The sequence below is a fragment of the Adiantum capillus-veneris genome, chromosome 24, assembly GCF_014529385.1.
Source record: "Adiantum capillus-veneris isolate H3 chromosome 24, ASM1452938v2, whole genome shotgun sequence".
NCBI classification, from domain to species: Eukaryota; Viridiplantae; Streptophyta; class Polypodiopsida; order Polypodiales; family Pteridaceae; genus Adiantum; species Adiantum capillus-veneris.
In genome coordinates, this window is record NC_140954.1 from 8,498,356 (window position 1) to 8,753,328 (window position 254,973).

The window sequence follows — 254,973 nt, forward strand, 5'->3', positions numbered from 1 at the left end:
TCTCGCCATAAAAGTTTGAAGTGTTATGCCATTTTGTACAGTGGTCGATATATTCCCACTTTGACAATGATCGAGTGTTTACTCTCACTTTGACAAGTTTTATCAGCTTGGACACAATTTGGTGTTCTTGTACCCACTCTTGCAGGAGTGCGGATTAGCGTATGCTTGTGTGGCTATAGATAGACATTCACACGTTTCACAAGTTTTTGCAAATTTCTGCAGGCAGTTTGTAACATTTAATGGCCTGGTAACTTGTGTGTAGCGGAAAATTGCATGAACATAGTGAGCATTTCATTAGAATAGATTCCTAATGAGCATAACAAGAGTGCTTGGGTGGAGAGAGCAACAAAAAGCATAACACCTAGTTGGATAGCATGAACAATACTTCAAAAGAGAGAGAAATCAAGCTATTGACAACAGTTGAGGACCGGATTTACATGGATCCGGTCCCCCCTCCAAAAGGCTTTGTCTTATAGGTTTCTCCCATCAAGATAAACATTTTACAATACAATTCTTTGTGCTCCTTCAATACTAGCTAGTGCAATGAAGATGGAACCTTCAAGCACTAAGCAAAACACTTATAAAACACAACAATTCCCTCACGGTCTCAGACCCAAGACCTCACACACCTTCGAAGATGGTGAGAGCTAGCGGGGTATGAGAGTAGGTTGAGAGGAAGAAGGAGTAGTCTTACAAGAAAGATGTACATCTCCTCACATAATCACTCATGTTAGCATACCATAGCTTAGTAATTAGCATGGTAGAGGAGATGAGCATGCATTAAAGCTTGGCTCTTGGTTGGATTTGCATCACAAAGCCAAGAGTTGTTGGTGTAGGCCTCCCTTCTCACAAGCTTGGAGTAGGTGACAAGCTTTCCATTAAAGCTTGAGAAGGAGAGAGAGAGTCTTCTTGCTCCACATATGAGATTGTGTGAGTGTGTGTGTGTGTGTGATAATGACTTGACAAATTCAGCCCCTTCTCTCTTTTGGTCGACCCCTGTTGACCCCCTTTTGCATTTTACTCATGATGATACCCCATTGGACCTCTCCCAGCTTGGCCAATGAAAATTAAGCAGCATAAGTGATAGCCTTCTGACATGTGTCCCCCTTTACCCTTTTGTGAGAGCTTAGGTAATCAATTAATACAACTAAACTCTCATTGGACTCCTTTGTCTCTTGGCCAATAGGAATCATGCAAGCCATTGGCTGCTCAATGCTCATTGGACCCCTTGGGAGACTGTCCAATAGTCTCCTAGAGAGATTTAATTCTTATTGGGTCTTTTATCAAGTGTTTTAAAATTAATTAAACTAGATTTACTCTATCCTAATTCTCATTGGTCTACCTCCACGGCCATCTAATAGGATTTGAGTGTACCTTGTGGGCACTTGGCCTCGGGAGCTGACATGTGTCCCTCTTTCCCTTTGTGTAAAGGAAGATTGTGAGTGTGTGTGTGTGTGTGTGTGTGTGTGTTTCTCTCTCATCCCCTACTTCTAGGGTTCGCCCCCTCCTATGTAGGAACCTTTGAAGACTTTTTGTACACACACAAAGCATCCAATTTAACTAAGCTTTGACCATTGGACACAACCTTTGAATTTTATAACCTTAGCATTTTGGAAGTCTTAATGGGCTAAACCTTAGGGTCTTTAAAACCCATTGTTGCACATTGCTCTTTTGCAGATGGCCACCCCTTTGGATCCCTATTTTCCCTCCTTTGGATCCCTATTGTGGCAGGTGTGCTTGCTTAACCAATATTCTAGCTTTTTCTCCCTTGGCACTTCCCCATATTAAATGATCGGCTTAACATGAGAAAGTCATTTAGGAGAATTAGATATTAGTTATTATGACATGGTTTCTCTTGTGGGATGTGTTTTGAGCTAGTTTGCTCTCTACTTGCGTATATGGTTATGCACTTTACGCTCGATTGAGCAGTTTTTCCCAGTTTATGCTTGTAGATAGCAAATTGTGGAGTTGTTTTGTGCATATGCAAGCATCAGTTTTGATGCGATTGATCATGTTTTTCATGATTTTGTAGTGGTCGAGTGATCTCCCACTCTTGTTGCCATTTTGGCATTCACCTATGGCAGCAAATATGTGTGACTGTGAGAGATGGCGGTCTCGTTCTTGCCGATACGTACGATGTTGGCAATGTGGTCACACAGGGCACATTAGGCGTCGTTGTTTTAGGTGTATGAGACAACAGTGGAGATCTATGCATGGTGCACATGAGGTTTTGACACATGGTAGAGCAGTGGCTTCATATGCCAGTGGTGGTGATGTCACATTTGCCTTTAGCGTTCCTCCTAATTACATGTCTTTGAGCAGTGACACTTCTCCACGTTGGTTGCTAGATGAGGATGCAATTTTCCATGTCACACCACATCGTGACTGGTTTAACACCTTCTCTAGTGGGAGTTTTGGTTGTCTACACTTGGCCAATGGTTCGGCATTTGACATAGAGGGTGCAGGAGACGTTTGTTTGTCTTTGCCTAGTGGTGCATCATACACACTACAACATGTGCGCTATGTTCCTCAGCTGAGAAAGAGCTTGATTTTAGTGAGATAGTTAGCAGACTTTGGTTGTCAAATACTGCTTAGAGAGCAGTCTTTCCAGATGCATTGCGGTTCACTAGTGATTGCCAGAGGAGCCCGCATCGGCTTGGTATATCATATGCATGTGTCTGAGGTTCGAGACGACATAGTCGTGGTTTTGTTGTTGGCATGCTTTGGACAAGAGATGACACGTGTCTCCTTTGTAGGTGATCTCCACCATGCTCACAAGATAGAGCTTTCAGCTTGCAAGATGTGCCAGTATCTCTGCCACTAGACAGAGATAGAGCGGCAGTGCTCTAGTGAGATACAACAGGGGTTGTCAGAGTTTGTGCAAGTAGAGGTAGAGTAGGTCTGCTCCCTAGAGAAATAGATAGAGATGATAGATATGGAGACCTTTGATATGCTCATGTTAGAGGCTGATGAGCTGGTGCAAGGATGCATAATTTTGACTATGGGTGACAGGGACATAGGTTTCCCAGTGTTCGGTGTTGACACATCCATACGTGATGGGTAGTCTTGATGATGCAATGATTGCAGATAGCACAGGGAGGCAACTATAGCCAAGTTTGCATAGATTTTGTTAGAATTCGGGCGTCTCATGTTTGACTTACTAGTATCGAGGCCCGATCTAGCAGCTGCAGTGTGAGCATTTGCAGCAGTTGTCAGTCGTTTGATGGCTAACACTAGCATGATGTATAGTGGAGTTTTGCAAACCATATAGAGTAGTCTGCGGGATTCACATGCAAGCTCTAGCGTGGGTACGCACGCTTGTCTACCACCAGAGTCGATACGACTATGTGTAGATCCACAGAGTGGTCCAATGGGTATAGGTTGAGAGAGTCGCTCAACCTATACCCATTTCTTGTACATACTAGTAGTTTAGCTAGTAGGTCTCACTTATCGGCACATCGCCTTTAAGTGAGAGTTTGTTGGGGTGAAGGCGTTGCACCTTTGCCCGGGGCCGGATGTCCAGTGTTCGATGGCCCGCCCACATGTGTACTTGACCTTATTCATTATACATATATGGATAAGGAGCACCTCACTCATTAGTCATAATAGGTTGCTCCACCCACACCGTATTGTGCTTCTCCCCTTCCCTGCATGCACCACACTGTGCACATACGCACGTATCCACACACACGGGCACTCGCAAGTTGACATGTGTGATAATTCAGAGACAAGTCGTGACAGACGAAGGTCTTGTTCTTGCCGATACTTATGTTGTTGGAATTGTGGTCACACAAGGCACATTAGGCACAATTGTTTCAAACGTATGAGGCGGCAACAAAGATCTATGTGTGATGCATATGAGGTTTTGATACATGCTAGAGCAGTGGCTTTATATGATAGTGATGGTGATGTCACATTTACCTTTAGCGTTCCTCCTGCTTACATGTCTTCTAGGGGTGACACTTCTCCCCATTGGTTGCTAGATGAGGATGTTGTTTTCCACGTCACACCACATCATGAGTGGTCCAACATATTCTCTAGTGGAGAGATTTGGTTGTGTACACTTGGCCAATGGTTCGTTGTTGGACATTGCAGGTGCAGGAGATGTTTGCTTGTCATTGCCCAATGGTGCATTCTATACGTTATGACATGTGCGCTATGTTCCTCAGCTGAGATAGAGCTTGATCTCAATGAGACAATTAGCTGACGGTGGGTGTCAGACATTGCTTAGAGATTAGTCTTGCTAGATGCATTATCGATCACTAGTGATTGTGAGAGGAGCCCGTAGTGGTTGGTATATCCTATGCATGTATTTGACATATGAGATGGCATAGTCTTGGTTTTGTTGCTGACATGCATTGAGCAAGAGAGGGCATTTGTTGATGAGTGCACAACGTGGAAGGGATGCAAGGACTGAGAGATTAGGGGAGAGAGAGAGAGAGAGAGAGAGAGAGAGAGAGAGAGAGAGAGAGAGAGAGAGAGAGAGAGAGAGAGAGAGTTTTGGTGGAGCTTCTTCTCACAATATGTGTGAGATCTTTATTGTTCTATATTATCAATAAGAAAGAATGAGATTAGGGTTAGCAGGATTTTCATGTGTGTGTACCTTGACAAGCTCGATGCACTTGTCCTCAATCGAATGAAATGATACTTGATCTCAATGTGCTTTTTCTTTGCATGAAACACAAGATTTTGTGCTAGTTGAATAGCACTTTGACTCTCACAATCCAACATCGGAATCTCATCATTAACACCCAAATCTTCGACTAGATGAGCAAGCCAAATAGCTTCTTTGCAAGCTTCAAAGGTGGCCACATATTCTAACCTCAGTGGTTGATTGAGAAATGCAATCTTGAAAACAAGATATCCATGATATTGCACCCCCAAAAAATGTGAAAACATAGCCACTTGTGGACCTTCTATTGTCCACATTCCCTACATAATCAGCATCCATGTATCCTTTTACACATGCCTCCTTGCTCCCAAAAGCATAAGAATTTGTCCTTTGTACCGCTCAAATATCTCATCACTCCTTTCACTGCCTCCCAATGCTTCTTACCAAGATTAGACATGTGTTTGCTAACTACCCCACTACGAATGCAATATCTGGACGTGTACCAATCATGGCGTACATCAAGCTACCAACATTAGATGCATAAGAAACTTTGGCCATTTAAACCTTTTCTTCCTTTGATTTAGGACAATCAATTTGAATAAGTTTTACATATGGAGGTAATGGGCTATTGGATACCTTGCCCCTTTCCATATTAAAACATTGAAGTACCTTGGAAATGTACTCAGTCTGAGATAAGTAAAGGACTTTCTTGCTCCTATCTCTGACAATCCGCATACCAAGAAAGTGAATGGCTTCTCCTAAATCCATCATATCAAAGTTCTTACACAACTTTGATTTCAATTCATCTATCTCACTGGTATTTTTCTCGGCAATAAGCATGTCATCTACATACAAGATCACTATCAAAAGACTACCATCAATAGCCTTTTTTGTGTAGAGGCAATGATCTTTGTCACTCCTTCTGAAACCTTGAGACCGCTTAGAAACATCAAACTTATTGTACCATTGATGGGATCCTTGTTTTGTCCCATAGAGAGCCTTTTTAGGTTTGCAAACCATCTTTTCCTTGCCTTCAATAACAAACCCTTGTGGTTGTTGCATATAAACGTCTTCATGAAGATCCCCATGTAAGAATGCCGTTTTGACATCCATTTGAACAAGTTCCATATCCTCAATGGCTACCAATGCAAGCACTAAGCGAAGAGTAGTCATCTTCACGATTGGTGAAAAGATTACATCAAAATCAACACCCTTTTGTTGCTTAAAACCCTTGGCAACTAGTCTAGCCTTGTACTTTGGCTGATCATCAATGGAAGCAATCTTCATTTTCTAGACCCATTTGCAAGGAAAAACGTTCATGTGCTCTTTCAACAGTACCAAGTCCCAAGTGTCATTCTTCTTCAAAGAATTCATCTCATATTGCATAGCCAATTGCCACTTAAGCTTATCATTAGCATACATAGCCAAGAGATGGAAAAAAACATTCAGGAGGATGAGAAACCCGAGTAGATCTCCTTAACACAGGCATATTAGGTTGTTCCACTCTTTCTTCTAGCACGGGAGGGTTTTCCACTTGTGGTGATTGTTATGCATGTACATTACATACTCTGTTATGCACTATCCCATCCTCTTGAATCACCACACATCAAACTTCAACAATAGGTATAGGTTTCTTCTGCATCTTCTACTCATTGAAGTACGCATCATTACTTTGTACAATCTTTTTGGATTTGGGATCCCAAAGACGATATACCATTTCACCAGACTCACCATAACCTAAGAATATACATTTCCTTGACTTAGGGTCAAGCTTGCTATGCATATGCTTAGGAACATGGCAAAATGCTTCACAGCCAAAACTCAAAGATGTTCATAAGAATCAACCTTCTTAGACCAAAGCATCTCTAGAACTTGCTCATTTAGCACATGATTAGGTGACCTATCGATGAGATGAACTACAATAGCAACTGCTTTTGCCCAGAATGCTTCGGGTAGATTGGCATTAGACAACCTAGATGTGACTTTCTCTAGTATTGTTCTATTCATCCTCTCTACAACACCATTTTGTGGAGGATTGGGAAGGAGAAATCAACTCACGTTTGATTCCTTTTGAATCACAAAATTCTTGAAAAGACTATGAAACATACTCCCCACCATTGTCAGTGCGTAAGCACTTGACCTTCTTTCCACTCTGGTTCTCAACAAATGAGACAAACTTTTTGAATGCATCAAGCACTTGATCCTTGTACTTAAGAGGATAAACCCAAACTTTGCGAGAATAGTCATTGATGAATGTGGAAAAATGAGAAACACCCCCTAATGAGACACTAGGCATAGGACCACAAATGTCACTATGTATCAACTCTAAGCGCTCACTTCTTCTATAGCCACTTGCTTTGTGAGGACTTTGTGTTTGCTTACCATACAAACAATGCTCACACACCTTAAAAATAGAATACTCAAGACTCGGTAAATAACCCAAACAAGACAATGCTCTCATTTCCTTTTCATTCATATGACCTAGCCAGCAATGCCACAAAGAGGTATTTGGCTGCTTGGCTACACATTTAACATTATTCTTAACACTAGCAACATGTAGAGTGTAAAGAGTTCCATGTTTGAAACCCTTTGCCACAATCAAAGAACCCTTTGACAACTTCCAAGAAGCATCACCAAAAGAGGTATGATAATCCTCATCATCAAGTTGCCCAATTCTAATCAAACTTTTCTCCAACTTTGGAACATGTCTCACATTCTTCAAAGTGAAGTACAACCATTAGCAAACCGCAATTTCTCATTACCAGTGCCGACTATATCACCCGCATAATTGTTTCCAAGATGGACTACACCTTTCCTTGAAGCATCATACGTAGAAAACCATTCTCTACAAGAGTAACATGAAATGATGCACTAGAATCAATGATCCAATTTTGAAAGGTAGTAGTGGAACTTGCAACTAGAACATCATAGTCAAGAGATGATAAGAACAACACATCTCCATGTGATTCCATTGCATGTGCTTCTTGAATCTTTACAGACAAATCTTTCTGTTCACCTTTGTCTTGAACTTGCTTACCTTTAGCTTTTCTTTGCTCTTTCTTCTATCTAAAACAACCTTTTGTATATGACATATCTTATTGCAATGGTAACACTTTATGTCACAAGAACGAGATTTGCTTCTTGATTTTCCTCTATCTATAGATTCCTTTCTTGATTGCGATCTACCACGAACATTAAGAGCAGTAGAACCTTTCCCACTGTCATTATTCTTCCTGTTCATCTCTTCAATCAACAAAGAACTAGCAACCTTCTCCATGGTTAGTTCATTCACTGTAAGACTATTACTAACTGCCGTACGAAAAGTATCCCAACTTTCTAGCAAAGTGGTCAACAAAAACAAAGCTTTTAGGCTATCATTAAGAGGAACCTTTTGTGCAATCAATTGGCTAAAAATCACATTGGACTCATTCGAGTGATCTGACACTTAACTCCCTTCTTTCATACAACAATCAATAAGTTTCTTTAGCCAATAGACTTGTGATGCAACACTATTCTGATCATAAAGATTGCACAAACACTGCCATAACGCATAAGCACCTCCTTCAAAATCTTCCACATTACATGTAGTACATAGCCTTAGACAATGATAACTGAATGGTAGACTTAGCTAGCTCATCTAGCTCTTCCCATTCTTCTGCATCCATGTTCTCGGGTTTGACACCTTGAAACTTTATGGGTTTAACCTACTTCTTTTGAACCAAGACATTCATGATTTTCTTCTTCCAATAAGAAAAATTGCTTCCATCAAACTTTTCAATGTTAAGCAGTGCTATCCGAAGAAGAAGACGCCATCCACTAAATGGGAAGAATAATCTTGATAAAATTTCAGTAGACTTTCAACTGTAAATTGAGTAAAATCAACCAGCAGACCCAATAGAATCCCAAGAGGATGAACGGCAAGATAGAGAGATGTTCAAGAAATCACAGCCATGAAATTCATGGGAAAATTTTGGCCCCTTGTAAGAGGAACAAAATCTCAAATCTCAAATGTCATAAATCACCAGAATAAGTAATATCTGCTAGTATCTCAACAAGAAGAGTGAAGAATCATCTCATCTTTCAATGCATACATATCATGAACACATATGTTGAGCACCTATGTCCACTATCATACATGTCCTATAGTGAGGCCACAATAAGGGGGAGGTCCAGCAACCTAGTCCACCTTGCACTGGGTAACCCGGCCCCCAATGTTCGGCTTTGAAAAACCTCACAGACGATCCTCACAAAAGGCTAAGCAATGACATGACTATAGTCAAGTCTCAGAAATGACTATCTTTTGAACCAAGTCTTAGAAATGGCCAGGATTGCCATATTAGCCAAGATGGCTCTACAAATGCGTGCGTAGGTAGTATCTACAAGACCATGCATCAAAGTAATAAAAAATGTGCATAAACAAGCGCAAAACCCCAAGATGCACTATCAACCACAGATAAGCTCAATAAGCATCATCCGAACGCATTTGTTTCCTTCAAAAGCCACGCATAAACTTCTGCTATGTATGTTGAAAATACCCGAGCAAATCAGCCACGCATTGCATAAACGAAGTATGCAATACGCATCCCACTTCCAACAACTCTTCACAAAAAAAGCATCCTCAACTTCCCAAACTCCCTACAACCAGTCAGCCAATATCTCCCAAACCGTTCAGAATTTGCAGAAACTTCCTTCTGCAAATTGTAGATCTCAAAAAAAACAGTCCGATCTAGCAGGAATGGACTTGAAATGGGCTGCTTTTACAGGTCAAAAGACATTTGTAAAAATTTGATGTTGTCTATCTTGAACCTCCATGCAGTTTTCCAAAACGTGTAGCAAAATCGGTGCAGAATTTGCCAAACTTTCAACTAGAAAGTTGTAGACCACAGCGTTTACAATTGTAGGAATTAAGCTGACAATCGACCTTTTCCTCAGTGAAATTTTTGCTGCAAAATAGTGTTGAAGATTTCGAAGCTTCACCACAATCTCCGTCGCAACGGTGCAATAATGCAAGGCCTTCTCTCCGGCTTTGATATCAATTGTTGATGAGTGCGCAACGTGGAAGGAATGCAAGGGCTGAGAGATTAGGGGGGAGAGAGAGAGAGAGAGAGAGAGAGAGAGAGAGAGAGAGAGAGAGAGAGAGAGAGAGAGAGACTTTTGGTGGAGCTTCTTCTCACACTATGTGTCAGCTCCTTATTGTTTTATATTATCAATAAGAAAGAATGAGATTAGGATTAATGGAGCGGTTAGCATGTGATGGTATTGGCCTAATCGCCTTTATCCCCAACAACATTCACAATAGGGATTGTCACTCATATGGCGGCTAACACTGGCATGATGTATTGTGGAGATATGTAGACCATATGGAGTTGTCTATAGAATTTACTTGTGGACTCTAACGTGGATACACACGCTCACCTATCACTAGAGCCGATACGACTACATGTAAATTGATTGAGCGAGCTGGTGGGCATAGATTGAGAGATTCTCTCACTAGTTTCTTTGAACATACTAATATTTTAGCTAGTAGCACTTACTTATCGGTGCATCGCCTTTAAGTGGGAGGTTTTTGGGATAAGGCCGCTACGCCTTTGCTCGAGGCTAGATGTCTGGTGTTCGATCGCCCACGGTGTGTACATACACTTACCTTATTCTTCATAAAGAATAAGGGGCTCCTCATCCTTAAGGTCTGCTCCACCCACACAACATACTTTCTTCTCCTCTTTCCTCTCTTGCACCGCACCGTGCACACACGCATCCGCACCACGCGCAATTTTGGTTATAGAAGTCACTTTCTATCAACAATTCTACCTATCAGCAATTCTACCATATATCCAAAGGCAACTTGTTGCTTGCTAGTGCTTTTAAAGTTGGCTCTTTGTATCCTCTTTATGTGTCCAACAAAAATAGCATTCTTTTGGTAACCAAGCTGCCAAATGTCGCTTTGTGGCATTTCCAATTGGGACATATGGCCAAGAGAGGAATGGAAACTCTTTCTTGTTTGGGCTACTTGCCAGCTTTATCTGTTTCTAAATTTCCTTTCCGTGAGCTGTCAGTATGGAAAGTAAACACGTGCTTTCATAATGTTTTGTTTGAGAGAGAGAGGCGCCCTTAGAGCTTGTACATAGTGATGTATGTGGCCCCATGCTGACTCAATCTCTTGGTGACACATCTTATTTTTTTATGTTCATAGATGATGTAACATGCAAAGTTTGGGCTTATGCCTTAAAGTTGAAGGATGAGGCCTTCTCTTCCTTTTAGAGATTCTTGTGAAGTGTTGAAACTCAATTTGGTAAGAAGCTCAAGTCTTTTTGTTCAAACAATGGTGGACTTCACTACACTGCACTATCTCTTAGTAGAATGCTTAAAATAATATTTTACCACATATGACCACAATACGCATACATACACATATTCTATAGTACTAAACAATGTGAACATGTAGCCAAAATAGAGCTTTCTATACCACCAATATGTAGATCTGTCGAAATTCAAACCTTGGTGTTCCTGCATGAAAACACACTCTAACTCCAAAATAGGGGGCAAAATCCACCCGGATAAAAAATTTAGATGCATATGCTAATACGATGGACTATACACCGAGATGCACAATCTCCAAAAAAAATCACCTCAATCGGAGGTTGTTTGGCTATGGCTTTTGGGAATCTCCAACAATTAGGGAGGAGAATGGGGAGATCCTTACCCCTGAACCGCTTCTCTTGCCACTCCAATTTCCTTCTCAAAGCTCCTCAGACATAACCATGCTCTGATACCATACTAAGAGATAGAGAAGGAGAGATCTTGAGCTCTTGCAAGAGCGCGTGCACACACATACACACGCACACATTGTTAATGCTCCAAGCTCCTTAGACACAACCAGGCTATGATACCATACTAAGAGACATAGAAGGAGAGAGCTTGAGCTCTTGCAAGCGCACGGGCGCACACACATAGGAAAGCACACATAGAGATGGAGATCAAACCTTCTTCTTCTTCTTCACCACTAATACATGATATGAATTCTACAATGCATAAAAGAGATAATACAACATAAGGAACAACGTTTTAGCATGAGTTGATAGTAATTTAGCTAATTGAATAAGTGTGCCATTACTCCGGTATGTAGACCAAGTTGATGTAGTCAGTTTTCATATCATTGGCAAAGATATGGATATCCACCAAGGTGCACCAATGATGATGAGTGTTAGTCATAGTAGTTTAGGAGTAGCACATATTGAGCTTGATATACTATAACACATTAGTGACAAGTAAGCTTTCCCCCAACACCATCACACAACTCGGCCATAGGTGGCAATCTAAGCTAGCTACCATTGAAGTGTGTGGTGTTTGGGCAAACAAAATTAACTAACTTAGAACAAAACTCATCGAGACATTTAAGGCCACCTATGCATTGGATTTTGCAACACACTCTCGGAGATGAAATCTTTGAAGTTTATGGTTTGGTTCAGCATCATGGGTTGTACTTGTGTTCCATAGCATCCATTGGATGAGCATTCCCTAGAGTCTGCGGAAACTTAAACACCATGTTACCATCATACTTTTTTGTGATTTCTTGGACTTGATTGATCTCCACTATTTTAGAGAGTTTGTTAAGGTGTTTTGCTTAGTTATTGTGCTAAAAAAAATACAAAATACTATTTCTTCCCCTTACCTCAACGGAGTTCTCCAATGCTTGGCCCCTATAAGGTTGTTCCTTCATTAGGCTAGTAAGGTCTATGTAAGGAGCATCCAATGGAGGAGAAGTCATCCCATTGAAACTTGAACCTACGTCATCTTTGACCACCATCACAAACTTTGTAGAGAGTTAGGCCATTTGAGCCAAAATGAAGGAAACCTCCATCTTGTTTTGGTTACTTGTCACTTTTCAAATTTTCAACACTTTGAACCATGTGAGCATTGTATACATGGAAAGCATGCTAGATCAGCCCCTTCATGTCTAGAATAAGAAGAAGCTTGAAAAATCGAGTACATTCACGTATGTGTGGGCCTACGCCTACCACGTCACCACGTGGTGCTGCATACTTGATCACTTTTATAGATGATGCAACTCGCAAGGTTCGGGCATATTCATTAAAGCATAAAGATGATTCCTTTTGTATCACAAAGATATGACTTCATTTTTTCAAAATCAGTCAGACATGAAGCTTAAGTGCTTAAGGATTGATAACGTGGAGAGTAAGTCTCTTATAACTTCTAGAGTTTCATTGATACACACAACATTTTGAGAGAGGTTACTGCTCCTCATACACTAGTGCAAAATGGAGGTGGGAGAGAATGAATCACACAGTTTAAGAGTAAACTTGTAGCATGTTGCTCGTGCTAAGTTTTCAAATGGTTTTTTGGTTGAAGAAAAATGGACTACGGAATAGTCAGAAGTTGGAACATTAGAGCCAACATGAAAGAAATAGAAAACACGCTAAATCTTTGAGAATAGCTCAAGGCCAAGAGGAAGACTATACCAGCAGTCGCCACTCAGAGGTTTCACAACTAGATGTTGACATATGTAGGGGACATCGACAGACAAGGCCATTGGACTACCAGGTTCACCCTCAAAAACCAAGAAAAGAACGAACAAATAATGTAGACACAACAAAAGAATCTTGAAAGACTAAAGAGACATAACTCAACCTTGGAGGAAGAAACAGCCTAGTTCACAAGGGCTAATAATACTCAAAGGTTTTTGATCAATTAGAAAACAACAATGTTGAGCAGTCTAAAGGCAGTGCACAAAACAACACTTTAAAGCAATCTGTATTAGATAAATATATTTATTAGTCTTTGGTGAACATATCAGGTCAAGATGAAAATCTGACAGTGAGCATTGAAGACTTTGAGAGTCTGGTAGGCTCTATCAAGTTCAATTTAGAAAATAAAATAGAGGAGTTTACAGCTGCTCTAGAAAATCGGGCACCTCACGCACAAAGAGGATGACAAGGACGAGGAATCAGATTAGGACAAAGAGGATGGAGATGGAACAACTAATCAAAGGGATGATGATGATGAGGATAACCAACCTCCTCCAATAGTGTGGACAACACTCAGACAATACACAAAGGGTGGGTTAAGGGAATAAGTAGCCAATCTACAAACCATACCTAGTAAGAGACATACCAAACCCAATCTAGTCAGACTTAGCAACAAATGCAGCAAGGGGCAAATGGGCAACAACAGTCTCACGTTGTTGATAGGCTATACAAGGGCAAGGCAATGCTGGTGAATTTAGATTTAGACACAAATCTTGATTACTCTATTGAACGCTTTAATCTAGATAAGAGATTACAAAAGGAGAAGGCACTCCATATTTAGGAGTATTTGCATGATGATGATGCATGCTTAGATCTAGAAAGATTCTAGATGTTGTATGTGGGGGTAAGACGAATGATTGATCAATGGAAGATGGTCAACTATCATGAGCAGGCCACTTGCAAGCTTCTTGCTCATCCCAACACAATTCAATTGTTAGAACGAGTGTCTGAGTACGTACTCACTTTTGATGATGTGCTAGTTAACCCTCAAGCGCAACAACTATCTACTATGAATGCTCAAAGCTTAGGGCTACAGTTGGAGATGCTTTTGGGCATCGACCGCCATTTTCTTTTGAGGTGGCAATATGTTTTCCTTCTCAACGTTTTTGGCAGCTTCGTGAGCTTGAGCTCGAGTCATCACCTTTATACAAATTGTGGGTTCTATCTTGGACCCACTTGAAGATGGAATCACTCCTACAACGTTTATTGTTGCTTTCCCCTTGTTGTTTGGGTGTTTTGGACAGTCATGAACCAATTGTGAAACAACACATTCTAGACAATATTAAAATATCTCCACATTCTTTAGCCGACGAGGACAATCTATTGGCCAATGATTACCTCCACACTTGTAGCATGGTCCTACTTGTTGCGTAGTTGGTGGCATGGCCAATGGTTGTTCTTGCCTAACAATATTCCAGAAGTAGTAGCTTGTACTAAAACAACCAAGATCAATCATGTAGCACAGGGATCCACCCAACGACAAGCATTCAATGCAACAACCAAACGGCAACAAAAGCCAATCAAAATTGCAAATCCTGCAACCTACAGATGGATACCTTGTCTTCAACTACAAAAGAAAGGCTTCTATGACAGAAATACCCAGGTATGGATACCGAAGCCTAGTGTCCATCAAGTCATCAAGAAAAAGGAGCAAATGCAAAAGAAGGTCACACATGGACCAAAGACAAGGTGGGTTCCAAAGTCGCTAGTGGAAACTCAATCACAGAGGACCCACACATGTCAACAACCGCTTCTCATGGGAGATAAATCATAGGCTCCATTAGTCAGTACAACAGTTGAAGAACTTGTTTCACAAATCACAGTCAACAAACAACAAACAAGTCAAGAGGAGCCGAAGTATGCCAACCTATTGAACAAAATGGTGGCATCCATAGACCAACACAATGGAAGATGCCTAATTTCCAAGAACTTATGGAATTTGGCTTTTGGCCTTGAACATGTATGTTCAAGTTGCCATTAAAAATACATGGCATAAAAGTCAGAGTCGGGCAGCTAATCCACTAAATGAGCGAGGCGTTAGTCCCAAAGCTTCAAGTAATATTCTATGTGGTCTAAGCGTCTTACCTATTCTAGGTACTACTCAAGCTGAAAGAATTGAGCATATTTATGTTGTGTCGTTCATGCTGATTTAGATGAGCATAAGAGTCAAAGTCTATGTATTTTAAGCCTGGGAAGTCAAGGAGGAAGCCAAAAGACACACACACACTAAGCATAGTGATGAATGAGTGGAAAAACTTCTACATCGCAAACCCTTCTTGGAAACGTGGAAGCTATTGCGGCATCCTTTTATGTCCCATATACTACACTCATTCCTTGAAGCACCCATCAACTCCATCTTTCACAATGTATGCTTTTGTTTGACAAGTTTCTCATATGCATATAGAGTGTCCCATAATTGGCACTTTCATTAGGCACTCTTCCTTTGTTTCTCTCGAGCACTCACCTTGCATGACATGTACTTCAAGTGGAATTTCTCAACTCCAATACGAGCGTATACCAAAGGCGCTTTTTTCCCTTTGTTCATCCAGGTTTTAAGACCCTAATCTAGAGACACCCATCACCGTCCTCTTGTATATACTCCTTCCACATCAATAAAAAGGAAAAGGCTACCCAAATCAATTGACAACATACTTATCAAGAGCAAATCTTACATTCAAGGACAGCAACCACGATTCATCAAACACGGGCAAAATGGATAATGGCATACAAAGACTACGACAAGCAATGACAAATTCAACAAGAGCGCCATTAACAACAAACATAAAAAGCTCTCATAGTGATTCCTCTTATCGTGCCCACATCATGCAAAAAGGAACATGACCACCACCCTATTGTAACCATTCATCCTCAATTCATCCCATTTAGGCGTTCAAAGGTAGTCAAATGGTTATGCAAAGATTTGCTTGCAGATTTTTAAAACTATTTCAAGCTTTTGCAGCTTTAATTACTTGGTGAGCCAAAGGTTCTTTTTGGACTCTTTGAGTCCATAAGTGACCACGTGGCTCATCTATAGTATGTCCAAAACAAAGCATGTTATCGAAATGGCGTATCTATAACATGTCCAAAATAAACCATGTTATCAAAATCAGTTCAAAATAAGAAGGAATTGACTCCAACACAGCCACGGGTGAGTGGACCCGAGGAAAAGCTTGTAAGTGGAAAGTTGTGTTACACATTATTAGCAGAAAGGGGAGACATCACTAAGGCCTCACTCCTTTGGGACAGGCCAAAAAATAACCGAGGACATAATCGCTCGGGTGGAGGTAGGACCCTTGCCACTCATCAACAATTTTGTCATTTGCTGCCAAATGTCGCCAATGTAAAAGAGACCATTCTTCAACATGCGAGGGTAGAGAAGTGACTGTGCCAGAGTTGAGAATAGTGAGCAGCGTAGGCAAATTGGGTTAGAACTCTACCGTGCGCGGGGATGCGCCTTGAAGACGTTATTCTGTCAAAACATAGTGGGCAACGGAGGCAAAAGGGGGTAGAATGCTACTGTGTGATGCTATATAGGCTAGATGTAAGGGCGGATCCACACGGGAGAGGGCGGATTCACACGGGAGGGGGTGGAACCCGAGCCAACTATCGTCAGCAAACAAGGATCAAAAGGCTCAACTCTGCCGAAATCGGCAAAGCTAGAAAAAAAATTGGCTACCCCTGCCTCGTCTCGTTAAAGGTCTCCTTTGCATTGGCAGGAGTTGGCGTACCGACAAAACTGATGACGACTGGCAGGGGTTCTACCCCGCCGTGGGGACGCGCCCTAATTCATCCACCTAACCAAAGGCGTAAAACTTTGGAAGTTAGATGGAATATATAACGCCACTCGGGTTTCCAAAACAGGTTCATAAGTCCAGAAATTAGAGTACAAAAAGAAGACAGTTCTCCTGCACTGGCGCACTCACGACATCAGGCCTCACAGGCTCACTCAGCAACATGGAGGATGCCTACGCTCGATCCGTGCAAGAGGTTTGTCTATTGCTTAGCCTGCTATTGGGCAATTTTTCTTTTCCTTGTGGCGCTGCAGCGTATATCAAAAAGAGAGAGAGAGAGAGAGAGAGAGAGAGAGAGAGAGAGAGAGAGAGAGAGAGAGAGAGAGAGAGAGTGTGCTGAGAACTCTTCCACTGCAATTTGCAGCTTAGAAAATGCCAGCTATTTTTCTCCTTGTGTAATTTTGCTGTCCCGACTGAGCAATGTTGAGTCCTGTTTTGGAGTAGAATATGAATACAAGGGAAGATTGCGGATGGTAAAAGTAGAAAATGCTTAAAACAAATTGCCAATACCATGATTCCTGCTTCTCAATTTCTTAATCCCTGATTCTTTCCTAGTTAATGCTACAAAAGGATGCTCTAATATAAAGGGATAGACATCATAAGTCAGCAGAAATTGTGACATTGAACATGATGATTGAAGCATTCTCTATCTTCTCCTTGGAAGGCTCTCTCTTTGCCAGAGAGACTTGAATGAGAGGGGATGTCAGGTGCAGCGGAAGGGTTTAAGAATTTTAGCCCGGATTGAGTATTTCGTGTAGACACAAGGTTACTTTACTTCAATTGAGAGAACTGAACACAATAAAGAGAGAGGCAAAGAGAGATGAAGCCGTATGTCCGGTCCCAGCCACCCTCAAGGGCCCCCTTGCTTGCCAGAGTGTTGAACGCTGATGTACTGCAAAACGCTAGGGCTGAATGATGATGTAAAAACAATGGAATTGATTTTTTGTAAAAACGCTAGGCTGAATCTGATGCAAAAATGCTGGGTTGAACTGATGCAATCTGCAATCGGGAGGGTGTTGAGGTACTGTGTGCGTTTGATGTCCCTGTGGGCATTGGGTTCTGAAGATCCAAGTGGTGACCCTGGGAGTCACCTTTATACTGCAAAAAACCTTTATACTGCAAAAAGCTTGGGTCGGGCAATATGCCAGAAACCCCACGACTTACGATGTCACGTGCACATCTAACCCTATGTGCATGTGGACAAGCTATCTTAGGTCTAGAGTTCAGGTCAGCCTAGGAAATGTTCTGGCACCTTAGTGAGCGTGTGCGCAGGCTGTGCATGTCCCGGCACTTAGAGTAGTTGCTTATCCTCTGATTGCACACCCAGTACTACCCAACATATGCAAATTGTCCAAGTAGAAGGTTCAATTTTTGGCCAGTTTTTGTGACAGAGCATTTTACAGGCAATTTGGCATTTTTATTAATTTAAATTGCCAATTTCCAAGGTCGTGGGCTGTTGGGAAGACTGTCCGACCCAGCTTGCTGCAGCTATATAAGCAGACAGGGGGCGCCCATTTCTAGCAGAAGAGATAGAAGAAGTTTCGGCAACTTTTAGTGTTCTCTCCTCAGCAAGACCGGCAGAAGACACTCTAGTGTTTTTGGCCATCAGCAGTAGCCAACGTTTTGGAGCCCAGTTTCACTAGCGTTTTCTGCAACATATTCCCTAGCGTTTTCTCCACAGCAGATCAGCCCGGCATTTCCAGTTTCCAGGTCAAGCCTAGCTTTTTGTAGTTTCTGGCGCCAGATCAGCCAAGACCATTAGCGTTTTCAGATTTCAGCACTTAGAATTTGCAGATCTAGCCCCTAGCCTTGCAGATCTCACCTACTCGTAGCAGATCCTCGCCGTACCGTCGAGTAAACCATCATTTACAGTTTCGGCTCGCTGTTTTCAGATTTCAGCATTTGCGTTTTCAGCGCAGCGTTGTCGAGTCATCTTCATCACCATCCTTAGTTTTCAACCGTCCTCGTCGTCGTCATCATTGTCGTCGATATCGTTGGCAAGTCCATTGTACCAGATTTGTGCAATCTATAGCATAGACCTCTCTCGCCATAGAGAGAGGGGGGGTTCCTTGGAGGAGGGTTTGAGAACCGTCTGGTGTCGTATTCTTCTCTCTCTCTCTTTCTCTTAGTCTCAACACCTTCATTCACAGTAGCATTCACTTTGTTTGTGATAATTGCATTCTCTCTCTAAAGGAACAAAAGGCTCTCCCTTCCATAAGTAAAAGGAACCCTTGAGCACAGTTTGGAGCACTCATCTTGATCAATATGAACATTCACTTCTGTTGCACCTTACATTGGTATCAGAGCTTTGACAGTGTTTTGTATCACCCAAGGAAAGAACCACAAGAAATTTTTTGCTTGTTGTAGTCGCACGTAACCCAAGTCCACCTGGGCATGTCGATTCCTAATCGTGTTTTTGAAGAGTGACAGGTAACCCAAGAAAGAAGGGCTTGTCCAGCCTCCCCTTGTTCCTCTTTTCACTCATTGAGACCGGATCGTGCACTTAGCGGCTGGCCAATCAACGTGATGGGAAAAAGCAACTTTGGTGTGAGCGCAAGGTTGCCAAGGGGTGCGTCGACTGGGAAGAGTTGAGCTCGGGTAAGAGAAAAGCTTTCTCAAACACCGATTGCAAGCTCAAGAACCCAAGAACCTCATGAACCTCCGGAACTCAAGAACCTCAAGAACTCAAGAATGTCAAGAACCCAAGAACCTCAAGACCCCAAGTTCCTTGAGAACTTAAGTACCCAAGATCTCAGTGTATGGTCATTACCTGAAGCGAAATGGATACTTTGCGTGAAGGTGATGAGAGTGGAGTTGTGGACGAAGAAGTTTCCTCACCAAGAGGTTTTGTTTCCGATCCTCCCCCATCCCCATCTACGACACGGGTTTCACCAAATCCTATGGCGGCTTTGATCAAGTCGATGATGGGGACATGATGCTACAACAAGAGGCGCAACGCGCCTCCTTGGATTGCGACCATGATTTAAGAAAGGCAGCCTTGGAGCGTGAGCGTGAGCAAGCGCGCTTGGCGGCCGAAGAAAGAAAGGTGGCTATGGAGCTTGAACGTGAGCAAGCACGCGAAGCCCAACGCATAGCGGCTGAAGAAAGGCAAGCGGCCTTGGAATTAGAGCGTGAGGCGCAGAGAGACCAACGCATGCAAGAGTTGGTCCTACAGATACTCACCTCGAAATCCGAGCCGGTCAAAGATGTGGGCAGTTCCTCAGGTAGCACAAGCAGAGATGCGGACTCCAACAATTCAATCACCGAAAAGTTGACGTTCAGTAAGTGTCACAAACTGTTGACGTGTCAAAGCCTAAAGAATGGAGCCAACTGACACATGTAGGCCGAGGGGCCTAAACCCTAAGAAGAACAAGTAACAGAAGAAGAAGTCCTACCAACTTATGGGGACCCCGTTCGATGGGGCCCCAAGTGACATAAAGATTAAAATAAAGCAGGACCCGTAGCTGATGATGTGGCAGTTTTCGAAAATTGCACTGACATGATGACGTGGCAAGCTGTACGGATTTTCGCATTTTGCGTTGACTCTTGTACGGAATTTTGTGATTTACGCTGATAGCTTTTTGGCATTGCTTTTGGACTAGAAGCTTTTGAGTTTGAAGGCTTTTCATGTAAAACTGCTTTTGGGGCCCATGGCCTTTGATTATGAGGTTAGGGCTTATTCTCTGGCATGCTTCCTGGTGAAGGTGCAGAGTCTGGAGTACCGGCTTGTACCGAGTTGATGCAATATAAAGAAATACCGAAAGGGGCGCCAAGGTTTGGGGCCAATACTCTCTGGGGTGGAATTCCGCCACTCCGTGCCACGTGTCGTCTCTCTCTCTCTCTCAGTTCAATTGTTAATGAAGTGCTAAAAGTCTGTTCAGTCTGTTCTTTTCTATTGGCACGTGGTGCCCGTCTTGTGACAGTGGTATCAGAGCATGAGGCGTGTGCTTTTCTGAAAGCGTACCGGTCCCACAAAAGAGCAGATAGAGCAAACCAAAGACTTTTGGAATTTATTTGAGGTATCCTCGGTCTCCGACCCCGGACTTAGCCGTCTTCACCGCTCATGTCTTGCACCGCTCATGTCTTCACCGCTCATGTCTTGCAGGGCATAAGCCATAAAGATCACTGATAAGAGAAGGATCCAAGATTTGTTTCGAGCTGCTGTTTTTCTCAGAGGCAGTGCCATGCAGATGTTGATAGCTACCACGCAGCATACTCCAAGTACTTGGCAAGCTTTCAAGAAAATTTTGCCCGAAGTTATATGGTTTCTGACATCTTCCTTCGGAGTGCAACTTCTGATAGAGTGGAGTATTCTGAAATGCTTGCCATGGAAACCCTAGCAGATCATAACTTGAAATTTTTGTACATCTCTCAGCAGGTGCCTCTTGTTGATAACCTTGGAGGTTTAGTGCGATTGCTATCTTGGGACTACCATCGCCGCCAAAGAAACACTTTTTGTCCAAGAGCGGATGGACTATGCTGTGCTCAGCTACGACCTTATAGAATGAACCTAACCCTAATTTTTGGTGCAGGTTTCAGGATGGAAAGTCAGTTGATTTTTTGAGCTCGGCTGATGTCGAGATTGTTTTTAAGGTTTGAAATCTGTTTGAGAACTTGTTTGGTGATCCTGTGTGGAATTTGTTTGAAATGGATAGTATTTGTTTTGAACGTGTCTTGGTGCCGATTTGAAATGTTTGACTCTGGTTTTAATACTGGTTTCAATGATTGGTGATTTTACTCCCCGGTGGAGTAGTGAGAAATGTTGTTTTGCTATTGTTTGAACCTCCGAACGACGCATGCGGGATGTCTGGGGAGTGTTTGGTTGTATGCTTGTAAAATAATTGTTGTTGTGACTCCCGGCCCGGACCTGGATGGTTATGCGGGAGGAGTATTAATAAGTCTGAGCAGTGGTTACTCTCAACACCTCCAAACGACGCAGGCTACGGTCTGGGGGGTGTTTGGTTGTCAAAGGCCTCTATATTTCTCGGCCCGGACCTTTTTAGGTTATGCGGGAGGAGTGATGAAGGAGTCGTTGAATATCTCCCGGCCCGGACCTTGTTAGGTTATGTGGGAGGAGTGTTCATCAACGGCTTTATGTTTCTATGTCTTGTAACATGCATATGTGAGCATTTGTGTTGCATTGTGATGTGCCAACCATTGAATATTCCTAATTGGATGAGATTGCTTGGGTATGTAATTTTAGTGCATCAAGACACCCGTGGAAGATCAATACGGTCTGGGTGTGATGGCTAATTTTACTACGCCGGAATATCAAGACTTCCGATCTGGACAAAAGGAGAAGCTAACCCCTTGATCAAAAGAGCCAAAAGGAGAAGCTAACTCCTTAACAAAAAGAGCAAACTGAACGTCCCTCGGAAATTTTTAAGCTAACTTGAGTTGTTTTGCAGATATGCTGTAATCACAAACGATTACTCTCTTTCAAGAAGGGGAGATGTCACAATCTGTTGATGTGTCAAACCTTAAAGAATGGAGCCAACTGACACATGCCGGCCGAGGGGCCTAAACCCTAAGAAAAACAAGTACCAGAAGAAGAAGAAGTCCTACCAACTTATGGGGACCCTGTCCGATGGGGCCCCAAGTGACATAAAGATTAAAATAAAGCAGGACATGCAGCTGATGAAGTGGTAGTTTCGGAAAATTGCACTGACATGATGACGTGGCAAGCTATACGGATTTCCGCGTTTTGCGCTTACTCCTGTACGGAATTCCGTGATTTGCGTTGGCAGCTTTTTGGCATTGCTTTTGGACCCGAAGCTTTTGAGTTTGAAGGCTTTTCATGTAAAACTGCTTTTGGGACTCAAGGCCTTTAAATATGAGGTTAGGGCTCATTCTCTGGTATGCTTCCTGGCGAAGGTGCACAGTCTGGAGTATCGGCTTGTACTGAGTTGATGCAATATAAAGAAATACCGAAAGATGCGCCAAGGTTTGGGGCCAATACTCTCTGGGATGGAATTCCGCCACTCCGTGTCATGTGTCGTCTCTCTCTCTCTCTCAGTTTAATTGTCAATGAAGTGCTAAAAGTCTGTTCAGTCTGTTCTTTTCTATTGGCACGTGGTGTCCGTCTTGTGACAGTAAGTATGACGGTAAGATGAATGCTAATGTTATTCATTCTTGGTTGCATCAATTTAATGCTTACTTTGCGACAACTAAGAAAAGAGGAAATAGCAAAGTTTTGACGGCAGCTATGTATCTTGCCAGTGATGCCATTTATTGGTATCACGCATGGCAAGAGGCACAGTTTGCCGCGCACCTAGAGGAAGCCGAAGAAGGCGTGTTCCTTTCTTTCAATTGGGCAGACTTCCAAGACAAGCTCATGGCGCGGTTGATGCCACCTCAATACTTAGCGCGGTTGAAAGAAGATTGGCGCAATCTCAAGCAAAATGGTATGCCTGTCATGTCTTTCTCTAACCGTGTTTTGCAGCTCGGCACCCAATTACACAAATCGGATGATGAGCGCAAAGAGGCATTCCTTTTTGGGTTTGACGAGTATATCAAGTTTGATGTCGAAGTACTTGACCCTGTGGATCTCAACAAGGCGGTAGCGATTGCTCTCGCACAGGAGATGAAGCACAACAAAGGAAAGCCTAAAGAGAACAAGTCTTCCCACAGTACCTCTAAGACTCCTCAGAACCCACAGAACGGTAAGAATGGTAACTCTTACTAGCCCATCTTTCTCTAATCCTTCGGAAAAGAACTCTCAAAATGACTCTTAAAGGTAAAGCGAAAACACGTGCGAAACCTAAGCTAACCCCATATAAAAAAGCTGCAGAAGGAATTTTAGGAGGATATATAATGCGAGAAGAACAAGTTATATATGCTAAGGAAGGTCGATGTTATCAATGTCACGTCAAGAGTCACATAAAGATAGCTTGTCCTAAGACAGTACCACCTAAAGAACCCAAAGCATCGACAACTACCACAAGTACTTTAGTGAACCAATCTGATTCTCTATATTTTTGTGACACAACACATTGATGAGTCTCTCTTTAAATGTTATGGTCATGTGAAGGGTCAGCGTTTTGTCATATTGTTTGATTCAGGCAGTATGCATGATGTGATTGGTAACTCTCTTGTAGAGAGAGTCCGCCTGGAAGTGAGTCAGACAACTCTCGAGGTGTCGGGTTTCGCTCCCGGTATGGACACTCTCATTACGCAAGAGTGCCTTGATGTGTTATTCACTGTTCAACAAGCTTCCTTGCATAGAAAATTTGTCGTGTCTCCTCTCTCAGGATGTGATATGATTTTGGGCATTCGATGGTTTCGTGGACATAACTCTCTCATTGATTGGATAGACTATACGCTCACTCTAATTGCCAAAAGTGACTCTCCCATGATCAGTCGTGGTGAGGAGGGTCTGCATTCTTTACCTCTCATTTCTCATGTGCAGGCGAAGCGTGAATTATGAAGAGGAGCACAAGCGGCATTCATCTATGCCTCTCCAGCTACCCAAAGCATTAAGGCTCTAGACAGGTATTCAACCTTGTTTACCAAGTATGAGCACTCCTTTTTGCAGGATGATCTTCCACCCCGTCTCCGTCTCGAGCGGCCGGAGGACCATCGCAGCGAACTCACGGAGGGGGCACAGCTAGTGAGTAAGGCTCCCTACCGTTTGAACAACACTCAAGAAGAAGAATTAGAGCCGCAACTCACGGAGTTGGCCTCAGTCTGCAAATTTTTTATCTCAGCAATCCATCACTGAAGTGCACACTTAGTGGTGGCAGAAAGCCACCGAACCACCATCAAACCGGCAATCAAGAAACCTCCTCCTCCGAGGATGTTTACAGAACAAGAACCGCAAGAGGTGGTTCAGACCCAAATCAGTCAGCTTTTGGACGCGAACAATCAATCCAAAAAGCAAGTGAATAAGCGCAAGAAGGGGATCGACTACCCTGGTTATTTGGGCGGTCAATCTTCTTTTGCATCCGGAAGAAAGCAGAAGAAGCGTGTACGCTTTGAAGGACTACCCAGTTCTTCTTTTTCCTCTTCTTTTGACAGTTCTTCTAGCTAGCTCTTCAGGCTCGACTGAGGAGGACAAAAAGGGCAAAAAGCGAAGCAAAAAGCAAAGCTTTGGAAAGAGCAAAGAAACACAGATTCCGCCCAATTTCTGATAGCTCTACAAAGGAGTCATCCTTTGACAGTTCGGACTCCGATGACCATATGTTTTATGCAAAGACCTAATCTTGGAGAGCTCTGAGTAGTGCCCTCCAGAGAAGGCTATGTCAAACTGCTAGTGGATGAAGGCCAAAGCTCTCGGAGCATCTTGGAACCCAGAAAAGGATTCAAATTTTATCGAATGTACGCCTTCTTTGAATTGTTTTCCTTTCTTGCTTTTGTCTTCGAGGGCTGCATCTTTCCTCAAAGGAAATGCTCGAACATGGTGGTCCACTCTTCTTCTGAGGAAAGAAGCTACAGTCAAGTGGGCTAACTATATCGGAGAGGGGAAGTGTTTTGGCTGCGGGGAACAAGGACACATCTCCGCAAAGTGCCCCAAAAAGGCACATCAAGAACAGACTGAAGGCAAGCCAGAGAGTTCTAGAGCAGCAGAGGAACGTGGTAGAAAAGGAAAGATGAAAGCAAGACTGATACCAGATTGCATAGGTACTGACCTAAGCATGATTGATGAAAGTACAGAACTTTGCCGAGCTTGGGGCAAAGTGAAAGATCAAGAAGCCCTGATTTTCTTTGATGGAGGAGCCAAGGCCAACTTCATTTCATTTGAATTGTCGGCGCGGCTCGAGATTACACCCAATAGGATGGGACCACCAGCAGAGGCATTTCTAGTGGCACCCGGACGGGACATAGTCATTACACCTGTCATTGGCAAACTTCGGTTGCATTGTCAGGGGTATTTAGGGCACGAGGACTTCTACATCATGCCTTTGGAAGGTTGTGACGTCCTCCTAGGAATCCCTTGGTACCATAAGAACAACGCCGTGGTCGATTATCGGGCAAATAAAGCAACCTTGACAAATGAAAAGGGCCGAAAAATTGTACTTGATGTAAAACTGAAGGGCGAGTCCGTCCCTATTGTATTGGCTTCGGTCATTTCCAAATTAATGAAATCCAGTCGATCTACTTGAAAGAGTTAAATGATGAACAGAGAACGAACATGTCTAACCTTGACAAAGAACGCCAAGATTTTCTCCACACATGCTGATTGTTTCTCTGAGGGCCTGCCAAGCGAGTTGCCCCCATCTCGTCCCGAGGATTACACCATTGATCTGATTCCTGGAAGCACACCACTGAACCGGCCACCTTACCGTGTTAGCCGACCCTAGAATGAAGAGATCATGAACCAAGTGAAAGACCTCTTGGCAAAGGGTCTTATCCAGCCGAGTACTTCACCCTACTGCTCTCTGGTGTTGTTGGTATTAAAGAAAGACGGAACTTGGCGAATGTGCATTGATTATAGAGCTCTCAATAAGATCACTATCAAGAACAAATCTCCAATTCCAAGGATCGATGATATTCTTGACAGACTTTAGGGATCCTCTTGTTTCAGCAGGATTGATTTGAAAAGCGGATATCATCAGATCAGATTCGCTCCGGGAGATGTCTACAAGAGAGCCTTTCGAACAAACTTCGGTTTATATGAATTTTTGGTGATGCCTTTTGGCCTTACCAATGCTCTAGCGACTTTCAACCGAATGATGGATAGGATTTTCCAAGAGTATAGATCATTTGTCGGCACTTTCTCTGATGACATTATCGTCTTCTCCAAGGATGAAGCAGAACATAGACACCATCTGCTACTGGTCTTTCAGGCATTGCGGGATCACAAGTTAGTTATCAATGCCAAAAAGAGTAAATTTTTCTTGCCAGAGAAACTTTTTGGAACACATCGTCTCAGCAGCAAGACAGATGGACTCAACCAAGATTGACACTATGCGTGATTGGCCAGATTTGAAAAATGTTCATGAAGTTAGAAGCTTCTTGGGTTTGTGTTCTTACTACCGATGGTTTATTCGAAAGTTTGCAGAGGTAGCTTCCCCTTTGCACATTCTGACACAGAAAGAAGTCCCTTTCTCGTGGGGACCCACACAGGTGACTGCCTTTCAGACACTGAAAGAGAAATTGACTACTGGACAAGTATTGACTTTGCCGGACATACAAAAGTCATTTGAAGTATATTGTAATGCTTGTGGTCGTAGTTTGGGAGCGGTCTTAATGCAAGAAGGCCATGTGATTGCCTATGAAAGCCGATTGTTTTCAAGGCCAAAATTGACAGCACAGATTTATGAGAGAGCTTTTGGCAGTGATCCATGCTCTTACTTAGTGGCGACATCACCTACTTGGAGCCGACTTCACGGTCTTCATTGATCATCAGAGTTTACGCTACTTCTTGTCATAGAAGCAGCTTTCGGAAAAGCAGATGCGGTGGGCTAACATCTTGTCGCAGTTTCACTTCCAAATCGTCCACGTTCAGGGACATAAAAACTTGGTGGCAGATGCTTTGTCTCGGAAGCCGTTAGTCTTGGCTATTTCCGCGATTCATCATATAAGCTTTGAGGACATGGTTGATCAGTACGCCACAAATCCGGATTTTTCCGATGTATTCACTCGAATACAGAATGGGGAGGTAGTAGCGGGATATTCCATTGGAGTGGCTACTTGATGACGAAAGTGATGTTGTGCATCACACTGTCGTTTAGGGAAGATTATGATTGAGTGCCATTCTCCACCTTTTACGGGTCACCGCGGCATCGACACCACCTTGAGAGGTGTGGAGCGTTACTTCTTTTGGCCGAGACTCAAGAAAGATGTGGACGACTTTGTACGTAGTTGTTTAGTATGCCGGAAGGTGTCACAAGACGGGCACCACGTGCCAATAGAAAAGAACAAACTGAAAAGACTTTTAGCACTTCAATAACAACTGAACTGAGAGAGAGACGACACGCGACACGAAGTGGCGGAATTCTATCCCAGAGAGTATTGGCCCCAAACCTTCGCGCCCCTTTCGGTATTTCTTTATATTGCATCAACAACTTAGTACAAGCCGGTATTCCAGACTCTGCACCTTCTCCGGGAAGCATGCGAGAGAATGAGCCCATGGCCTCATATTTAAAGGCCCTAGGCCCCAAAAGCAGTTTACAATGAAAAGCCTTCAAACTCAAACGCATCTGGTCCAAAAGCAATGCCCAAAAACTGCCTGCGTAAATCAAGGAAATCCGTACAGCTGCCACGTCAGCAGTCAGCGCAAAACGCGGAAATCCGTACAGCCTGCCACGTCAACACTGTCAGTGCGATTTCCGGAAATTGCACGTACGGCTGCCATGTCATCAGTTTTTGTGTCACAAGACGGGCATCACATGCCAATAGAAAAGAACAGACTGAACAAACTTTTAGCACTGCTATTACAACTGAATTGAAAGAGAGAGATGACACGCAACACGAAGTGGCGGAATTCCACCCCAGAGAGATTGGCCCCAAACCTCGGCGCCCCTTTCGGTATTTCTTTATATTGCATCAACACAGTACAAGCCGGTACTCCAGACCATGCACCTTCTCTAGGAAGCATGCCAGAGAATGAGCCCTAACGTCATATTTAAAGGCCCTTGGCCTGAAAAGCAGTTACAGTGAAAAGCCTTCAAAACTCAAAAGCTTCTGGTCCAAAAAGCAAAGCCAAAAGCTGCCAACGTAAATCATGGAAATCTGTACACCCTGCCATGTCATCAGCCAGCGCAAAACGCGGAAATCGATATAGCCTACCACGTCATCATGTCAGTGCAATTTTTGAAAATCTGCCACGTCATCAGTTTGTGTGTGTGTGTGCAGGTCCTGCTTTATTTTAATCCTTATCACTTGGGGCCCCATCGGACGGGGCCCCCATAAGTTGGGAGGACTTCTTCTGTTACTTGTTCTTCTTAGGGTTTAGGCCCCTCGGCCAGCATTTGGAAGTTGGCTGCATTCTTTAGGCTTTGACACGTCAAAAGTTTGTTACATTTTGGCGCAAGTCTTTCTTTGTGTGTGTGTGGGCCCTGTTTTACTTTAATCCTTTATGTCACCTGGGGCCCCATCGGACGGGGTCCCCATAAGTTGGTAGGACTTCTTCTATTACTTGTTCTTCCTAGGGTTTAGGCCCCTCGGCCGGCATTTGTAAGTTGGCTCCATTCTTCAGCGCTTTGACACGTCAACAATTTGTGACAGAAGGTCAAGTTTGACAGGCATAAGGTACAGGGATTGTTACAGCCTTTACCCATGCCTACCCGTCCCTTGGAAAGTATTGCAATGGATTTCATTTTTGATCTCCCGAAGACATAGAGTGGGCATGATGGCATTTGGACCGTCATGGACAGATTTAGCAAGCAAGCTCACTTCATTCCAGTTAAGAAAATAGTCAAGCCGGATCATTTAGCGAGTCTACTCATTGCACAGATTTTCAGATTACATGGCATGCCTGTGACAATAGTCTCCGATGGAGATCCCCGATTCACGAGTTTGTTCTGGAGGGCTATTTGGGAGAACATTGGCACACGGTTGCAGTTCTCATCATCATTCCACCCGCAGACAGATGGGCAATCTGAGATTGCAAATTTAATCGTTCTGGATTTATTGAAGTCTTACATTTCTGATCAGAAGACTCAATGGGAATTGTTTTTGCCCTTGTTGGAATTTGCCTACAATAACACGATTCATTCTTCGACGAGGAAGGCACCATTTGAGATCATTGAAGGTGCTTCGAAGGTTCCACCCTTTCTAAGCACTAAAGATAAGATTTTGAAGCCGACCAATACACGAGGGACTTGGACACTACATTTGCCAATGTCCAAGAGGCTTTAGCGAACTCTCAGGAACGACACAAGAAGGCAGTAGATTGACATCGGCGAGATTTGAAATTAAAGGAAGACGATTCGGTGCTCTTTACGTTTTGAGAAGGCACGCCTAAGAAAGAAAAAGGGAAAGGAGTGGCTTTTTCCAAAGCTTAGCATGAGGTATTATGGCCCTTTCCAGATAAAAGAAAATGATGTCTACTTTAGACTCAAGCTGCCCGATACTTGGAAGATTCACAATGCATTTCATGTGAGTCTATTGAAGCCTTTTAAAGGTGATGTGCCCGATGACGAGGAGCGTGATGAGCAACCCGAAGTGGAGGAAAGCGAGGAGATACTCGTTCTAGAACAGATTTTGGCACACAAGGACAGAAAGATAAAAGGTAAAGCGATTAGGCAGTTCTTGGTTAAATTCAAGAACTATCCTGCATTGGATGCGAAGTGGATGGAGGAGGAGGACCTAGCAGATACTCCTCAGATTTTGGAACTTTACCTTGAAGCATTCGGTTTAGCATAGTCTACTCCGATAGAACCCCGACTTCAGCGAGGGTGAATCTAGTGCAGCGGGTTTGCACAAGAGGGGAGTCACTCCGCTCCTTTGTCAATGGATTACCCCAATTTTTGAATAAGTCTCATTGATGTCCCCTTTGGGTCTCATAAATCTCTATACAGACATGATTGCAATAAGAATTAGTTAATCGGGCATCTGTAAGGTCCTGAATGGATTTAGATGCGATTACAAAATACGTTGCCGATGGTCATGGTCTGAGATTTGGAATGAATTTGTATGTGATGTCCTGTGATGTCAAGTGATTTCCTGTGATGTCCTTTGATGTGACTGTCGCTTCTACAAGTGCTAGATGTGTCGTGTCTAGTGCGTCAGTACTAATAGTCAGTGTCTAACTAAGACAGTTTATGGCCTCTATCTGTTTTGCAGGCGTAATCGAGGACGATTACAATTCTTTCAAGAGGGGGGTATGTCACAAACTGGTGACGTGGCAGGCCCCCGGACACACACATTCCGAGATATGCGTCGACAGGTTGACATGGCAGGTGTACGGAATCCAGTGAAATCGCTGACTGCTGACGTCAATGGATTCGCAAAACGCTTGATATGTTGACGTGGCTACAGCGTACGGAATTTCGCGATTTCTGTTGACAACTCAATAAAAACCTATAATCTGAGAACCATGCTTTCACAATCACAACCCAAGCGTCTCTGGATGTAGTCTCATGCATAAATGCAATGCTAAACTGTGCACAAGAGATGAGACAAGCACTCAAATGAAGATGGGTTCTAAGTAAGTTTTGAGGAAATGCTGTTGCTTTCTGAAAAAGGGAGTTGCTTTTCGGGAAAGTAGATGCTTTTAGTAAAGGAGTCCATGTCTATCTTTGTTCGAAATACCTCTTTGTCAAAGGTGGCAGCGGAAGATGCAATGAAGACAAGAATTGGCTCGTGATCCGGTGGACACCTCGACTCGGATCTAGAACACCTACAAACACAAACACATGAAGAAGGCACCTTTGGAGAAGAGAGATCACTGAGGTAGAAAGAGACGGGACATCTAAGAATGAGAGAAAGAGAAAGATATGGGAAAGGCTCTCCATGCTGATAACAAGATGCTCATACAAGTGACCAAAGGTGGTCCGGCATAGAACTGACATGCCAACTGGATAGTCTACTCACATCTGCGACTGCTAGTGACATTGCCAACTGCTTGTGCACAAGAGACCACTGACATGGTCTCCACGTGGGCTGAAAAACCCAACACAGATTCACCTCTTGGCACCAACCCAGATCTGGAGAGAGGACCCGCAACCCTCAAGGCTGGCCATTGCACGGCTGCTGTCTAGATGGCTGACTATCTCTGCTCTCCTAGGCCTGCATCTCGTAGAGAAGCTGCCCTCTGTATGGGCCAGAAAACGCCAGGGCTGCCAACCAAAACGCTGGCTGCCGGCTGCCCAGAAAAAACGCTGAGGAGAGGCCTGGCCAAAACGCTGGGCTGCCCCACTCTTGTCCTCTGGCAATGGGCAAAGGGGCTGTCCCCTAGGGCCCCTAACGGAGGGTGCCCCCTGACTGGGGCTGATCTGTACTGCCTAAGAAGGTGACCCCCTCCCATGCCTATATAGGCTAGAAGGCTGGTTACTCGACCCACATACTCAGCCCCACAAACCTACAATAAATCTTATAAATAGGGAAAATAGAGGGCTCTGGGAGGGCACTGGAATCCAAGGGTGGGAAGAACCCCATGGAAAAAGGAGCCTATATGGCTATGGAACTGAGCCAAAACCCTGAGCTAAACATGGCTAAGCCCAACCCGACATGAGATACCTACCTCACATTGGCCGTTCACAGCCACAAAACAGTCCTCACTCCCTAGCACCTGTCACAAACTGATGATGTGGCATCACCCGGCGGACAATCCCTGCTGACGTGGACAGAACTGTACGGACAGGTTGTACAGATTACTGACGTGGCACATGTACGTACAGGCTGACATGGCTCTGTATGGACACCCACTTTTTGCGTTGGCTTGGTGACGTGGCAACTGTACGGAAATTCCGCAAATTGCGCTGTAGCTTTTTGTTGGCAGATTTTGAGTCAAAAGCTTTTGTGGGACTCTATTACTTTTGAGTTCAACGCTTTTGGGGCTCTGCTTTTAGCACCCCTTGTAATGTTTATAGGTGACCCAAAGGGGCTCACTTCTTATAGCATTTGGATGTAGAGTCTGAGAGCGAGCACCCGCGGGAAGTTGTACTTTGCTCAAAGATTAATATAAAAGAAATACCAAAAGGGGCGCCAGTCTTTGGGGCCGCTCTCTCTTGGCATGGAACTACATCGGGCTGTGTCGACTCTTGAAATTGTGGAGTGTTTTGAAGTGAATCTCTGTTGTGTCACGACAAAATCTAGACTTGGGGGTGTCCAAGTTTGTTACTGTGGTATCGAAGCACGACCGATTTAACCTGAAATCCAATCCCTTTTCTCGCGACACCTATGGATTCCGAAAAGAATGAATCGACCTCTTCTGCAACCGTTGAGGCGGGAGGAGGCAATACGACGGATTCAAGCGATTTAGCAGAAGATGAGTATGGGCCACCTCGGCCTACACAGTATGAACTTTTGGAGATGCAACGTCGACAGCAGGTTGACGAGTGCACAAAGCAGATGCTTCAGTTCACTAAAGATTAATTTGCAAATTTTTTGACCCAGCAGTCGATGGCTGAAGTGCATACTTAGTGGCTGAAAGCCACCGAACCACCAATCAAACCGGCAATCAAGAAACCTCCTACTCGGAGGATGTTTACTGAAGGAGAACTTCAAGAGGTGGCCCAAACCCAGATCAATCAGCTTTTGGACACGAAGAAGCCATCGAAGAAGCAATTGTCGAGGCGCAAGAAGGGGACTGACTACCCCGGTTACCTAGGCCGTCAATCTTCTTTTGCATCTGCAAGAAAGCAGAAGAAGCTTGTGCATTTTGAAGGACTACCCAGGTCTTATTCTGATAGTTCTTCTAGCGCTGTCTCTTCCGACTCGAGTGAGGAGGATAGAAAGGGCAAGAGGCGAAGCAAAAAGCAAAGCTTTGGAAAGAACAAGAAAAAGGCAAAGACGATTAGATTCCGACCATTTTCTGATAGTTTTACGGAGGAGTCATGCTCTGACAGTTTGGACTTCGACAATCCCATGTTTTATGCGAAGAAGAAACACTTTTACAGAGCCAACTAGTATGATTTCCTCGAAGATAAGAGCAAGAAGACAAAGGAATTTAAAGAGGGTGGGCAGTCAATAAAATTTGAATCCTTTTCTGGATTTCGGGATGCTTCAAGGGCTTTGGCCTTCATTCAGCAGTTTGACATAGCCTTCTCTGGAGGGCATTACTCAGAGCACTCCAAGATCAGGAGGGCTGCATTGTTTTTAAAGGGAAATGCTCGAACATGGTGGTCCACTCTTCTTCTGAGGAAAGAAACCCCGATCAAGTGGTCGAAGTTCAAACGGCTCTTTATTTCTTCTTGGTTGACTCAGGAGTACGAATGAGATGACCAAGGGTGATTCTTTGGACGCATATTGCGAGAGGTTTTGGGATTCTTTTCTACCGACCTCTTCGTTTAAGAAAAGACCTTTATAGAACAGATTGAGCGGTTTTGCTACGGACTCCCTACAGAGATTCGAGATTACTGCCTTGAACAAAAGTCTGAGTCTATACAACAACTAATGGGACATGCGAAACGGGGATTCTTGATACATTCAGGGAATTTGACCTACCCACTGATGAAATTTTGACTCAAAGGACGAGACAGACCTTGACCAATGAAAATAGAAAGAAAAAGAATCCCCAAGAAAAGAAAGATACACGACCACGATTGACTTTTAGAGAGAGAAAGAACTATCTCAAAGAGAGGAAGTGTTTCGGCTGCGGGGAACAAGGGCACATCTCCACGAAGTGCCCCAAAAAGGCACAACGAGGACAAACTGAAGACATGTCAGAGAGTTCCAGAGTAGCGGAGGAACGTGGCAGAAAAGGCACGATGAAAGCAGGACTCGTACCGGATTGCATGGGACCGACCCAAGCCAGATGGATGAAAGTACAAAACTTTGCCGCGCATGGGGCAAAGTGAAAGATCAGGAAGCCCTTATTTTTTTTGATGGAGGAGCCAAGGCCAACTTCATTTCACCTGAATTGGCGGCGCGGCTCGAGATTACGCCCGATAGGATGGGGCCACCGGCGAAGGCAGTTCTAGCGACACCCGGACGGGATGTAGCCATTACGCCTAGGAATCCCTTGGTACCATAAGAACAACCCCGTTATCGACTATTGGGCCAAGAGAGTGACTTTGACAAATGAGAAGGGCAGAAAAATTGTACTAGATGTAAAATTGAAGGGCAAGTCCGTCCCTATTGTATCGGCTTCGGCCATTTCAAAATTAATGAAATCCAGTCCTTTTGTTTACTCGTTCTATCGAAAGAATTGAATGATGAACAATGAGCGAACATGTCTGAACTAAACAAAGAAAGACAAGAATTTTTGCACACACATGCTGATTGTTTCTCAGAAGGCGAGCTACCCCCATCTCGTCCTGAGGACCATACTATTGATTCGATTCTTGGAACCACACCACCGAACCGGCCACCTTACCGTGTTAGTCGAGCCCAAAATTAAGAAATCATGAACCAAGTGAAAGACCTTCTTGAAAAGGGTCTCATCCATCCGGGTACTTCACCCTACTGTTCTTCGGTTTTACTGGTACTAAAGAAAGACGGATTTGGGAGGATGTGCATTGTCTATAGAGCTCTCAATAAGATCACCATCAAGAGCATATTTCCGATTCCAAGGATCGATGATATTCTTGACACACTTCAGGGATCTTTTTGTCTCAGCAGGATTGATTTGAAAAGCGGATATCATCAGATCAGAATCGCTTCGAGAGATATCTACAAGACAATATACAAATTTTTGGTGATGCCTTTTGGACTTACCAATGCTCCAACGACTTTCAACCGAATGATGGATAGGATTTTTCGAGGGCATCGATCTTTTGTGGGCACTTTCTTTGATGATATTATAGTTTTCTCCAGTGATGAAGTAGAGCATCGACACCATCTGCTACAGGTCTTTCAAGCATTACGTGATCACAGATTGGTTATCAATGCCAAAAAGAGCGAGTTTTTCTTGCCGAAGATACCCTTCTTGGGACACATCATCTCAGCAACAGGAGTACAGATGGACCCGGCCAAAATTGAGACTATTCGTGGTTGGCGAGACTTGAAGAATGTTCATGAAGCTAGAAGCGTTTTGGGCTTGTGTTCTTACTATTGGCGGTTCATTCGGAAGTTTGCAGAGGTAGCTTCCCCTTTGCACTTATTGACTCAGAAAGGAGTCCCTTTCTCGTAGGGATTGACAGAGGTGATTGCCTTTCAGACACTTAAGGAAAAACTGACTACTGGACAGTGTTGGCTTTGTCAGACTTTCAAAAGCATTCGAAGTTTATTGTGATGCTTGTGGTCGTAGTCTGGGAGCGATCTTGATGCAAGAAGGCCATGTGATTGCTTATGAAAGCAGAACGTTTTCAAGGCCAGAATTGGTAGCACAGATTTATGAGAAAGAGCTATTGGCACTTGTCACAGTTTCACTTCCAGATTGTCCATGTTCAGGGACATAAAAACTTAGTGGCAGATGCATTGTCTCGGAAGCCCCTTGTCTTGGCTATTTCCGTGATCGATCATAGAAGCTTCGAGGATATGGTTGATCAGTACGCCACCGATCCGGATTTTTCCGATGTGTTTACTCGGATACAAAATGGGGAGATAGTGCCAGGGTATTCCCTACAAGATGGCTACATTGATGAAGAAAACAATGTTGTGTGTTACATAGCCGTTGTGTTACAATGTTGTTACATAGCCGTTGCGGGAAAAGGTTTTGACTGAGTGCCATTGTCCACCTTTTACGGGTCACCGCGGCATTGATACCACCCCTTGAAAGGTGTGGAGCGTTATTTCTTTTGGCCGAGACTCAAGAAGGATGTGGACGACTTTGTTTGCAGTTGTTTAGTATGCCAGAAGGTCAAGTTTGACATGCATAAGACACAAGGATTACGCAGCCTTTACCATCCCCACCCGCCCTTGGGAAAGTATTGCAATGGATTTTATCTTTGATCTCCCGAAGGCATAGAGTGGGCACGATGGCATTTGGACTGTCATTGACAGATTTAGCAAGCAAGCTCACTTCATTCCAGTGAAGAAAACAGTCAAGCTGGACCATTTAGAGAGACTGTTCATTGCATAGATATTTCGACTACATGGCATGCCTGAGACAATAGTTTCCGACAGAGATCCTTGATTCACGAGTTTGTTTTGGAGGGCTATTTGGGAGAACATTGGCATGCGGTTGCAGTTCTCGCCATCATTCCACCCGCAGACAGATGGGCAATCTGAGATTGCAAATTTAGTTGTTTTGGATTTATTGAAGTCTTACATCTCTGATCTCATTGCAACAAGAAGGGACATGCACCCAACTGATGTTTCTTCAAAGATAATGCAAAGAATCCAAAGAATCCTAGAGATTCCAAAGGCAAAGCACTTGTCATGGAAGAAGAAGAAGAAGAAGAAGAAGAAGGGGATGTCAATACTGTTTACTACGAGGGTATATTGTCACAAGACGAGCACCACGTGCCAATAGAAAAGAACAGATTGAACAGACTTTTAGCACTTCAATAACAACTGAACTAAGGGAGAGAGAGACGACACGCGACACGGAGTGGCGGAATTCCACCCCAGAGAGCATTGGCCCCAAACCTTGGCGCCCCTTTCGGTATTTCTTTATATTTGCATCAACTCAGTACAAGCCGGTACTCCAGACTCAGCACCTTCTCTAGGAAGCATGCCAGAGAATGAGCCCTTAGCACATATTTAAAGGCCCTTGGCCTATGAAAAGCAGTTTACATGAAAAGCCTTCAAACTCAAAAGCTTCTGGTTCCAATAGCAATGCCAAAAAGCTGTCAGCGTAAATAACGGAATTCCGTACAACTGCCACTTCAGCAGTCAACGCAAAACGCGGAAATCCATACAGCGTGCCACGTCAGCACTGTTTGTGTAATTTTCGGAAATCTGCCACGTCATCAGTTCCACGTGTGTGTGTGTGTGCGGGTCCAACTTTATTCTAATCCTTTATGTCACTTGGGGCCCCATCGGACGGGGTCCCCATAAGTTGGTAGGACTTCTTCTTCTGTTACTTGTTCTTCTTAGGGTTTAGGCCCCTCGGCCGACATCTGCAAGTTGGCTTCGTTCTTCAGGGCTTTGACACGTCAGCAGTTTGTGACATCTCCCCTTCTTGAAAGAGAGTAATCGTCCGCGATTACAACATATTTGCAAAACAACTCAAGTTAGCTTAAAAATTTCCGAGGGTCATTCCGAGGGACAATCAATTTGCTCTTTTTGTTAAGGAGTTAGCTTCTCCTTTCGGCTCTTTTGATCAAGGAGTTGGCTTCTCCTTTCATCCAGATCGGAACTCTTGATATTCCGGCGTAGTAAAATTAGCCATCACACCCAGACCGTACTGATCTTCCACGGGTGTCTTGATGCACTAAAATTACATACCCGGGCTATCTCATCCAATTAGGAATATTCAGTGGTTGCCACATCACAAAGCAACACAAATGCTCACGTATGCATGTTACAAGACTTTGAAACATAAAGTCGCCGATGAATACTCCTCCCGCATAACCTAACAAGGTCAAGGCCGGGAGATATTCAACAACTCCCTCATCACTCCTCCCGCATAACCTAAAAAGGTCCTGGCCGGGAGATATAGAGGCCTTTTACAACCAAACGCCCCCAGATCGCAGCCTGCGTCGTTTGGAGGTGCTGAGAGTAACCATTGCTCAGACTTCTTAATACTCCTCCCGCATAACCATCCTGGTTCGGGCCGGGAGTCACAACAACAATTATTTTACAAGCATACAACCAAACGCTCCCCAGGCATCGGCCTGCGTCGTTCGGAGGTTTTCTAGCATACAACGGAACGCTCCCCAGACATCGGCCTGCGTCGTCCTGAGGTTCAAACAATACCAAAACAGTATTTCTCACTTCTCCACCCGGAAGTAAAGCCAGTATTAAAAACATTTCAAATCGGCACCAAAACAGGTTCAAAACAAATACCATCCATTTCAAACAAATTCCAACAGGATCACCAAATAAGTTCTCAAACAGATTTCAAACTTAAAAAGAAATCTCGACATCAGTCGAGCTCGAAAAGTCGACCGACTTTCCATCCTGAAACCTGCATCAAAAATTAGGGTTAGGTTCATTCCATAAGGTCGTAGCCGAGCACAGCATGGTCCATCAGCTCTTGGATAGATAGTGTTTTCTTTGGCGGCGATGGTAGTCCCAAGTTAGCAATCGCACTGGACCTCCAAGGTCACCTGCTCGTGAAGAGACATCTACTGAGAGATGTCGAGAAATCTCAAGTTATAATCTGCTAAGGTTTCCATGGCAAGCATTTCAGGATACCCCACTCTGCCAGAAGTTGCACTTCGAAGGAAGATGTCAGAAACCATACAACTTTGGGCAAATTTTTTCTTGAAAGCTTGCCAAGTCCTTGGAAGTGTGCGGCTTGGTAGCTATAGACATCAACATCTGCATGGCACTGCTTTCGAGAAAAACAGTGACTTGAAACAAATCTTGGATCCTTCTCTTGCAAGTGATCTTTTTGGCTTATGCCCTGTAAGACATGAGCGGTGAAGACGGGAGCGCGCCCGATGCGCGATGTATGAAGGGTGGGAGTGGCTAACAAGTCCGGACTCAAGCCTCGAAGATACTTCAAATAAAATTCGAGTAGCTCTGTCTGCTCTTTGGTGGGACCGGTATGCTTTTAGAAAAGCACATGTTTGATGTGGACGATTTTGTACGTAGTTGTTTAGTATGCCGGAAGGTGTCACAAAACGGGCACCCCATGCCAATAGAAAAGAACAGACTGAACAGACTTTTAGCACTTCAATAACAACTGAACTGAGAGAGAGAGACGACACGCAACACGGAGTGGCGCAATTCCACCCGAGAGAGCATTGGCCCCAAACCTTGACGACCCTTTTTGTATTTCTTTATATTGCATCAACTCAGTACAAGCCGGTACTCTAGACTCTGCACCTTCTCCAGGAAGCATGCCAGAGAATGAGCCCTTAGCACATATTTAAAGGCCCTTGGCCTATGAAAAGGAATTTACATGAAAAGCCTTCATACTCAAAAGCTTGTGGTCCAAACGCAATGCCAAAAAGCTGCCAGTGTAAATCACGGAATTCCGTACAACCGCCACATCAACAGCCAACGCAAAACGCGGAAATCTGTACAACCTGCCACGTCAGCCTGTCAGCGTAATTTCCGGAAATCTGCCATGTCATCAGTTCCACGCTGTGTGTGTGCGGATCCAGCTTTGTTCTAATCCTTTATGTCACTTGGGGCTCCATCGGACATGTCCTCCATAAGCTGGTAGGACTTCTTCTTCTATTACTTGTTCTTCTTAGGGTTTAGGCCCCTCGGCCGGCATTTGCAAGTTGGCTCCATTCTTCATGGCTTTGACACGTCAGCTTTCTGTGACATGTATTGTAATGGGTTTAGACACTGCTCCAAACCTAAAGTTTGGAGGTAAGATCTACCCTCTTGCATTAAATTCATCTTATGAGCCATATGCAGTTACCCTAAGCAACCCATATAAGACTCCTTGATAAGAATCCATGCATTTCGTGTAAGCTTCAGCTTTTCGGGGGTGTTTGTTGGGGTAAGCCTTTTAGCTCACACTCAATGCATAAACAACCCCTAAAGCCAGGCATACTTGCATGCACCCCTATGTGCATGGATACAACCTCCTACTTAGAAATCCCTAACACATGCTTCTCATTCCATGCCCACATGCTACTTCCCCTTCATCTTTGTGGTGCATATCCCTCTTGCCTTAACTTCCACTTTCCACCAATGAGCCTATATAAGGCCACTGTGCTCACTCTATAATCTCTCTCCAATTGTGATCAATCAAGCAAGCTATTTTCATTCTATCTTGTGCTCACTCTCTAATCTACTCCTAATTACCTATTGGCTATGGTGCAACCATGAATGCCTCTGGTTTATTCACCATAAGCTTTACAATAAGGCATATGATCGAGTGGGATTGGCTTTCTAGAGGGCACTATGCAGAGGATGGATTTTCCTTTGCAGCAGTGCTGTGATGATAAGAGGTCACATTGGACGGAGGGGTTATCTTTCTGGTTCTGTTTGGCAGGGATTTCCTTTGGCTCCGTGCCTGTTTCTGTTTTTTCGCTTAGGTCATGTCGCTTTCCTTGTGAGGCAGGACTCCACAACAGCTTGGTCTTGCTATGCCTTTGGATGGCTCACAAGATTTGTTGGACCAGGAGTATGCAGATGACACTTTCCTTTTTATGCAGTATGATGCACACATTCTGGATAGTTTACAGGTCTTACTACCTTTTTCTTGGCTAATGGTGCTGTTATCACTGGCACAACTCTTTTGGTTTCTTGATAGGAGTTGATGGGTCCTGTCAGCGGGGTGTACATGACAATTTCACTTCGCCAGCCACAGGACAGACTTGCAGGTATTTGGGCTTCATGTTGGCATCGATGTGTCTTACGAGCAGCAATGTGAGCCAGTTCTACAGTCTATCGGGAGGAAGCTTTGCCATCGGTCCACCTTGCATCTTCTTTGGCATGCAGAGCTCTCATTGTAAAGCAGGTTCTTCTTGCGACAGCTTGGTTTACTAAGTCCTGCATGACTCTTCACCCTAGAGTTATGTCATTGCACTCAGGGGCCTACATTTCTTATGTTCTTTTGTATTTTGAATGTTTTTGTCGTGCAATACAAAACCACTTCAACAATATTGTGAGAGCTTTTTACACGATTCACCTGAACTTGTTTTATTACTGGCTATAGCACTCCAAAGTGTTTATGTAAGCTTATCGAGATCACAAAAAAAGTAGCACAGGTGGTTAATGGGAATTGAAATTGTGTGATTAATGGATTCTTTTGTATTTTGAATGTTTTTGTCGTGCAATACAAAACCCATTCAACAATATTGTGAGAGCTTTTTACACGATTCACCTGAACTTGTTTTATTACTAGCTATAGCACTCCAAAGTGTTTACGTAAGCTTATCGAGATCACAAAAAAAGTAGCACAGGTGCCTAATGGGAATTGAAATTGTGTGATTAATGGATTCTTGAATCATGTTAAGGCTTTGAATTTAAATTGAGAGTCTTTATTCTATATGGTTGCTTGAGTGATGTAGATTCTTCTTTCTAATGAACTCGTGATTTTACTTATATCTGTGCATTAAGTAAGAACCTTGAGGTCTTATTTACTGGTTAACCGTGTTCCAGGTTCTTACATTTTTTCATGTCAACAAAGACAGAGGGCTCACTGATTTGCAGGTAACTTTTATTTCTTTATGCCTCTATTTAAACTTACCAGAGCTGGAGGGTAAAATGTGTAAATTCAAATTTGTGTTGTTTGTGAGGTGGTTCACCACCAGTGATGCAAGAAAATATAATGTTGGTAAAGTCAACAGGAGACATGTCCCCTGCTCACACTGATTCAGTTTTTTCAAGTTAAAAAACAGGGATGTGTAATCTTTTGTATCATGACGTTTCTTCACTCAGATGTTTTTCGGGGATGCCCTAGTTTTACACAACTTTTTGTTTTTCTTGAAAGAAGTTGAACTACAATGTGGAAAGCCCATTACTTTGGATTTGAAGCTGATAGGGGACTGATCATTTTTCTTTCGAATACATGCTTGAACCTTTTGGATACATGCTTGACCCTTTTGGATAATTGAGGAGCAGAATCGAACTTTCAGAGTTTAATTCTTTGTTCTTTAGAATGGTTGTAATTTTCAGGGGAAGACTGAATGTACCTCTTAACTGACAGAAAGTAGATTGGACTGATGTGTATCAGTAGTGATTGCGTATTGTCATTAGTAACGGTGCAATAGGAGTATATGTGATGGATATACTATGGGGCCTTGTATGGCTGACACAAACCAGATTTAATTGATGTGTCAATAGTAACAATGTATAGGCATGCTTCAACAGGGCAGTGTGCTGGGCATATGATGGGACCATGTCTGACTGGCGAAAACCAACACTAGATTGATGTGTCAAATACGTACTGCACATGTATGGTTGAGCAAGGTATGTGGCCTCAACATACCACGAACCATGTAAATGTAGGCACCACCAACACTAGATTGGTTTGTCAGCTCAACTCTTACTTGGCACAAACCAGCAATGGAACAAATAATCACTGGATTGATGTGTCGAATGGATAGATGACTCTGGCACAATTATTAGTTGACCGATGTATCAAAAACCAAGTTGACTTTGCAAGCCCATCATGGTGTTTGAAGAGCTCTTTCATGCACATGACCACACAACACAGGAGTGTATGTGAGCATGCTGAATTGCATGACTGCTTGTGAGCATAGTGTCAAAATGTTTATGTGTGTGTGTAAATTTTTTGATTACTCTTTTCTCTTTGGTTTGTACTTGCAATCAAGAATGATTGCTTGATTTCTAAGATATGTCACTGGTTTTCGGTTTAGGCTTTTCGCATCGTGGTCAAAGACGCAATTGGCCATTGTATCTGTTTGGCACTCACTAATACTCTTATTGCTAGAAAGGTGGTCCATGTCATAGCAATAATCCTTCTAGCTATGGACTAACTCTCTCTCTAGATTCTCTTCTTTCTAGAGAGTGCTGATTTCTCTGTAAGCGTGATGTCTCTCTGAAATGGTTCTCCTGGCAGAATTTTTGCAAGATCGAGTTAGCAGATTACTTTTCAATTCTTGATGAAGAAGGCCTGCACATATTCTTGGAAGTCCTTCCCAAGAAGAAGACATCCATGTACCATAGGCTTCATTATACATGTCGATCTCCTTCAAAACAAACAAGAGAAATTTCCACTCTGGCATGGTTATGCATAAGAGGCATAGATACATTTTTCCATTCAATAGTAAAATGATGATAACTGTAAACATTTGAAATATTATGCTACAAACAGTGCCAGTACATGATAGTCTATGTAGCATAGTGTTCTGTACTGAGATGGCTATATGGTGAGTGCAGTCATAACATTCACATATTTGTGTTACCTTTCAGGTTGCTGCAAATAGATCTGTTCATGGTCGAAATGGTAAATTTTCTCTGCATGTTCCAGCGTTTAAGAGAACTTCTACTTGTACACATTCGCTTGTGCATGAATGCGCACATGCAGGCATAAACTATCGGGCACAATTTTCACAGTAGATAGATCTGCAAATACAAGCATGCACTATATACAGGTATTCATATATTCTTGGCTGCATGTGTACTCTATGATTACATGCATGCATTGCTCATAAATATACTCACTGCACTATATGTGCTTGGTGCTTCTCTTGTAAACAGGTTGTTTTTTCCAGGCCCCTTAGATCTAACCTCTTTCTGTGTTTCTGTGCTTATTTCAATGGCATGTCTTGTCGGTATTGGACTGTCGTTTCCCTCTATAGAGCTTCCTCCTGAGCAAAGTAAGTCGAGTGAAAAGTTCGGTTTTGCAATGTAACTTCTTTCCTTGTAAGATAATTCATTAGAATCTTGCTTGAGAGCTTTGTTGGTGTTGTTTAGAAATCTGAGCGAGGGCTATGTGAATTATTTGGGTTTTACAAGCAGGCTTTTCTGAGCATCAGTACTTACGTGATCTTGTAGATCTGGGATCAGTCAACATTTCAAATTTTGAATACTTCTGAAGTCTTATCATGTTTGAAGGGTATCAGTAGGTGTAGATGTATGTTTGAAGAGGGAATTTGCTCTTTTATGCTTTATCAAACCTACGCTAACATAAAAAAATCACTTGTAATGTGACTAATTATTTGCTGATGGTGGCTGAGAGGGCCAGGAAAAGAGAAGCAAAGAAGAGGAGGAGAAGGCAGCAGAGGCTGACAGAGGTGCCTCTAGTCAGATAGGTTTACAGACGCATGGATCCACCACAAGATCCACTTCTACAGGCTTCATCTTCTTTGGCAAAGATACCATCGGCATCTCTGGAACCATTAGGGTTCCTTGGGATTCTACTGTGCCATCTTCTTCATCAGAGATACACCTGCATTTTTGGACCCGTTGGGGTACCTAGGGATTCTAGTGTGCCTTTATGCAATTTTGATAGTGATGATGTTCCGCTCGCTGTGTGTATGGCACAGTTTGAGGAGAATTTTCTCCCTCTTGGATCTCAGAAGAATAGATATGTTAGGCGATCTGCTGAGAGAATTCTTTGAAAACGAAGAAATAGTCTTGGTCATTCATTGTATATGTATGGACATTTTTGTTAGGGTGATCGCCTCGTGTACATTCTATCTGGAGGTTGTGCCCTCGGGATGTTTATTTTAATAGAAGATTCTCTCTCTCTCTCTCTCTCTCTCTCTCTCTCTCTCTCTCTCTCTCGTACTCTGACTTTGTATCAGATCCACCACCTTGTAACTTTCTGGTCTCATAGGTCATTATGGCCTTTTGAAGACGTTAATATAACATTTCATTTCATTTCATTTCTCTGTCTCTCTGCTGGATCTTTTGTGATCTGTGATCTAGCTATCGCACCTAGCTGGATCTTTTGTGATCTATGGTTTAGCTATCCCACCTATCTGCTTAGATCACACCTAGCTGTTTCAGATTCCATAGCATTTTATTCCGTCATTTTATTTTGTCATTGTCATTTTTGTTACTCTGACTTTGTATCAGATCCACCACATTGTAACTTTCTGGTCTCTGAGGTCATTCTGGCCTTCTGAAGACGTTAATATAACATTTCATTTCTCTCTCTCTCTCTCTCTCTCTCTCTCTCTCTCTCTCTCTCTCTCTCTCTCTCTCTCTTTCAGAGACGGATCACAGACTTCTTTAGAGCAGACACTGGACACCCGGAGGAGCTACTACCACAGGAGAGCTCGTCGCCTCACACCAGAGGCACACTGATCAACCGAGTGACCGAGTTGGGGAGATCCAGACGCCCACGACTGCGGAGGACTACACAACATCGACGGAGGCTGCATCAGAGGATTCGGATCACTTTGGCCCGACATGCACGCTCTTAGAGTTTTCCTTGCTTCAAAAGATTTACCAAAAAAATTCCTTTTTTGTCCTTATCCTCGCCTAGAAGAAGGTTTAGATTGCTTTTTGGACGTGTCAGTTTCATCAGTGGAGGGTTTCTTTGTGGGAGGCACAAAAGGCTTTGCTGCAACATTGCCCTTGGCTGAGAACTATTTGCCCTAGGACCCTCTCTTGTTGCTATTAAATCCATTGGAATCTCCCTTTGATAGATTGCTTGCCACTCTCGCATTCTCAATCAACTGCGCCATATTTATGACAGTAGTCTTTGTGCAATAGTCCCTGATTATCTTGGGCAATCTGCAACAGTACTTCTCAATCTGTTTTGACAATGGCACAAACCTATAGAAGGTAACTGGCAACAGTGCGACCCAAAACTATTTATTGTACTCTTCAAAATTTGCACACTAGTTAGCATTCAACTTGTGCCATTCTGTCATCACATCCACTTCAAACGTGTTTGTAAGCCATGCAGGTGCAAAAAGGTGTTTGAATTGGACCCACGTTGTAAGGGCTTGACCTTGATTCAACAATGCGGTCCACCATTGAAGCGTATTCCCTTTCAAGAAAGTGGCAGCTTTGCGTAACTTTGAAGACTCTGTGAAGTTTCCTCCGGCATAAGCTGCATCAAACTGCTGTATGAAGGTCAAAGCCTTCAATTGATCCTCAGTTCCCTTGAAAGTTTCAAACTTCACTCCCTGCCCAGCTTCCTTGTAATCCTTAGGTTGACTCAAAGGAGTCACATCGTCATAAACAGGTGGACGTAAAAGTGGTGCTCCAGAATTGACCATTTGAGCACTCATATCACCTATTTTACCTGTCATATTTGCATTTTGGGCATATGGCTGCGAAAAACCAGCCATACCCAATTGTGTTCAAGGCTTTCGAAATTGATCGTAGGTACCCTGGAAACCTAGTTGGACACCCATGTTCTCATGAATAGGGTTAACCATGCCTGTTTGCAGCGCGAGAGCAAAGCATCGCGCTACATGAGACAAAGGAGAAGGCAAGCTTTCTATTAAAGCTGTGAACCTGCACCCACTACTCACACACTCTGTAATTTCACACACTGAGTAAATTTCAGACTCCCCTCTCATTTTTGGGCGCCATCTCTTGGGATGAGAGTTTGGAGTGTGTGTTGACTTGCAGGTTGCTCTCCTACTGCCATGTGTCTAGTTTGCTCCTTTTGGTTTAATTCCTAGTACACCAACTTACAAAGTTGTAAGTGACTTGCCGAGTGGCCCAAATTTCCATCTGGCGCACACAGGCTTCCATACTCATCAGAATTCAGTGCTAACTGGCCCGACTAGTCCCTGACCGACCGACTTAGATGCCCGATGTGAGAAACTTGTTCGGTCGGAGCTGTTTCACACTGGCCATGCAATGTCCACTTGTACCTTTTCAAGGGTTTCAAGGAAAACAAGTAAAAGTAAAATAAATAAAAATATGTAGTACATATTTAAAGAAGGCAACAGGAAAAATACACCTCCTTGGGGTAGTACATCAAGAAATGTTATAGTGGATGCAAATGAGTTTGGAGGCACAACTTAGAGGTGGCTTTTGTGAGCTGCTAGAGAGGTTTTTACAGCATGCGTTATATCATTCATATACATAGCACTAAACATTGTGGTTTTTGGAGTTTTGCTACATCGCTTGAGGTGGAAAGAGCTTTGGGCAGATTTGTGTAGGTTTATCACAAGCGAGATAGCTATATTTCACCTCCTGATTAGAGTATCTTTATCCCTAGATGTATCCTGTGGTTTCTTTTGGGATTTTTTCCAATGATCTCATTGTATATCTTGTAGCGGTTCCCATATTTCTTGTGTATGGACCCATCGTCGATTTTATGTAATGCAAAGGGTTAAAAACCCCTACTTAGAGAGAGAGAGAGAGAGAGAGAGAGAGAGAGAGAGAGAGAGAGAGAGAGAGAGAGAGAGAATGAAGTGTTATATTAACGTCTTCAAAAGGCCAAAATGACCTATGAGACGAAAAAGTTACAATGTGGGGAATCTGACTCAATGTTTGAGTACTAAAAATAAAAAGGTACTGAAAAAGGGGTACTATAGAATCCTAAATTGTTAGATGTGAACTAAGAAACTAGCTGGAATTGTGTAGGATATAAGTAGGGGGGTGAAAGTAATGACTGAGGGCTAATACAACACAATGTGGATGTGTGTGTGGGGATATTATGGGTAAGAGCTGATACAAAGGCTGATACGAAGGCTGGTACAAGATGAGCAGGGTATACCATCCTCAAAAGAGCTAAATCACAGGAGATTTATCAGCCGTCGCTGGCGGATCTCATCAATCTCCGTCATGGTCAGTAGTCTGACCGGGCGTCGTGCATGACGGGCCAAAGTGATCGGAATCCTTTGATACAGCCTCCATTGATGCTGTGTAGTCCTTCGCAGTGATATAGTGATACTCTTTATGGGGAGAACTTGTGTCAATCCTTTGATACAGCCTCCATTGATGCTGTGTAGTCCTTCGCAGTGATATAGTGATACTCTTTATGGGGAGAACTTGTGTCAATTATACATGACATTTCTCTGTGAGTAAGTTGCTAGCAAGCCATGGACTATCTGAGGCAAGTTGTGGCCACCATGTGAGAAGAATTGGTAAAACCTTGCTTCAATTTAGAAGAAAAATAAAAATTAGAAAAGCTCTAAACTGAGAAGCTTTGCATGCAAGGCTAACAATAGCCTACGAGGGTACAGTCCAGAGTTACCAGGCCTGTTTGGGGGACGAGGAACGTTGGAACGGGGTTCCGGGCATGCAGCAACCTTTGGATCATCTCGGAACGGCCAGCCACTCCGGACAAGCAGTTGCTACAAGAACGACAGGCCCGGAACAGCTCGGAACGGTTTGGAACAGCCTGGAACGGCCAGATTTCAGATTTTAGTGTTCCTATCTTGTGAGCCTCCCCCTTATAAAATGCCCCTATCCCCACCCCTTACCGTCACAATACACACAAGCTTTCAATTTCAAGGGCCAAGGCTCAATCTCGACTCTCAAGCTCTAGCCTCTTTCAAGCTCTCAAGCCTACAAGGCTACATAGTACAAGGCTCAAGCTCTCTCCCTCTCTCCCTCTCTCTCTCTCTCTCTCAACTTTCAAGCTCTCTCCCTCTCCCCCTCCATCTCTCTCTCTCTCTCTCTCTCTCTGTAAGGTGCAGCGGAATGAATGTTGTATTTTCTCAAGATTAGTGATCTTTAGTGCTCAAGGTTCTTTTTAGTTCTTTAGGGAAAGAGAGAGTTTTCCGTCTTATGGAGAGTGCTATGATCACGAACAAAGAGAGTGGATATTGTGCGTGCAAGTGAATGAGACTGAGAGAAGGAGAGAGAAGAGATACGACACCCGAGAGGTTGTAAAACCCTCCTCCGAAGGCCCCACTCTCGTCGGCGAGAGTGGTCTACTTTGATTGCACAAAGGTGTACAATGCGAATGCAATGGACTGATGCAACTTGGACTATGCCGATGACGACGATGGTGGTGACGACGACGACTCGATGGCTGAAATTTGTAGTCTTCTATCTGCTGTTTTTCGGAACTGTTTCGGTGGCTGAAAATGACTGTTTTGGCTACGTTTTGATGGCTGAAAATGGGGGAGCATCTGCAACCAACTTGGGATGAATCTGCTACTGTATCCTAGGGCTGGAAACGCTGTAGATCTGATGCAGTTTGGCTGAAAATGCACTAACGCTGGCTGATGCAGTCTCTTGCCAAAAACGCTGGCTGTGGGAGGTAAAAAACGCCAATAGGCTGCTGTAGAAAAACACCAGCAAATGGGGACTTCTGGCGATGCTGGGGATCTGCTATGGCTGGGATGCTGAGGTGATGGCGATGGCCAGCAGTGGAAGGAAAACGCCAAGGATGGGTGAAGATGCAAAAACGCCACGGATGGTCTGAGGGGGTACTGCTGAGAAGTTGCCTGTTGAGCGGGAAGCTCCTGCTGCCTCTTCTGCCAGAAAGTGCTAACTTGGGTTTGCTTATATATTAACTTAGCAAAATTGCCCTACCTACTTTTGTTGGAAAGTCACTTAAAAATAATAAGTGAAAATACCAATAAATAGGAAAATAGGCTAAATGCATTGAAAAATTCCCCTAACTGATGCTATTGGATTCTGATGGGAATTCCAATGATCATGCTGTGTGCAACCGGAGGATATGCATCTATGCTAAGTGATTGGGCATGCACGGTCTACGAATAGACTCACAAAAGTGCCAGATCACTGCTAATCTAGACTTGACTGACGGGAACCCTGCTATGGTGTAGCTTGTCCACGGACACATAGGGTTGGGATGTGTCACGTGACATCCCCTCCTTTTCAAAGTGAGGTACTGGTACCGAATTGTATGGCGTCGAGGGAGAATGCCAACAGTATCCGGAATCCTGGAAGGGACTCTTCGCCGGTCCACTCTGTTGTGTGGATCGAGCGGTACTTGAACTTCATAAAGGTTTGCAACGCTTACTTCTTTGGGCCGCGCAGAAAGCGACACAAAGTCTTCAGAATCTCCTTTCTTGCTTCAACTTTGTCTAGAGTCTTGCTTCTTTCGTCTTCAAGAATCTCCATGGCTGAAAATTCCTGAAACCATCTCCAACAAAAAACCATGAACATACCCATTCCATGTAAAGTGAAGGAAAAAAATATTGTCTTCTCTAAAGACTATGCATGCAATGTAGATGAACAATTAGACGAAGTGACAACCCGTTCATCAAACACATGCAAACAATGAGATCCAATCTTTTCTGTTTGATCGAAATCAATCAACTGTGGCAAATCACAATGGAAATGCCCATGTTTGGTGCTCATACTATCATGTGCTCTTACGGAAGAGACATGGAATGTGACTTCCTGACATACAAACTTTTCAACTTTTCATGAACAATCCGCATACATTCGTGCTCATCCATGAGAGAAACGTGCTCAACATGCAATATGTCATGCCTAGGAAAAGGGATGACATAATGATGCTGACTAAAATACAGGAAACCTTCACGAATGAAACACTCGAACAATGCGTGCGTATCAATCATCCGAACACATAATACTTCCTGTGATGGTTCTTTGGACCAAGGCTCGAGAGCCAAGATCGGTTCGTCCTGAATGATCGAATTGTCCTATGGGGGTTCTTTGGACCTCGACTCGAAAGCCAAGATCGGATCTTCGTGATTGATCGAATCTACAACGAGGTTAGCTTCGCTAGAAAAAGCATCAACTAACACATCATCCTTGTGAACAATCACATCTTCTTGATGCAACTCATCATGCTTGTGAGAAATCACATCTTGATCATGCAAATCATCATGTATGTCATTGTCATCCAATCATCATCATGCTTCACACAATCATGCAAATCCTGTGTATCATGCTTTGGAGAAGAAGAGACTGAGAAAGTCTCCTTTTCCTGATCCTGTTGAATCTGTGACTGCATTCGAGAAAAGAGTCGCAACATCTCTTGCCTTATTGCTTTGTTCTCACGATCAAACTTGGCTTGCATTTCTTTGTTCTCTCGATCAAATTCTGCTTCCCTTGCTTTGACTTCCAACAAGCATAAACTATACATGGAAAGTATTAAGAGTTACTCCTCTCTGAATGATCAGTGGATGACTGAGATAGAGTTAGCAGCTTATCTAGATATTATGAATAGACGCACTATAGTAGAGGACACACACACACACACACACACACACACACACACACACACACACACACACACACACACACACACACACACACACACACACACACACACACACACACACACACACACACACACACACACACACACACACACACACACACACACACGAACACTCTGAGCTAGAAGGCAGGCTTGTGTTGTTGCTTCGAGAGTAAACTGGAGGATTATTGAGCAGAGAGCTTCGTCTCTTGAGTTCTCGAATGGAAGGAAAGTACCATTGAGTGGGAGATATACAACGGAGGGGTTTTCCCGGTTCTTGTGTTGGTAAAAGGTTCTCGCTGATAATAAAGATTCTTTATAGAGGGGGTGGGGGTGGGGGGGTGGGGTAGGACTTGGCCCATCTTTTGGTCCCCTATAGAGTGTCAATCTTCTCCCTTTTCTCTCTATTCGATTCTATTTATCTAAGTCTATTAATGGTTGTGACGGTGGTATCAGAGCAAGGTTGCCTCTCTCTGTTCAAAGGGAGGATGATTCTGAGGAGATATAGGAAGAGCCATGATGAGTCAAGGGAAAACCGTTGAAGAAGAGCTTCGACAAGTACGAACTCAACTTGGAGAGTTACTCCTTACTCTGCCAGATGTCAAAAGGTTTAGGACAGTCTCAAGAAGCCCCAAGAGAAGGACATTGATGGGCATCAGGAAAACACTATCAGAGGTGACAACCAACAAGAGGAAAATGAGGAACGAGGTGCCAAAGTGCACAAGGGATCTTCGGATTGGAACAACCATGTTGCCAAGAACAAAGGCCAATAAAAAGAACAAGCCTTCTCTTCCGAATGACGATAAATATATCTATCTCTTCTCCATCATATTCTCTTGACTATACCACTTCTTCTTCTGACACAATATCTAAACTCTCTTCTAAGAGGAAAGTACCTACTACTTCTTTACGTAACCCTAAAGAGAAACCCAAGTTCAAGAACGCCAGCCACAAGTATCACCGCAAGATGCGAGTTTTCAAATCTGGTGATAAGGATGTCAAGTTTGACTATTACATTGGACAGAGGGGTGTCTCCAAGGTTCTCTCTCTATCAATAGACAATTCCCAATTGCTTTCACCAATGGCAATTTCACCAAAAAATCCAAGTTCCATCATGTTGGGATGTATCTCAAGGAGACAACAAGCAACTAGTGGTTAGCAAAGATTCTAGAAGGTACACAAACCAAAACTTGAACTCAATTCAAAGCTAAATTTGATGAACAATTTCTTCTTCCCTACTTGAAGAAGGACATCTGGAAGGAATGGGAGTGGCTAGAAGTAACATGAGAAAGTCACCAATTATGTTGACAAGTTTTGGTTGGTTCTCTTAAAGGTTACACCCTTTATGAAGATCTTTAACGAGGAAATGGTGAGAGAGTTTGAAGCAACCCTTTAACTGCAACTTCGACAGAGCATGAGGTGTATCTATTCTCATGATACCCTTCAGAGGATGATGGAGTCAGCAATCATTGTTGAGGACCTACATTCTATTGGGACTCCCAAGAAGATGGAGTAGAGCACTTACCACGCGAGGCAATGAGTAGTATATGAAGAGACTGGAAACCAAAACAGAAAGCACCTCTTTGGGAACTCTGATCAGTCTAAGAGCCAAAGGGCACCAGCAAGAAAATTAAATATCTCTCACCCACACAAGTTTAGACCTTCCAAGAGGAAGGATGATGTTTCTAATGTGGAGTGAAAAGGACATATGAAGCCCGATTATCCTATTCGGCAACATGGGCAAGAGCAAGCATCTTCAAGGAAGGACTAATTGAAGAAGGAACCCGCTCCACCAAGCTCTAATTCTATTCCTTATGTTCAAGGGAATACGGAAACAGAGCAAGGGAAGCGATAGGTTCTCAAGGACTGGGGATCTTTGTACAACCAACGCATATTGATCCTCTATGATCCCGGATCTACAGATAACTTTATCTATCTTGATAGTGTAGAGCGCCTGTGCCTTACAATTGATCAATTGGGCACTCTGATTACTTCAGGATCTGTGTTTGAGGGGCTGACTACCAATGCAATTTTTGTGCAAGGATAGCTCAATCTTCGAATTGGCCAGTACAAAGATTGAGAATCATTTTTGATGGCACCCATAGAAGGATGGGACATTATCCTGGGTAGGCATTTTCGGATCTACCGGATCCCTTATTATGTCGAGAAGTCCCTCACTTCAGACATTGAGGGAAGAAGATCAAAATTTTTGCTCATGCTGAGGATTGGCTATTCCCTATTGTAAGCCACATTTCAAATGAAGAAGTGTGTTTTTGCATATTTAATTTTCGTATGAGAGAGGGTTGTCGAGTCTTCATAAAAGTCATTGTCAATTTATTGAAAAGTACAAGGATTGTTTTATTGAGTCACTTCCAGATAAGCTACCTCCGGAACGCGTGGAAGATACATCGTATTGATCTCATACCGGGTAGCTCTCTTTCTAACCAACCCGCATACAGGGTGAGTCTTGCTTAGCAAGAGGAAATTCTGAAGTCAATGAGCTTCTAGAGAAAGGTCTGATATTGAGTACTTCTCCTTACTCCTCTCTAGTTCTGTTGGTGCAAAAGAATGATGGCATGTTTCGTATCTGCATAGACTACCAAGAACTAAAATCACTTCCTTATATGTATCCAAAAGACCTTGACGACTCCTCTATTTGGAGAAAGCTATAGAACCGTGAGAATGAGTATCCCTATTCTATTCTGGACGGTTACCTATACCACTACCAAGCAATTTGTGGCAACACCAATGAGAAAGAAGATTATAGATGAAGCACTTTGTCTAACCGGGATATTCTACCTACGACCTCAGCATTGAAATTGTCATTAGGAGGTGTATTTTTCATGTTGCCTTCTTTTAATATGTACTATAAATTTTGATTTATTTTATTTTTGCTTGTTTTTCTCGGAACCTTGAAAAGGTGCAAGTGGACATTGCATGGCCGATGTGAAATGGTTGCAACCGGTTTCAATCAAACGGGTTTCTCACATTGGGAATCTAGGTCAGTTAGTCGGGGATTGGTCAGGCAAGTTACCACTGAATTCTGATGAGTATGGAAGCTTGTTTGCGCCAAAATGGAATTTGGGCCACTTGACAAGTCATTGACAACTTTATAACTTGGGAGGGGTTAGTGTAAGGATTCTAGTTACTAATCCTTACTTAAGTACTTAAACTCAAGATTAAGACTTAAGAAACTTGAACTTGACTCAGAAGACTCGTTGTTTGATTGATTGAATTGAATGAAATGTGTAACAAGGGTGTTCTTATATAGAAACTGAAGAGACACGATGAAGAGACATGACCATAGGTCAAAAGACATGATTCTAGGCCAATAGTCGTGTCCCTCTGCTGTAGAGTCATGACCCTTCTGCGTAAAGGTGCAGCCATTCATTGACGAGGTATAGCTATTCGCCGAACAGGTGCGACTCTTGGGCGAAGAGACGCATCCTTTGGAGAATCGGGGTCTTGGATCTCGTGCGTCTACGTATATGCAAAAGAATTAAGCAAGAAGGTAATACCAAGACGAAGAATACATCAAGACGAAGAATACATCACAATCGGGACATTCCCTCCCATTTAAAATAAAACCTAGGGTAGTTATAGAAATTCCGAGAGAGGGAAAGGTATTGTTGTAGCGCTTCTGCATCCAAAGCTCTTTCTGTTAAGTCCCATGTTATGGCATTGTTATTGACCATAACAATTTTGTTAAACTAAAAACTAATCATATCTGCAACTTGATTAGTGCCTTTGTCAAAGTCATTTGTAACTTCGAGCTTTGTCCAAGAAAAGATTGAATCTTTATCTGCTTCGAGTGAAACTATTGGTAAACTGATTTGAGTTTTCTGTTGAGTGATGACCATTGGTTGGAAATCTACAAGGTATTCCATTGGTTTATCTAGAACATAAAATCCTCCCGAAGGGATGTTGTAGACTGAAACAAAGTAGTGTTTGGAGGTATATCCATGTACTAAAGGTTCACTTGTGGAACAAGTGTCCAAAGATTCAATTGCAGCGACTAAAGTCGTGCTGCAAGAGTCTGTATCTGTTTTATCCTTTGAAGGATTGGTATCCTCAACTTTAAAGAATTATCATTCACCATTGCATTTGGTATTTGTTCAAAAACAAAGACTTTATTCGGCAAGGGTGGTGATGAGGAGACTTTTTCTGCCTGGATCACCGCCATAAAAGAGGTTATGTGCTTGTCAGTTGTCACACAAGAACCATAATCTTTTGAATCTACAGCTGTTTCAGTGTGTATTAAGGCTTCCAATTGAGAAGGGGGAGGTTGAGGGAGTTGTCGTCTCTTAAACTTTTGAAGAATCCTCTTGCATAAGGAAAGGATCAATAAATCTTCAACTGTACCACCATTAGACAAGAAAGACTTAAATGTAGTACATGGCTCGCGAGGGGGAACTTATCCAGCATCGCAGCGTTCATGATCGAGTACTCGACTAGGGTCGGATATATGTGTCACTAAGTAAGTCCATCTTGATATCGCTGATGATCCTTTGGAGGCTTCTTATTGCTGCTTCTGTTGGGCGATTCCAATAAGAAGCTGGTTGCTTAGAACTATATAGCATTTTTAAGAATATTCATGCTGAGACTTTTGTTGATCGCAGGAAGGTACTTTGTGTCTAGTTGTCTCTGAGAAACCCTGCTTTTGGTGAGAAAATTTGAGTTCCGAAGGCTTTTGTTTGAGTTGTTCTTCCTGGTCGACCACTAAAGCTTCAAAAGAACATGGTAGAGGAGTAGCGTGTATAGTTCGAGAAGCAGTTGGGTGACTCTGAGAAGAGGTTTTCATCTGCATCTGATCCAAGCAAGTGTGAATGGATGCGAGGCTTGTTGAAATTGCTGCCATTTGTTTTTTGAGAACTGCTATCGGGTTCTCGGGTAAAATATTGTCGTCGCCATCTTATGATCCAGTCATGCTAACTCCTTATAGAAAGTAATTGATAACTTGGAATAAGCTCACGTCGAGGCTCGAGAACTGGAACCTGTGTGGGAGTAGGTGTTGCTGCAGGGACAGGTTTCGGAACGAGTATTCCGGGAACAAGGCCGGTATCTGGAACGGGTTCCGGCTCCAGGATATCGGGAATGATAATGACTTCGGGTGCCGAGACAACGTACGCCGGCAATTTTGTGTCGGGAACCTCGTCTATGTCCGAGACGTAGGGGAAAGTTGCCCATCGGTTAATGTCAGCCATGACAGCGTAATGTCCCGTGCGTGCAAAGTGCACACAAGGCCAGCGCGGAAGAGTGGGAGAGAGAGTGGGGCTGATTGTAAATGAAGGCTGGAATTCATTTTGAGCTAGTGGGTGTTTTGTTTTGTTTTAAATAGTACACATTGGTTAAAAAACATTGGGGTAGGTCAGTCACTTTGAGGCTTAATAAATTTGGGGGTTGTTTTATAACTTTTGCGCTGCTGGTTGTTTACGTAACAAAAAAGAGACCAACGATAGCATTTTCAGCGGGAATGTCAACGCCAGGGTTTTGTGGGGGTGGGCACATCTTTGTGCCACTCTGGAAGAGGAGGGGTGGGATCATTGGGAGTAGTACTCAGTAGCACAAGGGACAATCACCGCAAGTGAAGGGGTACATTGCCTGGGGAAAACGTGCGAGCAGGGTAGAGTTGTTGCCCTTTCACATGAATAGGTGCGGGCGCAATCACGAAGGGACACCACCCGATGAAGAGGCACACGAAGGGTCACCAATAGAGGATTTCCAGAATTCAGCCCAGCAATTTCAAAATTCAGTCCATCTCTTGTGAAAGGGTGCAATCCTCTGGGAAGGGGTGCGAACACAGAGAACAAGGGGCATGCTGCATGTTGGTTCAATACCTTGTTACGCGAAGGGCACCAACGAAGGGGTACATCCCAATGAAAGGTCACGCTAAGGGGCACCAGCACAATGATCCAAAAACTCATCGGGTACGCCACACACAGCGCCATATTACTGTCTTTTATTTATACAATTCGAGCATAATAAATGTAAGTTACCTCATGCTCGTTTGGGTATGTGTATCACCTTTCTTTTGTTTCCATGCAACTCCGGGAGAGGGTTAGCGCGTAGCAGCAAGGGTGAGAGGCTCACAACCTTCAGGTCCCGGGAAAATAATTTGCTCTAATACCATTGTAAGGATTCTAGTTACTAATCCTTAATTAAGTACTTAAACTCATGATTAAGACTTAAGAAACTTGAACTTGACTTACAGACAAGACTGAGAAGACTCTGTGTTTGATTGATTGAATTGAATGAAATGTGTTACAAGGGCGTTCTTATATAGAAACTGAAGAGACACGATGAAGAGACATGACCATAGGTCAAAAGACATGACTCTAGGCCAATAGTCGTGTCCCTCTGCTGTAGAGTCGTGACCCTTCGATGTAAAGGTGTAGCCATTCGCTGAAGAGGCATGGCTATTCACCGAACAGGTGCGACTCTTGGGCGAAGAGACGCATCCTTTGGAGAATCAGGGTTCTCGGATCTCGTGCCTCTTCGTATCTGCAAAAAATCAAGCAAGAAGGTAATGCCAAGACGAAGAATACGTCACAATCGTGACAGTTAGGAAAATGAACCATAAGGGGCAAATTGGACAAATGGTTGAAGGAGAGCCACTTGCTGGTCAACACACTCCAGAAGTCTCTTCCCAGCTAGGGGCCCCCAATATGAGAGTGGAGGCTGTATTTTTCAGCCCTATGAGTAGATTTTTAGGTTTGAAGCTTTAATGGAAAGCTTGCCTTCTTCCCTTGTCTCATGTAGCATGATGATTTGCTCTCGTGCATCTCTCTCTCCCCTTTGCACATATGGTAATACCCCACTAGTTGGGCTTCTCAGATGACCATGCACAGTTTTGTGGATTTTATGCACGTTTGCCAAGGCAAGAGCCTTCTGAACAGGAATAGGATTAGCTACTTTCTAATCCCCCATAGGTACGCACAATTCCATCGCGGAAAATTGCGAGAACAGAGTTTTCTTGCGTGAAAACTCGTCCAAACCAAAGGGGAAGTGTCCATTGCGTGCAAGAGCTCCCGAGACACAAATACACGTGTTTTCTCCGCTCAAAACAATCCAAAACAGAGCATTACAGCCTGCTGTGTTTATTTGCAGGTTTAGGGTTTCACACCTAAACTACAAGATAACACCAAGGAAGCCTCGGGGGAGCCTTGGGGTGGTTATATAGGGGTTTGGGCACCTGATAGTGAAGGTAATCTGTCCTAGGTGTGTACTTTTGACCCACAAGGGTTTTGGCGCCGTTATGTTGCTGAAATTGGGTCAAAAAGCTGCAATATCAGCCCTTGACAGGTTTGAACAGCTTGGTAAGAGTTTGATGTAAGTGTTCGGGTTGTTTGTTTGCAATTGAATAAAGAAGTACCGAACCCCAGTCTTGGGGCCTATAGGGTGTCGGTCTTCATGTGCGCAGTGACATCGCTGGACGCATTTGTGTTCTGTTTTCTTCTGAGTGCTCTGTGTAAAGTTAACGGGTAAAATTAGTAGCGCCCTCTACTGTGTACTGGTTGGTTATAGAAATGGTATTTCTTTTGGCCAAACCTAATAATAGACATCAATGAGTATGTCAAGGAATGCTCAGTTTGCCAAAAAGTGAAGTGCGATTGGCACAAGACACCTAGGTTACTCCAACCTTTATCCGTGCCTGATAAACCTTGGGACAATATTGTCGTGGATTTTATTATGGACATCCCTAAGACTGTGACTGGGAATGATGCAATTTGGGCCATTGTGGACTTATTTTGCAAGCAAGAGATCCTCGCATGACTGGAAATTTTTGGTGTGCTTTGTTTGAGAACCTTGGTACAAAGTCCTGCATATAATCCTCAAACGGATGGGCAGAGTGAGCTTGCCAACTCTACAATGTTGGATATGTTGAAATCTTATGTGTCGGATAGACAATCATAAGTGGGAAAAGTATTTGCCTCTTGTGAAGTACGCGTATGCCTTATAAGAATACTGCATTCTTGTACAACAATAAACGCTCCTTCTGAGAATCTTTATGGTAAGCCTTTGCTTCCACCGATCCTTCTAAGCATAAGATATATGTAGCAGCTGCGTTCGTCTTAGATTTGGACATTACCTATGGGCAAGTTAAGAGAGCAATTCTTCGTTCTCAAGAAAAACAAAAGAAAGCTACGGACAAGCACATAAGAAATTTTAACTTGACAGTCGGTCAATTGATCTTACTCAAGTTTGAGAAGGCGAGATTGAAGAAACAAGCAACTCATAAGGGGAAGGTGGTTTCCAACCGTTACTATGGGCCGTTTAAGATAATTGAGTAAGTGAATGATGTCACATTCCGGTAAGAGCTACCTCCTATTGGAGGATCCATAATGCTTTTCATGTTAGTTTACTCCGACCATATGTGGGACCACCTCTGAGTCGGCCTATTGCTGAAGAACCATCAGGAGCGGCTCAAGTCCGCAAAGGTTACATGGAAATATTTAGTAAAGTTCAAGAATTTCTCCACTTTGGATGCTCAATGGATGACCGAGCAGGAGTTAGTACCTTATCTAGAGATTTTGGATGATTATGTATAAGCACTAATTGAGGACAAGTGTTTAGGTAGGTTTCGCGCGGAGGCCTTGGCGAAGTTTTACTGACCTCGCATAACTGTGTTTGTATACGAGAAACGCTGCCCAGTGAACCCAACTTTGCCATTTTTGGGAGAGTTGGCTAGAACGTGGCAAAGTTTCCCACAAAACGACACAGTCAAACTGCTAAAAGCTGCACGCTGTGCACCTTCATCATGGCTTCATGACGTGAGAAATAACCCTGCCTTACTTGCGTGCGAAAGTGCTCTTAGAAGCCAGAGGGATGTTGCTAAATTGGCTATTTTCATATTTCTGAACAATTTCAATTTAATAAAATTAGGACTGTTTACCTTTGTGCACAATAGAACTGTTAAGTTAGGAATTGCAGATCTTCAAGATTGAGAAAGCTATCAGGAACTGATATCTCTGATGCGTTCTATGATGGCTCAGAAGTTGGTCCGTAAGCTCGGAGGATGAGCGACTTTAGTAGTGAATATTGTTGATGGGTCACAGGATTGGTGACGGGAGCATCAATTTATTCAAGTTTGTTAGCTATTTGTGTGCACTCCCATTTGTGACAAGTAGCAGTGTCGAGGGACTCAATACAAGTTCCAATGGGATATCCAAACCAGGGTATCATGTCACAAGACGGGCACCACGTGCCAATAGAAAAGAACAGACTGAACAAACTTTTAGCACTTCAATAACAACTGAACTGAAAGAGAGAGAGAGACGACACTCGACACGGAGTGGCGGAATTCCACCCCAGAGAGTATTGGCCCCAAACCTTGGCGCCCCTTTCGGTATTTCTTTATGTTGCATCAAGACTCTGCACCTTCTCCAGGAAGCATGCCAGAGACTGAGCTTTAACCTCATATTCAAAGGCTCTTGGCCTAAAAAGCAATTACAGTGAAAAGCCTTCAAACTTAAAAGCATCTGGTCCAAAAGCAAAGCCAAAAAGCTGTCAGGGTAAATCACGGAAATCCGTACAGCCTGCCACGTCATCAACCAGCGCAATTTTCGGAAATCTTCCTGCTGCCCTTAGGGTTAGGGTTAAGGTTTCTGCAGTTTTAGGGTTAGGGTTTCCAGAATTAGGGTTTGCAGGTTTTAGGGTTATGGTTTCCAGAATGAGGGTTTGCAGGTTTTAGGGTTAGGATTTCCAGAATTAGGGTTTCAGCAGTTAGGGTTTCTGGCAGAAATTAGGGTTAGGGTTTCTGCTCTCGGGCAACCATGTCATCACTTTGTGACACTTCTTCTGTTCCTTGTTCTTCTTAGGGTTTAGGCCCCTTGGCCGGTAGCTCCGCTCTTCAGTAGGTCGACACGTCAGCAATTTGTTACATATCAAGTGTACGTACTCCCAAGGTATGCCATGGAAACAAATGGCCGTCCGGACCACTGAAGTAGCAGCCTTGGGGGACTCAATAGAGGTTCTAGTGAGATCTCAAAGTAGGGTATTGGATGTAAGTACTCCAGACATGTGCCAGGGAAACAAACGGAGATTGAGAAGTCTGCCGTCTTGGCAGTCACATCAATGAGATGATCAAAACCAAAATGTGCCTGTGGGGTGCCCAAAGCCATGGGGCTTATTTGTAACACGTCGGTCATCTTGTTTGGACTCCCGAACTCAAGCTGGTAGTACCTTTTTGAGGATGCAAGCCTGCATCAAGGGTGGAACCTCCCCTTTGTTGCATGCCAACAATTGGCTGAGGTCTCTGGGAGGCAGTCGACCTCTGTTTGTAAGCCTGCTTTCTCGTCCACAGAAAGAGAAAGTTGAATGGTGGACTCAGAGGGTTGGTTGGGGAGAGGGTTGGTTGAGGGGACTATATCAGAATCTCTCTGTGAAGGCATGGCCATCGGTGTCTATTGGCTGCAGGTTCAAAGAGCTAGGGCAAAAAGAGAGTGACAACAAGTGCAAGAGAAGGGGAGGGAGGGACAAATGTGTGCCTGTGAGCATGCAGAAGAGAGAGCGTGGGATCAAGCAATGGGGTGAGTGAGTATGTGAGCTCTGAGAAGAGGGAGCATACAAGAGCATGCAGACGAGAAGGTTTTTTTTTTTTTGGGGGGGCGGGGGCGAGACTGGCTGCGGGTGAGCAGCAAGCGGGCAGGGGGCTGGAGCGTGCGGGGAGCAGGCGAGAGCAGGTAACAAAAGGGGGGGGGCTGGTGATGGCAATAACCAGCAGCAAGCAAGCAATCAGCTACATATTAATGTAGGTAAGGTACTAATCTTATGATACTGTTGTGAAGAAGCTATCAGTCTTTATGTGCTTCATTCTTCTCTGTAAATGATGTTTGTACTCTCTTAATTTGTAGAACGGGTATCACCTCACAGCTACACCCTTTTCAAATAACTTCTTTAATCACCTCATACTTCTGTATGCTAAAAAAGCTGTGAAGACTAGTTTTTGCCTGATAAGATTTGTGGATGTTGGACATGTCAAATTACGCATACTGGTATGCTAACAATTCATGATTTGGTTCATAGGCACACCATTCTGGAGACTAGTCATCAAGCAGTTTGATGATTTTTTAGTGAAGATTTTAATTGCTGCAGCAGCCGTATCGTTTCTTTTGGCACTTATCAATGGTGAAACTGGTCTAAATGCTTTTTTAGAGCCAGCTGTAAGTGTTTTTCTTTTTCTTTTCGGGAGGATTTTTTTTTTGGATTTACGGCAGAGTACATCCTCTGAGAATATTGATATGGCATTTCAATTTTAATGTAAATCTGATGAAAAATTGTTTTTTGTTAGGTCATTCTAATGATTTTGGCAGCCAATGCAGCCGTTGGGGTAATAACAGAAACAAATGCAGAAAAGGCTCTTCATGTACGTGCAACCAACAACACCACACGCCCCCCCCCCCCCCCCCCCCCCTTTCTCCTCCCGGCCACCAACTAATATCTTTTATTTTCAATTCAGTTTGTTGTTTTCTGCTCAGTTGTGGTGTTTTTACATTATTTTACCATGCTGTCAGGTGACTGTGCGGATTCACTTTGTATTGCAACACATTGTCCCTTGATGTTTAGCAATGGCATTATAAAGAGCATTCTTAGGAATTTCTTGGTGCACTGAATTTTGTAGATCGCAGTTGAATAGTAGATTACACTCCATGGTTCATTGACATTTTTCAAACCAATAGCATTTATGATCACATTTTTTCCATTTATTTACAGTCTAGTTCAGACATCACTCTGGTAATGGAATTATGTTCATGACCATTGTACAGCAAGTGCTTGCACACACGAGGTGGCAGGCGGTGTTCTTGAACCACCATTTGTTGTGCTTGTACATAAGTACAAATTAAATAGCAGCTGTTTGATAGAGGGGAAAATTCCTACTAGAATGTCTCTTTGCATGGACATGCTCAAATGCGGGGCGTGTTTAGTGAAGGTTATCATATACCTAGGTCACTATTTAGAGGATGTAGGCTATTACAGTCATAGAGGATGGACCCATTCTGGGCTAAAGAAACATTTGAGGTGGTAGCTTCTTCCTGTCCTCTCCGCAATCCTATCTTACTATAGAGTTTTAGTGAAAAGCGATTCTGGGCTGGTCTTTGCTCCCTTTTTCATTCCATATATGAAGTTATAATGAAAAGGAACAGGTATGTATGAAGTATGAAACAAGCTTTGAAAACTTTCACTTGAAAAGCCCGGCAAGCTGACTAAAACTTTGGGCAACGAAAGGAATGGACATGCGAAAGGGTAGAGGAAGTCTTTGTGCCGAGTGCCACAGATATGCACTAAATGGCCAAGGCAGCCAGCCAATGTTGATCACAACTGACCTCTTTGTTTTTTAATAGAAAAAATTGTGTCAATTATCTGTTTGTATCATTTAAGCAATGGCAGAAACTGGCTGTGCTATTAGTTTGGAAATCGTGTATGGGTTTTTTTCCGGTCTGGTAGGGAAGAGGGTTCTCTGCCAACATAATTGCAAAGAAAAGTTGTAATTTTTGCTAGAACGTAGTGAGTGTATACGTCCGCTGAGGATAGAGTTAAAAACCTTCTGCAACTCAAAGTGAAGAGTATTGTTTGAATGCCTCACAAGATCTTCACGACCACCTTATACGGAATTGCTGCAAAAATGATGACAAATTAGAAAATAATTTTCTGAATTAACAGCACTTACTGAATCCTTATCTTGCTTATGCTCAATTTTCGACAGCAATTTTCAATAGTCTTCCTAATTTTGTTGAATCCTCCGAGCCTAAGGGCGGAAATGCTTCGGACTGATGGGACTAACTCCTGTCAAACGCTTTGGCCACTAAAGACTTTAAGATGGGTGCACTTCGGTGAAGACAAGAACTAAGGTGATGCTGTGAATGTTGCAGGCACCACAAACCAGAAAAGGATTGCTTTGTTGGTCTGTAGAGAGCCCAAATGAGTGCATGCATGAACGAAAAACGTTCCTCGATGTGAAAGGACTAGCTTGGTCGTCAACTTTGCATGAGAAAAGTGGCAACAACAGAGTTAGGAGTCTGTGCTTCAACACAGAATGGTTCACTTAGAGAATATGAGTCTCTGCATTTTTGAGGTTAAATTAACAACTGGGAATGGATTTAAAAAGCAGTTTCTATGATTAATTTGGCCTCTGGAGCCTGGTCACCGTAAGGTTTTGAGCTTATTATGAAGCCTGGTTCTGTTGGGTATATGGGTGTTAAATGCTGCTGGTTTTAATACAAAAAGCAGTTTCTAAGATTAATTTGGCCTGTGGAACCTGGCCACTTTTTTTTTTTCCTGAGAAAAAGATTCTTCCGTTAGTTAATAAAACTGCCCATAGGGCTACAACCACCTTTGCTAGAGAGGGGTACATCAACAAGAAGGGGAGATTCTCCCAGTGAAAAAACAGAATATGTACAATGGGCTAAATCAAGAGATGGGAGGAGGAAAAAACCACACAGGTGGACGGTAGTGCCATCTGGGTGCCCCCTGGACCATGGTGAAAAAAGGCCCTGGGCGCCAGAGTCGCAGGAAAGCCTCTCTGCGCTCCCGCGTGCGGTTGGAGCTGCCCTGGAGTCTCTCAAACTGGCCCCTGAGAGTGTGAATCAGCTCCGGCGAATAATCATGAACAGTCTCTGCCGGAGGGATAGGGCGTCGGGCGAGCCTCGAAGATGCGAAAGCAGCGGGCCTGCCAAATGAACCAGAGTGTTAGGCAGCAGATGAGCTCCCAACACACTTCTCTCTCACTGCACCACTCCTGGGGGGTAAGCTCTGTGGCTAGCTGAAGTGTAGGTTGACCCCCCTGGATCACTATCATCCTGCTGGTGGAAGCCAACTCAAATTGGAGCGCAAGGCCCGTATGTGTGGACCAAGTTGCAGCACCCCCAAGTGTACTAAATGAACCAGAGTGTTAGGCAGCAGATGAGCTCCCAACACACTTCTCTCTCACTGCACCACTCCTGGGGGGTAAGCTCTGTGGCTAGCTGAAGTGTAGGTCGACCCCCCTGGATCACTATCATCCTGCTGGTGGAAGCCAACTCAAACTGGAGCACAAGGCCCGTATGTGTGGACCAAGTTGCAGCACCCCCAAGTGTACTGCCGAGTTGTGGAAAGAGCCGGCATCAGCCAAAGAACCCGAAGCCAAACCTATTGTGCCATGGGGCAGTCCCATAGACAGTGTCATTGACTCTCCAAAGGGTGACTACAAGCTGCACAGGTTGCTGAAAAGCCACTGTGCACTAGCCAACTTCCAACTTTTGTAGCTCTATGTGCAACAAGCCATTGGAACAAAGTGACTCTCTCGGCTGTCTGGAGTCCCACAGCTGCTCCCAGAAGCCTGACAAATGACAAGAACTCAGGTGTGAGACCCTCCTCCTCCAATTAAGTGCTGCAGCAGGGTGAGCCTCTCTCAGTGTTGGCAGTATGTGGCGCCCTAGTCGCACTGTGTACTAAAATAGGGATCCGAGGGTATCGGCTGCAGAGAAGGGGTCCCTGTAGAACCACTCTCCATGGTCCCACTGCACTCGAACCAGAGGGCAGCTCTCCCAAGCCCAAAGACGCTAGTGGCTTGTCTCAAGATCTGCAGGGTCAGGTTGTATGACACAGGTCTTCCCATTGATGCCCAAGACTCAAATCCTCTAAAAGCAACACTCTGCAACCTGATTGAGACTCTCTGAAGGCGACCCTTTCCTTGGATCTCAAAGAACATGTGAGGTACGGACTTTGAGCAAGCCGGAACTGCAATGAGGACCTCCGGTCGGGTGAAGGCCCCCATCCATCGGTGAAGGCCCCCATCCATCTGGGAGTTTCTCTCTCTAGAGGGGTGAGCCACTCAGCTGGTAAGGCCTCTGTAATGTCCTGGCACATGCTCTGTACACCTCTCATGCCCCGTAGTTGGATGCTCTGAGCCTCCTCTGACAAACCTGAAAACTATATCCAGTCACCAAGATTGCGGGCCGGACCCTCTGCCATGGGACCCCAAGAAACATGAGGCCTACTACCAACCAGGTGGCCTCTCTGAGTGCTGACCAAGGGGTTCCAAACCAAGGGCTATCTCAAGCGCACCTCTGTACTGGAAGGCTGATGCTGCTCTAGGCCACTCCTCAAAGCTCCCAGGATCGAAGCAAACTGGCAGCAAAACAGTCCTCCCAGGCCAACTCTACGCATCTCTGTAAAGATCCACCTAATGGAGGGGCTCCAAGGGCCTCCTGCATGAGGCAGTTGAGAACAAAGTCTGTGAAGCAACAACTCCCTCCAAGGCTCCTCCCCTGGAAGCAGTTCTCTGACCACAAACTTCCCAAGAAGGGCTCTACTTTGCTTTGCTAGGTCGATGACTCTCAGCCCTTCCTGAGAACATGGTAAGGTGATGACTAGCCAGGCAACTTTGGCCCGAGCGAGCTGAATGTCGCTCCTTGACCAAAGAAAGTTCGTGATAAGCCTCTCAAGCTGGTTGATGCAAGAGCTCGAGAAGATCCAGCAAGACGTGATGTACCACATAGTAGCCAACAACACTTGATTGGCCACTACAACTCTGCCTGCCAAAGAGAGCCGTGCCGAGCTGCAATGTAGCAACTTCCTCCGAATGGATAGGAGGAGGGGAGCAGTATGTTGTTTAGGGGACAAGTCGGGGCTTGAATTGCAGTCCCTGGGGGGATCCACCTAAAACCCTCACCTGGTGACCAATCAGGCGTGGGAGCACTACCAACCAAGAAAGCCACTGTCTTCCTCTAGTTGATCAGTGCGCCTGATGCACAACAAAAAACCTCAAGAGCCTGCTCACACCTGTGTAGATTGGCCTCCTGGTCCTCCAAGTACAGGGCTGAGTCGTTGGCAAACTCAGTGTCTAGAAGCTCATCTGCCCTAATAGGGAGCTCAAGACCACGCAAGCCAACCTGTTGAGAAGTCAAAAATCAGCTCATCGCCTTAGCATAGAATAGAAAGAGGAAGGAGGCAAGAGGGCCCTGCGTGATCGAACGTGTGAGCAAGAAACGCTCCCCTCTTCCCCCTGCCAAAATCACCTGATTGTCCACACGCCTGTAGAGAGCTGACACACCTTTGATCCAAGCATCTGTGAAGCCCATCCTTCGCAGAGTGCCCTCCAAGAAGTCCTAGTCAACTCTGTTGTAGGCCTTCTCAAAATCGAGGAGGAGTATCACCAAGTCCTCTCCGCGGTGACGTGCGAGGGTAGACGCCTCCCAGAAAGTGAAGAAGTTGTCAAGGATACTACGCTCCTTGACAAAGCCTGTCTGGGTCCCATGGATAATGCTCTCTAGTAGTGGTTGGATTGTCAAGCTTAGAGCCTTTGCTAGAATTTTGTCGGATGAGTTGAGGATGGTAATGGGTCGGTACTGTCGAATCTCATCCAAGGAGCCATCCTCCCTTGGAAAGCTACCTCGGGGGAGTGCTCTGAGGGCCTCAAGGAGCTCCTCTAGTTGGAGGGGAAGCTCAAGTCTGTCTCATCTCCTCAATAACAAGGCAAGGCATCTGTGCCCAAACTTGCTCTTTGCATGCATCCTAACGCTCTGACTGAGGCTCAGCTGACAACAAATCGCAGTAGAAGTCAGTAGCAAGTGCACGCATATTCTCAGGCTCTGAAGCAATCGATCCGTCAGGTCTCCTCAAGTGATTAACACGGGTGTGCCCATGGCGTGGCCCCACTGTCGCAAAAAACTCCTTAGTGACTGTCCCCAACGTTGGTCCACTAAGATGCCTCTCTATGGAAGGCAAACTCATGACGTCGCTCCTCAATGCTTGCCAACTCCTGCCTAGCTTGTTGCAACTGCTCTTCCAACCAAGGACTGTTTGGATGTTGCTCGTGCATCCTCTGTAAGGAAACAATGCCCCCTCGAAGACGCTTCTCCTCCTCCCTGGCTGCAGCCAAACAAGCTGTAGACTCCTGAAGGAGGAGGCGACTAAGCTCTGCTAGTCCAGAGGCCGCTCTACTAGCAGGGGTGTCCTGCGTGTCCAGACTCTCTGTCCAAAGCGCCTTCACTCGCTTGCCAAGCTCTTGATCCAGCAAGATCCTTTCGGGGATGCGTAGCATCGCATCCCCCCTCCTCTGCCTGTCAGTCACAGTGAGAATCACTAGCGCGTGGTCGGAAAAAGTAGTCCCTACCAGGATGCAAACAGACCCCCCCATGTCACAAATGTGGTCACTGGCGTAGAAGCAATCTATTCGCGATAGATTCACTCTTTCTACCCTGCGGTCAGAGCGAGAGAAAGACAGGCTGTCTGGGGGTCTCACGAAACCTGAGTGTTGCCAAACATCAGAAACCCTCATAGTTATACATAGCCGCTCCCAAGCTGCCAACTCAGCCCGTAGCATGGCCACCTCCAATCCTGTCAGAGGGGTCCTCCAACACGTTGAAATCCCCCCCAACACACCACTGCTCTGCATGCGGTAGAGACTCAACAACATGAGACCAAAACTCTGCTCGTGCACTTGCTACATTGGGCGCATATATGTTTAGAAATCCCATGAGGCAACCCTGAAATTGCATAGTAATCCACTGTGCTTTGCTTGGCACAATAACACCTCTGCCCACAATGGCTTGCTGCCATGAGTCCGCAATAGTCATACACACCCCGCCATGGATGCCTCCAGGTCCAAATGCAGCTGACCAAAATGTCTCATAGCGACCATGCAAAATCTGACCACATCGTCTAATGTGGCTCTCACAAAGATGATGCTCCTGTAGCATAAGAAGATTGATCTCACCACCCACAAGGCATCGCTGAAGCTCCTGACGTAACCGACCCCTCTGACATTGAAATTGGGGCCCTCCTAATCCTTGCACATTCCATGAGATAATCCTCATGGAGTCAGTGAGAGAGAAGAGATGTTGCAGCAGCAACCAACCTCGCTATCTTAGAGGCTGGCTTGGATGGGGAGTAATCCGCATCCGAACGACCTCTAGATAGGTGCGACTGAAGTGACTGTCCCACCTAGGCCCCGAGCGTGCAGTTTGTAAGGCCACCTCCTCTGTCCAAGAATCCTCGTGTATGAATACATAGCAAGGGGGGGTCTGAGTGTCTGCAACTAAGTGTACCACAATGTCCCTACAACCAGCTGCATCCGGCGATGTCACGCTAAACTTGGCTAGAGGCCAAAGTGTTTGTAACAAGTCTGTCACCCCCAGGTCCCTTGTGTGGTGCGAGAACTCAGTGGCCTGGACCTGGAGCCAGTCAAGAACTGTGTGCAAGGTCCACCTCGTATGGTCCCTGTCACACAGCGGGAATGAGAAACCCACTGCTGTGTCCAGAGCCTCAAAGCCTCGGGCTACTAAAAAGAGGACGCGAACTTAAAAACAAGCCTCCTCCAGGTCGGATGATGGGTCACCAAGGAAGCGTATGAAACTGTAGTTGAAGAAGTCCCATCGTCTGCGAATGTCGAAGCTGGTCAAACCACGAGGAACTGCTGCAAAAGGAGAGGTCTGGACCACAAGAGGCGTCCTCAGGTAGGGCTGTCCCTCTCAAGCCATGCGACTCGTAGCAAAAGCACTACCCAGAGTCCATCTTGCTGCGGATGAGTGTCCAGTGTCCTGCGTCTAAGGAGGAGTGTGAGATGGGTCGGGAGATGAGGCTGCAGGCCCCGCCGTGGAGAGAGGAGTAGCTGGAGGAGAAGGTGGAGGGGGAGAGGGAGGGCGGAGCGGAGGAGTCTGAAGGCGGGGGGGGGGGGGGGGGCGGTGGAGGTGGAGGAGCTGCAATAGAGGGAGCCTCCTCAGAGGACTCTTGCTGCAGGTGGTCAAAACGGTTTCTTGTCGGAACCCACTACTGCTGAAGTGCCGGAGGATGGCCACCAGGGGTGGCAGTGTGGCGAGCCCGTCCCTGTTGATGGCGGCAGGGCGCCTGCTGCCAGCCATCAGCTGGCTGATCGCTGGCCTCTATCGAGGTACTAGCTTGAGTTTCATGGGTATTTGTCTGCTGGGCCTGCTCAGCCTTGGGAGGCTGTGTAGGCGCTGTGGGTCGAGATCTCCTCCAAGGACATGCCCTCGCTAAGTGGCCCATCTGTCTGCAAATGAAGCACTAGTTCGAGAGACCTGAATACTCCACACTCTGTCTGATCCAACCGCCTCTCACCCGAGGCAGCAGTATAACCTTCGGGAGGGAGTTGTGTCTCGAACAAGAACCCGCACAGTAGGCAAACCTGCTTCCTTGGCCACAACTGAAGCTGCAGTGAGTGGTGCCTCGAGAACCGTCCCGATCATGGAACCAATCGTGGGAATTAAAGGGAGGTACTCCCTCCTCAGGCCTTGGAAGCAAACCGAAATAGGCATGTTGGCCGCCTCCTCAAGCACATCTATAGTCGGGTCGAAACCATGATGCCATCGTCTGAAGTAAGCTCGAGCTGCTCGGAGGTTGAGTGGGCTCATCGAAATCAGCTTGGCCGTTATCTCTGGAGACTCAAACTTTATCTGGTAATATCCTCTCTCGAGAATCTGAACATCGGTGATCTTGCCCACATCGGAAAGGAGTTGGGCCTGAATCAAATCTCGAACCTCGCCACGGCTGCGTCGAGTACCAATGATCTTGCAGATAACCGAGGTGGCTTGCAAGCGTTCCACCTCGGCCATCAAGCTCGCTTGCTCTTCTGGCGAAAGAGCAATCGAACGGTCGGCTCCGCGGTGTCGGGCGAGGGGGCTTCTGTAGAGTCCCTCTAAGGTGGAGCATGGGCCACCATTCTGTGTCTGCTGCTGAGAAAGAAGAGGGCGAAGGTGGAAGGCAGAGGTGCTGGCGCGAATGTTGGAGTGCTGAGAACAGCTCACAAGCAAAAAAAAGGGAAACGGGGGGGGGGGATAAGGGACAGCGCACAAGCGGACAGGCGCGCAGCTGGGGCTGGTGCGAGGGAGGAGGGGGGAAGGAGAGGGCGATGGCGGGGGGGGGGGGGGGGGGGCAGGTGCAGCAGCGAGCTCAGGATCGTGGAATCTGGCCACTTTCAGGTTATGAACTTGTTAACTTCTGTTGCTTTAGGTGGGGCCTGGTCTCTGTTGGGTATGTGGTTGTTAAATGCTGCTGGTTTAAGTCTGAATTGATTATTTTCATGGTGCCTAAAATTTCACATTCAACAGGAACTGAAAGCTTATCAGGCGGAAGTGGCAACAGTTTTAAGGAATGGTTTGTGCATATTTACTTTTTGAGAAGATCAAATACTCTTTTGTATTTGTTACTGCATACAAGCATGCTAAGCCATTTTACTTAACTTTATCTCAAGGAGCACCAGTTATATCATTTTGCATCTATTGGTGCTGATTCTCCTCTGTAAATTTCTGCATCCTGATTATGGAGTACAAATATGATGCATTGCTTTCTGCATACATCACAGATGCTGCAATGAAGAACTCATTAATTAGTTCCTGGTTATACAGGGCTCCTGTCAATAGTGCCAGCTTCGAATCTCGTCCCTGGTGATATTGTTGAGGTCACAGGTGTTATGATAGACTCTCCTTTTTTATTTTAGCGAATAAAACACATTTGGTTGATTGTCAATAAACAGCAATATACATTTATCTTGTAGTTGGCTGCCAAGTTCCGGCTGATATGAGAGTGATTGAGCTTTTGAGCAATCAGCTAAGAGTAGATCAAGCAGTTTTAACAGGTAACAAACTTATTCAGGACCTGGGAATTCAGCTTTCTTATTGTGTTTCTACTCTTGAAACAAACAATATTGTTTGCTTGAACTGCAGCATCACACGCCTCTTAATTCAAGAGCCGTTTGCATTTACAGTTTCATCACAATCTAACAGCAAGTGGCCTTGGCTGAGAGCAAGAGAGGAGTGTGTACTGTTATTTCCATGATAATTCTCCAGAAAAGAACAATTAGGATGATACTGCCCTGGATTTGCTGTGTTCCATTATAATTCTCCAGAAAAGAACAATTAGGATGATACTGCCCTGGATTTCCTTGTATTTCACGTTCCAGTCTGAATGTTACTTTGGGAAGTAGGGAAGAAGAGGATGGGCGACCTGCCATTTTGGACCAAGTTAAGTGAGCAAGTTGAAGTCTTGGGCATGATTTTTAAAGTACTTAGATGCAATGGTAAATTGATGAAAGTAGTGTACTGCAGCAATAGAGGAGGTTGGAGTCGGTAAGGATGACTCAAGTAACACAAGTAGATAATGCTTGTTGTTCTTTTAGGGTCTGACCCTGGATAATTGGCTAGTTCTAGGGTGTTTCAACTTTTCTTGTGTGCCCTACTCTTGAGGTTGCTTATCTGCATCGAAGCTGTTTCGAAAGTATTGTAGCCTGATTTAGAGTTGCTTGACCTAATAGTAGGCCAACTACGAGTTGAGTCAAGGGTAGTTTGACGCCTTAGAAAATCTGCGTCGGTTATAACACGCAAGGATATTGTTTTCACTTTTGGATTTGTATGATCGATGGTGGTCCTCTACAAGTTTTACATCTGTTTTATGAGATAGATTCATGGCGAAGTGATCAGAGCCTTGATATAGGTGAAGTCGATGTGGCAGGGTGTGGCTGTGGAGGCTCTCGTATTGGTAGCTGTCCAGGTGCATGGTAGAGTCCCTCTGCATAGTCTTGCAATCCCTGTGGGTCCTCAATGGTGGGTTGGATGATTGAGTCTCTGTTCATCATGGAATGTCTGGTTTGTGTTGGAATTATGTGATTTGATTTGAGAGACTCATCTTTGAGAGAGAGAGAGAGAGAGAGAGAGAGAGAGAGAGAGAGAGAGAGAGAGAGAGAGAGAGAGAGAGAGAGAGAGAGAGAGAGAGAGAGAGAGAGAGAGAGAGAGAGAGAGAGAGAGATGAAATGTTATATTAACGTCTTCAAAAGGCCATAGTGACCTATGAGACCAGAAAGTTACAAGGTGGTGGATCTGATACAAAGTCAGAGTAACAAAATAACCTAATCAACTATACAAAACAAAGATATATATTATGGGATTCTAGATTGGTCGATGTGAGCTAAGCCAAAAACTAAGCAAAAATGGGCGGCTGGTTGGGATAGTTGAATCACAAAAGATCTAGCATTGGTCATTGGCGAATCTCATCAATTTCCTCCATGGTTAGTAGTCTGACCGGGCGTCGTGCATGCCTGCCCAGCGTGCTATGAATCTTTTGACGTAGCCTCCGTCGATGCTGTGTAGTCCTGCGCAGTCGTGGGCGCCTCGATTTCCCCAGTTCAGTCGCTCGGTCAATCAATGTGCCTCTCGTGTGAGATGGGGGGGAGCTCTGCTGTGGGAGTGGCTCTTGCGGTTGTCCCGTGTCTGCTCTGAAGAAGTCTGTAATCTGTCTTTTAGACTGGTTAGCCTCGCCATTTATCAGGCTCTCTTTGTGTCTGCGCAGCTCGAGCAAGAACAAACCCAGGCATCTTTGATCTTCGTATCCCATTACTCTTGAGAGAGAGAGAGAGAGAGAGAGAGAGAGAGAGAGAGAGAGAGAGAGAGAGAGAGAGAGAGAGAGAGAGAGAGAGAGAGAGAAATGAAATGAAATGTTATATTAACGTCTTCAAAAGGCCAAAGTGACCTATGAGACCAGAAAGTTACAATGCAGTGTATCTGATACAAAGTCAGATTAACAAAATAAATTAATCTAGGATAACAAAATATAAATACTGCAGAAACCTAAACTAAGCTGACAAGTGTGAAAGGTGAAAGGCGTGAAATGTGTGAACTAAGCAGTACAATGTGTATACAATATGGGAGGGAAGTGGAGATCCATCTTCATAGAGATCCATCTTCATCTGCACTCTAGATGACGAAAAAGTATGGCTCGAATCCTTTGCTGAAGCCTCCTTCGGAACTGTATAGCTCCTCTTCTCCATCGGGGTCGTCTAGATCTTCCTAGTTCCAATGCTCGGTCTATGAGAATGCCAGTAGTGCGGGTAGACCTCTCCACTGTTGGCTGCTCCTCTGTCTGTTCTTCTGGGTGTACAATATCTAGTGTAAAGAAATCTGTGATCTGTCTCTGGGGTGGTCTCTCTTTAGCTCTCCTCAGTAAAGTTTCTCTATGCCTGTGTAACTCAAGTAGATATAGCCCAAGACATCTCTCGTCCTCATAACTCATGACCCTAGATAGAGGCCCAAAACCTTCTCTGAATAGACAATGAAAACGGCCCCGTATCTCATAGTACACTGTGCAATGACATATGTAATGTACCTCTGTCTCTGGCTCTAGATGGCATAAGCGGCATATCCTGCTATCTGTTGGTGTCCCTCTGAATCTGCCAGTCTGAATCTCAAGCTGATGTGAGGACGTGCGTATCTGGGCAATGGCACAACGCAAACCATGAGAAAGATGCGTGTCCATATAGCTAGGTCGAATCACAAACCCATCCCCCGTGAGAGAGAGAGAGAGAGAGAGAGAGAGAGAGAGAGAGAGAGAGAGAGAGAGAGAGAGAGAGAGAGAGAGAGAGAGATGTTATATTAACGTCTTCAAAAGGCCAAAGTGACCTATGAGACCAGAAAGTTACAATGCGGTGGATCTGATACAAGGTCAGAGTAACAAAAATGACAAAATAAAATACTATGGAATCCTAAACTGCTAGGTGTGAGCTAAGCAGCTAGGTGGGATAGCTAAATCACAAAAGATCTCGCATCGGTCACTGGCGGATCTCATCAATCTCCTCCATGGTCAAAAGCTTGATTGGGCGTCGTGCATGTCGGGCAAAAGTGATCCGAATCCTCTGATGCAGCCTCCATCGATGCTGTGTAGTCCTCCGCAGTCGTGGGCGTCTGGATCTCCCTAGCTCAGTCGCTCGGTCGATCAGTGTGCCTTTGGTGTGAGGCGACGAGCTCTCCTGTGGTAGTAGCTCCTCCAGGTGTCCAGTGTCTGCTCTAAAAAAGTCTGTGATCCGTCTTTGAGACTGGCTAGCCTCTCCCCTCATCAGGCTCTCTCTGTGTCTGCGCAGCTCGAGCAAAAACAGACCCAAGCATCTCTGATCCTCAATCAATGTGCCTCTGGTGTGAGGCGACGAGCTCTCCTATGGTAGTAGCTCCTCCGGGTGTCCAGTGTCTGCTCTAAAGAAGTCTGTGATCCGTCTGTGAGACTGGTGAGTTTCTCCCCTCATCAGGCTCTCTCTGTGTTTGCACAGCTCAAGCAAAAACAGACCCAAGCATCTCTGATCCTCGTATTGCATGACTTTGGAGAGTGGTCCGAAGCCCTCTCTGAACAAGCAGTAGGAGTGGCCACGTATCTCATAGTAGAAGGGGCAGTGGCAAGTGTAGTGCAACTCTGTCTCAGGCTCTATGTCACACAGGAGGCATGTCCTGGCCTCTGCTGGTACTCCACTGTATCTCCCAGTCTCGGTCCGCAGCTGGTGTGAAGATGTGCGTATCTGGCCAATAGCACATTGTATCCCATGAGACAAGTGGGTGTCCATGTATCTGGGCCTCATCACAAAACCGTCCTCCGTAAGCTAGAGAAGATGCTCTGTGTAGAAAGCCATCTTTGTGCCCAACTCCTGTGCTGGCTGTACCCATGTCCTCCTGGTGTCTAGCTGAGTCAGGTCTTCGCGGATGAACTTGGCGATCTCGGACTGTGTAAGAGTCAGAGAGGGTGCATCGACTGAGGCAATCTGTCTTTGCTGAACCCATGCGCCTGAAACCATCATGTCATCTCCCCATACCAGCATGTTGTATCTCCTTGCATGGCTAACTGTCGAGAGGACTCAAGTCCAAGGCGGGCATATCTGTCTCTGGGAAGTTCCCACATGCGGTGTATGAAGGAGACAGATCTAGTGAGCGCCTCCACCACTAGTGGGGGGCAGCTAGCTCTGCCTGGATAATGGCACGTGGTACTGAAGCCTTGGCTCTAATGAGCTGCGAGATCATAGAGACTAGTGGCTTTTGCATGCCCCCCCATCCATCAGTGCAACCTGTCCTCCTGTGATGGTCCAATGAAGGTCCCCAAATCTCAGCTCCATAGAGCAATGCAGAAGCCACCAAAGTGTCAAAGAGCCAGAGCTCCGAGGCTCCTGAAACTGAACATGTGAACACATCCTCTCCAATCTACCCAATACTGCGTGGGCTCTGGTCAGTCTAGTCTCTGCTGCTCTCCTCAATAAAAATGCTGGTCCACTGAAAACCACTCCAAGGTAAGTGTAAGCATCTGTATACTCCACCGTCTCCTGGCCGTATGTGAATGCGGGTGCTGACCTCTTGATCCACTGTGGGGTGGTATTAAATACCATGACCTTGGTTTTACCAAGGTTGACAGACAAACCACTTTCATGGGCGAACCTATGCAAATCATCCAAGTGACGTTGCATCCCCTCCGGAGAGTCGGAGATCAACGCAATATCATCAGCATATAACAATAGTGAAATCCATGTCCATGCCATCTGTACACCTCTATCACCATCTCTCTCAATGTAGTCAGAAACCTCATCCACATACATACCAAATAAAGTAGGAGAGAGTGGGCAACCTTGCTTTACTCCAATAGTGGAGTGAACCACTGTAGAGGCCCTCTGAGGTGCGTACATGCCCCACTACTGACCTGTATAATGACATGACCCCCCAAATAAGCTCTATGGGTACTCCTAGCTCGTGTAATCTGCACATCAATCTAGCTCTGGGTACTGTGTCAAATGCTTTATGGAAGTCCACAAAGCTACAATAGATCCGTCTCCCATGTGATTTGCTCTCCTCAATGATGGCTCTGAGTGTCAAGATACGGTCAAGAGTAGAAAAACCTCTCTTGAACCCTGCCTGCTCGGCTGCTCGTATCCTCTCTCTCTCTCTCTCTCTCTCTCTCTCTCTCTCTCTCTCTCTCTCTCTCTCTCTCTCTCTCTCTCTGCCCATCTGCTCAGCTGCTGCTCAAGAATGGATGCGTACAACCGTGCCAATGTGTGTCCGATCATGATAGTGCGATAATTCCCAGGCTCCATAGGGTCTCCTGACTTGAAGATAGGTACAATAATAGATAAGCTCCAAGTATCAGGCAAGCCCTCACACGTGGCACGGTTAAACATAACTGCTGGAAGCTCTGTTAGTAGATCTCTAGCATGCATGAAGTGCTTAGCCACTAAGCCATCATGATCATATGCTCTCCCAGTCTTCATCTTGTCGATGGCCTTCCTCACCATCTCAGCGGTGAAAAAAGCACATGTGTGGGGGCATGGATCGGGGGGGTCGGGAAGGGGCGGCTGTCCAGGAACTGTGTACAGAGATGACACGTACTCGTCCCAGGCCTCTATAGAGGTAATGGCAGGGGGGCGAGAGTACTCATGAAAGAGCCGCCATGCCTCATGTGAGTCCTGACTCAAGAATAGCTAGTATAGGTCCTGCTCTAGGCGAGCCAAAAATGCCCTCTTCTTCCACCGCACTAGGCGTCGGAAGTCAATCTGTGACTGTCTGTGAGTGATGTCCCCCAAAAGCACCTCCCTCTGAAGTCTAGCTCTAGTCTCGCGGTATTCCTCATCATACCAGCTGTTCTGGGGCATGCTCCCAGAACGGCATCTCTGCTCAGGCTGGGTGTGTGGGTATGTCTCTACTGCTGCATCATGTAATGTCTGTGTCAGTATAGTAGTAAGCTCCTCCAGAGGTCGCCCTGGCTCTTCTATACACAGGCGGCTATAGATCCCATCTATGTATACACAGTCCGTCTCCCGTGTGAAGGTGTAGCGAGTAGGGGCTGCTGTCTGTGGCCTGTGTGCTACACTAAACTGGAAAGAGATGGTCAGCGACACAAGAGCATGACCCACTGCCACTATAGGTCTCCCATCGTCATGTGGAGCGTGGCTCCACCACTCTTCCATCTTGGTAAAAAGCAATCTTACCTTTTTCCCTTGCTGCTCTAATCTCTGGCATTACCTTGTGCATATGAGCGATCTGTGAGAGGGTAAGATCATCCTTGAGAAAGATGCCCGTTTTCTTAAGAGTTGGTCTCTTCTTCAAAAAGTCCTTCGCTTCCATGGAGGAAAAACGAAGGATGAGTGCCCTTTCTTTCGAGGCTTCCCCCTTGCTCCCATTTTTCTTGTTGCCCACTCTCCAAGCTCTTGAGTGCATCGGCTCATGAATCCCCATCAAAGCCATGAGTTCTTTTATCTCTTCGTCCACATATTCTTTGTCTTTAAGGCCGCAAATTCTCACATGTAGAGAGCGCCCACGCCTTCTTGGCTCCTCTTCTAGTGTCAGGTTAATTATGGTGGGTGTGGACGTTGTTTCCTTTTCCCTTTCTTGGCAACCTCAATCCATTTCTCTGCCTCATCTGCCTTCTGTTGAGTCTTTGTAATAACGTCCACTCACGAGGTCGTCATTTCTTTGTGCTGCTCTTCCCCCTCTTTGATGGCTCGCACTTGTTCTTTGATCGTGTGAAGCTCTTCTATTATTGAAGGTTGCAATTCTCCTTCTTCAAGTGTGTTTCGTGATCGTGCCTCAGCTAGCTCCCTCTTGAGTGACGCAATCTCTTCGTCTTGGGCCGTCACACGATCTCCTAGTGTAGTTATCTTGCTTTCTTGGGCCAACACGCGGTCGTCGAGCATTTTTATTGTACCCAGTAAGTTGCGGTTGATTTTGTTGATGGTTTTGGTCATTTCTTCTTTGCACTTTTGAACTGCATCCTCTAAAGGGTCGGGCTTATCATTTTGTTTCCTCATTCTGCTGTGGGTCGCGCATAAAACTGCCTGCGATGGGGCAGGGGCAGCGTGAGCAGGGACAATGGGGCAGTGCAGCTCCGGCAGGTGACTCAGGTGAGGCAGCGCGCGCAGCTTACTCAGGTGAGAGCGCAGGCAGTGCAATTCGTGTAGATGGCTGAGAGAGAGAGAGAGAGAGAGAGAGAGAGAGAGAGAGAGAGAGAGAGAGAGAGAGAGAGAGAGAGATGATGAAATGAAATGTTATATTAACGTCTTCAAAAGGCCAAAGTGACCTATGAGACCTGGAAGTTACAATGCGGTGTATCTGATACAAAGTCAGATTAACAAAATAAATTAAACTAGGATAACAAGATATAAATACTGCGGAATCCTAAACTAAGCTGATAGGTGTGAAAGGTGAAAGGTGTGAAATGTGTGAACTAAGCTATACAATGTGTAGACAATATGGGAGGGAAGTAGAGATCCATCTTCATAGAGATCCATCTTCATCTGCACTCTGGACGACGAAAAAGTATGGCTCGAATCCTTTGCTGTAGCCTCCTTTGAAACTGTGTAGCTCCTCTTCTCCATCGGGGTCGTCTAGATCTCCCTAGCTCCAATGCTCGGTCTATGAGAATGCCAGTAGTGCGGGTAGACCTCTCCACTGTTGGCTGCTCCTCTGTCTGTTCTTCTGGGTGTACAATATCTAGTGTAAAGAAATCTGTGATTTGTCTCTAGGGTTGTCTCTCTTCAGCTCTCCTCAGTAAAGTTTCTCTATGCCTGTGTAGCTCAAGTAGATATAGCCCAAGACATCTCTGATCCTCATAACTCATGACCCTAGATAGAGGCCCAAAACCTTCTCTGAATAGACAATGAAAACGGCCTCGTATCTCATTGTACATTGTGCAATGACATATGTAATGTACCTCTGTCTCTGACTCTAGATGGCATAAGTGGCATATCCTGCTATCTGCTGGTGTCCCTCTGAATCTGCCAGTCTCAATCTCGAGCTAATGTGAGGACGTGCGTATCTATCCAATGGCACACCGCAAACCATGAGAAAGATGCGTGTCCATATAGCTAGGTCGAATCACAAACCCATCCCCCGTGAGGTGGAGAAAATGCTCTCTATAGAAAGCCATCTTTGTGCCCAACTCATGTATCGGCTCTATCCATGTCCTCCTCGTGTCCAGCTGGATCAGATGCTAACGAATGAGTCTATTAATCTCTACCCGCGTCAAAGACCTCAAGGGTGCTTGTAGAGAGTATTGAAAAGGAGGCAACCTGTGCATGGTGAAACCATGATGCCATTTGTGCACACCAGCATGATGTATCCCCATTAAGAGCTAATTGTCTGGAGGACTCTAGAGCCACCCTGCCATATCTGTCTCTGGTAGTATCCCACAGACTGTGTACAAAGGAGACTGACCTAGTAAGCGCCTCAATCTCCATAGGGGAGGCAGCTAATTCCGCTCGAATGATATCATGCGGTACGGAAGCCTTGGCTCTAACCAGCCGAGAGATCATAGATACTAGGGGCTTCTCCATACGCCTCCCAACCATCCTGGCCTACAGAAGGTCCCCAAACCTGCACCCCATATAACATAGTAGAGGCAACCAAAGTATCAAAGAGCCATAACTTTGTCCTAGGTTCCTGGAACTGAACCTGCGAACACATCCTCTCCATTCCTCCCAGAGCCGCACCAGCTCTAGTTAGTCTAGTCTCTGTTGCTCTTCTCAAGGAAAATCTCGGCCCAGTAAAGACTACCCCCAGGTAAGTGTATGCATCTGTATACTCCACAATCTCTTGACCATATTTGAAAGTAGGTACTGATCTCCTGACCCATTGCAGTGTGGTGTTAAACACCATAACCTTGGTTTTACCTAGGTTTACACACAATCCACTATCCTCTGCAAAACTGCGTAGTGCATCCAACTGTCGTTGCATACCTTCTGGTGAGTCAGATATCAGCACAATATCATCAGTATATAGCAACAATGGGATCCACGTCCCTGCCAGCTGTGCACCTCTGTCACCCTCTCTATCGATGTAATCAGACACCTCATCAACATACATACCAAATAGAGTAGGAGACAATGGGCAGCCCTGTTTCACTCCAATAGTAGAGTGAACTAAATCAGATACCCCTTCCGGAGTGCGTACATGTCCCATCCCTGATCTGTACAAAGCCATAATCCCCCAAATCACCTCTATGGGCACCCCCATCTCCTGTAGTCTGCGCATCAATCGAGCTGTTGGTACCATGTCAAATGCTTTGCGAAAATGCACAAAGCTACAGTAGATCCGTCTCCCATGTGCTCTGCCCTCCTCAATGATGGCCCTGACTGTCAGAATATGATCAAGAGTGGAGAAACCCCTTCTGAAGCCGGGCTGACCCTTTGCTCGTACACCCTCGCCCTCTGCCCAATTACTCAAGTGTTGCTCCAGGATAGATGCATATAACTGTGCCAATGTGTGTCCAACCATAATAGTGTGGTAGTTCCCAGGCTCTGTAGGGTCACCGGCTTTGAAGATGGGCACATTATTAGACAACCTCCAAGTCTCAGGTAATCCCTCACACATGGCACGATTGAACAACATTGCGAGAACCTCCATCAGCATATCCCTGACATGTATAAAGTGCTTCGCTACTAGACCGTCATGATCATATGCCTTCCCGGTCTTCATCCTGTAGATGGCCCTTTGTACCATCTCAGGTGTAAAGAAAGTGCTTGTAGATGGGCAAGGCTTGGTAGGGTCTGGAAGGGGTTCCTGTCCAGGAACCGTATATAATGATGTCGCATATTGGCCCCACACATCAGGTGAAGTAATCACTGGGGGAGGGGAGTGCTCATGGAAGAGTCGCCATGCCTCTCCTGAGTCCCTACTCAAGAACATCTGATACAAGTCTCGCTCCATCTGAGCTAGGTAAGCTCGCTTCTTCCGTCGCACAAGGCGTCGGAAAGCAATCCGAGACTGTCTGTAAGTGATGACTCCAAAAAGAAGATCCCTTTGAAGCTGGGCTCTCATCTCTCTGCACTCCTCATCATACCAACTATTGTGGGGCATGCTCCCAAAATGTCGTCTCTTGCCCGGCTGAGTGTGTGGGTATGCCACTGATGCAGCCCCATGCAGTGTCTCAGTCAGTAGAGTGGTGCACTCCTCCACTGAGAGGCGTGTACCATTTGTGCCAGCTGTGCCTTCCAATAGACAATCCCAGATCTCCTCTGAATAAACGAAATCAGTCTTTGGTGTAAATGTATAACGGGTGTGTGACCTGCCTCTTGATGTCTGGGTTGTACTATACTGAAATTTAACGGATAGTGTCAAGAGAGCATGATCTACTGTTGCCCACTGGCCTGGTTCCCACTGTGAAATCCTGAATGCAGGGGACAAAGCTCGGTTGTGTCATAACATAATCCACTGTACTGGCCCCATGTCTATGTGGAAAACATGTGAAACCGGCTGCTCTAGGAAATCGCTGTAAGCCATTAAGTATGGCTAATCCATGTGTAGTCGTCATTTCCATGAGGTATCTCCCATACTCTGTCTGCTCTCTGTCATCTGAGCAGTTGTCAAGTCCCAACTCACCCACATCCAGCTCTCTAAGCATCTCATCTGAAGTGTCGTAGAAGACTGTCTTCGAGTTGCCCGTTCGGGCATTGAAGCCCCCTAGGAGAATGATATCACTATCCCTAGAAAACTCCCAAATGTCATCATCTAGGATAGAGAAAGGCGACTGCCATCTTGATGCGGCATACATTGATTTACTGGGAGGAAAGTAACATATGGCAATATATAGGAATCGACCTGTGTCAGCTCTCAGTCTAACCCACATATATGTAGCATGATCATCTCTTCGTACAATATGCTGTAATGGTTGTAGTTCCTCTCTGAATAGCACTGCTACTCCTCTTGAACCTCTACTCCCATGCTCAGATCTCGCATTTGTCCTGTGAGCTGTTTCCCATCTGTATCCCACCACATGTGGCATTACCTGTCCAGGGGCCTGATGAGTCTCTGAGAAGAATACAATATCCTTGTCTTTGAAACTGTCCTCAAATGCACCCACGTCCAACCTCATAGACCCATTACAATTCCAGGTAGCCATCTTCGGTGTGGTCCCATAGGTCTCGCACCGTCATGCAGTACGCAGCTCTCAAATCACCACCCGTCCATCTCTGTAGAAGGCTATCTTTCCCTTCTCCCTTGCCGCTGTAATCTCTGGCATTACCTCTCTCATATGTGCGAGCTGTGAGAGAGTCAGGTCATCACCGAGGAAAATACCTGTCTTTTTGAGAGTAGGCCTCTTCCTCAAGAATTCCTTCTTCTCTTCCAACGAGGGGAAGCGAAGTATCAGAGCTCTCCCCTTTGAAGACTCTCCCGTGCCATCACTTTTCTTACCTACCCTCCATGCCTTTGTGTGCAAAGGCTTCTCCATCCCCATCATGGATGTAAGGCTTGTGACCTTTTCTCCACATTGTTTATGTCCTTGAGACCGGTCACTCACATGCAATGCTCGCATCCGCCTTCTTTGTTCCTCTTCGAGAGTCATGTTGATAAGCGTCGGTGTACAAGGAGTTTCTTGACCTTTCCCTTTCTTGGCGACCTCAATCCATTTTTCGGCCTCGTCCGCCTTTTTTTGTGTCCTTGTTATCATCTCCGCCCATGAAGATGTCTTTGCCACACTCAATTTCTCTTCCTCTGTGATCATCCTTACCTGTTCCTTAATTTCCTTGATTTCGTCTATTACCGAGGGTTGAAATTCGCCTTCCTCTAGTCCATTGCTTACTCTATCAGCAATCTCTTGTTTAAGGGCTGAGACTTCTTTTTTAAGTGCCCGTATCTCGGCGTTTGGGTTCTCCTATTTGAGGGCTGAGACTTCTTCTTTGAGTGTCTGTATTTCTGCGTTAAGGCTCTCTTTCTCCTTCTTCCACTGTGCGCCTTCATTGAAGACCATCTGAAGGAGGTTGGCCTTCTCCTTCCACCATCCTTCCATCTCTGTTTTCCACTCCTTCATTTCCCTCTCCATCTGCGCCATCCGCTTATTCGTGAGCATGAAGGTTGCCTTTGCTCGCGGCTTGCAAACAGGTGAGACATTGACGGCTTCCGTGTCTTGTGCAGGGTCATCTTCAAGTGTGACAGTTTGTGCAACACCCATCAAGCATTCATGGCCTTGACGTTGATCCATTACGGTGTGGCCCAAAGAATCATTTTCCATTATAAAATTCAAGCTGTCTACTGAAGCAACACTGTCCGCCATGGCTGCAAGATGTTCCCTATCCTTGAGTTGTGCTGTCATATACCTTGTCAGTTCACCCTTTGTGACACCAAACTCTTTCAGGCACCAAACCTCCTGCACTGCCACATTGATTGCTCCTCACCAGTCCTTGGGATTTGCAAAGATAGCTCAGGTGCTTACAGAACAGCCATCCCTTCCCGAGTCACCGTGGTCAAGCTCGATTCCAATGAATGGCGGATCTGCTTTCTGGAAATCTGTGCTGGATTGAAGACCTCACGAGCTGTATAGAGATTGTGCAAAGCACTGACTGTCGAGGGAAGTCCTGAACACACAATTTGCGCAAAAAAGGGGGGAGCCAAGGACGTTGAGGACAGTCCAGCGAAGGTGCAGAGTTGCATGCAGCCGGTGGCGCAGAGCAGAGCAGAGGCCACGCGCAAAACAACATAGGCAGCACAGCGCTACAGAGGACGTGCAGGGTTGCAGGGAACCCTTAGGAGGGAATGCGCAGGGCTGCTGTGTGTGTGTGTGAGAGAGAGAGAGAGAGAGAGAGAGAGAGAGAGAGAGAGAGAGAGAGAGAGAGAGAGAGAGAGAGAGAGAGAGAGAGAGAGAGAGTAATGTAATATTAATGTCTTCAAAAGGCCAAAATGACCTATGAGACCAAAAGGTTACATGTGGTGAATCTAATACCAGGTCTGGGTATAAAAAGCACAAAGAACTGAAGAGAAAATAGTGGGTAGGGGTGGGGTGAAAGCTGATACAAAGGGAATACAAAGGGTAAGCTGATACAAAGGGAATACAAAGGGTGAGCTGATACAATGGAGCTCTCTGACAGTCGAGGCATCATATACATATACATTAGTATCCAAAAGGCTATAGAGATTCAATGTCCTCCAAGGTAGGCACTCTGTCGGGACGGCTCCTATGTCGCGGCAGTATGGTATGCGGCAGTATGGTATGGATCCTCTGTCGCAATCTGCGTCGATGTCGAGAGGACCCCCTCATCTGTGGGCGACGGGACCGCCCCAACTCTATCGCCCTATCAAGCAGTATGCCTCTAGTGCCTCTGGTGTTGTTATGCTGTGGGGGCTGCTCGAACTCCTCTGTTTGTGACTGAAAGAAATCTGTAATCTTCTGTTGTCGCTGGATCTCTCTCATCGTGCCCCCCTTCAAGAGGTCCTCTCTGTGTTTGCGAATCTTCAGTAAGTATAATCCGAGGCATCTCTGATCCTAGTATCTCATGACTCTAGAAAGTGGCCCAAAACCCTCTCTGAATAGACAGTGAAAGCAGCCTTGTATCTCATAGTATGCTGGGCAGTGACATATGTAATGTAGCTCTGTCTCTGGCTCTATCTGGCACACCTGACAAATCCTGGACTCAACTGATACTCCTCTAAATTTGCCTGTCTCGATCTCTAGCTGATGTGAGGATGTGCGTATTTGACCAATAGCACATCGTATCCCGTGGGATAGGTGAATTTCCATGTATCCTAGTCTGATCACAAAACCATCCTCCGTGAGTTGGAGAAGATGCTCTCTAGAAAAGTCATCTTCGTACCTAGCTCATGCGTAGGTTGTATTCATGTCCTCTTCGTATCCAACTGAATCAAGTCCTGTCTGATGAGCTTGGTAGTGAGGGAGATGGAGGGTGCATCCAGAGAGTACTGAAATGGGGGTAGCCGATCCATACTAAAGCCATGTAACTGAAACCAAGATGCCATCTTTGCATACCAACATGATCTATCTCCCTGCAATGCCAGCTGTCGCGAAGACTCTAGTGCTAATCGAGCATATCTGTCTCTAGGGAGAGCCCAAGTCGTATGCATAAATGAATCTGATCAAGTGAGTGCCTCCACTACCAATGGAGGAGCAGCGAGCTCCGTCCTAACAATGTCATGTGGAACTGAGGCCTTGGCCCTAATCATCCGAGAAATCATAGACACCAAGGGCTTCTCCATACAACTCCATCCATCAGTATTGCCAGCTCTGTTATGATGATCAAATGAGGTGCCCCATATCTCCACTCCGTACAGTATGGCCGAAGTAACCAAAGTGTCAAAGAGCCAAATCTTTGTCCGAGGTTCTTAGAATTGAACCTGCGAACATATCCTCTCAAGTCTCCCCAATGCTGCATAGGCTCTGGTCAATCGCGTATCTGCTGCACGCCTCAGGGAAAATACTGGACCACTGAAAACCGCCCCAAGATAAGTATATGTATCTGCATACTCAACAGTCTCTTGACCATATGTAAAAGTGGGGACGGACCTCCTTTCCCACTGCGCTACCTTGGTGTTACCAAGGTTCACAGACAATCCACTGCCCCGTGCAAATACATGCAATGCATCCAAATGACGCTGCATCCCCTCTGGAGAATTTGAGATCAGCACAATATCATCAGCATATAATAGCAATGGAATCCATGTCCCTGCAAGCTGAGCACCTCTATCACCCTCTGTGTATACATAATCTGAAAACCCATCTACATATATCCCAAAGAGAGCCGGAGATAGGGGACAAGCCTGCTTCACCCCAATGGTGAAGTGAACCATGTCGGACATGCCCCGAGTAGTGCATACCTGTCCTACCCTTGTGCTGTATAAAGCTAAGATCCCCTAGATCAGCTCTGTGGGCACCCCCATGTCTTGCAATCTACGTATGAGTCTAGCTCGTGGCACTATATCAAACGCTTTGCGGAAATCCACAAAGCTACAATATATCCTCCTGCCATGGTGTCTACCCTCCTCAATAATGGCTTTGAGTGTCAAGATCAGGTCAAGAGTGGAGAAACCTCTCCCGGACCCTGGCTGTCCTGCTGCCCGTATGCCCTCTCTCTCTGCCCATCCACTCAACTCATGCTCAAGAATTGATGCATATAGCCTAGCCAAAGTGTGACCAACCATGATGGTTCGGTAATTCCCGGGAAGCATAGGATCTCCCGACTTGAAGATAGGCACAATAGTGGACATACTCCAAGTCTCAGGGAAACCCTCATACATGGCTCTATTAGAATCATAGCAAGAGGCTCTGCAAGCATATCTCTGGCATGGATAAAGTGCTCTGCTACTAGACCATCATGATCCCGTGCTCTGCAAGCATATCTCTGGCATGGATAAAGAGCTCTGCTACTAGACCATCATGATTCTGTGCTCTTCCTGTCTTCATCTTGTCAATGGCTTTCCTTACCCTCTCAGTAGTAAAGAAAGTACATGTTTCCGGGCATGCCTCTGGAGGGTCAGGCAAAGGTGGTTGCCCTGATGCTGTATAGAGAAATGTAGCATATTCCCTCCATGTCTCTGTGGAAGTGATGGCTGGCGGTGGCGAGTGCTCATTGAAAAGCCTCCATGCCTCACTAGAGTCTTGACTCATAAACAGTTGATACAGATCACGCTCTAATTGAGATAGGTAAGCCCTCTTCTTTCGTCGCACTAGGCGGGGAAAGATAATCCACGACTGTCTATATGTAGTAGTACCATGAGCACCTCTCTCTGTAATCTGATCCTCGTCTCTCTACACTCCTCATCATACCAACTGTTCTGAGGCATGCTCCCAAATCGTCTGCATGTAGGCTGGTTGTGGGGATAATAGATATGCCTCTGATGCTGCATCATGGAACGTCTCTGTCAGAATCTGGGTGAGCTCATCTAGTGGTGGTCCTGGCTCCTGAGTGCATAACTGCCTGTATATCTCATTAGTATACACGGGATCCGTCTCCCTCGTGAAGGTATACCGAGTATGTGTGGAGGCCTCTCTCAATGCAGCTGTGTTGAACTGGAACGCTACAGTGAAAGACAAGATAGCATGATCGACTGCTACCCCAACCGGCCTAGTTCCCACCATGAAATCCTGAAAGGAAGGAATGAGTCCTGGCGGAGCCATAACATAATCCATTGTACTAGCGCCATGCCGATGTGGAAAGCATGTAAAACCGAATCTCTGTAGGCCATTCAAAGTGGCAAATCCATGTGCAGTCCCCATATCAATCAATCATCTGCCATACTCGGTATGCTCCTCATCCTGTGATAATCTAGACAGGCCCATTTCTGTAATATCAAGCTCCCGCATCAACTCCTCTGAGGTATCATAGAATACTGTCTGGTGATGGGCAGTCCTAGCATTGAAATCCCCCAAGATAATAATTTCTTCATATTGGAAAACTCCCATATATCATCATCCAAAATAAAGCAGGGGGATTGTCCTCTAGGTGATGCATATATTGACGTACTAGGAGGAAAATAGTAAATAGCGATGTAGCCTGTCTCTGCCTTCAGTCTCACCCACATGTACCCCGAGAGAGAGAGAGAGAGAGAGAGAGAGAGAGAGAGAGAGAGAGAGAGAGAGAGAGAGAGAGAGAGAGAGAGAGAGAGAGAGAGAGAGAGAGAGAGAGAGAGAGAGAGAGAGAGAGAGAGAGAGAGAGAGAGAGAGAGAGAGAGAGAGAGAGAGAGAGAGAGAGAGAGAGAGAGAGAGAGTGTTAGTTAGTTAGTTATATTAACGTCTTCAAAAGGCCAAAGTGACCTATGAGACCAGAAGTTACAATGTGGTGGATCTGGTACAAAGTCTTGAGTAACAAAATAAAAATACTACAGAATCCTAAGCTGCTAGATGTGAGCTAAGTAGCTAACTGGGCTTGTGTAGGATATGGGTAGAGGGTGAACTGAGTGGGGGGCTAAGACAACACATTGTGAGTGTATCCTCAGAAAGAGCTAAATCACAGGAGATCCAACATCGGTTGCTGGCGGATCTCATCAATCTCCTCTATGGTGAGTAGTCTGACTCGGCGTCTGCATGTTGGGCCAAAGTGATCCGAATCCTTTGATGTAGCCTCCGTCAATGCTGTGTAGTCCTCCTCAGTTGTGGGCGTCTGGATCTCCCTAGCTCGGTCGCTTGGTCGATCAGCGTGTCTGTAGTGTGAGGAGAATGTGGGCTCTGCTATGGTAATAGCTCCTTTGGGTGTCCAATGTGTGCGCTAAAATAGTCTGTGATCTGTGTCTGAGACTGGCTAGCCTCTCCCCTCATCAGGCTCTCTGTGTGTCTGCAGGCATCTCTGGTCCTTGTACCCCATGGCTCTAGAGAGTGGTCCAAAGCCCTCTCTGAACAAGTAGTGGAAGCGGCCTCATATTTCATAGTAGATGGGGTAGTGGCATGTGTAGTGCAACTCCGTCTCAGGCTCCATGTGACACAGGGGGCATGTCCTGGCCTTTGCTGGCACTCCGTTGTATCTCCCAGTCTCGACCCGAAGTTGGTGTGAAGGTGTGTGTATCTGGCCAATAGCACTTCGTATCCCATGAGACAAGTGGGTGTCCATGTATTTGGGTCTTGTCACAAAGCCGTCCTCTGTAAGCTGGAGAAGATGCTCTCTATAGAAATCCATCTTCGTGCCCAGCTCCTGTGGCGGCTGTATCCATGTCCTCCTGGTGTCTAGTTGAGTCAAGTCTTGGCGGATGAGCCCGGTGATCTCGGATTGTGTAATAGTCAGAGAGGGTGCATCCAATGAGTACTCGAAGGGGGCAATCTTTCCATGCTGAACCCATGATTTCATCTCCCCATACCATCATGTTGTATCTCCCTACATGGCTAACTGTCGGGAGGACTCAAGTGCTAGGCGAGCATATCTGTCTCTGGGAAGGCCTCACATGCGCTGTATAAAGGAGATTGATTTGGTGAGTGCCTCAACCACTAGTGGGGGGGCAGCTAGCTCTGCTCGGATAATGTCACGTGGTACTGAAGCCTTGGCTCTAATAAGCCGCAAGATCATAGAGACCTGAGGCTTCTCCATGTCCCCCCATCGTCCGAGGCTCCTCAAACTGAACTTGGGAGCACATCCTTTCCAATCTACCCTATGCTGCATAGGCTCTGATCAGTCTAGTCGCAGCTGCTCTCAATGAAAATGCTGGTCCACTAAAGACCACCCCAAGGTAAGTGTAAGCATCTCTGTATACTCCACTGTCTCCTGGCCGTCTGTGAATGCGGGTGCTTAGCTCCCGATCCACTGTGGGGTGGTATTAATCACCATAACCTTGGTTTTACCAAGGTTTACAAACAAACCACGTTCATGGGCAAACCTATGCAAAGCATCCAAATGATGTTCCATCCCCTCCGGAGAGTCGGAGATCAACACAATATCATCAGCATATAACAATAGTGGAATCTATGTCCTTGCCATCTGTGCACCTCTATCACCATTTCTCTCAATATAGTCAGAAACCTCATCCACATATATACCAAATAGAGTAGGAGAGAGCAGGAAGCCCTGCTTCACTCTGATAGTGGAGTGAACTAATGTAGATAGCCCCTCTAAAGTGCGTACATGCCCCACTACTGACCTGTATAATGCCATGATCCCCCAGATCAGTTCTGTGGGTACTCCCATCTCTTGTAGTCTGCGCATCAATCTAGCTGTATGTGAATGTGGGTGCTTACCTCCTGATCCGCTGTGGGGTAGTATTAAACACCATAACCTTGGTTTTACCAAGGTTGACAGACAAACCACTTTCATGGGCAAACCTATGCAAAGCATCCAAATGACGCTCCATCCCCTTCAGAGAGTTGGAGATTAACACAATATCATCAGCATATAACAATAGCGGAATCCATGTCCTTGCCAGTTGTGCACCTCTATCACCATCTCTCTCAATATAGTCAGAAACCTCATCCACATACATACCAAATAGAGTAGAAGAGAGCAGGCAGCCCTGCTTCACTCCGATAGTGGAGTGAACTAATAGACCCTTTGAAGTGCGTATATGCCCCACTACTGACCTGTATAATGCCATGATCCCCGAGATCAGTTCTGTGGGTACTCCTATCTCCTGTAGTCTGCACATCAATCTAGCTTTGGGTACTGTGTCAAATGCTTTGCGGAAGTCCACAAAGCTACAATAGATCCGTCTCCCATGTGATCTACCCTCCTCAATAATGGCTCTGAGTGTCAGGATGTGATCAAGAGTAGACAAACCTCTCTTGAACCCTGCTCGCCCGGCTGTGCATATACCCTCCCTCTTTGCCCATCTACTCAGCTGATGCTCAAGAATGTGTCACAAACGGGAACGCATAGCAATATAACATACATTCGGATAAATAGGATTTATCACTTATTACTCAAGCCAGAGGATATAGAGAGAAATAGCTAGAGAGAGAGAGATAGAGAGTGAGAAGATCGACACAGTACTGGGGACCAGAAGATGGGCTGGTCCCCCCCCCCGTAATAGTATCTTTATTACCGAGGAGAAGTCTATACAAGCACTTGAACCGAACGCATTACCACGTTCGTTCCAGAATAAGACTTGATGGTTCCTGGAAGCCTCAGCTTCCGATTCCTAGGGCAAAACCCTATTCCAAGTAACTTTCATTCCTTATTCCAAATCCTTGAGAACCAAGGTTCTCGCCTGTGCATCTCACCTTCCAGACTCAGGGCATGGCATCCCTGCAACTCATTTCCGACTCTGTTTCCAGAGTCCTCTTCTCGTAGAACAACTCTGCTTTCCCGGACGCGAAGTCCTTACTTGGGAATCTCAACTTCCGGATCACAACTCGAGAGACTACCTCTCTCCGATCCTTGGATCCACTTCCCAAACTTGGGTGTGAAACCCTTGGGTTGATCTGGCTCTATTTCCTCAGAGCGCTTTCTCTGCTCCTACTCTTTCACTAAGAGGAAGTACACCTTCAAACAAATACTTAGAGATCATAACATAAAAATCGTTACCTTTAAAGTTTCAACGCTCGAAACGCAGCTCGGTTCTCGAAAAGCAATTGCCGGAGAGATTTCTTCATGGAAAATCCTCTCTTCCAATCCTACACACAAAAGAGGTGTGTTCTCGGGTTCCTTCTCGTAAATCAGCCCCATCTACGACGTTTATGGGCTGGAAACAGAGAAAAACAGTAGCTTGTCGCAATGGAAACACGCTCCATAGGCACTTCTTCGCGAGGAAACTCGCGCACTGGGTCCTAGCGACATCTGGTACACTTGGGGCAGCCATGGGCATCACCGGCAACGTCTCCTTTGCGGATGAAATCTGCAGCAACATCTTCTTTTTGCAAAAAAAACTGATCTTCCCTGTGGGAGAGGGGGTGTGATGCTTTTATAGCTCCTTGGCCACGGCAAAGATAGCAGAGCATTGGCAGAGATCGCGGCTGTTTTTTCGTTTTTTTTTGTTGGGTTTTTTGCGCTGTTCTGCTAGAAAAAGAGAGAAAAATCGCTGGCTGGTTTATACTGCTTTATCTAATCATAGGCTGCACACTATTAAGTGGGCGGCCAATCACCTTTAAAAATAGTCTGAATCTGTCCAAAAACTCAATAAAACTTTATAAGTTAAAAACAATGCTTTCACAGCACTTCCCAGACGTCCCTGGATGCAATCACATGCAGAGTTGCAATGCAGACATAGACTTCCTCCCGAAAAGCAATTCCGCTTCCTTAGAAAGCATCTGTTTTTCCTCAAAGTTTCCTCTGAACCCATCTTCATTCAAGTGCTTGCTTTTCCTTGTGCACTATTCTAACACAGTTCGGAATTTTCTCCTGACTATGGATATCCCCTTTCCGATGCACCCGTCACCCACCTTGTGACTCATCAGGAATACCCATCACCTAGTCCTTTCCTACCGAAGTTACGGTACAATCTCCTTCGCGATGCTCTATGTCACCCATCCTATGACGCATCAGAGATGTCCGTTCTTGGATGGTCGAATACTTCTTCTCGATGCTCCCTGTCACCCATCCAATGTGACGCATCAGAAGTACCTGTTCTTGGTGGTCTTACAGATATTCCCGTTCACAGTGCTCCCGTTATTACTTTGAATGACGCACTAGGAATACTCTGTACTTGGATGTCTCCAGTGAGAAAAACCCTCTCACTTAAAATTCCAATAATTCATTTAGAATTATTTTTCTTGGTGTTCCAAGCGAGAAAACCCTCTCACTTATAAATCCAATGATTCATTTAGAATTATTTTCCTAACAGATAAAGCCAATTTAGCAACAGAATGGATGCGTAAAACTGTGCCAATGTGTGTCCAATCATGATAATGTGATAATTCTCCATAGCATCTCTTGACTTGAAGATAGGTACAATAGTAGATAAGCTCCAAGTATCAGGCAAGCCCTCACACATGGCATGGTTGAACATAACTGCTAGAAGCTCTGCGAGTGACTCCTGGCATGTATAAAATGCTCAACCACTAAGCCATCATGATCATATGCTCTCCCAGTCCTCATCCTATCAATGGCCTTCTTCACCATCTCAACAATGAAAAAAGCACATGTGTGTGGGCGTGGATCGGGGGGGTCGGGAAGGGGCGGCTGTCCAGGAACTGTGTACAAAGATGATGCGTATTGGCCCAGGCCTCTGTAGAGATAATGGCAGGGGATGGGGAGTGCTCATGAAAGAGTCGCCATGCCTCACGTGAGGCCCGACTCTAGTCGAGCCAAAAAAGCCCTCTTCTTCCACCGCACTAGGCATCTAAAGTCAATCCGTGACTGTCTGTGAGTGATGTCCCCCAAAAGCACCTCCCTCTGAAGTGTGGCTCTTGTCTCGCGACATTCCTCATCATACCAGCTGTGTTGGGGATGTTCCCAGAACGACGTCTCTGCTCACGCTGGGTGTGTGGGTATACCTTTGCTGCTGCATCATGCAATGTGTGTGCGAGTATAGTTAGAGGTCGCCCTGGCTCCTCAGTGCACAGGTGTCTGTAGAATCTAGATCCCATCTATGTATACAGAGTCTGTCTCCTATGTGAAGGTGTATCGAGTAGGGGCTGTTGTCCGTGGCGTGTGTGCTACATTTAACTTGAAAGAGCTGGTCATTGACACAAGTGCATGATCTACTGCCACACCAACAAGTCTGGGTCCAACCGTGAGATCTTGGATAGTAGAAATGAAGCTTGGCTGTGCCATGACATAATCCACTGTGCTAGCTCCGTGTCTGTGTGGAAAGCATGTAAGACCTTCAACAGGAGATCTTTATAGGCCATTCAAGATGGCGAGCCCATGTGCAATTCCCATGTCTATCAAGCGTCGTCCATACTCAGTATGCTCCACATCTTGTGATAGTCTAGACAGGCCCGTCTCTACAACATCTAGCTCCCTCAACATCTCCCCTGAAGTATCATAAAAAACTGTATGGTGGTGAGCAGTCCTAGCATTCAAGTCCCCTAGGATGATAATCAGAGTTACCGGGGAACGCCCCCTAGCCTCTGTTCCGGCGTTCCGGGTGGCAGTTTCGTTTCGGGTGGCCAATGCAAACCGGAACGGCCGTTCCGGAACGTTCCGGAATGCCCCTGGAACGGCCAACGGCTACAAACAAATCTGGCAAAAATTGAAAAAATTGAAGTAAATGTTTGGGCTTCTGTTTGAAATGTGCAAGGCCTCAAGGACTCATAAAATGCACCCCCCTCCCCCTTTCTCTCCACAAGCTAATCCTCAAGGCTCAAGCTCTCTCCCTCTCACACTCTCAAGATCTCTCTCTCTCAAGACTCACTCTCTCAAGGCTCAAGGCTTCAAGCCTTCAAGCTCTCTTCCTCTCCCTCCCACTCTCTCAAATCGCTCCCTCTCCCTCTCACTCTCTCGAGTCTCTCCCTCTTCACTCTCTCTCTCTCTCTCTCTCTCTCTCTCTCTCTCTCTCTCTCTCTCTCTCTCTCTCTCTCTCTCTCATCATCTAGTCATAGCAAGGTTGAATGGTCTTCAAAACGAGTTTTTTGTGAGTATTAGAGTCAAAGCCCTCTAATACTCCTTGTATTTAAACACAAGGAGCTAAAAAATGCACTATTTGGGTGTTTTTTATACCTCCCGTTCCGGACCCCTAGCCGTTCCCCCGTTCCGCGGGGTTCCCGTCGCCGTTCCCGTTCCGCGTTCCGGGTAACTATGATGATAATATCACCATCTCTAGAGAACTCCCATATGTCATCATCCAAAATAGAAAAGGGGGACTGCCCTTTGGGTGGTGCATATACTGACGTACTTGGGGGAAAGTAGCGAATAGCAATGTAGAGATATTTGCATATCTCTGCTCTCAATCTCACCCACATGTACCTAGCTTGCTCATTCGGGCTATATGTATCAATGGCTGCAACTCCTCCCTGAATCACTTTGCCACTCCCCCTGAGCCCCTCCCTCTATGCTCTGATCGTGTCTCCTGCCTACAGGTTGTCTCCCATCTATATCCATTGATGTGAGGCATAGACTGCCTAGGGGCCTGATGTGTCTCAGAGTAGAAAATGATCTCTCTCCCAGTAAAACTATCCTCAAGAGCACCCACATCAAGGCGCAAAGATCCATTACAATTTCAGGTAGCAACTTTGAGTGCGGTCCCATAGGTCTCGCACTGTCGTGTACATCACCACCCTTCTATCTCAGTAAAAGACAACTTTTCCCTTGCCAGTGTAATATCCGGCATTACCTCCTGTATATGAGCGATCTGCGAGAGGGTAAGGTCATCCCTGAGAAAGATGCTCGTCTTCTTAAGAGTTGGTCTATTCTTGAGAAAGTACTTCTTCGCTTCCATGGAGGAAAAACGAAGGATGAGTGCCCTTTCTTTCGAGGTTTTCCCATTGCTTCCATTTTTCTTATTGCCCACTCTCCAAGCTCTTGTGTGCATCGGCTCATTAACCCCCATCATAGTCATGGGTTCTTTTACCTCTTCGTCCAGATTATCTTTGTTTTTAAGGTCATAAATTCCCACATGTAAAGGGCGCACACGTCTTCGTTGCTCCTCTTATAGTGTCAGGTTAATAATGGCGGGTGTGGACGTTGTTTTCTTACCTTTCCCTTTCTTTGCAGCCTCGATCCATTTCTCGGCCTCATCCGCTTTGTGTTGAGTCTTTGTAATGACATTCACCCAAGAAGTCATCATTTTTTGTGCTGCTCTTTCCCTTCTTTGATGGCCCGTGCTTGCTCTTTAATCGTGTTGAGTTCTTCTACTATTGAGGGTTGCAATTCTCCCTCTTCAAGTGTGTTTCGGGATCGCACCTCAGCAAGCTCCTTCTTGAATTGCACAATCTCCTCATCTTGGGCCGTCACAGGATCTTTCAGTGTGGTTATCTTTCCTTCTTGGACCAGCATGCATTCTTTGAGCATCTTGATTTTTCCCAAGAGGTTGCGGTTGATCTTGTTAATGGTCTCGTCCATTTTTTCTTTGCACTTTTGAATGGCATCCTCTAAAGGGTCAGCTTTGTCATTCTGCTTCTTCATGCTTGATAGCTGCCAAAAGCGAGAGGGAGGGAGGGATTCTTGCGGTCAGGAGAGAACCACACTAAGCCCACATTATGCATATATATATTCCCCACATCATGCATACGTATATATGTATTCTCTAGATCAAACCTCGTCCTCTGTGTTGTGATCGAGTCTCCTGTCTCCAAGTTGTCTCCCATCTGTATCCGCTCACATGTAGCATGGACAGCCCCGGGGCTTGATGTGTCTCAGAGTAGAAGATGACGTCTCTCCCTGTGAAACTATCCTCAAAGGCCCCTACATCAAGGCGCAAAGGTCCATTACAATTCCATGTAGCTACTCTGAGTGTGGTCCCACGGTTCTCCCATCTGTATTCCCTCACATGTGGCATGGACTGCCCCGGGGCTTGATGCGTCTCAGAGTAGAAAATGATGTCTCTCCTTGTGAAACTATCCTCAAAGGCCTCTACATGAAGGGGCAAAGGTCCATTACAATTCCATGTAGCCACTTTGAGTGTGGTCCCACAGTTCTCACGCCGTCATGCGCGGCGCCTCTCCAGAATAACCACTCTCTATGTGGCATGTGGACATCCATGTATCTCGGTCTCTGGATGAAACCATCTGCTAGGATGGTCAGGAAGTGGTCTCTGTAGTATTGCCTCTTCGTAGGAAGAGGCTCTCTGGGTGTGATCCATGTCTCTCGGGTGTATAGCTGCCAGAGATCCTATCCGAGAACTCGATTCCTCTCATGGTGTGAGAGGCATATGTATGGGGAGTCGAGATCATACTGAAAAGGGGGCAAGTCTGTGATGTCCAAGCCATGGGATGTGAACCACTCTGTGACTTGTGAGTATCATGCTATGGTGTCCCCCTCCTGATGTAGCTGTATCGATGCCTCGAAGCTCTATGTGTGAGTCTGTCTGGTGGAAGCTCTCGCATACGCTGGATGAAGCAAACTGTCTGGAAGAGGGAGTCGGGGGCATCCTTGCTTCCACCAATGGTGCTAGCAATGGGGTCCGATACTCCACCTGGGCACCGCACTCTACCTATGACCTGTGCATTCAAAGAATGAATGGCCCATATCATCTCAGATGGTATTTGTAGCTCCTGGAGACGTTGAAAGAGTCTCTCTCTAGGGATGGTGTCAAAAGCCTTGCGGAAATCCACAAAGCAGTAGTAGAGTCGTCTCTTCCGTGCTTTCGCTCTGTCGATCAGGCAGCGAAGCACGAAGATGTGATCGATGGTCGAGAAAGTGCGTCGAAACCCTGCCTGTCTTGGTGACGGTAGCCTTGATGCCTCTCTGTATGTGTTGAGCTTTGCCTCAAGAACTGCCCCATATAGTTCGGCCAATGTGTGGCCAATCATGATAGTCCTATAGTTTCTGGGTCCAAGGTGTCGCCAGATTTGTGGATCGGCACAATGGTGTGCATGGTCCACTCCTCTGGTAGTCCCTCAACCAAAGCGCGGCTGAAGAGACGTGCTATCAAGGGGGAGAGGGTGTCTGCTGCATAGATGAGGTGCTCACTTTGTAGTCTAGTGTGGTCTGCTGAGCGGCCATGCTGGAGGCGTCGAATAGCCCTCTTCACCATACTAGATGTGAAGAAAGTCGAGGTGGTAGGTCGGGGGTTGGTTGGCTCCGGGATCAGTGGCTGCCCAGGTATCTGGTATAGGCGCTCGGCGTAATCATGCCAGATCTGAGGATCCTCCACGGGGGTGGTAGGACGTGGCTCTCTGAGAATCCTCCATGCGGTGGCGCAGTCTGTACTCATGAGAAGGTGGTATAGCTCAAGCTCCTATGCCTCTTCGAAGGCCCGCCGTTTACGGAGTTTGATGGCCTTCATCTGTCGCCGGACCTTGCTCTCAGTGATCTCCTCCAAGGCTCGTCGAGCCCGTAGCTGCGTGTATAGATCCCTACACTCCTCATCGTACCACCGGTTCTGGGGCATCGTCCCATAGGGTGGAGGTCTACCAGTATGGGTAGTATGTGGAAAGCAGCTGAGGGCTGAGGTGTGTAGAACTGCGGAAAGCTGGCTAGTGAGTGTAGAGTGTGGTGTCTCTGGGTCGAGAGTGTAGATCCCCTCGTAGACATGTGATGAGTAAACTCTGGCTAGCTCATGTGTGAAATGTATGGTGGTGTGTGGTGTGAGTGTAGGTGGTGTGTGTGAGATGGGTGAGCTAGTGAAAGAGAGGGCAAGATATGCATGGTCAGCCCCAGTAGGTAGTGGTGGGATGGTGAAGGATGTGCGCAGGTGAGCTGCCCCTCTGAAGCCGATGATGTAGTCCACTGTACTGCCGCCGCTGGGTACTGATGGTGATATGCAAGTCAGGCCTCCAGATGATGGCCATTGCGCCATCACGTTGTAGATAACGAGACGGTGCTGTAATCCCAAGCGAAGTAGATGTCGCCCGTACGGTGTCGTGTTGGTGGTGTCTCTGGAAAACCTCTCTGCCTCTGTGTTCTCCATGGTGAAGAGTAGCTCTGGGTCGTCAAAGTCGTAGATGTCACACTGTCTACTCTATGTCCTGGCGTTGAAGTCTCCCGTGAGGAAAACTTCTCCAAGCCTGGAGTATTCCATGATCTCCTCCCCGAGACATGCATATGCTGAAAGTGTATCATCCTCCTCCTCTCGGCCCTGTGTATGAGCCTCATCTGTCTCTCCTCCGCCTGTCTGTGCAAATCTAGAACCACTGGGTGCGAAGTAGCAAATGGCAATGTAGAGAATGTGTTCATCAGAGAGCTCAATCCGCACCCACATGTAGCGTGCTCCTGGGTCACGGGCTACTATCCGTATCTTGCTATGGAGTGAGTGGCGGTAGAGGACTGCTACTCCACCAGATCCTCTAGTGGTGTTGTGCCGTGTGCACTTCCTGTGTGTAGACTCCCACTGATAATCTTGTAGTCGGGGTAGACCTCTCTCTGAGCTCTCATGTGTCTCTGTGAGTAGAATGATGTCTCTGTCATGCATCACCTCCTCCAATCTCCCTGGGTGTGTCCACAGAGCCGTTGCAGTTCCAAACTCCCATGTGTATCTCCTCATATAGTGTCCCATAGGCCGCTAGTCCCTATGCTACGGCCTTGCCATCGATGATGACCCAGCCGTCGCGATAGGAGGCTCGTTTTCCTTCATTGTGCGCTTGTTGGATCCGGGGCATGCATGCTCTTCTATGCTATATCACTTGCATTTTTGTGAGGTCGTCATCTAGGTATCTAGGTAGATAGGGGGGGCCGTGAGACCTCGTAGGACTACCCTCTTTCGGATGAAAAGGGTGCGTGCTTCTTCCGATGGGAGTTGGAGTATAAGAGGCCTCTTCTTGGTGAGGTCTTTGCCAGCTCGCCAAGCTTTGGTGAAGGGGGTTGGGTCTTCTACTTTGTAACCAAGTGTGTTGCATAAGGTTTTACCATCTTTCTCGGGGGTGGATTCCTTCCCTTCTTCAATGCCGGTGACTTGTATATTGAGGCGACGGGCATTCCGCATCTTCTCCTCTTCAAGGGTGGTGCGTACAAGGAGAGCTTCTTCCTTGTGGGCGTCCTCTTTCGCTTCTTTCTTGAGGTTCTTCTTGACCACTTCTACCCATCCCTCCTTTGTGGCTTCGAGCTCGTCTTCCGGGCTCTCGGTAACGGCTTTAGTGAGTTCTTCTTTGATGGCCTCCTTTGTGTCCTTTTTGATTTCCCCTTCCTCGGGGGTAAGGGATGCGATTGAGGCCTTGAGGATGGCCATTTGCTCATGCATCTCTTCCTTCTCTTTCTTCCATCCCTCAAGCTCCTTCTTTTTGTCTTCCTTCTCCCTTGCCCATTCTTCTCTCTTTGTTCAAGACTTCTACTTCTTTCTCAAGTTTGGAGAGGCGGTTGATGATAGTGGTGATGGCGGAGTCGGTCAATTTCTTGTTTTCTTTGATCGTGGCGTGTAGCTTGTCCTCCATCTTGGCCATTTCATCCTTTGTGGCCCCCTTTGCCATAGCCGTTCAGGGCGGTTCAAGGGGAGTGACCCAATGGGTGAGGTCCGTTTGTATTGAAGGTTGAAAAAGATGAGCCGTGGGAGCAGGCGGGTATGCTGGGTTGGGGGGGGGGGGGGGGGGGGGGGGGTATCTGTTAATTGCTGGCGGATTTGTTTGTGGGCAGACCTGACGGGTTCAGGTGGGCAGACGGGTTGGGTGTCCTGCTGTTGATGGACAGAAAACCTGACGGGCAGGGGCAGTGGGAATAGACTCCAGTGCACACAGGCAGGCCCAAAACGGATGCTAAAAAGGCTGCGCGCAAGTATTTAGGCGCGCAAAACAGGCTGCACGCAGGTAGCTGGGCGCGCGCAGGCAGTGCCCAGGTGACGTGCAGTCAGAGGTCATGGTGAGGGCGCAGCAAGGCATGGCGAGGACGCAGCAGGTCATGGCGTGCAGTCAGCAGGGCATGGTGAGGGCGCAGCAGGGCATGGCGAGAGAGAGAGGGGGGGGGGGGGGAGAAAGCGATAGAGATTGGAGAGAGCAAGAGAAGGAGAGTGGGAGAGGGGAGTAATAGGTAGAGAGAGAGAGAGAGAGAGAGAGAGAGAGAGAGAGAGAGAGAGAGAGAGAGAGAGAGAGAGAGAGAGAGAGAGAGAGAGAGAGAGAGAGAGAGAGAGAGAGAGATATGAAATGAGATGATATATTAACGTCTTCAAAAGGCCAAAATGACCTATGAGACCAATCCGTTACAAATTGTTGAATCTGATACCATGTCTAGGTACAAAAAAAGGGAGATACTAAAATAAATCTAGAAGTGCTACTAGCTGGAACCGTGTGGTGTATGTGGTGATCATTGATACAATGGGTGCCCAATACAAGAGGGTGATGAATCCATCCTTATCTGTACTCTGGATGTCGAGAAAGTATGGCTTGAATCCTCTGTTGTAGTCTCAGTCGATGCTGTGAAGCTCCTCTCCTCAGTCATGGGCGTCTCAATCTTCTCAGCTCCAATGCTCGGTGAATGAGAGTACGGCGGGTGTGAGTATGAGCTGAGTTTTGCAGTGGTGGCTGCTCCTCTATCTGTCTAGTGTCTAGTGGCTACTCCTCTATCTGTCTATTGTCTCTCTCGAGATCGCCTCTGTAAACTATCTTTGTGACTGTGTAAATGAAGTTGATACAATCCAAGGTATCTCTTGTCCTGAAAGCTCATGACTCTGGAGAAGGGTCTGAAGCCTTCTTTGAATAGATAGTTGAAGCGACCCAGTATCTCGTAAGACATTGTGCATTGGAATATATAATGCATCTCCGTCTCTGGCTCCGTATATCATAGGCGGCATATCCTGCTAGCTGCTGGTATCCCTTTGAATCTACCCGTCTCAATCTCAAGCTGGTGCGAAGATGTCTGTATCTGACCAATGGCACACCGTAACCCATGAGATATATATGTGTCCATATTGCTGGTCGAATTACAAACCCATCCCCTGTGAGTTGGAGAAGATGCTATCTATAGAAATCCATCATTGTGCCCAACTTGTCTCTGAAACCATGATGACATGTGTGCATACCGGCATGATGTGTCCCCTTGTAAAGCTAATTGTTTGGAGGACTCAAGGGCCAATTTGGCATATCTGTCTGCGGTAGTATCCAGTAAGATGTGCATAGAGGAGAATGATCTGGGAAGCGTTTCTATCTTCAAAGGGGGGCTCCTAACTCCGTTGTAATGATCTCGTGTGGCACGGAGGCCTTGGCTCTAATTAGCGGAGAGATGATAGATACCAAGGACCTCTCTATACCTCTCTACCCATCCTGACCCAAAGAGGGTTGTCAAACCTGAACCCCATAGAGCACAGCTGAAGCCACCAAGGTATCGAAGAGTGAGCTTTGTTCGAGGATCTTGAAACTGAATGTGCGAATACATCCTCTCCAATCCTCCCGAGGACGCATACTCGCTTGTCAGTCCAGTCTCTGCTACTCTCTTTAAAGAAAACCTTGGCCCAGTGAAGACTACCCCGAGATAAGTGTATGGATGTGTGTACTTCACAGTCTCCTGACCATAAGTGAATGTAGGTCCTGATCTCTTAATCCACTGCGGTGTGGTGTTAAACACTGTAGCAGGGCTACAGTGTCGCAGACACTAGACAGACAGACAGTTGCAGTTAGACCGAGTCCACACTTGACGGACTTTTGCCTGGGTTGTGACACGTGGCTGGCATACGGGTGGTGGTGTAGCGGACATGGGGCCAGACCACTACAACCACAGTTTTGGGATAGTCTTAGCTCGATTAGATATTTGTGAACCGTTGGTGGCTCTTTATGGTTGTATATATCTGTAGCTGTTTGGGTTTTATCTATCATCTACTTTTGTGTGGTCAGTCGTCTAGAGTCTATCATCTTGAGTTGTACACAGCACGTCTGCACCATCCCTGCACAGTTGAGCGTCGACACCCCCACTGTACCTATGAGATCTGGGTTGGAGCTGAGTGTGCTGCCATGCCAGAGTCTGTATTGGTTTCTTTGAGTTAGTCGATGTTCATGCTGTTCATGTTCAGGTTCACTGCTGAGTCGTACTGTTGTTGCTCTGTTGTTCATTGTCTTCTGTGTTTGCATTCTGTGGCGTGAGATCTCACGCACATCGCACTGAGGAGCATCCACTATAGAGGGCACGACACATTATCTCCGCTACAGGGTGCTCTCATTTTTGGCATGCCCGGTGGGACCTCAATTGAAGTCTCGCTCCGTCGAAAGTCGAGTCGAGGAGTTCGTATCACTTGTTCGTTTGCACAGGTTGGGCTTGCCTCAGATTGGTTTTCCCTCGACCTGCTTAGTTTTCAACCTGCTTGTCTAGACCTGCTTGTCTAGTCTCTCGTCCTGGTCTAGTAGCCTTTGGGCTGGGTCTAGTCCTCTCTCGTCCAGGTCTAGCCAGGAGGTCTAGTCACTCGCCATGGTCTAGTGGAGTCTGGACCAGTGTGCAGTAAGTTAAAGGTCTTCGTGCCCAAAGCTTGAGTGGGATTTTGGTTACTGCATGACACATACAAGGCAGTCAAAAGAGCGACAAATCCCACTACTAAGTCCTTTGAAGTACTACCACAGGAAGCGTCAACCCTTCGTGCCAAGCAGAAGTCCACCGGCCCCATTATCCCTACCTTTCCCCTCAACCAGTTCTACACCTCCCTAGTCATTCCCATCAATAAACTTCTCATCCACTGTGTTACAGCAAGCTCCAGTGCAACAAGCTCCTGCACAGACAGCCATGGAGGAGCTCACAAGCGTTCTAGCTAAGGTGAATATTTAGTTTCCGACTTTCAAGGGTCTCTCCACAGAGGATGCTGACGACCATGCATGGAGGTTTGTTTTTTTTTGCAGAGGTCGTGGCCTCAACCGAGAAGATGCCTACTTAGTACTCTTCCCATCTACCTCGCATGGCTTAGCAGGCAAGTGGTATAGTCAGTTTGCAGAGAACCTCTTTACTACTTGGTCCACATTAAGACAACAATTTTGTGAAGCTTTAGGCCAGGGGACTTCCAAGAAAAGGTTCTGGATGAGTTGGCCAACCTGACGCTTCACCTCAAAGAGACTTTTGCAGAACTCATGACCCGAACAAAGTCTCTGGTCGCTAAACTTCCTCAGCAACTAGGTGAGTTTATGGTCAAGAAATGGGTAGAGAAGGCTCTTCCAAAGACTTCTCAGTAGAAACTCAGAGAGACTCTCCGATCTGAGGCCAACCTGGAGGAGTTTGTTGCTGCTCCTACTAGGATAGAGGGGGCAAGGAAGCTGTTTACCGACTCTTCTCATGTCGAAATTGCCTCTGTACTCTTGGAAAGTCCATCTGACCCCTTGACTCCTTTATGTAGGGAACTTGAAGCCCTAAAACTACAACACGCTATTCAAGAGGAGAAATGAATCTCTCTTCGACAGGAGAAGCCCCCACATCACGAGGTTTTGGATCAAATCAAGAGAGAGCTAGAAGAGCTTAGGTCTCAGCAGGAGATTGAGGCTATGGTATGGTGTAGCTCATGCCGCTCTCCAGAACACCCTCCACAGGACTGCCCCTTCGCGCTTATTGCCACTTCTGCAAAAAGTCTGGACATGAGGATAAGGATTGCTACTATATCAAGGGATTGCGGCAAATACAACAAAGTCTCGGTCCTTCTCTCCAACAAGGGCTAGCACCAACATCCAATATGGTTTTCCCCTATGGCCATCCAAACTACATGCCACCTTTGCTCAATACCCATACTGTCCAAGGTATTTCAAGTACTTTTCCGTCTCAAAAATTTTATCATACTCATGCTCCCTCAGCCCCTCAAGCTTCTACACCTCAGCCTCCAACCCCATGCAAGAAGAGCAGAGACCACCTCGTCCCCTGTTTCGTCCATCAAATTGGCCCATCTTATGCTGCAGATGTGGAGAATATGGGCATTACCAAAGCAAATGTCCTTTACCTGAAGGGTCTCCTCCTTGCCGTCATTGCCCGGAGTCTTAAGGACCACTACAGTAAGGATTGTCCCAAGCAAAGGGCATCCTCATCTTCATGCTCAACTCAGAACCAACAAGAATTCACATTCCCGAAGATCAATCTAATCGCAATGAACACCATCCCTCAGCCATCACCTGCTACTCATGTGGTTAAGCCACAACAAGTGGGGGAGCCCGCTGGCATCCTCACTCGGGCACAAAGAGCAGCTCCTGGTCTCAATTTGCCAACAGGTCTAACTCCACTCCCACAACCTGACCTAATTGATGAGCCCTTCCTTGGTGCTAAGAGCAGGCCAACCTCTATGCTATTTGACATTGATGGAGCCTTCTTGGAAGCAGTGGCCGACTTGCAACAGGCCAAAGTTCTAGAGGCAGCCTAGATCGAAGGAGCTAAGCCCACAGCGGAAGCCATCTTGAAGAACACCTTTTAGCAAGTGTCACTTTACGATATGCTCTGGCTCGATGCAAACCTCAGAAGTGACACCCTCTCCGTCATTCAGTCTCTGTACCGGGGTGCAGGGCCTAGTGGCGGGCACCTCCCCGTACAGCCCTCAGAGTCTTACATGATTTCCTATCCAGCAGCTCCCCTCACCGATTACAAAAGTCCTCGTCTCACTATATCTATTCTTGGGCATAAATTCTCTGGCGTCATAGTCGATGGGGGATGTGGGATCAATTTGATGCCGGAGTTCACTTCGTTGGCTTTAGGTCTGCAGCCTACCCACCCTGCTCCATTTACTGCTGCAATGGCTGACCAGAGGACAGTCTATCCAGTGGGCATAGTAGACAAGGTGCCTCTGAAGGTACAAGACTTCACCTTTAGCTTGGATTTTGTGGTGGTCAATCTTCCCCAGGTGGAGCGAGGATTTCCTTTGCTAATTGGTAGACCATGGTTGCAGCACACTAAGGCACTTCATGATTGGGGAAACGACGCCATGCGGATACATACTCCTGGCTCCCCCATGTAACCAATTCGCCTCGAAGGAGGCATATATCCAGTTTTTATCACAGCTCTTTGTTAGTACAGTCCAACCCCGACCTTGAGCAGCCTACCCCACTTGACGGGTCTGACGAAGACCTACTGCAGTGGTTGGAAGCTACCACATCGATGCCGTGCTATGTGGTCTCTATTCAAACCTTGCCTGTGGATACACCCTCTTTCTCGGATCCTCAGGCTGAAACCAGTGACCCAAGTCATCCAAAAGAAAGTGTGCCAGTCCGAGAAGCAAGTGTGTCAGTCCTTGATGATCCTGCTTCAAGTGTCTTTCTGATGGAAGTTGTCGGCCTTGGTGAATCTATAACACATCATAGAAGGGGAAAGAAATCTCCTCTGCAGGAGTTCGCCAACGCTCCACCTCTTCCCTTAACATCCCTTGGATCTTACGCCCCGCCCACTCAAAAGCACTCTGCTGTGTCTGAAGACTTACCCTTCGAGGAGCTCCCACCAAGATGGTTACCAGAAGAGTATGCGGAGTTTTCAATCGGTCAGACACCAGCCCATGATGTCTCGAAGCTCCAAGAGGCAGCTCACTTTCATCTTCTGATGCGCCCTCCCAAGCTACACCTCCTGACCCGGTCAAAGAACTCAACATGAGCGACCCTTACAACCCTCATCACATCCTCTTAGCCGCTTGGTTATGGGAGCATCCCGCGCTACTCGATCAGGTAGTCTCTTTCATGCACTCTTTTAAAGATGTTTTTGCTTGGTCCTACAAAGATTTGGAAGGGATCCCACCAGAATTGGGTGTCCATACTATCCCTTTGGTTGAAGGGGCTAAGCCGGTCAGAGGCCGAGCTTACAAGCTCAACCGAAAGTATGCAGAAGCTATCAAGTTAGAGCTAGAAAAAATGCAAGAAGTAGGGATCGTTGTACCTGTGGAGGACTCTGAATGGTTATCACCCATGGTGATAGCGCCTAAGAAGCAATCTAATAAAATTTGTGTGTGCGTCCATTACCATGCTCTCAACCCTAAACTATCCCAGACGGTTTTCCCACACCCTTCATTGGGCGTGTGCTTGAAGATGTAGCAGGGCATGTATTGTATAGTTTCATGGATGGGTTCAGTAAATACAATCAGTTGGGCATCCATCCAGGTGATCAGATCAAAACGGCTTTTGTGACTCCCTAGGGTATTTTCATCTACACTAGAATGTCGTTTGGGTTGAAAATGCTCCACCTTCCTTCAATCGCACAATATATCTCATATTTTTCCTTTGCTTACGGATCATCTTTGCATCTTCATGGACGATTTTTCAACCTTCTCGGTTGCTCAGTGTTCAACCCCATCGAGAATCTAGAGGAGCACCTCGCTCAGCTCTCTACTGTCTTTCTCAGGTGCAGAGAGGCACGCGTGAAGTTCAATCCGAACCAATGTCATTTTTTGGTCACTGAAGGCACACTTCTAGGCCATGTGGTGTCTGCTAAAGGTTTAGCGCCTGAACCAAAGAAGACAGTAGCCATCTTGAAGCCTCCTCCCATCTACCCAGAAGATGTTCAGAGCTTGGTAGGCCACAAAGGCTATCATCGCAGGTTTATACGCATGTATGCACAGGTGGCTCAACCATTGATCTGACTCATCAGTGCTACTGTACCCTTCCAATGGTCAAAACCTGAGGTTGAAGCATTTGCATACCTCAAAAAACGCCTAACTGAAGCACCTAATTCTAATGGCTCTTGATTGGTCTCTTATGCATACTGATGCCAATCAACTAGCTCTGGGTTGTGTGCTGACTAGGCCTAGTAAGGAGTACAACCTGGATCGCCCTGTTCACCATGCAAGTCGCCTGCTCACCAAAGCAGAGCGCAACAATAGCACCACAGAAAGGGAAGGTTTGGCTGTTGTGTATGCTCTACAAAAGTTTCGTCACTGTTTATTGGTCCACTTCACAATTATTCTTGATCAACATGCCCTGCGCTATCTACTTAATAATCCGCAGGTTGCAGGTTGAGTATGGCGGTAGTTACTCTTATTTCAAGAGTTTGATTTCGAAGTGGTACTCCGACCTGGCAAATATCATGTCATTGCTGACCACCTCTCTCGCATTTAAACAGGTGAAGAAGCTACAGGGGTTGCGGATGACTTTCCAGAGAGCAGTCTATTTAAGGTAGATACCACTCTAGAATGGTACGGCGACGATGTCTTGCATTTGCTGTCTACTGGCTTGTACCTAGAGAGTGCGTCTCCATTACAGAAGAGAAGATTGTTGTTGAAGTCTAGGCCATTCACTCTGATTGGAGGCCAGCTTTACAAGTCGGGACCAGATGGTGGTGGCCATTACCTTGGTCACATCACCGCCCAGAAGATTCTACAGAGTGGTCTATGGTGGCCCTATGTTTTTCGGGATGCAATCGCCTATTCTCTTATGTGTGTGAGCGCTGTGGACCTAAACCAAGGAAGCAATCCAACCGTCCTTTGCAGGTCTCTATGGCATGGCTGCCCTTTGAGAAATGGGGCATGGATTTTGTGGGTCCAATTGCTCCCCCGGCCCAACCAGGTAACCGGAAGTATCTGTTAGTGGCTACAGATTATGCAACCAAGTGGGTAAAGGTACTGGCAACAACTGATTGTACTAGCAATAATGTAGCCAAGTTTCTGTATGAAAATATTTTGTGCAGGTTTGGATGTCCCTTGGAGATCACCAGTGATTGGGGTAGTCACTTTGTTAATGAAATGATTTTAACCTTGCTCGCCAACTACAAGGTTTTTCATCGTAAGTCTTGTTCCTATTACCCTAGAGCAAATGGGTAGGCCGAGAGCACCAACAAGGTTCTGATAGCCCTTCTGCGGAAAGCATGTGATCTCCATCCGGCGTCTTGGGCTCAAGCTATCCAGGACACCCTTTAAGCAAACCGCACTTCTTTCAAAGCCACAACCAATCACACCCCATTTCAGTTAGCCTTTGGTTTGGGAGCACCCTTCGAATTCAACTCAGGATCTCCGCGAGTAGGCAGTCTGCGTGCCAATGGGGGTTTGGGGTCTACCTCTGTCTCTTGTCTCGCCCTATTGGAAGAAAGCCGCCGTTTGGCTTCTCAGGCTCTTGAAGTAGAGCAGCTTCGATGTAAGGCGTGGCATGATGGCCATCTCCGAAAGACAAAAATTATGCAAGGCTCACGGGTGCTAGTGTATCAGGCTCGATATCAGAAAAAAGCAAAGAAGTTGGTCCCATCTTGGCAAGGACCATTCATAGTATAGGAGATTCTACCATAGGGGGCAATATAGTTAGTGACTCTGGAAGGTGTTTCCTTGCCGTTGGTAAATGGCTCCAGGATTAAATGCTACTACCCTTCACCATAAGCTAGAAGTTGTGGTCTCTCAAACTAGTATTTTAACCTGCAAGCCACGAGTGTGCCTTCTCCTTGCGCTCTCGACCATCCTGCTCATTTTATCATTTGCCTTATCACAGTCTCTCTTCACCTTCATCTTTGTCTCACTCTTAAACACTGTGCTTCTGGCCTATGTCTGGCTTCTATCCCCAAAGTTTTTTCAATGGATTCCTGCTGTGTCATGAAGTGTATTCTTTCATTAAACATTTTTCTATTGGGTTAATTGCATCAGTCTATTTATTTGAGTTACTCGGAGGTCTCGATCTATCCAATTGGATATTTAACTGGGTATTTCTCTCTTCTCATGAAGCCTTCTCCTGAAGTTTTCTCATCTTAACTGCATTGCCCGCTTTCCCTCCTTAGTGTCCCTTTTTTTTTAGAGCATGTCTAGTTGCTATACTACTCTTCTTTTCCTAATTGCGATATTCATCTCACATGTGGAATTCAAGATCTGTTGGTTAGCCATCGTGAACATAGCAGGCTATCCTTCGTTTGCCAAGGTTGTGCAAAACCACCTCTTCCCCTAGTAAGTTCTACCCTCACCATGAGTACTTCATGTTTTCAGGGGAATGCGAATTTAATAGCCTCCAGCTGTAGGTTGCAAGAGAATCCCCTCGCCACTCCCTACCCGCCTCTCTCGGCCCTGAACCTCTAGCCCCCCTATCCAGTTGCCCTCGCCCATAACCTACCCCTCTCGCCCATATCCAGTCCCCTCGCCCCCCCTCCCTCATCCCTATCTGGTCCTAGCCCCTACCCACACTCCCCCAGTCCCTACCCTCCTAGCCTCGCCCCTGCCCTAACTCCCTTGCCCCTACCCTACTGTAACACCCTCGCCCCTAACCTAACCCTCTTGCCCCGACCCAGTCCCCTCGCCCCTCACCACCCCTCCCTCGTCCCAATCTGGTACTCGCCCCTACCTACCCTCCCCTCGCCCCTACCCTACCTAACACCCTCGCCTCCTCCCTAATCTCTCTCGCCCATACCAAGTCCACTCGCCCCTACCTACCCTCTGTACAGTGGTGTTGACAACAACTCATTATAACTGGTACAAGCAAGCAACCTCGTAAGAAGACCTTGTCACGACAGAGGCCCTCGTCTGATACATCTCGAAGCTCTTTGGAGGAAGACACAAAAAACTCTAGCCATGGCTTCACATATTTGTCCGCCAGTGATCATAGTGATGAGAGTTACAAAGCTTCTCTGGAGTCCTCGTCGGCATCTGACTCCAGCTCTGGCTCTGACTTATAGTCTTCTAGCCAAGAGGAAGAATATGTGAAAGAAAAAAAGAAGGCCAACATTCATGTGCTGAGCCATCAATCACTAGGCCTCTTTCTTCCAAAACTCAAACCAGATTTGAACTTTCATCTGCATCCGCCTCATCCTTCCCTTCAAGAAGTTCTATCAAGAGATCAGCTAGAAACGCTAGGTCTGACAGCATTGGCAAAGTCAGATCTCCCTACTAATATTCCCGTGGATATGGTCCATGAGGTTCTCAAGCTTTTTCTAAAAGTACGAGGGCACACATTGACGGCCACACGCATTGGTCATGCTTTGGGGATGAAAAACTTTCCTTCAGTAAAACCGGCTACGAGAACCTACTCACAACTTTCAAAAGATGCGACCATTCAGGCATGCCAGAAGCTACTTAGTGTTGATCATGCTGACTATGCAAAGAATAAAAAGCTATGGGCCATTTTCAAGTACCTCATAGTCAGAGCTGCTAAAGTAAGCAAGGGAAGATGTGATGTGCCTACTATGTTCTCTTACTGCGATGGCCTATACTGCCTCATCAACACCATCCCGTGTGGCTTTCATCAGATTCTCTTTACCTCCTTACAGTCCCGGGCCAAAAGATTCAGAGCTCAGGTGCAATCTGTGCAATCTAGCTTTCAGTGCTTTGCATCTCCTATGTTGGCTTGGGTCATTAATATACATGTTAGCCCCATGGATGTGGATGCGGATATGCGGCGTAAAAACTCAAAGGCAAAAGGGAAATCTATTGAACAGACGACTGAACTACGTGGGAAAAAGAAGAAGAAGAGGACCGAAGTGGTGAAGGACACAGTAGAATCTCTAGTATCACTGCCAGTATCTGAAAGCCAGCAGCTTCGGATCCCGCAAAAGTGATGTAGAGTCCGAAACTGTGTAAACCTTGGTACAGTATGGCCACTTTTTCAATTTTTTACAGTATGGCCACTGGCCTAGTAATGGCCTGCTGGTGTCATGAAGTGCGGAGAAGATTCTTACGATTTTAACAATGGCATCCAAAGCGGATAAGTTTGAAGGCATGAATTCCATCTTGGCAGACAAAGATTATAGGCTATTTAACGGGAAAGATATCATGGACGACTACAAAGCCTCTTGGACCGAATCCTACGGGTACTACTGGTATTACACAAGCTTATCTCTTGAACAACAACGAAAGGACGAACATGCTATTGTTATTGTCTTAACTGCAGTCTGCTCTTGGAAACGATTTCATACATTGTTTGGAGGAAATGGATATCTTATTTGGAGCTAAAACCAAATATTCAAAGATAAGTTAAAGCTGGAGTTACACGCTTTGAACATGCAGTTTGGTGTGAATATTGCATCTCTTGTCAATCACTTGAAGAATATCAAAACTCAATTTGTATGTGTTGAAGCCTATGCGTAACGAAGATCTTGTTGCAATTTACTCAAAACTCTCATAAATTCAATCAAAGTGTTACCGTACTTGAGGAAAAAGATACAATTCCTGCATTAGATGGAATATTCAATCACTTCTTTGGAGGGAGGAGCGCAGATTGTTGCATGGTTCTCTGTGTTGGTAGTCGAGATCTTGCTTATGTTGCAAAAGTGACACTGAAAAATTCTTGTTCTATTCATGGACAAAAAAACTATCAAGCAAACGACTGTATCGCTAAGCGTCTGTGTGTGCAATTTGGAAAGACCAATTATCAGTCAAACAAATGCTTCAAGAAAGCTAAAGTGAAGTTTTGCAAATGGTGGTGATACTGAAGAAGATGCAGCTAATATGGTTGTAGAACTATTGATGATTGTTTTACATTCTAAAAGCTGGTTGTTTATGTTTCAAGTTCAGGTCATTTTACTTGTCTCAATAGATGTAAAGGGTTTAGACACTACCCTCACATATTTAGTGATGAGACTACCTAGTTTGTGCTGGTTAATTGTCACGTCTTGTGGATTGAGTGGCATATTTAGTCTGTGGTAAGACTACCCAGTTTGTCTTGGTTAATTGTCATGTCTTGTGGTTTGAGTTTGTGTTGTCCATCCATCCCGATTCTTGTTGGAAAAGAATACACACATCCTTAGTTAATTGTCATGTCTTGTGGATTGAGTGTGTTGTCCAGCCATCCCAATTCTTGCTAGATAAGAATACACACCCTATGTTATGGTATAAGGGGGCTTCTAGTCTATGTGGTCAGATGGATCAGATTTATTGGAGTTTGTCATGTTCAGTTATAAGGGGAAAATGTTAGCAATAAAACCTGACCATGGGTTATGTCTCTTGAAGCATGCACCACTAGGTTAAGTGGTTGGGGGTTGTGAGGTAAAGGTAGGTTAGTGCATGAGCCTTGATAAAAACATTGTAATGCCGCACATTCAAATTCTCTGTCAATTTTTCTCCTCCCCCTTCTCATGTGTCTTTCATCTCCATCTTCCATCCCCGTACTATATGGAGTGCAGATATGGGGACCCTCAATAGATCATCATAGTTAGCATAGACGTACAGATGGGTGGCGAGACATGGAGTGCGATCATCCAATTGAGCTGGCTGCCCCTCCTTTGATGGTTGAGGCTCTTACGAGATCGTTGGTATTCATACACAGCTTATGGGCGCTCCCATGAGATCGTTGTGCTCGGCTGGCCTTGGAGTCTTCATGACACTCGACAGCACATGGAGATACATTATGTTGGTATGCACAAATGGTAGCATGGTTTCTCTATGGACAAGCTCCCCCCCTTTCAGTATTCTCTAGATGCATCATGTAGGTGTGCACAGATGGTAGCATGGTTTCTGTATGGACAAGCTCCCCCCTTTCAATATTCTCTAGATGCATCATGTTGGTAGCACAAATGGTAGCATGGTTCTAGCTGCATGGTTTCTCTTTGGACAAGGTCCCCCCTTTTCAATATTCTCTAGATACATCATGTTGGTATGCACAGATGGTAGCATGGTTTTAGCTGCATGGTTTCTTTATGGACGCTCCCCTTCTTTCAGTATTCTCTAGATGCACCCCCCTCTCTCTCTCTCTCTCTCTCTCTCTCTCTCTCTCTCTCTACGGAGGGAGGTCACTAGCCTTATACGACAGGATTTGTTTCAGTTGGATACCCAGAGGACATGGATACAGCCTTTACAAGAGCTAGGCCCGAAGGTGACCAATATAGAGAGCATTTTCTCGAGCTCATAGAGGATGGGTTCTTATCTTGGCCTGCCTACATGCCACATGGACACTTACTTGTCCCATGCTTATGATGTGCTATTGGATAGATTCGGACATCATCACACAAGTTGGAGATGGAGACTTGCCGATTTCGAGGCATTTCAGTCGAGGCCAGGTTGTGCTAGTTGTGTTAGAGAGAGCTAGAGCCAGAGCTCCACTATATATGGCACTATCATACTATGGGATACGTATCCCCCTTTCACTGCCTCTTTAGATAGGGTTTTGGGCCTCTATCTAGAGTTATGAGATACTAGGATCTGCTAGAGATTCAGTGATATCGAGCAGGGTTACTGAGAGAGAGAGGCTCACACATTGGGAGACACACCCAGAGACAGATCGCAGTGGTCTGCCATCTAGAAATTGAGCAGAGACGAGACCAGCTAGAGAGGAGGGATACAGGGTGCATCACTAGTAGAGGTATACTACTGTGTAATTGAGCAACTGAACTGGGGAGATCCAAGAGGCGCAGGATAAGGGGATGCTCGCATCGACGGATGAGGTTGCAGCAGAGGATCAGATCTATATTGGCGAGACATGGGAGATGCTCTGTGTAGACTCTCACCATGGAGGACATCGACATGATCATGCACTGACCGATGCCAGCCATCTCCAAATTCTGATACACATACCCACCTTTTTGTATTTGTTTTCTGAGATACACACCCACTTTTTGTATATGTACCTCTCAGTCTTGTAAAACCCACCTTTAATAGCTCTAGTAATGCTGTTGTTTAGTTAGTTTCTTTCGTTTTATCCAGACCTTGTATCAGATTCACTATGATGTAGTTCTTTGGTCTCATAGGTCAATATGGCCTTTAGAAGACGTTAATATAACATTTCATTTTTTCATTTCACCAACAGCTCGTGGGTGTCCTCTATTGCAGTGATCAGTTAGCTGGAGACTGTTCAGCTTCTTTGCGAAGCCTGTTCGTTGAGCGTTGCTGTTCCTGCTATCAAGTTATTGCACAGCTGATCAGGCTGCCCTTGCATGTTACTTCAGCGCTGTTGACTCTGCAAGTTTCTATAGCAGCGGCAGCTTCACCCCCTTCTCAGGGACACAGCTGTGGTGCACCGCCCTCCGAGGGTCAGAGGCTGGTGACTTGGGTATCAGAACCATCTTTTTCTTTCCTTAACACAAAACAAAGTACTATAATTGCCAGTGTGGCACCATGGAGCAATACGAAGTTCATGTTACTAGAACAAAGTCAATTGCAAGTACGGAAGAATAGGACATGATGATTGATGAGTACACTTTCTCATGATGGTAGACAGATAGAGTGTTGACTTCGTGGAGATATCTGCCATATCCCAATATTCCAAACTTTGAGGACCTTACCTCCTCGCCCTACCAGTTTCTACACAAAAAACTATTCCTAGCCTTCCAATTTTATCTCCAAGTGTTGTTACAATTGCTCTGGAAACAGTAGCAATCCACTTTGTTTAAACCCTTTTTCCCGTGAACCTCCTCCCGCTTCTTCTCTTTTTGGAGGTGTTTCAAAATTATGATTTTGTATTGCACATTTTCCCCTCTCCACCTTGTCCACCATCTCTTACGCGACCAACTCCAGGCTTCATGTCTTCCTATGGAAGGCTGTAAACCTTTTGAACTTGTTGAAAGCCTCTCAAAAGACCCATATTACCCTGCAACCTACTATTGGACGTCCTTACAGATGGAGGAGGGACAATCAAAATCTTCACCTGCATGCTATCATTTCTTGCTCTATGTTCCTGTTTTATCATCATTGGTTCGGTTTCCCTGTTGGAATAATTGGGAGAAAGGGAGTATGGTATATTAACAATGCTTGACATGAATCTTGTTGTGCAGTTAGAGTGTCTTGATTGCTTTTTTCCTTTCCCTTCAACTTTTTATATCTGCCTATGACAGGAGAAAGTTGCTCTGTGATAAAAACAATTGATGCGACGTATGCAGAGAAGGCTGTATACCAAGACAAAACAAACATACTTTTCTCGGTGGGTCACATCTGTTTGTTCAACTCAGAAACATTATTGTACTTTTCTGGAATTCGTGTAGTTTATACTAGTGTGTATTTTTAGGGCACTGTGGTGACTGTAGGACGGGCGCGAGCAGTTGTCACCAATATTGGTTCAAAGACTGCCATGGGAAAAATACGGGATGCTATTTCTGAGTCTGCGGAGGTAATATCTGACCCTTTGTTGCTGGTGATTGTGTTGTATTGGAGTGTCTTTACGAGTTTCTAGGCTGTGCCCTCACCTCTGACAGGTGTGAGAAATTCAGTTTTGGGGTTCGATAAAGTAAACTCTATATAAACCTGTGTGCAAGCTTATGCATGTAAAAGTTGGTGTATCTTGTTTTCCCGTTTTCTGCATGAAGAAGCGAAGATTGATGTTGATTAATTAAAATGTGTTGTGCAACGTTTGGTATGAGACCCCACACACACACACACACACACACACACACACACACACACACACACACACACACACACACACACACACACACGCATTGACACGTGCTGATGTGGCAGTGTTCGGATTTCCGCATTTTGCACTGACATGTGCTGATGTGGCAGTACTCGGATTGCCATAATTCAAAGTGGATAGCCAAGGGCCTTTAAATATGTGCATAGGGCTCAATCTTTGGCATGCTTCAGTGTGAAGGTGGAGGGATTGGAGTACCAACATTGTACTCAGTTGAAGAAAAATAAAGAAATACTGAAAGGGGTGCCAAGGTTTGGGGCCAATACTCTCTGGGGTGGAATTCCGCCACTCTGTGTTGCGTGTGCTCTCTTTCTTTTTCAGTTTAGTGGTATTGAAGTTTTAAAAGTCCGTTTAGTCTGTTCGTTTCTGTTGGCACGTGGTGCCCGTCCTGTGACACTAGCCAAGAAATCGGACATGAGACCCTCCTGCCAATGAGTTGCTGCCGTTGGACGAGCCTCCCTCTGTGCTGTCAGTCTGTGTCGGCTCAGTCGAGCTATGTACTGGAAAAAGGGGATCCTCGGGTGATCGACTGAAGCAAAGAGGTCTCACCAAAACCACTCCCCTGGGTCCCACTACAGCCGTGTCAAAGGGCGGCTCTCCCAAGCGCAGAACAGCCATAACTCTAGGTTGATTGGATCGCCACTCGAATCCTCTGAAAACATTACTCAGTCACCTTTGGTGCCTCAATAGCAACGCTGTGAAGAAGACCTGTCACAAAGTGATGACGTGGCATAACCTAAAGGAAAAACTCTAGATAGAAAGAGGTCAGAGCCCCGCTGAAAGACACGGAAGAAGTTGCAGAACCAATCCGAGTGGTAAATGTGAAAGGACACCTAATTTTATTAGTTGTACCACTTATTGGGTACTCTTCGATGGGGCCCAAAAGGGACAAAGACTAAAAAGATTGGCGCAAAGGACTGATGACGTGGCAGTTGGACGGGTCTCTGCAATTCGTGCTGTTGTGGTGGTTGTCGTACGGATTTCCACAAATCGCGCTGCTGACATGACACTTAAACGGAATTTCCGCGATTTGCGCTCGCCAGTTTTTGGGACTAGATGCTTTTTGACTTGAAGCTTTTCATGTACATTGGTTTTGGGAAGGCTCAAGGCCTATAAATAAATTGCCAAGGCCTCAGCCTCTGACAGATTAGCTTGGAAGCACTATTGAGACGAGGACCCTGGGACATTGTACTTTGTGAAGCATTAATAATAAAAAATACAGAAAGGGTGCTAGTCTCTGTGGCCAATCTCTCTGGGCAAGGAACCTCGCCGAGCCGTGTCGTGTCGTGTTTTGTTCAGTTCTTTCAGTTCTCTCGTGTGTATTGTGGTAGATTCTTGACTTGGAGTGTCCAAGTCTGTGACAGTGGTATCAGAGCTCAATCGATTCTTCTTCTACGAAGGATCCGATCCCTTTACTCACAACCCTCATGGATCGAGTCAACGAATCACGCCAAGAGCGAACTGTGACTCCCGACCAACCCATAGCGAGCGAGAACAATGAAGACTCCAATGGACATCGTCCATCTTCTTAAGATCCAGAGTAATACGGGCCATCTCCTTCTACTGAGTAAGCGGCAGCAACAGGTTGATGCTTGTGCCCAGCAGATGCTTCGGTACTTCAAAGATCCACAATATGCAATTTTTTTTGCCAAGTACCCCTTGAGATGATGCATTCCAGATGGCGTTCCGTCATCAGATCACCTCTGAAGTCAGCAATGAAGAAGTCAACTACATCTAGGTCTCCTGCCCAGAAGGTGTATTTAGAGGATGAGTTGAAGAAGCAGTAGAACGACGAGTTAGAAGACTCACGAAGACCAAGAAGTGGCCCGGAAAGCAGAGTCGAGCAGTAGACCATCCAGGCTACGTGGGTCGGAAATCTACTTTTGAAAATGCCAAGAAGGCTAAGAAATGAGTTAGATTTGAGGATGATTCTAGTTCATCCTCATCTTCTTCTGACAGCTCTGACAGTTCTTCGACCTCCGAGTCCAGTGACGTGGGAAGAAAGAGCCGGAAGAGGAAAAAGATTCAGAGACACAGCAGAGGCAAGAAGAAGGCAAAAAAGCGTCGATCTCGTAGAAGATCCAGAAAGCACTTTGATGGTTTAGACGAGGATTCCTCTTCCTCGGACACTTCAGAGTTTGATGAGCTGATGTTTGCAAAAAGGGAGCAATTTTACAGAGCCAATCAATATGATTTTCTCGAGGATAGGAAGAAGAAACCCAAAGATTTTAAGGAGGGCGGGGCAATAAAGTTTGACACTTTTTTTTGGCTTCAAGGATACACACAGAGCCCTTGCTTTCATTTAACAGTTTGATATTGCATAGTATGGAGGACACTATTTTGAGCACTCCAAAGTCCGGAGGGCGGCATCCTACCTCAAAGGGAACGCATAGACTTGGTGGTCTACCTTGCTCCTACGGAGGGAGGCACCAACAAAGTGGCTTCAGTTCTAAAGAGCGTTTACTTCCTCATGGCTCACTCAAGAATACAAACGTGATGTGATCACCGCTTGGAATCATCTGAGGATGACCAAGGACGATACCTTGGATACTTACTGTCAAAGATTTTGGGACACTTTCTTACCGGTCTCTTCTTTCAAGAAAATTACGTTCAAGCAGTAGAAAGAGCGATTTTGGTTTGTCTACCCAAAGAGATATGAGATTATTGTTGGCTGTAAAATTTCGAGTCCATGCAACAGTTGATGGGACATGCATAGCAAGGGTTTGCAATGCATGGGGGCACTCTTACGTAGCCCACAAATAGATTAGTGTCATCTCGGACCGGACAAGATACGAACAATAGTAATAAAAGGAAGGGAAAACAACAAAAGAAGAGACCCTTAGGCCCTCGATTGTCGGCATAGCAACGGGCCGAATACTTCAAGGAGGGTAAATGTTATTGTTGTGGAGAGCATGGGCATGTTTTAGCTAGGTGCCCTAACAAGGCACCAAAAGAACAGCCAGAGTGCAAGCCTGAGAGTTTGAGAGCAGCAGAGGAGCGAGCAAAGAAGGGATAGACAAAAGCAGGACTGGTAGCAGATTTTGTGGGACCGACCCCGAGAAAATGGATGAAAGTACGGAGCTTTGCAAACGTGGGGCAAAGTACGAGATCAAGAAGCCCTAATCCTCTTCGACGGACGAGCCAAGGCCAAGTTTATTTCGGCTGAATTGGTGGCTCGACTCGGAATTACGCTAGAGAAAACGAGACCACCGACTAAGGCAGCTCTAATGGCACTGGGACGGGATGTTGCCATTACACTTGTCATAGGCAAACTTCGATTGCATTGTCAGGGGTATTTGGGGCACGAGGACTTCTATATCATGCCTTTGGCAGGGTGTGATGTCCTCTTAGGAATCCCTTGGTTCCACAAGAACAATGTGGTGGTCGACTACAGGGCAAGAAAAGCAACTATACCTACTTGCATGGAGGAGCGCCTGAGACAGCCCCATGCATTGCACTTTAGGTGACTGGCTACAGTTTTTAGGCTTGTCCGAGGAGCTTCAGAGCATCCAGCTACAGGGCATCAGAGGAGTGTAGAGCATGTGTCAGGACATCACAGAGGCAGTACTAGCTGAGTGGCTCACGCCTCTCAAGTCAGCAGCGCCCAGATGGATGGGGGGCTTCACGCGACTGGAGGTTCTTATCGCAGTTCGGGCTTGCTCAGAGACGGTACCCTCCCTGTTCTTCGAGCTATAGGGTGAGGGCCGCTTGCACTGAGTTTCAGTAGAGGCCCCACAGGTGGCAGAGTGCTATTTTTAGAGGATTCGAGTTGTGGGCATCTGCGGGAGGACTTGCGTCATTGATCCTGACCCTTCAGCTCTTGAGATTGGCCACTGGAGGCTGTGGGCTTGGGAGTGTTGTCCATTGGCACGAGTGCAGTGGGATCTTGGAGAGTGGTTCTGGAGGGACCCTTTCTCCTCAGTCGACCATCCAGGCGTCCCTTTCTTTCAGTACAGTGTTCGATTGGGACGTCACATACTGGCAGCACGGAGAGAGGCTTGTCCTGCTGCAACACCTCATTGGCAGGAGGAGGGTCTCACAGCTGAGTTCTTGGCAGTTTGTTGGAAGAGGTTGTGGGACTCCAGACAGCCGCGGTGAGTCACTTTGTTTTAGTGGCTGGTTGCACATCGAGCTACAGCAGTTGGGAGCTGGCTTGTACATAGTGGTCGTTCGGTAGGCAGCTAGCGCAGCTTGTGACCATCCTGTGGAGAGTTAGCGCCATTGTCTTTGGGATTGTCCTTTGGCACATCAGGTCTGACTTCATGTCCTTCGGTTGATGCCCGCTCTTTCGACGGCACAACAATACACTTGGGGGGCAGCTGCTTGGTCCACTCTCACGAAGCCAACTACAGGGCTTATTCCACAGGATAATAGTGATGCAGCTATCCTCCTCCAGTAGGATGATAGTGATGCAAGGGGGTCGACCTTCACTCCAGCTAGCTACAGAGCTTACTCCACAGGAGTGGTGCAGTGAGAGAGAGAGTGTTGGGAGCTCATCTGCGGCCTAACACTTTGGTTCATCTGGCGGGCCCGCTGCTTTCACATCTTTGAGGCTCACCCTGTACCACGAGCAGAGATTATTCGAGATCTGTGGCTAGAGCTGATCCATACTCTCAGAGGATGGTTTGAGAGCAGCTCCGATCGCATGCGGGAGCGCAGAGAGGCTTTTCTTTGACTCTGGCGGCTTGGGCCTTTCTTCACCATGGTTTAGGGTGTGCTGAGATGGCACTACCGCCCACCTGTGTGGCTTTTCCCTCCTCCCATCTCTTGATTTAGCCTCATTGTACATATGCTGTTTTTCATTGGGAGAGTCTCCTCCTTATGATTGTTGTGTCCCTCTCTAGTAGAGGTGGTTGTAGCCCCATGGGCAATTTCAGTAACTAATAGAAGGATCTTTTTCTCGGAAAAAAAAAACAAAAGCAACTATGAAGAATAAAAAGGGTAGAGAAATAGTACTTGATGTAAAATTGAAGGGCGCGTCCGTCCCACTTGTCTCGGCTTTGGCCATTTCTAGATTAATGATATCCAGTTTGTTCGTTTACTCGATCTTCTTGAGAAGGAACGCCAAGAATTTTTGCAAGCTCAAGCTGACTGGTTTTCAGAAGGCTTCCCAAGGGTTCCCGCACGCAATGGAACAATCCCCGTGTGATTTGGATGAGTTTTCACGCGAGAAAAATCTCCAAATTTGCAATCTTTTGCGATGGAGCTGTGCACATCTGTGGAGGATTAGCAATCAACTAATCCGGTTCCTGTTTAGAAGAAATATGCCTTGGCAAACCCGCATAAAACCCCCAAAACTGTAAATAGTCAACTAAGAAGCCCAAGTAGTGGGGCATTACCATATGTGCGAAGGGGGGAGAGAGACGTGCAAGAGCAAATCATTATGCTACATGAGACAAAGTAGAAAACAAGCTTTCCATTAAAGTAGTGAACCTGTGCCCACTACACACACACACACACACACACACACACACACACACACACACACACACACACACACACACACACACACACACACACACACACACACACACAGAGTAAATGCACAATCATTAATTTTTAGCCTCCTCTCTCTTTTTTGGGCGCCCCATCTTTGGATGAGAGCCTGGAGTACGTATGTGACCTGCAAGTTGCTCCCCTATTGCCATATGTCCAGCTTAAGGGAGCAGCGTCATCAACGACAAAGCACTTTCAAAGTTAAAGACCAACTTAAAGACAACCTAACAACAAGATTGCACATGGTCGTGTCAAGGGACAAAACGAGCTAGGAAGGGGGGAATGTTGGCGGATTGGTTGAACGGACACCCACCCAGCCGAACACATAGCCAGACACCACATTTATTTTTTGGAGCTAGTATAGCTACATTGTGTGTAAATCTTGTTTCTAGAGTAGCAAGTCAATTCCTTGAGTTGTAATTTTATCATGGTATGTGTAAAGGCCCATGTGAGCCTGTCACTGGCCAGACTTCCATACTCATATAAGAATCTAGTGCTAACTGGCTCGACTTGTCTCAAACTGACCTACCTAGACTCCCGATGTGAGAAACCCATTTGGCCGTAGCCGTTTGACACTGGCCATGCAATGTCCACTTGCACCTTTCCAAGGGTTCAAAGGAATATAAGTAAAAATAAAATAAATAAAAATATAGTACATTTTTAAAGAAGGCAACATGAAAAATACACCTCCAGGTGACACATCCCACCCTTGAAATACTGCAAGCGATCTCGTTTGCATGCCAATAATACATGCTGATATCTCCTGATATCACATATATTCTATGATGGGAATCCAAGATATACATGCTTCTAGAAATGTAGCGCGTTGGACGATTAGACAATCCCACCAACATGGCTACCACACATATATCAAGCATAGAAGTCTTCTGGTGTACTCTCAAGCACAATGTTCTCTAGGGAAATTGTGTATGGAAAGAGCATATACAATTTGCTTAAGTACTTCTTTGAGCATCATGAACCATGCTCTCACGTTGCTCCATAGAGCTACATCAAGTCACTGTGGGTTCCATATGAAAGGCTTCAAGATATAGTTGCAATAGCCGAGGTGAATCAACCAGTTTAGACTCTTCCATCCATTTAGCATCCAAAGATGGATAGTTCTTAAACTTCATCAAATAGCGTCTTGCAACCTTTCCTCTAACCTTTCTTTCCTTATGTGCCAATGTCTGTTCAGGAACAAGGAACAAGAATCTCATCCAATTCTTCCACTTCGGGCTGTTCCTCATCAAGCATATTCTTTGGCACATCACCAACAAAGGGCCTTAGAAGGGTGACATGAAAAGCATCATGTATTTTTCAGCCTTCTGGTAGCTTCAACTTGTAAGCTACATCACTGATATTTTTGGGAATCTAAAAAGGACCATAATATCGCATACTGAGCTTTGGAAAAAAACATTCCCTCGCCTTTCCTTTTTCTTAACCTGGCTTTTTAAAACGGCAAAAGTACCCAATGACCAAGTGAAAATACAAGTTTACGGTGGTGATGATCAACAACTTTCTTTTGCTTAGCCCGTGTCTTCTCGAGAGCAATCTTTATCTTCTTGTATGTTTCTTCCATATCTTGCACATATTTGTCTGCCTCAAATATCTTGTCCTTAGTTTGCAAAATGGGTGAGACTTTCTTCCCTCCTTCCACTATCTCAAATGGTGCCTTACCTGTTGACATATGCACAGTGTTATTGTAAGCATATTCAACCAATGGGAGATGGTGTTCCCAAGTTGCATTGTGCTCTGACACATAACATTTGAGCATATCTAGGAAAATAGAATGTGCCTATTCTGACTGTCCATCAGTTTGTGGATGCAACGAGATGAGGACTTTAGCGTAGTGCACATGGGCTCTAACAATGCCTTCAAAATTTAAATCTTCAACATATTGGGTCTTCATTTCGTCTAGTTCACAATGGTACGGAATTGACAGTGCCGAAATTTGGGGCTTTCGTGACAATGCATCAGTCACCACGTTCTTTTTCCCTTCCACATGCACAATCTAAAATTGGAACATTGACAAGATGTTTGCCCATCGCATGTGTTTCTCAGACAACTTCATTTGTGTGAGAAAGTATCGCAAGGTTTGATGGTCTGTTTGGACAACAAAATCAGCCCCTAGCGGATAGTGTTTCCAACTAGTGAGAGCGTGAATTACTGCCAGCAATTCTCTCTCATAAACTTGCAAGTTCCTTTCGGTCTTTAAAAGAATTATGCTCTCATGTACAATTACTGCATTAGAATTGCACCAATAATGTGGCCACATGCATCACATTGAACCACAAAAGGTTTCAAAAGATCTGGCAAAATGATTACTGGATTAAAATGTCACAACCCAGTGACGTGGCAGCCCTTGTACACACACATACCTACCCCTAGGCATGGACGATCCCGCGGAAAACCCTGCTGAAATGCTGATGTGGCACTGCCGTACAGACTAGTCCGTAAATTACGGCGGAAAACGCGGCGCGTTTTGCGGGTAGCAGTGTACGGACGGTAGCTTTTTGGGCCTGCTTTTGGCCACGCAAGCGCTGGCTGTTTCTACGCAAATTGACTTGCTTTATTTTGTGTAAATTGCAAGAGAATGAGAGAGAGAGAGAGAGAACTTTTGAAAGCCCTTGATTTTTGGGACAACTTTTGGGGGTGTGCTTTTGGCATCACTTGTAATCTCTTTATAAGTGTGGTCGAGCTTCCCACTTCTCGGAGCATATGGACGCAGAGTCTGAGAGTGAGAGCCTCCCACTCCCTTGTACTTTGAGTTGCAGATTAATAAAAAAGAAATACCGAAAGGGGCGCCAGTCTTTGGGGCCAATATCTCTAGGCACGGAACTCCGTCGGGCCGTGGCGAATCAATTGTGAACTGTGAATCGTTTTGAAGTGAATTCTTGTCGTGTCGCGGTAGAATCTCTACTTGGAGTGTCCAAGTCTGTTTTGGGAAAGAATTTTCGTGGCCTCGGACTTATTAGCCACTCCCACCCTTCATACATCGCGCATCGGGCGCGCTTCTGTCTACATAAAGCCATTAAAAATCCCAGATTACACATGGGTTTTGGTGAAGAATCTGACAGATATGACACCTCTCAATAGGAAGGCAAAGAAAAGTTGAAGATCAGGTGCGGGAACTGAAGAAAAGAATGAAGATTTGGGCAAATTTTTTTTCGGACAAGTTTGCCTGAAAAGGAGTACAAACCTCAACTGCAGATTGACATATGTGTGAACATATTGATTAAGTACTCCAGGAATCCGAGATTGGTAATACACTTGAAGATTTACCCGATGGATACAATTTACTCGAGATGGCGTGTGGCCATTGCTTTTACTTTCAGGAAGGGAGTAAAGCCGAAAAGATAGACGAGTGCAGAAAAGCAAAACCTGTACTCGCAGAAAGACATGGACAAGCGAAGCAAAAGCAAAGCTTCGGAAAGGGCAAGAAAAAGGCAAAGCAGCCTAGATTTTGCTCAGTTTCTGACATTTATACCGAGGACTCATCCTTAGATACTTCGGACTCCGACGATCACATGTTTTATGCAAAGAAGAACATTTTTTTTCAAAGCCAACCAATATGACTTCCTCCAAGATAAAAGCAAGAAGGTCAAAGAATTTAAAGAAGGTGGACAATCGATTTGAATCCTTTTTGTTCCGTGATGCTCGAACATGGCGGTTCACTCTTCTACTCAGAAAGGAAGCTCTAGTTAAATGGTTGAAAGGCTTTTTATTTCTTCTTGGCTGTCTCTGGAGTACGAATGAGATATACGAACTGCTTGGAATCATCTTCGGATGACCAAGGGAGATTCTTTGGACGCTTATTGCGAGAGATTTTGGAACTCTTTTCTACCAACCTCTTCATTTATGAAGATCTTGTTTACGGAACATATTGAGCGGTTTTACCACGGACTTCTGCAGAGATACGAGATCACTGCTTAGAGTAAAAGTGAGATACCATTCAGGACCTGATGAGTCATGCGAAACGGGTTTTTGCTACTCATTCACGCAGTTTGACCCTCCCCACAAATGAAATCATGACACAAAGGACCGACCAGACTTCGAACAATGAAAGTAGAAAGAAAAAGAGCAACCCAGAAAAGAAAGAAAAGGATGCACGACCCAAGCTTATTCTTCGAGAGACATCAAAGAGGGGAAGTGCTTTGGATGCGGGGAAACTGGGCGTATCTTTGCGAAGTGCCCTAAAAAGGCACTGAAAGAACAGAACGACAAAGATGAAGAAAGGCCTCGGAGTTCGAAAGCAACTGAGGAACGTGGATAGGACTAGATGGGTACTGACCCAAGCACGATGGACGAGAGTACAAAACTTTCGCGAGCATGGGGCAAAGTGAAAGACCAAGAAGCGTGGATCTTCTTTGATGGAGGAGCCAAGGCCAACTTCATTTCACCTGAATTGGCGGCGCGGCTCGAGATCACACCTGATTGGATGGGACCACTAGCAGAGGCAGTTCTATCGGCATGCGGCAGGGAGGTAGCCATTACGCCTGTCATTGGCAAACTTCGGTTGCATTGTCAGGGGTATTTGGGGCATTAGGACTTCTACATAATGCCCTTGGAAGGTTGTAAGGTCCTCTTGGGAATTCCCTGGTACCATAAAAACAACGTCGTGGTCAACTATCGGGCGAGAAAAGCGACTTTAACTACAGAGAAGGGCCGAACCATTGTACTAGATGTAAAACTTAAGGGCGAGTGTGTCCCTATTGTATCGGCTTCGGCCGTTTTCAAAATTAATGAAATCCAGTCTGTTTGTTTACTCAAATCTTTTTGAGAGAGTTGAATGATGAGGATAGGACAAATATGTATGAACTTGATAAAGGACGCCAAGATTTTCTCCACAATCATGTCGATTGCCAGGTGAGTTACCACCCGCTCGTCCTGAAGACCATACCATTGATCTGATACTTGGAAGCACACCATCGAACCGGCCACCTTACCGTGTGAGTCGAGCCCAGAACGAAGATATATGAACCAAGTGAAAGACCTCTTGGAAAAGGGTCTTGTCCAGCGTAGTACTTCACCGTACTGCTCTCCAGTATTGTTGGTTTTGAAGAAAGACGGATCTTGGAGAATGTGCATCGATTATAGAGCTCTCAACAAAATCACCATCAAGAATAGATTTCCGATTCCTAGGATCAATGATATTCTTGACCGACTACAAGGATCCTCGTGCTTTAGCAGGATCGACTTGAAAAGTGGATATCATCAGATCCGAATCGCGTCGGAAGACATCTACAAGACAGTTTTCTGGACGACTTTTGGGTTATTTGAGTTTTTTGTGATGCCTTTTGGCCTAACCAATGCTCCTGCGACATTTAGCTGAATGATGGACATGATTTTTCGAGAGTATAGACTATTTGTTGGCACTTTCTTTGACGACATCATTGTTTTCTCCAAGGATGAGGCAGAACATAGAGAATGTGCTACAGGTTTATCAGGCATTACAAGATCACAAGTTGGTGATTAATGCAAAGAAAAGTGAATTTTTCCTACGAGAGATACACTTTTTGGGACACATTGTCAGCAGCAGGAGTACAGATGGATCTGGCCAAGATAGAGACTATCCATGATTGGCCCGATTTGAAGAATGCCCATGAAGTTAGAAGCTTCTTGGGCTTGTGTTCGTATTACAGGCGGTTCATTAGAAAGTTTACAGAGGTTGCTTCCCCTTTGCATATCTTGACACAGAAAGAAGTCCCTTTCTCGTGGGGACCCACAGAGGTGACTGCCTTTCAGACATTGAAAGAGAAATTGACTACATGACCAGTTTGACTTTGCCGGACTTGCAGAAGTCATTTGAAGTATATTGTGATGCTTGTTGTCGTAGTCTGCCACTCTCCAGGATCCCAGTGTACTCGTGCCAGTGGATAGCACTCCCAAGCCCACAGTCTCCAGTGTCTAGTCTCAAGAGCTGTTGGGTCAGGTTCGGTGACACAAGTCCTCCCACAGATGCCCACCACTCGGATCCTCTGAAAATAGCACTCTGTCACCTGCGGTGCCTCTATTGCAATTCGTTGTAAGCGTCCCTCACCTTGTAACTGGAAAAAAAGGGAGGGAACAGTCTCTGAGCAGGCCCGGACTGAGATGAGAACCTCAAGTCGTGTGAAGGCTTCCATCCACCTCGGTGCTACTAGCTCGAGAGGTGTGAGTCACTCAGCTGGAACTGCCTCTGAGATGTCCTGGCACATGCTCTCCACCCCTCTCATGCCTTGTAGTTGGAAACCCTGCAACTCCTCTGACAAGCCTGCAAACTCCAACTAGTCACCTAAAGAGCGCGCTAGACCCGCTACCATGGGACCCCAGGGACCATGAGGCCGACTACCAACCAAGTGGCCTCTCTGAGTGCTAAAACCATGAGGTTCCAAACAAGGGGCTGTCGAAGGCGCTCCTCCGCAAGTAGGCTGTCGCTGCTCAGGCCTTGTCGCAAGTGCTACCAAGATTGAAGCAAACTCACAGCGAAGCGGTCCTCCAGTCTCCTGCTCAAACCAACTCTGCGCATCTCTGTGAAGATCCATCTGGTCGAAGGTCGCCAGGGGCCTCCAGCCTGAGGCACCCTAGCACGAAGGCGTTGTAGCAAGAACTCCTTCCAGGGCTCCTTACTTGGAAGAAGTCCTCTGACTATGAACTTCTCAGGAAGGGCTTTGCTCTGCTGTGCTGGGTCAATGATCCCAAGCCCTCCCCGTGACCAAGTGAGAGTGATGACTTGCCAAGCCACTCTGGCTCGAGCTATCTGAGTGTCACGTCCTGACCAAAGGAAGTTCTTGATAGCCTCTCTACCTGGCTGATACAAGAACTCGAGAAGATCCAACAAGAAGTGATGTACCACATAGTCGCCAACAATACCTGGTTGGCCACTACTACTCTGCCAGCCAAAGAAAGTCGTGCTGAGCTCCAGTGTAACACTTCCTCCTGATAGACAGGAGGAGGGGAGCAATCTGCTGCTCGGGAGACAAGTCCAGACCAACCTGACAGCCCAAGTGCCGAACTGCAGTCCCTGGGGGAATCCACCTGAAACCCTCACCTGGCATCCAATCAGGCACAGGAGCACTACCAACGGAGAAAAACACTATCTTTCTCCAGTTAATCAGTGCGCCAGATGCACAACAGAAGGTCTCAAGAGTCTGCTCACACCTGTGAAGGTTGCCCTCCTGGCCATCCAAGTACAAGGCGGAGTCGTCAGCAAACTCAGCGTCCAGTAGCTTATCTCCCCGAATAGGAAGTGCTAAGCCCCGCAAACCAACGTGCTGCGAGACCAAAAACTTGCTGATCGCCTTAGCATAGAACAGAAAGAGGAAGGGGGCAAGAGGGCAGCCCTGTTTGACCGAACGTGTGAGCATGAAACGGTCGCCTCTACCTCCTGACAAAAGTACCAAACTGTGTGCTCGTCTGTACAAAGCTGACACCCCTTTGATCCAAGCATCCGAGAAGCCCATCCTACGTAGAGTGCCCTCCAGAAAGTCCCAGTCATCTCTGTCATAGGCATTCTCAAAATCGAGAAGAAGAATCACCAGATCCTCACCACGGAGCCTCGCTAGGACAGAAGCCTCCCAAAAACTAAAGATGTTGTCAAGGATACTACGCTCCTATACAAAACCAGTCTGGGTCCCATGTATAAGGCTCTCTAGAAGTGGCTGGATCCTCAAACTCAGAGCTTTGGCAAGAGTTTTGTAGGCTGAGTTGTGGATGGTGATGGGGCGCCACTGTCGAATCTCATCCAAGGAACCACCCTCCTTGGAAATGAGGTAGATCAAACCCTCACTCATGCTGTCAGGCATCTCTGCTGTGTGCAAGATGTACTGGAAAGCACAACAGAGATCAGGGCCAAGCAAGTCCCAGTACTCCAAGAAAAAACTGGGAGTCAAGCCATCCTCACCTGGACAACTACCACGGGGGAGTGCACTAAGAGCCGTGTGCAACTCCTCAAGCTGAAGTGGAAGCTCAAGTCTCAAGGCAAGGCATCTGTGCCCACACCTGCTCCCTGTATGCATCCTGACTCCCTGACCGAAGCTCTGCAGATAGTAACTTAAGGTAAAAGTCAGTAGCAACTACACGCATGTCCTCTGGCTCAGAAGCACCTGTCTCGGCGGGCCTCCTCAATTGACTGACCTTGTCATGCGTATGCCGAGGTCCCACTCCTTCGAAGAAAGCACCAGTCTCTTTGTCACCCACCTGCGTCCATTGAGATGCCTGTTGGTGAAAAGCAAACTCATGGCGCCGCTCCTCTGTGCTAATAAGCTCCTGGCGAGCCTGCTGTAACTGCTCCTCCAACCAAGGACTGTCTGGATGCTGCTCCTGCATCCTTTGCAAGGAAGCAACGCCCCGTCTGAGACGTTGCTCCTCCTGTCTCGCTGCAGTCAGGCGAGTCAAGGGCTCCTAGAGAAAGAAACGACTAGGTTGAGCTAGTCCTGAGGCCACTCTGTCAGGTGGAGAATCCCACATGTCCAACCTCTCAATCCAAAGAGCCTCTACTCGCTCTCTGAGTGCAGAGTCCACCAAGACCCTCTCAGAGATGCGTAGCATCGTGGTCCCCCGCCTCTGCCTATCTGTCACTGTGAGGATCACTAGTGCATGGTCCGAGAAGGAAGTCCCTGCCAGGATGCCAATTGTCCCACCTAGTGTAGAAGCGATCTATCCGCGATAGATTCACTCCTCCCACTTTGCGGTCCGAACGAGAGAAGGCCAGGCCGTCTGGAGGCCTCACAAAGCTAGAGTGCTCCCACACATCCAAAACCCTCAAGAGTCATACAAAACCTCTCCCAAGCTGCCAGCGCAACTCCCTGCACAGTAGCGTGGCTACCACGAATCTTGTCAGAAGGGTCCTCCAAAATGTTGAAGTCACCCCCAATGCACCACTGCTCTGCTTGCAGCAAAGACGCAACAATTTGTGACCAAAACTCTGCTCGTGTACTCGCCACATTGGGCGCATATATGTCAGGAAGCCAACAAGGCAACCCAAAACCTGCATAGTGATCCATTGAGCCCTGCCTGGCATAATAATCCCTCTGCCCACAATGGCCTGCTGTAGAGACTCTGCAATAGTCATACATACCCCACCCTCGATGCCTCCAGGTCCAAAAGCAGCTGACCAAAAAGTCTCATAGCGACCACCGAAAATCTGACCACAACGCCGAATGCGGCTCTCACAAAGATGATGCTCCTGCAGCATAAGAATGTCAATCTTACCACCCACAAGGCATCTCTGCAGCTCCTGACGCAGTCGACCCTTTGTCGGGGAAACTGGGGCCCTCCTAATCCCTGCACATTCCATGAGTTGATCCTCATGGAGTCAGTGAGAGAAAACAGATGCTGCAACAAGAGCCAACCTCGATATCTTTGAGGCCGGTTTGGATGGGGAGTAATCCGCATCCGAACGACCTATAGAGAAGCGCGCAAGAAGTGACTGTCCCGCCCAGGCCCAAGCCGAGCGTGCAACCCAAAGGGCTACATCCTCTGTCCACGAATCCTCATGCACAAAGACATGACACGGAGGGTACTGAGTGTCAGTAAACAGGTGCACCACAATGTGCCTGCAACCCGCTACATCTGGAGGTGTCACGTTGAACTTGGCAAGAGGCCAAAGTGTCCGTTCGAGATCTGTCACTGCTAAGTCCCCTATGTGATGTGAGAACTCAATAGCCTGTGTCTGGAGCCAGTCCAGGACTGTGTGCTGGGTCCACTCCGTGGTATCCCTACCACACAACGGAAAGGAGAAACCGACCGCGGGGCGGGGGAGGCGGGGCGGCAGCGAGTGAGGGAGGAGGTGGTGGTGGAGGAACAGAAGTGGACGGGGCCTCTTCAGGGAGGTCCTGCTGAAGGGGGTCAAAACGGTTCCCAATCGGAACCCAGTGCTGCTGAGCTGCAACAAGTCGGCCATTAGGAGCAGTAGTGGGGTGAGATCTCCCCTGACGGCAGCAGCCAGGCACCTGTTGCCAACCATGAGCTAGCCGGTCACTGGTCTCTGTCGAAGTACGAGCCTGTGTGTCCTGTGTACCTGTCTGCTTGGCATGCTTAGCCTTGGGTGGTTGCGCATGCGCCGTGGTTCGAGGTCCCCTGCGAGGATAGGCCTTTGCCATATGGCCCATCTGTCTGCAAATGAAACACTGGTTCGGGGGACCCGAATACTCCACACTCTGTCTAATCCATCCCCCACTCACCCTAGGCAGCAGTACCACCTTGGGGAGGGAGTGTGTCACGAACAAGAACCCGCATAGTAGGTAGACCTGCGGCCTTGGCCACAGCTGAAGCTGCCATGCGTGGAGACTCCAAAACTGTCCCGAACATGGAACCAATCCTCGGTAGGAGGGGATGGTACTCTTGCCTCAGGCCTGGAAAGCAAACCGAAATCGGCAAGTCTGCCTCCTCCTTGAGCAAATCTGTAGTAGGGTCGAAACCTTGATGCCAACGTCGGAAGTAAGCTCCAGCTGCTCTGATGCCGAGCGGGCTCATCGAAATCACTCTGGTCGCCATATCTCCAGACTCGAACTCGACCTGGTAGTACCCTTTCTCGAGGATCTGGACATCTGTGATCTTGCCCACGTTGGAGAGAAGACGGGCTTGCAGTAAATCCCGAACATCGCCCCGACTGGGCCGAGTGCCAACGATTTTATAGATAACCGAAGTGGCCTGCAAGCGCTCCACTTCGGCCATCAAGCTCGCTCGCTCTTCTGGTGAAAGAGCAAGTCGAAGGGTTGGCTCCGCGGTGTTGGGGCGAGGGGGCTTCTGTGGAGTCCCTGTGAGGTGGAGCAGAGGCCGCCATTTTGTGTCTGCTGCTGAAAGGATATGGTCGTTGGTGTCGAGGCGAATGCCAATAAGCTGAAAAAACAGCCTATAGGCACGTAGAAAGCGAAAACGGGAGGGAAAAAGAGGGCGGGGGGGGGGGGAGTTAGAGGGATGAGGCTAGGGGGCGGGTAGGTGCATCGGCGGCTAATGGGGGCGCGGGGGACTTGCTGTACCAACGCAGCAGCGCGTTGGAGGGCTGGACAGCGGCGGGCAGGGGAGCGCGCAGCACGAAGGAGGAGGGGGGAGGAGGGAGCAATGGCGAGGGAGTTGCGCGCGCAAAGGGGGGGGGGGGGGGGGGGGGGGGGGGGCGAGCAGCAGTGAGCTCAAATCTGGTCTGAATGATCTTGATAGACATGGTTGTAATAAGGATTAGTCAATCGGGCATCTGTGAGGTCCCGAGTGGATCTAGATGCGATTGCTAATTACGTTGCCGATAAAATCATGGTTTGAGATCCGAATGAATGTTGAATGTGATTTGTCATGTGATGTCCTGTGATGTGACTGTCGATTTGGTACATGTGCTAGATGTGTGTTCATAGTGTGTCAGTACTAACAGTGAGTGTCTGCTAAGACAGTTTATGGCTTCTGTCTGTTTTGCAGGCGTAATCGAGGGTAATCACAATGCTTTGAAGAGGGGGGTATGTCATAACCCAGTGACGTCGCAACCCTTGTACACACACACCTACCTCTAGGCATGAACGGTCCCGCAGAAATCCCTGCTGAAATGATGACGTGGCACTACCGTACGGAATGGTCCAAAAATCATGGTGGAAAATGCGGCGCATTTTGTGGGCAGTAGTGTACGAACGACAGCTTTTTGGGTCTGCTTTTGGCTACGCAAGCTGGCTATTTCTACGCAAATTGACTTGCTTTATTTTGTGTAAATTGCAAGAGAATGAGAGAGAGAGAACTTTTGAAAGCCCTTGATTTTGGGACAGCTTTTTGGGCTTTGCTTTTGGCATCCCTTGTAATCTCTTTATAAGTGTGGTCAGGCTTCCCACTTCTTAGAGCATCTGGATGCAGAGTCTGAGAGTGAGAGCCTCCCACTTCCTTGTACTTTGAGTTGCAGATTAATACAAAAAGAATTACCGAAAGGGGCACCAGTTTTTGGGGCCAATTTCTCTAGGTACGGAACTCCGTCGGGCCGTGTCAAATCAATTGTGAACTGTGAACTGTTTTGAAGTGAATTCTTGTTGTGTCGCGGTAAAATCTCGACTTGGAGTGTCCAAGTCTGTTACAGTTGAAGTCAGCTTTTCTTTCAAGTGTTTGAAGGCTAAAATTTCCTTCGCTGTCCACTTGAAAGTAACTCCTCTCCCTTGCATTGCATGGAGTTGAGAAGAAATCTCAACAAATTTTCGGATGAACCTCCTGTAGTAGGAACATAAGCCTAGAAAAACTTCAAATGTCATGTACGGACTTCAAGTTTGGCCATGACTTAAATGCTTCCACTCTCGCGGGATACATGCGTATCCCATCCTTTGAAACAATGTGCCCAAGGAAGTCAATCTCTTCCAAAAAGAATTCACTCTTCTTCGCATTAATGAGTCGCGTGTTCTTGTGTAACTCATTGAAAACTGCGGTCAAGTCCTCTTCACACTTTGAGTAGACAATCATGTTATCAAAGAAGGCACACACGAAGTTTCTATGCGGTTTAAATATTCTATCCATCATTCTATTAAACGTGGCAGGAGCATTTGTGAGACCGAATTGTATGACAAGAAACTCATAGAGACCAAACGATGTTGTCACGTGCACATCTAACCCTATGTGCATGTGGACAAGCTACTCCAGGTCTAGGGTTCTGGTGAGCTTAGGAAGTGTTCTGGCACCTTTGTGAGCCTGTGCGCAGGCCATGCATGTCCAGGCACTTAGAGTAGTTGCATATCCTCTGGTTGCACACAACATGATCATCAGCATGACATTCAGTACCCATCATCAGCATTTTACAGTGCACATAATCCATTTCTTCTATTTATCCATTTTTCACTTATTATTTAATAAGCGGCTTTGTTGGAAAACTGGGTAGGGCAAATTTGTTAAGCATGTATAAAAGAAACCTAGCGCTAGCACTCTGTGGCAGAAGAGGCAATAGAAGTTCCGCCAACTTATAGTGCACCCTCTCAACAAGACCGGCAAGAGGACTAGCATTTTTCAGCCAACAGACAACAATTAGCGTTTTTGGTTGCAGATCAGCATAGTGTTTTCTACAGCAGACCAAAACCAGCATTTTTGCTACAAAATCCCTACCGTTTCCAGATTGCAGACATTGCTAGCGTTCTGGAGTTTTCCGGCGTCAGATCAGCCATTGCATCAGTGTTGTCAGTTTTCAGCACTTAGACACCGCAAAATCAGCCCCTAGCCTCGTAGATCTCACCTACCTGTAGCAGATCCCCTCGTACTGTCAGATCAGCCAATGTTTTCAGATTCAGCCCACTGTCCGCAGATTTCAGCATCTGCGTTTTCAGCGCATCGTTGTCGTGTCGTCGCCATCGCCGACACAGTGTCAGAATTCTGCAGAAAGTCAGCATTTTCAGATTTCAGCCCGTCCTCGTCATCGTCATCATTGTCCTCGACATTGTCGGCAAGTCCATTTTATCTAGACCATTGTACCAGATTTGTGCAATCTATAGCATAGACCTCTCTCGCTATAGAGAGGGGGACCCTTGGAGGAGGGTTTGAGAATCATCTGGTGTCGTATTCTTCTCTCTCTCTCTCTCTCTCTCTCTCTTTCTCTCAACACCTTCATTCACAGTGTCATTCACTATGTTTGTGATCATTGCACTCTCTCACTAAAGGAACGGAAGGCTCTCCCGTCCATAAGTAAAAGGAACCCTTGAGCACAGTTCAGAGCACTCATCTTGAGCAAAGTTCAACATTCACTTCGGGTGCACCTAACAGATGTCTTGAACGCAGTATTATGGACATCTTCTAGCCTAATGCGTATCTGGTGGTACCTACTCTTTAGGTCTATCGTAGTAAACAGCGACGCTCCTTCAAGCCGATCAAGGATGTTATCTATCCTCGGTAAGGGGAACCTATTCTTGATGATATTCTTATTCAAAGCGTAGTAGTCAATGGACATGCGCCATGAACCACCCTTCTTGTGCACATGCGAACGAAAAGCGGATGAACTGGGCTGAATCAGCCCCTTCTCTAAAATGTCGTTGACCTGACTCATAATATCTTTCTCTCGGGCTGCACTAACGTTGTACGGTGGTCTATTAGGTGGACAAGGCACAAGATCTATGGTATGATCCTCAGGTCTCTCAGGTGGTAACTCCCCTGGCAAAGAGTCGGAAAAACAATCACTAAAACCACTCAGAAAAGTTGACACGTCTTTATCTAAGGTAGAAAAATTAGTTACAACTTCAAGTACGCAGAAAGATGATTCTTATTACAGATGGAATAGCAGAAGTAGAACCAATTGGAACAGACTCTCCTTTAAGGTTTACATCAGGACATGAGTCTTACCTCTATATACAAGGGTAATCTTTTTGTAGTATGTATCCACCATAGCATGTAACCTATAACACCTTGGGATACCCAATAACACATTACAGTCCTCAAGTGGCGTAATATGATTTTTTTCCGCATCCACATAACTTTGAATGTGCAAACGAAGTTTCTTCAAAATGGGAGTAACAGGCTCTGAATAACCTGGGCATGCTAAACCTGCTTCCATCTCCTCTGCACGAATGCATAACTTTGATGCCAAATCTTGGTGATATGAACTTTGCACGGGCTCTTGGATCAAAGAAAACCAAGGCTGTCTGGTCTCTATGTTTGCCCCAAGCTCTATACAATTCCGTGGCATCTATGTTTGGCTGGTCACCAACCAAATCTGGAACAAGTCTTGCATTGGGCTTTGGCTTCTCTCCTTTATGTTCTAACTTGTTATCCTTTTCTTTTCTGGGCATTCATTTGCAAAATGTTACCCCTCTTCAGAAATGTAGCATTTCTTGGCCTCTTAGAGCTTTTCTTTCTTCAAAAGATTTGCCAGAGAAATGCCTTTCTGTCCTTGTCCTCTCCCAGAAGAAGGTTTAGACTGTTCCTTGGATGTGTCAATTTCATCAGTGGAGGGTTTCTTTGTAGGAGGCACAGAAGGCTTTGCTGTAGCATTGCCCTTGGTTGAAAACTATTCGCCCTGGGACCCTCTCTTGTTGCTATTAAATCCATTGGAATCTTTTATTTGACAGATTGTTGGCCACTCTCGCATTCTCAATCAACTGCGCCATATTCATGACAGTGGTCTTTGTGCAGTAGTCCCTGATTTTCTTGGGCAATCCGCCATAGTACCTCTCAATATGTTCTGACAATGGCACAAAGCTATAGGAGGTTACTGCCAATAGTGCGCCCATATAACCTCCTATATGGCACAAAGCTATAGGAGGTTATCGAATTGTTTTTTGTACTCTTCAAGGTTCGCACACTGTTCAACTCGTGCCATTCTGTCATCACATCCACTTCAAAAGTGTGTGTAAGCCATGTGGGTGTAAAAGGCTGTTTGAACTGGACCCACGTTCAAGTGGCTTGACCTTGATTCAACAATGCGGTCCACCGTTGAAGCTCATTCCCTTTCAAGAAAGTGGCAGCCTTGCGTATCTTCAAAGACTGTGAAGTTTTCTCCAACATAAGCTGCATCAAACTGCTGTATGAAGGCCAAAGCCTTCAATTGATCCTCAGGTCCCCTGAAAGTTTCAAACTTCGCTGCTTGCCCACCTTCCTTGTAATCTTTAGGCTGACTCAAAGGAGTCAAATTTTCATAAACAAGTGCCCATAAAAGTGGTTCTCTAGGATTGTTTATTCCAGCACGGCACTCGCATCACTTGTTTTACCTGTTATATCTGTATTTTGGGCATATGGCTGCAAAAAACCAGCCATACCGGTAAAACTTTCAAACAGATGAGAAGGAGTAGCTTTTTTGGAGCTCCTTGCCAGTGCCTCGCCCCCTTCCCTGCGCACATCCCTGCAACCCCTCTCCCTTGCCATCTCTCTCTCTCTCTCTCTCTCCCCCCCCCCCCCCCCCCCCCCCCTCCCCCCCAACAACTTGCTCTCGTGCTGTGCTGCCCTGCCCTGCACTCTGCGCTGCTTGCCAGCGCGCAACCAACCTAGAGCCTGCCTCAGCCCTTAGGCTGCCCGCCCCTCCCTAGGTCTCCCGCCTCATCCGTCCTCTGCGCCTTAGCCCGCCCGCCAGCCAGCCCGCCCCTTGCGTTCTCGCATACATTCGCTCCCTGCAGCCTTCTGGGAGCTTCGCGTCACTTTCACCTTCCTCGACTCAGCACAGTAGACACAGAATGGCGGCTTCTGCTCCACCTCAGAGGGACTCCATTGAAGCCCCCTCACCCGACACCATGGAGCCGACCCTTCGACTTGCTCTCTCGCCAGAAGAGCAAGCGAGCTTGATGGCCAAACTGGAGCGCTTGCAAGCCACTTCGGTTATGTGTAAGATCATTGGCACTCGGCCCAGTCGGGGCGCGGTTCGGGATTTACTACAGGCCCATCTTCTCTCCTATGTGGACAAGATCACCGATGTCCACATCCTCGGGAGAGGGTACTACCAGGTCGAGTTCGAGTTTGCAGATATGAGACCAAGGTGATTTTAATGGGCCCACTCGGCATCAGAGTAGCCCGAGCTTACTTCCGATGTTGGCATTTGTAATAGACTTGGACACTCCAAGTCAAGAATCTACCGCGACAACACCAATTAACCACTCCAAAACAGTTCACAGTTCAGCATAGATTCAACATTGGCCCGGCGGAGTTCCGTGCTTAGAGATATTGGCCCGAAAGACTGGCGCCCCTTTCGGTATTTCCTTTTGTATTAATCTGAGTTCAAAGTACAAGAGTGCGGGCAGGCGCTCACACTCAGACTTTGCGTCCAGATGCTCTGAGTTGTGAGAGGCGTGCTCACAAATTTAAAGGTACAAGGGATGCCAAAAGCAGAGCCCCAAAAGCTGAAAATGAAACGCTCAAAAGCTTTGCAAAAATAAAGCAGCTTCTCTTTTTGTCTCTCTTTTGCTAAAATAAAGCAAAGAGGCTTCTCTCTCTCTCTCTCTCTCTCTCTCTCTCTCTCTCTCTCTCTCTCTCTCTCTCTCTCTCTCTCTCTCTCGCTTAGTATATCACAACAAAGAGGCTCTCTCTCCCAATTGCGTAGGAAAAAGCAAACCAAAAAGCTGCCCTAAAAGCATTTCTGGCGCAGCATGTGGCTTCCGGAAATCCAACCGCGAATCACGTAGATCCGAACAGCTGCCACGTGTCAACCGTCACGTCAACAAAATCAGGGTTACCGCAATTAGGGTTAGGGTTAGGGTTTTTGATTTTAGTGTTAAGGTTTTAGTAGAATTAGGGTTTTTGGCAGCCACGTCATCACTTTGTGACATACCCCCCTCTTGGAAGCATTGTAATCGCCCTCGATTACGCCTGCAAAACAAACAGAGGCCATAAACAATCTTATCAGACACTGACTGTTAGTATCTACGTACTAGGAACACACATCTAGCACATGTACCAATCGACAGTCACATCAAACGACATCACAGGAGATCACTCGACATCACAGGACATCACATGACATTCAACATTCATTCGGATCTTAGACCATGATTTATCGGCAATGTAGCTAGCAATCGCATCTAGATCCAGACGGGACCTCATTGATTTCCGATTGACTAACCCCTATTGCAACCATGTCTATTTGAGATCAATTAGACCAAAATGCTGCAGTCATTTCGTATATTAGTTCTTGCACTTAAAAACAAGTCAAGAATAAATCACTTTCATATTTTGGAATTCCATTTCATAAAGTCATACAGCAGACTACTGTCAGCTCTCAGTATCCCTGAAGCTCAAAGAGACATCAGTGATTCTAGTATACAAAAGTCAAGGCATCTGTTGACAAAGGAGCGGAGTAACTCTCCTCTTGTGCATCCCGCTGCACCAGATCTCCGGCCAAGCTGAATTCTGAATTCTGGGTTCTAGACTATGCTAAACCAAAAGCTTCGAGGTAAAGTTTCACAATCTGAGGAATATCTGCTAGGTCCTCCTCCTCCATCCACTTCGCATCCACTGCAGGATAGTTCTTGAATTTAACCAAGAACCGCCTTCTTACTTTACCCTTATTCTTTGTGTCCTTATGTGCCAAGATCTGTTCAGGAACAAGGATCTCCTCGTTTTCCTCCACTTCGGGTTGCTCATCGGGCTCCCCATCGTCAGGCACATCACCTTTAAAAGGTTTCAAGAGACTCACATGAAATGCATTGTGAATCCTCCAAGTGTCAGGCAGTTTCAGTCAGAAGGGGACATTATTAATCTTTTTGGAGATCTGGAAAGGTCCGCAGCATCTCATACTAAGCTTGGAAAAAAGCCTCTCCTTTTCCTTCTTCTTTCTTAGGCGTGCCTTCTCAAAACGTAAGAGCACCCAATCATCCTCCTTCAATTTCAAATCGCGACGATGGCGATCCGTTGCCTTTTTCTGTCGTTCTTGAGATTTCTCCAAAGCCTCGCGGACCTTGGTAAAAGCCGTGTCTAAGTCGCGCGTATACTCATCCGCTTCAAAAATCTTATCTTTCGTGCTTAGGAACCGTGGAACCTTTGCAACACCTTCAACAATCTCAAATGGCACCTTCCCTATCAAAGACTTTATCGTGTTATTGTAGGCAAATTCCACCAAAGGTAGATACCTTTCCCATTGAGTCTTCTAATCCGAGATATAAGACTTCAATAAATCTAAAACCACTGAATTGGCAATCTCAGATTGCTCGTCAGTCTGCGGGTGGAAAGATGACGAGAACTGCAACCGCGTGCCAATGTTTTCTCAAATTGCCTTCCAAAACAAAGTTGTAAATCTTGGGTCCTTGTCGGAGACAATCGTCTCAGGCATGCCATGTAATCTGAAAATCTGGGCCACAAACAGTCTCGCTAAGTGATCCGGCTTGACTGTTTTCTTCACTAGAATGAAATGAGCCTGCTTGCTAAATCTGTCAGTAATAGTCCAGATACCATCGTGACCACTCTGTGTTCTCGTGAGATCAAAAATGAAATCCATTGCAATACTTTCCCATGGGCGGGTGAGTATGAGCAAAGGCTGTAATAATCCCTGTGCTTTATGCCTGTCAAACTTGACCTTTGGCATACTAGCAACTGCTCACAAACTCTTCCACATTCTTTTTGAGTCTCGGCCAAAAGAAGTATCTCTCTACCCTTTCATGGTGGTAGCAATGCCGCGATGACCCGTAAAAGGTCGACAGTCGCATTCAGTCATAACCTTCCCTCAACGGCTATGTAACGCACAACATGGTTTTCCTCATCAAGTAGCCATCCCGAATGGAATATCCCGCTAGTGTCTCCCCATCCCATATCCGTGTGAAAACGTCTGCAAAATCCGTTTCCGCGGCATACTGGTCGACCATATCCTCGACGCTTCTATGATGTATCGTGGAAATAACTAGAACCAACGTCTTCCGAGACAAAGCATCTGCAAGTGAAACTGTGACAAGATGTTCGCCCACCGCATGTGCTTTGCCTATAGGTGCTTGTGTGACAAGAAGTAGCGCAAACTCTGATGGTCTGTAAAGACAGTAAAATCCGCTCCCAGTAGGTAATGCCCCCACTGAGTAAGAGCATGGATAACCGCCAAAAACTCTCATAAATCTGTGTTGTCATCTCCGGCCTAGAGAACAATCGGCTCTCGTAAGCAATGACATGGCCTTCTTGCATTAAGACTGGACCCAGACTACGACCACAAGCATCACAATATACTTCAAATGACTTCTGCAAGTTCGGCAAAGTCAAAACTGGTCCCATAATCAATTTCTCTTTCAATGTCTGAAAGGTAGTCACCTGTGTGGGTCCCCACGAGATAGGGACTCCTTTCTGTGTCAAGATATGCAAAGGGGAAGTAACCTCTGCAATCTTTCGAATGAACCGCCTATAGTACGAAAACAATCCCAAGAAGCTTCTAAGACATTCTTCAAATCGTTCCAATCACGGATAGTCTGTAATAGATTTGGACACTCCAAGTCAAGAATCAATCACGACAGCACCAAATAACCACTTTAAAACAGTTCACAGTTCACAATAGATTTGCACTGGCCCGACGGAGTTCAGTTCCTAGAGATATTGGCCCCAAAGACTGGCGCCCCTTTCGGTATTTCTTTATGTATTAATCAATGTTCACAGTACTGGAGAGCGGTTAGGGTTATACTCCTAGACTCTGCGTCCAGATGCTCTGTAGAGTGTGCCCAAAACCAATTATTTAAAGTTTTTCAAGGGATGCCAAAAGCAGAGCCCCAAAAGCTTCGAAATCAAAAGCAGAGTGTTCTCTCTCTATCTCACACAAACTCTTTTGAGTTTTGTAAATAAAGCATTCTCTTTTTCTGTCTTGCGTAAAGTAAAACCGAAAAACTGGCGCAGATTCCCTAAATCTAGGCCGCAAAATCCAGATGCTTTTGCATACGGTGCCACGTTAGCATGCTTAGCGCTTTATCCGGCAATTCAGCCTGTTGCTAGGATTAGGGTTAGGATTTAGGACAGGTTTTAGGGTTAGTGTTAGGGTTTCTGACATATTTTAGGGTTTCTAGGTTTTAGGGTTAGGGTTTGCAAAATTAGGGTTTTCAGCAACTCGACTCTCGGGCAGACACGTCATCACTTTGTGACATACCCCCCTCGTGAAAGCATTGTAATCGCCTTTGATTACGCCTACAAAACAGACAGAGGACATAAACCGTCTTAGCAGACACTGACTGCTAGTACCTACGTACTAGGAACACACATCTAACACATGTACTAAATCGACAGTCATATCACACGACATCACTAGACATCACAGGACATCACATGACATTCAACATTCATTCGGATCTTAGACCATGATTTATCGGTAATGTAGCTAGCAATCGCATCTAGATCCAATCGGGACCTCATCGATGTCCGATTGACTAACCCCTATTACAACCATGTGTATTTGAGATCAATCCGACCAAAATGCTGCATCATTTTGTCTATCAGTTCCTGCACTTAAATGAAGTCAAGAACAAATCAGTATCATAATCAGGAATTCCATTTCATAAAGTCATACAGCAGAATACTGCCAACTTTCAGTATCCCTGAAGCTCAAAGAGTCATCAAAGACTGTAGTATCTAAATGAAGGCATTGTGTTTAAAAAGGGTGGAAGCTTCACAACACCTTCAACAATCTCAAATGGCGCCTTTCCCGTCGAAGAGTGTATTGTGTTATTTTAGGCAAATTCCACCAAAGGTAAGTACTTTTCTCATTGAGTCTTCTGATCCGAGATATAAGACTTCAATTAATCTAGAACCACTGAATTTGCAATCTCAGATTGCCTATCAAGCTGCGGGTGGAACGATGACGAGAATTGCAACCGCGTGCCAATGTTCTCCCAGATTGCCTTCCAAACCAAACTCGTAAATCTGGGGTCTCTGTCGGAGACAATCGTCTCAGGCATGCCATGTAATTTGAAGATCTGGGCCACAAACAGTTTCGCTAAATGATCCGGCTTGACTGTTTTCTTCACTGGAATGAAATGAGTCTATTTGCTAAATCTGTCAATAACAGTCCAGATACCGTCCTGACCACTCTGTGTTCTCGGGAGATCAAAAATGAAATCCATTGCAATACTTTCCCAGGGGCGTGTGGGTATGGGTAAAGACTGTAACAATCCCTCTGCTTTATGCGTGTCAAACTTGACCTTCTGGCATACTAAGCAACCGTGCATAAACTCTTCCACATCCTTTTTGAGTCTCGGCCATAAGAAGTCTCTCTCTACCCCTTTCATGGTGGTAGCAATGCCGCGGTGACCCGTAAAAGGTGGACAATGGCATTCAGTTATAACCTTTTCCCTCAACGGCTGTGTAACGCACAACATGGTTTTTCTCATTAAGTAGCCTTCCCGAATGGAGTATCCAGCTACTGTCTCCCCATCCCGTATCCGTGTGCAAACGTCCGCAAAATCTGTATCTGTGGCATACTGGTCGACCATATGCTCTAAGCTCCTATGATGTATCGCGGAAATAGCTAGAACCAACGGCTTCCGAGACAAAGCGTCTGCCACCACGTTCTTCTGTCCCTGCACATGGACAATCTGGAAGTGAAATTGTGACAAGATGTTCGCCCACCGCATCTGCTTTTCCGAAAGCTGCTTCTTTGACAAGTAGCGCAAACTTTGATGGTCTGTAAAGACAGTAAAATCCGCTTCGAGTAGGTAATGCCGCCACTGAGTAAGAGCATGGATAACCGCCAAAAGCTCTTTCTCATAAATGTGTGCTGTCATCTCCCGCTTTGAGAACAATCGGCTCTCGTAAGCAATGACATGGCCTTCTTGCATTAAGACCGCACCCGAACTACGACCATAAACATCACAATATACTTCAAATGACTTCTGCAAGTCCGACAAAGTCAAAACTGGTCCCATAGTCAATTTCTCTTTCAATGCCTGAAAGGCAATCACCTCTGTGGATCCCCACGAGAAAGAAACTCCTTTCTGTGTCAAGATATGCAAAGGGGAAGCAATCTTTGCAAACTTTCGAATGACCCGCCTGTAGTACGAACACAATCCCAAGAAGCTTCTAACTTAATGGACATTCTTCAAATGGGGCCATTCACGGATACTCTCTATCTTGGCCGGATCCATTTGCATTCCTGTTGCTGAGACAATGTGTCCCAAAAAGTGTATCTCTGGTAGGAAAAATTCACTTTTCTTTGCATTAATCACTAACTTGTGATCTCGTAATGCCTGAAAGACCTGAAGCACATGATCTGTGTGTTCTGCTTCATTCTGGGGGAAAACAATGATGTCGTCAAAGAAAGCGCCAACAAATAGCTTGTACTCTCGAAAAATCCTGTCCATCATCCGGTTAAATGTTGCAGGAGCATTGGTTAAGCCAAAAGGCATCACCAAAAACTTAGATAACCCAAAAGTCGTCCCGAAAGTTGTCTTGTGGACGTCTCTCGGCGCGATCCTGATCTGATGATATTCACTCTTCCGATCAATCCTCCTTAAGCACGAGGATCCTTGTAATCTGTTGAGTATATCATCGATCCTATAATCGGAAATCTGTTCTTGACGGTGATTTTGTTGAGAGCTCTATAATTGATGCACATTCTCCAAGATCCGTCTTTCTTCAAAACCAACAACACTGGAGAGCAACACGGTGAAGTACTAGGTAGGACAATACCCTTTTCCAAGAGGTCTTTCACTTGGTTCATAATCTCTTCATTCTGTGCTCGGCTCACACGGTAAGATGGTCGGTCGGTCGTGTACTTCCAGGTATCAGATCAATGGTAAGATCTTCAGGACGAGCAGGTGGTAACTCGCCTGGTAGGCCGTCTGAGAAGCAATCGGCATGAGAGTGGAGAAAATCTTGGCGTTCTTTATCAAGTTTAGACATATTTGTCCTATCCTTATCACTCAATTCTTTCATAAAGATCGACTAAACAAACAGACTGTATTTCATTAATTTAGAAATGGCCGAAGCCGATACAATAGGGAAAGACTCACCCTTCAGTTCAATATCAAGTACATAGTTCTGCCCTTCTCTGTAGTCAATGTCGCTTTCCTCGCCCGATAATCGACCACGGCGTTGTTCTTGTGGTACCAGGGAATCCCTAAGAGAACATCACAACCTTCCAAAGGCATTATGAAAAGTCCTCATGGCCCAAATACCCCTCACAATGCAACCGAAGTTTGCTAATGACAGGTGTAATGGCTACGCCCTGCCAAGTGCCGCTAGAACTGCCTCCGTAAGTGGTCCCATCCGATCGGGAGTGATCTCGAGCCGCGCCGCCAATTCCGGTGAAATGAAGTTGGCCTTGGCTCCTCCATCAATGAAGATGAGGGCCTCTTGGTCTTTCACTTTTCCCTAAGCTCGGCAAAGTTGGGTACTCTCATCCATGGTGTTGGGATCGGTACCCAGACAATGTGGAACCAGTCCTGTTTTCACCTTGCCTTTTTGTCCACGTTCCTAAGCTGCTCTCGAAATCTCTAGCCTGCGTCGTCCTTATCATTCTGTTCTTTATGTGCCTTTCTAGGGCACTTCGCGGAGATATGTCCATGTTCCCCGCATCCAATGCACTTCCCCTCTCTGATGAAGCGAGCTCTCTCGTGAAGAGTAAGCTTGGGTCGTACGTCCTTCTCTGGGTTGCTCTTTCTCTTTCTACTTTCATTCCCAGAAGTCTATTCGGCTCGTTGTGTGATGACCTCACTGGTGGGGAAGGTCAAACTGCAAGAGTGAATGGCAAAGCCGCGCTTCGCATGACTCATCAACTCCTGAATAGAAGCCAACTTCTGCTCCAAGCAGTGATCTCGGATCTTTGTAGGTAGACCCAAGGTAAACCACTCAATCTGTTCTTTGAACGAGATCTTCTTGAATGAAGAGGCAGGTAGAAAAGAGCTCCAGAATCTCTCACAGTAAGTATCCACTGTATCTCTCTTGGTCATCGGAAGATGGTTCCAAGCAGCTCGTATATCGCGTTCATGCTCTTGCGTCAACCAAGAAGGAATAAAAAGCTTCTTAAATTTCAGCCATTTAACTGGCGCAGTCTTGTGTAAAAGAAGCGTTGACCACCAAGTTCGAGCATTCCCCTTAAAGTAAGAGGCAGCTCTCCGAATCTTGGAGTGCTCTGAGTAGCGTCCTCCCGCGAAAGCGATGTCAAACTGTTGTATAAAAGACAAAGCCTTCGAAGCATCTTTGTATCTTGAAAAAGTGTCAAATTTGATCGACTGTCCACCTTCCTTAAACTCTCGGCCTTTCTTGCTTTTGTCTTCCAGAAAGTTATACTAGTTGGCTTTATAAAAATTCTTCTTGTTCGCATAAAATTTTCCGTCATCGGAGTGTGAACTGTGTGTAGACGAGTCCTCTGTAGAACTGTCACTCACTAGGCGAGATTTAGACTTCTTTGCCTTTTTCTTGCCCTTTCCGAAGCGTTGTTTCTTGCTTCGCTTTTTGCCTTTTCTGTCTTCTTCGCTCGGATCTGAAGAGTTGGAAGAACTGTCAGAAGAAGAAGAAGAAGAAGAAGAAGAACTTGGCACTCCTTCAAATCGAACACGCTTGTTCTGTTTCTTTGCTTTGTCAAATGTCGACTGACGACCCAAATAGCCCTGGAAGTCGGTGCCTTTCTTATGCTTTTTGCCATGCTTTTTAGCTTTGTTTTGCGCGTCAAAAAGCTAAGCGATCCGTGCATCACCCACCTCCTCTATATCCTTCTCTGGATATTTTTTGTGAGCAGAAGGGTTCTTGAGAGCGGGTTTTTGGGGTGGTGTTGTGGTTTTCTGCCACTGCGCATGCACTTCCTGAAAAGAAGTCTCGCTCATATATTTTGCAAATTTTGGGTCCTTCGCAAAATTGAGCATCATCTTTGTTGCGTCGCCGATCAATTGACGACGCTCCATCTCTCGACGCTCCGCCTGAGTAGGCCGAGGCGGGCCATACTCCTTACCGGAATCTTCGTTGTGATCCCTTCCCGCATCACCGGATGCAGAGGGAGTCCATTGATCCTTGTGTGAAGCCATAGATGCCGCGGAAAAAAAATTGGGATCGGATTTACCGTAGAAGAGAAATCGGCCGTGTTCTGATACCACTGTAACAGACTTGGACAGTCCAAGTTCAGAATCTATCGCGACAGCACCAAATAACCACTTCAAAACAGTTCACAGTTCACAATAGATTCAACTCTGGCCCGGCGGAGTTCAATGCCTAGAGATATTGACCCCAAAGAATGGTGCTCCTTTCGGTATTTCTTTTTGTATTAATCTGAGTTCAAAGTACAAGAGTGCGGGCAGGTGCCCACACTCAGACTCTGCGTCCAGATGCTTTGAGTTGTGAGAGGCCTGCTCACAAATTTACAGGTGCAAGGGATGCCAAAAGCAGAGCCCCAAAAGCTGAAAATCAAAAGCTCAAAAGCTTTGCAAAAATAAAGCAGTTTCTCTTTCTCTCTCTCTTTTTCTAAAATAAAGCAAAGAGGCCTCTCTCTCTCTCTCTCTCTCTCTCTCTCTCTCTCTCTCTCTCTCTCTCTCTCTCTCTCTCTCTCTCTCTCTCTCTCTCTCTCTCTCTCTCTCAGTAAATTAAAGCAAAGAGGTTCTCTCTCCCAATTGCGTAGGAAAAAGCAAACCAAAAAGCTGCCGAAAAAGCATTTCTGCCGCAGCGTGTGGCTTCCGTGAATCCTGCCGCAAATCACGGAGATCCGTGTAACTGTCTTGTGTCAATTGCCACGTCAGCAAATCAAGGTTACTGCAGTTAGGGTTAGGGTTAGGCTTTTTGATTTTAGGGTTAGGGTTTCAACAGATTTAGGGTTTTTGGCAGCCACATCATCACTCCATGACAACATCACGGTTTTGACCTTACTACTACAGATGTGCTTGAGAAGGAGGCAGACTTGCCGATTTTGGTCTGTTTCCTAGGCCTGAGGCGAGAGTACCTTCCCCTCCTACCCAGGATTGGTTCCATGTTCGGGACAATTCTGGAGTCTCCATGCACGGTAGCTTCAGTTGTGGCCAAGGCCGCAGGTTTACCTACTGTGCGGGTTCTCGTTCGTGACATGCACTCCCTGCCCAAGGTGGTACTGCTGCCTAGGGTGAGTGGGGATTGGATTAGACAGAGTATGGAGTATTCGGGTCTCACGAACCAATGTTTCATTTGCAAGCAGATGGGCCATATGGCAAAGGCCTGACCTCGCAGAAGAGCTCGACCCACAACGCATGCCCAGCCTCCCAAGGCTGAGCATGTCAAGCAGCCAGATACATAGGACGCACAGGCTGGTACATCGACAGAGACTAGTGAGCAGCCAATTGATGGTTGGCAGCAGGTGCCTGGCCGAGAACAGGGGAGGGCTCGCCCCACTACTGCCCCTGGTGGCCGACCTTCTGCAGCTCAGCAGCACTGGGTTCCGACTGGAAACCGTTTTGACCCCCTTCAACAGGACCTGCCCGAGGAGGCGCCATCCACTTCAGTTCCTCCACCATTGCCTCCTCCTCCCTCAGATGTTGCCGCCCCGCCTTCCCCGTCTCCTTCCCCCCCCCCTCCCCACGTCCACCTTCGCCTCTCGCCCCGATGGGGCCCATCGCCTTGTCTCCCGACCCTTACGCCACCACTCCTCAGATGCAAGGTACACTGGACACGCTTCTGCCGCGATTCGTTCTCTTAAGAGTGCTTTCGCTACGAGCCGATTGGCTTGAGAGGGACAGCCCCTCCCGAGGCTGTCTTTTTTGGTGCACACTTCTCCCTTTGCAGCGGTCGTTGGAGGTCTGACCAGCTTCGACATCCGCAGACGTTGGGACTTCTTCGACTACAGCTTCAGTGGGTTTGTGGGTGACTCCTCTCCCGACTTGAAGGAGGCCAGCTTTCGAGTCCATGTCCTCTTTCTTGCAGCTAGAGGCATTGAGGCCTTGGACACAGCGGTGGGTTTCTCCTTTCCGTTGTGTGATAGGGATATCATAGAGTGGACCGATCACACAGTCCTTGACTGGATCCAGATTAGGCTACTGAGTTCTCGCACCACACAGGGGACTTAGCGGTGCCAGATCTGGTGCAGACACTTTGGCCTCTTGCCAAGTTCAACGTGACACCTCCAGATGCAGCGGGTTGCAGGCACATTGTGGTGCATTTGTTTGCTGACTCTCAGTGCCCTCCGTGTTATGTATTTGTGCATGAGGATTCTTCGACAGAGGATGGGGCCCTTCGGGTTGCACGCTCGGCTTGGGCCTGGGCGGGACAGTCACTTCTTGCGCGCTGGTCTAGAGGTCGTTCGGATGCGGATTACTCCCCATCCAAACCGGCCTCAAAGATAGCGAGGTTGGCTGCTGTGGCAACATCTGTTTTCTCTCACTGACTCCATGAGGATCGTCTCATGGAATGTGCAAGGGTTAGGAGGGCCCGAGTTTCAGCGTCAGAGGGGTCGGCTGCGTCAGGAGCTACAGAGACGCCTTGTGGGTGGCGAGATTATTCTTATGCTACAGGAGCATCATCTTTGTGAGAGCCGCATTCGACGATGTGGTCAGATTTTGTGTGGTCGCTATGAGACGTTTTGGTCAATTTCTTTTGGACGTGGAGGCATCCAGGGTGTGGTATGTATGACCATTGCGAACTCTTTGCAGCAGGCCATTGTAGGTAGAGGGATTATTGTGCCGGGTAGGGCTCCGTGGATTACTATGCAGGTTCAGGGTTGCCTCATGGGCTTCCTAAACATCTACGCGCCCAATGTGGCGAGCGCACGTGCAGTGTTCTGGGCTCACATTGTAGAGTCTTTGCTGCGCAGGCAGAGCAATGGTGCATTGGGGGAGACTTCAACATGTTGGAGGACCCAACTGATAGGATTGGAGGTAGCCATGCTACGGTGCATGGAGATGAGTTGGCAGCTTGGGAGAGGTTATGTATGACTGCGGGTTTCAGATGTGTGGCAACATTCTAGCTTTGTGAGGCCATCTGACAGCCTGGCCTTCTCTTGTCCAGATCGTAGAGTGGGAGGAGTGAATCTATCCCGGATAGATCGCTTCTACACTAGTGATGACTTCTGTGACTTGGGTGGGACTGTTGGCATTTTGGTTGGGACTTCCTTTTCGGACCATGCACCAGTGATCCTCACAGTTGATTGATAGGCAGAGGAGCGGGAGCACGATGCTACGCATCGTTGAGAGGGTCTTGCTGGTCTTTGCGCTCAGAGAGCGAGTGGAGGCTCTTTGGACGGAGATCTTGGACATACAGGATTTTCCTGCCGACAAAGTGGCCTCTTGACTTGCTCAGCTTAGTCGTCTCTTTCTTCCGAAGTCTTCGGCTCACTTGGCTGGAGCAAAAGAGGAGCAGCAGCGTCTCTGACGGGGCGTTGCTTCCCTGCAGAGGATGCGGGAGTAGCATCCAGACAGTCCTTGATTGGAGGAGCAGTTGCAGTAGGCTCGCCAGGAGCTCGTCAGCACAGAGGAGAGGTGCCATGGGTTTGCTTTCCGACAGGCATCTCAGTGAACCCAGGTAGGTGACAGAGTGACAGGCGCTTTCTTTCAGGCAGTGGGACCTCGCCATACGCATGCCAAGGTCAGTCAGTTGAGGAGGCCCGACGGGTCAGTTGCTTTAGAGCCAGAGGATATGCACACAGTTGCTACTGACTCTTACCGAGATCTACTGTCAGCAGAGCGCCAGGATGCATGCAGAGAGCAGGTGTGGGCACGGATGTCTTGTCTTGTGACTGAGGAGATGCGCCAGAGGCTTGAGCTACCTCTTCAGCTAGAGGAGCTACTCGAGGCTCTCAAAGCACTCTCCCGTGGTAGCTGTCGAGGTGAGGATGGTTTGACTCCCAGGTTTTTCCTGGATTACTGGGATTTGCTTGGCCTAGATCTTAAGGGCTTATCAGTACATCTTGCACAGAGGAGAGATGCTTGACAGCATGAGTGAGGGCCTAATCTACCTCATTCCCAAGGAGGATGGCTCCTTGGATGAGATTCGACAGTGGCGACCCATCACCATCCTCAACTCATCCTACAAAATTCTTGCCAAGGCTCTGAGTTTGAGGATTCAACCACTTCTAGAGAGCATTATACATGGGACACAGACAGGTTTTGTCAAGGAGCGTAGTATCCTTGACAACATCTTTACTATTTGGGAGGCTTCTGCCCTCGCGCGGCTCTGTGGTGAGGATCTAGTGATACTTCTTCTCGATTTTGAGAAGGCCTACGATAGAGTTGACTCGGACTTTTTGGAGGGCACTCTTCGCAGGATGGGCTTCTCAGATGCTTGGACCAGAGGTGTGTTAGCTGTGTACAGAGAACACACATCAGGTACTTTCGTCAGGAGGTAGAGGTGATCGTTTCATGCTCATACGTTCGGTCAGACAGGGCTGCCCTCTTGCCCCCTTCCTCTTTTTGTTCTATGTTGATGCAATGAGCAGGTTTTTGGTTTCACAGCAGGTTGGTTTATGAGAGTTAGCGCTACCTATTCGAGGAGATGAGCTACTGGACGCTGAGTTTGCAGACGACTCTGCCTTGTACTTAGATGGCTAGGAGGCCAACCTTCACAGGTGTGAGCAGGCTCTTGAGACCTTTTGTTGTGCATCGGGCGCAGTGATCAACTGGAGAAAGACTATGGCTTTCTCGGTTGGTAGTGCTCCTACGCCTGATTGGATGCCAGGTGAGGGTTTTAGGTGGATTCCCCCAGGGATTGCAGTTCGATACTTGGGCTGTCAGGTTGGCTTCGACTTGTCTCCCGAGCAACAGATTGCTCCCCTCCTGCTGTCCATCAGGAGGAAGTTGTTACATTGGAGCTCCGTACGGCTTTCTCTATCAAGCAGAGTTGTAGTGTCCAACCAGGTGTTGTTGGTTACTATGTCATACATCAGTTCTTGTTGGATCTTTTCGAGTTCTTGCATCAGCCAGGTAGAGAGGCTGATCAGGAGTTTCCTTTGTTCAGGGCGTAACAGTCAGATAATCCGGGCCAAAGTGGCATGGCAGGTCATCGTCCTTCCTTGTTCTGAGGGAGGGTTCGGGATCATAGACCTAGCACAACAGAGCAGAGCCCTATTAGGGAAGTTCATCGTCAGAGGACTTCTTCTAGGGGAGGAGCCCCAGAAGGAGTTCTTGCTTCAGCGGCTTAGTGCTAGAGTGCCTTAGGCTGGAGGCCCTTGGCGACCTTTGACCAGATGGATTTTCACAGAGATGCGTATAGTTGGCTTGAGCAGGAGATTGGAGGATCGCTTCGATGTGAGTCTGCTATGATCGAGGGAGCAGCTACGGAGAGGCCTGGAGCAGCGAGAGCCTACTTGCACGGAGGAGCGCCTGAGACAACCCCTTGTTTGGAACCCCATGGTTAGCACTCAGAGACGCCACTTGGTTGGTAGTAGGCCTCATGTTTCTTGGGGTCCCATGACAAAGGGTCCAGCACGCACCTTAGGTGATTGGCTACAATTCTCAGGCTTGCCAGAGGAGCTTTAGGGCATCCAGCTACAGGGCATGAGAGGGGTGCAGAGCATGTGTCAGGACATCTCAAAGACAGTATCTACTGAGGGGCTCACACCTCTCGAGTCAGCAGCGCCTAGATGGATGGGGGCCTTCACACGACTGGAGGTTCTCATCTCAGTTCGGGCTTGCTCAGAGACTGTACCCTCCCTGTTTTTCGAGCTACAGGGTGGGGGACGCTTACACCGAGTTGCAGTAGAGGCCTCGCAGGTGGCAAAGTGCTGTTTTCAGAGGATCGGAGTGGTGGGCATGTCACGAAGTGCTGGTTTCAACCCTAACTGCTGGCTGAAACCCTAATGTGGCAGGAAACCTTAAGAGAGTCGGCTGAAAATGCCACATGGCTAGCCTACGGATTTCCGGAAAACGCGCCGGATTTTGCGGAGATGAAAAACAGCCAGCTAGCGACGCTAATTTTTGCTTTTCTCCACGCATGATATGATGTGAGAGAGAGAGGAGGATACTTGCTTTATTTTATTAAAGCCACCGAGGGAGAGCTTGTGATAGAGAACACTTGCTTTTGAACTGGAAGCTTTTGGGGCTCTGCTTTTGGGCATCCCTTGTATTCTTTAAATTAGTGGTTTAGGGCTCACTCTGCAGAGCATCTGGACGCAGAATCTGAGAGTGAAACCCTAACCGCTCTCTTGTACTTTGACATTGATTTAATACATAAAGAAATACCGAAAGGGGCGCCAGTCTCTGGGGCCAATATCTCTAGGCACGGCACTCTGCCTGGCCAGTGCAAATCTATTGTGATCTGTGAATTGTTTTGAAGTGGTTATTTGGTGTTGTGGTGATTGATTCTTGACTTGGAGTGTCCAAGTCTGTTACAGGGCAGCTGTGGTAGGACTTCTGTCATTGATCCTGACCCAACAGCTCTTACGACTGGCCACTGGAGATTGTGGGCTTGGGAGAGCTGTCCACTGGCAGGGTGCGGTGGGACCCTGGAGAGTGGTTTTGGAGGGACCCTTCTCAGCAGATGATCCAGGCGTCCCTTTCTTTCAGTACACTGTTCGACTGGGATGTCACATACTGGCAATGCAGAGAGGTTCGTTCTTGTGCAACACCTCATTGGCAGGAGGAGGGTCTCACAATTGAGTTCTTGGCAGCTTTTTGGGAGAGGTTGTGGGACTCGAGACAACGGAGGCGAGTCACTCTGTTCCAGTGGCTGGTTGCACACAGAGCTACAAATGTTGGGAGTTGGCTGGTACATAATGGTCTCTCGGCAGCATGTGCAGCTTGTGACCATCTTGTGGAGAGTCAGCGTCATTGTCTTTGGGACTGTCCTTTGGCACAGCAGGTTTGGCTTCGTGTTCTTCGGCTGATGCCAGCTCTTTCCACTGCTCTGCATTACACTTGGGGGGCAGCTGCTTGGTCCACTCTCACGGGCCCGGCACTTTAGTTCGAGCTATCCTCCACCAGCAGGATGATAGTTATGAGGGGGGTCCACCTACACTCCAGCCTGCTACAGAGATTACACCACAGGAGTGGTGCAGTGAGAGAGAGGAGTGTTGGGAGCTCATCTGCGGCCTGACACTTTGGTTCATCTGGCGGGCCCGCTGCTTCCGCATCTCCGAGGCTCGCCTTGTACCACCAGCAAAGACTGTTCGGGATTTTTGGCTAGAGCTGATCCATACTCTCAGAGGACAATTCGAGAGACTCCAGGGCAGCTTCGACCGCATGAGGGAGCTCAAAGAGGCTTTTGTTTGACTCTGGCGCCCTGGGCCTTTCTTCACCATGGTCCAGGGTGTGCTCAGATGGCATTACCGTCCACCAGTGTGGCTTTTCCCTCCCATCTCTTGATTTAGCCTCATTGTACATATGTTGTTTTTTTTATTGGGAGAGTCTCCCCGTCAGGATTGTTGTAGCCCTCTCTTGTAGAGGTGGTTGTAGCCCTATGGGCAGTTCATTAACTAACACAAGAAGATTTAGAAATTTTCTCATGTAAGAAAATGGAGTCTTTTCCAGTGTTTTTCATACAATGCATATCATGAGCTTCTGCTCGAGAGGCACCACATACCTAGCTAGGTATGATTGGGGGCCCCCTATCACGCCGCCCGTCCCCTGCCCCCAATTGTACCTAGCTAGGTATGTGGTGCCTCCCTCACAGAAGCTCATGATGTTGAGGTAAGTCACAATGTGTGAATTATTGTGAGAATTTGTCCAAAACGTCTTGTGTAATAGAAGGATCTTTTTCTCGGAAAAGAAAAACAGCCATAACAAATTGTGTTCCAGGCATTCAAAATTGACCATAGGCACCCTGAAAACCTGGTTAGACACCCATGTTTCCATTCATAGGGTTAACTATGCGTGTTTGCATTGTCCCAAACACATTCCTTGGCATATAACCTGTGGCAGGTCCAACAATCGCTTGAAACATTGAACCACCTTCAAAATAACCAGGGTAGGAAGTAGGTAATGGAAGGGTTTGACGCATAGCCTGCTCATGACTGCCTTGACCCACAGTCACAAGGGACGCGTCCCGAGGAGTGGGAACGGGGGACGGGGCTCAAATGGATTTTTAGTGTTTAAAAGAGGACAGGACGGCAAGTTGGGACGGGAGGCCCAAAAATGGGCATCCCTTGTGACTATGCCTTGACCATTCACAACGGTTCTTGTCCAGGTAAAGCAAATTGCTTGGGATCAATGGACACCGTTGGTTGCTCAATCCATAGTAACAGGGAATGGCCGTTTTCAGGTCTCCGTTCCCCGTTCCCATTCCAAGTTCCCGTTCCGAATGCCCGTTCCGTGTTTCGAACGTGAGTACCCGTAACAGGGAATGACATTTTGTTCCGCGTTCCCGTTCCCCGTTCCCGTTCCTGGTAACTATGGCTCAATCACATGGGCTTTCCCTCGAACATCACGAGTACTCTGTGCATTGGAAATCTCCTTTTCCAGCAACGGCTTTGTCATGCCTTGTGTCGGAGCGTGACATTGGAAATCTCCTTTTCGAGCAATGGCTTTGTCATACACAGGAGTTCATTCCTGTGTAGGAGCGTGTATGAACTCCTGCATCCTTGGGTTGTTAGCCAACTGCTCAAACATTTCCATGCCGTTACGCAGTTGAGCTCTGAACAACCTGTCCTCTTCTTGAAGAGTTGAAGGAACTTTCTTCGTGCCATGTGAGGAAGATCCCTCCTCAGGTACTTGGTCTATCTTCTCTGCCATAACAACAAGCTCTGTGTTGCTTTCACACACAACAATCCACGTTGCACTCTTTGAAGAAAAAATGACTATCCTGTTGACGGAACCATATAACCGGCATGTACACCGTACAGGGCGATACTAATTCAATTACCCGCTAACTTTACACAGAGCATTGAGTAGAAAAGAGAACACAGATGCGTCCACCGACTAGAATGTCACTGCGCACACGAAGACCGACACCCTCTAGGCCCCAAAGACTGGCGCCCCTTTCGGTATTTCTTTATTCAATTAAAAATAGATGTTCCGAACACTTTGATCAAATTCCCACCAAGCTGTCCAAACCCATGAAGGGCTGAAACCGTAGGTTTCCGACCTAATTTCGGCAGCATAACAGCGCGAAAACCCCTGTAGATCAAAAGCACACCTCTAGGAAGAATTCCCTCGCATTTTAGAAGCTTTTCGGTGAGCTGTAACAAAATTCCAGGCGCCCAAAGGCCTGTCTAAGCATCCCAAGGGCTTCGCGAGGCTCTTTTCGTGTTTCCTTGCAGTTTAGGTGCGAACTCCTAAAGCTGCAGAAAAACACAGCAGCACGCAGTGGGACAGTCCCCTCTGATTTGGATGAGTTTCCACACGAGAAAACTCTCCAAATTTGCCTTCTTTTGCGATGGAATTGTGCGTACGTGTGGAGGATTAGCAATTAGCTAATCCGGTTCCTGTTCAGAAGGCTCTTGCCTTGGCAAACACACATAAAACCCCTAGAACTGTAAATAGTCAACTGAGAAGCTCAACTAGTGGGGCATTACCATATGTGCAAAGGGGAGAGACAGATGCGCACGAGCAAATCATCGCGCTACATGAGACAAAGGAACAGAAGGCAAGCTTTTCATTAAAGCGGTGAATGTCACAAACTGCTGACGTGTCAAGCCATTGCAGAATGGAGCCAACCTACAGATCTTGGCCGAGGAGCCTAAACCCTGGGTGGAGAAGGAGAAGCAGAAAAAGAAGTTTTACCAACTTACAAAGTCTTTCCGAGTGGCCTATTTTTAAGAAGAGTTCCCACCAACTTATGGGACCCTGTCTGATGGGGCCCAAGTGACATAAAGGCATTAAAATAAAGCAAGACCACTCACACACTCAATTCCTTGCAAAATTGTTGATGACGTGGCAGCTATACGACCGCACGGGTCTAACGCTAATGATGTGGCCGGTTGTACGGATTTTCGCAAAACGCGTTGGCAACTTTTTGGGCTCACGCTTTTGGACCAGATGTTTTTGAGTTGAAGCTTTTCATGTAATTGCTTTTCAAAGGGCCTTTAAATATGTGCATAGAGCTCATTCTATGACATACTTCTGGGTGAAGGTGCAGAGTGTGAATATCGGCATTGTACCGAATTCAAGTAATATAAAGAAATACCAAATAGGATGCCAAGGTTTGGGGCCAGTACTCTCTGGGGTTGAATTCCGCCACTCCGTGTTGTGCGCTTGTACCTTTTCAAGGGTTTCGGGGAAAACAAGTGAAAATAAAATAAATAAAAATATGTAGTACATATTTAAAAAAGGCAAAAGGAAAAATACACCTGTCGCAAACTCCTGTGAAGTCAAGCCATTGAAGAACGGAGCCAACCCGCAGACCCCGACCGAGCTTGCAAAGTCTTATCGAGTGGCCTGTTACTAAAGAGGAGTTCCCACCAACTTATGGGGCCCCGTCCAATGGGGCCCAAGTGACCTAGAGTGAAACCGGCCCGTGGGGCGGTAGGCTTTGGCTTTCACCCGAAATTCTTTACTTTACTTTAGACACACAGAGAGACAGAGTACTTTGCAAAAGGAACCTGCGACGGGAATTAACACTTAAGTACACACACGGCTCGGAAGCTACAATGCTTTGAGCAGACGCCGACAACCTGTAGGTCCCAAAATTGGCGCCCCTTTCGGTATTTCTTTATACTTTGAGAGGGTAAATTACAAAGTAGATTCCTGGGAATTCTTTACCTGTATCCAGCTAGAAACCACATGCTTTGGCCAAATTTCGGCAGCATAACAGCCCCAAAACTTGTGCGAAACCAATTCCCCTGCTGGAATTCACTTCCACTAGCGTAAACCCTTGATTCCTGCCAAAAAACAGTAAATTCAGCACTCTGTATTTACTGGTTTTTGCCCTGTTTTCAGCCCTAAACAGTCCGAATTGTCCTCGTCAGTGGGGCACTGTTCCCTATGGTTCTGGTGTCCGTATGACTGAAAAAAGTCAAATTACAGCGCATACATAGCGCTGAAAGTGTACCTGTTTGGTGAGGTTATGACCCTCACCGGTGCCTGCTTTGGAGTAGTAGTTAGGTACTCCTGTTCTAGCTCAAGGAGGCTCTTGCCTCAACACAAAAGCATGAAACCACACAGCTGTACATTAGTCAAATGAAGAGCCCTCTTGTGGGGCATCACATAAATGCACGTAGGGGAGAGAGCTGTGTAGTGTGCAGGTCATCACTCCTAGCACCACACTGTACATAGAGAGGAAATAAAGCACTCCATAGCTCTTAACCTGTGAGACAGGTTTCACTAATGAGCCCTCCCAGCTATAAATTCAGCGCTACCTCTTCATGCATGAGGAAAGTGCATTAAAATGCACGACTTGGCACCATCACAAGCATTTTCCCGTTTCGGGGTTGCCGCCTAAAAATCTCCTGATCGATTGCCCAGTTGACTTCGCGGCAAAGTTGTAAAATGTTCCCCTTGTCATTCCAAAGGTAATGAAGCGAACACATTTCACGGCCCAAAATAGGAGTTCCCTAATTTTGAGGAGATGCTTCCGTTGGGCTCCCACTGGTCATCGGACCATCTATCCTCAGTGGGACCGCATCCAAAAGTGCAATGTGGCCCAACTGTTGGATACTTTCTGTTAGTGATCCCACCCTGACTTTATACCTTTATTGAGTTGAGCGTATGTCATATGACTCACCTCCCAATCAAAGAGCCCAACGAACCTAGGAGCCTACAGCTACTCTGGCCCTAGTGCTTCATCAAGGACTAGCCTCCCATACCACCCGCCACACGCTAGCTTGGCTGTCCAAGCAAGCACTACCAAGGACCTATAGTCCTATAAGAGAAAGGTAGAAGTAAATCAAGATCTCTGTTGGCGAGAGAGAGTTGATCTCAACAATTCAGCTAAGAGCACCTGCAAAAGTAGTTGGATCGCACCCTTCTGAACCAAACTCGTGCATGAGTTCCGCCTATCTTGCCATGCAATTGTAAGGGAGGCACGTCCAAGGTTGATGTGCACGTAATGTACGTGGTTTGTTGTTACATACAGAGGAAATTTTTAGGTATGTACCATTGGCAAAAACTACCTAACGTAATGAGGTTTTTAGAATATTTACAACCAACATCTTCAGAGACGTAACACATGTTACATTTAAAGACCATGTACACCACTGAGCACCTATAGTCGATGGAATCTATGCATTGGAGCGGCGGAGTGTGCTTTCTGCACCTCACTTTGCAGGTTCTCTGTGAGTCTGTTGTGCTCTCTCCAGAGACTCAACTCTTAGCAAAACGTTAAAAAGGGCTCCTATCACTTATCTGAGAGGCCCTAAAGCCCCCAAATTTACATCCAAAAAGTCGAAATGTGATGCAGCCCAAGCAATCTTTTTTTTTTTTTGCCGGTTTGGGGGGGGGGGGGGGGGGGGGGGGGGGGGGGGGGGGGGGGGGAGGGACAGCACGTACAGATCGATCCGTACCGTGCATTCCGTACGGTACGGAAGCAACTTTGCCGCGCGTCACAAAGATATATGAAAGAGGGAGGGTCAGTCAAAACCTCAAAGCAAGCAGTGAAAAGATAATGGTGTTGAAGCACTAAGCTGATAGGTCCCAGAGGCTAGCCATCTAAGTTAGGGTAATGCCAAAAGCATATGTCATGTATTTTTGCTTTTTGGACTAAGAAAGCCTACCTCGTGTGAGCTTGTCGTCCATGACCATACAAAAGAAGCAAAAAGATAGTGAAGTCATTGTCAAACAAAATCGTCGAGAGCTTGAGGTCCATAACCACACAAAAGAAGAAAAAATATAGTGAAGTATTGTCAAATAAAATCGTCGCCGTTTGTGATAAAGCCTTTTTGGATGAAGGACGATGGGAAAGAAATGCAATGCAAGACAAGCCAGGCTACCATCAACCAAGTTACGTGCCCCAAGTGCAAGGAGCCTTTTTTGCTAATGCTCCTTTGATGCAAATGCAATTATCAAACTAAGTGTTAACACAACTTCGAAAAGATTATATCTAGCAGCCAAAGGCATAAAATCATATACATCTAGTTTCATATCAAACGCGTATACAAAATGACACAATGATGATATGAACATTTCTTGTCAGAATTATAGTCAATGCAAAGCACACACACATACCTCCTCTGCAAGTGCTATTGCTGAAGGCCAAATTCTGCACCAGTACGGATCCCCATCAAGTCTACCTGATTGATCACACAATTTATCTTGGACAAAAACCTCTTGACAAGAGCAAGTCAGCTGGCCATAACAAATAACAGGAGGCACCTTGATTGATATACATATTCAAAATATTATCAACATCTCTTTGCTGCACAATTGCCAACTCTCTCCCGTGTACAAGCACCTTTAATGCATGGCAAAGAACACAGCAATAAAGCTAAAGTTGCAACTACCTACAGTTTATGAACAAAGGAGTATTCAAGAGTTAGCGCTAGACATTGGATGCACTACACTGTCTATAAACATTAGTTGCATGGAAAAGATTGATTTTTTCTTTTGAAAAACTTATTAAAGACATCTGTAGAAAGCCGTAATGTTCAAACTCGGGCCGTAATGTTCAGCTCTGATGCCCAGCTTCATAGCTAACTCTGGTAAGATAAAGTTTGCATTGGCACCTGGATCAAAGAAGATGAGTGCCGTCTGATCCCTAACTTTACCCCATGCCCTGCATAACTCACTGGCAGCTGTACAAGGCCTATCACCCACCATGTCTGGCACCAAACCTACCGTGGGTTTAGGCTTCTTGCCTTTCTGATCTTCTTTATCATCTGAGTCAGCTGGTCTTTTCCTTCGTGGACAATTGGTAGCAAAGTGACGAGGCTGCTTGCATATAAATCATTTGTTTTCAGCCATTAGGACCTTTCCTCGAGCGACTTGTGCACCAAAGGCTGCCTTTTCTGTTTCTTTGCCTGCGCTCCATAAGTCCCGGCTAAGTCCTTATCTTTGGTGGCCTTTTCTGACCCTTGTGACGCTTCAGGAGCCTTTCTCACAAAGGGCTTCTTTGCTGATTTTTTTTTTGCTGCCCTCCTTTCTTGTTGCTCGGAAACCCACTATCCTCTCTTTTCAACAAGGTAGGAACAGTGTTAGCAACTTCCATGAGCTGGGTGAGGGTAGCCACTCTGTTCTTGGGACAATAGTCCCAAAGCCCTTTAGGCAGCCCACAACAATATTTCTCTATTTGCTCTGTCAATGGCACAATTGTGTAGGAGGTCACTGAGAGTAACGCTTTACAAAACCTCCGATTGTACACCAGCAAGCTCTTGCATGTAGCCGAAGTAAGCTGGTGCCAATCTATCATGACGTCGGCTTCAAATTCATTTGACAGCCAAGCAAATGCAAACGTTTGCTTGAAGTAGACCCAAGTGGCGGGTGCCTGTCCTTGCTTAAGAATGTCGTCCACCATGTAAGCACATTGTCCTTTAAGAAAGTGGCAGCTTTCTTGACTTTAGGGGCCTCTGTAAAATTCCCTTCTGCATAAGCTGTATCAAACTGTTGGAGGAAAGTGAGAGCCTTTGCCTTATCCTTGAAGCCACTGAGAGTGCTGAACTTCACAGCTGCACCACCTTCTTTGTAAGCTTTCGGCTTTTCCAATGCCCCCAAATTGTCATAATGAATAGTCTGCAACATGGGCACGGTAGTAGGCATCGTCGGCACATCTTGCCCATTAACATTTTGCATCAGAGTTGCGATATGTGGCTGCTGTCCATAAAAACCAGCCATGCCAAAATGACCCTGTGGCACCCCAAACTGGCCCTGGTTGCAGTGAAAACCTTTCGCGGTGTAGGTTGCCTATTTTGCTCTTGCAAGAACTCCATAAACCTTGGATTCTGCACCACTTGCGAAAAGACATTCACCGCGGCAACTAATTGAGTCCTGAACGCATCATCCTCAAATCCCCATTCATAAAGCCTTGTACTATCGGAGGGACATTCACATGAACAGGAGGTACAGACTGACATGGCCGTGAGCTCTCGCCAATCTCAAACACCATAGGAACTTCGTGTCCGTCCTTCGAAGAGGAACCCTCTTCCGTAATGCCCTTCCCTTTGTCGGCCATAGTGTAATCCCATGTTCCTGTACTCTGTCTTTACCAAAAACAACCAAGGCTCACTCTTTGAGGAAAAAGTGATTGATATCCCGACAACGGAACCTTGAAACCGGCCCGTGGGCCGGTAGGCTTTGGCTTTCACCCGAAATTCTTTACTTCAATTTACACACACACACACACACACACACACACACAGAGAGAGAGAGAGAGAGAGAGAGAGAGAGAGAGAGAGAGAGAGAGAGAGAGAGAGAGAGAGAGAGAGAGAGAGAGAGAGAGAGAGAGAGAGAGAGCTTTGTGAAAGGAACCTGTGACAGGAATTAACACTTAAGTACACACACGACTCGGAAGCTAGAATGCTCCGAGGAGACGTCGACAACGTGTAGGCCCCAAAATTGGCGCCCCTTTCAGTATTTCTTTATACTTTGAGAGGGTAAATTACAAATTAGAGTCTTGGGAATTCTTTACCTATATCGAGGTAGATACCACATGTTTTGGGCAAATTTCGGCAGCATAACAGCCCCAAAACTTGCGCGAAATGAATTTCCCTCATAGAATTGACTTCCACTAGCATAAACCCTCTGATTCCTGCCCAAAAACAGTAAATTCGGCATGTTGTATTTACTGGTTTTTGCCCTATTTTCAGCCCTAAACAGCCCTGACTTGTCCTCGGTCAGTGGGGCACTGTTCCCAATGGTTCTAGTGTCTGTATGGCTGAAAAACAATCAAATTACAACGCATACACAGTGCTGAAAACGCACCTGTTTGGTGAGGTTATGACCCTCACCGGTATCTGCTTTTGGAGTAGCAGTTAGCTACTCCTGTTCTAGCTCAAGGAGCCTCAGTACAAAAGCATGAAACCACACAGCTCTACATCAGTCAAATGAAGAGCCTTCTTGTGGGGCATCGCATAACTGCACGTAGGGGGGAGCGAGAGAGCAGTGTGTAGTGTGCAGGTCATCACTCCTAGCACCACACTGTACATAGAGAGGAAAGGAAGCACTCCATAGCTCTTAACCTGTTTGACAGGTTTCACAAATGAGCCCTCCCAGCTAAACATTCAACGCTACCTCTTCATGCACGAGGAAAGTGCATTAAAATGTGCCACTTGGCACAATTATAAGCATTTTCCCGTTTCCGGGTTGCCAAGTTGACTTCGCAGCAGAGTGTAAAATGTTCCCCTTGTCATTCGAAAGGAAATGACGTGAACACATTTTACGGCCCAAAATCGCAGCTTCCTAGTTTTTAGGAGATGCTTTCGTTGGGCTTCTATTGGTCATCTGACCATCTATCCTCATTGGGACGGCATCCAAAAGTGCAATGTGGCCCAACTCTCGGATACTTTCTGTTGGTGAATCCACCCTGACTTTATGCCTTTTTTGAGTTCACTTCTTGGTATCCACCAACTTGCTAAGTGCGACGCGTGGACCTACATGACCTTGGATTGAGTCTAGGCATAAAGTCAGGGTGATCCCACCCTGACTTTATGCCTTTATTGAGTTCACTTCCTGGTATCCACCAACTTGCTAAGTGCGACGTGGGGACCTACATGACCTTGGATTGAGTCTAGACATCCTCTTACTGTACGAATTCTAGTGCTGACGAACTTCCCGTCTGCGGGTCAAACTACCGTTCACATTGGCCATCGAATGTCCGACTATTTGCAACTTCAAAAAGAGGGCCTCAAAATAAAACAAAAATCATTGGAAAGAAACCAACAACTAAGGTTAGCAATTGCCACGTCCTCATGACATAGTTAACAGTTGCCACGTCCTTGTGACATAGAGAGACATAGGCCACGTCCTTGGGACCAACACACACACACACACACACACACACACACACACACACACACACACACACACACAAGCATTGAAGATGTTGACGTGGCAGTTGTACGGACGTCCCCGATTTGCACTAGCAGTGCCACGTGGCAGTTGTACGGATTTCCGTGAAATGCGTTGACAGCTTTTTGTTCTAGTTTTTTGGGATCAGATGCTTTTGAGTTGTGTAAATGTTTTTCATGGCCAAGGGCTGATTTTCTGGCACGCTGGTCGATACAGAGGTATACCCCCAAAGGAGAGATTATACCAGGTTTGCCAGAGAGAGCCAGAGACAGAGGAGCACTTTATCTACGAATGCACACATACTATGCGATCCGCCGTAGTTTTCATTGCCTTTAAAGAGAGGGCTTTGGTTTCTTAGCCCGCATCATGGATTACTATGATCAGAGGTGCCTAGGTCCCTCTTTGATGGAGTTCTGTAGACTCAGAGAGACTACCTTTAGGAGCAAAGGGCCTACGCATAGAGGATCCATACAGGGCCAGATCACTACTTTTAGCACAACGACTACTCCGGATGGCCCACCGCAAGTTAGCCAGTCACACCCTCATTGGGGCATTCTTCTTGAGAGAGCCATCCAACTTGGCTGCTCACCATGCCCGAGGATGCGAGGATCTTCACACCGTAGATGAGGTCGACATCGGAGGCTACTGAGCATCATTGAGCGACATCAAGCCCCCCCCCCTCCCTGAGAGCTAACCATGGAGGACATTGAGGGCATATTGCACAGACCCATGAGAGAGCTCATGGGATGATCACCAATCTCTGCCTCCCCCGCTGTGCACCTCATTAGCACTCATGTGAATGTATCCACTCCCCATATGTTTTGAGCTGATCTATTATGTGATGAGGACATTGATGATGATAAGGATAGAGGTTAGGCTTACATACATGCCCACTCTAGGTGCGCTCATTTATTTTTATCTTTATGTTCCCTTGACACTAAACTAGAGTGATACATGGTCACAACGTTTTGGTCTCATAGGTCATTTTGGCCTTTTTGAAGACGTTAATATAACATTTTATTTCATTTCATTTCATCTGTCTCTCTCTCTCTCTCTCTCTCTCTCTCTCTCTCTCTCTCTCTCTCTCTCTCTCTCTCTCTCTCTCTCTAGTGCTTCTCTCCTTGGTTCAACGCTTCCGCATCGTCAACTTTGACATGGTATCAAAGCCTTGGAGGATATGCCAACATTGAGAAGAGAAGGCGCTCCTCTACCCGTGACGCTCCTCTCTTCCCTCCTGTGGCGGCATTCTTAAACGCTGTGCGTGTGGTATTTATTTTCTTCCCCGTTGTTGCCTATCTTTCCCGAAACAGTCAACGCTTCCGCATTGTCAACTTTGACATGGTATCAAAGCCTTGGACGAGATAAGCCAACATTGATAAGAGAAGGCGCTCCTCTACCCATGACGCTCCTCTCTTCCCTCTTGTGGCGGCATTCTTAAACGCTGTGCGTGTGGTATTTATTTTCTTCCCCGTTGTTGCCTATCTCTTCCTGAAACAGTGGACGTTGCACCCAGCGTTTCAAAATGCTAGCGTCTGTAAGCGCCTACGACGGAAGCTAGACGACCTTGTCCCTTGCCTTTCGAAACGCTACTCGAGCTCCCCTTGATGGCAAAGCCCCTTCCCCCACCTCTTCCTTTCTTAGCGTGTTAAAACGATGTGTGCGGAGAATGGTGGGCGCCTTAGGGCATAGGTTGAAAGTCGACAATGTCTTGGTGATTTGGAAGTACAGATCTTGGAGCAGCTTTTGGGCAGAATCTTTTGGAGCCGCTTGGGAATCTTTTAGGCCTTTTGAAGTGCGAGAAGGAAGACGGTTTTTCTCCAGATCTTGTACATGGCACATGCAACATGGGGCTTCCTTGCTCAAGTGCCATCGACAAACTGAACGACGATAATCACACTCGTTTGAACTTGATAATGCGACTCTGGTTCACGTAGAAAGGCTTATGAGATATAGTCTCTGGCTTAGAGCCGCATCCTAGAAGGGATTCCAACAACATGTACACCCGTTTTCAGGATGAGTAGCATCAAAAATCATGTGTTGTTGGGATGCGAGCAATGCGAAGGCAATGTCGGCCATTTGGGAATCTCTTACAACAGAAAATTTCTTTAGCCATATAGACTTTGAAGATTGCCAATGATTTCCAACTGGATGTTCCATGCAGTCTTTTCTCGTGAAGACTAAGGTTATTCATGATGAACTATCGTCTATGAAAGGTGCACTCGTTAATACTTAGTTGCTTTGGTAGTCACGGAATTACCTGAGTATGAAACGGTATCTAGGGCACTAAATCACGAAAGAAAAGCTAGAATTTGATGATCTTAGGTCTTTTCTCATTAGGAGGAAGCCATGTTAATCATGCAAGGTAAAATTCGAGTTTCTAACAAAGGTGGTGAAACACTTGATACTTTGGATTTTAAAAAGAAGTCCACTAGCGGTTGTTACAATTGTGGGAAGCGTGGTCATTTGTCTAAAGATTGCAGATCTAAAGGCAAAGACAAAAGCTCTACAAAGGACAAAGGCTAAGGCAAGCAAGATGAGGAAAGCACTGATAATGACTCAGGGAAGGACAATAAGGAGTCTGCTAGTGTGACTACACTGGCAAGGACTCTAGCCTTCTAGTCAGCTGGATGCCATTGTTGCCACTAGCTTCAGCCAGGGAGAGGCTTGTGAGTGGCAGAGAGGGGGAAACTGTGCTCCCTACAAATAATTTGGACCCATGTGTTGGAGTTCAAGTTATCGGTGTTTGAATCCGTGGGTTGGAGTTCAATACACATGCATCTGGCAAGGAACCAATGGGACATATCTAAAACACTATGGATATGCGCACCAATCCATTGTTGGTGGCTGGATTATGGACATGTTGTGTTTCAAAGTTCATTATCTAGGAAAGTTTAGACATGATGTGTTCACAATTCATGAATGGGGATTCTTGGACGTAGTGTGGTCCACAATGTAATTTTGTATGAGGCAATTGATGCTCAAGTGACACGTTGATAATAGCAAATCCGAGGTGTATTCAGCATGACGGCTGGTGCTCTAGTGTCCATGGTAGCTTCTTCTTCGACTTGGTCTCACTATTTATGCCCACTATGAGTTGTAGAGAGGGTGTTAAAGTTTGTAACATCTCAAGTGAATAGGCCAATGTGATCCCAATAAATATTTTGGCTTTAGGTATTTATTTCACTTATTTGTCAAATCTTGGGTAGGGCATTTGCTAAGGTGAGTATATAACTCTCCTCGTTGGATAGATCTCTAAGGTCTCTTGGGATAGTTTCCTACGACGTTAAAATACGCTTCTTCTTCGTCTTCTTCTTCTCTCTCTCTCTCTCTCTCTCTCTCTCTCTCTCTCTCTCTCTCTCTCTCTCTCTCTCTCTCTCTCTCTCTCTCTCTCTCTCATGCTTCTCTCCTTGGTTCAGCGCTTCCGCATCGTCAACTTTTGACATAAACCTTGCGGATCTCTACACTGGGTAGTGTTTCCTCTCTTTGCCAAGTACCTAGAGCACACTTGGGCTATCCACGCGTATCCATGTCTTGGCTATGAATAATTATGATACTAGTCTAGTAAGTGCCTCCACTCTATGGGTGCTGCACTAATCTCTGCATATTGGAGGGACCCCTTTGCACCGAACCTGTTGGTGCCCTGGCTTCTTCTTCATGTTATTGTTGCCACCAGCACAATGGGACCGTTTTAAGATGCTGTGGTGCTTCTTGTATTCTGAGGACAAATAGCTGCGATGCCGTTTCTTTGGCCACTGTTCTGGCGGCCATTGTAAGATTTTTTGCTGATTGCCCCAGCAGTAATAGAATATAACTATTCTCTATCTTGGGTGTGGTTCCGGTTGCTTTGAGTTATTTATTATAAACACAATTATCTTCAGCAGTTTTTTTATTATGGCAGTGGTTTTTCCATTTTGCCCTACCTATACTTTGATCCTCAGCTTCTTGAGTTTTTTGTGTCATTGTTGGGTCTGGTAAACATTTTACTTGGGCAGTCCAATGCTTTTTATGATTGTTTTTCAGCCTTTCCGGATGTCTCGCCCATTATTGTAATTACTACGAGCTAGTCACACATTACATACATATCTAGCTATACACACACAACCACCCACACATTCATACATATATCTATATATATAAATGTATCTGTAGAAGAAGATATACAGCCTGGGCGCATGCATACACATTTGTATTTATGTATGTTTGTGCATACATATGATGCCATGGTTGCAACAATCGGGCAAAAAAATCTTTGCAGCGATGTAGTCATGGACTTGAATTTTTTTAGCATTTTGTGTGCGATTTAATTGAAATGATTAGTGGTCAGTTTTTTGTTTGCAGGTATCCTCTAGTTTTTGAATAGTGCTCTTGTTGTATGTTGAACAGGAAATGACTCCATTGAAAAAGAAGCTTGATGAATTTGGTTCTTTTCTATCTAAGGTAAATCAAGACTCTTTTACTTGCATGATGCAATCTATCAAGTCGATTTTTCTTGCACTTGTGTTACCATGCTTGGTCTTTTGTTTGCGTATGTGTACGTGTAGGTATGCATACATCTGGGTGTGGGAGTGTTCGTGAGATTACAAATTAAATGTTCTATAAGGTCAAAATGGTCTATGAAACCAAAAGGCTCAACGGAAAGTTGCATAGAAAAACTTGCTAGTAGGAAACTTGGTAACAAACTAATAAGCATTGATGAGGATAATGAAGGTAAATGGGGCTAGATTGTAGCTAGAATAACACATGGGATTGTTACAGAAACTTAAGCGAGCACTTAAAATACTTTTGTATACATTGATTACTCCCTTTAGATTCAACATGGAATGATACTAAATTTTAATAATTCAAACACAACACTCTGGACGAGAAGATGGGCTGGTAGACCCCCCCCCCCCCCCCCCCCCCCCCCCCTTCACTTCGCAAAACGAGCTAAAGAAGCACATTGACCTTGGACAGATGGGAGCTTGTATCCACCCGACCTACCAAAGAGCGGATAGAGCAAGATGGCGATTCCAAACTTTTGAGGATTTTTTATCAAAGAATCTGTGTCCCTGCCTTGGACTTACTAGTCATTCCCACCCTTAGTCCATTGCGCATTGGGCGTGCTCCCAGTCTTCATCGCTCTGACTTATGGGGCATAAGCCATAAAGAACGCAAGACCACTTGCAAGAGAAGGATCAAAGATTTTTTCGAGCCACTGTTTTTCTCAGAGGCAGTGCCATGAAGTGGTGGATGTCTAAGCGACCAAGCCGCACACTCCAAGGACTTGGCAAGCTTTTGAGAAATTTTTTACCTGAAGTTACATGCTTTCAGACATCTTCCTTCGGAGTACAGCTTCTGGGAGAGGGGGTAATCCTGAAATGCTTGCCATGGAAACCCTAGCCGATTGCAGCTCGAAATTGCTCGACATCTCTCAGCAAGTCTCTCTTCTCAAACCGATAACCTTGGAGGTCCAATGTGATTGCTATTGTCTTGGGACTACTATCACCGTTATACGAACATTGTCTGTCCAAGAGCTTATGGACCATGCTCCAGTCGGCTACAACCTTATGGAAGGAATCTAACCCTTGTTTTTGGTGCAGGTTTCAGGATAGAAGCCTTGTCGACTTTCGAGCTTGTCTAATGTCAAGAATGCTTTTTCACTTTGATTTAACAGTTTTTTTAAATTTGTTTGAAATGGAGACTATTTGTTTTGAACGTGTCTTGGTGTCGATTTGAATTGTTTTGACTTTGGTTTCAATACTAGTTTCAATGATTGGTAATTTACTCCTATGTGGAGTAGTGAGAAATGATGTGAGAATGCTTGCACATACTCATGGCCAAGACCCTTGTGGTTATTTGCAGGGGAAGTATTGAATTGTTGTTTTCACTCATGGCTCGGACCCGTGCTGTTATTTACGGGGGGAGTATTGTTGTTGTTACTCATGGCTCGGACCTAGATGGTTATTTAAGTGGGGAGTATTAAGAAGTCCGAGTAGTGGTTACTCTCGGCACCTTCGAACGACGCAAGCTGCGGTTTGGGGAGTGTTTGGTTGTAAAAGGCCTCTATATCTCACGGCGCGGGCCTTTTTAAGTTGTTTGTAGGAGTGATGAGGAAGTTGCTAAACAGCTCATGGCTCGGACCGGGATGGTTATTTGCAGGGGGGGTGTTCATTAGCGGCTATATGTTTCCATGTTTTGTAATATACATATGTGAGCATTTGTGTTGCATTGTAATGTGCCAACCACTGAATATTCCTAATTGGAGGAGATTGCTTGGGTATGTATTTATTAGTGAATCAAGACACTCGTTCAGATCAGCACGGTCTGGGTGTGATGGCTAATTTTAGTACACCGGAATATCAAGAGCTTTGATCTAGAATGAGAATATACTCCTTATTGGATGAGATTTTCGGGGAAGCCAATGACTCAGGATAGCAAGAGCTCCGAGCTTCAATCTGGAATGAGAAAATTGATTGTCCCTCGGAAAATATTGAGCTAACTTGAGTTGTTTTGCCACTTTTCACATGGGTCATTAAAAGCAAGAGTTGGCTGTAATTTATGCCGAACAAGCATCAACACTCTGGAATAATTGGCGTTGCTTGCATAAGCTATCCAATAACCTGCAAATAAAGATGTCTGACCAGCAAAATGATGTTGAGTATGCTCTTGAAGAACTACCACATCTGCCTTACATGTATGTACATAATACCAGGTTAGCCTCCACTTGTCGTGATTGCATAACCCATGCACGTTATAAGAAATGCACCTCAAAGAACTATGCATACGATGCAATATGCAGAAAGGGAAAAGGAGAAAGAGAATCAAGAATTGGTGCCCATCAGCACATCTTCATCCGTTGAACAAGCAACTGTAGGCACGTCATGACCTTGGCTAGAAGGCATGGCATGAAGGGCACCCGACAAGGAAACTGGTTCACTTGTAACCGCTTCCTTGTTCGAACGCACCACCTTGTCCCATGCCTCCGCCAAACACTTATTATCATTATTGGGAAGCTTCGTTTGAGATGCAGTCTTGAGTTGAAGCACATAATTACGCGAAGAAGTTGGAGTTCGAACCTTAACCTTCTTTTTGGGGATTATCAAGGCATCCTTCATTGTGTCCTTGTCTTTGCCTTTTCCCATTTCTATTTCTTTTTCTTACCCTGGAATGAGGAGTCGAGGACATTGATGCCTACTTCTGTTTCCCTCCACAAAAGGTGCTATAGAAGTCGAGGCTTACCAAGGTGTCTAAGTTTCGGGGGGGGGGGGGGGGGGGGGGGGGGGGGGGGGGGGGGGGGGGGGGGGGGGGGGGGGGGGGGGCTTGGGGGAGGGGAAGGTTGTGGAGGCGGTAAAGATCGAGGAGGAGGCAGGAGGTGCGACTCTCGACATTCAGATTGCATATGGCCGGATTTACCATAGTGAAAACATGAGTTGGCAAATTTGACCCATTTCAGCTTAAAGGGTTGTTTACCTACCAGTGAGTCCCCTGAGTTGATTGTTATATGTACTGGCGTGGGGATGTCTGTATCCCACAAGATGCAATATCTATTAGTATTCGCATCCAACCTGGGAGGACAAACTACTTTACCCAATTGGGCAGCCAATAGTGGAAGAAAATGACGCCATGCACGGGGATAATCCACCGCCTCCACCCAAACTGGACATTTATGTCGAATGAGACTCTGGTAGTCCTTGGTAAGAATCCAACGGTGACATTTCAAGCAGGGCATCCCGGGCGCCAACAAGACCTCGTAGAAACCTTGGGGCCGAAGTAAACTCCTCGAACCACTTGATGCTTAAGCAAGAAATCCACCCATTGTCCTACATCATGAGCCGTAGGCATTTTGCTAGGAAAGAAAAGTATCACCGCATTTAGCGCATATTGGGCGGTAGGATCTATCAGTTGTTGAACGGGAATGAGGACCTCTTTCTCAGGTTTTGGACCCTCCCAGGCCCTAGAGGCATCCTCAAAATCCTCGTGCAAGCATTCCTTAATGAGGGACACTGATGAATAATCCTTCGCTTTGCGTCGCTTGTAGAAGCACGGACTATGCATCATGAATTACAAAACCCTTCTGTGCAGCGATGAATTTCTCTCTCTCTCTCTCCTCTCTCTCTCTCTCTCTCTCTCTCTCTCTCTCTCTCTCTCTCTCTCTCTCTCTCTCTCTCTCTCTCTTTGCTCGCGCACCCCCGCAGCCCTGCGCTGCTCTGCCCTGCTCGCGCACCCCCCTTGCCCTACGCTGCACCCTCGCGCCCGGCCTGCCTTGGCCCCGTTGCCTGCGCTGCACCCTCACGTCAGCCCTGCCCTCCACCCACGCGCCCGCTGCCCTGCCCTACTTGTGCGATGCCATGCCCCCCCCCCCCCCCCCCCCCCCCCCCCCCCCCCCCCCCCCCCCCCCGCTACCCCCCCTCCTTTCCTTTCACGCGTAGGATGTCCATCCTCTACGTGTAGGGCCGCCAGTGTGGGTGCACACGTACATCCAGTGACTCGGAGCCGCCGCGCCCGCTGCTAGGGTGGGTGCACACGTACACCTAACTCCCTTGCGGACGGCGATCAAGCATGAGGAAGATGAACGATAAAGCCGACCCCCTAGAGGATGCCATTCAAAAATGCAAAGAGGAGATGACGGAGATTATGACCAAGATGAACCGCAACCTTTGGGGCACAATAAACATGCTCGAAGGACGCGTGCTGATCCAAGAGAGCAAGATAAGCACGCTGGAAAACCGAGTGACGACCCAAGAGAAAGAGATCGCGTCACTCGAGAAAGAGCTCGCCGAAGCACGATCAAGAAACACACTGGAAGAGGGCGAACTGCAACCCTCAATAATCGAAGAAATCAACACGATCAAGGAGCAAGTACGGGCCAGCAAAGAAGGAGAAGAGCAACATAAAGAAATGACGACTTCTTGGGTGGATGTTCTTACCAAAACTCAACAGAAGGCGGACGAAGCCGAGAAATGGATCAAGGTGGCCAAGAAAGGAAAAGGCAAGGAGATAACGCCCATGCCCACACCCAACAACATCATTAATCAGACACTAGAGGAGGAGCAGAGGAGAAGGGTGCGCGCTTTACATGTGAGAATTTGCGGTCTTAAAGACAAAGGCAATGTGGACGAAGAATTAAAAGAACTCACAGCCTTGATGGGGATTCATGAGCCGACGCACACAAGGGCATGGAGAGTGGGCAACATAAAGAAAAATGGAAGCTGTGGAGAAACCTCAAAAGAAAGAGCACTCATCCTCCGTTTTCCCTCCATGGAAGCAAAGAAGTCATTCTTGAAGAAAAGACCAACTCTTAAAGAGATTGGCATCTTTCTCGGGGATCATCTCACCCTCTCGTAGATCACTCATATGCAGGAAATAATGCCGGAGATTAGAGCGGCAAGGGAAAAAGGCAAGATCGCTTTTTACGGAGACGGAAAAGTGGTAATACTAGAATGACGCTCCACATGACGGTGCGAGACTTATGGGACCACACTCAAAGTAGCTGCCTGGAACTGCAATGGATCTATGCGTCTTGATGTGGGTGCCTTTGAGGATAGCTTTACTGGAAGAGACATCATCTTTTACTCTGAGACACACCAGGCCCCAGTGCAATCCATGCGTCACATCAGTGGATGCAGGTGGGAGACAGCCTACAGACAGGAGGCACGCTCAGAGCACAGAGGGCAGGGCTCGGGGGGAGTGGCAGTGTTATTTAGAGAGGATCTGCGGGCACTGATACATATAGCCCGCAGGGACGAGCAGGCTAGGTACATGTGGGTGAGACTGAAAGCAGAGACAGCCAGATAATTCTATCTAGCTATTTGCTACTTTCCCCTGAGTACATCAATTTATGCATCACCCAAAGGACATTTCCCTTTCTCTATTTTGGATGATGACATATGGGAGTTCTCTAGGGACGGTGACATTATCATCCTAGGGGACTTCAATGCTAGGACTGCCCATCACCAGGCAGTGTTTTATGATACTTCAGAGGAGATGCTAAGAGAGCTAGATGTTGTAGAGCCGGGCCTTTCCAGACTATCACACGATGTGGAATGTACTGAGTATGGGCGACACCTGATAGACATGGGCACTGCACATGGATTGGCCATCTTGAACGGCCTACAGAGATTTCCTGCTTCGGGAGGTTTTACATGCTTCCCACACAGACATGGAGCCAGCACAGTGGACTATGTCATGGCACAACCGAATCTCATCTCTAGTATCCAGGATCTAACAGTTGAGCCCAGACCGATCGGGGTGGCAGTGGATCGTGCTCTGGTGTCGATGACCATCTCCTTCCAGTCCAGTGTAGCACACAGGCCACGAGTAGCAGCCCCTACTCGCTACACATTCACACGGGAGACGGATTTTGTATACATGGACGGAATCTACAGACGCCTATGCACTGAGGACCCGGGGCGACCTCTGGAAGAGCTAACTACTATACTGACACAGACATTACATGAGGCAGCAGCAGAAGCATACCCCAGCTTGAGCAGAGCCTCCGATCAGGGAGCATGCCTCAAAACAGCTGGTACGATGAGGAGTGCCGCCAGACTAGAGCCAGACTTCAAAGGGAGGTGCTGTTGGGGGACGTCACTCACAGACAGTCACACAGATTGACTCCCGACGCCTGGTGCGGCGGAAGAAGAGGGCTTTTTTGGCTCGACTCGAGCAGGATCTATATCAGCTATTCTTGAGTCAGGACTCGCATGAGGCGTGGCGGCTCTTTCATGAGCAGTCCCCCCCCCCCCCCCCCCCCCCCCCCCCCAAATGCTATTTCCTCCACAGAGACCTGGGGCCAGTACGCATCATCTTTGTACACAGTACCTGGACAGCCGGCCCTCCCCACCCCCCCCGATCCATGCCCTCACGCATGTGTCTTTTTCACCGCTGAGATGGTGAAGAAAGCTATTGACAAGATGAAGACTGGGAGAGCATATGATCATGATGGCCTAGTCGGTGAGCATTTCATGCATGCCAAAGACCTACTAGCAGAGCTTCTAGCAGTTATGTTTAACCGGGCCATGTGTGAGGGCCTACCAGACTCTTGGAGCCTATCTACGATCGTACCTATCTTCAAATCAGGAGACCCCATGGAGCTTGGGAATTATCGCACTATTATGATTGGGCACACACTGACACGGTTGTATGCATCCATTCTGGAGCAACAGCTGAGTAGATGGGCAAAGAGGGAAGGGATACGTGCAACTGGGCAGGCAGGATTGAGGAGAGGCTTCTCTACTCTTGACCATATCCTAACACTTAGGGCCATCATCGAAGAAGGCAGATCTCATGGGAGACGGATCTATTGTAGCTTTGTGGACTTTCGCAAAGCTTTCGACACGGTACCCAGAGCTAGACTGATGCGCAGACTACAGGAAATGGGAGTACCCATAGAACTCATTTGGGGGATCATGGCATTGTACAGATCAGTAGTAGGGCATGTACGCACCCCGGAGGGACTTTCTTCACCGGTTCACTCCACTATTGGGGTGAAGTAGGGCTGCCCGCTCTCTCCTACTCTTGTCGGTATCTATGTGGATGAGGTTTTTGACTACATTGACAGCGATGGGGATAAAGGTGCTCAGTTGGCAGGGACATGGATTCCACTTTTGTTATATGCTGATGACATAGTGTTGATCTCCGAATCCCCAGAAGGAATGCAATGTCAATTGGATGCTTTGCATACGTTTGTCCACGAAAGCGGGTCCACGAAAGCGGTTTGTCTGTCAACCTGGGTAAAACCAAGGTTATGGTGTTAAATACCACCCCACAGTGGATCAGGAGCTCAGCACCTACATTTACATACAGCCTGGAGACTGTGGAGTACACAGACGCTTACACTTACCTTGGAGTGGTTTTTAGCGGACCTGCATTCTCACTCAGAAGAGCAGCAGAGACCAGACTTACTAGAGCCCACGCAGCATTGGGTAGATTGGAGAGGATGTGTTCGCAGGTTCAGTTTCAGGAGCCCTGGACGAAGCTCTGGCTCTTTGACACCTTGGTGGCTTCAGCATTGCTCTATGGAACCGAGATATGGGGACCTTCACTGGATCACCACGGGAGGCCGGGTCGCTCAGATGGATGGGGGAACATGGAGAAACCTCTCGTCTCTATGATCTCGCGGCTCATTAGAGCCAAGGCATCAGTACCACGGGCCATTATCCGAGCAGAGCTAGCGGCCCCCCCACTTGTGGTGGAGGCGCTCACCAGATCAGTCTCCTTCATAAACCGCACATGGGCACTTCCTAGAGACAGATATGCTCGCATAGCACTTGAATCCTCTCAACAGCTAGCCATACAAGGAGATACAACATGTTGGTATGGGGAGAGGACATCATGGTTTCAGGCACATGGGTTCAGCATAGACAGGCTGCCACCATTCCAGTACTCATTGGATGCACCATCTCTCACTCTTACAGAGTCAGAGATCACCAAGCTCATCCGCCAAGACCTGACCCAGCTAGACACCAGGAGGACATGGATACAACTAGCACAGGAATTGGGCACGAAGATGGCTTTCTACAGAGACCACCTCCTCCAGCTTACGGGAGATGGTTTTGTGGCGAGACCCAGATACATGGAGACCCACTTGTCTCATGGGATACGATGTGCTATTGGCCAGTTACGCACATCTTCTCACCAGTTGCGGATTGAGACTGGGAGATACAGCGGAGTACCAGCAGAGGACAGGACATGCCCCTTGTGTAACTTGGAACCTGAGACAGAGCTACACTATACATGCCGCTGCCCCGTCCACTATGAGATACGAGGCCGCTTCCATTGCTTGTTCTGAGAGGGTTTTGGACCACTCTCAAGAGTCATGGGATACAAAGATCAGAGATGCCTGGGTTTGTTCTTGCTCGAGCTGCGCAGACACAGAGATAGCCTGATGAATGGCGAGGCTAGCCAGTCTCAAAGACGGATCACAGACTTCTTCAGAGCAGACACGGGACAGCCGCAAGAGCCACTCCCACAGCAGAGCCCCCCCCCCCCCGGTCTCACACCAGAGGCACACTGATGGACCGAGCGATTGAACTGGGGAAATCGAGGTGCCCGCGACTGCGAAGAACTACACAGCATCAACGAAGGCTACGACAGAAAATTCGGAGCACGCTGGCCAGGCATACACGACGCCCGGTCAGACTACTAACCATGGAGGAAATTGATGAGATTCGCCAACGACCGATGCTAGATCTCTTGTGGTTCAGCTATCCCAACATGCCGCCAATTATTCAGCTTAGTTTTTGCTTGGCTCACATCGACCAACTTAGGACCCCATAGTATATATCTTTGTTTTGTACTGTTGTTAGTTTAGGTTATTTTGTTACTCTGACTTTATCAGATCCACCACTTCGTAACTTTCGGGTCTCATAGGTCATTGTGGCCTTTTGAAGACGTTAATATAACATTTCATTTCTCTCTCTCTCTCTCTCTCACACACACACACACACACACACACACACACACACACACACACACGTTAATATAATATTTCATTTCTCACACCCCCCCCACCCCCCCCTTGCAAGCGCAGCACTGCTAGCAACCACTGAAAAATCAGCAGCACGAACAGAAGAAAGCGCAGGTGCAGAGGGCTCTCACAACTGAGCGAAGGCAGGTAGCACACACGACAAAGCTGAGCGCGTCGGGGCGTCTCCACAGAGCAGTGGTGCGCGCACGCGCACACAATTGCTGGCATCAGCAGAATTTGCTTGGCTGTTAAGGATGTGGCTTTGGAGTTGACTTTTGAACTTTGGCTATTTTGTTTGGAAATGGGTCTTGTAGGGACGGTCAATGACCCATCTGGAAAGGCTAAGGACCCAGCTGGCATGCTTGCTTCCATGGGTACTCTCAAGGTTTATTGAAGATGCTTTCAAATACAGCTTCTGTTTTACCCCAGCCTTGGGACCGTCCCTAAAGTGACGTGAGTGTTGTTCTACACGGGAGCCTCTTTAGCATTGCAAGTTTGTCATTGTAAGCAAATTGTGATCATTATGTGAACCCGAGGCACTAATTTTATTTGGTGAAGGCAAGGATGTCCTGGCTGGGAGGCACCAGACGTATCATAGAGTGGGGGGTTTTCCCACTAAAGATTGTGAGGTGCTTTGGGTCTACATGTCTGATATACAGATCATTTGAGAGTTTCTTTGTTATTATGGAGGGAACCATTTCACAGTGAACTGTGCCTGTAAGAGGCCTGCAATACTAACTGTGAAGGTGTTTGTTCTTGATACTGTTGCTGGTGGGTTTGAAATTGATGCATTCCTGGACATTGTTGCTGGGAATTTTGTCTTAGGTGTTTTCTATTTTTGATTTGTTAATTGATAGTTGCAAACATCCCTCTCACACAGAACTGAGAGTTGCTATCAGGTCATTGCAGTAATTTGCATATTGGTATGGATAGTCAACATTGGTCATTTTCGTGATGCGGCTCATGGAGGAGTTATAGGTGGTGCCATATATTACTTCAAGGTGAATTAGTATTTTTGTTAAGCTGGAAAAGTTCTGCTTTGATCTACGTTCTATGATATTTCAAAGAGTTGATCTCACAAAAAGCATCTGGTGACTGCAGATTGCAGTAGCCTTGGCAGTGGCTGCAATTCCTGAAGGCCTTCCTGCTGTTGTAACAACGTATGATGCAATACAAGATTTATTACTTGATAATTAATTAGAATTTCAGCAGTTATAGGATGAATTAGATCCATTCTCTAAGAACTGAGTCAAGCAAAAGTTGCCAAGAGAAAGATTTTGTACAAATTGATCTAGTCATGGGTGTATAGTCACACAGTTGTCTGCAAGACACGCAAGACCAATTGATTGTAATATGACAATCTGTTACCATTTATGTATAATGTGCTAGTTTAACGGGTTTTTTTCGCTTGTTTTGTGAGGTAGATGTTTAGCACTGGGCACAAAAAAAATGGCGAAGCTCAATGCAATTGTTCGGTCACTACCGTCGGTTGAGACTTTAGGATGCACCACAGTTATTTGTAGCGACAAAACTGGCACATTGACCACAAACATGATGTCTGTATCCAAGGTATGGCTTATCTTTGTTCTTTTGAAGTGGTAATTTCTTTGCCTGTCTCACTCTTGAAACACCGGTCTCCTGCATGGGACTTTAACAAGTGTCATTGCAAATGCTTCCAGATATGTGTTATCCCGTCTGTACATAAGGGTGCCCTTTCCATCCAATATGAGGTGACTGGGACTACCTATGCACCCGAAGGGCTTATTCTGAACTCTGTTGGCATTCAGGTGGATGCTATTGTGCATTTTGCAGGAAGTTCTCACAAACCTTGCTTTTGGCAGCTTTGCTACAAGACTCTATGTTGAACTAATTCTTTGCTTGTTGGTTTTGTGCTGCAGGTTGAACATCCTGCACATTTACCATGCTTGTTGCACATTGCAATGTGTTCTGCTCTTTGCAATGAATCTGCTGTCCATTACAACTCGGACAAAGGAATCTATGAAAAAATTGGAGAATCAACAGAGGTTGCCTTGCGTGTCCTTGCAGAAAAGGTATACTAGTTCGTCACACGGGATGTCTTATCTGTTTTCTTTGGTTAGCATACTCTGGAATACTTCCTACCAAAACTCCCAATGCTCCATAAGTTCTATTTAATAAACTTGAATAATGGTGTGTGTGAAGGTAGGGTTACCAGGCTTTGATTCCATGCCAACAGCCTTGACAATGCTGAGCAGAATAGAACGAACTTCATACTGTAACCGCTACTGGGAGCAACAATTTAAGAAGGTAAGAGTCCGTCGTTGAGCTGCCTGTACTGGTCAACAATGTTGAAACAGTGGCTTGAGTAAATGATTAGTCAGTGTACTATATTACATGAATAAAATCTACAATTTACGTGTCTGTAAAGCATTTAGTTAGAAGATGCTCTTGTTTCAGTTGTATGAATTCTCTTTTATACCCAATTTAGTTGTTTGAAACCTGTGGGCAGGCTGGTAGGTTTATTTCCATCTAGAACGTAAAAGTGAGGATGGTTTTAACATGTCACAAGAAGGTAGGTATTTGTTTTGATACAAGGGCCCTTGCAAGTTGATGAAGCTGGCTTTATGAAGATTTTTTTGTTTCCCTACTCTGCTTCAGATCCTAGCATATGGTACTCTTTTGCTACACCCCTATTAACATGTCCCAGACCTGCGTGCTCTCTGAGGGAGATAGCTCTCGGCTTAACTCAAATTGCTCCTCTCCTCCTTTCCAAATTGCTCCATTGGAGCTCAACAGGGCTTTCTCTTGCTGGCAAGGTTGTGGTGGTCAATCAGGTATTGTTGGCTACTATGTGGTGTATCACGTCTTGCTGGATTTTCTCTAGCTCTTGCATTTGGCAGATGGAGAGGCTGATCATGAATTTTTTGTGGACATGGCGAGACACACAGATGGCTTGTTGCTAAATTGGCTTTATCTGATAGAAAAATAATTCTGAATGAATTATTGGATTTATAAGTGAGAGGGGTTTCTCGCTTGGAACACCGGGAAAAATAATTCTAAATGAATTATTGGAATTTTAAGTGAGAGGGTTTTTCTCACTGGAGACATCCGAGTACAAAGTATTCCTAGTGCATCATTCAGAGTAATGACGGGAGCACTGTGAAAGGGAATATCTGTAAGGCCACCAGGAATGGGTACTTCTGATGCGTCACATCGGATGGGTGACAGGGAGCATCGAGAAGAAGTATCCGACCATCCGGGAACGAACATCTCTGATGCGTCATAGGATGGGGTGACATAGAGCATCATGAAGGAGATTGTACCGTAAGTTCGGTAGGAAAGGACTAGGTGATGGGTAGTCCTGATGTGTCACAATGTGGGTGACATGTGCATCGGAAAGGGAATATCCATAGTCAGGAGGAAATTCCGAACTGTGTTAGAATTGTGCACAAGGAAAAGCAAGCACTTGAATGAAGATTGGTTAAGAGGAAACTTTGAGGAAAAACAGAAGCTTTCTAAGAAAGCGGGATTGCTTTTTGGGAAAGTAGATGCTTTCCTGTGAGGAAGTCTATGTCTGCATTCCAACTGTGCATGTGATTGCATCCAGGGACGCCTGGGAAGTGTTCTGTAAGCATTGTTTTTAACTTAAAAGGTTTTATTGAGTTTTTGGGCAGATTCAGACCATTTTTTAAATACGTTGGCCGCCCACTTAATAAGTGGGTAGCCACCTGGAAAATAAAGCACCAAAAACCAGCCAGTGATCTCTCTCTTCACAGCAGCAGGAGGACAGGTTGATGTAGTCACCTCCTATGTCTACCTTGGCATCACATTCACCAGCCTACCAGGACCCTTCACTATGAGGCAGGCTGCTGTTGACAGGCTCACCCGAGGATATGCAGCTCTGGCCATGCTAGAGCGGAGATGCCACCAGGCACACTTTCAGGAGCCCCGCACGAAGGGGTGGCTTTTCGACACCTTAGTCACCCCGGCCTTGATGTACTCGGCGGCGGTATGGGCACCAGGATTGACAGCTGACCAGTGGACACAGCTTGAGAGACCACAGGTATGTATGATCTCACGCTTGCTCCGCAGTAAGAAGACAGTGCCACATGACATTATTAGAGCCGAGCTTGCCACACCACCTATGGTTGTAGAGGCACTATTCCAGACAGTTTGCTTCATCCAGAGGATGAGAGAGCTACCTCCTGACAGACTTACCCGTAGAGCATTTGAGGCAGCTATACAGCTATCAGAGAATGGGCATGAGAGAGCATGGTACTCACAGGTCAGAGCATGGTTTGAGGGACACGGTCTTGACATGGAGAGCCTACCACCATTCCAGTACGACCCCCATTCACCATATGTTCACCTCTCTCGCAGTGAGAGGAACTTGGTATTGAGACAGGATCTGTGGCAGCTATACACTAGGAGAGTCTGGGAGGCACCTAGCTTGGGGACGAGGATGTCAGATTACAGAGACCAGTTTCTCACCATATTGTCTGGGGGGTTCATACAGAGACCACGCTACATGGACACATATATGCCACATAGCTCACGGGTGGCGATTGGTCAGCTGAGAGTGGCTTCACACAGGTTAGAGATTGAGATCGGGAGACATACTGGTGTTCCCAGGGAGGAGCGAATCTGCAGAGCCTGCACAGAGGAGGTGGAGAGTGAGGAGCACTTTGTATGTAGATGCAGAGCATACACTGAGATCAGAGGCAGGTATGAGGCCTTATTCAGAGGACAGCCCACTCTCCGAGAGATCATGGAATCTTGAGATCAGAGACACCTCGGACGTTTCTTACTAGAGATACAGAGCCATCGGGACACACTACTACAGCCACACACAGCTACACAGACAGAGGGGAGACAGTCGCAGCTCATAGACTTCTTTCAGAGGATTTCCGCCCCTCCCTCACCAGACACTCAGAGGGGAGTGACACTCCCACAGGCGGAGGTGAACCGAGCTAGACGACGACCACGAGTCACAGGCTACAGGGGCGCGAGCTCCCACCACCGACAGATCGAGGAGATTCGAGCCCGGGAGCGTCGTGCCACTGAGGAGCGAGTGGCTCAGATGAGGGCCGACCCGACAGCCTTCATCCGGGTAGCCTTGGCACCAGACCCACCCATGTACCACATCTTACATCCCCCCATTAGTACAGGGTGGAGCTAGATAGCTTGATGCACTCTCATGATTGTACTACCTTGAGCATATAGACATGCATACACCCCTAGAGATAGAACTCCATCCCTCCTCAGATACTCCACTACCTACATTCAGTTCAGTTTTGTATCAGTTTTGTTTCATTTGTCTTTCCGATTGATGGATGACATACACACCATGTACATTTGATTTGTCTCATAGGCCGATTTCGGCCTGACATAGACGTTAAAAATCTTTCTTTCTTTCTTTCTTTCTCTCTCTCTCTCTCTCTCTCTCTCTCTCTCTCTCTCTCTCTCTCTCTCTCTCTCTCTCTCTCTCTCTCTCTCTCTCTCTCTCTCTCTCTCTCTCTCTCTCTCTCTCTCTGACGGTCTAGTATTGGAGCACTTTATACATGCCAGGGATATGCTGATGGAGGTTCTTGCAGTGTTGTTCAATCGTGCCATGTGTGAGGGATTACCTAAGACTTGGAGATTGTCTAATATTGTGCCCATCTTCAAGGCTGGTGACCCTACAGAGCCTAGGAACTACCGCACTATCATGGTTGGACACACATTGGCACGGTTGTATGCATCTATCTTGGAGCAACACTTGAGTAATTGGGCAGACGGCGAGGGGGTACGAGCAAAGGGTCAAGCCGGCTTCAGGAGGGGTTTCTCCACTCTGGATCATATTCTGACACTAAGGGCCATCATTGAGGAGGGCAGAGCACATGGGAGACGGATATATTGTAGCTTTGTGGACTTTCATAAAGCATTTGACATGGTACCAAGACCTCGATTGTTGCGCAGACTACAGGAGATGGGGGTGCCCATAGAGGTGATTTGGGGGATTATGGCTTTGTACAGATCAGTGATGGGACGGGTACGCACTCTGGAAGGGGTATCTGATTTAGTTCACTCTACCATTGGAGTGAAACAGGGCTGCCCATTGTCTTCTTCTCTATTTGGTATGTATGTTGATGAGGTGTCTGATTACATCGATAGAGAGGGTGACAGAGGTGCACAGCTGGCAGGGACGTGGATCCCATCGTTGCTATATGCTGATGATATTGTGCTGATATCTGACTCACCAGAAGGTATGCAACGACAGTTGGATGCACTACGCAATTTTGCAGAGGATAGTGGATTATGTGTAAACCTAGGTAAAACCAAGGTTATGGTGTTTAACACCACACCGCAATGGGTCAGGAGATCAGTAGCCACTTTCAAATATGGTCAGGAGATTCTGGAGTATACAGATGCATACACTTACCTGGGGGTAGTCTTTACTGGGCCGAGATTTTCCTTGAGAAGAGCAACAGAGACTAGACTAACTAGAGCTGGTGCGGCTCTGGGAGGAATGGAGAGGATGTGTTCGCAGGTTCAGTTCCAGGAACCTAGGAGAAAGTTATGGCTCTTTGATACTCTTGTAGCACGGATAATGTGTCGTGCTCGCTACAGTGGGTAGCCCTCAGTGCACTGTGCGTGACAATCTCACTCAAACAGACGGAATCTCCCTCAAACAAACTGAATAGAAAGGAAACAATAGACGTCAACAGAGCTCGCAAAGACACAAAAGCAGACCAGAACATATGACTCGACTACCTCAAAGACTGATACAGACTCTGGCGTGGCAGCACACTCAGCTCCAGCCCAGGACTCACAGGTACAATGGGGTGTCGAGGCTCAGATGTGCAGGGATGGTGAAGCAGTGCTCTGTGCATAGACTCACTCTAGACGACTACGTACAAGATAATGGCACTGGCTCAAACGACTACTTATATGTACAACCATAAAGAGCCACCAACGGCTTAGAAATGTCCACTCAGCTTAGTCTATCTCCAAACTGAGTGGTGGTGGTGACCTGGCCACGATGTCACCGTCGGTACCCTGCCACGTGTCACCCCTAGCCTAGAGGGTCCGTCCAGTGTGAACCAGACCAACTGTGACTAACTGTCCAATTGTCTGTCTGTCCTGTGAAGTGACACTGTAGCCCTGCCACCACAGGTTGCCCGCCACAAGACCGCTCACCGTCTCGGTGAGAGGAAGACTGAAACTATGAAAGTAAACTACTAGTATGTACAATGGTGAGCTCCTGAATCTGTCATCCAAGAGATAGAGTGGTGGCCACTGCTGCATCCGAAGTATCAGCCTCTGGAGGTGGAGCCATCAAATCGATTGTGGGGCCCTGCTGTATATGAGCTCTCCTGTCAGTAAGTGTGCTTCGTGGGAAATGACCAGCCACGTGCTCTACTGGGCAGATGGTAGCACTTGTCCTGTAGTGTACTGAGGACGTCGAGTAACACAGCCATGGGGATGTGCTCTAGCAACTCCATCACAACAAGTCATATTTTGCATCTGAGGCAATGGTGAAGACTGAAACCCCTGAGGAGGAGGATACTGTTGTTGTTGATTGTAGTATTGAACGGGAACTGGAGTAAAGTCCCATAAACTACTGAGAAGGACCCGTTGCTGCATGCTGCACTGGTGTACCTGCTCCAGTCCACCCATATCCCATACCCATCATCGTAGGCTGTGTTGCCCTATTTTCATGTAACAACAATTCTCTAAATCCTTGTACTTGATTCTAAAGGTCACTAATCACTTGAGACTTTAACTTCAGGGCCTGTTGGAGTGCGAAAATAGTGGCATCCCTATCGGCGATCGCGCTCTCAGCAACCTTCAGAGCTCCCTCCATAGCTGCGTAAGTAGCTGGGTGACGCTGGTGTGTGGCTGCTAAACGCTCTGCTCCAAGCTCAATGGTGGCAATGCCTTGCCTAGACTCCTGCAATATATCCTCAGATAGCCAAAAAAATGATGTAGAGTCCGACCCTGTGGAAGGTCCTGTAACACTGTCAGGGTGAAGAGAGCTGGCAAGTGGTACAGCTGGTGGGACTGGTGTGACAAGTGGCACTGCTCGTGGTGGACTGGGCGCATGCCTCTCTGTCGAAGTAGAGATGGTGGGAGTGGTTGCAGCAGGACTAGGCATAGAAGAAGAAGCAACTGCCACTGGGACGTGGGAGCTAGTCACTTTGGTAGGGGTAAAAATAGCAGCAGTAGAGAGAGGAACACACACTGTAGAAGCCACAGCTGTGACATGCATAGTGTGATCTGCACCACCTGAACTTACCATGCAATCAGTAGCGACCGTATGCGAGGAACGTCGAACAGGTTGCTTCACTCGAAGCTGGTTGCTTTCCGAAACTGGCAGGGATACTAAAGATTCTACTGTGTCCTTCACTACCTTTGCTCTCTTTTTCTTTGGCTTTTCAGATAGATCCATTGTCTGTTCAATATCTTTCCCTTCCACATCCATAGGACTAATAGGTATATTAATGACCCAGGCCAACATCGGAGCTGCGAAGCATTGAAAGCTAGATTGCACAGATTGCACCTGAGCTCTGAATCTTTTTGCCCGCGACTGTAAAGAGGTAAATAAAATTTGATGAAAGCCACACGGGATGATGTGGATGAGGCAGTATAGGCCTTCGCAGTGCGAGAATATAGTAGGCACGTCACATCTGTCCTTGCCCTTGCTGACTTTAGGATCTCTGACCAAAAAGTAATATTTGAAAATGGCCCAAAGCTTTTTATTCCTTGCATAATTAGCATGACTCGTACTAAGTAGCTCTTTGCATGCCTCGATTGTTGCATCTTTCGAAAGTTGTGAATAGGTTCTCGTAGCTGGTTTGACTGCCGGAAAGGTTGTCATCCCCAAAGCGTTACCAATGCGTGTAGCAGTCAGTGGGTGTCCTCTGACTTTGGGAAAAAACTTGAGAACTGCATGCACCATATCCATGGGAATATCAGAAGGCAGATCCGTGTCTGCTAATGCTGACAGACCTAGTGTATGTAGCTGGTCTTTTGATAAGACTTCTCGAAGAGACAGATGAGGCTGCTGCAGATGGAAGTTCAAAGTGAACTTGGTTTGGGTCTTGGAAGAAGGAGGCCGAGGAATTTGATGACTCAGTACTTGCATGCTGGCTTTCCTCTTCTTTTGGTTTTTTACAGCTTCTTCTTCTTCATCCTCTTCCTCTTCCTCTTCCTCTTTGCTAGAAGACTCTGAGTCGGAAGTAGAGCCTGAGTCCGACGCCTTGTAATTTTCATCACTGTAATTAGTGGAGGACACATCGGTGAGGCCATGGCTGGAGGTATCCACATCCTCTTCCTCTGCCGAACTTTGGGATGTCTCAGTTGGCCTCTCTGGAGAGAGAGCTTTCCTCTTCCTAACTTGTTTGCTTGTACCAGCCATCGTAAAGCTAGCTAGCTGGCTTGGCAGTGTGCAGGGTGAACTCTGGAACTCCCAGATTCAAGATGTAGCGTTGTACTTGGAATAAACAATTTCCCAGAAAAGATTGGAAAAGCTATACTTCGGAAATCTTAATTACACAGGAGGCTGCACTTTTAAAAAAGCGATGATTTTGCAATACTCTAGTAGGCGGCACTTTTTTTGCGATGAGCAGGCGGATGGATGCAGGAAGAGTAGGGTGGGCGAGGGCGAGGGGAGTAAGAGGAGGGTAGGTCGAGTGGTTGGGTTAGGGTAGAGGCGAGGGGGAGTAAGGGAGGGTAGGGGCGAGGGGGTGTGAGAGGGTAGGTACGAGGGGGTGTGGAGAGGGTAGGGGCGAGGGGGAGTAGGGGAGGGTAGGGGTGAGAGGGTGTGAGAGGGTAGGTAGGGGCGAGCAGTAAGGGGAGGGTAGGTAGGGGCGAGGGGGTTGGGATAGGGTAGGGGCGAGGGGTGTGGAGAGGGTAGGGGCGAGGGGTAGGGTGAGGGTAGGTAGGGGCGAGGGTTGGGTAGGGTAGGGGCGAGGGGGAGGAAGGGAGGGTAGGGGAGAGGGGGTGTGAGAGGGTAGGTAGGGGCGAGCAATAAGGGGAGGGTAGGTAGGGGCGAGGGGGTTGGGATAGGGTAGGGGCGAGGGGGTTGGGATAGGGTAAGTAGGGGTGAGGGAAAATTGTGTAGGGGAGAGGGTGGTTAGGGACGAGGTGAGTATGGGGAGGGTAGGGGCGTCAGTTAAAAGTCTTTCTGTCAAGAAAGCACCACATACAGGGAACCCAGGGTAAAAAGCAATATTGGGTGGGGGTGAGTGAAAAAGCAAAGCTAGCAGTAAGCAAGCAGGAAGCAGTAAACGAAAGCACAAAGCAATATAGTAAGGAGCAACTAGTTGCAGCAGCGACTTGGAGTCCAAGGTAGAGAGAGAGAGAGAGAGAGAGAGAGAGACATAGAGAGGGAGAGGGATATAGAGTGTAGATGCTACAGAATTAATAGCCAATGGCCTATCAGGACTTCCACCTGATATAGTGTTTGTGAGCAGTGTGAGAGAGATGCGCCAGAATATCGGGAAAATCCATATTCTATCTGATTAGAGTTGTACTCGCCAATTTGAAGAAATCCACAAGGAGAGGGAGAGGGGTCAGTAGAGAGAGAGCTGTAAGTGTAAGGACCAGCGATAGAGATACCCAGGATACAGATAGACACGGAGAGAGAGAGAAACAGGAAGCTGATTATCTAATCAATTTGTGAATTCCAATAATTAAAAAGAAAAAATTCGAGAGTAGCTGGAATCCAATTCGAATTATGTCAATGTGAGGTGAGAAGGAGTTTGATGCATGCATAAAACAAGAGAATTTTTATGATAACACAAATTACAACTGAGATGAGAACTTGAGATGAGATAAATCTGAGAAGAGGGTTAATGGATCGATGGAGAGAGCCGAAAATTGAGACGGGACAGTCATACAGTTGTATGTGGGAGTTATAACACAACCAGATTCTTTAGAGTCAGGCAAGTGAGTGATAGCACTTTATTCTTGATCCATTTACCAGTGGCAAGGGAACGCCTTCCAAAGTGACTAACTGGACAGCCCCCTGTGGCAAAATCTCCTGTACTCTGAAGGGCCCTTGCCAGGCTGGGATCAACTTCTTAGCTTTCTTCAGATACTTAGCTTGATAGAGTAGCACCAGCGAGCTCTGCATTATTTTCGGCCTTCGGAGATGGCGATCATGCCGCGCTTTGCGACGAATCTGCTCGGCTTGGAGAGCATGTGAAGCTAATCTCCTGCTTTCTTCTAACATTGAGAGTCGCGAGAGGTTTGCTGAAGCACTCCCAGCTGTGACACGAACGCTTCCCACTCTTGCTGAACCTGAGTTGAACTCATATGGTGCAATTGCCTTTAAGCCCAAACTGTGCCGAGTATAGCCTGAGCCCAAGAGTCCACCTATAGGACCACTGTGTGCATCCTCCAGAATGTGGTCTACTCCATGAGGGGAGACGCACCTGTGCAGCACACCATCTGGCCCAGATTTGTAGAGCTATCCACCAATCAAAGAGAACGGTCTAGACTTGAGCAAGAGTCTTCTTTTTTGCAAGGGAGAAGCATTCTCAGGATATAGGCCAGTAGAGAGCAGATGTAACACATCTTCATACCATTCTGGGGTTGTGTCCACCTTAAAAAGATGACTGTCAGGAAAATCATCATCAACCCCAGTATTGGGCTCACCTGTGTGTATGCGAGAGAGATGGTCGGCCATGACGTGCCGCTTGCCTGGACTAAGAACTACTTGGAAGTCGAACTCCTCGAATATGAGTAGCCATCTCCACACTCTTCCTGCAACTTGGGGTTTATTTAGAAGATAGCGTAGCGCATGATGATCTATGATGATAGTGAAATGAACCCCTAACAAGTAATGACGAAACTTTTGTAAAGAATACACCATAGCCAACCCTTCCCTTTTTGTGGTGCTGTAGTTGCGCTCTGCTTTGGTGAGCAAGCGACTTGCATAGTGAACAGGGCGATCCAGGTTGTACTCTTTACTAGGTTGAGTTAACACAGCCCCCACAGCCAGCTGGCTGGCATCCGTATGCACATGAAAAAGAAGAGACCAATCTGGAGCCACTAAAATAGGTGCTTCAGTGAGACGCTTTTTGAGGTATTCAAATGCTCCAGCCTCAGGTTTTGACCATTTAAAGGGTACTGTAGCACTAGTCAGTCGGGTCAATGGTTGAGCCACCTGTGCATACATCCGTATGAACCTATGATGATATCCTGTGTGGCCTACAAAGCTCTGAACACCTTACTGATTGATAGGAGGTCGTAACTTCAAGATTGCCACGATCTTCTCTGGGTCTGGTGCTAAACCTTTGACAGACACCACATGGCCTAGAAGTGTGCCTTCGGTGACCAAAAAATGACATTTGTTAGGATTGAGTTTTAGCCGTGCCGCTCTGCACCTGAGGAAGACAGCAGAGAGCTGAGCGAGGTGTTCCTCTAAATTTTCCACTGGGATTGAACATTGAGCACTTGAGAAGGTTGAAAAATCGTCCATGAAGATGTGAAGATGATCCATAAGGAGAGGACAAAAGATGAGATACACCGCTCGATTGAAAGAAGGTGGAGCGTTTTTCAACCCAAAAGACATTCTAGTGTAGATAAAAATACCCCAGGGACTCACAAAGGCCGTTTTCAGCTGATCACCTGGACGGATGCCCAACTGATTGTATCCACTAAACCCATCCATGAAACTGTACAATACATTCCCTGCTACATCTTCGAGCACACGCTCAGTGCAAGGTGTTGGGAAACCATCTGAGATAGTTACCTTATTCAGAGCACGGTAATCTACGCACACACGGATTTTGTTGGACTGCTTCTTAGGTGCTATCACCATGGGTGATAACCACTCAGAGTGCTCCACAGGTACAATGATCCTTGCCTCTTGCATTTTTTCCAACTCTGACTTGACCGCCTCAACATACTTCGGGTTGAGCTTGTAAGCTTGGCCTCTTACAGGGTTAGCCCCTTCAACCAGAGGTATAGTGTGGACACCCAATTCTGGTGGGATCCCCTCCAGATCCTTGTAGGACCAAGCAAAAACATCTCTAAAAGAGTGTATGAAAGAGACTACCTGATTGAGTAATGCGGGATGCTCCCATAACCAAGCTGCTAAGAGGACGTGTTGAGGGTTGTCAGGGTCGCCCAGGTTGACTTTTTTGACAGGGTCAGGAGATGTAACTGTGGAGGGTACTTCAGAAGTTGAAACATGAGCTGCCTCTTGGAGCTTCGAGACATCATGTGCTGGCGTTTGATCGATTGGAAACTCCGCATACTCTTCTGTAACCATCCAGGCGGAAGCTCATCGAAGGGTAATTCTTCAGACACAGACATAACCGGGTGCTTTAGAGTGGGTAGGGCATCCGACCTGGGAGATGTTAGAGGAAGGGGGGAATCATTGGCGAGTTCATGCAGAGGAGATTTTTTTACCCTTCGGTGATGTGTGATAGGTTCCGCGAGGCCGAGGGCTTCCATAGGAGGATCATCTGAATCTTGAGAATTTGGCGTTGACCCACTTATTGCTTGGACTGGTCCATTGTCTGCTGTAGGACTACTGTCTAGTGTAGGACTTGGGACATTTGTGTCCGCCTGAGGAGTTGGAAGAGAGAGTGTTACCGGCACATGTGAGTTTTGAATAGAGACCATATAGCATGGCATCGAAGCGGTAGCTTCCAACCACTACAGCAGGTCGTCGTCATACCTGTCAGGTGGGATGGGTTGCTCAGGGTCGGGGTTGGATTGTACTGACAATGAGCTGTGATGAACCACTGGATCCATACCTCCTTCGAGCTGAATTGGTTGCATGGGGGAGCAAGGAGTATGTATCCACATGGCGTCGTTGCCCCAATCATGAAGTGCCTTAGTATGCCTCAACCATGGTCGACCAATCAGCAAAGGAAATCCTCCCTCCACCTGAGAAAGACTGACCACCACAAAATCCAAGCTAAATGTGAAGTCTTGTATCATCAGAGGAACCTTCTCTACTATGCCCACAGGGTAGACTGTCCTCTGGTCGTCCAATGTAACAGTGAATGGAGCAGGGCGGTTAGGCTGCAGGCCTAAGGCCAACATAGTAAATTCTGGCATCCGATTGATCCCAGATCTACCATCCACTATGACGCTTGAGAATTGACGTCCAAGAATAGACACAGTGAGACGAGGACTTTTATAGTCAGTGAGGGGAGCAGCTGGATATGAAATCATGTAGGACTCCAAGGGCTGCGCAGGTAGGTGCCCTCCACTAGGCCCTGCACCAGGGTACAGAGACTGAATGATGGAAAGGGTGTCACTTCTAAAATTTGCATCAAGTCGAAGCATGTCGTACAATGTCACTTGTTGAAAAGTGTTTTTCAAGATAGACTCTGCTGTGGGCTTGTTTCCTTTGATTAGAGCTTGCTCTGGTATGTTAAGCTTCTGCAAGTCCTCTACTGCTTCGATGAAAGCACCATCAATATCTGATAGAAGCGAGGTAGGCTGGCTCTTGACACTACCTGCCAGTTTGTCAGCTACTACTGGAGGTTGACTCATTTGTGTGACAGGAGATGGAAAGATTGGACCACCAGGGAGGCTGAGGCCAAGAGCAGCTCTCTGTGCTCGTGTGAGCACCCTAGCCGGCTCTTCCACTCGCTTCGACCCTTCTTGAGAGGCAACTACCAGAGTGGAAGGCGGTGCTTGTGGAATGGAGCTTATTGTGATGAGGTTAAGCTTTGGAAATGTAAACTCCTGTTGGCTTGTGCTTGCAGAGGTGGACGCTCATTGTTTTCGGCAATCCTTACTATAGTGATCCTTAGCTTCATGGCAATGGCGGCAAGGAGGGGACCCTTCTGGTAAGGGACATTTGCTCTGATAGTGTCCATACTCCCCGCACCTGTAGCACAAAATTGGCCTATTTGAGGGGCGAGGTGGTCTCTGCCCTTGCTGCATGGGACCGGAGGCTGACGTGTAGAAGCTTTGGGGAACTGAAGGAGTACTAGCATGTTAAAAGCTGGGAGATGCAAAGTTATTGTGCATACCTTGCTGCATAGGAGGTGTTGTCAGCAGAGGTGACAACGGGTTTTGATGGCCATAGGGCGAGACCATGTTCGATGCAGGTGCTAGCCCTTGGTGCTAGCCCTTGTTGGAGAGAAGGACCTAGACTTTGTTGTATTTGCCGCAACCCCTTGATATAGTAGCAATCCTTGTCTTCGTGCCGCAGAAGTGGCAATAGGCCCGCGGGGGACAGTCCTGTGGAGGATGCCCTGGAGAGCGACACGAGCTGCACCATACCATAGCCTTAGTCTCTTGTTGAGACCGAAGCTCCTGTAGCTCTCTCTTGATTTGATCCAAAGCCTCAAGATGTGGGGGTTTCTCCTGGCGAAGAGAGATATTTTTCTCCTCTTGAAGAGCGCGTTGTAGTTTTAGGGCTTCAAGTTCTCTCCGTAAAGAAGTCAATGGATCAGCAGGACTTTCCGAAAACACAAAGGAGGTCTCTATGTTAGGGGAGTTGTTGAACAGCTTCCTAGCCCCCTCTATCCTAGCAGCAGTTGCGATGAACTCCTCCAAAGTGGCGTCGGGCCGGAGACTCTCACGGAGTTTTTGTTGAGAAGTTTTGGGAAGCGCCTTCTCCATCCACTTCTTCACCATGAATTCACCGGGTTGCTGAGGAAGCTTGGCAACCAGAGACTTGGTCTTAGTCATAAGCTCTGCAAAAGTCTCCTCTGGTTGGAGCACCATGTTGGCTAACTCATCCAACACTTTCTCCTTGTAGTCACCGGGCCTGAAAGCTGCACAAAACTGTTGCCTTAAGGCTGCCCATGTTGCAAAATGGTTCTCTGCAAACTGGCTGTACCATTTGTCTGCTAAGCCATCCAAGGTGGATGGAAAGAGTACCAAGTAGGCATCTTCCCTGTTAAGACCACGACCCCTACTGAGAGATACAAATCTCCTTGCATGGTCGTCAGCATCTTCTGAAGAGAGTCCTTTGAATGTAGGGAACTTGATGTTTACCTTAGCCAAAACGCTAGCCAACGGCTCCATGGCCCCTTGTTGAGCCTGTAGCTCAGTAGCCTGTAGCAGAATAGGAGAGAGCTTTACTGGAGAAGGAGATCTCGAAGATGTGGAAGCGGATGAAGGAATGGGTGATGTATGTGGAGGGATAGGTGATGAGGTTGATGGACTTCTACTCGGTACCAAAGGTCGTCTTCTGTTATAGTACTTCAGAGGGCTCAGTAGTGCGCTTTGACGCTCGACAGACCGCCTTGTATGTGTCATGCAGTGACAACCAATCCCACCAACCTTCTGGCAAGAAAACCCTGAACTGGCTGAAGACTGGTCTAGACTCTACTAGACCAGGCAAGTGACTAGACCAGGCTGGACCAGGGACGAGGAGGACTAGACCAAGGTCGAGGAGGTCTAGACAGGGACGAGGACAGGCTGGACCAGGGCGAGAGAGGACTAGACCAGTTGGACCAGGCGAGAGGGGAACAGGTGAGCCAAGGTCGGCGAAGCTAGGCAAGGTAGGCGAAGCTAGATAAACCTAACTAGCTTCAAGATTTGCATCTCACAGAGTGAGATTTCTGTTGAGGTCCCACCGTGATCGCCAAAATGAGAGCACCTGTAGCGCGGATAATGTGTCGTGCTCTCTAAAGTGGGTAGCCCTCAGTGCAATGTGCGTGACAATCTCACTCAAACAGACGGAATCTCCCTCAAACAGACTGAACAGAAAGGAAACAATAGACGTCAACAGAGCTCGCAAAGACACAATAGCAGACCAGAACATATGACACGACTACCTCAAAGACTGATACAGACTCTGGCATGGCAGCACACTCAGCTCCAGCCCAGGACTCACAGGTACAATGGGGTGTCGAGGCTTAGATGTGCAGGGATGGTGAAGCAGTGCTCTGTGCATAGACTCACTCTAGACGACTACGTACAAGATAATGCCACTGGCTCAAACGACTACTTATATGTACAACCATAAAGAGCCACCAACGGCTCATAAATGTCCAGTCAGCTAAGTCTATCTCCAAACTGAGTGGTGGTGGTGACCTGGCCACGATGTCACGGTCGATACCCTGCCACGTGTCACCCCCAGCCCAGAGGGTCCGTCCAGTGTGAACCAGACCAACTGTGACTAACTGTCCAACTGTCTGCCTGTCCTATGAAGTGACACCGTAGCCCTGCTACAACTCTGGTTGCCTCTACTATGTTATATGGGGTGCAGGTTTGGGGACCTTCTGTAGGCCAGGAGGGTTGGAGGCGTATGGAGAAGCCCCTGATATCCATGATCTCTCGTCTGATTAGAGCCAAGGCTTCCGTACCACATGGTATCATTCGAGCGGAATTAGCTGCCCCCCCTATGGAGATTGAGGCGCTGATTAGATCAGTCTCCTTTGTACATAGTCTGTGGGATACTACCAGAGACAGATATGTCAGGGTGGCTCTAGAGTCCTCCAGACAATTAGCTCTTAATGGGGATACATCATGCTGGTATGCACAGATGGCATCATGGTTTCAGACACATGGTTTCACCATGGACAGGTTGCCTCCTTTTCTATACTCTCTACAGGCACCCTTGAGGTCTTTGACGCAGGTAGAGATTAATAGACTCATTCGTCAGGTTCTGATCCAGCTGGACACAAGGAGGACATGGATAGAGCCGATACAGGAGTTGGGCACAAAGATGGCTTTTTATAGAGAGCATTTTCTCCACCTCACGAGGGATGGGTTTGTGATTAGACCTAGCTATCTGGACAGACATCTTTCTCATGGTGTGCGATGTGCCATTGGCCAGATACGAACGTCCACTCATCAACTCGAGATTGAGACTGGAAGATTCAGAGGGACACCAGCAGATATCAGGATATGCTGCTTATGCCATCTAGAGCCAGAGACAGAGGTACATTACATATGCCATCTAGAGACAGAGCAAAGGATTCGAGCCATACTTTTTCGTTGTCCAGAGTGCAGATGAAGAAGGATCTCTATGAAGATAGATCTCTACTCCCCTCCCAAATTGTCTACACATTGTATAGCTCAGTTCACACATCTCACGCCTTTTGCCTTTCGCCTTTCACACCTATTCGCCTTTCACACCTATCCGCTTAGTTTAGGATTCCGCAGTATTTATATCTCGTTATCCCTAGTTGGATTTATTTTGTTAATCTGACTTGGTATCAGATACACCGCATTGGAACTTCCCGGTCTCTTTGGTCAGTTTGGCCTTTTGAAGACGTTAATATAACATTTCATTTCATTTCATTTCTCTCTCTCTCTCTCTCTCTCTCTCTCTCTCTCTCTCTCTCTCTCTCTCTCTCTCTCTCTCTCTCTCTCTCTCTCTCTCTCTCTCTCTCTCTCTCTCTCTCTCTCTCTCTGTGTGGCAGAACAGCGCATTAAAACAAAAAAAAACAGCCGCGATCTCTACGCGGGCAGCCACCACTCTGCTATCTTTGCCGTGGCGAGGTAGCTATAAAAGCATCACACGTCCTCTCCCAGAGGGAAGACAAGTTTTCGCAAGGAAGAGATGTTGCTGCAGATTTCAGCCACATAATCGCCGATGATGCCCATGGCTGCCCCAAGTGTACCAGATGTCGTCAGGACCCAGTGCGCGAGTTCCCTCGTGAAGAAGTGCCTACGGAGCGTGTTTCCATCGCGACAAGCTACTGTTTTTCTCTGTTTTCAGCCCATAAACGTCATAGACGGGGCTGATTTAAGAGAAGGAACCCGAGAACACACCTCATTTGTTTGTATCATTGGAAGAGAGGATTTTCTATGTAGAGATCTCTTCAGGGGAATTGCTTTTCGATAACTGAGTTGCGTTTCGAGCGTCGAGACTTTGAAGGTAACGATTTTCATGTTATGATCTCTAAGTATTTGTTAGCAGGTGTACTTCCTCTTAGTGAGGGAGTATGAGCCTCTGCAGAAGAAAGCGCTGTGAGGAACTAGACCCAGATCAATCCAAGGGTTTTGTACCCAAGTTTGGGAAGTAGATCCAAGGATAGTCTCTCAAGTTGTGATCCCGAAGTGGAGATTCCCAAGTAAGGGCTTTGTGTCCGGGAAAGCAGAGTCGTTCTGCAAGAAGAGGACTGTGGAAAACAGAGTTGGAAAGGAGTTGTAGGGATGTTATGCCCCGAGTCTAGAAGGTGAGATCCAGAGGCGAGAACCTTGGTTCTCGAGGATTTTAAATAAGGAACAGAAGTTCCTTGGAATAGGGTTTTAGCCTAGGAATGGGAAGCTGAGGCTTCCGGGAACCATCAAGTCTTATTCTAGGACGAACGTGGTAATACGTTCGGTTCAAGTGCTTGTATAGACTTCTCCTCAGTAATAAACATACTATTACCCAGGGGGGGACCAACCTATCCTCTGGTCCCCAATACTGTGTCGATCTTCTCTCTCTCTCTCTCTCTCTCTCTCTCTCTCTCTCTCTCTCTATATATATATATATATATATATATATATATATATATAGTGATAAAGTGATAAATTCTATTTATCCGAGTATATTCTATATTGCTATGCATCTCTGTTTGTGACATGGCTCGGGGCAAAGTCTCGTGGCAGGTCATCACTTTACCTTGTTCTCAAGGAGGGTTGGGGATCATAGACCCAACATGGCAAATGCCAAAGTAGAGCCCTCCATTGAAAGCTTGTGGTCAGAGGACTTCCAGGGGAGGAGCCCTGGAAGGAGTTGTTGCTTCACCGGATTGGGGCGAGGATGCCACAGACGGGGAGGTCCATGGAGCCCTTCCACCCGCTGGATTTTTTCATAAAGATGCGTAGAGTAGGCACTAGCAGGAGATGGGAGGATTGCTTCGCTGCTAGCCTGCTTCGGTCTTAGGAGTAGCTGTATAGCACGAGCCCACATGCATTGAGGAGTGTTTGAGGCAGCCACTGGTCTGGAACCCTATGGTAAGCACGCAGCAAGGCCACGTGGTTGGTTGCAGACCTCGTGTCTCTTTGGGTCTCATGGCAGAGGGTCTAGCTTGCACTTTTGGGGACTGGCTTCAGTTTTTAGTACTCTCCGAGGAGGTTCACAATACCCAACTGCAAGGCATGAGGGGGGTGCAGAGCATGTGTTAATATATTGTAGAGGCTATACCTACAGAGTGGCACACCCCTATGGAGCTGGCAGCTCCCTGTTGGATGGGGGCTTTCACACGACTGGAGGTCCACATTTTAGTGAGGGCCTGCTCAGACACATGATCTTGCATGTTTCAAGGTTTAGAGGGAGGGCGAAAATCACTCTCGAGGCACCAGAGGTGGCCGAGTGTTGCTTTCAACGGATCAGAGTTGTGAGCATGAGTGGGAGGACTTGTGTCATAGACCCGGACCCGACAGATCTTGAGTCAGGACATGGGCTGCTTTGGGCTTGGGAAAGCCCTCCTTTGGTCCGAATATAGTGGGACCCGAGGGAGTGGTTCTTAAGGGATCCTTTAACTGTCGCTGATCACCCAGGTACTCCTTTCTTCCAGTACACAGCTGGGCTTGGTCGCCACATACTTACATCATAGAGAGTCTTGTCTTGCTGCAGCGTCCCACTGGCTGGAGGAGGGTCTCACATCCGAGTTCTTGGCAAGATTTTGGGAGCGCCTATGCGACAACAGACAGTCGAGGCATGTCACCATGGTCCAGTGGCTAGTTGCACATCGAGCTCTATCGTAGTGGGAAGTTGGTTGGTGCACAGCAACCTCTCGGCAGTATGTGCCGCATGTGCCCACCCACTTGAGACTCAATGTCACTGTTTGTGGGACTGCCCCATGGCACAACAGGCTTGGCTTCGGATTCTTCGGGTGATGCCTGCACTCCGCAGCCAGCCTGTACACCTGGGGTGCTGCAGCTTGATCCACACTCAAGGGCGCAGCACTCGGTTTTGAAATGGCTTCTGCCATATAACTTCTGCCAGCAGGATGATTGTGATTCAGGAGGACCGGCCTACACTTCAGCCAACCACAGAGCTAGTTTCTTAGGAGTGGAGCAGAGATAGAGAGTTGCGTTGAGAGCGCATCTGCAGTCTGACATTGTGGTTCATCTAGTGCGCCTGTTGCTTCTGCATCTTCATGCCTTGACCTATCCCACTGACAGACTGTGCGTGACATTTGGCTGGAGCTGGTCCATACCCTCAGGGGCTAGTTTAGAGACTTCAGGGTAGCTCCGACTGCATGCGGAAGCGCCTAGAGGCCTTCTTCTAACTTTGGTGCATAGGTCCCTTCTTCACCTTGGTTCTTGGCGCGACTAGCTAACAACAGCACCCACCAGTGTGGTTATTTCCTCCCCATATCTCTTGATTGAGCCATCAGTGTGCATATCTTGTCTTTCCACATGTTAATATAGCCCTTCTAGCAAGGGTAGTTATCAAAAGACATCCGTCAGAGATTGGTCGGATATGGATGTGATGGTTGATATTGCTACTACACGATATCAAAAGTTCTGATGAGGATGAGATGACACGATAGAAATCTAATTGATTCTAGTGCATATGGAACATCCAAGAGTTCGAGATTCAACTGAATAATTATTCCTAGACTTGTTCAAGACAGATACATGTGATGTATGCCATGTGGTTTGTACCATTGATGCATGTACATGATTGTTGATATATATTGTTGTGTTACCCGTCCTCTCACGAAAAAACTAAACAGCTGTTTCGAAATACAGAGAACACTTATTTTACTCGTTTTGTAGATGTAATCTACAACGATTATTATTTTCTCAAAGATAGGGTATGTCACAAATCAGCCCTTAAACTGAGGCGTATAACACAAATCAGCCCTAGGAGTGGAGTGCCCTCGTTTTTATAAGCCAAGGGATCGGACATCGAAAATCCAAAGGTCGGACAATTGAAAAGCCAAAGGTAGGACAAATGAAAAGTCTAATAGACTTGGGCACCCCAAGCCAATAATTTGATGCAATACACGTTAGACAGAACAAAAACACCTCAACAAATTGAACAAAACTGAGAAAGAGAGATGACACGGCATGACGAAGTTCTGCGCCCAAAGAGATTGGCCCCAAAGACTGGCGCCCCTTTTGGTATTTCTTTATTGTTGATGCTTCACAAAGTACAATGTCCAAGGGTCCTCGTCTCTGCCGCGCTCCACAACGTACAAAACTGGCAAGAGAGAAGCCCTGTCACTTTATTTATAGGCCCTAGGCCTTCCAAAAGCAGTTACATGAAAAGCTTCGAGTCTAAAAGCATCTGGGCCTCTAGTGCCAGCCAGTGCAAATCGTGGAAATCCGTACCGTGCTACATCAGTAGTCAGCGCAAATCGCGAAACGTCTGCCATGTGAGCATCTTCACGCAATTTTGGGTCCAACTATATTTTAAAACAGGTTTTAGGCCCCTTGGCCGCGGTACCATATGGTACAACTTATAAGCTTCAAGATCTTTAATGTAGCCCTCTCGAATAGGCTCTGTAAGTTGGTAAAACTTTATCTGCATCTTTCACTAGGATTTGGACCTCCCTTTGTCCAGAGTACGTCCAATCGGCCATGCCACGTCATCACTTTGTGACAAAAAGCCAAGCGTCAGGGACACCCAAAAGACTAGGCTAGTACCTATAAAAAGACCTCTTGGGGGCATTTGTAATGATCATCAATTTTTGGGTGATCTCTCTGTCTGTGAGCATTTGTGAAGACAACCAAGGCTTTGAGCTTTCTTGAAGACGACGAAGGCTTGAGCACTTGTGAAGATCAAGCAGGCCTTGAGCACTTGTGACAATAACTTGTATTGGCCATCTTTTGCAATATAAAAGAAATACCCCTTGGGGGCGCTCATTTTGAAGGCCAACGCTTCTAGGGAAGGAACTCCGCCTTCCTGTCTCTTGTGTTTGGTTTCTCTTTTTCTCTCTTTTCTTTTCAAGTTGAAGTGTTATGCTATTATGATTCCCCATCTGTTCTTAACGTACAGAAAGGTTTCAACATCCACATATTTTGTGAGCTTCCATTATCAAGGAGTACAATCACATTATTTCGGGAAAAACAGAGACGATTGTGCTTATGAAACTTTTTGTTGCTAAATGTACAATTAGTGAATGAAACTGTGCACCAAATGACGGATTTCAACTTGAACAAAATAAGAGCTACTTAGGATCTCATGAATGTGAATTGAAGGGCGTCCTTGTGGTTTCTTTGCCTTCTTTGCAAGGGAGTCTTTAATTCGGGGCCTGTCTGACGTCTAGCCACAGCCCATATAAGCTCCCTTCTTTAGTGCATCAGCAATGACGGTATTTTTGGCTTTCTTCTTCTCTTGGCGCCACAAGGAGTGGTATCGAGAGGCCTTGACGGAAACTTGGACTTGTGCTGGAATGCGGACCGCTTCTTCGAAGTGCCCTCATTGGATCCGGATTGGTGATCAAACTGCAAAGGTCCATTTCTTCTCTTAATTAGATCCATTTATCAAATGGAAGTTTGGGCTTTAGCCACAGCATCCTCAACATGAGTCGGGGCTTTATCTTTGATGAGAAACTAGCGATAATCCTCATGCAAGCCCCACACATACATATGTCCAGCATTAACAGAGTCGACTTTGCACAAAGTAAGGGCCTCCTTAAAGGCAGTGGCATACCTTGTGAAAGGAGAGAGTCTTCATCGAAAGAGACTATAATTTGGCATAAGCCTTTAGAGAATCCATTTTTGGCAATATTCTTTTTAAATTTAACATATCACGCTACCAAGGAGCGCCTTGCTACATAGATATAGAGGAATCGTCAGAATCCTCAATCATTTGGCTCACCATGCAAATCAAAATACGTTGTCCAGTGATGGAGCCCCCAACCCAACCCCCCCCCCCCAAAAAAAAAAAAAACCAGCACCCCCGTTTCTTTGATCTGTCACCCACAATGGTTTCTTGTCCCCAAGGCAGCAGTCTCTCATCTCTCCCTTGGGGAGAGTCTCAAGGCACAATTTGCTGCTGTTGCAGTCTGCTTGCAGCAACTGAAGGAGAGAGAGATGCCGCAGGGCTCAGCTTGGAAGCAGGCTGCAGCCGTGGGGAACCTTGTGGAAACCTTACCGCGATAACTGGACTGGTGAAACTGAGGCAGAGGAGAGCTAAGCTGCTCTCTTCTTGAGCAGGTCGTGCTTTAGTAGCCTTCCTGTTGCACCGGTGTCTTAGATAAATGAAGGTCAGAACGATTGTGATAATTAGCATGAAACGAGAAAGAACAGCTTTGCAGAGAGAAATGCAGGTTTGCGAAAAAGAAAATTATTCTCGATAAACAGGTTCTAGAGCAAGATAATGAGCAATTTGTAGAGAGAGAGTCAATCACTCATTGTAAAGAGGATTCTCGCTTTGGGTAGATTTACCTATGGATCACCTATATAAAATGGCATCAAAGTTACTGGCCAAATGAAGGCAATAATCGGCTGCCTCTATGTCTTGGTCACAATATATTTTGATCACTTTCGAGGCTACTTGGGCTCAATATGCTGGCAGATTTATCAGCTTCAAGGGGAAAAACTTTCCAATTTCATAAAGATAGGCATGGCATGTGGAGGGATAGACAAAGTTGAGGAGGGGAAATGCCTTCGATTAAGATAGGCTATAATATGAGAGCAAATGATGTATGCATGAGATAATCTGTCGATAGATGTGTCGTACATGTCTATAAAATCTGCTAGCTTTCCTGCTGTGATAATTTTCTTTGGTACCCTTTGCCCTTTGTCGCTGTACATTTTATGTTTCATTGATGCTTACTTAGATTGTTACTACAATCATGGGATAATTTTGTGACTTTGAGTTATTTAACTTGCAGGTTGCATTTCTTGATTTTTCAAGAGAGAGAAAGATGATGAGTGTCCTTTGTTCACGGAAGCAGCAAGAGATTCTTTTCTGCAAGGGAGCCCCAGAAGTGATCATTGCAAGGTGTACATATGTGCTTTGTAATGATGATGGTTCTACTGCGCCCATGACTACAGAGATTCGTGCAGAGCTAGAAGAGCAGCTGAACAGGTATGTTCCAAGGTAGTGCCTTTGGAGGCATCAAGGTAGTTTTATGAGTTTTTGTGTTTCCAATTCTCTCACTTGTTCAGTACCGATGAAGGAGAACATTTATTACAATACTTTCTGGGATGTGAGTATTTGGTCTCATAAATCAGCAAGACGTGCAGAGTTTTTCATCAAGGTAGTGTTGGGACATCTATTATGGCAAGGGAGGTGAAAATTTTATGGTTCACCTTTGTATTCCGCAGACCACCCGTTCAAGTCATCACCCTACAGAAAGCTTTGGCCATCGTAGGGCAAGATGTGCCACAGAACTAGCCCCTCCAGGCATCAGCTACAGAGAGCCTTTTAGGGTGAGATGTGGGCATGGAGAAGGACTGTGCCTATGGCTGCCACATCATCAGTAGATCAGAGCCATTTTTGCTTGTCATACCCTCGTAACTCTTAAAGGATCCTTTGGATAATCTTGTTGCTACTTTCAGCCTGGGCTGTCCATTGCATCTGGGATAACATGGTGTAGATAGTACCGATGACATGCTACATGTCAATTGTGCGGAGTCTTTGGGTGTAGACTGCTACTCGAGGAGAGTCGGAGACCATTAATAAACATGAGTGCTAGAAATCAAGGAAACAGGAGTGGGGCCAAGATTTTGCCTTGCGGGTTTTTCTTGCCTGAGGATAGCTTAAAGACTATTTTTCTTTGTTTTTTGTTATTTTTTGTTTGTATGCTGTTATCTGACACATAAAGTTTTTGATTATGTTGTCAATGTCCAACAGTAGTTCCTGTGCTGCTCTGGTGCCTTCTGTAATTTTGTTATTAAATTCTGATGGCATGAAAGTGGATTTTCTATCAGTACTGCCTCCTATTGTATACTCAGAATCCCAGCATGCCTTAAAGACATTCGGGGAGTAGTAGGTTTTTGAGAGTCAATTATTTGATTTTGTGTGAGAGCTCTGAACCATGCTTAATATGTATCTTTTCATCATTTGAACTTATCAACAACTTGACAGGAGGGAAGGCCATGGCTTTGTTGGTCACATGGGCATGGAAAGCCCTCTCATGGCTCCATCCGTGGAGTGAAAATGTCTTGTTTGGGCATCCAAGGTCATGGGAACTCTGGAGACCTTAAAGTTTTTTCCATACAGTAACAAGAAAAGCGATACGTGAAGAGTGAAGTGTGCTTCAGCATTGCAAGGATAAATGTCTATTGCTGTGCAGTCTCAATGCTATCATTGATATCTAGGTGAAGATTAGAGCTCTAGGTTTTTTCAACGATAGAGAGTAATTCAATATAGGAAAGGATGATGTCTGTAGGCTGTGATCAGTTTTGTCCTTATTTTATTAAGAAGATGCAAGGCCGTATCCAATACTTAGCTTTTGAACTAAACCAACTAGCCTTCTTGTATTGGCATTTCGCGTGTCATACCCTGATAACCTTGTTGCTACTCTCAGCCTGGGCTGTCCATTGCATCTTCAAGCGACTCTTTATTTCCTCTTGGCTAATTCAGGAGTACGAACGAGATGTGATTACCGCTTGGAACCATCTTCGGATGTCCAAGGCCAACACTTTGGATACTTATTGTGAGAGATTTTGGGATGCTTTTCTACCTGCCTCTTCTTTTAAGGTGGTCACTTTTAAGCAGCAAATCGAGTGATTTTGCTGTGGACTTCCCAAAGAGATCCGAGATTACTTGGGACATGCTAAGCAAGGATTTGCTATGCATTCGGGTAACCGGACTCACCCCACTGATCACGTTTTGACACCATTGACCGGACAAAATTCGACAAATGATACAGAAGAAGAAGGAAGTTTCAGAAAAAGAAGGACGCACGACCTCGATTGACCGAGGAACAGAAATTAGAATACCTCAAGGAAGGGAAGTGCTTTGATTGTGGAGAACAAGGACACATTTGCAAGGTGCCCTAAAAAGGCACAAAGGGGACAATTAGAAGATAGGCTAGAGAGCTCCAAAGCAGCCGAAGAACATGGCAGAAAAGGAAAGATGAAAGCAGGACTAGTACCAGATTGTGAGGGGACCGACTCAGATCAGATAGATGAAAGCACAGAACTTTGCCACGCATGGGGCAAACTACGAGATCAAGAAGCCTTCATCTTCTTTGATGGAGGAGCCAAGGCCAACTTCATTTCACTTGAATTGGCGGCTCGACTTGGAATTACTGTGACAGAACGGAGCCACAGGCGGAGGTAGTTCTAGCGGCACCCAAACGGGATGTTGCCATTACACTTGTCATTGGTAAACTCCGTTTGCATTGTCAGGGGTATTTAGGGCACGAGGACTTTTACATCATGCCTTTGGAAGGGTGTGATGTCCGCCTAGAAATCCCTTGGTTCCACATGAACAATGCTGATTATGAAGCAAGGAAAGCTACTTTGAACAATGAGAAGGGCAGGAAAATTATTCAGTACCGATGTAAATTGGAGTCTGAATTGGAAAAGGAATGACAAGAATTATTCAGTACCGATGTAAATTGGAGTCTGAATTGGAAAAGGAACGACAAGAATTTTTGTACACACAAGCTGATTGTTTCTCTGAAGGCCTATTGGGCAAGTTACCTCCACCTCGTCCTGAGGACCATACTATTTATTTGATTCTTGGAAGTACACCACCAAACTGGCCACCTTATCGAGTTAGCGGAGCCTTGAATGAAGAAATCCTCTTGCTTTAGCAGAATTGATCTAAAGAGTGGATATCATCATATCCGAATTGCTCCGGGGAATGTTTACAAGACAGCTTTCCGGACAACCTTTGGTTTATATGAATATTTGGTTATGCCTTTTGGACTTACGAATGCTCCAGCAACATTTAACCGAATGATGGATAGGATTTTCAGGGTGTGGACACTTTCTTTGACGACATTATAGTTTTTTCCAAGAATGAAGCAGAGCATAGACATCATCTGCTACAGGTCTTTCAAGCATTGCAGAAGCATAGATTGTTTATCAACGCGAAAAATATTGCCCGAGATACATTTCTTGGGGCACATCGTCTCAGCAGAAGAAGTGCAGATGGACCAAGCCATAATTGAGACTATTCGCGATTGGCCTGACCTAAAGAATGTTGATGAAGTTCAAAGCTTTTTGGGCTTGTGCTCCTATTATCGGTGGTTCATTCGAAAGTTTGCAAAGATAGCTCCTCCTTTGCATTTACCGACTCTGAAAGGAGTCCCTTTCACGTGGGGATTGACGCAGGTTTACCGCTTTTCAGACCCTCGAAGAGAAATTGACTACCGGACTAGTGTTGGCTTTGCAAGACTTGCAAAAGCCATTCGAAGTTTATTGTGATGCTTGTGGTCGTAGTCTGGGCGTAGTTTTGATGCAAGAAGGCCACGTCGTTGCTTACGAGAGCAGGATGTTTTCACGTCCAGTGTTGGTAGCACAGGTTTATGAAAAAGAGCTATTGTTAGTATCCATGCTCTTACAAAGTGGCGACACGATTAACTCGGAGCTGATACGGATCATCTTAGTTAACGCTACTTATCCATGTTCAGGGACATAAGAACTTAGTGGCAGATGCATTGTCTCGAAAGCCCTTGGTTTTGCCTATTTCTGCGATACATCACCGAAGCTTCGAGGATATGGTTGACCAGTACACCATAGATCCTGACTTTGCTAACATTCTGAGTGGGGAGACAATTTAGGCTATTTTATACGAGATGGCTATTTGATGCGGAAAACAATGTTGTGTGTTACGTAGCCTTTGAGGGAAAAGGTTTTTACAGAGTGCCATTGTCCACCTTTTACGGGCCACGCGGCATAGATACCGCCTTGAAGGGTATTGGGCGTTACTTCTATTGGCCGAGGCTCAAAAAGGATGTGGATGACTTTGTTTGCAGTTGTTTAGTATGCCAAAAGGTCAAGTTTGACAGGCATAAGGCACTAGGACTTCTACAGCCTTTGCCCATTCCCTCCCGCCCTTGGGAAAGCATTGCTATGGATTTCATTTTTTTATCTTCCCAAGACTCAAAGTGGTCACGATGGCATTTGAACAGTTATTGACAGGTTTAGCAAGCAAGCTCACTTTATTTCAGTAAAGAAGACGGTCAATCCTGATCATTTTGCGAGACTGTTCATTGCACAGATTTTTCGGTTACATGGCATGTATAAGTCGATAGTTTCGAACAGAGATCCCCGATTCACAAGTTTGTTTTGGAGGTCCTATTTACGAGTTTGTTTTGGAGGGCAATCTAGGAGAACATTGCCACGCAGTTGCAATTCTCATCCTCATCCCGCCTGCACAGACAGATGAGTAATCTGAGATACCCAATTCAGTGATTTTGGATTTATTGAAGTCTTACATTTCAGGTCAGAAGACTCAATGGGAAAAGTACTCACCTTTGGTGGAATTTGCCTACAATAACACGGTTCACTCTTCGACGGGGAAGGCTCCATTTGAGGTAATCGAAGGTGCTAAGAAGGTACCTCCATTGCTAAGCACCAAGGACAAGATTTTTGAAGCAGATCAGTACACGAGGGATTTGGACACTGCTTTTTCCAAGGTTTGCGAGGCTCTAGAAAAGTCTCAAGCACAGCATAAGAAGGCAGCAGATAAACATCGACGCGACTTGAAGTTAAAGGAGGATGACCGGGCTTTATTACATTTTGAGAAGGCACGTTAAGGAAACGGAAGGGAAAGGAGCGGCTTTCTCCAAAGCTTAGCACGAGGTATTATGGCCCTTTCCAGATTCAAGAAAAGATAAATGATGTATCCTTCAAACTTAAGTTGCCAAATACTTGGAAGATTCACAATGCTTTTCATGTGAGTCTCTTGAAACTTTTTAAGGGTGAGGTGCCAGTTGACAGGGAGCCTAATGAGCAACCTGAAGTGGAAGAGAGCGAGGAGATACTCGTTCCAGAACAGATACTGGCTCATAAAGAAAGGGAAGTGAAAGGTAAACTTACTCGGCGGTTCTTAGTGAAATTTAAGAACTATCCGGCATTGATGCAAAGTGGATGGAGGAGTACCAAGCAGATACTCCTCAGATATTGGAACTTTACCTTGAGGCTTATGGCTTAGCTGCGTCTATTCCAAAAGATCCCACAGATGAGCAGAGTTGAATCTGGTGCAGACGGGACTGCGCAAGAGGGGAGTCACTCCGGCGCTCCGCTCCTTTGTCACAGATTACCTTGAAGGAATAAAGTCACTAATTTCCCTTTGGACTTCAGGGATACTATTGTGCTGAGTACTCTCTTTGATATGATGGGAGTCAATTATGTGGAAAGTATCCTTGTAGTACTTAACTTGAGTATTCTGTTGTATGACTGTATGAATAAGGAAATTTCGGGCCGAAATTGAATCTGATTGATGTGTACTCTCTCATGTGATTATGTTTGAGTGCTGGATTGAAGGACGAAATGACTGCAGAATTTCGGTCTTGGGATTTCTATAGACATGATCGCAATAAGAATTAGCTAATCCGACATCAGTGAGGTCCAGTGTGGATCTAGATGCGATTGCTAAATACGTTGTGAGGAATCATGGTCTTAGATCTGGAATGAATTTTTATGTGATCTGATTTGGATATGATCTGACTATGCATTGACTGAGTGATCTTTGAGCAAGTGCTAGATTAGTGTTGTCTATTGCGTCGGTACTTAGAGTCAATGTCTACTGAATTGGTTTATGCCCTCTATCTGTTTTTGTAGGCGTAATCGAGGGCAATTACAATTCTTTCAAGAGGGGGGTATGTCACAAATTGATGACGTGGCATGCCAAACTGGATCCAGTTATAAGTTGTCCCAACTTATAGGGTCCCATCCAATGGTGCCCTAGGGACATTAGATTAATTAGAAAAAAGCATTGGCTGGCTGTACGGACGCCCGGAAATCACGTTGGCAGTGCTGACATGGTAGAGTGCGGAATTCCACAATTTGTGCAGACTGAATTTAGGGCCAGCTTTTGGGAGTCATTGCTATTGAATTTGAAAGCTTTTCATGTAACTGCTTTTCCATGGCCAAGGGCCTTTAAATAAGACCCTGGGCCACTCTCTGGCTTAGATGTGTTGACGAGCCTACGAGCAGAGGACCCGCGGGCAACTGTACTTTGCTCAAGCATTAATATAAAAAGAAACACTGAAAGGGGCGCCAGTCTTTGGGGCCAGTCATCTGGGCACGGAACAACGCCGAGCCGTGTCAACTCAATTGAACTGTGATTTAAGTGAAGTATTTTAAATTGATTCTCTCTCGTGCGGCATGCGAGATTCTCGACTTGGACTACCCAAGTCTGTTACACCGTGTAGGCCCTAAAGACGGGTGCCCCTCTTGGTATTTTTCTTAATTCAATTGAAAACAAACAATCCAAACACTTAGACTAGACTCCCACCAAGCTCTCCAAACCTCTCAAGGGCTGAAATTGCAGGTTTTTGACCCAATTTTGGCAGCATAACGGCACCAAAATCTTTGTAGGTCAAAAGTACAAGTCTAGTATGGATTTTAGAAGCTTTCCAATGAGCCGTAAGTAAATGTCAGCGTGCTGTAATTTCCTGTTTTGGTCAGTGACAGGTGCCCAAACTCATGTATAACCACCCCAAGGCTTCCTCGAAGCTTCCCAAGTGATATCTTGCAGTTTGGTGCGAAACCCTAAACCAGCAAATAAACGCAGCAAGCTGAAATTCTCTGTTTTGGACCGTTTTGAGCAGAGCAAACACGTCTATGAGTGTGTGAGGAGCTCTTGCATGCAATGGGACACTTCCCTTTTGATTTGGACGAGTTTTTGCGGGAGAAAACTCTTCTGTTCTGCGACCCGCCGCGATAGAACTGTACGTACTTGTTGGGGATTAGGAGTTAGCTAATCCAGCTGTTGTTCAGAAGGGCTCTTGCCATGGCAAATGCGCTTAAAACCCACAAGATTGTACATAGTTATCTGAGGAGCCCAACTAGTGGGGCATTACCATATGTGTAAGGGGGGGAAGAGATGCACGAGAGCGGAATCATCGTGCTACATGAGACAAGGGAGGAGGCAAGCTTTGAATTAAAGCTGTGAACCTAAAAATCCACTCACGAAAAACCAAAAAACAGCCCCCTCTCTCAATTTGGGCATCTCCAAGCTGGTGGGCCTGAGCTTCCGGGTCTTGAGTTGTCGAGCAGGTGGGTCTCCTTCTAACATGTGTCCAATATGCCCCTTACGGTTCAATTTCCTAACCCCTCCCAATGTATAAAGTTGTCTGTGACTTGCTGCATGGACCAGATTCTATTTAGGCGGACACATGCTGGCATACTCATTAGAATTTAGTGCTAACTGGCCGGACTAGTCACCGACTGACCGACCTAGTTCCGCAATGTGAGAAACCCGTTTGGCTGCACCGGTTGCACAGTGGCCATGCAATGTCCACTTGCACCTTTTCAAGGTTTTTGGGGAAAACAAGCAAAAACAAAACAAATAAAAATTTGTAATATATCGTTAAAGAAGACAACAAGAAAAAATACACCTTCTGGTGATAGCATTTATCATTTCTAAGAGTTGTTTTCTGTAATTCTTCCCGCTTCAATGGCATCCGACTCTCATAAGCTACTGTGTGGCCATCCTGCATCAAAACAACTCCCGAACTTCTTGCACATGGAAGTATCAAAACAAGTTGTATGTAGTCAACTTCTGCTTTATCGTTCCAACATTGCAATCGAAGTAGGTTTCCAAGAGGACGGCACACTTTGAGAGTAACGGCATGCAATGGTGTAAAAATCACTGCAATTTCTGATAAGAACACATCCCCAAGAAACTTTGTACATCATGTACATTCTTCTTATCTAGTCTTTGTTGGGCCAAGGCTTTCTTTGAAGAGAGCAGCAGAGACTAGATTGACTAGAGCATATGCGGCCTTGGGAGGATTGGAGAGGATGTGTTCGTAGGTTCAATTCCAAGAACCCCGAACAAAACTCTGGCTCTTTGAGACCTTAGTAGCTTCAACTATGCTCTATGGGTTTCAGGTTTGGGGACCCTTTGTAGGTCAGGATGGGTGGAGAGGTATGGAGAGGCCCTTGGTATCTACGATCTCTCGGTTTATTAGAGCCTAGGCCTCCGTGCCACATAAGAACATTAGAGCAGAGTTAGCGCCCACGACCCCCAATGGAGGTAGGGGCGCTTACTAGATCAGTCTCCTTCATGCACAGCTTATGGGATACTACCACTAACCAAAGACTAGATTGGCCCTTGAGTCCTCCAGACAGCTAGTTTTATAGGGGAAAACATCATGCTGGTATGCATAGATGTCATCATGGTTCTAGATATATGATTCAGCATCTAGAATGGACAACTTACCCCCCTTCCAATACTCCCTAGATGCACCATCGCTGTCTCTTATGCGAGCTGAGATTACTACTAATTGGCCAGGACCTGACCCAGTTGTGTACACTAGGAGGACATGGATAGAACCGGCACAAGAGCTGGGTACGAAGATACCTTTCTGTGACGGGGACGGGCAACCACGTGCAACGGAAAAGAATAGACTGAACAACTTTAAGCACTTCAAATAACAACTAGATTGAAAGAGATACAGTGCACAACACATGAGACGGGGCCTTTCCGTATTTCTTTACATTGCGTCTAGAGTTGCCTGTGCGAATTACGAAAATCCATACACGTGCCATGTCAGCAGCATAAAACGCGAAAATCTCTACAGTTTGCCACGTGGCACTGCAGCGCAAAACGGGCGTCCGAACAGTTGCCACATGATCATGCTCCACGCAAATCTGTGTGTGTGGGTCCCGCTTTATTTAATCTCTCTAGGTCACTTGGGCCCCCATCGAACAGGGTCCCATAAGTTGGTGGGAACTCCTCTTCAAAAATAGGCCGCTCGTCAAGACTTTGCAAGTTGGTAAAACTTCTTTGGTTGCTTCTGCTTCTTCTGTTGTAACAAATTTGGACACTCCAAGTCAAGATTCTACCGCGACAGAGCAGAGATTCACTTCAAAATAGTTCACAGTTCACAATTGATTTGACACGGCCTGACGGAGTTTTGTGCCTAGAGATATTGGCCCCAAAGACTGGCGCCCCTTTTGGTATTTCTTTTTGTATTAATCTGAGTTCAAAGTACAAGAGAGTGGGAGGGTTCTCACTCTCAGACTCTGCGTCCAGATGCTCTGCAGAGTGGGAGCCGTACCCACTTATTTATAAGTTTACAAGGGATGCTAAAAGCTGAGCCCCAAAAGCTACCATACTTTAAAAAGCATTAAAAAATAAAGCAAATATTCAAAAGCTTCTAATCTTTGCGTAGAACTTTCAACCAGCCTTGCGTAGGAAAAAGTTGTCTGTACAGTTGCCGCAAATCACGCCATAAAACGCGGAATTCCATACAGCATGCCACGTCAGCAACTTAGCGTAATTCTCGGAATTCTGCAGCCACAACCGGGGTGTGTGTGTTTTTCTGTTGCCCAAATGGCCACGCCACGTCACCGGTTTGAGACATACCCCCCTCTTGAAAGCATTGTAATCGCCCTCGATTACGCCTGCAAAATAGTTAGAGGCCATAAATTGTCTTAGCAGACACTAACCGTGGTCCGTTAGTACCGACGCACTAGGAACACACATATAGCACATGTACCAATTGACAGTCACATCACAGGACATCACATAACAAATCACATTCAAAAATTCATTCGAATCTTAGACCGATTAACTAGATTCGCATGATTCGAATGATTAACGCTTCTGTCTGTTTGCAGGCGTAATCAAGGGCGATTACAATGCTTTCAAGAGGGGGGTATGTCACAAACTAGGTGACATGGCATGGCCCTGGGCATGTGGCAACAAACCCAGCAAACACACACCTGTGAAATGCGGCAGTGACGTGGTAGAAATTCCGGATTTTCCGCACTGTACGGCAGCTATACGGAAATCTCAGCTTTTGCGCTGTGAAAAAAAGAAGTGAAAATCTTGCGTAATAATTTGGAAAGCTTTTTGGAGACTTCCTTTATTTTAAGCCTATTTTAAAAGAGCTTTTGATTCTGGCAGCTTTTGGGGCTCTGCTTTTGGCATCCCTTGTAATCAATAAATAGATGGGCAGGGCTTCCACTTCTCAGAGCATCTGGACGCAGAGTCTGAGAGTGAGAACCCTCCCACTCCCTTGTACTTTGAACTCAGATTAATACAAAAAGAAATACCCAAAGGGGTGCCAGTCTTTGGGGCCAATATCTCTAGGCACGGAACTTTGTCGGGCCGGGTCGAATCAATTGTGAACTGTGAACTGTTTTGAAGTGAATCTTTGGTGTGTCGCGGTAGAATCTTGACTTGGAGTGTCCAAGGTTGTTACAGTTGGGTATGGGTAAAGGCTGTAACAATCCCTGTGCTTTATGCCTATCAAACTTGACCTTCTGGCATACCAAGCAACTACGTACAAAATCGTCCACGTCCTTCTTGAGTCTCGGCCAAAAGAAGTATCTCTCCACACCTTTCAAGGTGGTAGCAATGTCGCGGTGACCCGAAAAAGGTGGACAATGGCATTCGGTTAAAACCTTTTCCCTCAAAGGCTGTGTAACGCACAACATCGTTTTCTTCATCAAGTAGCCATTCCGAATGGAATAGCCCGCTACTACCTCCCCATTCCGTATCCGAGTGAAAATATTTGCAAAACCTGTATCTGTGGCATACTGATCGACCATATCCTTGAAGCTCCTATGATGTATCGCGGAAATAGCCAGAACCAACGGCTTACAAGACAAAACATCTGCCACCAAATTCTTCTATCCCTCCACATGGACAATTTGGAAGTGAAACTGTGACAATATGTTCGCCCACTGCATATGCTTTTCCGATAGTTTCTTCTGTGACAAGAAGTAGCGTAAACTCTGGTAATCTGTGAAGACCGTAAAATTGGCTCCGAGTAGGTAGTGTCGCCACTGAGAAAGAGCATAAATAACCGCCAAAAGATCTTTGTCATATATCTGTGCTGTCAATTCCAGCCTTGAGAACAATCACCTATCATAGGCATCGACATGGCCTTCTTGCATTAAGACAGCACCTAGACTATGACCACTAGCATCACAATATACTTTGAATGACTTCTGCAAATCCGGCAAAGTCAAAACTGGTCCTGTAGTCAATTTCTCTTTCAATGTCTAAAAGGCAATCACCTTTGTGGGTCCCCACGAGAAAGGGACTCCTTTCTATGTCAAGATATGCAAAGGGGAAGCAACCTTTGCAAACTTTCTAATGAACCGCCGGTAGTACGAACATAAGCCCAAGAAGCTTCTAACTTCATGGACATTCTTCAAATCGGGCCAATCACGGATAGTCTCTATCTTGGCCGGGTCCATCTGCACTCCTGTTGCTGAGACGATGTGTCTCAAAAAGTGTATCTCGGGTAGGAAAAATTCACTTTTCTTTGCATTGATCACTAACTTGTGATCCCGCAGAAAGACGTGTAGCAGATGTGCTCTATGATCTGCCTCATCCTTGGAGAAGACAATAATGTCATCAAAGAAAGTGTCCACAAAAGATCTGTACTCTCTGAAGATCTTGTCCAGCATTCGGTTAAAGGTCGTTGGAGCATTGGTAAGCCCAAAAGGCATCACCAAAAACTCGAATAAACCGAAGGTTGTCCGAAAAGCTGTCTTGTAGACATCTCCCCGCACGATTCGGATCTGATGATATCCGCTCTTCAAATCGATCCTGCTGAAACAAGAGGATCCCTGTAGTCGGTCTAGAATATCATCGATCCTAGGAATCGGAAATCGGTTCTTGATGGTGGTTTTGTTGAGAGCTCTATAGTCAATGCACATTCTCCAAGATCCGTCTTTCTTCAAAACCAACAACACCGGAGAGCAGTAAGGTGAAGTACTCGGCTGGATAAGACCCTTTTCCAAGAGGTCTTTCACTTGGTTTATAATCTCTTCATTCTGGGCTCAGGCACACCTCACCGGCTCAGCTCACACTGGTGAGGTGGCCGGTTTGGTGGTGTGCTTCCAGGTATCAAATCAGTAATATGATCCTCAGGACGAGCTGGTGGCAACTCGCCTAGCAAGCCCTCAGAAAAGCAATCGGCATGAGTGTGGAGAAAATCTTGGCTTTCTTTATCAAGTTCTGACATATTTGTCCTATGTTCATTATTCAACTATTTCAAAAAGATCGAGTAAACAAACAGACTCGACTTCATTAATTTTGAAACAGCCAAAGCCGATACAATAGGGACGGACTCGCCCTTAAGTTTCACATCAAGTAGAATTGTTCAGCCCTTTTCTGTAGTCAAAGTCGCTTTTCTCGTCCGATAGTCGACCACGGCGTTGTTCTATGGTACCAGGGAATTCCCAGGAGATGATCACAACCTTCTAAGGGCATTATGTAGAAGTCCTCGTGTCCCAAATACCCCTGACAACGCAACCGAAGTTTGCCAATGACAGGTGTAATGGCCACGTCCTTGCCAGGTGCCGCTAGAACCGCCTCTGCTAGTGGTCCCATCCGATCGGGTGTAATCTCGAGCCGCGCCGCCAATTCAGGTGAAATGAAGTTGGCCTTGGCTCCTCCATCAAAGAAAACCAGGGCTTCTTGATCTTTCACTTTGCCCCAAGCTCGGCAAAGTTCTGTACTCTCATCAATCATGCTAGAGTCAGTACCCATGCAATCTGGAACCAGTCCTACTTTCATCTTGCCTTTTCGTCCATGTTCCTCAGTTGCTTTTGCACTCTCTGGCCTCTCTTCATCTTGTTCTTTTTGTCCTTGTTCCCCGCATCCAAAACACTTCCCCTCTTTAATGTAGTTGGCTCTCTCCCGAGGAGTGAGCCGGGGTCGTGCATCCTTATCTTTCTGATCTTGGGGGCTCTTCTTCTTTCTACTTTCATTTTTAGAAGTCTGCTCGGTTTTCTTCGTCATGATCTCATCTGTGGGGTAAGTCAAACTGCCCGAGTGTATGGCAAAGCCCCGCTTCGCATGACTCATCAGTATTTGAATAGAATCGGACTTTTGCTATAAGCAGTGATCTCGGATCTCTGTAGGAGGTCCCAAGGTAAACCGCTCAATCTGTTCTTTAAACGAGATCTTAAATGAAGAAGCGGGTAGAAAAGAGCTCCAAAATCTCTTGCAATATGCGTCCAAGGTATATTTCTTGGTCATGCGAAGATGGTTCCAAGCAGTTCGTATGTCGCGTTCGTACTCCCGAGTCAACCAAGAAGAAATAAAAATCCTTTTATATTTCAGCCATTTAGCTGGCGCTTTCTTGTTCAATAGAAGAGTGGACCACCATGTTCAAGCATTTCCCTTGAAGTAAGAGGTAGCCCTCCGAATCTTGGAGTGCTCATAGTAATGCCCTCCAGAGAAAGCTATATCAAACTGCTTTATGAAGGCCAAAGTTCTCGAAGCATCTCGGAATCCAGAAAAAGTGTCAAATTTAATTGACTGTCCACTTCTTTATATTCTCGAACTTTCTTGCTTTTATCCTCCAGAAAGTCATATTGGTTAGCTTTATAGAAATTCTTCTTCTTTGCATGAAATCTGTGATCATCGGAGTCTGAACTATCTGAAGACGAGTCCTCTGTAGAACTGTGTCCAAGTTTGTTACGGTGGTATCAGAGCGCGGCCGATTTCTCTTCTATCGGGAAACCCGATCCTTTTTCTAGCGACACTTATGGATTCAAACAGAGATCAGTCGACTTCCTCTGCATTTGGGGATGTGGTAGGAGATCACGAAGAAGATTCTCATGGACACCTCTGTAGAACTGTCGCTTCCTCTGTCTATTCAAAGACGGCTTCAGACCCCTCTTCAAAGTCATGAGCTATCAATACCAGAGATGCCTTGGAGTGTATCTACTTTAGTTACATAGACATAGAGACAGAGATCTGAAGAGAGACAATCCCAAAGACAGATTACCGATTACTTCACACCAGACACAAGGGAAATAGAGGAGCAGCCACCACTGCAAGGCTCAGCTCATACTCACACCCACGGTACGCTCATCGACCGAGCATTGGAGCTAGGGAGATCGAGATGTCGGCGACTAGGGAGAGGAGCTTCACAGCATCGACAGAGAGTGCAGCAAAGGATTCGAGCCATACTATCTCGACATCCAGAGTACAGATGAGGATAGACTCGTGACCCATTATATCACCCCCTTTTGTACTGGGCACTGATTGTATTAGTGATCACACATACCTCACACAGTTCCAGCTAGTAGCACTCCTAGATTGATTTTACCATCTCTTTTTTTGTACCAAGAAATGGTATCAGATTCACCAGTCTGTAACGGTTTGGTCTCATAGGTCATTTTGGCCTATAAAGACGTTAATATATCATTCCATCTCTCTCTCTCTCTCTCTCTCTCTCTCTCTCTCTCTCTCTCTCTCTCTCTCTCTCTCTCTGAGGGAGGAGATACGAGCAGCAAGGCTGACAGGTTTTAGGAGGGGTTTTTCTACTCTTGACTACATTCTGACAATTATAGCCATTATTGAGGGCAGGTCACATGGGAGATGGATCTATTGTAGCTTTGTCGGTTTTTGCAAAGCATTTGACACAGTACCTAGAGCTAGATTGATGCACAGATTGCAGGAGATAGGAGTACCCACAAAGTTGATATGGGGTATCATGGCAATATACAAGTCAGTATTGGGGCATGTACGCACTCCAGAGGGGTTATCTACTTTGGTTCACTCCACTATCGGGGTGAAGCAGGGCTGCCCGCTATCTCCTACACTATTTGGTATGTATGTGGATGAGGTTTTTGACTACATTGAGAGAGATGGTGGTACTCATACATTGTATCAGATTCACCACTTTGTAACTTTTTGGTCTCATAGGTCACTTTGGCCTTTTGAAGACGTTAATATATCATTTCATTTCATCTCTCTCTCTCTCTCTCTCTCTCTCTCTCTCTCTCTCTCTCTCTCTCTCTCTCTCTCTCTCTCTCCATGGGTTTGGACTCTCTCTCTATTTTAAGGGTTTCGTCATCTCTTTTTTGCTGTTTTTACGATTTCGTCACTGTTTTTTAGCTGTTTTTAGGGTTTCAAATCTGTTTTTTAGGGTTTCGTAACTGTTTTTTGCTATTTTTTTGGGTTTTTCTTTTTTTTATTGTTTTTAAGGGTTTTAAATATTTTGTTTTTCTGTTTTTTAATGTTTTGAAGCCGGTTTTTCTCTGTTTTTTAGGGTTTCACAAGCGTTTCTTGTTGATTTTTACAGTTTCTTGATTTTTTATTTTATTTTTTTGTTTGGGTCGTTTTAGTCTCTCTCTCTCTCTCTCACATGGTCTCCCTCCATTGGGCTACCCAGTTTTCACATGGCCTCCCCAGTGGCTATAGCCCGCCTCCCTCTCAACATGAAGTTCTGGATCACCAGCAAGTAGATATTAACACTTGAAGTTGAAGTGAAGGAGTAGGAAGAAAGAGATGGAGGCAGCTGTGCGGCAGCATCTGTTCTCTCTCGCTCCCCATGAGGATCGTCTCATGGAACGTGCAGGGATTAGGTGGGCCCCAATTTCAGCGTCAGAGCGGCCGATTGCGTCAGGAGCTTCAGCGTTTCCTTGTGGGAGGAGAGGTTGATCTCCTTATGCTACAGGAGCATCATCTGTGTGAGAGCCACATTAGACGATGTGGTCAAGTCTTGCGTGGACGATATGATACTTTTTGGCCAGTTGCTTTTGGACCTGGAGGCATCCAGGGTGGGGTATGTATGACTATTGCGGAGTCTTTACAGCAGACCATTGTAGGCAGAGAGATTATTGTGCCAGGCAGGTCTTAGTGAATCACTATGCAGGTTCAGGGTTGCCTTGTGGGGTTCCTGAACATATATGCGCCCAATGTTGCGAGTGCACGAGCAGATTTTTGGTCACAGATTGTTGAGTCTCTGTCGCAGGCAGAGCAGTGGTGCATAGGGGGTGACTTCAACATGTTGGAGGACCCTTCTGACAGGATTGGTGGTAGCTACGCTATTGTGCATGGAGTTGAGCTGGTAGCTTGGGAGAGGTTTTGTATGACTCTGAGGGTTTCAGATGTGTGGCAGCACTCTAGCTTTGTGAGGCCCCCAGGCAATTTGGCCTTCTTTCGCTCGGACCGCACAGTGGGAGGAGTGAACCTATCGCGGATAGATCGCTCCTACACCCTAGTGACCATTTCTATGACTTGGGTGGGACAAATGGCATTCTGGCAGGGACTTCCTTCTCGGAGCATGCACCCAGTGATCCTCACAGCGGCAGATAGGCAAAGGAGGGGGTGCACGATGCTTCACATCCCCTATAGGGTCTTGCTGGACTCTGCACTCAAAGAGCGAGTGAAGGCTCTTTGGACAAAGAGCTTAGACATGCAGGACTCTCCTGCTGACAGAGTGGCCTCAAGACTAGCGCAGCTTAGTCGTTTCTTTCTCCAGGAGTCTTTGGCTCGCCTGGCTGCAACGAGAGAGGAGGAGCATCGTCTCAGACGGGGCATTGCTTCCTTACAGAGGATGCAGGAGCAGCATCCAGACAGTCCTTGGTTGGAGGAGCAGTTACATACAATAGGCTCGCCAGGAGCTTATTAGCACAGAGGAGCGGTGCCATGAGTTTGCTTTCCATCGACAGGCATCTCAGTGGACGCAGGTGGGTGACAGAGTGACTGGTGCTTTCTTCGAGGCAGTGGGACCTCGGCATACGCATGCCAAGGTCAGTCAGTTGAGGAGGCCCGACGGGTCAGTTGCTTCAGAGCCAGAGGACATGCGTGCAGTTGCTATTGACTTCTACCGTGAGTTACTGTCTGCAGAGCCTCAGTCAGAGCATCAGGATGCATGCAGGGAGCAAGTGTGGGCATAGATGCCATGCCTTGTGACTGAGGAGATGCGTCAGAGACTTGAGCTGCCACTTCAGCTTGAGGAGTTGCACACGGCTCTTAGTGCACTCCCCCGTGGTAGCTGTCCAAGTGAGGATGGCTTGACTCCCAGTATTTTCTTGGAGTATTGGGGCTTGCTTGGCCCAGATCTCTGTAGTGCTTTCCAGTACATCTTGCACACATGAGAGATGCCTGACAGCCTGAGCGAGGGTCTGATCTACCTCATTCCCAAGGAGGGTGGCTCCTTGGATGAGATTTGACTGTGGCGCCCCATCACCATCCTCAACACAACCTACAAAATTCTTCCCAAGGCTCTGAGTTTGATGATCCAGCCACTTCTAGAGAGCCTCCACTTTTAGAGAGCCTTACATGGGACTCAGACTGGTTTTGTCAAGGAGCGTAGTATCCTTGACAACATCTTTACTTTTTGGGAGGCTTCTGTCCTAACGCGGCTTCGTGGTGAGGCTCTGGTGATTCTTCTCCTCGATTTTGAGAAGGCCTACGATAGAGTTGACTGGGACTTTCTAGAGGGCACTCTACGCAGGATGGGCTTTTCAGATGCTTAAATCAAAGGGGTGTCAGCTCAGACGGGCACACAGTCAGCTATTTTGATAGGAGGTAGAGGTGATCGTTTCATGCTCACACGTTCGGTCAGTAGGGGCTTTCGGATGTGTGGCTGCCCTCTTGCGCCTTCCTCTTTCTCTGTGCTGAGGCGATGAGCAGGTTTTTGGTGTCGTAGCAGGTTGGTTTGCGGGGCTTAGCACTTCCTATTCGGGGAGATGAGCTATTGGCCGTGAGTTTGTTGACGACTCAGCCTTGTACTTGGATGGCCAGAAGGCGAACCTTCACAGGTGTGAGCAGGCTCTTGAGACCTTCTGTTGTGCATCTGGCGCACTGATCAACTGGAGAAAGACAGTGGCTTTCTCGGTTGGTAGTGCTCCTGTACCCGATTGGATGCCAGGTGAAGGTTTCAGGTGGATTCCCCCAGGGACTGCAGTTCAGTACTTGGGCTGTCAGGTTGGTCTGGACTTGTCTCCCGAGCAGCAGATTGCTTCCCTCCTCCTGTCTATCAGGGGGAAGTTGTTACATTGGAGCTCCGCACGACTTTCTTTGGCTGGCAGAGTTGTAGTGGCCAACTAGGTGGTGTTGGCGACTACGTGGTACATCACTTCTTGCTAGATCTTCTCAAGTTCTTGTATCAGCCAGGTAGAGAGGTTGATCAGGAACTTCCTTTGGTCAGGATGTGACACTCAGATAGTCTGGGCCAAAGTGTCTTGGCAGGTCACTCTTCCTTGTTCACAGGGAGGGCTTGGGATCATAGACTCAGCACAGCAGAGCAGAGCCCTTCTTGGAAAGTTCGTAGTCAGAGGACTTCTTCTAGGTGAGTAGCCTTGGAAGGAGTTCTTGCTACAGCGGCTTCGTGCTAGGGTGCCTCAGGCAGGAGGCCCCTGGCGACCTTCGACCAGATGGATCTTCACTGAGATGCGCAGAGTTGGTTTGAGCAGGAGACTAGAGGACCGCTTGGCTGTGAGTTTGCTTCGATCTTGGGAGCATTTGCGGCGAGGCCTGGAGCAGCGACAGCCTACTTGCACGAAGGAGCGCTTACGACAGCCCCTTGTTTGGAACCCCATGGTTAGCACTTAGAGAGGCCACTTGCTTGGTAGTCGGCCTCATGTTTCCTAGGGTCCCATGGGAGCGGGTCGAGCACGCTCTTTAGGTGACTGGTTAGAGTTTTCAAACTTGTCAGAGGAGCTACAGGGTTTCCAGCTACAATGCATGAGAGGAGTGCAAAGCATGTGCCAGAACATCTCAGAGGCAGTACCAGCTGAGTGGCTCACGCCTCTCGAGCCACTAGCGTCTAGATGGATGGGAGCCTTCACGCGACTGGAGGTTCTCATCTCAGTTCGGGTCTGCTCAGAGACTCTTCCCTCCCTGTTTTTCGAGTTACACGGTGAGGGACGCTTAGAGCGAGTTGCAGTAGAGATCCCGCAGGTGGCAGAGTGTTGTTTTCAAAGGATCCGAGTGGTGAGCATCTGTGGGAGGACTTGTGTCACCAATCTTGACCCAGCAGCTCTTGAGACTGGACACTGGAGACTGTGGGCTTGGGAGTGTTGTCCATTGGCACGAGTACTTTGGGATCGTGGAGAGTGGCTTTGGAGGGACCCTTTCTCTTCTGCAGACCACCCAAGTGTCCCTTTCTTTTAGTACACTGTTCGATTGGGACGTCAGATACTGGCAGCACAGAGAGAGGCTCGCCCTGCTGCAGCACCTCATTGGCAGGAGGAGGGTCTCACAATTGAGTTCTTGGCAGCTTTTTGGGAGAGGTTGTGGGACTCTAGACAGCGGAGGCAAGTCACCTTGTTTCAATGGTTGGTTGCACACAGAGCTACATCAGTTGGGAGCTGGCTTGTGTATAGTGGTCACTCGGCCGCATGTGCAACTTGTGACCATCTTGTGGAGAGTCAGCGTCATTGTCTTTGGGATTGTCCTTTGGCACAGCAAGTGTGGCTTCGTGTTCTTCGGCTGATGCCTGCTCTTTCCACGGCTCAGTAGTACACTTGGGGAGCAGCTGCTTGGTCCAGTCTCACGGGCCCGTCACTACAGTTTGAGCTATCTTCCACCAGCAGGATGATAGTGATGTAGGGGGGGCGACCTACACTCCAGCCTGCCACAGAGCTTATTCCACAGGAGTGGTGCAGTGAGAGAGAGGAGTGCTGGGAGCTCATGAGTGGCCTGACACTCTGGTTCATGTGGCGGGCCCTCTGCTTCCGCATCTATGAGGCTCGCCCTGTACCACCAGCAAAGACCGTTCGCGATCTTTGGCTAGAGCTGATCCACACTCTCAGAGGACAGCTCGAGAGACTCCAGGGCAGCTCCGACCGCATGCGGGAGCGCAGAGAGGCTTTCCTTCGACTCTGGCGTCTTGGGCCTTTTTACACCATGGTCCAGGGTGTACTCAGATGACACTACCGTCCACCTGTGTGGCTTTTCCCTCCTCCCATCTCTTGATTTAGCCTCTTTGTACATTTGGTGTTTTTTTATTGGGAGAGTCTCGCCATCATGGTTGTTTTAGCCCTCTCTCGAAGAGGTGGTTGTATCCCTATGGGCAGTTTCATTAACTAATAGAAGGATCGTTTTCTCGGGGAAAAAAAAGAAAGAGATGGAGCAACCTTTCTTCAAAAGATGGAGGACTAGAAAGAGAAGAAGAACCTATGCGAAAGGATTTCTCACGTGGAAGAGCAAGCGGCTTCTCAAGAAGCCACAATATGAACTCTCCAAGGTGAACTTCTTGTAGTAACTCGAAGCCCTTTAGGCAGCCCACAACAGTACTTGTCTATCTGCTCAGTCAATGGCACAAATATGTAGGAGGTCACTGAGAGTAACACTTTACGAAACCTCCAATTATACTCCAACAAGCTCTTGCATGTAGCCGAAGTAAGCTGGTGCCAATCTGTCATGACGTCGGCTTCAAATTCATTTGACAGCCAAGCAGATGAAAAAATTTGCTTGAAGTAAACCCAAGTAGCGGGTGTCTGTCCTTGCATTAACAATGTCGCCCACCATGTAAGCGCATTGTCCTTTAAGAAAGTGGCAGCGTTCCTGACCTTAGAGGCCTCTGTAAAATTCCCTCCTGCATAAGCTGTATCAAACTGCTAGAGGAAAGTGAGAGCCTTTGCCTTATCCTCGAAGCCTTTGAAAGTGCTGAACTTTACAGCTGCACCACCTTCTTTGTAAGCTTTCGGCTTTTCTAGTGTCCCCAAGTTGTCATAAGGAATGGTCTGCAACATGGGCACTGTAGTAGGCATGATCGGCACATCTTGGCCATTAACATTTTGCGTCAGAGGTGCGATATCTGGTTGCTGTCCAGAAAAACCAACCATGCCAAAATGACCCTATGGCACCCCAAACTGGCCCTGGTTGCACTAAAAACCTTGCTGCATGCTGATGCTACCATACATGAGATTTGGCATCATGCCTTGCATACCACCAAATACTGTTCCTGGCATGTACGGCTGACTTCCAGGCGCATAACCAACCATACTTTGGAACGCTGATCCACCTCCGAAATACCTGGGATGTACCGTGGGTGGTGGAAAAACTGGGTGCATTGCCTGGTAACCAGTTCCGTGTCCAATCAAGACAGCATGCGGGCTCTGAAAGGTGGCGGGCTGAACTGGCATAACCTGTGGAATAGGCGTTCTAGCCACCTGTTCAAGCACGGGAGGAACGTGTTTTGGAGCCCCTGACTCTGCAACATGCGAGTGTTCCCTATCCTGCTGAGTCGCGTGAAGTACTTGGGCTTGAGCCTCAACAAGCTCTGTACGCGGTGTAGGTTGCCTATTTTGCTGTTGCACTGGTGGCGCTTGCAAGAACTCCATAAACCATGGATTCTGCACCAGTTGCGAAAAGACATTCACCACGGCAACTAACTGAGTTCTAAACGCATCATCCTCAAGTTGCCCAATCATAAAGCCCTGTACTACTGGAGGGACATTCACATCAACAGGAGGTATAGACTGACGTGGCCGTAAGCTCTCACCAATCTCGAACACCATAGCAGTTTCCTGTCTGTCCTTCGAAGAGGAACCCTCTTCCATAATGCCCTTCCCTTTGTCGGCCTTAGTATAATCCCACCTCCCTCTACTCTGTGTCTTTACCTAAAACAAGCGGGGCTCACTTCTTGAGGAAAAAGTGATCGATGTCCCGGCAATGGAACCTTGAAACCGGCCCGTGGGGCAGTAGGCTTTGGCTTTCACCCCAAATTCTTTACTTTAGACACACACACAGAGAACGTGCAAAGGAAACTTGCGACGGGAATTAACACTTAAGCACACACACGACTCGGAAGCTAGAATGCTCCAAGCAAACGCCGACAACCTGTAGGCCCCAAAATTGGCGCCCCTTTCGGTATTTCTTTATATTTTGAGAGGGTAAATTACAAAGTAGAGTCATGGGAATCCTTTACATGTATCCAGCTAGATACCACCTGTTTGGCCAAATTTTGGCAACACAACAGCCCCAAAACTTGCGCGTAACTAATTCCCCTGTTCGAACTCACTTCCACTGGCATAAACCCTCTTATTCCTGCCCAAAAACAGTAAATTCAGCACGCTGTATTTACTGGTTTTTGACCTGTTTTCAGCCCTAAACAGTCCCCTAACTGTCCTCTGGGAGTGGGGCACTATTCCCAATGGTTCTGGCATCCGTATGGCTGAAAAACAGTCAATTTACAGCGCATACACAGCGCTGAAACGCACCTATACGGTGAGGTTATGACCCTCACCGGTGCCTGCTTTGGAGTAGCAACTAGCTACCCCTGTTCCTTCTCAAGGAGGCTCTTGCCTCAGCACAAAAGCATGAAACCTCACAGCTGTACATCTGTCAAATGAAGAGCCCTCTTGTGGGGCATCACATAACTGCACGTAGGGGAGAGAGAGAGAGAGAGCAGTGTGTAGTGTGCAGGGCACCACTCCTAGCACCACACTGTATATAGAGTGGAAAGAAGGCACTTTATAGATCTTAACCTGTGACAATTGCAAAATGAGGCCTCTCCCAGCCAAAATTCAGCGCCCATTTTTTTGCATGAGGCAAGTACACAGGAAAGTGCCACTTGGCACATTTACAAGCATTTGCCCGTTTCGGGGTTGCCGCCTAAAAATCTCCCAACTGGTTGCCTAGTTGACTTCGCGGTAGAGTTGTAGAATGTTCCCCTTGTCATACCAAAGGTAATGACGCGAACACATTTCACGGCCCAAAATAGCAATTCCCTAATTTTTAGGAGATGCTTCCGTTGGGCTCCCACTGGTCATCTGACCATCTATCCTCATTGGGACCGCATCCAAAAGTGCAATGTGGCCCAACTGTCAGATACTTTCTGTTGGTGATCCCACCTTGACTTTATGCCTTTATTGAGTTCACTTCCTAGTATCCACCCAACTTACTAAGTGCGACGAGGGGACCTACAGGACCTTGCACTGAGCCTAGATATCCTCTTACTATACGAATTCCAATGCCGACCAACATCCCGTCTGCGGGTGAAACTACCGTTCACATTGGCCCTACAATGTCCGACCATTTGCAACTTCAAAAGAGGGTCTCAAAAATAAAACAAAAATCATTGGAAAGAAACCAACAACTAAGGTTAGCAGTTGCCACATCCTCGTGACATAGTTAACAGCTGCCACGTCCTCGTGACAGTTATGGTGTTTAACACCATACCACAGTGGATCAGGAGATCAACACCTACTTTTAGATATGGTCAAGATATTGTGGAGTATACATATGCATACACTTACCTTGGGGTAGTCTTCAGTGGACCGAGGTTTTCTTTGGTGAGAGCAGCAGAGACTAGACTGACAAGAGCTTATGCGGCCTTGGGAGGCTTGGAGAGGATGTGTTCGCAGGTTCAGTTCCAGGAACCTCGAACAAAGTTATGGCTCTTCGATACTTTAGTAGCCTTAGCTATGCTGTATGGGGTGCAGGTATGGGGACCTTCAATAGGCCAAGATGGTTGGAGACGTATGGAGAGGCCCTTGGTATCTATGATCTCTCGACTGATTAGAGCCAAGGACTCTGTACCTCATGCTATCATTCGAGCAGAGCTAGCTGTCCCCCCTATGGAGATTGAGGCGCTTACTACATCAAGTCTCTTTTGTGCACAGCCTATGGGATACTACTAGAGACAGATATGCTAGACTGGCCCTTGAGTCTTTCAAACAGTTAGCTCTACAAGGGCACTTCATGTTGGTATGCACAGATGACATCATGGTTTCAGACGCATGGCTTCACCATGGACAGGCCGCCTCCTTTCCAGTACTCTCTTCAGGCACCCTCGCTGTCTCTTACACCGGGTGGAGATAACTAGACTCATTCGTCGGGACCTTATCCAGCTGGACACCAGGAGTACATGGATAGATCCGCCTCATGAGTTGGGCACAAAGATGGCTTTCTATAGAGAGCATCTTCTCCACCTCACAAGAGATGGGTTTGTGATTCGACCCAACTACATGGACACACACGTCTCATGGTTTGCGTTGTGCCATTGGTCAGATACACACATCCTCACATCAGCTGGAGATTGAGACTGGTAGATTTAGAGGGATATGAGCAGACAACAGGATATGCCGCTTATGCCAGATAGAGCGAGAGACAGAGTTACATTACATATGTCACTGCACAGTGTACTATGAGATACGGGGCCGTTTCTACTACCTATTCAGAGAGGTTTCGGTCCTTTATCTAGGGTCATGAGTTATGAGGACCAGAGATGTCTTGGACTATATCTACTTGAGTTACACAGACATAGAGACACTTTACTGGGGAGAGCTAGAGAGAGAGTCCTAGAGACAGATTACAGATTTCTTTTCACTAGTTATGGTACAGCCAGAGGAGCAACCATCACTGCAAAGCTTGGCCCACACTCATTCGACCACTACCGGCACTCTCATTGACCGAGTAGTGGAGCTACCAAGTTCCGGACGGCCACGATTGAGGAGAGGGGCTACACAGCATCGACGGAGACTACAGCAGAGGATTCGAGCCATACTCTCTCGACATCGAGAGTGCAGATGTCGAGAGTGCAGATGAGGACGGATTCTAGTAGTAGTAGTGGTTTTGTTCTAGTTCTTTTGTACCCAGACATGGTATCAGATTCACTATTTTGTAACAGATTGGTCTCATAGGTCATTTTGCGCGTTTGAAGACGTTAATATAACATTTCATTTCATTTCATCTCTCTCTCTCTCTCTCTCTCTCTCTCTCTCTCTCTCTCTCTCTCTCTCTCTCTCTCTCTCTCTCTCTCTCTCTCTGTGGGCAATCGGAGGAGTAGCTTGTCACAATCTGGTGACGTGGCAGTACATACACACACATCCTCTCCTAGCATGGATTGCAGGTTGGCCAGCACCAGAAATGAGGCTAACTGCTGATGTGGCTGGAATTCCTGAAAATTACGCGAAATGTTGACGTGGCAGTCCGCAAATCACGGCGGAATTTCCGGTGCTATTTTACAGCTTTTTGGCTCTTGCTTTATTTTATGAGGGCTTTATTTATCAAAGCTTTTGAGTTTAACAACTTTTAAGCTCTACTTTTAGTATTCCTTGTAATCTTTAAATATGTGAGCAGACCTCTCACAACTCGAGGAGATGCACACACAGTGGCAGAAGACCACAAAACCACCCCGAAAACCCGCTCTCAAGAAACCTCTTACTCCGAAGAAGTATACAGAGAAGGAATTAGAAGAGGTGGTTGATGCATGAATTGCTCAGCTTTTTGACGCGCAAAACAAAGCTAAAAAGCACGACAAAAAGCAGAAGAAAGGCACTTACTTCCCGGGTTATTTGGGTCGTCGATCTACATTTGAAAAGGCCAGAAAACAGAAGAAGCGTGTTCAATTTGAAGGAGTACCCAATTCTTCTTCTTCTTCTGACAGTTCTTCTAGCTCATCTAACTCGAGCGAAGAAGACAGAAAAGGCAAAAAGCGAAGCAAGAAGCAACACTTCGGAAAGGGCAAGAAAAAGGCAAAGAAGTCCAAATCTCGCCCCGTGATTTGACAGTTTTACAGAGGACTCATCTACAGACAGTTCGGACTCTGATGTTAGCAACTTTTATGCAAAGAAGAATAATTTTTTACAAAGCCAACCAGTGTGACTTTCTGGAAGACAAAAGCAAGAAAAGTCCAAGAGTTTAAGGAAGGTGGACAGTCAATTAAATTTGACACATTTTTTGGATATAAAGATGCTTCGAAGGCTTTGTCTTTTGTACAGCAGTTTGGCATCGCTTTCGCGGGAGGGCGTTACTGAGAGCACTCTAAGATTCGGAGAGCTGCCTCTTACTTTAAGGGGAATGCTCGAACTTGGTGGTCCACGCTTCTATTAAACAAGACTGCGCCAGTTAAATGGCTGACATTCAAGAGGCTTTTTATTTCTTCTTGGTTGACTCGAGAGTATGAACGCGATATACGAACTGCTTGGAACCATCTTAGGATGACCAAGAAGGATACAGTGGACGCTTATGCGAGAGATTCTGAAGCTCTTTTCTACCCGCCTCTTCATTTAAGAAGATCTCGTTCAGGGAACAGATTGAGCGGTTTACCTTGGGTCTACCTACAGAGATTCGAGATCACTGCTTGGAACAGATGTCAGCTTCCATTCAGGAGTTGAGTCATGCCAAACGAGGTTTTGCCATTCACTCAGGCAGTTTGACCTACCCCACCGATGAGATCATGACGCAAAGAGCCGAACAGACTTCGACAAATGAAAGTAGAAAGAGGAAGAGCAACCCAGAAAAGAAAGATGCACGACCCAAACTCACTCCACAAGAGAGAGCTCGCTAAATCAGGGAAGGGAAGTGCTTTGGATGCGGGGAAACTGGACATATCTCCGCGAAGTGCCCTAAAAAGGCACAGAAAGAACAAAACGACGAGAGGCCTGAGAGTTCGAGAGCAGCTGAGGAACGTGGAAGAAAAGGCAAGATGAAAACAGGACTGGTTCCATATTGCATGGGTACCGATCCCAGCACGTTGGATGAGAGTACAGAACTTTGCTGAGCTTGGGGCAAAGTGAAAGACCTCTTGGAAAAGGGTCTTGTCCAGCATAGTACTTCACCATATTGCTCTCCAGTGTTGTTGGTCTTGAAGAAAGACGGATCTTGGAGAATGTGCCTTCTTTTATGATTGGTGGATTACTGGAGTGCAGCTGTTGGGAGTTGTTTAGCATACAGTGGCGACTCACGAGTATGTGCGGCGTATGGCCATCCAGTGGAGACATAGGGATTGCTCAAGCGCACAACAGATAGGGCTTGAGAACTTGCGCTTCATACGTACTATCCCTCTTGACATGGAATCCACTTGGCGTGCAGTAGCTTGGTTGGCCTTTTCTGTTCCTGCACATAGTGGCCATGGAGTTTCAAACAGGGTTCAAAGGTTTGGGGAGGTTTCTGAAACGCCATCCAATAGATTTCATAAAAAGCGCCCTTCGATCTCACTTTTGAGTCTCATTGTTGTATCGTGGGAGCTTCCCTATGCCCCTCACCATACATACGGCCTTACATGTTTGGTTAATTACTAAAGGATTTTGTTTGTTCAAACAGGAAAATTGGCCATAATGTGCATATTACACACACTGTTTCTTCTGTAGGTGTGGCCAGGACCTGTTTAAAGCCACATTGTTTTAAATTTGTTTTGGACCACTTTTTTCGTACCTAGCAACCTTGGGAGTATTTGGTCCTTGCTACATGGCTTATAATTGAGTTTTTGGTCTGATAAACTTCTGAGATTACTTCAAACCCTTCTTTTGGGTTTCTCTCGCAAAGTCTTTGTATCTTGTATGAGTTGATTTTTTTTTTGAACAAATAAGCACTCTCATCTTGTCTTTTGTGATGACTAGCCTATGTGAGAAGGAAAGTTTACGTTGTCTGGCCATTGCTCTGAAACTGATGCCAGTAGACAAGCAAACACTGACTCCCGAAGATGAATGTAACTTGACATTTGTCGGCTTGGTATGTTGACCTGCCTTGAATTAGATATTTGTATGATATCAAGTGTGCTTGCTCTCGAGATTTCTCATTTACAGCACAATGTGCCTTATTTTCATAGTTAGGATGTGTTCATGTCTTGACTCTATTCCGTACTTCAGGTGGGTATGCTAGATCCACCCAGAGATAAGGTGAAGCAAGCTTTGGCAACTTGCAGGGCTGCTGGAATCCGTGTCATCGTTGCTACCGGAGACAACAAAGTGAGAAATATTTCACAGTTTATCAGTTTGAGTTTTGGAGACTCCATTATTTGGACACCAGGAATCCTTACTCATTTAACTCTCAACGTTGATAAATGGAACAGGCAACAGCAGAGGCAGTCTGCGAGCGGATTGGAGTTTTTGATGAATTAGATGACAAAACGGGTCGTTCGTACACTGCATCAGAATTTGCATCTCTGTCACCCCTACAACAAACTGCTGCTCTTCAGAATCTAGTCCTCTTGTCACGGTAAAATGAAATGAAACTTTTCTGAGAGGGTATGAACTACAGGTTTTACTTCAAATGTTGAAAAACCAAGACTTTTACAGGGTAGTTTATAAGCAGATGTCTTTCTTTACAGAGAAACACTTGCATATTTTTTATGATGTCATGGTTTGATACAACTAGACTAGCTAGAAGCTGACTATTGTGTAGCGAACTAATGGTCATAAGGTAAATATGCATGCTCTCTCTGAATGACGGGATGTCATGTACTATCGGCATTCTTGCAATGTAAACTCTAGCATATACTTATGTGTCATAGCAATTTTCTGTATCCTAATAAGAGATGTATGGTGAACCTGGAAACTACCTGCGTGTGTCATACCTCATCATGAGCTTGGGATGATCCTAATGAAGTTTCCGTACAACGGAAGTGGTTGATATCTTTGGAGGTGGTAAAAAACAGTTTTTGATGGTTTTTAATTGGTCCTAGCAACTAATCAGGACTAACAACACCTTCAAAAGCATGTTTCAGTCAGGGTCATGTATCTAGAAGTGTCTGATTTTACAGAGTAATTTAAAGCTGACTTGAGAAGTTAAATCATCTAAAGCTACTTGATTTTACAGAGTGGAACCTGCACACAAAAGCATGCTGGTGGAAGCATTAAAGCGGCAAAATGAAGTAGTGAGTTTCGTGCGAGTTGCTGGTGCATTTTAAACAGCAAAGATTACTGATGACTATAGTATCAGTTACGATACTGCATGCAGTTATGAGTACTGGAAAATTTGATTCTAAGTAAAGACAGTACGCACTACATATGAATCCAAAAGTTGTTTGATGCAGGTTGCAATGACAGGTGACGGAGTTAACGATGCTCCTGCCTTGAAAAAGGCAGACATTGGTATTGCCATGGGCTCTGGAACAGCTGTGGCTAAGGTCTCCTGTTACTAACTTTGTTGAGAAAGAGAAGTTATAAGACTCTAAGCTGTATGTGTTACTTGCAGGGTGCATCTGATATGGTTTTGTCAGATGATAATTTTGCAACAATAGTCGCAGTAAGTACTGTAGGATTTACGATACCTTTTTTTATGAAGTCCATAACATAATGGACAACGGTAGAAGAATGTACTGTTGTGTGTTTCTGTGGGCAGGCAGTTGCAGAAGGACGAGCGATTTACAATAACACAAAACAGTTCATACGCTATATGATTTCATCGAACATTGGAGAAGTAGTTTGTATATTCGTTGGTGCCATGCTGGGAATGCCAGAAGCACTAATTCCGGTAAGCCTTTTGTTCCTACCCTAAACCCCGAGAAGCAATCAAGGCCTTAGCATGTTTTTATTCAAAAACTGTTGTAATGTGAGAACAAGCAATTTTCATGCACAGCCTTATCTGTTTGGATATGTTGCAGGTTCAGTTGCTTTGGGTAAACCTAGTCACAGATGGGCTCCCTGCAACAGCAATTGGCTTCAATAAGCAAGACCGGAATGTGATGATGATGCGCCCCAGGAAGGTACACCATGTCCTATTGTGTAATCGGTGCCATGGCCAATTGTTTTAGTAGGTGTTGAAATATATTTGTTGGCACAGATGGATGAGGCTATTGTTAATGGATGGCTTTTCTTCCGGTACCTCGTCATCGGAGGTAGCTCATAGTTCCTACTGCATTAAAAAGAAAAGATTAACCTCCCTGGACAAAGTTCATATTAACTGTTGTCTCCTTGGTCTGAAAGTTCTGTTTCATACCTTTGTGTAGCATATGTTGGCCTTGCCACGGTTGTAGGATTTGCGTGGTGGTTCTTGTATTATGAAGGGGGGCCAAAACTTCAGTACAGAGAACTGGTATGAAGATGCACGCCAGTGATTGATCTGCTGACCAAGAAGGTTACTGATAAGTGTTGAATATGATTGGAATTTACAGGTGAGTTTTGACAGCTGTGTGGAAGGGGAATTTCATTTCTCTTGCAGTATATTTCAGGACAAACATCCATCAACCATCTCTATGAGTGTTCTTGTTCTTGTTGAGATGTTCAATGCTCTAAACAACTTGAGCGAGAACCAGAGCATATTGTAAGCGTCACTGCACATGCTTTGATAAGTACATGATCTTTCTCGCATTAACTAGCTTTGGCTGTGATAAAAGAGACATTTATCTTTATGCAAAATATTCATTGCCTTACAGAGTTCTGCCTCCCTGGAGCAATCCATGGCTTCTTGGATCCATTGCAGTGACAATGGTCCTACATTTTCTGATTCTTTATGTGCGGCCGCTCTCAGTGATGTTCTCTGTAAGTGTGGTATAGTCGTTCTTTGCTTTGCATAGTGAACCAGAATTTAGGCAACCAAGTCCTACGTCTTTGTCTACGACAGGTGACTTGGCTTTCATGGACAGAATGGAAAGCTGTGTTTTGGTTGTCCTTTCCTGTAAGTGCATTTTCAGGCTTTTACCGAGAACTGCTAACCATGGTATCTAAAGCCTCGTTTGTTTACTTGGCTTCAACTCACAGGTTATTATTGTGGATGAAGTGCTGAAGCTATTATCAAGGCATGTGAAAGGTAAATGTCCTAACATTCTAGTCCTTCTCAGTTATGATGAGTATACAAGATTTAAGGGGATTAGGCGGTCTAAGCCCTGCACGTATGTACAGGTCCAATTTCACCAATGAGGATGTGGCGCCGACATGATTTTCTACCGAAGAGTCAAACACGCCAACACTGAGCCTCCCTCCCTGTTGTAATTTATACGCTAAGCTTAGTGCGCGGCAATAGTTTTTAGCCTCATTGAATAGGCCAATCCATTCTTTTACCAAATGAATTTTCTGATATTCATTTCAGTTCAAGGGTGACCTCAAACCATCCACACACTTGCGGCTAACTATCCTATTTGTTGGCTCTCAAGAATACCACCCATTTAGGCCACGCACATGGGAAGTCAAATAGAGGATGACAACTGTACATTTGAGCAAAGTTCTCATATATTGTAATCAGATTTACATCAGTTATTGAATGTGGCTCGTTTGTGTATCCAGTTACTCCCCTTGTAAGGTGGATATTTTCCAGCATTTGAAGAGCTCCTGTATTTCAATCCATATTTGTGTACTTTCTATATACAAATGCTCTACCTTTGTGAATATAATATCTGATTTAATAACAGAAGCTTGCAATCAATGCGCTCCAAGCAATGACATCCCAGAGAGGATAGTTCTTGTGCTTTTGTAAGGGAACCACATTTGGCATACGTATTGACCAAAGCATTGCCGAGCACAACATGTTTCTCCAACACCCCATACTAGTAATCTCATTGTGGTCTTTCAAGGTGCAAGCATAGGTGCTTGCATTTGGAGAAAGGCATAACACCTTACAGCAATCACACCATCATACTCACCTATTTCTGATCACACTTGTTTGAGTTCTTAGCATGCTCTTATGCATCAGATTTTTATGCTTTGGGGATTCGGAGTACATGTGATGAGAAGGAACGTGTTTGGTTTGATGAGGCATAAAAAAATTGATTGGCATCATGCAAATTGAGTATGATGATGTAATTGCTATTAAGGCTAGACTTGTGGATTATGCTTGGGAGAAAGTTAATGACTTTGATGAGATTCTTCGATGTAGACCTTGTCTATGATGTGAAGATCCTCGCATCCTCAGGCATCATGAGCAAGCCAAGCTGGATGGCTGGATAAAGAAGAATGCCCCAATGAGGGTGTGATTGGGTAACCTATGGTGGGCCATCCCGAGTAGTCCCACTGCAAAATATAGGTTGATCTGCCTTTGCATGGATCCTTTATGTGTAGATCCTCTGCTCCTGAGCGCAGTCTCTGTGAGTCTACTGATCTCCAACAAGAATAGACCTAGGCAAATCTGATCATAATAAACCATGATGTGGGAAGACGGGGCCAAAGCCCTCTCTGAATAAGCAGTGAAAACGCCCACAGATCTAGTATGTTGTGCATTGGCAAAATTTGGGAGTATACCTATGTATTGGCTAGTCTCTATCTCCAATGGGTGAGAGGAGGTGCATAGCTGACCAACAACATGTCTAATGACATGAGAAGGTCGGTGTCCATGTACCTAGGGCGTGAGATAAACCCATCATCTCTCGTGCAAAGAAGATGGTGCGATAAAAAGCTATCTTCGTCCCCAACTCCTAGTATCTGATAATCTTGCTAATCTTTCAATGTGTGAGGTTGAGGGATGGTGCATCCCGGGAATGTTGAAAAGGGGGCGACTTGTCCATACTAAATGCATGTAGCTCAAACCAAGATGCAAACCAACATGAAGTATCACCCTCACTCGCTAATTATCGCAATGACTCAAGCGCTAGTCATGCATATCTATTGTGTGACAGGTCCTATTTACTATGAATGAAAGGCATTGATCTGGCAAGAGCCTCCACTACAATCAGTGGTGCACTCATCCCAGCTGTGATAATCTCATGTAAGGTTTTCACCTGGATCAGCATGGAGATCATGGATACTAGTGGTCTCTCAAGGGATTTTCATCTATCATGTGTGCCCTGAACTACTATGATGGCCCCCATATCTACATTCCATAAAGCATGGTAGAAGTGACCAAGTGTCAAATAGCCACAACTTAGTGTGTGGCTCACTTGTGGACATATCCTCTCTAGTCCTCCTAATGATGTATATCCCCTCGTCAATCTCACCTCTACAACACCTCTCACAGAGAAAGTAGGTTAGTTGTATACAACACCAAGATATGCGTAAGTGTTTACATGCTCCATTATCTCCTATCCTTACGTAAAAATTGGTGCTGATCTCTTGACCAACTACATTGTAGTATTGAATACCATCACCTTGGTTTTTCCAAGGTTGATGGGAGAGCCCACTGTCATGTGCATAAGCATTTGACGCATCTAGATGTCTCTGCATACCCTTTGGAGAGTTTGAAATAGGCACAATATCATTGGCATAAAGTGATAAGAGGAGAGAAACATAGAGAAATGGATGGATCTCTTGTAACATATCAACGTTCTCCTCATTACTCTATCTATAAAAGAATGATAATGGTGAGTGTGACAATCTCAATGCGCTTGCCCACATGCTCCTCACAAATAAATTGATACTTCATACTAATGTGCTTTGTATTTGCATGGTACACTCGTTTTTTTGCCTAGATAGCACTCTATCTCAATGTAATTCTGAAATCCTTTGAGAGGTAATTTTGAAATCTCCCACGAGACAAATTAGCCTTATATCCTGCTTGTAAGTCTGATACAACATCATACTCTTTTGTGGTAGACTAAGATGTGATTCTTGCAATCAAGATCTCCAAGGAATTGCACCACAAATGAGTGTGAAGACAAAGTATGACATGAACCTTCAATTTTTCCTATTCCTTGCATAATTTGGATTGGTGTAGCCTTAGACGTGATATCTTTCATACCGCTCAAATATCTCATTATGCCCTTGAGTACCTAATGTTTCTTGCTACGGCTTTCTATAAATCTACAGACAACTCTCATTGCAAATGCAATGTTTGCACAAGTCCAATCATAGCATACATCAAAGACCCAACAATAGGAAACATATGGCATTTTTATTTCTCTACGAATCTATTTTGGATTTCATAGCACTCTGTTACTTAAGTTTGTCATCTCTTTGTGTATCATAGTAAGAGGGCTTTGTGTTCTAAACTAACTAGATCACTCTAATTTCAACACTACTCGATAAACTTCCACTACTTTGTGCATGGTGACAACTACTAGGAAATTTGATTTTTCACACTATCCTCACCATGCATGGACAACTTGCTACCTTCTTATGTGAAGGGGTGGCATGACATCTTGGAAAGTATACGGGAGGTATTTTAGAGGTGCATAAGCATATAAGCTATGGGTAGCATTGTAATAACCCCCAAACCCCCACCCCCCCCCCCCCCCCCCCCCCCCCCCCCGCTCCCACACACACACACACCTGGTGTGTCAGGGCTCCCTATACTACTTTTCATGCATCATAATTCACAGACTTGGCCACTTTGTCAAAGTTGATAAGCTTTTTGGATTTGTTTATTAGTTTCTTGAATATCTACATTGCCTATTTTGTAGTGATTTCTCATATCTTGGAGTGTTACTACTATTCAAAAGAGTCTAAAGTAGCTTGGTACTTTCCTCTTGTTTTTAATATACATGGAATGCATTTTTGTATCCCCAACCCATAGTGCTTACCCATTCGTATCTAGGTATTTTTTACTTTGTTAGGTTATAGGCTCCATTCAATTTTTTTCTCTCTCCTTGTTCCATGTGGCACACAAACAAAAGCTCTCTTTGTGAAAGCAATCAACCACACTGATCATGAAGGTTTCTCTCTCTCTCTCTCTCTCTCTCTCTCTCTCTCTCTCTCTCTCTCTCTCTCTCTCTCTCTCTCTCTCTCTCTCTCTCTCTCTCTCTCTCTCTCCACATAATCAAGAGAGCGGGTTGGGGCTCAAACATTACCATCTCCTTTTTGAGAGAGATTCTAAAAGGAGTTTAAATCTATAAAAGCAGTTGTAACTCCCAACACTGAAAAGCAAGAAAGAGAGAACACACAAAGCAAGGAGGTCTTTTTTTCTCAAATTTGAGGATTGATGAATATCTTGTAAGCGTCACCGATTTTGTGCTCACAGAGTGGTTGCAAATCCACTAACAAATCTAGGGAAGAACCAATCTTTGCTACACAAGTCAAGCATACATAGAAAGACCATGATAAGGAGTCAAAAGCCACGAGTTTTTCTTTTCTGGCGGTCTAAAGTGTGTGGATTTGTACCAAGTCACTAGGATACACACAGCTACAAACGGCTCCACAATAGTGGGTTACTTCAAAAACATGCATATTTAGGGAGTGTACATTGGTGAGTGTGCATACCAAATATGGTACACACTAGAAAAGCACGAGAAGTCTTGATGGGCTCCTTGTATCACTTGGAACACGTTGATCGGAGAATATGCAAGCATTGTGTTGTTTTCATTGGATGCGATGAGAAGGTTGCTCTCTAGATGCAATCACCTATGCTTGCACTCTAAAGGCATGTGGCCTTATGCAAAACACGACATGTGAGAATCCATTCATGAAATTGCTAGTCAAGGGTCATTGGACAAAGATTCCGTGCTTGACAGTGCTTTGGTCATTATGTATGCCAAACGTAGTGCCCTCACAAAAGCACAAATGTTCTTGATGTGCATCCGGAATGTCATCACTTGAAACATTTCGATTGCAAGATATGAGACAAGGGGGCTGGTTTAACTAGATGCAAAGGGGAGACTTTTCTCCAAATGCATTCGCCTATGCTTGCACCTTCAAGGCTTGTGAAATAATTTACTATGATCTCTCTCTCTCTCTCTCTCTCTCTCTCTCTCTCTCTCTCTCTCTCTCTCTCTCTCTCTCTCCCCCCCCCCCACCACCACCAAACAATATTTTATGATACTTCCGAAGAGATGCTCAGGGAGCTGGACGTCACAGAGATGGGTCTATCCAGACTATCACAAGATGAGGAATACAATGAATATGGCAGATACTTGATAGATATGGGAACCGCACACAGATTGGCCATTGTGAATGGCCTACAAAGATTTTCGACAGCTGGAGGTTTTACTTGCTTTCCACACCGACATGGTGCGAGCACAGTGGATTATGTTATGGCCCAGCCATGTCTCATTCCATTCTTTTAGGATTTCATGGTGGGCACTAGGCCAGTTGGAGTAGCAGTTGATCATGCTATCGTGTCTTTCACCTTGACCTTTCAGTTTAGCACAACTCCATTAGGAGAGGTCCCCACACACACTCGGTATACCATCATGAGGGAGACGGATTTTGTGTATATGGATGAGATATACAGGCAGCTATGCACCCAGGAGCCGGGACGGCCACTAGATGAACTCACTCAGATATTGACAGAGACACTCCATGATGCAGCATCAAAGGCATACCCCCACAGCCAGCCCACAGAGACGATCTAGGAACATGTCCCAAAATAGTTGGTATGATGAGGAGTGCAGAGAGATGAGGATCGAACTATAGAGGGAAGTGCTCACGGGTATTACCACACATAGATAGTCACGGATTATCTTTCGCCGCCTAGTGTGACGAAAGAAAAGGGCCTATCTATCTCAGCTAAAGCGAGATCTATATCAGCTATTTATAAGTCGGGACTCAGGCGAAGCATGGAGGCTATTCCACGAGCATTCACCACCGCCCGCGGTCACCTCCACTGAGACATGGGGGGAATATGCCATATCTCTCTACACAGCATCAGGGCAACCACCTTTGCCGGACCCACTAGAGACATGCCCAGAGACATGTTATTTCATTACTGCCGAGAGGGTAAGGAAAGCCATTGAGACAGGATGAAGACAAGGAGAGCACATGATCATGATGGTCTGGTAGCAGAGCAGTTCATCCATGCCAGGGATATGCTTGCAGAGCTCCTGGCTATGATGTTTAATCGAGCCATGTATGAAGGCTTCCCGAAGACTTGGAGTATGTCTATGATTGTGCCTATTTTCAAGTCAGGAGATCCCATGATTCCCGCGAATTATCACACCATCATGGTTGGCTACACATTAGCTAGGTTGTATGCATCCATTCTTGAGCAAGAGCTGAGTAGATGGGCAGAGCGAGAGGGAATAAGAGCACCAGGGCGAGCAGGTTTCAGGAGAGGTTTCTCCACTCTTGACCAGATTCTGACACTCAGAGATATTATTGAGGAGGGTAGACACCATGGCAAGAGGGGGCATTTTTTTCCTCTTTAGGAGGTTTTTTCCCCTGTGCATTGTATATACGCCCATCACTCTAGGGCTATCTATCTTTCCATTGCACACTAAGTAACACACTCTCTATTGTGTGCCTTGAGCTTCCTTCGTCTTCTCCAAGCTGTGTGTGTTTCTCTGCAACCCTAATTCCAACAATTGGTATCAGAGCAGGTCACGTCCTCCTGGGCTTAGTCGCCAGCTGCTCCAGCACACACCTGCTCACTTTCTCCGATTTCAGTGAGCTTTGGCGAGCGTTCGCAGGTCGACAAATATTTTAGGCAAGTTCGAAGAGCTTGGTCTGCTCAAAATTTTGATTTGGGCTCATTTCGGCCTCCGTTTCCACTACAGGCAGTACTGCACATACTATTTCGTCATTTTGTGCAGAATTTCTGTCAGTGCCGTTTTCTGCATAATAGGTGCCTTATAGTCTTCTACGGTTTGTGCTATATAGCACAGGTTGTTTCCGCTCCGTTTCTCCTATTTTCGGGCAGTTTTCACATCAGGTGCAGCATTTACCACGGCTGACAACAACAACACAGATGTGTTCAAGATGTTTGCTGCTGAGGACAGGTTGGATGGGGACAACTACCCTATGTGGGCTTATATGATGCAACATGTTCTTGTGTCAAAGGGTGTCTGGAACATTGTGCAGGGCATTGATGTACGTCCTGGTTCTGAGGATGTAGGCGATGTTGAGGATGTTGCAGGTCTTGCTGCAAGGATTGCAGCTGTTAGAGTTGTTTTGCCTACGGCAGAACAAGCTCGTTGGGATGTTAAGGATGCGCAGGCTCATGCATTGATTGCATTGTCTGTGAAGCGCACCATTGTTCCTCACATCCGTTCAACAAAATCTGCAAGACAGGCTTGGGATATTTTAGCAGGTCTTTATGCAAACCACAATGAGGCTAAAATTGCTTTGCTGCGTAAAGAGTTGGAGTCGAAGATTATGCATGAGGAAGATGATATGGACACTTTCCTTGCTAGTGTCAAGGATATCAATGAGCAGCTTATTTCTGCAGATGAAGTCATTTCAGACAGTTCCCTTGTGCAGACTGTTCTTGATGCCTTACCAGATTCCTACCAGACTTTTGCTAGTACTTGGAGACTGATGACCCAAGGAAATCCTAAAGTTGTCAAGTTTGATGCATTATGCACATTGCTGTTGCAAGAGTCACTTTCCAGAAAAAACAGGACTAGGCAGCATGCAGTTGAACAGGCTTTTATTGCTTCTCAAAGAAAGGGTGGTAACAGTAATGCAGCCACTTCTTATGGTTCTGCTGCGAGTGGCAAAAATTTTGTTCCTAATGCTTCTGCTGGCAGTACTTCGTCTGGCAATTCTGGTGATAAGGGCAAAAAGAAGATGAGTTGCCATTATTGTAAATCCAATGATCACTTGATCAAGTTGTGTCCTAAGTTGAAGGCCAAAGAGGCTAAGAAGAAAGAGGGTGGTTCCACTGCAAATGCTGGTTCCACTACAAATGTAGTCATTGTTGAGTCTTCTGTGAAAGGAGACTGTGTTGCTGATGTTGATGCAGAATGGGCGTTTAGCGCAGAGTGCACTTACAATCCTGCTGTCCATGATGCATGCTTTTCAGTTGCTGCAGATTCACATGTGTGGTATTTCGACAGTGGTTCTACAAAGCACATTACCTCACATCGTGAATTGTTTACCTCTCTCGAGTCAGTCCCTCATGGGAATTCAGACACTTGTGCCAACAACTCCTCTTATCCAGTTCAGGGAGTTGGAAAGATTGTGCTCACTACTGCTAATGGTAGTTCCTTCACACTTGTTGATGCACTTTATGTACCTGGGATCAAGAAGAATCTCTTGTCTGTATCCGCACTTGCTAGACTTGGACTTGTAGTCAAATTTGTGGATAACAGATGTACAGTTCATGATCTCAGTTTTGGTGATGAAATTGTTGCATTTGGGCTTTTGTGCCGTGGGCTGTATAAGCTCACTTTGTATGACAAGTGTGGACAAAATTTTGCAAATGCTGTTGCAGATTCAAGGGCTATTTCAGATGCAAAACTTTGGCATGCACGTTTTGGTCATCTGAATTTTGCCAATTTGCTGCGTTTGCAGAAATCTGATATGGTTGCTTCTTTGCCGCTTCTTGAAGCACCTGTCAAACATGTTTGTGAAGGTTGTATTTTGGGTAAGATGCAGCGTTCTAAGTTTCCAAAGGATGGTTCAGTTCGGACCACATGCAGGTTGCAGCTTGTGCATAGTGATGTTTGTGGGCCCATGCAAACTCCGTCCTTGGGCAATTACCTGTACTTCGTGACTTTCATTGATGATTACTCCAGGCATGCATGGGTATTTCCGCTTAAAGCGAAGTCCGAAGTTTTTATGTGCTTCAAACAATTTTTGGCTATGGCTGAAAATGTCTCGAAATGTACTATGGGCACCCTCCGTTCCGATCGAGGGGGGGAGTATATGTCTCATGAATTTAATGCATTTCTAGCTCGTCGTGGGATAAAACACCAATGTACAGTGCCTTATACACCTCAGCAAAATGGTGTTGCTGAGAGGAAAAACTGGTCACTGACGGAAATGGCACGATGTATGGTCAAAAGTCAAGCTTTACCGCATTCTTTTTGGCTTGAGGCCATCATGTGTGCCACTTATGTACTTAACAGGTGTCCTACGAAAGCTTTGCAGTCTATTACTCCATATGAAGCATGGCATGATAGAAAACCTTCTATTGAGCACATACGTGTTTTCGGCTGTTTGGCATATGCTTTAGTGCCACAAGTGCAGCACAGAAAATTGGATGATAAGGCTGTCAAATGTATTTTTGTTGGTTATAGTGCTGAAAGCAAAGGTTACAGGTTGTATCATCCGCAAACAAAACGTATTCTGGTTTCACGGGATGTAGTGTTTGTGGAAGATTCTGTTCAACCCTTGCTGTCATGTACCAGAAACAGTAATGTAAGCTCACAGGACATTTATGACACTTTGTTGCCTCTTTTCAGTGGTGGAAATACGAATGTAAGTTCTAATGAGGCAAATGTACAGCCCATGGGGGTTTCTGAAAATGTTTTAGATCAGCCTATTACTGATGCAGATGTACATGATGTACTTGATGAGGAAAGGGCTGAAAATGAGCAGGCTAGAGGTATGCCAAAATGGCTGGTGCACACTTTGCGTGACAGTAAATTGGATGCACCTTTGTCTAGTCGTACTCGTTCATGCTCTCACCATGCATCTTATGCATCAGATTGTTATGCTTTGGCTGTGTCTAGCTTACATGATGTTGAGGAGCCTCTGACTTTTGATGAAGCACAAAATTCAGAAAATTGGATGGCTGCCATGCAATCAGAATATGATGCACTTATAGAAAATGACACATGGACTTGATGTGATTTGCCTCCTGGCAAAAAGGCCATTGGTACGAAGTGGGTTTACAAGTTGAAACGCAAGCCGGATGGTGAGATCGATCGCCATAAGGCTCGACTTGTTGCAAAGGGTTATGCACAACAAAAAGGCATAGATTATGAAGAGACTTTTGCTCCCACTTGTCGTATGACTATTGTGCGTTTTCTATATGCATTGGCAGCTCATTTTGGTTGGGATGTACATCAATCAGACATTGTTACAGCTTTCTTGAATGGTGACATATTTGAGGAAGTTTATGTAACGCAGCCTCGCGGTTTTGTCATAAAAGGACAAGAGGACAAAGTGTGCAAATGTAACAAGGCTTTGTATGGGTTGAAGCAATCTCCTCGTGCTTGGTATGAGAAAGCTGACACTCATTTGGTCAAACAAGGCTTTCGTAACAGTCCAATAGAAAGCACATTGTATGTAAAGCGTGAGGGTGATGTACTTCTCATTGTGGTTCTTTATGTTGATGATTTGCTGATCACTGGACCAAATGAGAGACACATTGCTGATTTAAGGCTGATTTGAATGCTACTTTCAAGATGAAAGATTTGGGGTTGTTGCATCATTATTTGGGTATACAGTTTAAGCAGTGTGATGGTGGTATTGCCTTGTGTCAGAAAAGTTACATAGAGACATTGCTATGTAAGTTTGGACTTGAGGATTGCAAACCTATTGCCACTCCCATGGAAACAGGTTTGAAGGTTAGTCTACATGATGTTGGTGATACTGCTGATGTCACTCTTTACCAAACTACTGTTGGCTGCCTCATTTATGTATGCAACACGAGGCCGGATATTCAGTTTGCAGTCTCACAGGTCAGCAGATTTATGCATAGCCCAGGGTCTAAGCATTGGCAGGCTGTCAAGAGGATTTTCCGCTACCTTAGTGGCACTTTACATCTTGGCTTGTTTTATCCCAAGGGGGGATTATTGCCGCCAGACTTACATGCTTTTTCGGACTCAGATTGGGCTGGTTGTTTTGACACGCGAGTGTCCACAAGTGGTTTTTGTTTCATGCTTGGCAGTTCATGTATATCATGGTTGAGCAAGAAGCAACCTACTATGGCCACTTTGAGTTGTGAGGCTGAGTACAGGGCAGTCTTCACAGCTACGGTTGAGTGTGTATGGCTCAGACGCCTTATGGCTGATTTGGGTGTTGGACAGGACACTGCCAACACTATCTACACTGACAGTCAGAGCACATTGGCAGTTGTGAGGAACCCAGTTTTTCATGCTCGCACAAAGCACATTGAGGTGCATTACCACTATGTCAGGGAGAGGCTCTCAGCAGGAGAGATCAGCTTGGCTTATGTGCCAACACAGGACAACCTTGAAGATCTTTTCACAAAGGCATTGTCTCATGAGAAGCTTGAAGCTTTCCGCAAAGCTTTGGGCTTACTCCCCTTTGTGGACTGATCCTGTCCTCAGGGCATGGCACTTCCCTTTACTCATGTGCCAGCTCTCGTTCACCGCATCACTCCAAGGGGGATTTGTTACCATATACATGTGGTAGTGATGTGTGTGAACACACTAGGACCGTCGGGGCATTTTTTCCCTCTTTAGGAGGTTTTTTCCCCCGTGCATTGTATATACGCCCATCACTCTAGGGCTATCTATCTTTCCATTGCACACTAAGTAACACACTCTCTATTGTGTGCCTTGAGCTTCCTTCGTCTTCTCCAAGCTGTGTGTGTTTCTCTGCAACCCTAATTCCAACAGTTGTTGGGTAACTTCAGCTTGCAAAGTAGGGTTGCCCATAGCTTGATGCAATCTAGTAACAAGATAATTGATAAACATGGGGGCATGATCATTAGCACCTTCATGTGCAAAATCAAAGTTATCAATGTTCATTCTACTCTCTTGGTTATTGTCAGCCATGCTAATTATACTTATGCATTTACTTAGTGTATCCTTTGGCAATTCAAAACCTTAGTTGCTACTCCTCTTAGCCATTGAAAATAAGCACTTAAGTATCCACACCCACGGCTCGAATCGGTTAATTATAAAGAGTAGTGGAGTGGGTCTAACATAGCAGAATTGCCGAGGTATCTAAAAAGACCCCATTATTAAGACCAAAGCTCCCAAGGTGTGCACCATATCTCACATAGTGGGCTCAACAAAACCGATAATAGATCCTAGTCCCACTTGCCCTAATATAATTAACAAAATCAACCATTACTAGGCTACTTAAGGATCTCTCTTCTTAAGCAAGAAAAGAGAAACCAAATGCTCTGATACCAATGTAATGGAAATGGCCTATGAACTTTGAGAATAGCAGAATTAAGAGAATAAGAATGAGCATTTTTGTGAGATCACTTTGAGAACATAGAGGGTGAACTTAATTGATGGTAGCAACATAAACATAGTACTTAATTAACTTGGCATGAACAATACTTTTGCAAGAGAGAGAGTATTAGAGAACATGACAATAGTTGAGGACCGGATTTACTTGGAGCGGGTCCCCCCTCCAAAAGGCGTTTGTATTATAGATTCTCTCATCAAGAGAGACTTGGTACAATACAATCTTTGTGTTCCTTGTGACCTTGGTGATGCTATGAATATGGAAAGGTTCATGCATCACCACAAGCATAATATAAACTTTGCAAAAAGCATTAACTATCCCAAGCATCAGTCCGAAGGCCTCAAACGCCTTTGAAGGTGGATAGAGCTAGCGGGGAATGAGGGTAGGGAAGAGGAAGAAGAATCATTCATAGGAGCAATAAATAGTTACTCACTTATCATCACTCTTCTTGCTTAGCATAGCATAATAGCATAGTAATGAAGATGAAGAAGATGGCAAGCTTAAGCATTGAAGCATGGCTCTTGGTTGGATTTGCATTCCATAGCCAAGAGTGTTGGTGTAGTGTCTCAACTTTAGGCTCTCAACTTCTTAACAAGCTTGGAGAAGGAGATGGAGCTCTTGCACTTTGCACTTCACACAATGAGAGAGTGTGTTTGTGTGTGTGGGCGACTATACCCCCTTTCATGCTTGGTCCACACCTCTCTCTCTCTCTCTGTGTGGTGTATTATTTAATTATATCATTTGGACATGTGTCCTCTTATTTCTCTTTGAGAGAAAGAACTTAATTATTTATTTTTATACATGTAATTCTCATTGGACCCCTTTAAAGCCTATCCAATAGGATTCAAGCACATCATGAGGGCCACATGTGGAGGATTTTGACATGTGTCTTTTATGCTTCTTAAGTCATTTGGTTTGAATTGAACAATTCAAGAACTTAGTCAACTAAGCACATGGAAACCGTTTATTCCTCTTGAGAGTCTATCTTTGAATTGAACACTTCAAGAACCTTACTCATTTAAGCATAAAAATCACCTCAAGCTTTGAACAAAGTTCCAACAAACAGTTTAAGCACTTTAGTTAGCAAGCTGACAAGCACCTCCTGCTTGGGTAGGATTCCAACCTCAAAATCAGCCCTAGCTTGCTTAAGGCCAAAGAACTTTTTAACACTAACTTTTGGAGGTCTTTAATGAAACTAACCCTAAGGTCTTTTAAGCTCCATTAGATGCACGTTTCTCTTTGATAGACTACCTCTTTTTGGACCCCTACTGAGATGTAACCATCTCTCCTCTTGGTCCCTTGCTGAGGTAAACTTAGAAGCATTTATTGCACATAGACCGTCTCTTTTTGGACCCCTATTGAGATGCAACCATTTCTCCTTTTGGTCTCCTATTGAGACAGATCTAGAAGCACATATCCTATATCCTAACTCTTGTTCCCCTTTTATCTTCATATATTAAATGATCAGTTTAATATGAGAAAATCATTTGGTAAAGTTAGATATTATATTTTATGATATTACCTCTCTCTTGAAATCATAGTCGTCCTCGACTATGAGGTAGAGAAGATAAAGCCTAGTCGTTAGTCCATGTTTCTTAGCGGATGGAGGATTCCTTTTTACCCTACGACATCATTCGAGAATGGATGAATAATCCATTTTTTGGTGCTCGGGAGACTTAGCTGCCGCAAGCATGTCTGCTCTTTAGTCCATATCATACTTCCAAAGTAGAGTGACAAGTTCTACTTGGTGTTTGGAAGACGTTGTCACCACAAATATGATCCTAAGCATGCATTCTTCTTAAATTTTGTGCACAATAAAAGAAAGAGAATGAATCTTATAAGAGAAAACATTGTTCATTTAAAATGCATTTTCATTTGCTTACTCTAGTGTAGCATTGTAAGCATTGACAAGGTTCATATTATCCGTAAGCTAGGTTCCTTGCATCCATCTAGCATCTTTAAAATGATAATTCTTAAACTTAACAAGATATCATTGGATAATTTTACCGTTTCTTAGTACCTTGTCTTCGTGTCGAAAAAGCGATTCGGGTTGCAACATATCTTCTTGATCTTTGATCTCTTGCAGGTCCTCCATTATTGGTTCTTTTGGTGGCTCTCCTTTGTAAGGCTTGAGTAGGCTCACATGGTTAGCATTGTGAAAGAGCCAATGGTTGGGCAAATTTAACTGATAAGCCATCTCATTGATTGGCTTAAGAATTTTAAAAGAAAAGACTATAGTATCTTTTTGCTAGTTTAGAATAATACTCTTGGTGGCTTGTAGGATTCTTGCATGGAGCATACCTTAGATGAGCCTTGAGAAACTTTAGCAACATGACCCAATCATTTTTCTTAAAGGCTAAGGCTCTTCTGTGCTTATTAACAACAACCCTTTTTGCCTTTGCTATGAGATCGATACTCGGCTATATTCATCAGCAGTGAAGATCTTCCCATGTACTTTAAGTAGTAAGGGACTTTTGGATCTTTCCTCTTTGTCCTTGAAAGGTGCTTTCCCCATAGAAGTATGTACAATGTCATGTTACGTGTACTCTATAAAAGGTAGGTACTTCTCTCATTGAGAATGTTGATCTACTTCCATGACATAGGCTTTTGGTAGATTCAAGAATCATTAGATTAGTTATTTCACTTTGGTCCTCCGTTTGTGGATGATAGGTCGAAAGAGAAATTTAATCTACTTCCTAGATTCTCAAAGAGACCCTTCTAGAAATTACTGGTCATTCTAGGATCTTTGTCCGACACTATGGATGTTGGCAAGCCATGATACTTGAAAATTTGAGATCTAAAGAGGGTTTCCGTCTTATGTGCCCTCATAGTCTTTCTGACAGGCATAGAGTGTGTTTTCTTGCTAAGCCTATCGATTGAAACAATCTAAGTTGCTTCCCTCGATCAAATTTCAATTTTTTGGTATACCACATATTTTGAAACATACTGTTGTATGTTTACTTTTCATGGTAGACCAACAGAAATACATTTCCGCTCCTCGAAGAGTAGATTATAGAATCCCTCTTTGCCCTGCATAAGGAGAAGTATGGGATTCATACATGACTTTCTTATTGTGTTGGGGACTAACACATAGCCCATTGCCGTTTGGAAGAGAACCAAGCTGAATGGTTCTTTTTTTCTTCCCTAATGCAAAGGCTATAATTAACTACTTAAAAGTCTTGGTCAGTAGCATACTCATCTATCATAAAAGATAGATCATTGTGAGTTGCTATAGACACCACATTTACCCTTGGCCCTTGTGAAAGTGCATCGACCACTTGATTGTGCTTACCAGCAATGTGAGCAATATGAAATTTAAATTGCAAAAGAAAATTTACCCACCTCATTTGTTTGTCGGAGAGCTTGGTTGCTTCATGAATTTCTTGAGGCTTTGTGATCCATTCGTAGGATGAATGGAGCCCCCAAGAGATAGTGCTTCCATGTGTCTAGGACATGTAGAACAACTAAAAGCTCTTTTTTGTATATGCCCATGACCCGTTCATCGCCATTGAGCCTTCGGCTATCATCTGCTATGGCATGCCCTTCTTGAAGCAAAACTGATCCAAGGGCAATCACCACAAGCATCACATTGGACCCCAAATGGCTTTGAGAGATCCGGAAGCATAAGGACTGGTTGGGAGGTAAGCTTCTCTTTGAGCTTGTCAAAAGCACTTTGTTCTTTAGCAGTCCATTAGTACTTAACATTCTTCCTTGTTAAGTCATGCAATGGTCCTGCTATTTGAGAGGATTTTGCTATGAAGCGTGTATAGTATGCACACATATCAATAAAGCTTCTTAGCTCAGGTGGATTCCTTGGATTAGTCCATGCTTTAATTGCCTCCAACTTTGATGGATCCATACGGATACCATCTTGAGAGATAATGTGACCTGAATATTGAATCTCTTGTAGAAAAAATTCACTTTTCTTTTGATTAATAATGAAAAGCTTACTCTCTCACAACTTGAAAGATTACCTGGAGGTGTCACTTGTACTCCTCAAGAGAATTTGAGTGGCCTAAAGATTTTTTTCCGTCGTGAGTTTGAATGCGGTTGGAGCATTTGTCAGGCCAGAACTTGTAACTTATCAAATAGATCTTCTACCCGCGGTACAGGAAATATTTTTTTAAAAAAGCGATCCTATTTAGTGCTTTATAGTCAACACACATGTAATATGTGCCATCTTTCTTTTGCACTAAAATTACTAGTGAACAGAATGGAGAGGAGCTAGGCCTCACCATCCCTTTTTTCCACCAATTCATGCCCTTGCCTCATGATCTCCTCTTGTTGAGCTTGTGAAACTCAATAAGGAGGTTTATTAGGCGGTGAGCTTCCTAGTAGAAGCTCTATTGCATGGTCATCATCCCCTCGTTTTGGAGGTAGCTCACTAGGGATGTCATCAATGAAAACATCTTGGAATCCATTTAGGAAATTAGACACCTCAGATTTTTCTTGATTCCCTTTATTGCTACTTGTGAAAACATTAGAATCATTTATAGATTTTGTAGCAAAAATCATGTATGCAAAAATAGAGCTTTTCATTGACTTATCAAAAGCTAGCGTATTTACCCGGGATATGGTGTTCCCTGAACAATTAGCATTTATGTACATGCTCTTTTTCCCTGTAGGTGAAATAGATTCTCCTTTCATGGAACTTCATGTTGGCAGCCATGCGGTTGAACCATGGTGCCCCTAGGATAACATCCTCATGTTGGAGAGGAGAGATTAAAAAATCTTCTTTGTCGATGTAGCTTTGGACATGAAGTCTCAACTTCCCAATCAAGGGAGCAACGGAGGCTTGCTATCCCTTGAAAGTTGCATCGGTAGTTACAATATCTCCCATCTCAAAAGCTTGAATGCCCAACTTAGTGGCCAACTCTGTTGATATGAAGTTGTGAGTAGAGCCAGGGTCAGACAAGATGAAGGCATCATGTTCCCTTACCTTTCCCCAAGCATAGGAGAGGAATGAGCCTTTGCAATGAGTATCCTCTTTTGGAGCTTCAACCATGGAAGCTCTAGGAGTGTCATTACATACATTTCTTTTGGGGCAAGAACGATAACCATGTCCTTGCTCCCCACACTTAAAGCATTTATAGTCTTTATGAAAGGCCTCTAATTCTTGGGGAAAGAGCTTATTTTTACCTTTGTAAGCTCCTTTCTCCTTGGCCTTGTTGGTGTTGGTGTTGGTGTTGCCTTGAGAAGAGTTTTGAGCATTGCCCTTCCCTTTAGCTTCATTTCTATCCTTGTTTTCCATGGGTTTGAAATTTCTTATCGACCCTTGTTGGAAATTGATCATTGAAGAAACCATAGTATGGTAGATGACTTTAGTGATAGTGCTAGGCCATTGTGAGTTGACATACTCGGCCATTTCTTCAAGTAATCCCGCACAAAATTGTTGCTTTTGTTCGATGAAGTCTATCCTTTGAAAGACTGTAGTTTTGAGATGTAAATCTCAAAATTTGTCTACATATTTGTGGATAGACTCGTTGAAGATCATGTTCAAGCTCCGCCATTCGATGAGCACTTTGTCCTTTGCATCATTTGCAAGGAATTGATTCATGATGGAAGCTCATAGAGTTTTCCTTGTCTTTGGAGCCTTGCCATTGCCACGAAGGCTAGCCCACCATTGACGAGCAGATTTCTAGAAGTGCATAGCTACATGGTGTAGCTTAGAGGACTCCGTGATGCCCTCATCTCCAAAGACCACAACAAATTGTTGGATGAAGGCCAATACTTATTCGGTGGCACCAAAGGTGCCATCATAGGTGAGAAAAGAGACACTCTTTTCTCCCTCTTTAAACTTCTTGAGCTTTTGGGACCTTCGCCATGCAGGGTAAGTTTTGCGATGTCCTCTCCTCTTGTATTCTCCAGGAGAATAACTATTGCTTTTGTCGAAAGAGGAGAAAGGTCTTGAAGAAGAAGGAGAAGAGGATGATCTCTTTCTTGCCTTTTTCTTCCTTTGTTTCCTCTCATCCCTTTCAAAATGACGAGGAGAAGGACTATGGGTTGACCGTTTTCTCTTGGGAGGAGTTGGCGATAGTCTAAACCGCCGTCTCCGTGGAGACTCATCTTTAGAGGAACTTAGGGCTTCACTTCTTTCTAGTTCTTTGGATTCCTCCTCTCTTATGGGAGAGAGTCTTTTTTCGGGAGTCTCATCAAGAGTCCTCATAAACTCTCTCTCCTCTTGGAGAGGAAGGGAACTCCTATAAGCACGAAGTTGTTGGGTAACTTCAACTTGCAAAGTAGGGTTGCCCATAGCTTGATGCAACCTAGTAACAAGATAAATGATAAACATGGGGGCATCATCATTAGCACCTTCATGTGCAAAATCAAAGTTATCAATGTTCATTCTACTCTCTTGGTTATTGTTAGCCATGCTAATTATACTTATGTGTTTACTTAGTGTATCCTTTGGCAATTCAAAACCTTAGTTGCTACTCCTCTTAGCCTTTGAAAATAAGCACTTAAGTATCTACACCCACGGCTCAAATTGGTTAATTATAGAGAGTAGTGGAGTGGGTCTAACATAGCAGAATTGCCGAGGGATAGCTCCTTTCAAACTTCTTATGGCTCAATAATGGTAAAGCCATAGGCAAATCTAAAAAGACCCCATTATTAAGACCAAAGCTCTCGAGGTGTGCACCATATCCCACATAGTGGGCTCAACAAAACCGATAATAGATCCCAGGCCCACTTATCCTATAATAGTTAACACAATCAACCAATAATAGGCTACTTAAGGACCTCTCTTCTTAATCAAGAAAAGCGAAACCAAATGCTTTGATACCAATGTAATGGAAATGGCCTTTAAACTTTGAGAATAGCGAAATTAAGAGAATTAGAGTGAGCATTTTTGTGAGATCACTTTGAGAACATAGAGGGTGAACTTAATTGATGGTAGCAACATAAACACAGTACTTAATTAACTTGGCATGAACAATACTTTTGCAAGAGAGAGAGAGTATTAGAGAACATGACAATAGTTGAGGACCAAATTTACTTGGAGCAGGTCCCCCCTCCAAAAGGCGTTTATTTTACAGATTCTCCCATCAAGAGAGACTTGGTACAATACAATCTTTGTGTTCCTTGTGACCTTGGTGATGATATGATGATGGAAAGCTTCATTCATCACCAAAAACATAACATAAACTTTGCAAAAAGCATTAACTATCCCAAGCCTCAGTCCAAAGGCCTCAAACACCTTCGAAGGTGGAGAGAGCTAGCAGGAAATGAGGGTAGGGAAGAGAAAGAAGAGTTATTCATAGGAGAAATAAATAGTTTCTCACTTATCATCACTCTTCTTGCTTAGCATAGCATAATAGCATAGTAATGAAGATGAAGAAGATGGCAAGCTTAAGCATTGAAGCATGGCTCTTGGTTGGATTTGCATTCCATAGCCAAGAGTGTTGGTGTAGGCTCTTAACTTGTCAACAACCTTGGAGAAGGAGATGGAGCTCTTGCACTTTGCACTTCACACAATGAGAGAGTGTGTCTGTGTGTGTGGGAGAGTATACCCCCTCTCATGCTTGGTCTCTCTCTCTCTCTCTCTCTCTCTCTCCCTCTCTCTCTCTCCGTATTATTTAATTATATCATTTGGACATGTGTCCTCTTTTTTCTCTTTGATAGAAAAAACTTAATTATTTATTTTTATGCATCTAAATTTCTATTGGACCCCTTTAAAAGCCTATCCAATAGGATTCAAGCACATCATGAGGGCCACATGTGGAGGATTTTGTTATGTGTCTTTTATGCTTCTTATGTCATTTGGTTTGAATTGAACACTTCAAGCACTTAGTCAATTAAGCACATGGAAACCGTTTATGCCTCTAGAGAGTTTATCTTTGAATTGAACACTTCAAGAACCTTATTCATTTAAGCATAAAAATCACCTTAAGCTTTGAACAAGGTTCCCACAAAAACTTTAAGCACTTTAGTTAGCAAGCCGACAAGCACCTCATGTTTGGGTAGGATTCCCACCTCAAAATCAGCCCTAGCTTGCCTAAGGTGAAAGGACTTTTTAATGCTAACTTTTGGAGGTATTTAATGAAGCTAACCCTAAGGTCTTTTAAGCTCCATTAGATGCACGTTGCTCTTTGATAGACTGCCTCCTTTTGGACCCCTATTGAGATGCAACCATCTCTCCTCTTGGTCCCTTGTTGAGGTAAATCTAGAAGCACTTGAGGTGCAACCATTTCTCCTTTTGGTCCCCTGTTGAGATAGGTCTAGAAGCACATATCTATGTGCTAACTCTTGTTCCCCTTTTATCTTCACTTATCAAATGATCAGTTTAATATGAAAAAATCATTTGGTAAAGTTAGATATTATATTTTATGACAGCAAATTTGTGCAAAACCTAGCACAATTTATATATATGTGAATAATCAAACTCATCATTATCTTTGCAATCACATGAAATTTAGCACTCTTGCCAACATCATATATCTACATGAAGAAGCACAATTTGTAATAGATTGAACTCTATCACAAGCACTTGTCTTGGACACTAATTAGGGGAGTACACATGCAAAGTGCGTGAGAGAAAACATTCCACCTAGAGAAGCATCGAGGAAGGGGATAGCTACATGAGATACCAAATCAGCAATCCCCTCTTTCAAACCCGATGCATACAAATGAGGTGATCTAAGAAAATCTTTCCCAAAGTCAAGGCAAAATGGGAGAAGGGGGCAGCCACAATGCAGTCACCACTCACCGAACTCCAAGGTAGATTTCCTCAAAATAATCAAAGGAGAAAGCAAAAACCCTAGAAAGCGGCTAATGCAATCACCACATCATCCCTCAAGCCAAGAAGTACTAAATTTGAATATTTCGACAAAGAAATTAAACCAATTAAAGCTAGTACTAGATGACATTGCTTTAGGTATCTACATATTGTAGATTTTGACAAAAGAGTGTGCCTATATGAAGATGGCAGATGAGAATTCAATCCCTCACTCCCACAAGGATAGAGAGTAGACAAGGGTATAGTGTTCAAAAATATGAAAATGCTCAACCTCACATATGCACACAAAGATGGAGATGCTAACAAATATGAAATGCAAAATGGACCAGATCAAGAATTTAGTAATCAAGAGTTTGAGCCAACGTAAGGTATCCTAAGTTTCGTAACCCATCCTTTGTATGACTTCCAAAAGCTTGTGCAAAAGCAAAATGAATGTGAGGGTAAAAGCAAAAAGACCTTAGAAATTAGAAAGCCTCAAACGACATGGTCTCTCAAATTATTAGACTAGTCATCCCTAAAAACATCATTGATGTTATTGTTTTGAGGATTCAAACTCAACATAGCTCTTTACCAAGGTCTATGGAAAAGTACCCTAAGTGTGCATATCAACATGCCATCATAACTTAAGTCCTCCTTTCATTGCATTGCTACTTCTGCATGCTACCTTTACACACTTGCATAAAAACCATCTCCTTTTAATGAAATTAATTGTAGTGTCCATTTGCATTCTCTCTAATCGATCTTCTTGATTCTCAACATGGTAATTCTCTTGCATATAATTTCACTTAGGGGTTAGACATTCCCCATGCAACTTAGCATGTTGGTAGACCTCCCTTTGTATGCTAAATAATCTCTTTGAGAAAAAGGCCTTTGTATAAACCAGCATGTACACTTCATAGTCATTGGAGCCAACCATTCCTCACCAAGGCTAAATCTCTTTCTTACACTGTTCTTTGTCTACTATACCACATCATGCTTGAGTAACAATCACTAGAGTAAGTGCCAACAGATCCACACTTAGCCAAGTTAAGTGGTCCACTCAACATATGGAAACTCCCCTAAGCATGCATTTCCATACGACATCATAGCTTAGGTCATCCTTTCACTACATCATTGATTATGCATCCTACCTCTACACACTTATGTATAAACCCTCTCCTTTCCATGAAACTAAGTGTGTGGTCTCCATTTGCATTCTCTCTATTGGATCCTCTTGATTCTAGATAGGCACCACAACAAGATCACCAAAAAGGATAAAGTTTGCTTGAAAGAACAATGGACTAGTTTAAATGATGCAATTAAACACTAAAAATAAAGCTAAGTAGATTTCAAAGCAATGCTAGCATGCAAGAAAACAAGCTCAACCTAAAGAAGTTTCAAGACGACCACAAATGTGAAAAAAGAGGAACAATTTGGTGAAGTCTAAGGTGGAAAAGGCAGAGGCTACCAAAACACTTCCAAGATAGCAAGGACACTTCCATCGCCAAAGACATTTGGTGCTACAACATTTAGAGAAACAAGGTTCCAAAGGATCATAGTGTAGAGATCTCAAGAAAAGATACAAAGGCTTCAATACAACAAAGAGAAACACACCCCAACTATTGAACTTTCAACAACACAAAGCAAAAGAAACCAATCAAGAGTAGCCAAAATAACCAAGCTAGAAAAGAATCTCATGGCATATGGGACCTAGGTACCTTATGGAAAACCAAAGTTATATAAAGCTCCAAAGATAGTTGAGTTCATGGGAACTCATTAATGAACGTAGAGAGGATATTTTCTAAACATGTATGTGAAGGCTAAATTTTAGAGGTAAAATGCACCAATCAATTTCCAAAGGATGGTTTTGTGTGGGCTTTCCTATTCCAATGCATATTCCGTCTTTTGGAAACCATTTGTACTTTTCTACTTTTTCAAAGCTTAAGAGAAGTGCCTCATTTTCACATTGAGTGAGCTTTTTAGTAATAGAGAAGGTTTCCAAGTATCGGTGCTTTTACTGAAGTGGTTTAAAAGGCAGGTATTTTCATGGTGCGGTGATCGAGATTCTTACTTGTCTGTAAATGGCATGAACTAGCATTGGAAAGACTTTGGGTTTGGTCTAGTTTGTTGGCAATAAAATTTTCTCCATGGGCTAGGTCTTCTAAAGCATGTAGGTTATGAACCATGAGTTGAGTGGTTGATTGTTGCATGAGCTTAGAAGGACTTAAAGCCCCTTTGTTCACCAACATGATATTGGAGAGACATGTCGATCATGAAATTTTTCTATAGTTGTTCTACACATTTTCATGTGACATGAAGAGTCTAATTGTGCTCCGTTTTAGAGATATTTCAGATTTTCATTTCTTCTTCTCCAAGTGTTGAAAGTACTTGATTCATCAACATCACGGCTTCAACCTTCTACAAAGTTGTATGAGAATTATGTGGCGAGTATTGCCTGTCCTGGACACCTAGAGAGAGAGAGAGATGATTTGTCTTGTGAATCATTCCTTCCCTACCAACTTGACTTCACCTCCCTCTCTTATCAAGGTAGTGGCCATAAGTGATCAACGTTGTTCATAGGGCAAGCTCGCCTTGTCTGCAGGAAACTTCGTTGAACGATGAGGATTGAGTGCTTACACTCGACAGTCGTTATGTGGCAGGGCTATTTTCATGTGGTG

General features: G+C 45.8%; 1 protein-coding gene across 5 annotated transcripts; it reads left to right on the plus strand.

The window, feature by feature from the left end:
• The first annotated feature begins 16,993 nt into the window (after window positions 1–16,993).
• Window positions 16,994–232,244, plus strand: ECA3 (endoplasmic reticulum-type calcium-transporting ATPase 3). 5 transcript variants are annotated; one of them, XM_086497972.1, is made up of 35 exons: window positions 17,041–17,142; window positions 41,613–41,663; window positions 42,324–42,422; window positions 43,389–43,422; window positions 43,778–43,795; window positions 62,071–62,207; window positions 62,336–62,410; window positions 71,091–71,136; window positions 71,388–71,447; window positions 71,537–71,617; window positions 115,019–115,104; window positions 115,189–115,290; window positions 167,517–167,570; window positions 177,480–177,581; window positions 177,682–177,740; window positions 178,005–178,149; window positions 178,260–178,367; window positions 178,479–178,631; window positions 178,762–178,866; window positions 201,264–201,460; window positions 228,565–228,676; window positions 228,814–228,912; window positions 229,017–229,162; window positions 229,763–229,820; window positions 229,980–230,072; window positions 230,141–230,191; window positions 230,288–230,419; window positions 230,550–230,651; window positions 230,729–230,783; window positions 230,895–230,980; window positions 231,060–231,208; window positions 231,321–231,426; window positions 231,509–231,562; window positions 231,646–231,694; window positions 231,787–232,244. In XM_086497972.1, the coding sequence occupies exons 3-35, from the start codon at window positions 42,384–42,386 to the stop codon at window positions 231,855–231,857; spliced, it is 2,964 nt and encodes a 987-aa protein (XP_086354098.1). In that variant the 5' UTR covers window positions 17,041–17,142; window positions 41,613–41,663; window positions 42,324–42,383; the 3' UTR covers window positions 231,858–232,244. The 5 variants fall into 5 exon arrangements, with proteins under 5 accessions (XP_086354096.1, XP_086354097.1, XP_086354098.1 ...); XM_086497970.1 differs by lacking the exon at window positions 42,324–42,422 and having other exon boundaries at window positions 16,994–17,142; window positions 43,778–43,841; XM_086497971.1 differs by lacking the exon at window positions 42,324–42,422 and having other exon boundaries at window positions 16,994–17,142.
• Window positions 232,245–254,973: the final 22,729 nt, after the last annotated feature.

Bases quoted from the DNA above. Each gene is read 5' to 3' on its own strand.
- ECA3 (XM_086497970.1), top strand. From the start codon at position 17,117: ATGCCTACGCTCGATCCGTGCAAGAG. The intron at 229,821-229,979 runs GTGAGTTTCGTG...TGTTTGATGCAG, and splicing joins TAAAGCGGCAAAATGAAGTA to GTTGCAATGACAGGTGACGG. The intron at 230,420-230,549 runs GTAAGCCTTTTG...GATATGTTGCAG, and splicing joins TGCCAGAAGCACTAATTCCG to GTTCAGTTGCTTTGGGTAAA.